The 275,981-nt window shown below is 32.4% G+C and overlaps 3 protein-coding genes and 1 long non-coding RNA gene across 15 annotated transcripts; 1 reads left to right on the forward strand and 3 right to left on the reverse strand.

The window, feature by feature from the left end:
- Nucleotides 1–2,091: 2,091 nt before the first annotated feature.
- On the reverse strand, nucleotides 2,092–39,786 carry LOC127734160 (hemicentin-1-like). The gene is made up of 5 exons (XM_052243879.1): nucleotides 39,591–39,786; nucleotides 24,029–24,313; nucleotides 21,349–21,513; nucleotides 6,833–6,997; nucleotides 2,092–2,854 (listed from the first exon to the last, which is right to left on the reverse strand). The coding sequence occupies exons 1-5, from the start codon at nucleotides 39,652–39,654 to the stop codon at nucleotides 2,538–2,540; spliced, it is 996 nt and encodes a 331-aa protein (XP_052099839.1). The 5' UTR covers nucleotides 39,655–39,786; the 3' UTR covers nucleotides 2,092–2,537.
- A 47,926-nt stretch (nucleotides 39,787–87,712) lies between these two features.
- Nucleotides 87,713–211,745, forward strand: LOC127734162 (protein jagged-1b-like). 12 transcript variants are annotated; one of them, XM_052243884.1, is made up of 15 exons: nucleotides 87,723–87,754; nucleotides 88,788–88,904; nucleotides 97,986–98,278; nucleotides 130,431–130,573; nucleotides 132,287–132,455; nucleotides 157,035–157,158; nucleotides 159,420–159,473; nucleotides 160,459–160,518; nucleotides 170,713–170,739; nucleotides 180,871–180,912; nucleotides 181,652–181,684; nucleotides 183,557–183,676; nucleotides 187,385–187,495; nucleotides 202,606–202,761; nucleotides 204,197–208,420. In XM_052243884.1, the coding sequence occupies exons 5-15, from the start codon at nucleotides 132,318–132,320 to the stop codon at nucleotides 204,238–204,240; spliced, it is 909 nt and encodes a 302-aa protein (XP_052099844.1). In that variant the 5' UTR covers nucleotides 87,723–87,754; nucleotides 88,788–88,904; nucleotides 97,986–98,278; nucleotides 130,431–130,573; nucleotides 132,287–132,317; the 3' UTR covers nucleotides 204,241–208,420. The 12 variants fall into 12 exon arrangements, with proteins under 12 accessions (XP_052099845.1, XP_052099844.1, XP_052099848.1 ...); XM_052243883.1 differs by lacking the exon at nucleotides 87,723–87,754 and adding an exon at nucleotides 88,236–88,413; XM_052243885.1 differs by lacking the exon at nucleotides 88,788–88,904 and having other exon boundaries at nucleotides 87,713–87,754.
- LOC127734172 (uncharacterized) lies at nucleotides 114,999–120,472 on the reverse strand. The gene is made up of 3 exons (XR_007997455.1): nucleotides 119,604–120,472; nucleotides 116,351–116,430; nucleotides 114,999–115,545 (listed from the first exon to the last, which is right to left on the reverse strand). It is a non-coding gene; the product is annotated as an uncharacterized LOC127734172 (long non-coding RNA).
- A 28,430-nt stretch (nucleotides 211,746–240,175) lies between the features above and the next one.
- Nucleotides 240,176–249,866, reverse strand: LOC127734165 (hemicentin-1-like). The gene is made up of 4 exons (XM_052243896.1): nucleotides 249,759–249,866; nucleotides 247,058–247,222; nucleotides 242,972–243,136; nucleotides 240,176–240,642 (listed from the first exon to the last, which is right to left on the reverse strand). The coding sequence occupies exons 1-4, from the start codon at nucleotides 249,787–249,789 to the stop codon at nucleotides 240,326–240,328; spliced, it is 678 nt and encodes a 225-aa protein (XP_052099856.1). The 5' UTR covers nucleotides 249,790–249,866; the 3' UTR covers nucleotides 240,176–240,325.
- Between the last annotated feature and the right edge of the window lie 26,115 nt (nucleotides 249,867–275,981).

The raw sequence follows: 275,981 nt of genomic DNA on the forward strand, positions 1-275,981 counted from the left end.
TGATGTTTTATTACAAGTAATTGTTATTGTTATTGTTGGCTTTGAGCTGGCTTTCAGTAACTACTCAGATCTCAGATCTGTCCATGTATGTATCAATCTAATGAGTAAAGTCTTTTTCAGCTGATTTCTATACTCTGTTCTTATGTTTTGCTGTTACATCACTGTCCTAGGTTCGGGGGATGGTTTGGTGCCAGCAACATGCTTAACTCCGCCACATTATGTATGTGTCTGTCCAAAGTCAGAAGCCTGTAATTTAGTGGTTGTCGTTTCTTGCTGTATATCATATTGGTTTTTCGTTTATTGATTTGCATAAATACATAAATCAGACCGTTAGTTTTCTCGTTTGAATTGTTTTACATTTGTCATTTCGGGGCCTTTTATAGCTTACTATGCGGAATGTATTTTGCTCATTGATTGAGACCGTACGGTGAACTATATTTGTTAACCTCTACATCAGTTAGTCTCTGGTGTGGAGTTGTCTAATTTATAATCATACCACATTTTCCTATTTTGATAAAGTCTGGAAGATAGAATTTGACAGTCAACTTATTAATCCATAAGAATGTAAATAACACGGAGACATACATAGCCTAGAGAAAATGTAAACTATTTCATCGCATGGCTTTAAGCTTAAATTTCATATATTTTTCTTGTTACAGTTTGAAGTAACTAATTCAACAAAATCTCATTTGATCGAATGGATGTTAAAAATTATTTTTCATGGGCTTCACGTTTTTAGCTCTCCTCCTGGCCTATTGGGCGGTACCAGCCCGGTTTCCTTTCGTAGCCATCGTCCGTTAACTTTTGCATTCCATATTCTCTATTAAAACATTTTGCCAAATTTATACTAGACGATATTTCCTAGTAATGGCTGTTGCCAATGCATTGAAAATCTTTAAAGGTAAAAAGTTTTAATAATTTTATTAATATTTTTGTATGGTCCATAGAATGCTGTGTAGTTTTTAAATGTTAGCTCGTTTTTTATAAAAGATATATTGAAATTTGCAATTTCATTAAACATGCGGGTAATTTTAAATGACGACATCGATCATGGATCAAATTGGAAAGGGGGTGATATTGTGTAAAATGTATCGTGTATGGGAAATTGTGTATGCTGCAATGATGTATTGTATATTCGGTATGCCTTTTTATTGGTTTTAATGAGGAATTTATACCATTCAATGACTGTAATAGGTCTTAAACACCGAAAAATTATATATACAATCAAAATTTCTTACTTTTTTCGAAAGTAACGGCTACATGCGTGATATAATCAATTAACTAATACGATTAAGATAGACATTTCTTCCGATGATCTGACAATTCTAAAGACTTAATGGCATCTTATATACACTGTCGATTTTAATTAAATTCTATGTTAAGACTTCATTAAACCTGTTTGCAGCATTGTTTCTGTTTGTTTTTCTTGAGCGGCAGTATTCACACAAACAGCTTTAGTCGCCTTGAATAACCGTTATAGTAGTCAGAACATTCTGACACTGCTTTCCAAGCTTTTTGCTATTTTCAACTTCCGTGTTCAGGTTAGTCGGGATCCAGTTGGTAGCTAAATGCAAGTTTGTATTGTATTTTAGTTTAACGAGATTCGTTTAAGATAATTAAGGGGTTGTGCGCATGTCATTCTGGCCTAATTTACCTCTTTGTTTTCCTGTAACAAGTCAGGCTATCGACTGCGTGTGTTGTTTGTCTTTGTTTGTATGTGTGTTGTTTCATATTTTTTTGAATCGAGTGTTGATGATTAATGTGGTCTGTTGTACTGCTGAGTATTTTTTATCGATCTCGTTCGCCTTTCTATGTATATAAAAATTGATATCATAATTGTTCTTCCAATTGTTATTTAAAAAGTAGATCTATAGGACGACGATATAAGGAAAGATGGCACTTTAATGGCTAAAGACACAGAAAACAAAATAACATTCAATAATTTGTCTGCAGAGAGCATTCCGAAGAGAAATTTAGTGCGTGATTACTTATTTGAGATTCAGATTTTTCTCATATTAAGAATCAACTGCAATAATGAAGACAACCGTATCGACGGTTAATGGTTCTTTTAAGAATGTGCCATACTGTTTGTCTTTTTAAAAGATTAAAGATACTGTCAGATGGTAAAAAAACTCTCTCAATTTTTGCCTTGATTGCTTTTTTTCTCAATTCTGTCTATGGTTACTCAGATATCAAAATGTTGTTCGGCAATTACAGTCTCATTAGTTTTCATTAGATACACAACCTTAACATTTTATCTGAAATTAAACTTGCGAATAAGCATCAAACTACTTTTGATAAACTTTGTTTTAAAAATATACTAGTACACAAAAATTTATTTTTTACTTTTAGCAAAACACTGCCATAATCTGTTCGAAGTTGTCGGGTTATATTAGTTATTTTCATTACAAAGTTTATAAGCGTAAAATATTACAAATATAACAAAACACTACTAATACAAATGTTTATCAAATATTGATAAATCGTTACTCTTTACAGATAACTCAATCACACTTGCATACTATACATGTAAATCCCTACGTCGAATCACTTGATGAACTGACTTTTTTAAGTAATATTGCTATTCTCCACTTTATACATTCTGGAAACAGATGGTTGTAGTCCAAGCATACCATTAAGACAAATGGCGTTGCCAACATTACTACACCAAAATACCCAAATGATGCAGCTGAAGGTCTGTCGTCACGTGCTGAGATTCTTCGTCTGATGGCTGATGATGTGTTTTTGTTGTCCACAGTCAAGTTTCCTTTAAGTTCATTAATTTCTTCTTTCATAATTTCTTTAAGCTCCGCTATAGTTAGGTTAAGATCCTTCAAGTGCCCCCATTTGTAAACTAAAAGAAGGGAAACATATTGAATGATATTTTTGTTTAAAATGCCAACATATAAATGTAGGTAGTAATTCAATACGAAATTTAAAAAAAATATTTCGTAAATATAAAAAAGATAGTTGGGGTATGATTGCCAATGAGACAACTCTTCACAAGAGACCAAATGACACAGATATTTACAACTATAGGTCACCGTACGGCCTTCAACAATGAGCAAAAGCCCATACCGCATAGTCAGCTATAAAAGGCCCCGAAATGACAAATGTAGAACAATTTAAACGAGAAAACAAGCGGCCTAATTTATGTACAAAATAATGAACGAAAAACAAGTATGTTACACAGCAACAAACGACAACCACTGAATTACAGGCTCCTGACTTGGGACAGTCACATACAGAATGTGGCGGGGTTAAACATGTTAGCGGGCGCCCAACCCTCCCACAAACCTGGGACAGTGGTGTAACAGTAAAACATAAGAACAAACTATAAAAATCAGTTGAAAAAGGCTTAATTTATTAGATGGATACAAAAAGAAATACATCTAACAGGGTACTTGTACATCCCAACAACAAAAAGACACTAAATACAGATCTGAGAGTACTCGCAGTTACTGACAGCTAGTTCAAAGCCACTAACAACTAATAAAACAATCATGCATCTAATACTAAATTATCGATTCGTACACATCCAACATCCAATGGATTTAGTGTAAAGACGTCATAAACAGTCAGAGAAAAACATGACCTTGTGCAATGCCAAGATACAGGTATCGACAGATTGTAGAACCATGAATGTGCATATGTATATAACAATAGTATTTAGTTTGCTTTTAATTTACTGATAACAAAATCAATATTAATACCAATAAAAATAATATTCAAAGATCTAATTACAGTGTTGAATTGGTAACCTTTTAGAATAAGTTTATTTAAAGGATCGATAAGTGTACAAGGATCGTTTCTAAAGGTGTTTTTTTTCACAAAAAGACAAAAACAAAAAGATTGAAAATGTCTGCACCTCGCAATATAATGCTTTTTTTCCACGAGTTGTTTCATTTCGAAATACTGTCTGCACTATAAAAAAAAATAGTTATCCATCATCATGTCCTAAAATGCATCTGTTATATTACTATTGTGGTATTAAAGACACATAGAGGTCAACATACGATCCTTAATAAAATACACATGATTATTTTATATGAAAAACGCTTAATTACCCATTGTCTTAAGGATGTTTGCTCCTCTTGTTTTTTGAATTTTTGCCAGATATTCGGAATCCTCTGGTTTTATCCATGTAGTGCAATTAAAATGTTTTGCCCGAAAACCTCTACTATTCTATTTCTATTTTATTTTCATATAGTATAAGAAGCCATATTTGAAAATCTCATGAAATCCTTGTTATTTTTTCATAGTTTTTGAAAGAAAAAAGGTACCAATGTTTAATATATGAAAAGTCTAGAGAGAATCACTTCCCGCCAAATTTTCAATGGCTTATATCTTGAAAACAAGCACACGGACCCTTCATTTTTTCTGCTTATTTAGTTCCTTTATTCATATACTTTCAATTTATAACGGTCTTTTAAAAAACTTGTTAATCAGAAACAGAGTAGCAAACATCCTTAAGCGAAATTTATTATCAAATAATGACAACCGAATTTTTGCATTGATAAGGTGACCATCGGGAACTGATAGTTCAGTAGCGGTCGATCGAATGTAATAAAACGCAAATTTTGATTACTGGCGTGGTTAAAACACGTGCTATTTAAATATGAGCGCTCCATATCAAAAAAAAAAAAAGGGAAATCCCCCAAAATAGGTATAGATATTTTGACAGCAGATAAACCAAAAAGGGCATAAACAAAACAACTAAAACCGACTAAGGTCAACTTTGTCTTAGAAAACTGCTACCTTAATTTAATAACAATCACGACATTTTATGGGTTGGACATTTTCATAATTAATCCTTTATAAAAGAAAACTGGTAATTTGATGGATAGGTCAATAGCAATGATATCGATTAATTAGATGTAACATATGCACATTTCGAAAATATTTCATTTCTGATCAGTGGTGCTTGAAAGAATATCGAAATTCGGAAGTTTCGAACACGTGCAATAGGTAGAAAGCAATAACTTGACACACAAAAATACCCCAAAAATGACGTAAAACATATTTTCAACAGATGGATAGCCTAACAATAAACACACTTTTGATATTGTGCCAAGAGGAAATTATTTGCAGGTATAAATATCAAAGTTATGTTATACTTATAATTTAATCGATCATTAGATTTTTTCATTTCACGTCATTTGATTAAATATCACCTTTTATCGCAATATAACCTCGATATGTTACCTACACTTAGATAATTAACATTTCAAATTTCTTGGATTAGACCACCGTAGCTATATTTGGCAAAACCTTTCGGAACTATTAGTCTTCAATGATCTTTTACTTTGTACTTTATTTGGCCTTTTTAAATTTTTTGATTCGAGCGTCACTGGTGAGTCTTTTGTTGTCGAAACGCGTATGGCGAACATGATGAGTTTATTCCATAGTATGCTGACATCTATTTGTACAAAATTATTTCGCATCATTATATTCCTGTACTTTAATATCTCTTCTGTTGGAGTTTAATTTTGTAATTCCGCATCAAAAAGTTTTTTTTTATGAAGTGATGCATAAAAAAGATCCACAAGTAGAGACTGTTGTCAACGGTTTTTAGAAAATATGTACGGTTGTTGAGAATATTAGGGGAGGTGGTGGTTGAGGGGTTAATGAACGGTATATCCGACTTTCTATTTTTAGTACATTTCATGTATAAAATAATTAGTTTAATTGAAAAATGAATGAACGAAAATAAAAAAGATATACGCATCAAGATTTAGCATTTGAACCTTTTTTTTTAAATTCAAAAACATCTACTCTGTTTTTGTGACTCATTAGAGAGTTATTTCACTTGACCCATATAGTTATTTATTTTTATTGGTATGGGAATTTTTAATGTTATTTCATCAACATGTAGACTAAATATATAAATTAGTAGAATTTGAAGCAAGATGGTGTATCAAATAATTTGCTTTATAAATTTTCAACACAAAACAGTCAACTCAAACATTATAAAACATGCCTGAACATAATAAGTTGCACTCGACTGCCTCGTTTCAAGAAGATTGATGCCCATTTTTAGGATTTCCCCTATCAAATTTTTACCGGGCCAAAAATGCAAAGATGCAAACTATTGCTTTAAAAATATCAATATTTTATCTTAATGTGGATTTTTTGGTTTATTTTTTTTTTCAAAAATTTGATTTTTCTTTGAATAGTTATTTTTTGCTTATTCCGACAATATCAACAAGTATTGTTCGTTTTCGTCTTTTGAATCTTACTTTTCATATAGACTACGACCAGGATATTTGATATCATTGAACAAGAAATTTCTTTCTCTGGGAATTTCAAATACTTTTTGGAATACTTTTATTTACTGTTCATTGCACATTCAATTTCAAAATAATACCAATACAGCTTTATGTATACTTAACTTGTTAAAGCTCAAGGCGTTATCAGATATTACTCATAAGATTTTATCTGTTGTTTTTCTATTTTGTATTTAAATGGGAATAAAAAAAGAAAGCTATAAAGACAAGAAAAGCTTGAATATAAAATTAATCGATGCAGATATTCAGGGTGAATGTTCAGTCCTTTTTCTTGAGACACCTTTTTCAATATGTTTTTTTTAATAAGGAGCATATACAGTCTGCTCTCAATTTGCTATTGTCTGGTTAATGAAAGGTCAAAGCAAAGGGTTTCCCATTTGGTCGATTATCTTTGGTATATTCCTGTGTTTATTGTGATTCTTAACAGCCATTATTTTTTAGAAAACTTGACATTAAGTTAGCATTTCATAAAAATTTGTTAACTTTTGAATTTCAATTATTTTTCTTTGGAAGATATTATACGATGTAGAATGTTTGTTACATACCAGGGCATTCGCGTAGATTACACCATTCCAACGTTGTATTTTTGCCTTCACAATAAGTCTCTCCATTTGTTGGAACAGGATTATTGCATTCTCTAACCTTCAAACTGGTGCCATTTCCACAAGAATGAGAGCAATGTCCTACTGTTTGCCAACATCCCCAGCTTCCTTAACATAAATTAAGAATGCACTGATATTCAGGTATAACTTGCTTTTTTATGCAAAAATTACCATTTGAAATGTCTTAATAAAGAACTCAGAATTCCTAGTTCAACAGGGCATCCCACATATACCTCTACATAATTAATGGAAGAGGAGATTTTAGAAAATCACATATCAGTCCTTCTCTCCTTTGATATTAACATCAAAACGACGATGAAAATCTCTGTCTTCAGACTTGAAACATAAAATTCACAAACATCCTTATACGCTGGATCGTCAAGATGTTCGACTGAAATTCTTTTTAAAGTTCTTACCTTCATCTTTTCTACAGTAAAAGACAGACTTTAGAAATATTGTGATGAGGTGTTTTCAACCAGCAGTGTCAATCAGACGTGGATTCTTAAAAAATCAAAAGATCTTTTATGATAACTTTTGATTTTCTACACTTATGGTATCTTTGATGAGTTTTTACATTACTATTACCCATGCTCAACTGAAAGATCGAATACATTGTCTCATTAACCAAAGTTTTTTCTACAAATATCGGATACGAAGATACACATTTCTTGTTTTGAGCCACGAAAATAATAACTTTATGAAAAACCGCACTGATTCAAAAAACAAATACATCAAAGATGATAATATGATCAATATGTTGAATTTTTTTTTTATAAAAAACAAATTTTCTGAGGTTAGTGAATTGATTTTTCAACATCTTTTCCTGTTTTATTTAAATAAATGAACAAGTATTTCTGATATTGTTAAACATCTACACCCTTGTTTTATTAATTTTGTATTTACATTGCGTCATAGATCAAATGTATTCGTTCAGTTTATGTTCACTTGTTTTTGTTAATATGTCTTTTGATTGAGTAAAGCCCTTTCAATTGATATTTTATAGTGTGTCTTTCTATGCTGTGATGTTACACTATTGTTTCAGGTAGGGTGAAAGTTGGCGCCTATTAAAACGTTTAAACACCGCTGCATTTGTTTGCACATGTCCTAAGTCAGGAACCTGATGTTCAGTGGTTGTCGTTTGTTGATGTGGTTCATAAGTGTTTCTCGTTTTTTATATAGATTAGACCGTTGGTTTTCCTGTTTGAAAGGTTTTACACTAGTCATTTTTGGGGCCCTTTATAGCTTGCTGTTCGGTGTGAGTCAAGGCTCCGTGTTGAAAGGCGTACTTTGACCTATAATGGTTTACTTTTACAAATTATGACTTGGATGGAGAGTTGTTTCATTGGCCTTCATACCACACCTTCTTATATCTAAGTAGGTAAAAACAGAAATACAGTCGGATTCCAATGAAATGGCAATTGTCTGTTGAAAAACTTGTCATCCAAACGCAACAAATACGTTGTTAAGAAATCAAGCATCTTGAAAATGCCAGTGTCAGTGAATTTTGTGTTTTTATCAGAGTATACTTTTTAAAGAGTGATCCATCCCTTTTTAAACTAGAGATATGTATCTACATTGGCCATTCTTTTTTTGTCAAAAAAAGTTAGACTAATTCGCTCAATCTGTCTTAAAATTTAGAATGGACAATAATAGTGCACAGAGTAGAAAAGTAAAATGTTTTTGCTATTGAAAGACACTTAGATTGTATGTACTCTCACAAATCTTTTAGTATACAAATGTGATTCCCACCGCTATTACAGTAGGTAGTAATAACCACGAAGCTTGGCTTTGATTGCTGCTGAAATTGATGTTAATAGTTTGGACAGTATTTTCGTTGAACAATTAGCAGACCCAGCAATGTTCGTTGTTTGTATGAGTCTTATGAAATTTAGGTACCTAAAAACGGTAAAGGAAACTTCAGTCCGTCTTCTCTTGTTGAAATTCCAAAGGAGCATAAACTAAACCACTGATTGTTCAGGTTTCCTCTTTGGTTAGTGTCGTTGGAGTATATGTCGAGCTTCCAAGTGAATTGTCAATGTCTAATTCTTTTACCAATCAGAGTATGTAATGTGATGTACACACACATACTGTATTATTAGGGGTTTTATAAATGACATATCTGTCAAAGAGGTAGGACAGGTGCTTAGCAACATTTTTGCCTTTGGAGATAGACATACCATTAATTCTAATTTTAACAACATCGCTGCCTTCGCGCATTCGGAACGAGTATCTACGTCTCGTTTTCTCGTTAATGCAATTGCAGTGTCATATACTTGACTGAATCTTTCAGAACTTTAAAGTTATGTTTCCAACCGACGGAATATAGGCTCACGGTATTTCTGTTCTTTTGTTAATATATTTTTCAGAAAAGTGTTGATAACAATATTCAGGCCAGCTGAGTTATTATTGAATTGGAAACTACCACAGGTACTGTTGAGTGGTTTAGACCTGAAGTCATCAATATTGAGATCAACAACACATGTTTCTATATGCAAATTTAAGTCACAACTGGTTTTGTATAGATATAAGAGATGATAGAACAGACTGATCTTGAAAGCATGTAGATCTTTTCATTTTAATTCATTTAAGATGAAGGATATATGCTATATTGATTGCATCAAGACTTATGTTGGCATAGGTAAGGTAAAACAGGATTGTCTCTCCGATTCATTTTTTCAAATGCCAACCGGTCTGAAAAGTCTGTGACGGGCAATATCCGAGATAAAAGCTGTTTGTTTGTAAAGATTTAAAGAAGAATTTGTAACAGTGGTTTCCTAATATAAGTTGAACAGAGAATAAAGTTAAGAAAGTTGTAGCTTTGTGCGAATGTGATGAATACCTAACGCCTCTGTATAGATGACAATAGGTCATTTAGAGAAACATCATGAAGAGTAGGTGATGTATAATGAATATAAAATGACTGTGTCCTACTCGAGGAACAGGGTTGACAATATTCATCATATTTACAAAGCTCCAGGAAGGACAAGATAAAATATCTATACCACTAACTTAATCATTACAACCAAACTATGATGTCCCAGATCCCAGTTGTTGAATATAATAGTCTTCATTTTGTCTGCGGAGAAGTGTGACAAGATGAGGATAGTAAGTTCTATAGTATATTTTTTGAGGATCCAAGAGAACCATTGTCCTTTTATTGTTGTTAGTGTCTGATCTATTGCCACAAATACGTGATAAGGTTTCTTTTGTTTCACCGACCTACCCATACCAATCCGAAAAAGTTGAAGTCTAATCCGAAAACAGGATCTGTGCTTTTACTTTTGAAGTCATCGTAGCTCCTCGTGAAGTGGATTTTTTTTAATTACTTGTAAATTGGGCATCTGTTGTCCAAATTTTACAGATTTCACAGTTTTTGGTTTAACATTAAGAAATGTAACAGTATGGTTCAGAGTCACTAAAGTATAAAATGTCTTGTAGTAGTATTGTACACGGCAGTACTTTTGAATCCAGGATAATGATCTGAATGTGTAGAATCAAAGAAAATTGACATAGTCTCTATGTAAAATTGAGAATGGTAATGGGGAATGTGTCAAAGAGAACAACCCGACCAAAGAGCAGAAAACAGCCGAAGGCCACCAATGGGTCTTCAACACAGCGAGAAAATCCCGCACCCGGAGGCAACATAATTAACAGTTTACAAAACTTCGGAATTTTGGGTTCTCAATGCTCTTCAACTCGATTCGAACGTTACAGATGAGTCTTTTGTTGACGTACAAATTTTAATCCGGGTATCTGGGTATGACTGATAGATATTTTTGTTCGAGCATATTGTTTTTCTTTATTTGTTAAACATTTCATACCGATATAACATGTTACTTTTATTATTCTTTCCTTAGTTTATTTATTTTGTATTTACATTGTATCATAGGTCAAATTCATTTGTTCAGTGTATGTTCAATGGTGTTAATATGTCCTTTGATTGAGTTAAGCTATTTCAGTTGATATTTTATAGTGTGTCTTTCTATGTTGTGATGTTACACTATTGTTTCAGAGAAAGGGTGTAGGTTTGGTACCATTGAAACGTTTAAACCCGCTGCATCTGTCCTGGGTCAGGAATCTGATGTTCAGTAGTTGTCGTTTGTTGATGTGGTTCATCAAGTGTTTCTCGTTTCTCGTTTTTTATATAGATTAGACAGTTGGTTTTCCCGTTTGAATGGTTTTACACTAGTAATTTTTGGGGCCCTCTATAGCTTACTGTTCGGTGTGAGCCAAGGCTCCGTGTTGAAGACCGTATAATGGTTTACTTTTATAAATTTTGACTTGGATGGAGAGTTGTCTCATTGGCACTCATACCACATCTTCTTATATCTATCTATCATGAATTTATTTGACTGATTCGCATGGGGGGTTGGTGTATTTATAACGAGAAACGCTCAATTTGGCGATGCATCGTTTCTCTCCTTTTGGAATTTATGCCAGGATTGCTCCAAGTTTTGTTTATAATCATGGTTTGTATGGTCGGATTGGATTTATGATTTCGTAATATCCTTCTTACACTACTATTGCCTCTAGTCTATTCTATTCATTGTGTGATGAATTTGCAAACTTACCTTGTTCTTTCTTATTTTATAATCCATTTGTAAAGTCTAACAAAAAGACATATCATTCATTCCCTTCATTTATTTACACATTGTTTTACTTTCACTTTCGATTTGTTTACATTTTACTGGGTGATTAGTAATTGTTTTTGGGTCAGGAATTGACCTATAAATCCGGAATTCCCACCATCATGATCAGTTGTTACAAAGTATATAACCGTCACCATAGTGCTTTGTTATATCATATATGCTTAGTTGTTGTAAAACGTTTAAGTGATAAAGTCGTTTCTGGAATAGTCTATTGTATGGACGAGTCTACAATTTACTATATATACATGTACCAAGGTTTTCACAGTTCACGTTGTTCTGGGTTTAGAATTCAAGCCGAGCAGTTGGATTATTAACAAGAGATTAGAGAATAAAGGTGAGATTAAAGTATAGTTCTGAATAAGAATTATAAGCAGTGTTCCTGAATAAGGAACCAAGTGATTAATTAATTATAGCTGCTGAAGAAGCAGTGGCTTCAGAGAGAAGCATTGGCTGTATACAAGGTAAAGCATTTCCAGACGGTGAAGCATCGAATACGAGCAAAGTAGTGACTCAGACCAAACAGTCCAACACACGCACTGGCCCAGATAAAGTAAATATTAAGCAGTTACCACAAATAAAGTTCTGGCCCAAATCAAGTAGATATAGAGCAGTGGCTACAAGTAAAGCACTGGCTCAGTATATAGTTAATAATCCGTTGCTTTTAGAAAGCACTGGCTAAGCAAAAGAATATCAAGATAATAAATAAAGCATTATACCAAACCGGGACGTCTTTATCATTATCATCCTTGGCATTTATCGTCTAATACCCAAAGTCTACTTAATTTTGACGCCCAGCATCAATATAAAGAGAACCCGAATATTCAGTTGATAAAATAACGCTACCAATTCTTGAGCCTTGACTGTATCCAGAGAAACGACTCTGGTACGAAACCCAGAGTAAAGCAGTTGCGTACCCCCGGTACGTGACATATTTTTTGGTGGCAGCGGTGGGATACAGCAATGCTCTGGTTATATTTTAAATAAAATATTAAATATGGACAAGTATAATGAGTTAGGGCAACAAATAAGTTTGTTAGAAGAAGAATTAAGCGATATAATGCAGACTTTAATGAGCCAGGGACCAAGTGAAAAATTTACATTCTACCCCAAAAATCCCAGTAAAAGATTTAAGTGACTCTGGTATAATTCAAACGCGTCACGGTGATTTCATGCACAATACGCAGCGTGCCAGTGTCGGTACAATCGGAATATTCCAACACCCGAAGTGCAGCGTTTTTATGGGCCATCTTCCACTATAAAGACGGACGAGAAAGGAGCGCGGCCAAAAGAACAGACAACGCATGAGACTCAAACCACAAAGAAAGAAGCAGGAACCGAAGCAATGCCGATGCCAGATGCATCACCGATACTGAGGGAAGAATTACGCCAAAACAAGCAAGTCCGCAACACTAATTCCGCTGATAAACCTAGCCACGGGAAGACACGGCGCGAAATTAAGCTTGCCAACTATGACGGAACGAGTGAATGGAGCGATTTTAAGTCTCATTTTGATGCCTGTGCGGTGATCAACAACTGGGATGACCAAGAGAAGGGTCTGTACCTTGCAACAGCTTTAAGAGGGCAAGCACAGGGAGTGTTTAGTGATCTACCTACTGAGAAAAGAATGGATTATACTACATTAATAAAAGCATTGCAAGAAAGATTTTCTCCTCCAAACCAGACTGAGTTGTACCGAGTACAATTAAAAGAAAGAAGACAAAAAGCAAGTGAAAGTTTGCCAGAGCTTGGTCAGGCCATAAGAAGATTGGTAAACAAGGCTTATCCAAACGCACCAAGCGAGGTTAAAGAAACTTTAGCAAGGGAACAATTTTTAGATTCTCTTGTGGATTCAGAGATGAGAATAAGGATAAAACAATCTAGGCCGGAAAACCTCAATCAAACAATATGTCTTGCCGTAGAATTAGAAGCTTTTTACAAGGCTGAAAGAAAATACGACACTGGCAGAGGTCATTTGCGCGCCACATGCACTGAACCAAATGAGTCTTACGATAAAATGGCAAAAATGATGGAAGACTTTTCAACAAAAATTGAATCCCTCCAAAAAGACCTTGATAATTTTAAAAGCGATATGACAAGGAAAGACTCCGATACCCATATGCCTGGATGGAAAGACAAGATACAGTGCTACAATTGTGGAAGATTTGGACATTTTAGAAATGAATGTAGAGCTCCTAAGAAGCCTTACAATGGAAACAATGGTAGGGGAAACGGAGCAGTGCGGCATTTACACTACAACAGTCGACACAGGCGCATGGAAAGAAGAAAAAATAACGTGGGAGCAGATGCTTCAAACATGGAAGCGGGTGCGTACATTGACGTCGCAGTTCATAATCAGCCTACTAAGTTTTTAATAGACACTGGTGCCACGGTAACTTTAGTTTCGCACGCTTTGTTTTACAGAATACAGAAGAAGGAACGACCGGATCTTGAACCAATTACCCAAGTCATTATTTCGGCAAAGGGAACAGAGCTGAGCATAGCTGGTAAGGGAATGTTCTGTATAGAGATTGGACAAGACAAGTTTATAGTTGAAGCTTTGGTTGCCGACATATCTATTGACGGGATACTGGGTTAAGATTTTATGAAAAAGAATAATTGCAAAATAGATTTACAACAGGAAACCCTTCAATGCAAAAGTAACACATATCCTATGGCGTTTTCTGGCAAAATAGGCTGTTACAGAATTTCAGCCGCAGAGGATATCAGTATACCACCAGGAACAGAGGCTTTTTCACGAGGTAGGATTAATGACTATGATACGTTAACCAGTAAACTGCAGATGGGCATTATTGAGCCATGCGAGAAGTTTGTAAAAAGGGACAACGCTTTACTGGCAAAGACCCTGGTTGAAGCGCGAGAACATGTGTCAATTAGATTGCTAAATGTTTCAAACAATTTTACAACTATACGAGCCGGAACCATTGTTGGAGAAATAAGTCCAGTAGAAGATGTCATCACCATGACTGGAAACACCAGCAAAGAACACAAAAATCCAAAACTGGACAATGAACTGCAGAAGCTGGTCAATGAAGCAAGTTCCCATTTGACTGCGAAGCAGAGACATCAAGTTACTATGTTTACAGCAATACAAGTCGCTTTTTGCACTGTCCGATAACGATCTCGGATGTACTAGTATTGTACGCCATCGCATCAACACCGGAACAAATTATCCTGTCAAACAACCACCTCGGCGGACACCGGTAGCCATGCGCGACGAAATTGACAAACATATTGGCAATATGTTAGAACGAGGCGTGATCGAGCCGTCTGAAGGGACATGGTCATCAGGGATTGTACTTGTTAAAAAGAAGGACGGGTCGACTCGCTTCTGTGTTGATTATCGTCGACTCAATGACCTTACGGTAAAAGACGCGTATCCGTTACCTCGAATAGACGATTCATTGGAGCAGCTAGCTGGCAACAAGTGGTTCTCAACTTTAGACCTTTGCTCAGGTTATTGGCAGGTAGAGGTAGAAGAGAGAGACCGCCCTAAAACTGCGTTCGCGACACGGCGTGAACTTTTCGAATGACGTAAAATGCCGTTTGGGCTCGCCTGTGCTCCGGCAACATTTGAGCGGTTAATGGAAAAAGTTATGGCTGGACTACAGTGGAACATTTGCTTGGTGTATTTGGATGACATAATTGTAGTCGGTAGAAATTTTGAAGAGATGTTAACTAATTTGCGACAAGTTTTTGATAGATTGATTGACGCCGGGTTAAAGTTAAAACCAAAAAAGTGTTCGTTGTTCGCAAAATCAGTGTCCTTCCTTGGACATGTAATAAGTGAGGATGGTGTGGCAACGGATCCACAAAAGGTGGAGGTTATTAAACAATGGTCAGAACCGAAAGATGTAAGCGAGTTGCGCTCTTTTCTCGGCCTGTGCGGATATTATAGAAGATACATTGAAAATTTTGCAGGCATTGCAAAATGTCTGCACAAATTAACAGAAAAGGGTCGCGAATACCTGTGGACAGAGGAGTGTCAAGATGCGTTTCAGACATTGAAATCCAAGCTCCTCGAGGCGCCAATACTGTCACATCCAGATTTTTCGAGACCTTTTATACTCGATACGGACGCAAGTCAGTCTGCATTTGGAGCAGTCCTGTCCCAGGAAATAGACGGAAAAGAAACGGTTATTGCTTATGGTAGCCGTACACTTTCGAAGACCGAGCGTAAGTATTGCGTAACTCGAAAAGAGTTACTCGCCGTAGTTCATTTTGTTAAGCATTTTAGGCATTTTCTGTATGGAAGAACGTTTGTTGTCAGAACTGACCATAGCTCTCTGCAGTGGTTAATGAATTTTAAGAACGCAGAAGGAGAGCTTGCGAGGTGGCTGGAAGTCCTTAGTTCGTATAACATGAAAATTAAGCACCGACCTGGAAATCAACACAGAAATGCTGATGCACTTAGCAGAATGCCATGTAAACAATGTGGCTTTGACAAAGACTGGGAGAAGAAACTAGTACGTGTTAATGTTGTTACACAAGCACCACCTATAGAGGCGAATGAAGCAGTTATCTGTATAAATGATGGGAGTGATGAAAATAAGACGCTGTTGGTGCTACAACAAGAAGATGAAAACATATCCTTGGTAAAGACTTGTGTATTCAATGGCAAGAAACCGCTTTTCAAGAAATTGGGGAATGTAATTATGCAGTGAAGAGTTTATGGTCGCAATACGAAACATTGAAAGTTGATAACGATTTATTGTGCAAAGAGCAAAGCACGGTAGCCAAACTACCCATGAAAGAAAGGCGCGCTGTTTTACAGCAATGCCATGACAATAAGACTTCGGGACATCTTGGGATAAGAAAAACATTAGGAAGATTAAAAGACAGGTTTTATTGGCCTGGAATGCGTCGTGATGTGGTGGCCTACATAACAGGATGTGAGACCTGTGTAAGAAGGAAAGGCCCACAAAAACGAAAGAGAGCGCCAATGCAGATTCAAAGGTCAGGCTTCCCTATGGAAAGGATAGCCATCGACATTTTGGGCGAGTTGCCATCATCACATAAGGTAGAAGCTGATCCAAGTTTGTGTGATGCTCGTCGACGTACGTACGAAATGAACGATCAAGCCCAAGTTGTTGGCGAAAGTGCCTCAATTGAATTTGATTTTGAGAATAGATATGAGACCATTGCACAAGACGAACACATTAATTTACCAAGATTAAGACGGGAAAGGAAGCCTCCCACTTGGTTAAATGATTATGTTCAAGATTAAAAAAATATATATATAAAAAAAAACAAAAAAACACACAAAATGAATGAACGAGTATAACTGTACATAACATATAATTTTGTATATACATGTATATATTTACAATGATTTCTCTTAAATTACAGATGGCTAACACAAAGAAGACACCACGGACAAGATGGAGGTGCCCAGTTTGCCAAGTACGGTTCAACACAGAGAAGAAATTAGAGGATCATGTTCTAGCATGTGTAAAGAAAAGGTCGTCAGAGGAAGAGTACTTATGTGATCTGTGTCCGTATGCAACTAGCAGGAAGACTGACTTTGCGAGGCATCAGAGGAGGAGATATGCAGCATCCTTGTCAGCCATTGATGATACCGATAGTGAATGGTAGAAACAGAATCCAGGCACCCTATCTGATGTACTTGGAGAACCTTCGAAATCCAAGACCAGCACAACAAGCACATCAGTGATGGCTACAGGCTCACTTATCAAGGGCAGAGTAGTCAGGAAGAGCACGTCTCCTCTACCGGTGGCCAATTCTTCAAGGAAGAGGCTACTAGATACCTTAAGGAGTTCGTTGGGACCACAGCCAATAGCCTCCAAGAGATTCGTATTACCTAGGTTGCTAACCACAACCGCAAATATAGTTCCTTCTGTGCCAAGCTCGTTTCTAATACCGAGAGTTGTTGATACTGATTCGGATGAAAGTTCCATGTCAAACCCATCACCGTTGTTGTTCTCGTCCTCGCCTATGGACGTAGGAACTGTTACGACAACTACGACCGGAACCATCCCAACCCCTGTACCAGCACAGGTTGTCAGGCCAGTGGCCACCTCTGGGTTGATGCTGGTTGAGAGAAGAGTGGTGAAAAGATACAAGGAAAACGGTAAAGATGTAGAGGAAACTGAAATATGGAAAAGATGAAGTGACATTTGATGTAATAAGCATACAAATACCATAGCCAGGTAGGCTTGACAGAACTATTCAGTAATCAGTCCGACGGGATACGTATTTCGATAGCTTTATAGTGTGATTAATATACAAGTGAATGTTCGCGAGGAACAGACAATACAGATATTTAGTTACTTGTTAAAGGAGAAAGATTTCCAAGAATTATGAAAACTTTTGTGTTTTATTGTTTATATATAATGCCTTGTTTCTTTAAATATATAATAATGATGTCCGTCGGATGGGGACGTTAAATCCGAGGTCCCGTGTTCAGGGAGAACCACGCTTTGTGCACGTAAAAGATCCCTCTCAACAAGCTCTTTGAGTGGTCCATAAGTGGCCGGTTGTTAGGCAAAATTATTTCATACCAGGTTTTGGCTTTGTGATATTTTCGGTGGTTTTCAAATGTACTATTTGGCTTGTTGGTTTTCATGGTCAAGATTACTTGTTCAAAAATCTGTCAGCATGCATATTTGAAATACAGATGGAAAACGATTTAAGGGTTCTTAGGATAAAGTTAACTTATAAAGTTGATGCCCATGTTAAGTAATAGTAAACAGTTGAGTGGGAATCTTGTCATGTCGGGTAGATTATACATCTACGAGTTGTTCTAGTTGTTAGTTACTGAATAAGTAACAGTTGTTTTAGTGAATAGTTACTGAAGAAGTAACAGTTGTTTAATGATATTGAGAATTGTGATTTTTGAATGACATGGCTCGAGGCAATACCCGGATAGAGTTTGGGACTGAAAAATGTCCACTCGATGTAGATGTGCTCAATTGATTTTGGTAAATGCCGGGACGCATTTCTTGATGGCGTGGGTAATGTGATGCATTTGCAAACTTACCTGGTTCTTGCTTATTTTATAATTCATTTGTAAAGTCTAACAGAAAGAAATATCATTCATTCCCTTCATTTATTTACACATTGTTTTACTTTCACTTTCGATTTGTTTACATTTTACTAGGTGATTAGTAATTGTTTTTGGGTCAGGAATTGACCTATAAATCCGGAATTCCCACGACCATGATCAGTTGTTACAAAGTATATAACCGTCACCATAGTGCTTTGTTATATCATATATGCTTAGTTGTTGCAAAACGTTTAAGTGATAAAGTCGTTTCTGGAATAGTCTATTGTATGGACGAGTCTACAATTTACTATATATACCAAGGTTTTCACAGTTCACGTTGTTCTGGGTTTAGAATTCAAGCCGAGCAGTTGGATTATTAACAAGAGACAGAATAAAGGTGAGATTAAAGTAGAGTTTTGAATAAGAATTATAAGCAGTGTTCCTGAATAAGGAACCAAGTGATTAATTAATTATAGCTGCTGAAGAAGCAGTGGCTTCAGAGAGAAGCATTGGCTGTATACAAGGTAAAGCATTTCCAGACGGTGAAGCATTGAATACGAGCAAAGTAGTGACTCAGACCAAACAGATCAACACACGCACTGGCCCAGATAAAGTATATATTAAGCAGTTACCACAAGTAAAGCACTGGCCCAAATCAAGTAGATATAAAGCAGTGGCTACAAGTAAAGCACTGGCTCAGTATATAGTTAATAATCCGTTGCTTTTAGAAAGCACTGGCTAAGCAAAAGTATATCAAGATATTAAATAAAGCATTATACCAAACCGGGACGTCATTATCATTATCATCCTTGGCATTTATCGTCTAATACCCAAAGTCTACTTAATCTTGACACCCAGCATCAATATAAAGAGAACCCGAATATTCAGTTGATAAAATAACGCTACCAATTCTTGAGCCTTGACTGTATCCAGAGAAACGACTCTGGTACGAAACCCAGAGTAAAGCAGTTGCGTACCCCCGGAACGTGACAATTGCATGTAAAATGAACGAAATGTGTACGAAAGTCCACAAAAAATTTATCATGTCGACCCAATTTTGCTAAGCACAAAAAATATTTAATTTCATCGTAAGGCTATAGTAACCTGTCCTGTTGCAACGTATAAATGTCTTATTTTTTACAATTTTTTAAGACCAAGTGTCTATTTGTCTAAATTAATCTTTTCTCAGTATTTCTAATACATTTTGTAAACCTAGGTGGTCAATTCTGAATATGTAAAAAATGTTTAAAACCACTTAATATCTTGTGTCCCCATTTATTTTTTTTTATTACGCGCGTACTCGATGAAGGGATTTTTCACACAAAATGTTATAGGCATGGAAAACAATACTTTAGTTCTTATTTCACCTGGTATTAAAGACTTTGATTATTAAACATATTGTCTCAAAATGCAGCTTTGTAATATAATTTGAGAAATTGACTTGAATTTCATTATGATCTTTACAAATCTTAATCTTAAGAATAAAACGGATAAGCGTAAAATAATCATCTTTTCATTTCGATTAATTTTTTTTGGATTCCTGAGTTTCCCTCATCAAAATCTTTTATGTTTGGTCATTACTATTCTCCGAATGAAACACCAGCCCAGTAGCCAGTACTTCGATACTGGTATGAAAATACGAATTATGTTTTATTGATACTTGCTGTAATAAAATTTCGAAATCGTTTTTAATTAAGGAATATATATATCACTCCGTCATAGCTCTGATTTCTTGTCCGAGATTGGATTCACTTGTTGTAGGTGTTTTTTTAAAAAGCTCTGCCACGCTTTCATTAGATTTGAACTGTGAGAATGTTTTATTCTCGAGTATCAAACATTAATTGTCGAAATTTGCATTTGGTACATTAAAATGGGAAACGTTGACGTTATAGAAATAGCCAAATATAATTCTGCTTAAAATATTCAAAAATGTCTTTTCTGTGATAATTTGTACTACCAAATTTTTCTCATCTTCAGGGAAAATGCCCCTTTTAAAAGATTAAAAGCACTGTATCATATCTTTAGACAAACAGAAAAACATTTCTTGTACTGATTCAAATAAAACATTCTGTTCAGAGAATATTTTTGTTGATGAGATGCCATGCTTCAAAATTATGATGTCCACGGATCGAAAAAAAAAAAAAACTCAGCAAGAAACATACATAACAGTATCATTTAATTCGTTCGTCGAATCATGAGGGGCCTCGGTGGCCGAGTGGTCTGAGTAATAACTACTGTAATCACTAGCCAGTCATCACTGAAGTTGTGAGTTCGAACCCCGCTCGTGCGGGTGCACTCGACTCCAATCTTAATTGACTAGGATTGTCAGTTTTCCTATCGAAGGTCGGTGGTTTTCTCCGGGCACTCCGGCTTCCTCCACCAATAAAAACTGGCCGCCACGGAATAGCCCAAAAGCATTGCTTAAAAATGGCGTTAAAACACCAAAAATCAAAATCAAATCAAATCGAATCATGATAACTCATAGTTTATCCGCGTAGCTGTTATCCAAAAAAAACAAAAAAAACAAAAAAAACATCGATTTCAATATAATGATTGGAAATGACAATTTTCTATATATCAATATTTTAATCTTTGCACCAAGAAACACTGTGATTTTGTAAAGAAATATCCCTTGATTAAAAGTTGTGGCAAATCTGGCCGGCTTATTACAAAAAAGTTTAGAAATATAGAAACCGTCTCATGAAAACAATTTGAAAGCCAATAAATCTTAGGCAAGAAAATGTGTGTCTTTTTAACTTTTCTATTGTTATGTTAATCTTTCTAACCTTGACATGTAATTGCGTTACATTCTAAGTTCTGTATGTGACCACCAATACAGTACATTTCATTTGTTTCCGGAACAGGGTTGTTGCATTTCCTCTGAAATGACTGGACTCCTTTTCCGCATGTGGTAGAGCAATCACCAAATGGTTCCCAATTTCCCCATCCTCCTGAAAAATACAAACAAGAATCTTTAAGACGCTAAAACGCCATATGGTATTCTGGTAAGACAATATCGCATATTGCAATTGATTATATCTTGCAAAAGTATTTTCTCTTCCAGGATTTTATTATCCTAAAAGGAGAAAAAAATAAAGATAAAACTAAAGACAACCACTGGCGAGGTTCAACATTTGAGATAGTAACATTAATTTATTTGCGGTTGTGTTAGTGAAATACCAAAGGTACTAGAAGAAAATACGATCGCATTCCCGTAATAAAGTCAACTAAATCCAAGTATAAGTAAATCAATACTACATAATGATTAAGTTTCAAAAACGCTACTAATCATTGAACAAAAGCCTTAGGTAGCAATATGAGTGTGGTTTCTCATTTTAGCCCCTGTGAATTTTTTTTATACGAAAGTAATTATGCTATACAATTAAGTTTTAGATAGCTGCAGAACAATAAAGTCTTCACAGTGGTTTTATAGGAACATCAGGACTGTTTTTAAAATGTTTTATGCATACCGGCCATAGGTCTAGAATTTATTGTAATGTTTACTAACCATTTTTTTCCGCTTGAACTATTCGAAACCATTTAATGGAGAAATGAAGTGAAATGCATATGATTTTTATTTGATCTCTTTATAAATGTCAATGGTTTTAGATAAGGTATCCCTCAAATAGATTAAAATTATACTTTGGTCTAATCTTTGGGACAATTGTGACATGTTCAAACCCCCCTTTTTTGTAATATTTTGGCTCTACAAAATTCAGATTGTCTCCATGATTACACCATGCATAGTTATATTTCACGATTTTAGCTATTGGAAATCATATCTAAAGAAAATGCTCTTTTCATTTATGCACATATATGACACTAAAAGTAACTTTAATTTCTTAAAAAGCATGGGAAAGAAGGTGGTTAAGAATTATGTGTGTCAATTTTAACGTTTTGTCAACTGCATATTGCTACCTTAAGTACCTGCGTGTTGACAAAATAATCATATGTCGACTTCTTAGTGCCAGTGATGTGCTTTAAACAGGGCAAAATGTATAAGTTAAACAATTTAAAATAAAAACAGTAAGAAAAACAAACAAACAAACAAACAACCTAAACAAAAATTAAATAAATAACCCAAAACCTAGTAACGGTCATTTATAAACGGAGAAATTTTGCCATAAGTTTCGTTTATCCACAATTTTTGAACTATGTAATATTTGCCATACGGTCATTCGTTAGAAGCGTTTTCCGTTATTGATGACCATATGATGCTATTTATCTATCAAGTTTTCGTAAATTGATGTTTTCATTTTAAGTGTTAAGGTAAAGAAACCACTGTGTTCCTGTGGTCACGTAGAAACTACCTCTCATTACTTTTTCAAATGTCCAAAATATAATGAAATTCGAAGGGATACTATCGGGACAGTCTCTTGTATTAATCTTAAGATTATCTTATATGGGGACAGTTTAAAGTCTAATGAGGACAATATGCAAACATTTCATAGAGTTTCTGAATATATAAATAAAACAAAACGTTTTGAAAGTTGACCTTGTATATGTTTTTATTAGTTATATAAATTGATGTCAAATCGAGTGGATTGCCCGTAATCGACTACAATCGGACACGTGTGGTGGTTCCAGTGACTGTCTATCAAGAAAGTAAGTTTACTGTTTCGTTGTTTTTTTTTTATTTGTTAGTTTTTTTGTTTTTTTTTTTGTTTTGGTATTTATTCAAATTTATAATATGTTACCTTAAACTTAATATACTGTTGGCACGTCATATTGTTTGTTAAATAGATGTTATTTTTTTGGGGGAGACGGATTTATAAATGTTTTTCCAAACTTGTTTCCGTATCCCATATTTGAATTTCATGTAACATTGTAATACTTTATTGTTGTAATTTTTCATTAATAAATACTGTTTAAACTAAAGAAACCACCACCAATGAAAGACAAAAAAAAAAAAAAAAACTTGCCAAAAGAAAAGAAAAAAAAACAGAAATAAACATCGACAACAGAACGATACACAGACACACTCAAAATTGAATATCACATAACCCTAAAAAATCAATGAACCCATGGGTGGTGGAATGGTTACCGGCTTATAACTTATAACGACACACGTGTTACTCATTTTAAATAAACGAATTTTAATTTGTGTAAAGGCGACATACCAGAGCTGATGTCCGTTTCATGTCTATACCTAAGACAATACCTAATGCATTTTCGTCATTTAATATGTACATTCTGTAAAATATAACTTAATGTGACAGTTTGAAATGAAAATATGAGACGTGTTTCCGAAGTATTTAGCATCTATCATCAATCAATTGTAAGCAGGTGTATAATTAGACGTGTTTCTGAAGTATTTAGTATCTATCATTAATCAATTGTAAGCAGGTGTATAATTACTTAAAAGTTATTTAATTAAGTAATGTTCAAACCAAACAATCAGTATAACACTATTTATGGATTTCTTATGGATTCTGGAATCTTATATTTGGTATAAAACATTCGTACCTAAGATAAGACATTCGTAAGTCACGTTCACATATTTGTATACCCCTTGGTAGGGGTCACCTGCTCCACTTTTTGATGGTAAACATGATTGCTTTAAATCACATTTCTCCTTTGTCCTAGTAGTTACTGATGTAGTCCTATCGTATGTTTTGGAAGCATCAATAGTGCTGTGCGGACATTTCAAGGAATCTGTTCTACCGTAGTTGGCGTCGTTGACCATGATTAGTCGCCCAGCAGAACATTCAAGTAATGGACTACTTTCGCTTTCACATAGTATGTACTGAACTGTGATAAAAAAACATCATTTTAACATGATTACGAAGTATGTAACATAATGGAGTAACTTATAGTATCCGACGAACCGGTAAATAACAATACGTTGGAGATTATTAAAAACATTCTGCCTTTGGATGAAGGTGTTAGGGTAAATTAACACACGAGGGAAAAAATCATCACCCAAGACGAAGTTGCGGGTGATAATTTTTTCACTCAGTGTATTAATTACCCTAACACCTTCATCCAAAGGCAGTATGATTTATTATTAAACTGAAGAACTTATATTTCAAGTGTGCACTATGTTATCAGAAGGACTTTAAAAAAAAAACATGGACCCACTAGAAACGATCATGATGATTAATGAATTTTATACCAGTTCATAATTAACCTTTAACGATACGTATAATTTCATGAAAACAAGTATGAAATTCATTTTTGATTTGGATTCAATAAATGCAGAAGTCCTTATGCATTTCTCTGTATTTTTATGATTTCGTCATTCTTCAACAATATAAAAAACAGACCCAACTTGCAAAAAACCCACCTAGAGCCAATTTTTCTATTAAACAAAAACATACACATATCTTAAAAACTAGTCGGGACACTTGTCACACAAAACCTATTCACCATACAAAAAAAAAAAAAAAACAAAACTTATGAACATTTCAAAATACGATTTTGAAAATTGAGTGAAAATAATCTGTGATATAAATTTTCTTCCGGGTTTTAAAAGAAGTTTAAAAGAAGGCATTTTATTACCAAAATAGAACATAGTTTTAGTGTAAAAGCAATGCACGAAGTCTTTTGGAAACGTACTAGGTGTCAACTTTATATAGAAAGATGAAAAACTTGTGCCAGTTGCGTTGAAATATCAATGCTCGAAACATACAAAAATAACGGATTTGTGAAGGGTTTTTATCAAAGTCAACATATCCAATTAAGTTAAACATCACGTGACTTTAGTGACGCAGCGAGCCACCATTTTGTGTCATTGTGTCCTATATAAAATGCATAGGTGCTTTAATAAAGTTCAATTTTCTCATTAATCTGATCCGTTTTCTAACTTTGTAAATCTTGGTATTCGAACATAATTCTACCTAAAAATGTTGGTTCTGACAGTATAATTTTTGTTTAACATACGTCCCTGGAGATTCGTAAAAATCGTACTTTTTCTTGTCATTTTCCCGTTGACTCAATGGTAAATCTAGCGACCCCATGTCTACTTCTTCATCAAATTCATAAATTCCGTAAAAAAAGGTAATACTTTGCAACTCGATTGAGAATATTAAAACATATATCTGGCGAAATATTATACTTAAAACAGTTTAAATGGAGGGCAAATTACGTCCCACATCGATTTGAAAAAGTTTTTTTTTTTCGGGATTTTTCAAAATGGTCGGTGTGTTTGATTTCTAAATTTCTTGATAAAAAGAAATTATTTCAAGTGTGAAGTAAAAAAATAGTTGCCACTGAAATTTATATAAAAAAAAATATTATTCATTTTTTTAAAGATATTTTCCCTTTTTTCTGTATAATTCATCTTTATATAGAAAAATCATATATTCTTTTTAGAAAACAAATATCTCCGTCTCGAGAAAAAAAACAACATACACATCAATAGATAAATGCTCTGTATCTATTAAATGATGATGATGGGGGTTTTTAACGACCTTGACTGGCTATAAAGCCCTCGCACGATCTATTAAATTTATTTCCCTTTATATTCTTGTCAATAAAGGGCAAATTGACATATCACATTGAATGATACTAGCTTCAGTCACTCTACATTATGTTGCTGGTATTCCGAGTATTAATATGAGCCCTCAACCACATCTGTACGTCAAAAAATGTAAACGAAACAAGATTTCATGCACACTAGCTGAACAAAAATTTGACTTATCGGACAAATTAACCGATAGGAATGTTAAAGGGTCAATCGATAATAATCAAATAACCTGTCAAGTTGACAAATCATTATTTTCTAGACAGACCCAACTCATTGAAATAAGTTTTTGTTGAGAAGTCTCTTTCTTTTAATGATTTATGTTAAATTACACTTCACAAATTGACACTTTTCAAAGAAGAAAATTTCGCATTGACATTAACCACTCTTTAAAAAATCAGGTTAATAAAATATCAAATTTGGCAATCACTCATATTAAATTGGACTTATAAGATAACCCAAACAAAAACCTTTTTAAATTATCTATAAACAGTATTTGCATTTATTATTCCCCCCTAGATTAAGCAGATGCTTAGCTATAGATTATTACCACCCTATCTCAATACCCTCCGGTTGTTAGATTTCTTTTACAACATTTTTTTTAACCTTTAATGACCCCAAATAACGTAAATTAAACATCCTTTGAATAATTTGAATTGTTTTCTCATTTAATTGTTATTTACTTTAATTGGTATTTCTATTGCTATCTTATTCATTTGCTATCTAATTGCTATCTCATTCAATAATGTCAATAAAATAATCTTTAATCCGCGTATCTTCTGCATGGATTTATGTGATTGGAATATCGGTAAACTACTGTTGCTTTATTTTAGCCATTTAGAACATGAAACGTTAATTACCTTTCCAAATATGTATTTTCCATTAAAAACAGTTAACTTCTGGAGGACACATGGTTCACTTCCATTTGTAGCCTTATTTCATAAGAATTTATATTGCTGCTCAATTTTAAATGAATTTGTTTATAATACTGTTAAGTAATGTTAAGTAGAACGCATGAATAGCCAATATCAAATTTTCATATAAAATTTTAGAAATTCATATCTTAAATCGATATTGATACACTTCCATTGTCTTCATGCTAAATTTAAAAATTAAATACAACAAAAGCATGGCAAAGAAAAGAAGAAAAAAAACGACGTTTAGACATGCAACAGTTGGCAACACACTAAATTGAACCCTATATTCTGAACAACACGAACCCTTGCAAAACAAAGGGGCACTCAGATGTGCCTTAGAAGTAAATACAGATCAGGCTCCACATTATGTACTTATCGTGTAGCCCATGGCAGGCATACATTCAATAAGTCACACTAAAGCATCATTAGCTATGCTAACGACAAAGTAATAAGGAAAAATCAGTAATGTTTATGTTTTTTTTTTTTTTTTTTACATTTACATAAGTGGAATATTAAGCTAATGATTTGCTATAAGTAGGCAGTTTGGTTCGATTTCTTAAAAATAAGCTCAAACCAATCATTGAGAGATTCTTATTTACCAAGACAACAAAAGGTAAAGGTTTGAGTTTGTGTGCATGCAACCTTTGATTTGATTCTTAATTATAGATTGGTTGTGCATTTGTTATTTCAAAGAAAAGAAGCCAACAAGAAAAACCATTTCGTTAATTGTATGTACTGGTAAAACGATAATTTAGTTATGTTTTCAATCAATGATATGCATTAAACAACCAAGGCATTTGTAAGTATATCATTTCGTTTGAATTTTATATTGATATTTGTATTTATATCGACAGTCTTCTCAGGTCATCACGTTGGTTAATGACATGGCTGATAGTCCTTAGACACGCATAAAAAAATGATAGATTATTATGAGTTCATGCATTGCTCATTGTATTCTAAAGAACTTGTGTTATTGTTGTATATATTCTACAATGTTTTAAATGAAAGAGTTTGACTCAGGTCGGTAGTTATCAATTTGGCACCTTAAAGCAAAACCAATATTTACATATATATTTTAAACAGAAATATTTTTAGAGTAATAAAATAAAACTTAGTTTTCCTCGAATGACGTAAAAGATAACATTTGAAATGTTAAAAAAGGAAAAAATCATTCTGACAAAAGAGATGGACGATACCAAGGGGCATTTAAAACTCATGAGTCTAGAGAAACTGACTAGAATCATTGCTTCAAAAACTAAAGACTGAGCAACACGAACCCCACCATAAACTGGTGGTGACCTCATGTGCTCTGAAAGGGTAAACAGACCCTACTCCACCAGTGGCATCAAGGTAACTACAGATTCGGTGATAAGTCTCATCCGGTAATGTCACAATCGAGGAAAGACGACGAATGTAATGATTACGACAATAACCACATATCGAATGGTCATCTGTGACACAAATAATCTAGCACGGTCAACAACAAACTCGTGATGGCGTCTGTAAAACATTTCTAAGGAATGACTTCTACTTTACCATTTGTCCCCTGATGCAATACCATGCAAAAAGTAACCATAGGCCTCCATCAACGAAATCATGACAGGAAAGCCAGCTCAGGGATATCATATAAACTGGGAGATCTATACTCCATATGCAGACGATGCTGAAATGTTGCTTCACACAGATGAACAGTTCACAATTGGAAAGCTGAAATCGTACCTTTTGTCATAAAATTTTGTTTTCATCCAACTCGCATTGTCATTTTCTACATGTAAATAAGTTAAAATACGAAAGCTTCCATTTTATTGGTAGTCTCTAACTAAGTATGAATGATCTTTCTGATTATCGTAATTTTTGTACAAAGAAGATGAAAAATATACAGTTGAAAACTACTGTCAATATTTAAATTTGTAAATAGTAGATAATAAGTCTCTACTTTATGTTTCTTTTAAATACTGGATAAATGTATTGTACATATAAAATCTCATAAATTTTATATACCAAGTATTGTTAGAGGTTATTCGTTATCTCAATAAAACGTTTACATTGATCACGTTTTACGTCATAGTCAGGAAAGGTAAATATTGACCAAGACCATAGAACATTTATTAATGCATTTATAAATGTTTTAACTGAGGTTGCATAATATTTCATAATTTTCTATTTCAAAGAAGAGGACGATTTAAATACTTATTGTCTGACATTTAAAAATATTGAAATGTTCTATGAATAGTTCTTTATCATTAACGCAGGTATTTTAAGAGTTTTCATGTCGTTATTGTCAATGATAAACCGAGTTTAATTGTTATATTTGGTATAAGTCACAAATGAAAAGCCTTAATAAACTTGATATAACTTTGAAAATATCTATCCATTTCTTTTCCATATTAAACAAGAACGTTATGGTTTTCAAAGTTCTGTAGTCACACATACTCCGATGTAAGACTTTTGAACAGCGGTATACTACTGTTGCCTTTATGTATGCCCAATATAAAAGATGTTTAGTAGTTGAATTCTTTATCGAGTAAAGCTACACGGAACCACATGTCTCGTTTTCTTTTCTTTGTCGTTATTTGATGCTATTAAGGAGTAAACTTACATAGTTTTCAACAATTGGTGTACTTGATATTCAACTATTTATTAAATACTTATATACTAAAATACTAACTATTAAACGATTCGACCATATCACAGATAGATGCAGTCTACGTAATTAGTATTGCACTTGCTGTTTTGTCCCTTATATGACTGAGTTGGTCGTATCATTTAACCCCCTATTAGCCCATGATCGATATGGCTTTCTATATTCTTATTTAAAGTAGAATTATGCACTCGCTTCCTACTTTATGCTTGGTTCATTGTGTAGTTTTATGTTGTGACAAAGCATAAGCGAGTGAGCGAGAACGGTCTTCTTATTTTAAAGTTATATTAAACTTCAAATTTAAAAAAGATTTAATGTTTATTATTCTTAAAAGTCTAACAATAAAAACAAGTGTAAGTGAATTTTCCTGTTAAAGGAAATCCTTTACATTATCAAAATCGTGTACTGCTATTGAATTATTGTAATCCCGTACACTAATTTGTCAATTTTTCCCCGTATGCAGTGCTTTTACCTACGAGTCTCTTGTTACAACTTCAGCGACCGCACAGTGTAAATGCGAGGGGAAACCCGTGATAAAAGAATGTAAACAAACGTGCGCTAGAGGGTAAATAGTAATAACTGGTTCTTAGAGAACAAATTTAATACAACAAATCATTTAACAAGTGTTTACGAAAAGTTTAATTAAGAAATGGGAACACATGCAAAATATGACAAAAAATATCGTGGCTCCATCAACTCGCCTTATTGTCACTTGCTCCACTTGCTCTGTGTTGATTTTTTTTATTAATGTCACGATCCTGTAAACTTCGGCAAGAAACTCGAAAGTCAATTAGCTTACGATCAACAATAAATGAATGAAATATTATTTGTCGATAATATGTTATAGATTCGTAATAAATATAAAGAAAACGTGCATACAGGACTTAGTTAAGTATATATATGCATTTATTGGTTCCATTATTTTGATAACATCTAAAATTACAAGAAACTCGTTTCATATGACTTTAATTAGATTAAATTCTTTTTGTATTGGCCCGATTTTCTTTTGTCGTTTTCATAAACCTTTCCCCCTTTCATCTCCTTTATAGTTTTTTTTATTGAATTATATACAAATATTTTTATTCATATTATACATGTGTTATAGATATATATATTTATAAGACACCGGTACCTTATCAGAGTCTCGTTAACATTTGAATAGTACAATTCATCATCATAAATTTTACATTGAGGTTCTAAAAAAGAAAATCACGAATTCACCAACATTCCAACTAACTCCATTTTCGGAAAATGACATCTGTAACAAACATAAACTTTTAGCTACCTCTTTACAAGCAGAACCAAATACAACGAAAGTTCCGACTATGTACTGGCTTCCGAAGCTGCACAAAACTCCTTACAAATATAGATTTTTTTCGTCTTCAATCCATTGTTCCACTACTAAACTATCTATTCTACTTACTAGTACACTTGGTACAATCAAAAACCTGGTAATAAATTGTTCAAATAAGGCCTTTGAAATTAGTGGAATTAATTACTTTTGGTGTGTAAAAAATTTGTTGGAAGTATTGATAAATTGCATGCTTATATTGGTGATTTTGAATCTGTTCAAAGTTTTGATTTTTCTACCCTATATACCACTTTGCCTCATAATCTTATCAAGAAAAAAATCACACACCTGATTAAATGGACATTTAAAAAGTCGGAATGCGAATATATATGTTCGAATTCTTTTAGGTCATTTTTAAGTAACAACAAACAAGAGAACTATGTCAATTGGACTTGCTTTGATACTGTAACTGTTCTTGAATTTTCACTAGATAACATTTTTGTTCGCTATTGAGATTCCGTATATCGTCAGGTTATCGGAATTCCCATGGAACTAACTGCGCACCACTTATTGCGGACCTGTTTCTGTATTGTTATGATTTACAATTTATGACTAAAATCAGCAAAAACCCATCGAAAAAACATCTGATTCAAAAATTTAATAACACTCTTAGATATTTAGATGATATATTTGCTCTCAATAATGACGACTTCAGTATGTACACTAAAGAGATTTATCCTGCCGAACTGAATTTAAATAAAGCTAATACTAACAATGAACACTGTCCTTTCCTGGATCTTGATATCTATATCTTTAACGGGAGGCTTAATACCAAAATTTATGATAAAAGAGATGATTTTTTTATTTCCTATTGTTAATTATCCATTTTTAGATGGTGACGTTCCCTTGTCACCATCTTATGGTGTTTATATATCTCAACTTGTTCGATTCGCTCGCGTATGTAACAACGTATTTGATTTCAACGAAAGAAATCTCTGTATTACTGAAAAATTATTACAACAGGGTTTTCGATATCACAAACTAGTCAAAACATTTCCTAAATTTTATCATCGGTACAAGGACATCATTCGTAAATATAACTCAACATGCAGACATCTTATACGTTCAGGTATTTCACATCCAATATCTTATGGTAATATTCTTTACAAAGCACAAAAATGTCGGCATTCACCTCAAAAGCTAATCAAACCTTTAAACAGACTTATTCGGAAAGGATATAGTTACGATACTGTTGTCAGGTCATTAATGATTGCATATTTTGGTATTAATATTGATTCACTCATAGGGTCTTTGCATCGGAAATAAACACATTTATTCTAAAACAAGTTGTTGGCATGATACGGGTTATGTTCTTCTCATATATTATGATACTAAACCCCTAACGGGAGGGATTGTACCTGATTTTCATATGATGAAGACATAATCTTTCAATCAGTTTAATTGAGGTCTGCAGCTGGCATGTCAGTAACTGCTAGTAGTCCTTTGTTAATTTATGCATCATTGTCATTTTGCTTAGTTTCTTTTGTTACCTATTCTGACATCGGACTCGGACTTCTTTTGAACTGAGTTTTACTGAGCGTATTGCTATGTGTTTCTTTATTCTACATTGGCTAGAGGTATAGGGGGAGAGTTGAGATCTCACAAAACATGTTTAACCCCGCCGCATTTTTAACGCCTGTACCAAGTTAGGAGCCTCTGGTCTTTGTTAGTCTTGTATGTTTTTTTAATTTTAGTTCCTTTATATGTTTTGGAGTTTAGTGTGACGTCCATTTTCACTGAATCAGTACACAATTTTATTTAGGTGCCAGCTGAGGACCACCTCCGGGTGCTGGATTTTCTCGCTGCGTTGAAGATTCATTGGTGGCCTTCACTTCGGCTGTTATCTGCTCTTTGGTCGGGTTGTTGTCTCTTTGACATATTCCCCATTTCAATTCTCAATTTTATTCATGTTAGATAAATACTTTATTCGCTAAAAACTAAATACAAGATTTTGCCATTTGATTAGGGACTTTCCGTTTTGAATTTTCCTCGGAGTTTGGTATTTTTGTTATTTTACTTCTGACAGAGAACGTACAATTACAATATAGATACGAATACAATAGTTGAGGGTAAACAGATGCAGTACGATAATTTAAAATGAAGTACCACTTTATGATGAAATATGTATAATAAACGGTTAAACTAAATATGAAGAAATCAGTCTGGTGATTTACGTTTACACGGAGGAACTAACCTTTTTATCAATACACTTAATGAATAAACATAGTTTTCTTAAAACTGATTGTTTCTTAGTATTAAACAGTGAGAAAATTGACATGTAATTTGGACTATGTGAACATTTTCTTTGAAGACATAATTTATGTTTGTTCTGCATTTGAGAACAGCAGAACAAATAATGAAATTCCTCACCTGTATCAGTACATATGTTAGTACATAATATACGTATTAACAAAATAGGTAAGTTAATAAATATCCTATTCTAGTTATTGTTTAAAATAAATTAAAAGCAGAAAGCTTTTGTCTGCTCTATGGTCGGGTTGTTGTCTCTTTGACACATTCCCCATTTCCATTCTCAATTTTATTAATGATTTCTGTATTATAAGCACACATATAAAAGGCCAATATATCTATATATATTGTTTTTGCAACAAATCTAGTAATGGTGTCAGATTTCCGTTGTTTACATTCCATTATTTCATAATGCTGACAATTGTTTTCTTCAAACATTTCAAATTCATCAATTTGTTTTGTTTTTTGTTCTTGCATATAATAAACTTTATCCACTGTTCAAAAGTAAAATAGTCAGAAAATCATTAATACCATAACTTTTTTTTACAAGTATCATATATCCTTACAAAAGCGTAATAACCGATATAATATGATGTCCTATTCTAATTTTATCTAGTAATAGTTGTAGTTTATCCCAAAATGATTCCAGATATTTTCATGTTAAATAGAAATATTCATAATCTTCAATAACATTACACATATGACATGAAGGACTATTTTCCAGGAGAATAGAAATTGATTGGATAACAGTATGTAATGCAGAAATTTCCACCTTAGCATTTGCATTTTTGTCTCTTGTAAATAGTAAAAAATAAAATAGAACATTTGCTCTCTTTTCTTTGGTTGGTGATCTAAAAAGTTCTGTTTTTTGCATTTTTCACACTCTACTGCTTTGTCACAATTTCTGTTCAAGAGGGATAGATAATGTCTAGAAGATCATTTTTGTTTTGGCACTTTCTTCAGTTTGAACTAAGAATCAGTTGCAACATTTGATTTAATTGATTCTTCGTTTGTAAGCTCATGTAACTACTGTATCGGTTTTACTAATTCAGATTATTCTGAAAACTAATTAGCATGCGAAGATATTTTATCTTATATCATATTTCAGTATGTTTTGCTTTGCCACCTATTCTATCATTGACAAATAGAACCGTGTGTTATCCAATTATTGAAGATAAAACCCTTTTCATTTATTTTGATACATTTATTTCCCCTAAAGGATTTGATGTCGAATTTTCTTTTATGGAAATTAAATTAGTTCTTTTTCAGATTTTAAAGTTACTCATGTTTTGATTATGTTTATATATAGTTCAGGAACATACTCTTTTAATTTATTAATTAAATTAATATGTCAAATTTCATTTTGAATATAAAAATTCTTGTCCAACTTGCATAACTTTCCAATAAGTGACGTGTCAACATTATCTATGAGTCTTCTTACCCAATTAATCTCAAACGGTCATAATAATCTATATTTCATAAAATAACGAGGTCAAATTTGTTAGCCGGCATGATGTTAAAATGACAAATCAAATAATTCAACTTTATATATAACTAATATAGAATTGGAATTCGCTAATCCAAAATTCGTCGAAAGGTATTAACTGCAAAGTTTTTAAGATAACTGCGAATTTGAGGAATTTTTTAATATTTTGGACTTTAAAGATGCCGTTGTTCTCTGTCGATTTCGAACGACTAATAACAAATTGCCGATTGAAACAGGAAGGTGGCAAAACGTATTAAGAGAAAACCGTTTTTTTCATCAATGTAACAATCGACAAATTGGAGACGAATATCACTATATATTTGAATGTACTTTTTTCGATCAAAAACGTAAAGCGTATTTATCCTCCTTTTTTGTACAACGACATAATACAGTTAAATTCTCTGAACTTATGTCGAGTACACGAAAACCAGTCCTGAAGAAGCTTTGTTCATTTATAAAAAGTATTAATACTTGCGTTTGTCCTCCTGGCTAGTGACTTTTGTAACCTCTCTCCCAATGTTTTGTATATATTGTAAATAGTTATTGTTGTTATCTCTGTACTGATGTCATGCATTGGGTTTATGAGAATAAAGATATATATATAGGACAATGGTGTGGATTAAAATTTACACTAACCCAGGCCTTTTTGTTTTCCACATAACTAATATTACCAATAATTAACAAGTTCCGGGTCGATGGATTCAAACAGAAAGATTTTGAAAGCAGAGAAAACTGTGCACCTAATAATCAGCATGACTTTATCAGATGACAATACGAAAACTAAAAATCAAGGCTAAAAATAAGGCGTAGGTACTTTAATTCAGTCAGTGAACCACGATGTCGCGGGTGTGTTCTAGTCTTTATGCGTTTACTTTTCTACATTGGCTAGAGGTATAGGAGGAGGGTTGAGATCTCATAAACATGTTTAACCCCGCCGCATTTTTGCGCCTGTCCCAAGTCAGGAGCCTCTAGCCTTTGTTAGTCTTGTATTATTTTTAATTTTAGTTTCTTGTGTACAATTTGGAGTTTAGTATGGCGTTCATTATCACTGAACTAGTATATATATATTTGTTTAGGGGCCAGCTGAAGGACGCCTCCGTGTGCGGGAATTTCTCGCTGCATTGAAGACCTGTTGGTGACCTTCTGCTGTTGTCTGTTCTATGGTCGGGTTGTTGTCTCTTTGACACATTCCCCATTTCCATTCTCAATTTTACTTAATATTGCTTGTTTAACTTTTTCTGTTTTAATGATTCATTTAAAACTATATATATATTACCTTTTTAAAGGCCAGGTATTCTTTATCAATACCCGATCTGATGTAACATAAGTGATATTTGGTCGGATTAATGATTTGACAAGAATTTTCCCCCCTATCAGTATATCTACATTTAATAGGGTAATTGATCTGTTTTTGTAAAAGTTTAAAGGTTGAATTTCTTGTAAGTTAGGGTAATTGTGCCTAGCTTTTGAGAATTTATCAATTCTTGATTCTCATGGTAATTATCAAAACCATTTACAAGATATTGTAAGTTGAACCAAGAATTTCTGTAAATTCAACTGGTAAACCATTATTACCAGGTGTTTTATTTAATTTCATTTTAAAAGCGGTTTTTGTAAACTCCTCTATTGTCAGCTTTCCTTCAATTTCATTCCCTGCGTTTGTACTAAATCTGCTTTTGGAATAAATCTGCTAATCCACCAAAGTTCAAATGAAGTGGATGGAAGCAATTAAAGGCAAGCGTACGGCCTTCAACAATGAAAAAAAAAACCCATACCGAATAGTCAGCTATAAAAGACCCCGACATGAAAAATATGAAAAAAATCAATTGAGAAAACTAACGGCTTAATTTATAACAAAACAATTCACGAAAAACAAATATGAAAGACATACACCAACGACAACCACTGAAATACAGATTCCTGACTTGGGACAGGCATATAAAGAATGTGGCGGGGGTTAAACATATTAGTGAGCGCTCAACCCTCCTCTAATCTTGGAGGTTACTTTCATAAATTTCGTTTAAAAGCTTTAATAGGTACTTGAAAACAAATAACATAAAACAACATAAAACAAAAGCACTGTAGACAAACCACGAGTAAACGGACTATACTGACAATATGTGAAATGTACCGAAAATACAGAATTCAAACCACCAGTCATGTTCTGGAATAGGTCATGTTCGGTACTAAGCAGACCAGACGACGTAGATGATAAATACAGAATTCAAACCACCAACGATAAGACATAACACAATATCCAACTAGACTTACAAAAGAAACATCATAATTATATACATGAATGTTGGATGTATAAATACCTAGACACGTCGTATAGCAATGCAAATTCACACTCAGCAAAACAGTCATGTTCTGGAATAGGTCATGTTCGATACTAAGCAGACCAGACGTGGTAAAAATGCCGTTAGTGAGTTTAGACACCGACACATCGTATAGATCAATCAATTTTTGATGGTGTCCATAAAATTTACGCAGTGTCATTTTTAATCTTTCCTCCTTATAACTCTGTTTAAGCAGTTTCTGCGTAAGGAGCATACTCCTGTATATGAAGTCCGTTTAGTGTGAACATGCACGAGCATAACGTATAAACTGAGATATGTAAACACCATACGTTTGGGCAGAGGGTTTGTTACTGCTGAGAAATGGAAAATTGATAATTGGGAAGAAGTCGTGACACGATTTTTAGTTATTTATTTTCTTAAAATAATATTATTCTTAAAACATGTATCATGTGTCATGTATTTGGGCAGTCAAAACATGATCAATTAGTATTTATAGGCTATAAAATACTCTGTGTTTCAGAAGGATGTTCGCTACACTTGTTTTTGACTTTTTGTGAGGTATTTGAAATCCTGTAGTTTTATCCATGTAGTCCCAATAAAAAATTTGCCCGCTAACCCCTACTTTTCTTTTCATAATTTTATTCCATATAGTTTAAAAAGTCATTTTTTTAAATCTTATAAAATTCATAGTTTTTGAATGAAAAAAATGTGCCAATGTTAGACGTATGAAAAATCTAGAGAGAATCATTTCCCGCCAAATTTCTAATGGCTTATATCTCGAGAACAAGTGCACGGACCCTCAATTTTTTTCTGCTTTTTTAGTTTCTTTATCTATATGCTATCAATTTATAACAGTTATTTAAAAAGCTTGTTGTTTTGAAACAGAGTAGCAAACATCCTTGAATTAGATAGCGATCACGAAACCGCAGTGACGTAACTGGTGCCTAGTCGATAAAATGTCTCAAACTTGACGATGTCGCACACTTTTCTTAACAATTACACGATGGACGGTATTATCAGCAGTTTTCCCGATAACTGCCAAACATATGACATTTGACCTCATCAAATTTGACCCATTGAGTGTAGAAAATAACCTAGAAAAGACATTAATTCTTTATCCGAAGATTTCAACATAGACGATGTTTCAACCAATACCGATCGGCTTGTAATCACACAGAGGGTTCAGTTGATAAATAAATTTTACAAAGCGCTTTCTGCAATTGTTTTTTAGAATTTGTTAAGAAAACTTCTACTAGTATAGAATGTATATCTTCCGAATTATTGGTGATCAAATAATCCACAGAAAATTGATTTTATCTGTGTTGCAGTAACGTTATAGATATGCCACAGAAGCAGGAAAAAGTTATATTTAACTTCCCTTTAAAAAAATTTCTTATTTTTTGTTTGTTACGGAGGACCTTTTTACGCATATATGTTATCATCCAAATTAATACCTCCATATATATATGTTTTGGTTGTAAATCATAAATGACACTTTGACACATCTGGCTTCCTGTTTTCTGCATTTGGAAAAATTTTGTCCCACAGTTACAATAGACTGCAAATATTTGTATAACTCAAAAGAGTCTTTAAATATCACTTTATTTCTTTTCCCTCTACTTTGTTAACCTTTATTGTAGGCTGTTGTTTTAGTATTTAAATGTTTACACCTACCAAGTGAAAGATAATAATAAACCAATAGTGTATTTTATTCAAATTTAATTTCAATGACCTATGAAAATCATACATTATTAGGAAAATATCTTATGCTAAAATAATGATAATGGTCATACTAAATATATCTTAAATATACAATACAATCCAGACTCTTATAAATCTTACTTATAATTATAGGCAATGTAAAATAAAATTCCCATATTTTCAGCCCTATCCCCAAATAATTCTTAGCATGTCAGTGCCAATCTGTCTAAGAATCAGGCAGTGGTAAAAACATGACCAACAAAAACCCACTCAAGTTGACATTAATTTATGTTCAAAATGTATAATGGTGCACGAATATAACATTCGTTTCCTTGTCCTGTTCTGGTAATTCAAGATATAATTTGGTTGAAATGCACTGATTCTTACAAAGAACGGCACTTAATGCGTGCATATATACCAGCAAAATGCTTGAATCTAGTAACATATGTGCAACGAATAATTCTGGTTAGATGTATGTCAAAAACATTTATATATATATGAATGATATTTTTTATTGGGATCAATCTGGGTTGAACATGAAAATGTATACATGTAACATAAACAACATAAAAAATGCATAAATAATATAGATCACACACAAGATTTGCAAGACTCTAAATCACTCAGTTTTGATTCTGAAGGTTTTCCTTCCTCATTTCAAAAGTTGAAGAGCCTGACCTCCTTGAAATCTGAGGGTGTTGATGGTGAACTGTTCTAACATATTTTTTTCATATTTTATACGAAACAATTGGTTCAAGTGACACTTTCTTTATTTGTAATCAAGTTACCTCTACAAAAATGATCAATATTAAACAGATTAAAAGAATTAATAAAGCATATATTGCATTACTCCGTTTATGTCTGCTTAATTTTTGAAGAAGAAAAAAAGAATACTTAATATTAAATCGTAAACTTACGTGGATAAACAATAACAATTGGTATCAAAATAGCAAAGATACAAAACCAACACCACTTTATCATCAGGACGCCAGGTGAATCGTTGCACTAATGAAATTAAACTGCAAATTATGTGCTAATTTGGAATAATTTTAACTCATCCTTTCAGCTAACCTTTAAACTGCTTTATATACGATACTGAATTTTCTCATTTCACTATTTTTGTTCAGGTAATTTCAATATAGTATTGTCACGTTCTATCTAATGAAACTTTAAAAATTATAAGAACATAGACGATTTGACATTCCATGTAGATTTGTGTTCAATAATAGCAATTGTATCGATGAAATACAAAAGTAATTATTATCTACTTTAAAATCAAAACAGTACTAAAAACGAAAACAAGATTGCTAAGCAGAAGCGAAATGTCCTTTGTCGCTATGTGCTAGTATTATATGATATTCTCATGAGTAGACTATGAAGCTATGGTCGCCCTTATCAACAGAATAAAATATAAATTATTCACTACCAAAACAATGTGTTGAGAGTTCAATGTATTAACTACATTGATATGAATGACCATATTCATAAGCAAGCCTTTTAAAAATATCAACACGATACTTTTCAAAACAGAAAATCTCGTGCATAACTTATGTAGTAAAATATCGGTAAAAATGAGGACTAATATTTTTACTGAATACAAAAGCTTTTGAACAATAATCCTCACTGTGTCAATTTTGCTTCAATATGTAACTACGGTCTATTCCCGGAGCTCTTGCAAACAATGCCAAGAAAATAAAAGTATCAGTATAATGAGCTACACATGATGTCAGACAATCTATTAAAATAGGCAACACATCGGGTCAAAATTATAACTCCTAAAAACATTGCAAAATTATCCTTTAGTAAAGTAGGGTCCAGTGACCATAAGACCCCAACCTTACTAGGAATTAACGCTTTCAGGTAACCGGTTCAAACGAAATAGCGTTCACAGATTGTTATAATGTCATGTCAGGACAAAATGGTTTCATCTCCTTCGCATATCAAAATAACTATATGTCGAAGTCAAGTACACACATTTTTGAACAATCTCTCATTGAAGTATGAAGGTTATGAACATATATTCTCAAAGGACCAACCGTCACAAGGTGTCATAATGTTTATGCTTCAACATTTTAAAAAACAACTGCGAAATAATCAAAATAGCGGTAAAGAATGGTATTTGTAAGTTGTTTTATTTTTGTTTCGTTTTTTTTTAAATTTGCTTTATTGAAACAAAAAGACTGGAACACCTTGTATGAACAAAGCTATACAGAACGACGTAGTCACAGCCAGGAAAGTTTAAATCTAAACAACAAAGAATATGTCATTCACCTTGTAGAACGCCACATGCGGGGTATTGGCTATGTTTGACACGGGGTGGCAGTTTTGAAGCGGGGAAAAGGCGACCATGGTAAATAAAAGTATCAAAATTTCTTTTTTGAGAATTGTTAGCGCCAAATAATGTACTGCACGGAAGGAACCGAACCATAATCTATTTCCAGCAAACAAAAACAGACGTTTCCAGTGCTCCGTTTTCTCAAACACCTCTCCCCATGCAGTTTTCCGTGTTGCAAATTTTACAGATACAGTTAAGTCTGCCTCATATCTTGACTTATTTCTAGAAATTGACAATGAGGGTTGGTTGAGAACAAAACTTTACGACAAAAGAGATGTGTTCATTTTCTCGATTATGAACTTTCCATTTCGATTTAGTTACATTCCAGTATCATCTGCATATAGAGTATATATTCGAGAGGTTGCATTTCCTATAATCATTTCTTTGATAGAGGGTTATTGCTTATAATGAAGATATTGAACTAAGAGTTCCAAGTGGTGAATTTGAAATCATCCCTTCAAAAATTTCACAAATTGGTTAACCTTTACGAAATAACTTTTTTCACAGACAATGACGGATATGTTCCTATTGTCGTAATCATAATCCCGCCCTCTTTCTCTCGAATATGACCTGGTGAATTAGACTTATGAACAGGTCTGTACTTGCATGAGCAACACGATGGGTACCACATGTTGAGCAGGGCCCTAGAATTACAGTTTTTGTAAGTCAAACGAAATGTAGTTTATGAAATTTAGCTTCAATTTGATGGGAGTTCTCGAGTTCTTAGTGTCAAACTTAAGCATTTCTATTTATTAAGAAACAAAGCACGTGTTCATTACTTGTGTCATCTTATTATTGATCAATTGAAGTACGTGAAATTATGCGAATTAGTTGTATGAGGGGTGTTTAAAATTATTAGTAAAATTATAAAATAAATTTGGGTAGATTTTAGTAACTATTACTGAGTTTCATTTAATTATATTATCTACTCACTGGTATAATAGCCGATAAACATTGCAATTATTCAAATGTAGGATGGCAATGCATATTTTTTAACATTAATGCTCCAGACACAGATATGGAACTTGACGATTTAAACACCATAAAACATATCATCGGCAATTAGATTTTTTGGTATACGGAGCTCGCTTTATATTCTTGTTGATTAAGTAAGTATCAAAAACGAAAAATGCCAATATTCTATATGTATCATCATGTTATCAAACGGTAACCCAATATAAACATGAATATAGACATAAATAGACATCCGTAACCCATCTCTAGCTAAGGGGTTAAATTGAGGGTCACATGAATACGGATTCAATGAGATCGAATTATTTACTTGCAAGTGAATAATTCATCAGTGATGTTTCTTTGCATATTTTGACAAAATTTGAACCAAAATGGCTTCTAAAAGCGAATTAATATTTCACTATTTCACTTTCAGTAGTAATTGAACAAATTTTCCGAATCGTTAACTGCAAATTTTTAACATAAATATTTCTCTAATTTGTTTTGTAGTTTGTTTATTTTTGCTATAAAGACAGGATACATCAAGCTTGATAACACATGTAGTTTCAAGTATGGTCTTTCAGACAATTCCTTTTAAGTCTATTTAATTACATCAACTCTAAAAAGCAAACATAAAAAATTGTATAACTATAATGTTTGTACCAGTTATACAATATTTAAATCATCTAGGACATATTGTAATGGCAACCATTTTTTATATACATACTATTTTTGAGTAGGAGTTAAGTAATTAACCATATGTTGTTCTATTCTTATACAATATTTTAAATATTCAGAATTACCTTTCACCGACATTTTTTCTCCTGATTTGTTTACAGTTATATGTTGAACTGTATTATATGGGTCAAAGATTTCCCCAATACCAAAAATAACATTCCTTGCATCTATCTGTTTCAAGATAAATCCACATTTTTATAGTAAGTTTTGAAGTGCAATGCAATTATTTCTACTGTATGCACATTCCCAAAAGATATGCGATAAGCTATCTTTGATTTCAGTGCAAAAAGTGCACATTTCTGTTTCTGTTAAACCACATGTATAAAGAAAATAATGTGTACCGATAATTCAATGTAAAAAAACTTGAAATGAAAATTTTGAAGTTTATTGTTTTTTGTTGCTTGAAATGCAGTTGTGTAGATTTTCCCCCAATCTTAAATTTTGATACATGAATTCTCTGATCTTGAATGATTTTCTTTAATATTTTCCAGGAACAATCGATAAACTATCTACATGTTTTTTTTTTTATCATTTTCTGTTTTTCTAAAATATTATTTTCAATAATATATAATCTACCTTACTCTGAAAAAAATCTCCAGCTACCTGGGATTGCACTAACAAGATCATAATATTCAACAAAATTAGTTTCAACTGTATACTGAGATTTAAACTGTTCAAATGTCAATATGTTTTTTCTGTATCTGAGATTAGATTATTTATTAAAAAAAAAATATACCCTCATTACAATAATTTTCATAAATAAATGGCTTTCCACATATTATAATGTTAATACTCAGCCAAATTGATGCAGGATGTTTATGTCAGTGTTTTCATGTTTCATCTTTTCTGGCTTCAATTTGGACAGATTAAGAAAAATATCTCTCCAAAAAGGATTTAACTTTTTTCAACAGTTTCAAATGCCTCTTTTGTCAGGTGCAAGATTTTATCTCCCCCATATTTTTCTTTATAACTTAGTAATAAACTCTTCCAAGGGGAAACATTCATGGGATCTAGCAATTTATAAAGCCATGACATTTTAAAGGACATTCAAAAACTTTCTACATGGGTGAATTTAAAACCTCCTTCATCATAATTATTTATAATAACCTTCCTTTTTATTTTGTCTGGCTTTCCATCCCACAAACATTTGTATTTCTTGCATAACCTGAACTGGTGGATTTAGAAGTACTGTTAGGACCTGTGCCAAAAGTGGGAGAGCCAAAGTTTTTATAACAATGGTTTTGCCAATATATGTCAAGGTCCTGTATGTAGGCTTTTCATGCTTTTATAAGTGTTATCCTCATTTAAGAGATTGAAACGAATTTCCAACAGTCTAAACTTTCCTGATGTATTTCATGATAATTTCTTATTTGGTAAAAGTTTTTCATTGCTACTTAATCTTGAACCAACCCATATGGCTTTCGATTTATCTACATTTACTGAAGACATATGGGTTTTTTTCCCAGAGATACGATATTTTGCAGACAACAAACACCTTTACGGAATGAAAACTGTTGGAATAAGGCTGATCAAAATGAACTGCAACACAATTTACGATAAATCCCTACCGTTTTAATCATTTGAAAAATTCACGGCACAATAAATCAAAATGTTACAGTGTTCAGTGTAAATAAAATCAGAATTCTTTGAGATTCTCCTTAAAATCTATATACTCTTTAAACTCTTTGTAGAAAGATATGGCAGGTTTAGAACGCTTGTTGCTTAAGTACTCTCTCCAACTTAAAGACATGTTGTTGTTTTTTAAGCTGTTAATTTATATATCAATAATGAAGTATTTGCAAAAACGAATAAGTAATTGAAGAATTTAAATATAGACAATTATTCAACGTGTTACCGAACATCACATTAATTCACGAATGTGCGTAGGGCTTTGTTTAATTATCAGTGTTGATCGGTCACGTGTTGAATATTTGTTCATTTTTGAATTCTTCGATTAGTTATTCCTTTTATTACATTGACCATAAGCATATTGATTTTAATCTTTGCATTCACAATTTGTTTTGGTGCAATATCATCAACAATGTCTTGAAGTCTTGACAGACAATATCCATTGGGGTATGCTGTCAAAGGAGTATAATTATCGGATTTATTTTACATGTGAAATTATGGGGTTTTATTTCACTGGTAAATCACAGTAAGTCAACCAATTACGTTCATCACAATTAATTCACAATTCATGTCAAGATCCAAATGTCATCACAGCGTTCAGACTCATGAAGGCATTGTTTGGATGCATCATGTATCAACTTTTTCGTTGATATGACGCCCAACACGGACATAAGACTAAAGATGCAACACTTGGATTATATCCCTGCAAAAAATTACAAATTAATGTTACACTATAAGAATGATATCAAACTTATGATTCTGCGTTGAAAAATCTTTACATGTTAATGCTATCGCCTGACCGCTGAACAACACTTTCATTGTCCTTTTTTATTCAACAAATACTCTAAAAAGAAAGTTCGAATCAATAGAAAAATTAAATCGAAATCAATACATTTTAAATTGTTCAGAACATGAAAAGGCAATTATAGTGTTCTTTTCTGAATCAGGTGATGTACTTTCAAACACAATTTTCCGATTATCATCGGGGTTAATTAACACTATTTTTAACGATAAAAATGCACCATATTTATAAAATTCAACCATGAATACATTCTTCAAATGTTCATCAGCTCTTCCCTTGTACGGGTAATCCAAAATTGTAATTGCTATATGTTGTTTTAATTCATATTTGCTTACATATTTCTTAAAGTTCTGAAAAGAAGCAAGCATTAATTTAGTCTGTACCTTCACGTTTCACTACATGTGGAACACGTGAAATCATCCTGCCTTTTGTAGTAGTTTGTGTTGCTCAGTCTTCAGTTGTCTGTGTTATGTTTTGTATACTTTTATTTGTCTTTGTCGTGGTTTTGTTTTTTTGTAAGTTAGTCTTATAAGTTTTAATATCTATTCAGTGTCCTTCGTCTCTATTAAAACATTACTGATTCTTTTAAATCATTGATTTCTTTTGGAATATTGTGTTTCAGGCCTTTATTCTGTAGAAAGTAGAATCATGTTAAAGTGAAAAGATTTGCGTAACACAGGACAAACTGTGCTGCGAACTTACGGTTACTGTCGTGTTTGAATAAAATGATATATTCTATTGTGGGAATTGAGAACTGTAATGAAAGAGCAATGCCTTATTTATCTGTCGTTGTGTCAATATTATAATTCAAAACTTGAAATGCTCCCCGCCATATGAGCACAATGGCACCAATTGACTCGCCAACGTCGAATCAATGCAACAACTTTAATGAAATCGCAAAGTGTTTTTGCATTTGCATTACAACAATGAAGTTGAAAAGCTGATACAAAACAAATCTTAATGAAGTCATAAACACTGAACTAAATGATATTCCATATTCATAGCAAATGCATTCCAAACATAAGGAGTAAATTGAAAAAGAACAAACTGAAAAAAACCTAAAACTAGAATTATGGGGAGTGGGGGTGGGGTGGGGGTGGGAAAGGGGGGCTGGGGTAAGTAAAATGTCGACATACCCCCCGTAGTGCAAAGAGCTCGTATTGATTGAGAAATCCAAAAGTAACAAAATGCTTTTCACCTCAATCCACCGTCTTTCTGTCAGAACTGAGACACATGGAGTAAATCTGTCACGACACAATCTCCCAAGTAATGTGGTAGTTTCATATCGGCATTTATAATTTCGTGCAGGTCGTAGCGACTCGTTAGTCTAGGCATAATACTGCATCTGTCATCATCGCCAGATGTTATACGAGAAATGTCACCAGAATTAAGGAAGAAGAATAATATGGAATATATTCTAGAATTTCCATAGACAGATTGTTTTGAATTATCATAACATTAAGATGTACTTTACTTAATAAAAGTTCGTTTCAAATTATGTTATTGAAAAACAATATCTTTATAAAGCTATTTTTTATTTCCTCTTTAAAATGCCGCTTTGTAACCGTACAGTATGATAATTCCAAAGAGTAGGCTGCAGAGATTAACAGCACTTATTATTTACTACCTCAAAAATAAGGATTTTGATACATTGTATTTACTACTAGGATATTGATGACCATATACATAAAACAAGTCTGCACCTCCAAATCATACATGATGTACTTACATTCAATATAAGTCTACTTTTACATGATGTTTTCATAACTCCTGCAAAAATCATCAAGTTAAAATTTCCCAAACTGTAAATTTCTCTGAACTTTTGCGATTCCTTTGCTTTTTGTGCCTTTTCTCTGCATGTACTGATTTTTGTCATGGATGGATAGATATCCATATCCTTTTTTTCTATTAAAGTCAAATTAAAATGTCGGTATAAGTATTATTAATTAAACAAGATTGCAAACAGTCCTACAAAGCATGAATACGATCATTTGTCCAGAAGCTCACATCGTATTCATGCTTTGTAGGACTGTTTGCAATCTTGTTTAATTAATAATACTTATACCGACATTTTAATTTGACTTTAATAGAAAAAAAGGATATGGATATCTATCCATCCATGACAAAAATCAGTACATGCAGAGAAAAGGCACAAAAAGCAAAGGAATCGCAAAAGTTCAGAGAAATTTACAGTTTGGGAAATTTTAACTTGATGATTTTTGCAGGAGTTATGAAAACATCATGTAAAAGTAGACTTATATTGAATGTAAGTACATCATGTATGATTTGGAGGTGCAGACTTGTTTTATGTATATGGTCATCAATATCCTAGTAGTGAATACAATGTATCAAAATCCTTATTTTTGAGGTAGTAAATAATAAGTGCTGTTAATCTCTGCAGCCTACTCTTTGGGATTATCATACTGTACGGTTACAAAGCGGCATTTTAAAGAGGAAATAAAAAATAGCTTTATAAAGATATTGTTTTTCAATAACATAATTTGAAACGAACTTTTATTAAATAAAGTACATCTTAATGTTATGATAATTCAAAACAATCTGTCTATGGAAATTCTAGAATATATTCCATATTATTCTTCTTCCTTAATTCTGGTGACATTTCTCGTATAACATCTGGCGATGATGACAGATGCAGTATTATGCCTAGACTAACGAGTCGCTACGACCTGCACGAAATTATAAATGCCGATATGAAACTACCACATTACTTGGGAGATTGTGTCGTGACAGATTTACTCCATGTGTCTCAGTTCTGACAGAAAGACGGTGGATTGAGGTGAAAAGCATTTTGTTACTTTTGGATTTCTCAATCAATACGAGCTCTTTGCACTACGGGGGGTATGTCGACATTTTACTTACCCCAGCCCCCCTTTCCCACCCCCAACCCACCCCCCACCCCCCATAATTCTAGTTTTAGGTTTTTTTCAGTTTGTTCTTTTTCAATTTACTCCTTATGTTTGGAATGCATTTGCTATGAATATTGAATATCATTTAGTTCAGTGTTTATGAATTCATTAAGATTTGTTTTGTATCAGCTTTTCAACTTCATTGTTGTAATGCAAATGCAAAAACACTTTGCGATTTCATTAAAGTTGTTGCATTGATTCGACGTTGGCGAGTCAATTGGTGCCATTGTGCTCATATGGCGGGGAGCATTTCAAGTTTTGAATTATAATATTGACACAACGACAGATAAATAAGGCATTGCTCTTTCATTACAGTTCTCAATTCCCACAATAGAATATATCATTTTATTCAAACACGACAGTAACCGTAAGTTCGCAGCACAGTTTGTCCTGTGTTACGCAAATCTTTTCACTTTAACATGATTCTACTTTCTACAGAATAAAGGCATGAAACACAATATTCCAAAAGAAATCAATGATTTAAAAGAATCAGTAATGTTTTAATAGAGACGAAGGACACTGAATAGATATTAAAACTTATAAGACTAACTTACAAAAAAACAAAACCACGATAAAGACAAATAAAAGTATACAAAACATAACACAGACAACTGAAGACTGAGCAACACAAACTACTACAAAAGGCAGGATGATCTCACGTGTTCCACATGTAGTGAAACGTGAAGGTACAGACTAAATTAATGCTTGCTTCTTTTCAGAACTTTAAGAAATATGTAAGCAAATATGAATTAAAACAACATATAGCAATTACAATTTTGGATTACCCGTACAAGGGAAGAGCTGATGAACATTTGAAGAATGTATTCATGGTTGAATTTTATAAATATGGTGCATTTTTATCGTTAAAAATAGTGTTAATTAACCCCGATGATAATCGGAAAATTGTGTTTGAAAGTACATCACCTGATTCAGAAAAGAACACTATAATTGCCTTTTCATGTTCTGAACAATTTAAAATGTATTGATTTCGATTTAATTTTTCTATTGATTCGAACTTTCTTTTTAGAGTATTTGTTGAATAAAAAAAGGACAATGAAAGTGTTGTTCAGCGGTCAGGCGATAGCATTAACATGTAAAGATTTTTCAACGCAGAATCATAAGTTTGATATCATTCTTATAGTGTAACATTAATTTGTAATTTTTTGCAGGGATATAATCCAAGTGTTGCATCTTTAGTCTTATGTCCGTGTTGGGCGTCATATCAACGAAAAAGTTGATACATGATGCATCCAAACAATGCCTTCATGAGTCTGAACGCTGTGATGACATTTGGATCTTGACATGAATTGTGAATTAATTGTGATGAACGTAATTGGTTGACTTACTGTGATTTACCAGTGAAATAAAACCCCATAATTTCACATGTAAAATAAATCCGATAATTATACTCCTTTGACAGCATACCCCAATGGATATTGTCTGTCAAGACTTCAAGACATTGTTGATGATATTGCACCAAAACAAATTGTGAATGCAAAGATTAAAATCAATATGCTTATGGTCAATGTAATAAAAAGAATAACTAATCGAAGAATTCAAAAATGAACAAATATTCAACACGTGACCGATCAACACTGATAATTAAACAAAGCCCTACGCACATTCGTGAATTAATGTGATGTTCGGTAACACGTTGAATAATTGTCTATATTTAAATTCTTCAATTACTTATTCGTTTTTGCAAATACTTCATTATTGATATATAAATTAACAGCTTAAAAAACAACAACATGTCTTTAAGTTAGAGAGAGTACTTAAGCAACAAGCGTTCTAAACCTGCCATATCTTTCTACAAAGAGTTTAAAGAGTATACAGATTTTAAGGAGAATCTCAGAGAATTCTGATTTTATTTACACTGAACACTGTAACATTTTGATTTTTTGTGCCGTGAATTTTTCAAATGATTAAAACGGTAGGGATTTATCGTAAATTGTGTTGCAGTTCATTTTGATCAGCCTTATTCCAACAGTTTTCATTCCGTAAAGGTGTTTGTTGTCTGCAAAATATCGTATCTCTGGGAAAAAAACCCATATGTCTTCAGTAAATGTAGATAAATCGAAAGCCATATGGGTTGGTTCAAGATTAAGTAGCAATGAAAAACTTTTACCAAATAAGAAATTATCATGAAATACATCAGGAAAGTTTAGACTGTTGGAAATTCGTTTCAATCTCTTAAATGAGGATAACACTTATAAAAGCATGAAAAGCCTACATACAGGACCTTGACATATATTGGCAAAACCATTGTTATAAAAACTTTGGCTCTCCCACTTTTGGCACAGGTCCTAACAGTACTTCTAAATCCACCAGTTCAGGTTATGCAAGAAATACAAATGTTTGTGGGATGGAAAGCCAGACAAAATAAAAAGGAAGGTTATTATAAATAATTATGATGAAGGAGGTTTTAAATTCACCCATGTAGAAAGTTTTTGAATGTCCTTTAAAATGTCATGGCTTTATAAATTGCTAGATCCCATGAATGTTTCCCCTTGGAAGAGTTTATTACTAAGTTATAAAGAAAAATATGGGGGAGATAAAATCTTGCACCTGACAAAAGAGGCATTTGAAACTGTTGAAAAAAGTTAAATCCTTTTTGGAGAGATATTTTTCTTAATCTGTCCAAATTGAAGCCAGAAAAGATGAAACATGAAAACACTGACATAAACATCCTGCATCAATTTGGCTGAGTATTAACATTATAATATGTGGAAAGCCATTTATTTATGAAAATTATTGTAATGAGGGTATATTTTTTTTTAATAAATAATCTAATCTCAGATACAGAAAAAACATATTGACATTTGAACAGTTTAAATCTCAGTATACAGTTGAAACTAATTTTGTTGAATATTATGATCTTGTTAGTGCAATCCCAGGTAGCTGGAGATTTTTTTCAGAGTAAGGTAGATTATATATTATTGAAAATAATATTTTAGAAAAACAGAAAATGATAAAAAAAAACCATGTAGATAGTTTATCGATTGTTCCTGGAAAATATTAAAGAAAATCATTCAAGATCAGAGAATTCATGTATCAAAATTTAAGATTGGGGGAAAATCTACACAACTGCATTTCAAGCAACAAAAAACAATAAACTTCAAAATTTTCATTTCAAGTTTTTTACATTGAATTATCGGTACACATTATTTTCTTTATACATGTGGTTTAACAGAAACAGAAATGTGCACTTTTTGCACTGAAATCAAAGATAGCTTATCGCATATCTTTTGGGAATGTGCATACAGTAGAAATAATTGCATTGCACTTCAAAACTTACTATAAAAATGTGGATTTATCTTGAAACAGATAGATGCAAGGAATGTTATTTTTGGTATTGGGGAAATCTTTGACCCATATAATACAGTTCAACATATAACTGTAAACAAATCAGGAGAAAAAATGTCGGTGAAAGGTAATTCTGAATATTTAAAATATTGTATAAGAATAGAACAACATATGGTTAATTACTTAACTCCTACTCAAAAATAGTATGTATATAAAAAATGGTTGCCATTACAATATGTCCTAGATGATTTAAATATTGTATAACTGGTACAAACATTATAGTTATACAATTTTTTATGTTTGCTTTTTAGAGTTGATGTAATAGAATAGACTTACAGCCCTTGGATGGTGTAAACTTCCCAAAATAACGTGTATGGTGTAATGGTGTATGGCATATGGTGCAATGGTAGAAGGTGTATGATGCTATGGTGTATGGTGTAAGGGGAATGGTGTAATGGTGTATGAGGAATGGTGTGATTGTGTAACGTGCGATCGGGAATGGTGTGAATGAATGGTGTACGACATTTCATTGGTTGAAACCGAAGTTCATTTTATTTTAATTTTTCGGATTGTAAACATAAACAATAATAATAATCCTATTGTTCTTTTTTCCCAGTAAAGCAAATTACTTTACTCGTTAGACTCTATGTCATATATATTTAATATACACATATTAAAAAATCTTTTTTTTTCTTATTCTTATTTACATTAAACAATGGCTTTAAAATTACACACTTGTGATCACATGCAGTTATCATAAAAGAAAGGATTTTATTTAAACTAGAAGGCGGATAGAAAGGTTATCCACGCATCGGAACAGTATTTTTATATCACGGGTTATCAACATCATTTTTAAAGTTGCTTCGTTCCCCACTTTTGACAGTCTCTTTATAAATATCTTATCGTCATTCACCTATGTTTGCCTTGGATTTACGATTCTGTTTTCCAAAAAATGTTCAAAGGAAAATTGTACAGTGTTATTGCACATAAGGTGTTGTATAATTATGAACAATCTCGTCAATTTCGTTAGATTTGTCTTTACGGATTATAAATGATATCTTGAACGTCCGAAAAAATATACTTATGTGAAACGGGATGAAATATTTGCCACTTGATATTTAGCCACCAACAAAATCAACCAACCGACATAACATACTAACAGTATACTTTTCCTAGAAGAGAACTTCTCATACTTTTCATTTATATAAAGTACAAATGAAATCTGTCATGTCAGTCACACTGTTGGATGATGAGGTGGAATAGTTTTATTATACAAACCATCCTGAACTACTGAGTTTAAATCATCATACCTCAGCAAGCACGACTAATTTATGCGCAGACCAACCCATCACACAATAGCCCAAAAGGAATCTGTGATGTACCCGTCCATATTCAGAAGTCATGGAAGTGGGAAATACAGATACTGATACTGACTTTAGTGACAGTTTTATATAACGAATACAGAGATGAAATGCTGGCACTCTAAATTAAAGCGGACAAGATTTTGTTATCATTGTATTGCAATGTTGCTGTCATTTGTATTATACAATCCATCCTGACATCAAAATATTGCTGATTTACTATGCGGCTGCCGCTATATAGATTTACATAATAAAGTGCAAATATGGTCAGTTTTGTTTGATACTTTAAAATAGTTTTGTTATACGAGTCAGCCTGAGGTATCAAAACTACTGAAATTTTCTTGCGAGACAATATTTTTAATAAAAAGAGGACATGCTGGCTATCTAGATTGATGGGGACAAATTTTTGTTGTCATTGTATTGCAATGTTGCTGTCATTTGTATTATACAATCCATCCTCACATCAAAATATTGCTGATTTACTTTGCGGCTATATGCTGATTTACTATGCGGCTATATAGATTTACATACATGACATAATAAAGTGCTAATATGATCAGTTTTGGCTGATGCTTTAAAATAATTTTGTTATACAAGTCAGCCTGAGGTATCAAAACTACTAAAATTTTCATGCGAGACAATATTTTGAATAAAAAGAGGACATGCTGGCTATCTACATGAAGATTGATGGGGACAAATTTTTGTTGTCATTGTGTTGCAATGTTGCTGTCATTTAATTTGTATAATGCAATCCATTCTGACATCAAAATATTGTTCTTTACTATGCAGCTATATAGATTTACATAATAAAGTGCAAATATGGTCAGTTTTGGTTGATTCGTTTAAATAATTTTGTTATACGAGTCAGCCTGAGGTATCAAAACTACTGAAATTTTGTTGCGAGACAATATTTTGAATAAAAAGAGGACATGCTGGCTATCTAGATTGATGGGAACAAATTGTTGTTGTCATTGTATTGCAATGTTGCTGTCATTTGTATTATACAATCCATCCTGACATCAAAATATTGCTGATTTACTATGTGGCTATATAGATATACATAATAATGTGCAAATATGGTCAGTTTTTGTTGATGCGTTTAAATAATTTTGTTATTCTAGTCAGCCTTAGGTATAAAAATTACTGAAATTTTGTTGCGAGACAATATTTTGAATAAAGAGAGGACATGCTGGCAATCTAAATTGATGGGGATAATTTTTGTTGTCATTGTGTTGCAATGTTGCTGTCATTTGTATTATACAATCCATTCTGACAATAAAATATAGCTGCTTTACTATGTGGCTATATAGATATACATAATATTAAAAGTGCAAATATGGTCAGTTTTGGTTGATGCTGTAAAATAATTTTGTTATACAAGTCAGCCTGAGGTATCAAAACTACTGAAATTTTCTTAAGAGACAATATTTTGAATAAAAAGAGGACATGCTGGCTATCTAGATTGATGGGGACAAATTTTTGTTGTCATTGTATTGCAATGTTGCTGTCATTTGTATTATACAATCCATCCTGACATCAAAATATTGCTGATTTACTATGCGGCTATATAGATTTACATAATAAAGTGCAAATATGGTCAGTTTTGGTTGATACTTTAAAATAGTTTTGTTATATGAGTCAGCCTGAGGTATCAAAACTACTGAAATTTTCTTGCGACACAATATTTTGAATAAAGAGAGGACATGCTGGCAATCTAGATTGATGGGGACAAATTTTTGTTGTCATTGTGTTGCAATGTTGCTGCCATTTGTATTATGCAATCCATTCTGACAACAAAATATTGCTGATTTACTATGCGGCTATATAGATTTACATAATAAAATGCAAATATGGTCAGTTTTGGTTGATTTGTTTAAATAATTCTGTTATACAAGTCAGCCTGAGGTATCAAAACTACTGAAATTTTGTTGCGTGACAATATTTTGAATAAAAAGAGGACATGCTGGCTATCTAGATTGATGGGAATAAATTTTTGTTGTCATTGTATTGCAATGTTGCTGTCATTTGTATTATACAATCCATCCTGACATCAAAATATTGCTGATTTACTATGTGGCTATATAGATATACATAATAATGTGCAAATATGGTCAGTTTTTGTTGATGCGTTTCAATAATTTTGTTATACTAGTCAGCCTTAGGTATCAAAATTACTGAAATTTTGTTGCGAGACAATATTTTGAATAAAAAGAGGACATGCTGGCAATCTAAATTGATGGGGATAATTTTTGATGTCATTGTGTTGCAATGTTTCTGTCATTTGTATTATACAGTCCATTCTGACAATAAAATATAGCTGCTTTACTATGTGGCTATATAGATATACATAATATTAAAAGTGCAAATATGGTCAGTTTTGGTTGATGCTGTAAAATAATTTTGTTATACAAGTCAGCCTGAGGTATCAAAACTACTGAAATTTTCTTACGAGACAATATTTTGAATAAAAAGAGGACATGCTGGCTATCTAGATTGATGGGGACAAATTTTTGTTGTCATTGTATTGCAATGTTCCTGTCATTTGTATTATACAATCCATCCTGACATCAAAATATTGCTGATTTACTATGCGGCTATATAGATTTACATAATAAAGTGCAAATATGGTCAGTTTTGGTTGATACTTTAAAATAGTTTTGTTATATGAGTCAGCCTGAGGTATCAAAACTACTGAAATTTTCTTGTGACACAATATTTTGAATAAAAAGAGGACATGCTGGCAATCTAGATTGATGGGGACAAATTTTTGTTGTCATTGTGTTGCAATGTTGCTGTCATTTGTATAATGCAATCCATTCTGACAACAAAATATTGTTGATTTACTATGCGGCTATACATGTTTAGATTTACATAATAATAAAATGCAAATATGGTCAGTTTTGGTTGATTCGTTTAAATAATTTTGTTATACGAGTCAGCCTGAGGTATCAAAACTACTGAAATTTTGTTGCGTGACAATATTTTGAATAAAAAGAGGACATGCTGGCTATCTAAATTGATGGGAATAAATTTTTGTTGTCATTGTATTGCAATGTTGCTGTCATTTGTATTATACAATCCATCCTGACATCAAAATATTGCTGATTTACTATGTGGCTATATAGATATACATAATAATGTGCAAATATGGTCAGTTTTTGTTGATGCGTTTAAATAATTTTGTTATACTAGTCAGCCTTAGGTATCATAATTACTGAAATTTTGTTGCGAGACAATATTTTGAATAAAAAGAGGACATGCTGGCAATCTTAATTGATGGGGATAATTTTTGTTGTCATTGTGTTGCAATGTTGCTGTCATTTGTATAATGCAACCCATTCTGACAATAAAATATAGCTGCTTTACTATGTGGCTATATAGATATACATAATATTAAAAGTGCAAATATGGTCAGTTTTGGTTGATGCTTTAAAATAATTTTGTTATACGAGTCAGCCTGAGGTATCAAAACTACTGAAATTTTCTTGCGAGGCAATATTTTGAATAAAAGAGGTCATGCTGGCTATCTAGATTGATCAGGACAAATTTTTGTTGTCATTGTATTGCACTGTTGCTGTCATTTGTGTTATACAATCCACCCTGACATCAAAATATTGCTGATTTACTATGCGGCTATATAGATCTATATAATAAAGTGAAAATATTATGGTCAGTTTTGGTTGATGAGTTAAATAATTTTGTTATATGAGTCGGCCTGAGGTATCAAAATTACTGAAATTTTGTAGCGAGACAATATTTTTGATAAAAGGAGGGCAAAAATATTTCCAAATTTTTTAACCCTATATAAATTAACAGATTGACACACTCCCCATTTCCATTCTCAATTTTATAATTATAAGTGCAAATATGGTCAGTTTTGGTTGATGCTTAAAATAATTTTGTTGTACATGTTGTACATGTACCAGTCATCCTGAAGTATTCATTTTTGGCATTGTTTGTCGATTTTATCTGAAAACCAAGTTTATAAGATTTACGATACATGTTAAAACCGATAATAATAGCATTGTAACCAATATCGTTTTTAATTTATAGATAGGCAGATCGCGGATAAATTTGCATTACAAGCAAAGTTTTATGCGTACTTTATTTACAAATACATGTATATATATTTAATCTGTATTGTTTATATAACCATCATAGGCATGACCACGGAGATTTTAATTTTATACATTAATTTACAATATTGTGATCAAAATTCGTTTTTTAAATCAAATAAATAATTTTGTAGTCGCACGCATTCTTTGAAATTTAATTGCATTATGGGTAATTTCGGATCGTGTAGATAGAATGGGGAATGGTGTATGGTGTAATGTGTAAGGTGTATGGTGCAAAGGTGTAACGTGTATGGTGTAATGGCACAAGGTGTATGGTGTAATGGTGTATGGTGAATGGTGTAATGGTGTATGGTGTGAGTGGGAAGTTTACACCATCCAAGGACTGTAAAAGGAATTGTCTGAAAGACCATACTTGAAACTACATGTGTTATCAAGCTTGATGTATCCTGTCTTTATATCAAAAATAAACAAACTACAAAACAAATTAGAGAAATATTTATGTTAAAAATTTGCAGTTAACGATTCGGAAAATTAAGTCATCTCTATTGTCGTATAATTATTTCTCAACATTCCCGTAATGTGAATGTTCAGATATAAGTCGAGACAAAAGGCAGACCGAACAATGTCCTGTTAATGATACAAGTTAAATGGGAATAATGATACAATTAACGTAGCAACCAAAATTTTAAGATTGTTATTTAATATCTATATTTAATATTAATATTAATGAGAGAACAGTCTAATTGAAATACAGATCCTGTGTTCACGCTTCTTGTAAAATGATCTAATAAGATCCCATTATATGTTCTGTTTTAACGACCTTTGGAGTTTGTCGTAGTGATAAACATCGTCAAAAATTGAAGGCCGAAATTTCACTGGCTGCAGCAATAGTTACCAGAACAGGAAGTTGAACAAAGAATTGTGATATTAATGAAAGCAAAGCGTGGACACATAATCTATATTTTAATCATATTGTAAGCAAAGCGTAGTCACATAAACTATATTTGAATCAGCTTGTAAACAAAGCATGGACACGTGATTTATATTTTAATTATATTGATGAGAGAATCTCATTTATCAAGTCCAACATGAAGTTGGTGAAGAAGTGAGCGAATGCACTTAAGTTAAGGGGGCATAAGCTACGAGATATAAAAAAAAATTAAAATATGATTTTTTTTTTGTTCAATTACTACTGAAAGTGAAATAGTGAAATATTAATTCGCTTTTAGAAGCCATTTTGGTTCAAATTTTGTCAAAATATGCAAAGAAACATCACTGATTAATTATTCACTTGCAAGTAAATAATTCGATCTCATTGAATCCGTATTCATGTGACCCTCAATTTAACCCCTTAGCTAGAGATGGGTTACGGATGTCTATTTATGTCTATATTCATGTTTATATTGGGTTACCGTTTGATAACATGATGATACATATAGAATATTGGCATTTTTCGTTTTTGATACTTACTTAATCAACAAGAATATAAAGCGAGCTCCGTATACCAAAAAATCTAATTGCCGATGATATGTTTTATGGTGTTTAAATCGTCAAGTTCCATATCTGTGTCTGGAGCATTAATGTTAAAAAATATGCATTGCCATCCTACATTTGAATAATTGCAATGTTTATCGGCTATTATACCAGTGAGTAGATAATATAATTAAATGAAACTCAGTAATAGTTACTAAAATCTACCCAAATTTATTTTATAATTTTACTAATAATTTTAAACACCCCTCATACAACTAATTCGCATAATTTCACGTACTTCAATTGATCAATAATAAGATGACACAAGTAATGAACACGTGCTTTGTTTCTTAATAAATAGAAATGCTTAAGTTTGACACTAAGAACTCGAGAACTCCCATCAAATTGAAGCTAAATTTCATAAACTACATTTCGTTTGACTTACAAAAACTGTAATTCTAGGGCCCTGCTCAACATGTGGTACCCATCGTGTTGCTCATGCAAGTACAGACCTGTTCATAAGTCTAATTCACCAGGTCATATTCGAGAGAAAGAGGGCGGGATTATGATTACGACAATAGGAACATATCCGTCATTGTCTGTGAAAAAAGTTATTTCGTAAAGGTTAACCAATTTGTGAAATTTTTGAAGGGATGATTTCAAATTCACCACTTGGAACTCTTAGTTCAATATCTTCATTATAAGCAATAACCCTCTATCAAAGAAATGATTATAGGAAATGCAACCTCTCGAATATATACTCTATATGCAGATGATACTGGAATGTAACTAAATCGAAATGGAAAGTTCATAATCGAGAAAATGAACACATCTCTTTTGTCGTAAAGTTTTGTTCTCAACCAACCCTCATGTCAATTTCTAGAAATAAGTCAAGATATGAGGCAGACTTAACTGTATCTGTAAAATTTGCAACACGGAAAACTGCATGGGGAGAGGTGTTTGAGAAAACGGAGCACTGGAAACGTCTGTTTTTGTTTGCTGGAAATAGATTATGGTTAGGTTCCTTCCGTGCAGTACATTATTTGGCGCTAACAATTCTCAAAAAAGAAATTTTGATACTTTTATTTACCATGGTCGCCTTTTCCCCGCTTCAAAACTGCCACCCCGTGTCAAACATAGCCAATACCCCGCATGTGGCGTTCTACAAGGTGAATGACATATTCTTTGTTGTTTAGATTTAAACTTTCCTGGCTGTGACTACGTCGTTCTGTATAGCTTTGTTCATACAAGGTGTTCCAGCCTTTTTGTTTCAATAAAGTAAATTTAAAAAAAAACGAAACAAAAATAAAACAACTTACAAATACCATTCTTTACCGCTATTTTGATTATTTCGCAGTTGTTTTTTAAAATGTTGAAGCATAAACATTATGACACCTTGTGACGGTTGGTCCTTTGAGAATATATGTTCATAACCTTCATACTTCAATGAGAGATTGTTCAAAAATGTGTGTACTTGACTTCGACATATAGTTATTTTGATATGCGAAGGAGATGAAACCATTTTGTCCTGACATGACATTATAACAATCTGTGAACGCTATTTCGTTTGAACCGGTTACCTGAAAGCGTTAATTCCTAGTAAGGTTGGGGTCTTATGGTCACTGGACCCTACTTTACTAAAGGATAATTTTGCAATGTTTTTAGGAGTTATAATTTTGACCCGATGTGTTGCCTATTTTAATAGATTGCCTGACATCATGTGTAGCTCATTATACTGATACTTTTATTTTCTTGGCATTGTTTGCAAGAGCTCCGGGAATAGACCGTAGTTACATATTGAAGCAAAATTGACACAGTGAGGATTATTGTTCAAAAGCTTTTGTATTCAGTAAAAATATTAGTCCTCATTTTTACCGATATTTTACTACATAAGTTATGCACGAGATTTTCTGTTTTGAAAAGTATCGTGTTGATATTTTTAAAAGGCTTGCTTATGAATATGGTCATTCATATCAATGTAGTTAATACATTGAACTCTCAACACATTGTTTTGGTAGTGAATAATTTATATTTTATTCTGTTGATAAGGGCGACCATAGCTTCATAGTCTACTCATGAGAATATCATATAATACTAGCACATAGCGACAAAGGACATTTCGCTTCTGCTTAGCAATCTTGTTTTCGTTTTTAGTACTGTTTTGATTTTAAAGTAGATAATAATTACTTTTGTATTTCATCGATACAATTGCTATTATTGAACACAAATCTACATGGAATGTCAAATCGTCTATGTTCTTATAATTTTTAAAGTTTCATTAGATAGAACGTGACAATACTATATTGAAATTACCTGAACAAAAATAGTGAAATGAGAAAATTCAGTATCGTATATAAAGCAGTTTAAAGGTTAGCTGAAAGGATGAGTTAAAATTATTCCAAATTAGCACATAATTTGCAGTTTAATTTCATTAGTGCAACGATTCACCTGGCGTCCTGATGATAAAGTGGTGTTGGTTTTGTATCTTTGCTATTTTGATACCAATTGTTATTGTTTATCCACGTAAGTTTACGATTTAATATTAAGTATTCTTTTTTTCTTCTTCAAAAATTAAGCAGACATAAACGGAGTAATGCAATATATGCTTTATTAATTCTTTTAATCTGTTTAATATTGATCATTTTTGTAAAGGTAACTTGATTACAAATAAAGAAAGTGTCACTTGAACCAATTGTTTCGTATAAAATATGAAAAAAATATGTTAGAACAGTTCACCATCAACACCCTCAGATTTCAAGGAGGTCAGGCTCTTCAACTTTTGAAATGAGGAAGGAAAACCTTCAGAATCAAAACTGAGTGATTTAGAGTCTTGCAAATCTTGTGTGTGATCTATATTATTTATGCATTTTTTATGTTGTTTATGTTACATGTATACATTTTCATGTTCAACCCAGATTGATCCCAATAAAAAATATCATTCATATATATATAAATGTTTTTGACATACATCTAACCAGAATTATTCGTTGCACATATGTTACTAGATTCAAGCATTTTGCTGGTATATATGCACGCATTAAGTGCCGTTCTTTGTAAGAATCAGTGCATTTCAACCAAATTATATCTTGAATTACCAGAACAGGACAGGAAACGAATGTTATATTCGTGCACCATTATACATTTTGAACATAAATTAATGTCAACTTGAGTGGGTTTTTGTTGGTCATGTTTTTACCACTGCCTGATTCTTAGACAGATTGGCACTGACATGCTAAGAATTATTTGGGGATAGGGCTGAAAATATGGGAATTTTATTTTACATTGCCTATAATTATAAGTAAGATTTATAAGAGTCTGGATTGTATTGTATATTTAAGATATATTTAGTATGACCATTATCATTATTTTAGCATAAGATATTTTCCTAATAATGTATGATTTTCATAGGTCATTGAAATTAAATTTGAATAAAATACACTATTGGTTTATTATTATCTTACACTTGGTAGGTGTAAACATTTAAATACTAAAACAACAGCCTACAATAAAGGTTAACAAAGTAGAGGGAAAAGAAATAAAGTGATATTTAAAGACTCTTTTGAGTTATACAAATATTTGCAGTCTATTGTAACTGTGGGACAAAATTTTTCCAAATGCAGAAAACAGGAAGCCAGATGTGTCAAAGTGTCATTTATGATTTACAACCAAAACATATATATATGGAGGTATTAATTTGGATGATAACATATATGCGTAAAAAGGTCCTCCGTAACAAACAAAAAATAAGAAATTTTTTTAAAGGGAAGTTAAATATAACTTTTTCCTGCTTCTGTGGCATATCTATAACGTTACTGCAACACAGATAAAATCAATTTTCTGTGGATTATTTGATCACCAATAATTCGGAAGATATACATTCTATACTAGTAGAAGTTTTCTTAACAAATTCTAAAAAACAATTGCAGAAAGCGCTTTGTAAAATTTATTTATCAACTGAACCCTCTGTGTGATTACAAGCCGATCGGTATTGGTTGAAAAATCGTCTATGTTGAAATCTTCGGATAAAGAATTAATGTCTTTTCTAGGTTATTTTCTACACTCAATGGGTCAAATTTGATGAGGTCAAATGTCATATGTTTGGCAGTTATCGGGAAAACTGCTGATAATACCGTCCATCGTGTAATTGTTAAGAAAAGTGTGCGACATCGTTAAGTTTGAGACATTTTATCGACTAGGCACCAGTTACGTCACTGCGGTTTCGTGATCGCTATCTAATTCAAGGATGTTTGCTACTCTGTTTCAAAACAACAAGCTTTTTAAATAACTGTTATAAATTGATAGCATATAGATAAAGAAACTAAAAAAGCAGAAAAAAATTGAGGGTCCGTGCACTTGTTCTCGAGATATAAGCCATTAGAAATTTGGCGGGAAATGATTCTCTCTAGATTTTTCATACGTCTAACATTGGCACATTTTTTTCATTCAAAAACTATGAATTTTATAAGATTTAAAAAAATGACTTTTTAAACTATATGGAATAAAATTATGAAAAGAAAAGTAGGGGTTAGCGGGCAAATTTTTTATTGGGACTACATGGATAAAACTACAGGATTTCAAATACCTCACAAAAAGTCAAAAACAAGTGTAGCGAACATCCTTCTGAAACACAGAGTATTGTATAGCCTATAAATACTAATTGATCATGTTTTGACTGCCCAAATACATGACACATGATACATGTTTTAAGAATAATATTATTTTAAGAAAATAAATAACTAAAAATCGTGTCACGACTTCTTCCCAATTATCAATTTTCCATTTCTCAGCAGTAACAAACCCTCTGCCCAAACGTATGGTGTTTACATATCTCAGTTTATACGTTATGCTCGTGCATGTTCACACTAAACGGACTTCATATACAGGAGTATGCTCCTTACGCAGAAACTGCTTAAACAGAGTTATAAGGAGGAAAGATTAAAAATGATACTGCGTAAATTTTATGGACACCATCAAAAATTGATTGATCTATACGATGTGTCGGTGTCTAAACTCACTAACGGCATTTTTACCACGTCTGGTCTGCTTAGTATCGAACATGACCTATTCCAGAACATGACTGTTTTGCTGAGTGTGAATTTGCATTGCTATACGACGTGTCTAGGTATTTATACATCCAACATTCATGTATATAATTATGATGTTTCTTTTGTAAGTCTAGTTGGATATTGTGTTATGTCTTATCGTTGGTGGTTTGAATTCTGTATTTATCATCTACGTCGTCTGGTCTGCTTAGTACCGAACATGACCTATTCCAGAACATGACTGTTTTGCTGAGTGTGATTTCGCATTGCTATACGACGTGTCTCGGTATTTTTACATTCAGCATTCATGTATATAATTATGATGTTTCTTTTGTAAGTCTAGTTGGATATTGTGTTATGTCTTATCGTTGGTGGTTTGAATTCTGTATTTTCGGTACATTTCACATATTGTCAGTATAGTCCAGTTACTCGTGGTTTGTCTACAGTGCTTTTGTTTTATGTTGTTTTATGTTATTTGTTTTCAAGTACCTATTAAAGCTTTTAAACGAAATTTATGAAAGTAACCTCCAAGATTAGAGGAGGGTTGAGCGCTCACTAATATGTTTAACCCCCGCCACATTCTTTATATGCCTGTCCCAAGTCAGGAATCTGTATTTCAGTGGTTGTCGTTGGTGTATGTCTTTCATATTTGTTTTTCGTGAATTGTTTTGTTATAAATTAAGCCGTTAGTTTTCTCAATTGATTTTTTTCATATTTTTCATGTCGGGGTCTTTTATAGCTGACTATTCGGTATGGGTTTTTTTTTCATTGTTGAAGGCCGTACGCTTGCCTTTAATTGCTTCAATCCACTTCATTTGAACTTTGGTGGATTAGCAGATTTAGTCCAAAAGCAGATTTAGTACAAACGCAGGGAATGAAATTGAAGGAAAGCTGACAATAGAGGAGTTTACAAAAACCGCTTTTAAAATGAAATTAAATAAAACACCTGGTAATAATGGTTTACCAGTTGAATTTACAGAAATTCTTGGTTCAACTTACAATATCTTGTAAATGGTTTTGATAATTACCATGAGAATCAAGAATTGATAAATTCTCAAAAGCTAGGCACAATTACCCTAACTTACAAGAAATTCAACCTTTAAACTTTTACAAAAACAGATCAATTACCCTATTAAATGTAGATATACTGATAGGGGGAAAATTCTTGTCAAATCATTAATCCGACCAAATATCACTTATGTTACATCAGATCGGGTATTGATAAAGAATACCTGGCCTTTAAAAAGGTAATATATATATAGTTTTAAATGAATCATTAAAACAGAAAAAGTTAAACAAGCAATATTAAGTAAAATTGAGAATGGAAATGGGGAATGTGTCAAAGAGACAACAACCCGACCATAGAACAGACAACAGCAGAAGGTCACCAACAGGTCTTCAATGCAGCGAGAAATTCCCGCACACGGAGGCGTCCTTCAGCTGGCCCCTAAACAAATATATATATACTAGTTCAGTGATAATGAACGCCATACTAAACTCCAAATTGTACACAAGAAACTAAAATTAAAAATAATACAAGACTAACAAAGGCTAGAGGATCCTGACTTGGGACAGGCGCAAAAATGCGGCGGGGTTAAACATGTTTATGAGATCTCAACCCTCCTCCTATACCTCTAGCCAATGTAGAAAAGTAAACGCATAAAGACTAGAACACACCCGCGACATCGTGGTTCACTGACTGAATTAAAGTACCTACGCCTTATTTTTAGCCTTGATTTTTAGTTTTCGTATTGTCATCTGATAAAGTCATGCTGATTATTAGGTGCACAGTTTTCTCTGCTTTCAAAATCTTTCTGTTTGAATCCATCGACCCGGAACTTGTTAATTATTGGTAATATTAGTTATGTGGAAAACAAAAAGGCCTGGGTTAGTGTAAATTTTAATCAACACCATTGTCCTATATATATATCTTTATTCTCATAAACCCAATGCATGACATCAGTACAGAGATAACAACAATAACTATTTACAATATATACAAAACATTGGGAGAGAGGTTACAAAAGTCACTAGCCAGGAGGACAAACGCAAGTATTAATATTTTTTATAAATGAACAAAGCTTCTTCAGGACTGGTTTAAGTGTACTCGACATAAGTTCAGAGAATTTAACTGTATTATGTCGTTGTACAAAAAAGGAGGATAAATACGCTTTACGTTTTTGATCGAAAAAAGTACATTCAAATATACAGTGATATTCGTCTCCAATTTGTCGATTGTTACATTGATGAAAAAAACGGTTTTCTCTTAATACGTTTTGCCACCTTCCTGTTTCAATCGGCAATTTGTTATTAGTCGTTCGAAATCGACAGAGAACAACGGCATCTTTAAAGTCCAAAATATTAAAAAATTCCTCAAATTCGCAGTTATCTTAAAAACTTTGCAGTTAATACCTTTCGACGAATTTTGGATTAGCGAATTCCAATTCTATATTAGTTATATATAAAGTTGAATTATTTGATTTGTCATTTTAACATCATGCCGGCTAACAAATTTGACCTCGTTATTTTATGAAATATAGATTATTATGACCGTTTGAGATTAATTGGGTAAGAAGACTCATAGATAATGTTGACACGTCACTTATTGGAAAGTTATACAAGTTGGACAAGAATTTTTATATTCAAAATGAAATTTGACATATGAATTTAATTAATAAATTAAAAGAGTATGTTCCTGAACTATATATAAACATAATCAAAACATGAGTAACTTTAAAATCTGAAAAAGAACTAATTTAATTTCCATAAAAGAAAATTCGACATCAAATCCTTTAGGGGAAATAAATGTATCAAAATAAATGAAAAGGGTTTTATCTTCAATAATTGGATAACACACGGTTCTATTTGTCAATGATAGAATAGGTGGCAAAGGAAAACATACTGAAATATGATATAAGATAAAATATCTTCGCATGCTAATTAGTTTTCAGAATAATCTGAATTAGTAAAACCGATACAGTAGTTACATGAGCTTACAAACGAAGAATCAATTAAATCAAATGTTGCAACTGATTCTTAGTTCAAACTGAAGAAAGTGCCAAAACAAAAATGATCTTCTAGACATTATCTATCCCTCTTGAACAGAAATTGTGACAAAGCAGTAGAGTGTGAAAAATGCAAAAAACAGAACTTTTTAGATCACCAACCAAAGAAAAGAGAGCAAATGTTCTATTTTATTTTTTACTATTTACAAGAGACAAAAATGCAAATGCTAAGGTGGAAATTTCTGCATTACATACTGTTATCCAATCAATTTCTATTCTCCTGGAAAATAGTCCTTCATGTCATATGTGTAATGTTATTGAAGATTATGAATATTTCTATTTAACATGAAAATATCTGGAATCATTTTGGGATAAACTACAACTATTACTAGATAAAATTAGAATAGGACATCATATTATATCGGTTATTACGCTTTTGTAAGGATATATGATACTTGTAAAAAAAAGTTATGGTATTAATGATTTTCTGACTATTTTACTTTTGAACAGTGGATAAAGTTTATTATATGCAAGAACAAAAAACAAAACAAATTGATGAATTTGAAATGTTTGAAGAAAACAATTGTCAGCATTATGAAATAATGGAATGTAAACAACGGAAATCTGACACCATTACTAGATTTGTTGCAAAAACAATATATATAGATATATTGGCCTTTTATATGTGTGCTTATAATACAGAAATCATTAATAAAATTGAGAATGGAAATGGGGAATGTGTCAAAGAGACAACAACCCGACCATAGAGCAGACAAAAGCTTTTTGCTTTTAATTTATTTTAAACAATAACTAGAATAGGATATTTATTAACTTACCTATTTTGTTAATACGTATATTATGTACTAACATATGTACTGATACAGGTGAGGAATTTCATTATTTGTTCTGCTGTTCTCAAATGCAGAACAAACATAAATTATGTCTTCAAAGAAAATGTTCACATAGTCCAAATTACATGTCAATTTTCTCACTGTTTAATACTAAGAAACAATCAGTTTTAAGAAAACTATGTTTATTCATTAAGTGTATTGATAAAAAGGTTAGTTCCTCCGTGTACACGTAAATCACCAGACTGATTTCTTCATATTTAGTTTAACCGTTTATTATACATATTTCATCATAAAGTGGTACTTCATTTTAAATTATCGTACTGCATCTGTTTACCCTCAACTATTGTATTCGTATCTATATTGTAATTGTACGTTCTCTGTCAGAAGTAAAATAACAAAAATACCAAACTCCGAGGAAAATTCAAAACGGAAAGTCCCTAATCAAATGGCAAAATCTTGTATTTAGTTTTTAGCGAATAAAGTATTTATCTAACATGAATAAAATTGAGAATTGAAATGGGGAATATGTCAAAGAGACAACAACCCGACCAAAGAGCAGATAACAGCCGAAGTGAAGGCCACCAATGAATCTTCAACGCAGCGAGAAAATCCAGCACCCGGAGGTGGTCCTCAGCTGGCACCTAAATAAAATTGTGTACTGATTCAGTGAAAATGGACGTCACACTAAACTCCAAAACATATAAAGGAACTAAAATTAAAAAAACATACAAGACTAACAAAGACCAGAGGCTCCTAACTTGGTACAGGCGTTAAAAATGCGGCGGGGTTAAACATGTTTTGTGAGATCTCAACTCTCCCCCTATACCTCTAGCCAATGTAGAATAAAGAAACACATAGCAATACGCTCAGTAAAACTCAGTTCAAAAGAAGTCCGAGTCCGATGTCAGAATAGGTAACAAAAGAAACTAAGCAAAATGACAATGATACATAAATTAACAAAGGACTACTAGCAGTTACTGACATGCCAGCTGCAGACCTCAATTAAACTGATTGAAAGATTATGTCTTCATCATATGAAAATCAGGTACAATCCCTCCCGTTAGGGGTTTAGTATCATAATATATGAGAAGAACATAACCCGTATCATGCCAACAACTTGTTTTAGAATAAATGTGTTTATTTCCGATGCAAAGACCCTATGAGTGAATCAATATTAATACCAAAATATGCAATCATTAATGACCTGACAACAGTATCGTAACTATATCCCTTCCAAATAAGTCTGTTTAAAGGTTTGATTAGCTTTTGAGGTGAATGCCGACATTTTTGTGCTTTGTAAAGAATATTACCATAAGATATTGGATGTGAAATACCTGAACGTATAAGATGTCTGCATGTTGATTTATATTTACGAATGATGTCCTTGTACCGATGATAAAATTTAGGAAATGTTTTGACTAGTTTGTGATATCGAAAACCCTGTTGTAATAATTTTTCAGTAATACAGAGATTTCTTTCGTTGAAATCAAATACGTTGTTACATACGCGAGCGAATCGAACAAGTTGAGATATATAAACACCATAAGATGGTGACAAGGGAACGTCACCATCTAAAAATGGATAATTAACAATAGGAAATAAAAAATCATCTCTTTTATCATAAATTTTGGTATTAAGCCTCCCGTTAAAAATATAGATATCAAGATCCAGGAAAGGACAGTGTTCATTGTTAGTATTAGCTTTATTTAAATTCAGTTCGGCAGGATAAATCTCTTTAGTGTACATACTGAAGTCGTCATTATTGAGAGCAAATATATCATCTAAATATCTAAGAGTGTTATTAAATTTTTGAATCAGATGTTTTTTCGATGGGTTTTTGCTGATTTTAGTCATAAATTGTAAATCATAACAATACAGAAACAGGTCCGCAATAAGTGGTGCGCAGTTAGTTCCATGGGAATTCCGATAACCTGACGATATACGGAATCTCAATAGCGAACAAAAATGTTATCTAGTAAAAATTCAAGAACAGTTATAGTATCAAAGCAAGTCCAATTGACATAGTTCTCTTGTTTGTTGTTACTAAAAAATGACCTAAAAGAATTCGAACATATATATTCGCATTCCGACTTTTTAAATGTCCATTTAATCAGGTGTGTGATTTTTTTCTTGATAAGATTATGAGGCAAAGTGGTATATAGGGTAGAAAAATCAAAACTTTGAACAGAATCAAAATCACCAATATAAGCATGCAATTTATCAAATACTTCCAACAAATTTTTGACACACCAAAAGTAATTAATTCCACTAATTTCAAAGGCCTTATTTGAACAATTTATTACCAGGTTTTTGATTGTACCAAGTGTACTAGTAAGTAGAATAGATAGTTTAGTAGTGGAACAATGGATTGAAGACGAAAAAAATCTATATTTGTAAGGAGTTTTGTGCAGCTTCGGAAGCCAGTACATAGTCGGAACTTTCGTTGTATTTGGTTCTGCTTGTAAAGAGGTAGCTAAAAGTTTATGTTTGTTACAGATGTCATTTTCCGAAAATGGAGTTAGTTGGAATGTTGGTGAATTCGTGATTTTCTTTTTTAGAACCTCCATGTAAAATTTATGATGATGAATTGTACTATTCAAATGTTAACGAGACTCTGATAAGGTACCGGTGTCTTATAAATATATATATCTATAACACATGTATAATATGAATAAAAATATTTGTATATAATTCAATAAAAAAAACTATAAAGGAGATGAAAGGGGGAAAGGTTTGTGAAAACGACAAAAGAAAATCGGGCCAATACAAAAAGAATTTAATCTAATTAAAGTCATATGAAACGAGTTTCTTGTAATTTTAGATGTTATCAAAATAATGGAACCAATAAATGCATATATATACTTAACTAAGTCCTGTATGCACGTTTTCTTTATATTTATTACGAATCTATAACAAATTATCGACAAATAATATTTCATTCATTTATTGTTGATCGTAAGCTAATTGACTTTCGAGTTTCTTGCCGAAGTTTACAGGATCGTGACATTAATAAAAAAAATCAACACAGAGCAAGTGGAGCAAGTGACAATAAGGCGAATTGATGGAGCCACGATATTTTTTGTCATATTTTGCATGCGTTCCCATTTCTTAATTAAACTTTTCGTAAACACTTGTTAAATGATTTGTTGTATTATATTTGTTCTCTAAGAACCAGTTATTACTATTTACCCTCTAGCGCACGTTTGTTTACATTCTTTTATCACGGGTTTCCCCTCGCATTTACACTGTGCGGTCGCTGAAGTTGTAACAAGAGACTCGTAGGTAAAAGCACTGCATACGGGGAAAAATTTACAAATTAGTGTACGGGATTACAATAATTCAATAGCAGTACACGATTTTGATAATGTAAAGGATTTCCTTTAACAGGAAAATTCACTTACACTTGTTTTTATTGTTAGACTTTTAAGAATAATAAATATTAAATCTTTTTTAAATTTGAAGTTTAATATAACTTTAAAATAAGAAGACCGTTCTCGCTCACTCGCTTATGCTTTGTCACAACATAAAACTACACAATGAACCAAGCATAAAGTAGGAAGCGAGTGCATAATTCTACTTTAAATAAGAATATAGAAAGCCATATCGATCATGGGCTAATAGGGGGTTAAATGATACGACCAACTCAGTCATATAAGGGACAAAACAGCAAGTGCAATACTAATTACGTAGACTGCATCTATCTGTGATATGGTCGAATCGTTTAATAGTTAGTATTTTAGTATATAAGTATTTAATAAATAGTTGAATATCAAGTACACCAATTGTTGAAAACTATGTAAGTTTACTCCTTAATAGCATCAAATAACGACAAAGAAAAGAAAACGAGACATGTGGTTCCGTGTAGCTTTACTCGATAAAGAATTCAACTACCAAACATCTTTTATATTGGGCATACATAAAGGCAACAGTAGTATACCGCTGTTCAAAAGTCTTACATCGGAGTATGTGTGACTACAGAACTTTGAAAACCATAACGTTCTTGTTTAATATGGAAAAGAAATGGATAGATATTTTCAAAGTTATATCAAGTTTATTAAGGCTTTTCATTTGTGACTTATACCAAATATAACAATTAAACTCGGTTTATCATTGACAATAACGACATGAAAACTCTTAAAATACCTGCGTTAATGATAAAGAACTATTCATAGAACATTTCAATATTTTTAAATGTCAGACAATAAGTATTTAAATCGTCCTCTTCTTTGAAATAGAAAATTATGAAATATTATGCAACCTCAGTTAAAACATTTATAAATGCATTAATAAATGTTCTATGGTCTTGGTCAATATTTACCTTTCCTGACTATGACGTAAAACGTGATCAATGTAAACGTTTTATTGAGATAACGAATAACCTCTAACAATACTTGGTATATAAAATTTATGAGATTTTATATGTACAATACATTTATCCAGTATTTAAAAGAAACATAAAGTAGAGACTTATTATCTACTAAATTTAAATATTGACAGTAGTTTTCAACTGTATATTTTTCATCTTCTTTGTACAAAAATTACGATAATCAGAAAGATCATTCATACTTAGTTAGAGACTACCAATAAAATGGAAGCTTTCGTATTTTAACTTATTTACATGTAGAAAATGACAATGCGAGTTGGATGAAAACAAAATTTTATGACAAAAGGTACGATTTCAGCTTTCCAATTGTGAACTGTTCATCTGTGTGAAGCAACATTTCAGCATCGTCTGCATATGGAGTATAGATCTCCCAGTTTATATGATATCCCTGAGCTGGCTTTCCTGTCATGATTTCGTTGATGGAGGCCTATGGTTACTTTTTGCAAGGTATTGCATCAGGGGACAAATGGTAAAGTAGAAGTCATTCCTTAGAAATGTTTTACAGACGCCATCACGAGTTTGTTGTTGACCGTGCTAGATTATTTGTGTCACAGATGACCATTCGATATGTGGTTATTGTCGTAATCATTACATTCGTCGTCTTTCCTCGATTGTGACATTACCGGATGAGACTTATCACCGAATCTGTAGTTACCTTGATGCCACTGGTGGAGTAGGGTCTGTTTCAGAGCACATGAGGTCACCACCAGTTTATGGTGGGGTTCGTGTTGCTCAGTCTTTAGTTTTTGAAGCAATGATTCTAGTCAGTTTCTCTAGACTCATGAGTTTTAAATGCCCCTTGGTATCGTCCATCTCTTTTGTCAGAATGATTTTTTTCTTTTTTAACATTTCAAATGTTATCTTTTACGTCATTCGAGGAAAACTAAGTTTTATTTTATTACTCTAAAAATATTTCTGTTTCAAATATATATGTAAATATTGGTTTTGCTTTAAGGTGCCAAATTGATAACTACCGACCTGAGTCAAACTCTTTCATTTAAAACATTGTAGAATATATACAACAATAACACAAGTTCTTTAGAATACAATGAGCAATGCATGAACTCATAATAATCTATCATTTTTTTATGCGTGTCTAAGGACTATAAGCCATGTCATTAACCATCGTGATGACCTGAGAAGACTGTCGATATAAATACAAATATCAATATAAAATTCAAACGAAATGATATACTTACAAATGCCTTGGTTGTTTAATGCATATCATTGATTGAAAACATAACTAAATTATCGTTTTACCAGTACATACAATTAACGAAATGGTTTTTCTTGTTGGCTTCTTTTCTTTGAAATAACAAATGCACAACCAATCTATAATTAAGAATCAAATCAAAGGTTGCATGCACACAAACTCAAACCTTTACCTTTTGTTGTCTTGGTAAATAAGAATCTCTCAATGATTGGTTTGAGCTTATTTTTAAGAAATCGAACCAAACTGCCTACTTATAGCAAATCATTAGCTTAATATTCCACTTATGTAAATGTTAAAAAACAAAAAAAAAAACATAAACATTACTGATTTTTCCTTATTACTTTGTCGTTAGCATAGCTAATGATGCTTTAGTGTGACTTATTGAATGTGTGCCTGCCATGGGCTACACGATAAGTACATAATGTGGAGCCTGATCTGTATTTACTTCTAAGGCACATCTGAGTGCCCCTTTGTTTTGCAGGGGTTCGTGTTGTTCAGAATATAGGGTTCAATTTAGTGTGTTGCCAACTGTTGCATGTCTTTTCTTTGCCATGCTTTTGTTGTATTTAATTTTTAAATTTAGCACGAAGACAATGGAAGTGTATCAATATCGATTTAAGATATGAATTTCTAAAATTTTATATGAAAATTTGATATTGGCTATTCATGCGTTCTACTTAACATTACTTAACAGTATTATAAACAAATTCATTTGAAATTGAGCAGCAATATAAATTCTTATGAAATAAGGCTACAAATGGAAGTGAACCATGTGTCCTCCAGAAGTTAACTGTTTTTAATGAAAAATACATATTTGGAAAGGTAATTAACGTTTCATGTTCTAAATGGCTAAAATAAAGCAACAGTAGTTTACCGATATTCCAATCACATAAATCCATGCAGAAGATACGCGGATTAAAGATTATTTTATTGACATTATTGAATGAGATAGCAATTAGATAGCAAATGAATAAGATAGCAATAGAAATACCAATTAAAGTAAATAACAATTAAATGAGAAAACAATTCAAATTATTTAAAGGATGTTTAATTTACGTTATTTGGGGTCATTAAAGGTTAAAAAAATGTTGTAAAAGAAATCTAACAACCGGAGGGTATTGAGATAGGGTGGTAATAGTCTATAGCTAAGCATCTGCTTAATCTAGGGGGAATAATAAATGCAAATACTGTTTATAGATAATTTAAAAAGGTTTTTGTTTGGGTTATCTTATAAGTCCAATTTAATATGAGTGTGCAACATTTAAAGTAATATGTAAGCAAGTACATCAGAACATAAATAAATTTGTGTTTATATATGACTATATATCAAAAGATGAAAGCTACAAATATTTGATGAATGTATTATAATTTATAACAGAAGAAGTATAGATTAACTGCTGCTTATTTTGTGTTTTCTTTCTGTGTGAAGAGGGTCATTTTAATTACCTGCGGAAGGTGACCGGAAATACATCACTTGATTCAAGCTAGTTCACTATAACTGCATCTCATTTTCTGATCTATTTTAAATTTTATTGATTTTAGATTTTGGTTCAATTTTATATTCAATTTATATTATAGTTCATTTGTATTATTGATGAAAAGGAGTAGGACAACCAAAGTACATCTAAGTGCTATTTTTAATTTTTTTTTACTGTTATTATAAATGCAGACTACAGTATCTTCTCGTGAGGATCCACATGATTTAATTATATATTTTATGGAAAAAAAACTTTTATAATGCAGGTGCAAACACTGTAATAAGTTGATTCTTAAGTTGAAGAAAGAATGACAATCATAATGGAAAAGGAAAAGACCAACAACAGCCCATATAAAATTTATAGAATACTAAAGATTACGTAGCACAAACTTAATCGAGACTCTGGAGTGAACTCAGATAGTTTGGAAGATCAGGCCTTACGGTCATAAACATTTCGAGCACGATTTTTATATTCAGACTACAAATTCAACAAATCATAATACTGGATTTTTTGTTTCGAGCATTAATTTTGTACTCCGAGTACCGAGTCAAGTATGACAGAGGGGCCAGATGTTTCTGCTCCACTAGCGAAATAATTAGTGTTGTTCACATACTTTAGTAGGCAATAAGATTTCACACCGTTGCAGAATGGTAGAATAGTCTAATCTTAAACTAAGGTATTGACAATTTTATAAACTCTTAAAATATGTGAATTGTCTTACCCTTACACAGGTCAAGATGTAATATTTTGAAATGAAAATACCAAAAGTATTTAGGACAGAAGATAGAAAAGAATCGTTTCAATTGGTTGCCTTTTAAAATAAGTTTTACAATATACCTAATTCTAAGACTCTGATATGACATGCTTCTTTCGCTTTGTAAACAACAGCGTGATAAACTTCTCGATATATCTATACTTAGCGCAGACTCAGAGATATACATATTGATGGCTGTTACTATTTACTTACCACGTAAATCCACATGTATCGTAACCTATGTGCAAACACTATGTCGATTTCGTTGTGTTCAAATTGAAATTGAAAAAGAAACTACAGAACCGTTATTCCTATTCTAATGCATAACAAAAAGAATTAATGCACAAGAGCTTAAAAAATGTATAAAATAAAAATAAAGTAAAATTCCGCGAAATTTCATGAATGCTCTTGGCGCATAAACGTCATGTCATACGAATGAAAACACTCAAGCTGAATGTTTTCCGTTACGAATACGCCCTAAGTTTGGATAATATCGCGTCAAAATGGAGTTTTGATGTAGGTGTTGTTTCATTTACTATTCTATTGCATTATTCGCACATTTGTGGATTTCAGCAAGTCAACATGGCGGCTCACTCCTTAGTTACGACATGTCAACTGTGGATTTGACAGTAAATAGTAGCCAACGAAAAACAAATGTTTGGGTTAAAATTTATAAGGATTGAACAAAATTTGTCTAGTGGTTATTTAAGAAATAATTCATGCAAGACCTAGATTGATTTGAAATTTGTAGCTTTTATCTTACCGGGGGGTAAATTAGAACAGCCTTACCCACGGCAATCTTACCTTCGCTTCAGTTTTTAAATTACCGTATTTTTTCTATTAGAATCGAAATAATTCATGGAAGCCATAGATTTGTTGTACATTTACACATGGCCTGGGCCGTGATATTCGTTTATTTTATCCCTCGCTAACGCTCAGGATAAAATTCGAATACCACGGCCCAGGCCATGTGTAAATGTCCAACAAACTATGGCTTCCATAATTATTTCTTAAATAAAAACTTTTTTAAAAATATATTTAAAGATTAAAAATAATTTTATCTTTTGACAAACAATTATGTGAACCTAGAAATATTTTGTATACGAAAAAAAAACTTTGACAAAAAAAAGAAGAATTTGTATTATCTTACCAATGGTGTCTTTTCTTTTAATTTTAGTAATTTTTCATTTGCTCACATTTTTTTTTAGGCACCAAGTACCTTGAAAGCTGTATTAATAATTGCCAATCTTATTATACTTACATGATAATTGACCACTTATTACGAACACCTGTAACACAAGGAGTTTGGGAAGAGAAACTGACTATCAATAAGCATACAAAGGTGTAAATACGTGCTTAATTTGTTATAAAATGGAAAGGCATCTACGACGAAAATAAACTCATCATAGATACCATAAATAAATTGTGTATGCACGACGCGCGTTTTGTCTACAAACGTCTCAGTGACGGTCTCGAATAAAAAAGGTCAAATAAAGTACGAGGTTGAAGAGCATTGAGGATCTATACATTCCAAAAGGTTTTTGCCAAATACAGCTAAGGTAATCTATTCCTGGAGTAAAAAATTCTTAGTTTTTAAACAGTTGATGTAATTATGACCATACCAATGATAATTCATGTCAACACAGAAGTGCTAACTACTGGGCTGGTGATACCGTCGGGAAGGTTAATTTTACAGGTTTGTAGAAGTTATGAATTTTTGACCATTTTAGCTCATTGAGACATCTTATAAAACTGTAAAATGGTCAAAAATTCATAACTTCTACAAACCTGTAAAATTAACCTTCCCGACGGTATCACCAGCCCAGTAGTTAGCACTTCTGTGTTGACATGAATTATCATTGGTATGGTCATAATTACATCAACTGTTTAAAAACTAAGAATTTTTTACCCCAGGAATAGATTACCTTAGCTGTATTTGGCAAAAACCTTTTGGAATGTATAGATCCTCAATGCTCTTCAACCTCGTACTTTATTTGACCTTTTTTATTCGAGACCGTCACTGAGACGTTTGTAGACAAAACGCGCGTCGTGCATACACAATTTAATTATGGTATCTATGATGAGTTTATTTTCGTCGTAGATGCCTTTCCATTTTATAACAAATTAAGCACGTATTTACACCTTTGTATGCTTATTGATAGTCAGTTTCTCTTCCCAAACTCCTTGTGTTACAGGTGTTCGTAATAAGTGGTCAATTATCATGTAAGTATAATAAGATTGGCAATTATTAATACAGCTTTCAAGGTACTTGGTGCCTAAAAAAAAATGTGAGCAAATGAAAAGTTACTAAAATTAAAAGAAAAGACACCATTGGTAAGATAATACAAATTCTTCTTTTTTTTGTCAAAGTTTTTTTTTCGTATACAAAATATTTCTAGGTTCACATAATTGTTTGTCAAAAGATAAAATTATTTTTAATCTTTAAATATATTTTTAAAAAAGTTTTTATTTAAGAAATAATTATGGAAGCCATAGTTTGTTGGACATTTACACATGGCCTGGGCCGTGGTATTCGAATTTTATCCTGAGCGTTAGCGAGGGATAAAATAAACGAATATCACGGCCCAGGCCATGTGTAAATGTACAACAAATCTATGGCTTCCATGAATTATTTCGATTCTAATAGAAAAAATACGGTAATTTAAAAACTGAAGCGAAGGTAAGATTGCCGTGGGTAAGGCTGTTCTAATTTACCCCCCGGTAAGATAAAAGCTACAAATTTCAAATCAATCTAGGTCTTGCATGAATTATTTCTTAAATAACCACTAGACAAATTTTGTTCAATCCTTATAAATTTTAACCCAAACATTTGTTTTTCGTTGGCTACTATTTACTGTCAAATCCACAGTTGACATGTCGTAACTAAGGAGTGAGCCGCCATGTTGACATGCTGAAATCCACAAATGTGCGAATAATGCAATAGAATAGTAAATGAAACAACACCTACATCAAAACTCCATTTTGACGCGATATTATCCAAACTTAGGGCGTATTCGTAACGGAAAACATTCAGCTTGAGTGTTTTCATTCGTATGACATGACGTTTATGCGCCAAGAGCATTCATGAAATTTCGCGGAATTTTACTTTATTTTTATTTTATACATTTTTTAAGCTCTTGTGCATTAATTCTTTTTGTTATGCATTAGAATAGGAATAACGGTTCTGTAGTTTCTTTTTCAATTTCAATTTGAACACAACGAAATCGACATAGTGTTTGCACATAGGTTACGATACATGTGGATTTACGTGGTAAGTAAATAGTAACAGCCATCAATATGTATATCTCTGAGTCTGCGCTAAGTATAGATATATCGAGAATTTTATCACGCTGTTGTTTACAAAGCGAAAGAAGCATGTCATATCAGAGTCTTAGAATTAGGTATATTGTAAAACTTATTTTAAAAGGCAACCAATTGAAACGATTCTTTTCTATCTTCTGTCCTAAATACTTTTGGTATTTTCATTTCAAAATATTACATCTTGACCTGTGTAAGGGTAAGACAATTCACATATTCTAAGAGTTTATAAAATTGTCAATACCTTAGTTTAAGATTAGACTATTCTACCATTCTGCAACGGTGTGAAATCTTATTGCCTACTAAAGTATGTGAACAACACTAATTATTTCGCTAGTGGAGCAGAAACATCTGGCCCCTCTGTCATACTTGACTCGGTACTCGGAGTACAAAATTAATGCTCGAAACAAAAAATCCAGTATTATGATTTGTTGAATTTGTAGTCTGAATATAAAAATCGTGCTCGAAATGTTTATGACCGTAAGGCCTGATCTTCCAAACTATCTGAGTTCACTCCAGAGTCTCGATTAAGTTTGTGCTACGTAATCTTTAGTATTCTATAAATTTTATATGGGCTGTTGTTGGTCTTTTCCTTTTCCATTATGATTGTCATTCTTTCTTCAACTTAAGAATCAACATTATTACAGTGTTTGCACCTGCATTATAAAAGTTTTTTTTCCATAAAATATATAATTAAATCATGTGGATCCTCACGAGAAGATACTGTAGTCTGCATTTATAATAACAGTAAAAAAAAATTTAAAAATAGCACTTAGATGTACTTTGGTTGTCCTACTTCTTTTCATCAATAATACAAATGAACTATAATATAAATTGAATATAAAATTGAATCAAAATCTGAAATCAATAAAATTTAAAATAGATCAGAAAATGAGATGCAGTTATAGTGAACTAGCTTGAATCAAGTGATGTATTTCCGGTCACCTTCCGCAGGTAATTAAAATGACCCTCTTCACACAGAAAGAAAACACAAAATAAGCAGCAGTTAATCTATACTTCTTCTGTTATAAATTATAATACATTCATCAAATATTTGTAGCTTTCATCTTTTAATATATAGTCATATATAAACACAAATTTATTTATGTTCTGATGTACTTGCTTACATATTACTTTAAATGTTGCACATTGGTTTTTAAAAAATATCAAAGGCACATTCAAAACTCACATAAAAAAGACAACAAAATGATAAAAAAAATCTACACAATACCTGATAGTGCAAAACATTCTGAGGATCACGAAACCCGCCAAAAAACCGGAGCAGATCTCGGTAGCACAGGAAGGGTAAATGATTTATTTTTTTGCTGTTAAATGAATTTCATGGGTCCGGGTTATCGCTGCTATCCTGAGATCTGTTTATGTTAACCTTACGACATGCCACATACTTCTGAAGTACTGGCCGCTGGTTTCACATTAGAGTAAAAAGCAAACGAACAAAAAACGGAGATAAAAATGTATCACAATTGTCCAATCTTAATGTTAATGTTAATAATAATTCTATATCTAATGATTGTTTCATGTTTTCCCCGCCGCTCGCGTCGCAAGGAATATAGTATTATATCTTTCGTCCGTCCTTGCGCTCGTCAATCAGATTTTTCGTCCGTCAGTCCGAAACACAAGAATACAACACGATGAAAGCTTGCATTTGATAGAAGGATTATGTGCTATCATATTTTCTGAACATACTATACCGACAGCTTGATTTGAAATTTTAACGAAAGTTATTGGACTTTGACCATTTTTCGGACTATTATCACAAATAATACATTATGAACGCATACTCTATGAAACAGTTCGAGTTTGACAAAAAGAACATATATTTGGTAGGATGGTTTGTCATCTAATGTACATCATTTTGAAAATCAAAAAAACATATTTTGGATGTTAATAGAAAGAATAGCAATTTCGCTGTACTATCTAAATAGGGTAGATTTCCTAACTATATAAGTCTTGTGAAAAACTTATTAAATTATTATTATTACAATAAAAACACCACATAGAAAACTAAAGACTAAGCCTCACATACCCCACCAAAAATAGGGGTGATCTCAGGTGCTCAAGAAGGGTAACCAGATCTTGCTCCATATGTTGCACCCCATGTGTTGCTCATGTTAGTACAAATCCGCTTATAAGTCTAATTTGTCTTTGTAAATTATTACTTTTACTGTTGAGTCTATTTTTTGAAATATTCATTTGACTTGGCTCGGTACTTATACATCCCGTCATAGTGCTATTGTGCTATGGTAAATTTTTGTATTCTTGTCTTTCGTTTTTGCTAATGTGCTTTGTCTATATGCTTTTTTGTTTTTCTTTGTTGACATATTTGTTTGTTTTTGTAGTGATTAAGAGTATAACACATTGTTGACTGCTGTATCCCTATTTTTGACATTATTTGTTTGTTTTGTTCACACATCGTTGTCAATATAATGAAATTTATACGACTGTCATAAAACCAGGTTTATTCCACCATTTTCTTCATAAGAAAATGCCTGTACCAAGTCAGGAATATGAAAGTTGTTATCCATTCGTTTGATGTGTTTAAGCTTTTGACTTTCCGTTTAGAATTTTCCTCGGAGTTCGGTATTTTTGTTATTTCATTTTTTTCGGTAGGTCACATTCGTGAAAAGGGACGGGATTTTAGTGACGACATTAAGAACATATCTGCTATCATCTATGAAACAGATATTCCATAACGGTAAAAAAAAACTCGTGATGGCGTCCGCAAAATTTACGAAGGGATGATTTCAGCTTCACCATTTGAAACTCCTGGTTTAATAGCTTCCTTGTGAGCAGCAACTATCTATCAAGGAAAACATCCATGATAGGAAATACAAGCCCGGGAATATCGTTACAATTGGGAGATATATACTTCGTATGCAGGTGCTGTTGGAATGTTGCTACATAGAAATGAAAAGTTCACAATTGGGAAGCTGAAATCATCTCTTTAATCGTAAAGTTTTGTTTTCAACCGACCCTCATTGTCTATTTATAGATGTTAAACAATATGTTTTGTTTGCTTTTAATTCAAAGCCACCTGCATTACATGTTATGAGGTCAATGATATTTATTATGCTTTATTGAAGGTTTCCCCTTCAAAAAGCAAGTGTATGAAGATTATCAAATCAAGTGTGCGTTCATACTTTATGATTTTTGAATACCGGTAACAAATATGACAATATTCAGTAGTAGTCTACACGTATTAAGTGTCGCATTCATTTATGGTTTGGTTCAATTGCATATTGTGCTTCATTCAAGTTATGCAGTGGGTATTTCGAAACCTCTGACTTAAATCGTGAAATGTGTTCCTCAGCAATACTTGAAATATCGATGTTAAAGTCTTTCATCTTGTTTTCAATCTGCCTTTCAACTATATCGTCAGCTACTTTACCATGCCATTCTTTTTGTCCTAAAAATGAATTTCAGAATATAGAAAATATGACCAAAATTATAAGAACTATGTTCCTACAGAACCTGGTGACTAAATGACTAAGTCAGATTACCAATACATTGTGTACAAATCAACACTTGATATGTTCGAGACTACAGTTGTAAAATGTACAACAAAACAAAAACAAATAACCGAAAACTCACAGATGAAAAATAAGATTAAATCATAAAAATTAAGACCTTTTGTTAAAAAACTCAAATTCAACAAAAAAACAACAACATTTCTTTATAGAGGCGATTCGTTAGTACAACTGATGTTTTCTTTTTTTTCTCCAAATATTAAGAACAATTTGACAATAGTCCATGCTTACTATTATTAAAGAAATGCATGCAACACATTTTAATAGCTCATTTTTAAAAGTTGACTTTTTGTGGACGTTTCCGTTGATTTTACTTTTCCAGTGAATACTTCAACTGTTGCTATATACTGTGAACGTTTTGTGTATATCTAAATATAGCTTTGTTGAAAGATATGCATAATGTCAAATCAAAAAAACGCACATTGTTTAGTCTCTAACAAAATTTGTAAAATTTCCGCTACATATTTTAATAAATGGATGCAATGTGGGTACTCTGTGCTATTTGGGTACTGTGATGTCACAACGGAAACTTTTAAAATTTTGGTAAAAACATAACAGTAAAATTCATAAAATCAATAACCCTGTATATTTTTTTTTTTTTTCTTTTTTTTTTATTACTGTTTGCAAGAAGTATATAATTTATGACATTTAACCCGTATGTTCTAAGTTGTTCATGGCGAACATGTTAAGTATGTATGCACATTTTTTTGTTGGTACGTGTAACAAACCTTTATCTGATACCCTTTGAATTGAATTAAAAAAATATTCGAATTAAGTGATAGCCTCGGAGATCTTTAAAAAATTTCTTATGACGACGGATATCAAGAAAAAACAAACGCTTATATGACCTATCGTTAGATGAGCTATACATCGTTCATCCTTTTTTTCAACCAGAAGATCAAAGTGAAATATCTCTCAATATCTTTAAGGAGTTGCTTGGGTATATTGATTTTTGGTCTGACTGGTCTGATCATGGTAAATTAATCATCAATATGCTATAAACGTAACGAATCGAAATTGTGAATTTTTTTCCAAGTCTCTGCTTTCGGAACATCAAGCTGTTTGATTTCTTTGGCTATTATTCACTTTTGACTAGATGAAAAGTTAGATAAATAGTTTATAGAAAGTTGTTCATACAAACCTAAATTCGTTATTTTCGTTTGATATTCTTTGAGAATGTTCACTGCCTCGTCGTGAATATTCGATAGTGTTGCTATCAAGAAATCGTAGTCACCAAGTACTATTTTCTTTTTCTTTACAAGAGTCAAATTCTTCTTGAAATTCTTTTTCAGCTCCAACCAAATCCGATTGCAGGTGATGTCGAAGAATAATTTTAAGTTCTTCTAATTCTTCGGAATCACCATTATTAGTTCTTTTATAAAAACGTCGATGTTTTACAATCATTTGTGATTCCATATCCTTTGGGCTTAATGTATCCACTATTGAAAAAAGAAAAATATCCGTTTATTATTAGATGAAGAATATAAATAGAAGAAGTTCAACTGAAATAAGATTTGTCTTTGATTCATTATACGTAAAATAGACTGGTGATTAGAACATTGTAGAATGCATCCTTGCTTTTTTGTTTTTTTTTCCATTTTTAAGTTGGTCTTCTTGAGACGACACAGAAGTATAGTTTGTATCTCACACTAATATTGAGTTTTCTGATATCTTAATGGTCGAGTACAAAGTTTTCAGACTTTACTTCTACTTTCATGTTCCGTGTATATTTGAATCCATCCGTTGTGAGAAATCGAGAACGAAATCTAAAAGTGTTTTCGATTTTCGCTTACAAAACCACAACACTAAAACTGAAAAGCTGTAACCTGTTTCTAATGTACAGAAAGTTGTATGCTTTCTGGACGTTAAAAAATTCTTGTAACAACCCATGAGGCGACCTGTGGCCAGTCAAAATTTACAGTCTCTTTTCCGTCCTACATTCTGGTCACTAACGTTAGTTACATATTTGTTAAATTGGATGCATTGTTAATTTATTCTATTCGCTATTATGAATGAAATATTTGCCATTGGATGCTAAGCAAAAAAATATATAATTATAAATGAAAACTTAAATGATTTAATTTTAAGTTGACGAATAACTTATATGCTGTTTCTTTTATCATAGAAAATCGAGATAAGAATATTTTACTTTCAAGTCATGATTGATGATTTTTATGGGACTTACGTCATGTGAAATTAGTTTTCGGGTATGTTTCATGATTTTCCTTTTCTTCAAATTTATATTTTCAATATGTTTTTTAAATATACATCTGAAATCAACGAAATGATAATGATAAGTACGAGGAAGATAATGTTGAAATATATGATAATGATATCCCCTCTTTTTTGAGAAAAGGATGAAAGTTTCAAACTTATTCGTATACTGTATTACATCAGAATATATGTTAATGTTTAGTTAATCCGGTTTATTTTCTATTTTATTTGTATTTTTTTTCAAATTCTATAAAAACGGTTGTCTTAGGTTTAGCGAGAAAAATAATCGTGAAAAATAAGTACCGGCGGTCAATAATTACGACCTGAATTCGAAAGATCTTTCATCGGAATGTGAATACAACGATAATGTCTATGCATAACCCTATAAATAAATTTGGTGTATTTACTGTCTACTGATTGGTTAAAAATATTACCTTTATTTTCAATGTTGTCAATTTTTATGGCGACACGCCTACTCTGACGTTGTGTATTCATACGCCAACATGTGTGTACGTTGTTATTGTTAATATAAATAATATAAAAAGCTCTTTGAGCCTTATTTTTGACAGAAATTTATTTATAATGAATGACAATAATTTATTTTGAGTTTATTGAACCATAAACATAATTTTTGACTCTTCACATTTTACATAATCCGCTTCGCGGATTATTCAATGTGAAGAGTCAAAAATTAATTTTGTGGTTCAATAAATTCAAAATAAATAATAGTCATTCATTAATTGTGAATTTTAAACAAAGAAAAAACACACCTTAGAGTCAATTATGGTCATATTTCAATCTGAATAAAATCAGATCTTTCAATTTGCTCCTTTAGATTTTTGTTCGCTCGTGAAAGGATCGTTTATTCTAAAGCCATCCCATAAGTGGTCATGTTCGGATGACCTTTTATGCAGTTTTTAAATCGACCTCGCTGGCACTTGCTTACAATTTATCCTCGAAAACATAGTTTAACGCAATTGTATCAAACGTATTGTTATGATGATTGTTATGCGATTGTGTACGATTGGTCCATCACTATGATGATTTTTTTTAACAAATACAGTAATGATATCAAAGTGATCCTACTCTATTTTGTAAGGTTATTTTGCTACTCCCCTTAAAAATAAAGATAAAAGCATTAGTTATGGCCAATTCATTTTAAGCCTTAGTACACTCCAATAAGTCTAATCAAAAGGAATAATAGATTTGTTAATAATAAGTGCCATTGACGCTATATTGTTGGGTCTGAAAACTCTTTCAAAATTATAAATATCTCTTTAAACATAAATCAAAGCCGGACTTTTGTGTTACTGTAAAACTACCTACGGTGTGATTCAGAATTTAATACTAGTACTAAAAAAATCTTAAGATCCGTAAGAGTGCACTCACTCAAAGTCTGTGTCCTCTTGCAATAGTGCAGAATATTGAAATTATCAACCATTTACAATAGTATTCATCTTACGAAACTTAAAGATAGACTAAAAGAAGTAGTTCAAAATGTTTCATAAAAAATAATGGCCGGCGTAATCTTTGCAACTGCTGTCATCAATATGCTTTTTTTAATTGCAAACACATTTGTTACGCTTGGAGGGCGTGTTTTTCATAAGCATCGTCTTATTTCTTTATTAATATTAGACAGAATTCATACAGGAGCTCAAATGAAGATAAATACAAGCAGGCATAACCTCTGAATGCAGGTTCCGATATTAAGATGACACCCTCTCACTAAATTATTAAAAGTTTGACTACAATGTTAAACGCAGTATGTCACTTTAAAATTGAAAAAAAGGATAATATAGTTACAGATAAGTCTTACTTAAATCTTCCTATACATCTAGAAATTGCAATTAAGTGCACGGAAAAAAAGCGACATAAGAAATTGTTTCCAATTTCCAATATTGAAATTCTTATTTCTCTGTAGCAAATACCCGCAGCGCCTGCATATTGAGTATTTCTCTACCAGGTGATACGATATTCTAGAACTTGTGTTATTTATTGTGATGTCTTTGATAAAGGATTGTTACTTACAAGGAATAAATTGAACCAATGTTTCAAGCGGTAATGGTCATCCATTCAAAGGATTGACGAACGCCATCATGAGTTGGTTGACCGAGATAGAACATACCTGTCGCAAATTTCAATTGAGGTAGCCGCAACCCCATCCTCTTTCCTTAATTGTGGCTGCGTTACCGAATGAGACTTATCGCCGAATTTGTAATTAACATGAACAACACAACGGAGCCACATGTGGAGAAGGATCTGCTTATCCTTCCGGATGACCTGCGATCATCTGGGTTTTTAGTGTTGCTCGTGTTGCTCAGTAATGCCCTAAGATAATTGAGAAGTGTAATGCTGACAGATTTTAACAAGTTCGTTTAAAGTATATAAAAATAATTTCTAACTAAAACCAAAATTCTGCAAGACGTAAAGTTTTTGATAATTTTAATCATGGATATACATTTATTCGTTTTTGTTAGAGCCATTTTATTAACTGCATAATACAGCCTAATAACATTTTGATTTTATTAGTATAAAACTTAGTTTAAACAATATTTATTCAGATAAATCAACATTAAACCATATTATATAAATGAAATTAATATTAAGGATTCAGAAACAAGCAATTTGCTTTTACAACTCTGTCTCCGTTTACAAAAATAAAAAAACTTATTTAACAATACATAAATATAATTACTGGCATGCTCTGTAATAAATATATGAATATGAAAAAGGAGGAAAATACTTAAGAGAAGAAGAAGAAAAAATAAAAAAATAAACATGAATTTTTGTAATGTATACAGTGTGAAATGCTTGGGTTCCTATTGAATAATGAAGCATTAACATCAAGGGTTAAAACGTTTACTTTTAATAATATATTTCTGCACCAAACTAAATAAAATACTATTTTGCTCATCTGAGAGTACCGTTGATCCAAAAAGCAAAGTTTTTGTGTCAACTTGGACAGGAAGAACTGAAACAGAATCTAATAGTTCATGTCTTAAATCAGTGTATATGGGACAAGATAACAGGAAGTGAGAATTTGTTTCTATATCACCACAACGACAATGTGGAGAGTCTACTAGATTACGAAGGAATAGATGAGAATTCAATGAACTTGAATCCATTCTTAAGCGAGCATGAAGAATTTGACCAAAACGATATCCTATATAATAATACGTTGGGGCCTTACTATTTTGGGTACGAATTTGTTTTTTGAATAATGATAGAGATTCACATTTTCTTATGTTTAAGTTAAAAGTGTTCCATAGTTTTGTTGTTGCTGGGTGAAATATTCAGAATATAAACGGGTCCGTGTGTTGACTTGTGTAATATTATTTCTTTGTCTTGTGTTGTGATCATGTCTACTTCCTACTGAATCGGGCAATAAGTCTCTTAAGGTTGCAGTCTTGTAATTGACTGCTCCGTAGGCTTACATGCTAAACAGCTGATCTTTGAAAATAAAAAAATAAAAAATGCTACATAGTAAACAATTTTATGTGTTGTCCATAAAATATGGCAACTCCTGTACCGTTAAAACACAGTCAATTTGAAGCAGCTATTGATGCAGTTTTCAATCATCTGCTGACTTAACATGCTCAGTGAAGTGTAAGTGTGTACGATTACAAGCCTCACTTTCAATTGTGCTACAGGAGAGGACACATCGCCTACCTCCAAGGTAAATATAATTTTATTTCTTTTGATCGGAACATGATGTGTTCCCCTTATTTAGGACTTGATTAGTTCTCGTTTATGATGTGATTTTTCTTAAGGCTTTGATGAAGTCTTGGTTATATTTAGCCTGATTGGCACTTGAGATTGGCATTTCTTTGTTTGGCTGTCACTCGAGGTCATTTTTATCTAAAATGTTGGCTTTTATTTTTGAATACCGTTATATTCTTTACTAGTTACTAGTTACTATATTATCTCTATAATATAGTTGGGATTAATGTGTTCCTTAGAGGACGCTTTTCTAATTTTCTTGTGGCTATCCCTTTTGTTTCAGATGCCACCTGCCACGGTCCTAAAATGGAGGCATGATTTGAAGTCGGTTAATAATATGGGTCTGAAGCTCCTTAAGAAGTTTAAGGATATTAGAACTCACCCCAGTTAGAGCTAGGGAGAGTAAAGTCTCTAGTTCGTACAGAGGACTTATCAGACGATTATTGCAAACGTCATTTCAAGAGTATTACTGGGGAGGATGCAGCGCAGATACTAGAGCTTGCGGCTGCACCTGTTAACGGGGATAACTTGAAGAAACTCCTACATGTAACGGTCATCTTAGCTAATACGATAGGGCAACCGGCGGGGGAGGACCTGCGTCATGTAGAAAACGAGGTAAATATATATATTCTATCTAGAGTTTAGTAGAAACCTTCTTCGATAGTACGACCTTGTAGAGCGTCTCCGGTTAGTGACCACTTTTATCAGCTAAAAATTTGCTTACACGTGAAGCCGCACCCCCTTTAGATTTATCTGTTGTTTTCGCTCTACAGTTATGTACGTGTGCATAAAATAAAACAGATGTAATCGTGGTAATTTCGATGTTTTTTCAAGGTTACATGCCCGGTTTTGTTTTTCATGTTTTAACATTTATGTCTTTCCCCCCTAAGGTTTATTATGATTAAGCACGCTCAATATATTTTTTAAATGAAAATGATAGTAATTAATGTTTTAATGGGACATTAAATACAGATTATAATTGATTGTAGGATTCGGGAGATGAAGACCCTCCTCCTAAGAAGAAAAAGAAGAAACATGATCTTCTGCAAAGAGTAGCAGATCTAGAAAAGTCAAAAGAAGATAACGTTAAAGAGTTGAAAGATAAGGTGAGAAATTTAGCTTTACAGGCAAACCCTAGCGAGCCTCTAATTCTCCTTAGTCTTGACGAGTTGGCAAAAAAGGCCAGAAGGCAAAACGACGATGATGCAGAAACATTCGATGAATTAGCGCGACAAGCGCAGAGACATCAGGGGTCGATAAATGTTGCCACTCTAACGTTGAATGTTCTAGGGGGAAAGCTTCTCATTTAGTGGGAAAAGCAATGGCAAAATGTTTCAAGGAAAAGGAAGTGGAACAAAAGATCACAGGGAATAAAGCTAATCATATGGAAAAAATGAAAACCACTTCTCCCTTGGATAATGCTTACCCCCTGCTACCTGTATGCCTAACTATTTCATGCCTCAGATGCCCACTGGATGGCAGCAGGGAATGTTTCCCTTTAGTACTAGTATTTACCATAATCAAGGCCCTAAAAGATTTAGCAAAAAGAAATGGCCAGTGGAGGCCAAGAGGAAATTGTTTCTTCTGCAATTCGAATGATCACGTTGTGAAGGATTGTGAGAAGATGAAAAACGCTAAGGGAAAATAATTGTATCGAGTTTTGTATCTAGTTTGTAACATTTTTTATATCTAGTTTTTCATTAATTAGTGCTTTAAATCATAATTTGTAGTTTTTTAAGATTAGTATATTTTTGCATAAATTTAATATGCATTTTATATAATTTTATTTTCAACACAGCAACTCTGTCCGGGGACACTGATTCCCTAGTGATCTTTAGACCACGTGGACTGCAGGTGCTAAGCTTGTCCCTTTTCTTTTTACCTAAGTTGGTTGCTTCCATTATATTTGTATACCTTGCATTTTGGTATAGAAATTTATTCTGTATTCCAGGATGTGAATACACAGAATTCTGATTTTCCGCACCTTTCTACTCCGGAATGGGAGAAAAAGGTTCAGTTTGATCCTCGTAGTGCCTTGCAACATATAAGGAAGCACCCAACATGGGTAACGTTGGATGGGGATGCCGATTATTTATACCTTTTATTGAGAAAGAGATTACGGAAAGGTTAAAATCAGGTTCGATACGACTTTGGGGAAAGCTCGGAGAATGTGTGTTGCCTCGTATAATCATGCCCTTAACAATAGAGCCAAGTAAACCTCGACTCTGTCACGATGAACGCTTTCTTAACCTATGGATCAAAGATAATCCGTTTCAATTAGAAAATCTAAAACATGTACCCCGAATGGTTTCGAAAAGAGTCGAGATGATAGCGTTTGATGACAAATCAGGCTACGATCATGTAAAGATTACTAGGGAATCCGAAACTTTTTGCGGTTTTCAGTTTGGTGGTTGGGTTTTTTTCTTATACAGTACTCCCTTTCGGCTGGAAAGCTTTCGCTTTTATTTATCAATCAATTGGTATACAAGTTACGTCATTTCTCAGGAAGCTTGATATCTTGACTTTACAATACATTGATGATCGGCTATTAATTGCATCTGATAAGCCTCACCTTCCCCATGGAAATATAAACACAATCAGGTATGCTTTAGTGGAATTACTTACTAGACTAGGTTACACACTATCCATTAAAAAAGTAGATTTAACCCTTCCCAGACTATAAAATGTTTAGGTTTCTTTATTGACTCAGAACAAAAATGTTTTCTTTGCCTTCAGATAAGAAACTATCGTTTATTGCATTGAGAGAGCTTATCTTGAAATCTGAGAAGGTCAGCGTGAAGACTTTGCAACGGTTTGCAGGTAAATGTATGTCAATGAACTTAGCTATACCGGCAGCAAAAAATTATTTTGCAGAGAGGTCAACGCAGCTATTTCAAGCGGCATTAAAAATTCACGTGATGTAAACATTAGTGGTGACCTGAAAAGGGAGATCGAACACTGGAATTATTTAGATAATTGGAAGGGCGTAACGCCTTGGAGAATAATAATGCTTCTCAGTTATTTTTTGAATCCCATTCTCAATATGACGATTTGAGTCCCGCGTTTAATTAATTACATGGTCTATCTCATTGTGACATAAGGGAGTTAGTTAATCGCCTATTATTGAGAAATTTTGTTTGTATATGATATACATATATTTTTATAGTTTACATGTGTATGATTTTAGTTTCATTTACTTAACAGATATAGAATTTTGTAATAAAGATGTATTATTTTCTAGTGATATGTTTTATCTCTATAATTATGAATAATGGATAACTCTTTGACGTAACACACGTTGTACCGTACTAATTTTATTCTTATTTTTTAGTTAGTAAGTTTTGGGAATACGTTATTCAGTATAAGGCCACTAATGTTCATTTAAGTACCTTTAATTGTTTTATTGAATAGCACTTGTTATCCATTTATGCTTATTTAATCCCAATACTTGATCAGGATTGTTGAGTGCATTTCATTACCTTCACTTGGGGTATGCTGACATCCTCAGTGAAGTGTAACTGTGCACGATTACAAGCCTCACTCTCAATTTTGCTACAGGATATAGACCATTGGACCTTATCCAAGGAAGTTATTTGGATATTAGTGTAGCATAGTACCTTTATATCTAAGACATTTTTCCCGCCCCACCCACCCGAAGTTCTCTTTTAGAATAATGGAATGCTCTTCATAATCCATTTATGTTTATTTCATCCCAATACTCGATCAGGATTGTTGAGTGCATTTCATTACCTTCACTTGGGGTATGTTGAGTACCTATCAAAATTCAATCTAAAGGAAACAAAGTAGCCATACTTAAAATAGCACTACAAAAAATCAATGTTATTCTGAAGATGAAAAGTTTGGAAACGACACAGCTTTGAATAACTTTGGGAGGATTGCAAAAGGTGTTTATATTTTTTGGGCAATATCTTAATCGAACTGTTTGCATGGGGCTATGTCAATAAATATATCCTAGGATATCTCTTAATATATGTCTTATGACATTATTTTGGATGGTCTTAGGACTTGTATGAGACATGTATTAGGATATAAAACACAACATTGTTACTGTTTTCTTTTCCCTTCTTGTTTTTTTATTTCTTGTCATCAAGTCTCAATATAAGTCGCATTTATACTGGCAAATGATGGATATCCTATGATTATTTACACTGCTTCAAGTTCGAGCTTTTTCAGTCTATCAAAAGTCTTTATCCAACAATTATACTAAACTTCAGATACATATTCTAGTACTGGCCTAATAAACGAAATGTAAATATGCTCTAGACAATTCCTCTTTTATATTTAAGCGCCCTAAGAATATTTAGTTTTGAAACTGTCACTATTTACTTGTCGATATGTTTGGTCCATCCACAATCGCTACTTAACTCCCAAATGTTTATGCGTGTTTACAATTTTTACATTTAAGTGTAACCTCCAGTTTAAAACTTTTAGACTTTTAGACATCACATTTTTAATCAATATTATACCTTAAATATGACCGAATGACAAACTCAGGGAATATATATTGCACAGAACTATGATAAGCCTAATGTATATTTGATAACTAGATCTTTTCATGAAGACATTAAGCTTACTATTTATTTAAGATTGATAATTTAATAGAGAAAAAAAAATGATGCGGAAATAAGCATTTATACGCTCCCTATGCTATCATCCTGCAACTCATTCATCGATGTCGTATAATCTAAACTACCGAAAACCCTTAAAGAAAAAGAATGGAAAACTGCATTAAAGCCACTACTCTGGTTATTGAGTGTAGTACCTCGGAATATGAAACTTTTGAAACATTACTTCAGCAGACAGCAATTCATACAATCCGAAAAACAAACGAAGGGATCGACTGTCAAACGCAATAAATACTTGTTAGAAAGAGTACAATAAAATAAGCGGTGACTAAAGTACTATTATATTATTTATGTATGTGTCTTTCTGTACTGAGTGTTCTTGCGTTTGTTTGTACTGTATTCCTGTCACGTAGTGTTGTCATTTAAGCGATATTATTTAACATTGCCATATAAGCGGGAGGTTTGTCTAGCCATAAAACCAGGTTCAACCCACCATTTTTTTCTCAAAATGTCGTGTACCAAGTCAGGAATATTGGAGTTGTTATCAAATAGTCCGTTTCTATGTATGTTGGCGTTTGTTTTTGTTGCTCTCCAGTATTTCTGTTGTTCCGTTGTTTTCCTCTTATAGTTGATGTGTTTCCCTCGGTTAAAGTTTGTAAATCGGATTTGTTTTCTCTCTATGGATTTATGACGTTTGAACAGCGATATACTACTGTTGCCTTTATGTATGGGAAGAATATAAATTTGTCATCGTTTATACCATCCAGTAATTAGAGTAGTAAATTATACAAGTACATCACAGCCCAGTGAACTGCATACCACAGTGTCATTTAGGAGGAAAATAAAGTAAGACCAACACAGTCATAATTCAATTATTAATTCGTTTAATAATTCCCACAGAGCCGAAAATTTGCGTGAGTCACTTAAAATGACGCCATCTGTTATAACAAACACTTGACCTTCGGTACTGATATGATTTTTAACTAACATTTCTAAAATTGTTCATTAATAAATGTTGAAATTGTAAGAAACTAAGGTTTCAACTTCCTGCGGCAAATAAGACCTAAGATAGATTTGGCTATTTGTTTAGTTCCTTTTTGGTTTATGTAGCTCTTCAACTGTTTAGATTCATATACATCCTTGACTTTCAAATATTCGGTTTTGAGCGTTCCTGATGAAGGTAAGTCCCGAAAAGCGATTCGGACGCATGAAATTTATAAAGTGTTGTTTCAGTTTTTACAGCACTGGGTCGATACCTCTGCTGGTGGACTATCAGTCATCAGCTCAGCAGTCACTACTTCGATACTGACATGATTTATAACAAATCTTTCTAAAAGTATCCGTTAATAAATTTTAAAATTGATAGAAACTAAGGTTTGAACTCCCTCAGGCAAAGTTGACCTTAAATTGATTTGGCTATTTGTTAAGATCCTCTTTTGGTTATATAGCTCTTCAACTGTTTAGATTCTTAGACATACTTGGTTTTCAAATATTCGGTTTTGAGAGTTCCTGATGAACGTAAAGCAAGAAAAAACACTTTGGACGCATGACACTCATAACATGTGTTGTTTTCATTTTTCACCTATGCCTTATACATTGTATGACAAGCTAATATATAATGATGGTATAGACAGGACAACATTAGAAAAAGCAAGTATTCATGTATGTATGCGGCCCCTACTGTTATCTGAGGCAGGTGAAAATATGATAGAACGTGGCCAATTAAGGCGACTATATTTACTGCTGTTGAAGTCTAATCAATCGATTATAAAATGACATATCAGGGTAACAGACAGAAACTGAAGGAATCACATAAACTCCAAAAATGCGTAGACTGGGTAAGCGTCTCCTTGTATGCATGCATCACTGCAATGCAAATTCATTGAGTAAATATGTCAGATTCGGGAGTAGGATATCCATTACAGATCAGACGTCTATACTGGTATCTAAAGATACAAATAAACATCCTTTCAATCTCACTTAATCGTAAAATTTTGCCTGCGGATTATTGGGTACAACACAGGAAAACAAAAAGAAAACAATTACAAATTGCAATAAATTCATTTTAAATCATGTACTCTGAAGATTCATGTTTAATATTCAAGTTCTAATTGTTAATTTTTTTATCTCGTTCTATATAATTGTGTAACCGGAGAGCATGAATTTCATTACAAAATTGCTTGTCCCCACCGGGACTCGAACCCTGGACCTCTGTGTTACAAGGCATCACGTATACCGACTGAGCTAAAGAAGTACTTCCCTAGCTCAACCGCTTACGGCTGGCTAAGTATCTACCACATGTTCTAAGGGAAGCAATCCCGTCACACTTCCCCCCAACTCAAGAGTCATCATACTGTAGAGTACAGAGCCTGGGTACATGTATTTTATAGTGACATGTGTGATATACATGTAAGTCTAGTACATAGACATGGATAAGATATTTTTGATGTATGTTTTAATTGGTATCCATGAAGCATATTGTTTAATATTCTGTAATTTTTATTAAAGTCCTATTGTGCAGGAAATAGTAACTGTACGAAATAACTTGTACTATACTAGTCTGAAAATATTCATAATTGAGGCAAATAAGTTTTAATTGATATTTAATTAAGTAAAGTTAGAACAGTTACAATGATTTTATTATTTTTTAGAAATATTGTATTACTGTCATTGGAATATTTAATAAATAATCTGAAATTCATTTTTATAATTTACCAGTTCATAATAAAAATCCACTGAATAATCCACATCTAAATGTCGTCTGCAATTTAGACCATGCGGTCATTACGCTTGGTTGAATCCAATATTCACTTTCAGTTGATTATAAATCGATAACGATAACTTCTCTGTATTGTAAAGTTTATACCTTCCATTATTACATCTATCTGTCATTATATGTTGATTTTTGAAACGAAATGTCTTGTATTTTTGTGAAGATCCAACTTTAGCAACTATAGTAACTTCACGCACCTTGCTTGAATTTTATGAATGAAATGTACGGACATGCGCAGTAGAATCCATGTGTCACTTAGGACGATTTTTCAATAAAAACACTATTTTTACGTTTTGGCAACTGTTTTCACATCATCATTGTAATTCCTTATAGCCTTTGTGTTCAACGTCTTCAATATTTTGCAGATGTTAATGATCACTATCCTTGATATTTATCATTTTAGTCCGCCGGTGACACACATAGCTTTTTGCAATATTGTTTACGTATCGTGACTTCCGGTGGAGTTGTATTGGTGTAATTTTAGGTACCATAGAAATTTGTTTAATACCATGCAAAATGTGTTTATTATATAACTGTTACTAAAATTGTATATAATTATGATTTTTGTAATTTATTTGAGAATTCAAATATTTAGTTGGATAGCAATCGCGCGATCCAACAATTTTCCAACTTTGCCAACAATTCAACAATCCAACATTGACGTAATTCCGACTTTCGTTTGACAGTTCTGCTTAAATCTTTGGTCTTTACAGTTAGTATTTTATTTTGCTCGTCATTAATTTTTGTCAAAATGGTTAAATTTTCTCACAAACTTCATTTTTTGGGTTAAATTGTAAAGGAAAATAGTAAATTTAGCGTTTTCTAAGTTAGATAGGAATATTTCATTTTTAGCGGACTCTTAGGAACCGAACTCCTACATTTTTGATCTTTTGCTTAAAGAATTTTATTCTTTTGGTAAATTTAGGAAAGTTCTTAAAACTGTTTTAAAATATCTTTTGGGTTAATTATCGTATTATTGCTGGCAAAGCTTTATTTCAAGTTATCTTTTAAAGTTAGGATTAATGTTATTTTACATTTGAATTTAAAATTGTAGTTCACGTTTACTGTTAACGTTTGTCTTTTTCTAATAAATAGAATTAAATAGGAAGACATTTGGCAATTAAGGGATAATTTCCTAAAGTTCTGGAAATTATGATAAACAAAACAGTTTATTTAAGGTATAAACTGTATTTCATTGTTAGTTTTTTTTTTTTAGGAAAGGTTCTGAATATAACTAATAATAATAAACATTTTTTTTATGTAACTGGTGAGTTATCAGTTATTACTATATACAAAAATGTCAGAAAGAGGTATTCTGACTAAATTCACTGGAAATTAGTATTTTCTTTTGAGGTAATTTATTTTCTTTGTAATATAGCAGGACTCAGCCTTTTATATTGGTAATAGCAAGTGTTATTTTTTTATTAGAATTGCACGGACAAAGTTATCCTGCACTCATAAAAATTATATTAATCATCTCTTGAGTGAAGAGATAAATTATTACATATATACTGAATAGATTCTTGTCATACCATCTAAGAGTCTAAAATTTAATTATCTGACTACTTAAAATTGTTGTTGTTTATCCTGAATAATAATGAAAATATCTGATTCTCGAAATGAATAAAATATAGAAACTTATATATGTTACGTTTAACAAATGCCTATATTATACTGACCAGATCATATCTGGTCATATTGACTTAGCAATTTACAAACTACTCATAAAATTTGAGTAAAACTTTTGGGTCAAGCATTTCAAGCCCCTGCCCGCTACAATACCATTATGAGTCTCACAACACATACCCTAGCTAGAAATCCTCTCTAACTACCATGTTTTTTTTAGTTGGGCGCCAATGTAACCGGAGAGCATGATTCTACTTACAAAATCATCTTTGTCTCCAGCGGGGACTCGAACCCGGGACCTCTGTGTTACATACAGCGTGTATACCGACGGAATAAAGAAGTACTTCCTTAGATCAACCGCTTACGGCTGACTTAGTATCTACCACATTTATTAAGGGAAGCAATCCCGTCACACTTCCCCGACCTCAAGAGTAATCATATCATCTTGACTCTCACACAGATACCCTAGCTAGAATTCCTCTCTAACCACCGTGGGTTTTTACGTTGGGTGCCAATGTAACCGGAGAGCATGAATTTCATTACAAAATTGCTTTTCTCCACCGGGACTGGAACCCGGGACCTTTGTGTTACAAGGCAGCTCGTATACCGACTGAGCTAAGGAAGTACTTCTTTATCTCAGTCGGTATACGCGCTGTCTTTTTATGGGAGATTTTCTGGTCATTATTTAAACGTATTAGTTTTACTAATTCTTGAAGACCGTACGGGGATCTGTGTTGGTTTACATCATTTTTGGAAATCATATCAAGTTCTACCTTTTTTAAGCGACGTTAATAGAATATTGTCATGACGTGGGTCTTGGTTGGGTTTACGTTTGTAGTGTGTTGTTTTCATAACTGTAATTGTCGTACATGTACGTGTTATTTTTTTTTTATAATACGCAATTTTTAAAAAAGAATCAGAACATTTGTCCAGTGTTGAATATCGCATTGTGATATTAGGAGTAGCAGTTTGCTTGAGTTTTTTGGTTTTGTTAATCAAGTGCATGCAGAAAATTTATGTCATAAAGTGATGCACCAAATCATATTTTCCAGGTTATATAGATATTGAGTTTGCGCCCAAATTGCATGCTTAAACGATACATATGCGGTCAATCGTTTGCTTATTGCTTTTGAGGGTTACTAAAGATTCGATATTTATTCTGTAAGAGGAGTTGAAAAATTAATAAAGTATTGGTTTTTTAGGTTGTCAGTTACTTGAACTTCGGGAACAGGTTGAGGGTGTGCAGATACTGTTGAGATTAGGAAAAGCGACGACACCAATTGAGAGCAAAGACGCAGTTGAATGGTTTAAGCAACTATGTCTGAAACATAATGGTGATTTTAAAAATCCTGGACCAGTGTCATTATACAACTCAATTTTCGAGGCATTGGAAACGGAATACATTGAAAAGATTTCCGAAGCTAACGTTTCTGATGGAAAAGAATTGCATAAAAAATTAAAGAAGTCAATGCTTGAAAAGCCGCTAGACTCGAAGGTAAATCATAACTTAATCTAGACTTTCATGTTAAGCATTGCTAAAATTACACAGACAAGATTGCATTTATAAGTTACAATAGCACGACTTAGAAACTATGATTGGTGGGTTCTGTATGAGATTACCCCCGTTTTTTTGTGGGAATCGTGTTGATCAATATTTATTTTGTTGTGTTTTGTGTTTAAAGAAAAACTCTAAAGAATTTCTTGATAATTTTTCTAGATCTTTCTCTGAAATTAATTCTATCAAACCTTTTTATCTTCAACCCTGTATACCACCATTCCCCATGTGAAATTGAAAAATCGTCTAAAAGAAATAATCCACAATGCTTTTCAATAAAATACTAATACGCTATAAATTTTTTGCTTTCTGATACCATACAGCTTATTTTATTGGTAGTGAACAAAAAAGTAATACATGCTACACAGAGGAACAAGTGATCAGTATGCTGGAGTTTCTCATTGACAACATATTTGTTGAATTTGGAGGTAGACTTCTTCAAAAAGGTGTCGGCATTCCTATGGAAACGAACTGTGCGCCTCTCCTTGTCGATCTCTTCTTATTTATATATGAGTCGGAGTTCCTTCAGACACTTGTCAAAAACAAGAAAATCAAAGAAGCCCGAACATTTAATTTCACATTTAGATATATTGATGATGTTCTTTCCGTTAACAATACAAACTTTTCTGATTGTGTTCCATTAAAATAAGAAACCCCTTTAAAGCAAAAACAGGCCGGGATGAACTCAGGTGCCTTCGGAAGGATAACAAGTTCCTGCTTAAGGTAGCACTACAGTCTAACAATGATTTTTTGAAGATATTTTTTTTATCACATAATTTTAAATTAAGTATTATTTTGCACAGTTTGTAAAAATCCCAAAGTCATTATTATATCACAACAAGGAGTAAATTGATAATGAACTTATGTAAATAAAAGCACATGGTAATTAATATAAATATATAGGCATTTGGAGGGGCTAATATATCAATCATCTATTGATACCAGTGTCCAGCTGTTAATCTCTGACCACAAGATAAATATTGTGGTCTTATCTCATTGTACAAAAGAAATTTATATAAAATGTTTATAAACAGAGAAAAAGAAAAAGATATGAAAAGGAAAAAATCTAAATGGAAGAAATCTACAAAAAATGAAAACAAATATGGAAAAGAGTGTGTGAAAGTATCTTTGAAAGCATCTGACTGCCTGTATAAATTTCTTCTATTTGGTCTTCTACATTTAAATACAGTTTTAGGCATTTGAACCAGTTTTAAGTTTATGTGAAATTATTCAATTCCATAAAACTCAAAAATCATGTGGGATTGTCTTTTTTTAAATAAGTGGATCTTTTTATGAACATGTCTTTTGATGCACAATTTTAATGTTCTAGCTAATTTCAGTAATAGTATATTTCTTTTTAAAATACAAATGAAAATTATTCTTTATAGTGAGAGTAATGATGTTAAATATTGATTATATACAGCTGGTCAATCCTGTTATTCTCTTATCTTAGACTGTCTGGACAGAGGCGGAGCTTTGTCTATATTTAATTACTACATTACAGATATTGGTCAAATCTGTGACATCAAACTTCCGCCAAATGCCAAGTTGGTGTTGCACAGGGCCACACATAATGCAAAATTTACAGCATTAGAGCATCAAAGAGACAAAGTGTGTGGTTTTATTGATAAAGTAATGGTGTCAGAACACTCCTGGGTTGTTCCCTGTGGAATGTTTGTATTTATGTTGCATTTATAGGGGTTCTAAGGGGGAAATTCCGTTTTTAGGTCATTTCTCAGAACAATTTTTCATGAGATTTGTTAGGAAAAAATGAAAATATAAACTTTATTGGTACCCCCTTTGGCTTGACTTTGATATATGTGATTAAAAGGGAGTATTTTCTACAATACAGTGTCCCATTTTTTTAATAATTTGTTTCTAAATGAATTTATAGGTCTCCAAAGATGAAAGGTGAAATGAGGTTTGGCACCCAGCAGTTAAATCAATATATCTTCTTACTGGAGGCATGGTTTTGCAGCTTGAATATGGTTGATTAAAGGGATGAAAACAAATTTTTACTACCATTTGACCTGAATGTGCCATTTCCATCCAATTTGGAAGACAACTTTTTTGGCAATTAATGAGCTATATTTTGAGATTTATCATACCAAAAATCAATTTATCTATGGATTAAGAAAGAGTAATATTTCAGCTTTAAAATGAGTTAAAAGATTTTAAAAATCCATTGAGTAGTTTTGGAGAAAATAAATCTTTAAAGACTGTTGGTTGGAGTCAGAAAATCTGACTGCAGTGCTACCTTAATGTAATCCGTATAACTCGTAATCCGTATAACAAAAAATGAAAATATTCTTTCATCCCAGAAATAAATAATTTTGTACCAAATATCTGCAATTTATTCTTATGATTGTGTCTTTTAATGCAAGAGAAAGACAGGAAATAGTTATAAGGAATATATATAGATATATATAGAATGTTATTCTGTCCTGGAAATATTTTAAAATAAACAATCTCAGTTCGTTTAAAGTTGATGCCAATAAGATATGTAATACATAACGTAATATAAAGTTTTTTAGCAAGTCAATTCTTTCTAGGAGAATGTAAATCACGTTCTATTTACGTTTGAGAGCTTTTTGTAATAAGTCTTTCAAATATCATACATTTTGTTTTGTTTCGTTTTGTTTCGTTTTGTTCATTGCGTTTCGATTTTGTTACTCATTTTAACACAACCCGGGAATAGTGCTTTTAGATAAGAATATTCTTAGGTTATAATTTTAACCGAGGTCCCAAGCATTTTAACAAAGGTATAAATTTGACCGCAGGATGAACAACAGAATATTACCTAGGGTTAAAATTTGCAAGCAGGTACGCGACGTTTGGTGTGAATACGGACTCATCATTCTTAAGTTACCCGTATAGACAGGTTTTTCCGATTATCTGCCTTAGTTTGTGACGCGACTCCTAGGCGTCGTCGTAGTACGATCGCAATTCACAAAAAGTAAGTTTGACAATATCTTATGTAAACATTAAACTCCAAAGTTTTTTTTTATTGTTTTAACAAGAGAATTATTAGTTCAAAATTTATTAAAAACTGACTCTTAGATCTTAAGATACACTTTCACCAATTTTCACAGTTAAAATATTTACAGTTTTGATTTAAATCATGTCAACACAGTCTTCAAAAGATAATTTGATTGAGGTTAAGGTTATTCTAATCATCAAAAATATACGTCAATCAAGGCCTAGGACTGTTGAACCAAAAAATCGTGTTTAAATATGTCTTTCAACCATGGTTACACGATCGAATCATTTAAAAAAATAAATTTTAACTAAAGAATATCACAATCACTTTATACATGTTAGTCATTTGTTATTGACATTTCACGTTGCAGGTTTCATTAAAATAGATTTAAATCTTTATTCTATTTGGGTTTATACAAATCCAAAATATTTTGTAACATTATATGTGTTACAAATCTGTTTTGAGCAGTTTCTGTGACATATTTTTATAAAAAGAAAAATTATCAAGCGTTTAGCGGGGAAATTAGAACTCATCATTATTTAACATTGTATGTTGGACGGTTTTCAATATCCTTTCTGTCCAAACCTTATGTCTGCGAAATCACTATACAATTCCCATAATATTTGAATTCGGTCGCGCTTAAACATAAATCAATATTTTGATATGATATTGCAAAATTGTCATCTTTTTTTTCTTGTTGGTGTGTTTGAATTTGGGAATTTCATTATTCCATTTCTCATAATATCTAATTTATTCACCTAACATTTAATTTATGTTCTCCTTGTACGAGCAATTTTCTCGTCTTAATTTTTTTTTTTCTGTAAAAAATATTCGCAGATTATTCTTTTCTTTTAAACAAAATATATTTGGAACAAGTGCGAACAACGCCTGCTTTTTCGTTCGTATGAATCATCTATATAATTTTCTTGCTGTTTAACCTCTTTTTAAACTTAATGCGTTTCATACGTTTTGTGTATTTCTTATTTCTTTCGAATTTCTGTACACTATTTCTAGTTGACAAAAGTGTCTGTGAAATAGTAGTCGTGATATCATTTTTTAATTTTGTTTATATCCTAGAACTCCTTTTTTATTTAGAACTGTATATTATCTGCCAATAATTCCGAATGTTTGTTTGTAATCCTAAGGTGACATATGTCCGTAAATTCATTACATACCTATGGTGACATATGTCCGTAAATCTATTACATACCTAAGGTGACATATGCCCGTAAATCCATTACATAGCAAAGGTTACATATGTCCGTAAATTCATTACATACCTAAGGTGACATATGTCCGTAAATCCATTACATAAGGTAATATATGTCCGTAAATCCATTACACACCTATGGTGACCTATATCCACTAATCCATCACATACAATGTCTCGAGCCTTAAACCTTCGGCAGCTAACTCGAAAGTTGAAGGCATATGAAACTTCCAATTTATAAAAAAAGTTAAATATGTTTATATGACTGAATTACTAAAAACAAGAGTACTTGACCTTTTTTCAAAGGAAGACCCTTCATGTTATCAAACTCTTCATAAATGTACTACAGGTAACATCAGTTGCGATTTGTTAAAATATATTTTTCACTTTTTTGGTCTTTGGGAAATGTTGTTTGTGCTGTATTTAGACCCCTCTACCAAGAAATTTGTTTTACACGCACACGTATAAAAATTGTGGTTTTTATCCAACGCAATCATAGGTTTGAACGTTGTTTTCATATTAGACTTGTTTATATTTTTTCCTTTGGGCTTGTATTATATTTTCCTTCGGGTTTATATGATCCGTTCATCCTATTTCGACTCTTTAAAATTCAAGAGTCTATCCTAAATTGAGGTAAATTATATGGCCTTCCAAATACCGTTTCGATCCCTAACATCACTTAAGAGACATTAATTCTCGAAATCCGGATATGGTGTACAAATTTTTGCACCTCATGTTTGCGGTATACCATCTTCTCCGCAAGTTTTTTGTTTTCTGTTTGGTATTAAATCAATAATTAAGATCCATGTTACATCTCGTGATCAATTTATTTGGCAACCGTCAATGGCAGTCAGCATGGTTTAAGAACATCGGTTGTTCGACCTGTTAGTCACATGCGATTAGTTAAAATATATTTTTCACTTTTTTGGTCTTTTGGAAAATGTTGTATGTGTTGTATTTAGACCCCTCTAACAAGAAATATTTGTTTTACATGCACACGTATACAAATTGCGGTTTATATCCAACGCAATCATAGGTTTGAACGTTGTTTTCAATTTAGACTTGTATATATATATATATACACAACGGTACTAATATAAGATGGTAATATACGAAGATGATATTATGAATCGTGTTGACTAAATATTTTGGCTTAACAAATAGCCTTCGTCAGTGTCAATAATTTTAACAATACTACAGTCCTTGGATGGTGTAAACTTCCCACTTACACCATACACCATTACACCATACACCATTCACCATTCACCATTACACCATACACCCGCAGACTATTGGGTTGCCTAAAAGCTATCATGGGAGGCTCGAAAAAAATCTTGGATAGTTTGGAATTCTTTTCAACTGTTTTCCAATGCTCACGAATGACACCGAAGCTTTTTTGAGAGATGGGTGGTAAGTAAGAACACATGGAGTCCTTTTATTTTTCTTTTATCTTTGTATTCTAACAGTTTACTCTTCGGGATAGTTTCCGCTTTCTGAAAACTTTATTTGATGTTCTGTATTTGTAGCCCCTTCTCTTCAAGCGGGTTTCGAGTTGACTTTGTCGTTTTTTAGTTGTTTCTTTGTTGGAACATATTCGCTTGACTCTGAGTGCCTCACTGTACGGGATGCTCTTAGTACAATGAGCAGGATTGCAACTTTTAGGGGACAGGTATTGGTGAGTATCAGTAGGCTTAGAATATAGGTCTGTGGATATAATGCCATCTGTGAGGGAGCTGGAAGTATCGAGGAAGGTGATTACGGATTTAGATCTCTCATGAGAAAATTTGATACTTGGATGTATGTTGTTGGCATGAGTGATGAATGTATCTAAATCTTCGTCACTTTTATTCCATTTCATATCCACATCATCTATAAATCTTAACCAGAAAAGCGGATTTCGATTGAAGATTCAGAGTTGTTTTTTTTTATTTGCCCATAAATATGTTGGCATGTGATGGAGCCATTTTGGTACCCATAGCAGTTCCATTAACTTGTAGATGATGGTCTCCATCAAAGGTGAAGTTGTTGTTCTTTAGTACCAAAGTGAGCATTTTGACCAGGCATTCAGTAGGTGGATATTTTACTGGTCGGGAATTCCAAACTTCTTTACATGCATCAATGCCATCTGTATGTGGAATATTCGTGTAGAGGAATGTGACGTCCATAGAGACAAGTGTCGTGTCGGAGGGAAGTGGATTTAAGGCCTGCATTTTTCTAAGATAATCGGTTGTGTCTTTGATGTGAGATGGTAAGTCTTCAACATGTTGACGAAGATGGAAGTCAACGAATTCCGAGATTTTTTTCCGTCGGATGACCGTTGGCTGGAACAATAGGTCTTTCTGGGTTATTGCCCTTATGAATTTTAGGTAAAAGATAAAATCTGCCCGGTTTAGGATTTTCTGGTCTCAAATATTCAAGAGTTTTTTCATCGATGAAACCATCGTCGTGCATTTCTACCAAACTATCAGTTATTTCTCTGCTGAAAGATGTTGTGTGATCAGAGTCTAGTTTTCGGTAGAACCTTGCATCGCCAAGTTGTCGTTCAGCCTATGGAATATAGGCAGATTTATCCATGACAACCACTGCACTGCCTTTGTCTGCAGGTTTAATGACGATATTGTTGTTGGTTCGTAAGTTTTTCAGAGCAGTTCGTTCTTCATTGGTAAGATTGTCAAAAGGTTTATTGTTTTCTCTAGTATTTCTAATAATGTCCGACTTAAAATTGTCAATAAATAATTCCAAGGTGGCATTTTTGCTCGGTTTAGGGATCCAAGTACTTTTTAAAAAAAATTGTAGTTGTTCTCGTCTTCTGAAATTTCTGAGTCACTATCCGAGCTTCTGTTGTTATTTTCCTTCGACGCGAAATATTCCTTAATGCGTAGACTTCTGGCAAAATTGTCAAGGTCTTCCGATAATTTAGTTTCATTGACAGGGGCAGGTAGAGGACAGAAATTTAAGCCTCTCAAGAGAAGAGATGTTTCAGCTTCCGTTAACTGGTTTTTGGAAAGATTGACCACAATGTTGGAGGGTTAATTTGTCTCTTGTGGTCTACGTTTAAAGCGTCGTACTCGTTTCTTCTTTTCCTTAGATGGTAAAGGAGGATGGATGTATTCAATTCCATCCCTTCGGAATTTTCTTTTCTGTCTCTCACTCAAATTTTTGGATTATATGGTTGTTATGTCTTTAAGGCGAGCATTGATAGCATCACAATTGTCAGGTGTGAGATTTTCTTTGCAGCTATTCAAAAGAGTGTTAAATTCGCCAGTAAGAGTTTTGAGATGTTCTTCGCAGTGTTGTTTCAGGAGGATCATTAACCGCTTGGAACAATGGTATAGGGTTTGATCCCATCTGCGAAGTAATGTGTTGGATAGATTGCCAGGTGTTTGTGGCATGAGCTTGATTTGTAATCCGTTAGGAATACTTTCATTATACACATAATGGACTAAATTAGATAAGTGGTGTTCAGTTCTAATTTGCTTTTGTTTAATAGCTCTTTGTTGTTTAAAATAATCATTGATTTTCTTGTTATATGAGCTAGAACTTAAATTCACTGGGATTATGTGAGTAACATAATACAGGTCATTCAAAGGGAAAATAATATAGAAGTCTATAAAAAGGACCAACCAGCAAATCTAATATGTACCGGATCGTCTAGAATAGACGATACTGAGCAGATAAGGAAAAAATTACATAAGTCTAAAGATATGCACAACGGTACTAATATAAGATGGTAATATACGAAGATGATGTTATAAATCGTGTTGACAAATATTTTGGCTTAACAAATAGCCACCTTGGAATCATTTATTGACAATTTTAAATCGGACATTATTAAAAATACTAGAGAAAACAATAAACCTTTTGAAAATCTTACCAATGAAGAACGAACGGCTCTGAAAAACTTACGTACCAACAACAATATCGTCATTAAACCTGCAGACAAAGGCAGTGCAGTGGTTGTGATGGATAAATCTGCCTATATTCCATAGGCTGAACGACAACTTGGCGATGCAAGGGTGTACCGAAAACTAGACTCTGATCCCACAACATCTTTCAGCAGAGAAATAACTGATAGTTTGGTAGAAATGCACGACGATGGTTTCATCGATGAAAAAATTCTTGAATATTTGAAACCAGAAAATCCTAAACCGGGCAGATTTTATCTTTTACCTAAAATTCATAAGGCCAATAACCCAGGAAGACATATTGTTCCAGCCAACGGTCATCCGACGGAAAAAATCTCGGAATTCGTTGATTTCCATCTTCGTCAACATGTTGAAGACTTACCATCTCACATCAAAGACACAACCGATTATCTTAGAAAAATGCAGGCCTTAAATCCACTTCCCTCCGACACGACACTTGTCTCTATGAACGTCACACCCCTCTACACGAATATTCTACATGCAAATGGCATTGATGCATGTAAAGAAGTTTGGAATTCCCGACCAGTAAATATCCACCTACTGAATGCCTGGTCAAAATGCTCACGCTGGTACTAAAGAACAACAACTTCACCTTTGATGGAGACCATTATCTGCAAGTTAATGGAACTACTATGGGTACCAAAATGGCTCCATCATATGCAAACATATTTATGGGCAAATTAAAAAAACAACTTGAATTTTCAATCGAAAAACCGCTTTCCTGGCTTAGATTTATAGATGATGTGGATATGAAATGGAATAAAAGTGACGAAGATTTAGATACATTCATCACTCATGCCAACAACATACATCCAAGTATCAAATTTACTCATGAGAAATCTAAAACCGAAATCACCTTCCTCGATACTTCCAGCTCCCTCACAGATGGCATTATATCCACAAACCTATATTCTAAGCCTACTGATACTCAACAATACCTGTCCCCTAAAAGTTGCCATCCTGCTCATTGTACTAAGAGCATCCCGTACAGTCAGGCACTCAGAGTCAAGCGAATATGTTCCAACAAAGAAACAACTAAAAAACGACAAAGTCAACTCGAAACCCGCTTGAAGTGAAGGGGCTACAAACACAGAACCATCAAAAAATGTTTTCAGAAAGCAGAAACTATCCCAAGGAGTAAACTGTTAGAATACAAAGATAAAAATAAAAATAAAAGGACTCCATGTGTTCTTACTTACCACCCATCTCTCAAAAACAGCTTCGGTGTCATTCGTGAGCATTGGAAAACAGTTGAAAAGAATTCCAAACTATCAAAGATTTTTCCGGAGCCTCCCATGATAGCTTTTAGGCAACCCAATAGTCTGCGGAACCAGATGGTGCGGGCTGAAGTGTCTGATAATAGAAGTACTTCTGGAAAATGTCGTTCGTGAGATGAAAAACGCTACAAATGCTGCCTACAGATGCATCACTCATCAACTTTTCACAGTAAGGCAACCGAAAATAACTATAGGATATTTTGCAATTTAACCTGCAAAAGTATGAATGTTATTTACATTTAACAATGTTCGGTTTGTGGCCTCCAATATGTTGGTGAGTCAAAGCAGCCTTTCCACAAACGACTCAATGGCCATAGGAGTGATGTCTTTAAGAAACCACTTCTCCAAGTTTCGCAGCATTTCAGTCAGTCAGGTCACAAACTTGATGACTTTAACCGCATTTGGGATATAAATATACACAGTCACGTATATTTGAGTATCGAGTTTTGTTTTATATTATGATGTTCAAGATTTTGGATTAAATCAATAGACCAAAACTTACCTGTATTACTGAGCTATTTTACACGTACAATTAGTATTGTTAAAATTATTGACACTGACGAAGGCTACTTGTTAAGCCAAAATATTTGTCAACACGATTTATATCATCATCTTCGTATATTACCATCTTATTTTAGTACCGTTGTGCATATCTTTAGATTGATATATTTTTTTCCTTATCTGCACAGTATTGTCTATTCTAGACGATCCGGTACATATTAAATTTGCTGGTTGGTCCCTTTTATAGACTTCTATATATATATATATTTTTTTTTTGCGGTATACCATCTTTTCCGCAAGTTTATTGTTTTCTGTTTGGTATTAAATTAATAGTACAGATCAATTTTGTTACATCTGGTGATCCGTTTATTTGGCAATCGAAAATGGCAGTCAGCAGGGATTAAGAACATCCGTTGTTCGACCTGCTAGTCAAATGCGTTTTCTTAAAATATACTTTTTCACTTTTTTAGTCTTTTGGAAAATGTTGTTTGTGCTGTATTTAGACACCTCTACCAAGAAATTTGTTTTGCATGCACACGTATAAAAATTGCGGTTTTTATCCAACGCAATCATAGGTTTGAACGTTGTTTTCAATTTAGACTTGTTTATATTTTTTCGTTTGGGCTTGTATTATATTTGCCTTCGGGTTTATATGATCCGTTCATCCTATATCGACTCTTCAAAATTCAAAAGTCTATCCTAAATTGAGGTAAATTATATGGCCTTCCAAATACCGTTTCGATTCCTAACATCACTGAAGAGACATTAATTGTCGAAATCCGGATATGCTGTACTATTTGTGCACCTTTTGTTTGCGGTATACCATCTTTTCCGCAAGTTTATTGTTTCCTGTTTGGTATTAAATTAATAGTTAAGATCCATTTTGTTACATCTGGTGATCCGTTTATTTGACAATCGCAAATGGCAGTCAGCAGGGTTTAAGAACATCCGTTGTTCGACCTGCTAGCCAAATGCGTTTTGTTAAAATATACTTTTTCACTTTTTTGTTCTTTTGGAAAATGTTGTTTGTGCTGTATTTAGAACCCTCTACCAAGAAATTTGTTTTGCATGCACACGTATAAAAATTGCGGTTTTTTATCCAACTCAATCATAGGTTTAAAAGTTGTTTTCAATTTAGACTTGTTTATATTTTTTCGTTTGGGCTTGTATTATATTTGCCTTCGGGTTTATATGATCCGTTCATCCTATTTCGACTCTTCAAAGGAGTAGGTCCAGTAAGACCCCTTTTTGGCCCCAAAATATAGCAGTTTTACAAAATTGTTAAAATGTAAACTTTTAGTTATTTATTGGAAAGTAGAATGCTTCTGCTACATAAATATGGGCTGTTTTATGACAATACAATGCACATATATCGGGTACTAGCATCATTAAGTCATGCTAAGTTACTGAAATCTTCACAATTTTAGTATTTTAGTTAAATTTTAGACGATTTCCGTCTTAAATGAAAGTGGCCGCATTTGTGTTCATTCTTAATATTGAAATGTAAGTTGTATTTGATGATAACACATAACATATATAAAAGTTGAGGATGAACACGGATGCGGCCACTTTCATTTTTGACAAAAACCATCTGAAAAGTGACATCTTTTGGCATATTTGATAGATTTTTCATATTTAAGCTGTAATCGGAGCGTTTTTAATGACTCAATCAGTTAAAATCTTTCACATAAACTAATTGAATCAACTGAAATAGACACTTAAGTGTTTAAAAAGTGTACAAAATCATTCGTTAGATGAACCTGAAATTTGAGGCCAAAATCGGCCCTTACCGGACCTACTCCTTTCAAGAGTCTATCCTAAACTGAGGGAAATTATATGGCCTTCAAAATACCGTTTCGATTCCTAACATCACTAAAGAGACATTAATTGTCGAAATCCGGATATGGTGTACTAATTTTTGCACCTTTTGTTTACGGTACACCATCTTTTCCGCAAGGTCATTGTTTTCTGTTTGGTATTCAATTAATAGTTAAGATCCAGTTTGTTAAATCTGGTGATCCGTTTATTTGGCAATCGCAAATGACAGTCAGCAGGGTTTAAGAACATCCGTTGTTCGACCTGCTAGTCAAATTTGTTTTGTTAAAATATACTTTTTCACTTTTTTGGTCTTTTGGAAAATGTTGTTTGTGCTGTATTTAGACCCCTCTACCAAGAAATTTGTTTTGCATGCACTCGTATAAAAATTGCGGTTTTTATCCAACGCAATCATAGGTTTAAACGTTGTTTCCAATTTATTTATATATATATATATATATATAGATAAGACCGTTGGTTTTCCTGTTTAAATGGTTTTACACTAGTGATTTTTGGGGCCCTTTATAGCTTGCTATTCAGTGTGAGCTAAGGTTCCGTGATGAAGACCGTACTTTGACATATATTGGTTTACTTTTACAAATTAGGACTTAGATGGAGACTTGTCTCATTTGCACTCATACCACATCTTCATGTATGTATTCATTTGAATTATTGTCCTTCCCAACTTCAATTAACCGACAATTTTCTGTATGCAGTGCCCTTAACTACGAGACCTCTCGTCTTTTTTACCTGTACCAGCTCGGATATGGTTGATTCTTCGTTAGGAGTTTCACAATTATTTTATTAGTATAATGCGGTTACAATTATATATTTGCTATTGCTTTCACGAAAAGGTAAATCTGATATATTTAGATTTTTAAGAACAGGGTTTCTCGAAGATAAAAACTATTTCTATAATTATTGTAAGTCTTTGTTCAGCCTAACATAGCAAACTATTAACCTGTTTAAAGGTAGTCTTTAGAAATGAATACCGTATAATTTTCATATAATTTGCAGACGACTTTGACAGAACTTCTTTTTGTATTCAATGTAAACAAGATAGCGGCGAAAATAACACAATCTGGCTCGATGTTAAACAAATTTATTTTCACTTCGCGTTAATCGTTAAATTAAATAATAAACACAAAACATTCATTTGAATGATATGATAATAAGAGTTTTTGTATTAATTTTTTTTTTTATTAGATTTCAAATTTCAAGGAGTACATATTTTTGCGTTAACAAATATATTAATGCGCCAGGCCAATTCAATGACACAAATATACAATTTACGGTTGATAGAGGTTACACTTGTAAAAAAATGAATTCCTCCCCTCCAATTTTAAAGAATTATAAGGATTAAACGCCCTTTTCATGGAATTTATTGGTGTATAAACTCGACTAGTTCACTCACAAATAAATAAAGTCCGAAAGGCGTTTAATCCTATAATAATCGATACACGGAAACAATTGTAAATCACAAGATTCGCATTTCGATAATAAATGTTTCTTTAGTGATGATCGAAGCTAACATATTTGAATGGCTGACCACGGTTTTCCAAACTCCGGGAAATAACACAACAATTAATATCAATGCACAGATGTGAGAGTCACTCTATCTATTTAAGCAATAAACAAAACAACAATTAACATCAGTTATAGATCAAAACACAACAGTTTTCTACTTTGCAACCATGAGTGGTCAAAATAGTGAAAATCCGGCCAGTGACAAAATGGCGGGCTCCTATGTCTTAGCACTTAAACACAACAACATTTATAAAGATAAAGCAGACCCTGATGGTGAAATATTCAACGTCAAGCCTGTATTCATTTTAGAATCAGACATTTTCGGTAGCTCAAAACCTGATAAAAACAATTATCTTACACATACCGAATTATTCAAATGTATTGATCTTACCATACCAGCTAACTACCTAAATGGTCTTCAGAGAGTCATTGGAGGGGTATGGCGGATTTACCCAGACAGTGAGGAAGACCGAGAAAGTCTTGTGGTTAATTCGATAACAGTTAGGAAAAAGCGCATTGAGGTATACCCAAGAAATCCAAAATACGTTGAAAAAGAAAGCCCAACCACAGTTAGAATTAGAATAAAAAATAATCCACTATCCGCTGATGATGGGCAATTGGTAAGGTACCTACAAAATTGGCACCTCGAAGTACTCAACTACCACAGAGAGAGATTAAGAATTGATGGGCTCGTGACAAACTGTCAAACAGGTGACCGAATCTTTTATTGTGAACCCTTTCTCCACACAATTCCAAGAAACGTCAAAATTGGCAAATATCGTGGACACATTTTCTATAAGGGTCAAATAAATCAGAACAACACAGAAATTGAATGTACCAAATGCCTGCTAAAAGATAAAAAAAAACAGACTGTAACAATGACTGGAAATGCAAGACATGTGGTGCAAATGGGCACATTTCTAAGGACTGCACAGCTGAGTTTAATGAGAACAGTCAAGTTGACTCAGAAGTATCGTCAGAAGAGTCAGATGAAACAAGTGAAGATGAATCTGAGAAAGGTGAGGAGATTGTTTTATCACAATTAACCGAAAATCTGTTAGATACACCACATACTGAAGAAACCAGTAAAAAACTGATTTTCCAAAAGATACAAACAACATACATGTACAGGAACAAAACTCATCTGAATTGAAGTCAGACATACCTGCACAACAATCTCCTGAACAAAAATTGAAAAAAAAAAGAAAAAGAAAAAAGCATCCAAATCACATGGAACAACTCACGGTCCACTCGATAAATATCTTGGAACAACCCCTCAGCAGAAATCAGCAAAAAGATCTGCCACCACACCAACTGATACACTGCATGACCGTGAGAGTGGCTCAACAAAACCAAAGACATATGATAACACATAACGATCCGAAAACACATAAGCGTCCAAAAATAAAATACAACTATGAATCATTGTAAATACTGTATTATATTTTTTATTTGTTTGTATATACCTCTTTTTAGCCAGGAAAAAAATACAAAAAAAAATAAGTCAAAGTGTGATATAATTTCAGATTATATACACCTTGAAAATAGTATTTCAATAAATATGAATGAAAATGTATATACATGTAATAAATTGTGTATAAAACTTTGTACGACTTTGCCCCCAGCAGAGCTATAGAAAAACAGTACATTAACGGGTGTTACACGGACACTTTTTAGATGATACACGGACACTTTTTAGTTGTTACACAGACACTTTTTATGAATAGAATCACTCGTGCAAGATCAGTGAGTTCAAGGGCACTTTAAATTTCAATTAGATTTGAACTTTTTGTTTCACCGACATATTTTCTGTCTTTTTATTTAAAATATTTACGTTAGCATCAATAACTATATTTTTTTTCAAACAATTCCAGTAACTATTCATATTAATACACTAAGGGATTGACCATTTAACTTCAAAAGGTGGGTTATGGTTTTTTCCTAAAAAGACATTTTGATCCCAAATTTTATGAGAAAAAATATATAATATATTATATAGTTGAAAAACTAAATAATTTTCTTACTCAAAAAAGAACACACCCCATTTTGAAGCTAAATGGTCGGTCCGTAAATGTTTTTTTTTCTTCAATATATGGACATGAATAGTATTATGGACACTGCTGAAAGAAATGCTGGTACCAACGTGTATACTTCAATAAAAAAGACAGGAAATATATAATTATATAAAAAATCAAATCTAATCAAAAGATAAAATCCCTATCAACTCACCAATGCACGATTGATCCTATAAATAAAAAGTGTCCGTGTAATACATGTTCAAATAGGCAGCAAATCTGGAAGAAAATCATTCAACTTATGTCATCAATTTTGGACGGTAAGCTCTGATTGGATCATATAATGACACGTGTTTAATCCTGATCAATACAATCAGAGACATATAAAAACCTATCAACATGAACTTTTTTTTTAATCCAAAATATATGCCTATATGTATCTAATAACAAGACAAAATCCATTTTTTCATAACATTTCATTCACTAATGAGATAGGAAATTCATTATTTTGATACACTTATATTGTTATTAAATTCATATATATTGAATTCATATATTTGGCGGCAAACGTACGATTTTTACGAATTTTTTAGGGGGAATTGAGGGGGGGGGGGGGGGCTGGAATGGCGCATCCTGCATTCTTTCACCAAATAAAGGATGAAGCCTGTTTATTTTAAATTTATTTTACCCCCCCCCCCCCTTTCCCCCAATAAAAATCTAAAGGTCAGTATCTTGCTTACCTCTGAAATCTTTTTTTTATACATTACTTACTTGGGAAGTTGCATTTCAAAAATTCTCAAATGTGTATAACATTCACCTTTAACTTGAAATGGTTCTTTTTATAAAGTTATTAGATTCTTGAATTTTTTGAGAAAAAAAACTCTCGGCTGAAGGGAAGTGAGAAAAAAAAATTGAGTTTAAACTGTAACTTACATTAACTGGTATATGGCCATTTAAGTTTCTAATATCTTTAGTTTTGCTACCTCTTCTAAATGCAAAATGTACTTCTTCCTTCTTGAAACGTCGTACAAGTCAGATACAAAACAAAGGTAACTAAAAACAGGCCGGAAACAACCTGCCGTATAGTTTGTCTGCACTTGTAGTCAGGTCAAGGTCCTCGGCTATCGCCTCGGACCTTGACCTGACTACTTGGCAGAAAAACTATCCGGCAACGGTTGTTACCGGCCTGTTTCTTTGTTACCTTTGTATTGTATCTAATACGTATATTTTAAAAAAAGATGATTTTCAAATGACCCCATTATTGAATTTCGTAAAAACACTATATAAATGTCTCTGTTCTGAATATGCTTTTCAACAAATAACAAATACATGTAGGAACAAGTCAAGTTGTGATAAAACAATCACAAAAATAACTTTCTCAGGTTTAAAAAAATATATATGGAAAGCTGTATTGGTAATAAAATTTATTATGATGCATATTACTCATATTAAGAATCATAATACAATAAACATAATAATTATACATATACTTGAAGTTGAACTGTTTAAAAAAAAACACACTGGCCGCTCGAAGTAGAAATAAAGATAAAAAGAAAATATCCTTGATGAATACCAATTCATTAATCCACATATATCCAAAATCAATTTTTCTGAATATATGCTTGCTTTATAACAAATTATCCATCAGTCTCAATCCACATATATTAGAATTATTACACTGCCCTTTTTCATTTCACGTAAAAGGCATTTGGATATCTTATTTAATCCACATATTAGGAATACTTCAAAAGTCCTATTTAATCCATATGGTAAAAACCATCCCTCTATCCTCTGCAAGCCACACATTATTTGCCAAAATGTTCCTCCATAGAAATATACAAGTACCGTTTCTGCGAACTATAAACATTTCGATTGTTTCTATATTTACTGTAAATTCCTACACTTTTCACCATGTATATAGTCCAACAATTACAGCCTACTGTCAAAATATCAGACCTAAAAATAAATAACCATGAAATTATTATACATGATATAAATAAAATATATCTGTTTTCTCAATATATATATATAGTCTCCAAAAATGTAAAAAAAGCAACTGCAAAATCTAATATATATGAACAAATCAATAAAATTATGTGCTTAACTACATGTATGCATGCTTATATATGTTTGTGTCGTTATATTTTATTTATGTTTATGTACATTGTCAAGTTTGTGTTTATATTTTGTTTACTATATGTACTTATTTCACAAATAATCATGTACCAATGTTTTTATAGTAACCATAAAATCAAACAACTAATGAAAATATGTAGTGAATATGAGGTGAAACAAATATATCTTCTTTTTGCACTTATGTCAACAACACATTTAAACTTTAAATTTAACAATGGTTGAAAATCTTCATATAAAATCACTAAACTGTCAAGGTTTAGGCCAAAAAGGAAAAAGAGAAAGATTACAACTATGGACAAAAAATCAAAAATGAAATATTCTTTTCATTCAAGAGTCACATTTTATAGAAAAATATGAACAAACAACAAATAATGAGTTTGATGGTAAAATGTTTCATAGTCATGGTAACACACAATCAAGAGGGGTCTCAATCTATGTAAAAAATAATTTAAAATTTAAAACAATAAACGAGATAAAAGATACTGAAGGCAGAATAATTTTGATAAACATAGAAATAAATGACAATATTTTTACTTTAATAAATAAACAATAGTATACTTAAAGAGCAAAATTATATTGACCTCATAAATAAATTAATCGAAAACTATAAAATACAAATACTCACCAAAAATTTAAAAACACTGTGGGATATGTTTAAATCAGAGGTAAGAACCACAACTCTTATTTACTGCAAACAAAGATCATCTGAAAATAAAAATGATATAAAAAATTTAGAAATAAAATAAAGAAAATTAAATGAAAAAACAAATGAAAGCCCAATTATGAAAAAAGAAATTAAAACCATTGAAAATGAACTTGAACACCTCTATTCAAATAAAGTTAAAGGTGCACAAATAAGATCTCGAGTACAATGGTTAGAAGAAGGAGAGAAAAATACTAAATTCTTCCTGGGCCTTGAAAAATCAGGACAAACAAAAAAGAGCATTACAGCGCTAAAAGATAAACAAGGGAAAATAGTTACAGAACACGCAGAAATTTTAAACATAGAAAAATCATACTATGAAAATTTATATAAAAGCACTTCTCCGAATTTAAAAGATATTAAAAATTATATAAATGAGACCAACATTGATCACAAACTATCTGAAGTAGAAAGTGATTCCTTGGGAGGCCCCTTAACAGTAGAAGAATGCACTAAGGCAATATTTAATATGAAATTAAATAAATCGCCAGGAATAGATGGGCTAAGTGTAGAATTTTATCGCACTTTTTGGAGTAATTTAAAAGAATTTACAGTTGAAATTTTTAATAAATGCTATGAAGAAGGAGAACTAACAACCATACAAAATATAGGTATAATATCCTTAATTTACAAAAAAAAGTCCCTTTGTCACTAGATAACTATAGACCAATTACGCTATTAAATGTAGATACAAAATTCATTGCATATGCAATAGCCCAACGTTTAAAACCAATACTGTTGAAAATAATTCACAGCGATCAAAATGTTAATATCAAAAATAGATATATTGGTTTTAATATACGCCAAATCCAAGACATTATAGATTATGCTGAAACCTTTCATATTGATGGTGCATTACTTTTTATTGATTTTTCAAAAGCTTTTGATTCATTAGAATGGAGCTTTATGTATGAAGCCCTTATAAAATTTGGTCTCCCAAACTCATTCATTAAATGGGTTAAAACATTATATAAGGATATTAAAGGCTGTATGCTAAATAACGGTTGGATTTCAGAAACTTGTAATGTATCTCGTGGGATACGACAAGGATGTCCATGCAGTTCTCTAATTTTCACTATAGCAGTAGAAATTCCTGCATGCAGAATAAGGCAAGATACTGATATTAAGGGATTTCAAATCAAATTAGACTCTAAAACACATAGTTTGAAAATCTCACAATTAGCAGATGACACTACTCTTTTTTTAAAATGCAAGCAGGAAATAAGCTATGCTTTAAACTTGATTGAAATATTTGGAACACTCTCAGGTCTTAAACTTAACCGATCGAAAACAGAAGGCATATGGCTAGGCAAACTAAAAAGTTCTAAAGATAAATATGAAAATATAAACTGGAATAAAGAACCTATTTAAAGCCTAGGGGTATATTTTGGACTTAAAAAAGATGAATGTGACAGATTAAATACAGAAATAATTTTAAAAAAATCTCAAGATGCAATCAATAACTGGAACAGAAGAAATCTCACAATGATAGGTAGAATAACAGTAATTAAATCTCTTATCCTACCAAATTAAACTTTCTTGGCATCAGTTACAACTATATCGAAAGAATTTTTGAATGAATTTAAAAAACTGATTTACAACTTCATTTGGGGTAATAAAAAAGAAAAAGTTAAACGGATAACTTTATGTAAAGATTACTTGGAAGGAGGCCTCAAAATGATTAATATTGACAATTTCCTATCAGCTATACAATTATCCTGGGTCAAACGATTAACATCAAAACACTTTGCAAACTGGAAAGTTATTCCCCTTTTCTTTTTTAATACATTTGGAGAAAACTTTTCTTTATTCAACATGAATCCAGGTAGCATAAAAGCAATCCCAAACCTTAGTAAATCACTCCCTCTTTTCTACTTAGAAATAGTTAAAAGTTGGTTTAAATTAAAAAATATCTCAAACAAAAATAACAGTACAACTTTTGTTAATATAAGACAACAATACATTTGGGGCAATAAACATATAAAATTTCAAAACAAATGCTTAATCTTTTCACATTGGATAACAAACGGGATACTATTTATTAATGATAAAATCGACAAAGCAGGAAAATTTCACAAAAGATAATATTAGATAAATTGACCATTAAATATAATTGGATATCAGAACTATCTAAAATAAAACATGCAATACCAAAAGAGTGGCAAATGGAAATGAAATCAGATAAATCGTGCTACACTCAAGTTAAAACAAATAAAAAGATATACATAAAAACACAAAATAGTACAAAACTGATCTGCATTGAAAACCTTCCATCAAAAGAAATATATAAAAGCATTAATTCATGTAATATAGAGGAAGAAACACCAATTGGCTTTCTAAAATGGAAAATACATTTTAAATTAGATTCGTCAAGTTATCTATATAAAATGCTTAACTTTATATTTTATAGCTTACAAGTTAATAAATTAAAAGTATTCAGGTGGAAGTTACTTCACTTTATCCTTCCTTGTAAACAGCTATTGTATATCTGGAAACAGAAAAACGATGACCAGTGCCATATTTGCAATCAGTTAGAAAACTATGAACACTTTTTCATTACTTGCAAATACTTTCAAACTTTTTGGAAAAAGGTCAAAGTACTCCTTAATAAAATAAGAATGGGGACACAGATAATCACCTATAAAAATCTAATACTTGGCTACAAAATATATGATAAAACATACTATGACATAAATCTGTTTCTCACTGTATTAATGTTCTCTTTTCATAAATCTACATATGCATCAGAGTATAAACAACATAATGTTGATGTCTGTAGAATTTTTAAGTTAGAATTTAAACAATACTTTGAAAGTATGAAACTTCTTGATAAAAAAACAAGCAGATTTTTGAATGATGTTTATAAAAATATATAATAACCATGTTTATATTGTATCATGTGTATATGTTCTTTTTTTCAGTATCATTATATACTGTATATTACGTAAAATAACCTATATGAAATGTAAACAACTGCGAAATTTTAAGTTTCATGTGTGTGTTTTTAAAAATGTGATAAATGATCAATGATCATCAATGTTTACCTGTACAACGAACTTATTGAACATTGACCCTGTACTGTCTACTGACCGGAAAAATCCTTGATATTCAAGAATAAATTATGATTCTTTCTATAAATTTATTAAAAAGCGATGGAAATATTTCCATAACTCACCATTAGAAATACTTAGATAAGATCCTTCTGCTCTCATCATCAATACACGTGCCGTGGTATTCTTTAATCATCCGATCATCTCAACTTTCACGTGAAATATTTTGATCAAGGTTAAGGTCAACGATTAAACTATAAACAATATCGGACAATAGATAGTACAACTTCCGTAATTACTTAATATAATAAAGACTTCAAAAACAAATTGTTAAAATCAACGTATTCATTGTATAACTAACCATATTTAATAGATATAAATTTTACTGTATAATCTACCTGGTTAAACAGTAACTAATTTACAGGGATACCCGACTGAATGCTGTGAGTAGTGTAAGTTTTAAAAATAGCAGAGAAATGTGCAATAAAAGATTTATTTAAAAAAAAAAAAATATTTGATTACCTAAAATCTAATGCAAATGCTGAATAGCAGATCAAACCAAAAAGGACCTAAAGTATATAAATTTGTTCTCATCTCTACACCGGCTTTTAATTGTTCACACGAGTACACTAAAAGTAATCTAAAGACTTGAATTGAAAATGTCTCTTTTGCAGAAGTAATGCACACACAAACTATTTTTCCTTTTTTTTTTGCAAAAAGATTATTTTTTCAAGTTATTTATCCATTAAAAAATAAATTAGACTTGTGATTATTGCATATCATTTATTGATTTAAATTGTTGGGTATTGTTTTTTTTTTAATTATTTGTCAAGTTGCTTATGTTTTACACTAGGATTACGCAATGTCCTATATATTATAAGTGTTTTGTCAAATAAAAAGTTTCATTTGATTTGATTGTCAATGTTAACAAATAAAGTTCACTACATTTATTATATATGAGAAATTTTCCAACATCTTTCCCACCTCTAGTTTATTTTTGCATCATATCCAAGAACGATAAAAAATGTGTACAACAAAATACGTTTAAGATTGTAATATATTGAAATTAAAAATACATATGAATTTAATGTAGTCGAGCCATGTCTTGATTTTTTTCTTCAAGTGCACTGGTTTTTATGTACAAACTTGTAGTGTAGATATGGACAAATTTTAAGATGGATTATAAATATTTTTAATTTTAAACAATCATGTTCTGAAACTCTAGATCTAGTTTAAGGAACACGTAACCCAAGTAAAAGACCTCCATTGCCTATCGACTGAAGGTTATCTAATAAAAACATTGATTTTTCAATGGGTACGTAGTAGATTTAGATAATTAAAAGGTTTAGGAAACGAACACTACAACAAATCCAGCTCAGTAAGAAGACGATCATAGTTAGTTACAAAGTGAAATACATACATTTATAAGTACGATTCATCATAATAAGTAAATAAGAACTTTTGATTACGTATCGACTTTTGACTTATAATTTATTTAGACAACTGCTGTGATTAGACACCCGTGGACTAGCATTTCCGATTGAAGGAAATATTGTATAAGATAACCTTATCGATTTTGGGTTAGAATCAAAACGTGAGGTATAGTAAATGTAAAATTTTTAATTGACAGTTTTTTTTAAATTTTCTATCATCATGTGTTTCAAGTATTGTGTTATGATATAAATTTTTAAAATACACGTAGTAAAACTGTCCTTTTACAATTGCAGTGGTGTTAAGCGTTGTGTCCCATTTGAGAGATATATCAAGTATCATACAAATTGCTTTGAATACGTTGTGTAAAACAACAATTTGTATTTTATTGCTTTGATATCCCCAAAATAAATTAAATATTATTTCGTTATCATGTACATAAAGTTTTGGCATTTACGAATCAGTTTACTTTTAATTTCTTTCTCGTGTCTGTTTAATTCAAAGTGTAATTTTAATTAGTTTTTGTTAATATTACATACTTGTTTTTTTCGGATTTTGTTCTTTGTTCTCACATGTAAATTCTTTTTTAGATTGGAAAAGTTATCATAGTTAAGCTAAGATTCATATCAATGCAATGTTATTCTCCAATCTTTTATCCCAAACTATGTTTTAAATGGATGTTTTCTTAAAAGTTTATACTCGTTTCAAGGTATGTTCGACAATTCTAACTATTAGTCTACCAAAGAATCTGCAAACATGACTACTTGACTGATTATCAAATTCATATGGAACGAATTTCTTGCAATTATAACGTTAAGGAAATTACTGAACTAATACATGTATTATAATAAACTAAGTATAATAACCAATTTTCTAATCTAATACAAATGTTAAAGAGCAGATCAAACCAGAAAGGACCCAAAATATATGAATTTGTTATCATCCCTACACTGGTTTTAATGATCTGAATTAACCTGGAAATTGTTAACATGAGTACACTAAAAGAAATCTATATGTAAATATAATGGACATGACTTGAAAATTTCTTGTTTGCATAAGTAATTCAAACACAAACTATTTTAATTTTTTTGGGGCAATTTTTTTCCCCCCAAATAATTCATTTCATGTAAAAGCTGTCCAAAAAATAGTTCATAAGGGAATTAAAAAAAATGTCTGTTTCCAATAAAAAGTAAAACAGAATTATAGCACATCATTTGTAAATTTTCAAATGTTGGGTATTACACTTTTTTAATTATTATGTTCTACACTTGGATTACGTAATGTCCTATATATCATAAGTGCTTTGTCCAAACAAATATTTTATTTTATTTGATTTGATTTTTCATGAAGATTTCAAATGTCTTTCCCAAATTAGTTAGTTTTGGCATCTTATAAAAAGAGAAAATGCGTACTGCAAAATACAGTTAAGTTTGTTATATTTGAAATTAAAAATACATATGAATTGTATTTAGGTTCAGCAATGTCTTGATTTTTGTTCAGGTCTTTTTTTGTATATAAATTTGTGGTATAGATATGGCAAATTTGACGAAATGTTCAGATGGATTATGAGTATTCTTAATTTTTAAAATTCATGTTCTGAACATCTAGTTTTTTTTAACTCGGCACCCACGTACAAGACCAACACATAAACATTGATTTATCAATGGGAAGGTAGTACAGTTTAAATGTTTAGGACAATTAAACCACAACGAGTCTAGCTCAATGAGAAGACGGCCTTATGTTAGTTACAAAAAAAGTAAAATAGCAAAAATACCGAACTCCAAGTAAAATTCAAAGCGAAAAGTCCCTTATCAATAGCAGAATCAAAAGCTCAAACACATCAAACGAATAGAAAACGACTGTCATATTCCTGACTTGGCACAGACATATATTATGTAGAAAGGTGGATTTAATCAGGTTTTATAGCTAGTCAAAACCTCTTACTTGTATGACAGTCGCATTTAATTCCATTTCATTGAAAACAATATGTGAACAAAAGAAGCAGACATAATAGGTTAACATGTCAAAAATATGCGCTAATGGTAAATACCAATATAAAACTACTACATTTTATAGTTGGGACCATCTCAAAAAGCTCAGATAATCATTCATTGTAGTAACCTTTATGGATGTGTCTGAGATATTTTTTAAACAATAAAATAATGGACATTTATTTCATAATATACTGACGAGGAATGTGCAAAACAAGATCACTGTTTTTATAAATTATAATTATCATCATAACATTGCAATGGGTCATAGTAGTGATCAATACTGTACGTTGTTCCCGAATAATTTATTTCTCATAAAACTACAATTACATAGTTATAGAGAACATACATAATTATAACTATAAGGTACAATTTCTGCATGCATGTGCGAACAATACAATGAAATTAACTTAGAGGACTGACTTTCACATTTATAACTTCGATAAATTTACATAGTTTTTCTAATATTACAATATTTAATGAATTAAACAGTTGATCAAATTTATAGATATTAGGGTTTGACAAACAGTATTTCGGTAAAAATTTCTTTCTTTCCAACTTAAATGTTCCATAATTCATAACGTAATGGTACTCGTCACCAATGTCGTTTGAGTCACAGAGACGGCAGATTCTGTCTTCTCTCGGTATACCCTACCACCTTCCAGACTCAATCGGCAAGTGGTGACTTCCACATCTATATTTGCAAAATGTATGAATAAATTTGTAAGGCAAAGAAGAAAAATATTTTTCAAATTGAAAATTCTTTTTAAAAATTCGATAACATATAGTTTTAGGCGAGTCTGCAACAAAAGCAAAGCATTCTTGTTGGAACTGGTCTTTGAGTTTTTGCTCAATACATTTTGTCACCCATTTATCAACAAACTGTGCATGCCATATATTGGACATACCACAATTATCAAAAATATTTTTAACATATGATATCCACTTAGTTTCTTTTCCGTTATCATTATAATATAAAAATACAAGTTTGTATAAAATAACACAAATTTTACTTTCTTTTCCATTAAGAAGTCTACTCCAGAAATTAACCATTCGCAATTTTACAGACACGGTAATGGGGTATCTGCCAAGCTCTGCATACACAATGAAATTTGGAGTAGACTGTTTTAAATGTAAAATTATTTTACAAAATTGTAAATGTACACGTTCATGTATATCTATATTTTCAAAACCCCATATTTCTGATCCATATAACAGTATTGGTAAAACCATTTTGTCAAATAAATCAAGTTGACATTCTATTGACAAATTGTTTTGTCTACCTTTTTTTAAAACACTATACATAGCTTTTGTGGCTTGCTCTTTTAAATATTTTTTATTTGATAAAAAGGATCCACTTCTAGAAAATAAAATACCTAAATATTTGTATTCTTTTACAATTTCAATATCGTTGCAATTTACTGTGAACTTGAGATTTGCTGGCATTCTGCCACTCGAAAAGATCAAAACTTTAGTTTTATTTGTATTTATTTTCATTTTCCATTCTTCACAATATTCGTAAAAGGTATTTAACATGTATTGTAGATCAGTGCTATTTTCTGCTAATAAAACAGTATCATCTGCATATAAAAGTAGAAATAATTTCAAAAATACTGACAGCTCATTTTCGATATCTTGTGATATAGATTTTAAGCCAGTTATATTTTTCTGTTCAAACAAAGTTTGAAGATTATTTAAAAATATAGAAAACAAAGCAGGTGAAAGGTTTTCCCCTTGCCGTACCCCATCTCACAAGGGAAGAAATCGGATTTTTTGCCCTCATGTATAATACGAGATTTGGCAAAATCATACATATTCTGAATAACACGAAAAAATTTCCCATTTACTTCATTCAGCAATAATTTGAACAGAAGTAAATTTCGCTGTAAAGAGTCAAACGCTTTTTCAAAGTCGATAAAAGCACAATGTAACCTTTTCTTTCCAAATTTAAATAATTCAAATAAAATATGTATAGTAAAAATGTGTTCAGTCGTAGAATAATCCCTTCTGAAACCTGCTTGGTTTTCATTTAGTATACATAATTCATCAAGATAATTACATAATCTTGTGTTCAATATTGAGGTAAAAAGTTTACCCAGAGTAGATAATAACGTTATAGGCCTATAGTTTTGTGGATCATTTTCAGAGCCTTTGTTTTCAAACAATGGAATTACATTTCCTATTAACCATGCCTCAGGCAACAATCCTGTGTCAAAAATAAGATTAAATAGATACACATAGACATCAATAAAAAATTCAATAGACGAACATATATACTCATTTACAATAAGATCATCACCAGGTGTCTTATTATTTTTCAGGCTTTTTATGGCCTTCAATATTTCATCTTTAGTGATACAAGCATTAAGAAATACATTTGATGAATTTTCGTTAATATCATTTTCTAATATGTATCGATTTTCTGTTTCGTTATTTTTATTCAGATCCTTAAAAAAGGAAAACAAATCTTCAATATTAATATCATTTTTTTTCCTTCGTCTTCCTCGATTTATAATTTTCCAAAATTCTTTCGGGTTTTTTGTTCGCATCTTTTTCATTTTTGAACGTAAATTAACATTAAATGATCTAATATTTTTATCCATGGTTTTTTTATATAGAGTCTCACTACGTCTCATACGTTCCTTGAACATGCGTGAACCATATCGTTTATACAACCTTTCTGATTTTCTAAACGCCCTCCTTTCCCGGCGGCATTCTGTGTTAAACCAATCACGGTGATTTTGTTTCCCTCCCGTGAAATCATATCCATAAGTTTTCTGTACGAAGTCACCAAATGTATTTCTAGCAGAATTGAGTAAAACATCTCTTATTTCATTTACAATTTCATCAATAGTATTTTTATCAACACTTTGAACATTTTCAGATTTTGTCATAATAAAAGATAACAATTTAGATATACTTTCTTTGTCAATATTGTCTTTATATTCATTAACTTGATCATGATTCCATTTCCCAATATATGTATTATTTTCATCAGATTCTACATTTATATATACATTTGATTGCTAAGTATTACTACAATTGAGTACTAATTCAAGTGGACAATGGATATCAAAATATAAATTGCTAAAAGGTAGAACATCAAAATTTTTAACTAAATAAAATACATCTGCTGTACTTATTGCATAATCTACGACACTTGTATTCTTGCTCGTAGGTTTACCTTCTTCATCATTTCCTATCCGACCATTCATTATATACATGTTGTTATTCTTACAAAATTGTATAAGTTTTCTACCATATGTGTTTACACTTAAATCAGCACTGTGTCGTTTCCTTTGAATACCCAAATTGTCTAAGATATTAACGTTACTAAATTCATTAATATCAATTAAATTCTGTGCTAAGAAATCATCTGTGTCTACTAAATCATTAAAATCTTGTAAACTCGCTGTTCTACTATTAAAATCACCTAGAAGACAAATATACTTATTTGTTCTTTGTAACTCAAAAAATTCTAATTCTATATCTGAAAGTGCATTTTCTGATGTATATATAGAGTTTTCAGGTGGTATGTAAATTACTCCGAATATAACACTACTTTTTAAGTCAAATATTTTTTCGTCAATCCTAAACCATTGAACAAAAGGACAATCAGTTTGTAGTGGGGAAATAACATTTTCTAAATATCTCTTATAGCCAAAGGCAATACCACCAGATTTTCGATTTGAAAACTTTTTACGGTTTTTAAAATGAAAAATAAAATTATCCAATTCTACTGTATCCAGATCGTCAAGTTTTGTTTCATTAAAACATACAACATCATAATTATCAAGTAAAGTAATAAATTCAGGGTACATTAATTTTGATTTAATACCACATACATTTAATGTTAATATTTTAATCGATTTATTGTTTACTATATGACATGATTTTTTATTGGTAATTAAGTGAAAGTCCGTTCCACTGGAGTAGTCAGGCTGAATGAAACTGTCTGTTAATCCTCCTTGATCTACCTAGTGTCTACGCCCTCTGCGGGGTCCAATGTGGGATCGATGAGTTTGTCGTTGAGGCTCTCTGTGGGGTGTTGTCCTTGGACGCGCACCTTGTTTTTCATACTTCTCCTTGCCGTCGTTTGTTTCCATCTCATCGTCATCGGGTAGGAAGAATTCATTCCCATCTATAAATAGCTTATCCCGTTTCAAATAAGCTTTCTTTTTGTTTTCTTTAGCCTGTTTAAAATATGGCCATAACATTTTACGTTTGTCATTTATCTCTTTTGGGAATTGTTCCTGGATGCCATAATGAGTCCCTTTTAGTTCCTTTGCCGACGACCGAACAATTTCTCTGTCTTTGTAGTTTTTGAATCGACATACGATAGGTCTTGTTTTTAACCGACTCCCATCCTTTCTATCACGAAATTCTGTTTCCTTTCCAAAACGATGCGCTCGGTGAAAATCTACAGTTGTCTCCATTTTAAGTTCTGTATACATAAAGTTTCTAATAATGTTTTCTGTTTCTTCTATGGTTTCGTCGTTTTTATGTGGGATACCAGTAAACACTAAGTTTTCGCGCATCGACCTTGTTTGCAAATCAAGATGCCTTTCATTCAAGTTGTTGAGATCACGGCGAATATCATCTAAATCAATAACAATTACTCCATTATTAATTTGTATTTCCGAGACAGTACTTTTGAGATTTTCCCGTTCTGTTTTACTAACTTCAAAGCTGCCATCTACAAATTCCATTCCCTTTTCAATTTCGTCAATCCTTTTATTAACAGTGTCAACATTTTTAACTAAATTGTTTATAGACGACTCAAATTTTTTCAGCTTTTCGTCAATTTTGTCAAGTGTTGATAGTTTTTTGAACATTTGATCAATTTTTTGAACTAAACTGTCTATTTTATCATTTGTGTCTGGTCCAATGTTTATTGTTGATTGCGAAAGTGGAAGGCTTTGTGGGATCATATTATTACCCGGACTTTGGGATGACATGTTATAATATCCCTGCATAGGCGACATTTGGTTAAAACCCGGGCTTGGTATGGGCTGCATAGGTTGCATAGGCTGTACATATTGTTGATAAGGTGGATAAGGTTGTTTTTATTTCATAATTTACTGACGAGGAATGTGCAAAACAAGATCACTGTTTTTATATATTATAATTATCATCATAACATTGCAATGGGTCATAGTAGTGATCAATTATCGTACGTTGTTCCCAGTTTTCTTACTTTTTTGATGCGACTGTCATACAAGTGAGAGGTTTAGAGCTATAAAACCAGGTTTAATCCACCATTTTCTACACAAGAAAATGCCTGTACCAAGTCAGGAATATGACAGCTGTTATCCATTCGTTTGATGTGTTTGAGCTTTTGAGTTTGCCATTTGATTATGACTTAGATCTAGAATTTGACTATTAGGGTCGGTTGAAAACAAAACTTTACGACAAAAGAGATGATTTCAGCTATTATGACCTTTTCATTGTTAAACCAAGAGTTCCAAATGGTGAAATTGAAATCATCACTTCGTAAATTTTACGGACGCCATCACGAGTTGGTTGACTGTTTTGGAATATCCGCTTTACAGATGATATCGGATATGTTCCTTATGTCGTAACTATAATCCCGTTCCCTTTTTACTAATGTGACCTTCCGTATTAGACTATTTACCGGCTTTGTAATAACATGAGCTACACGACGGGTGCCACATGTGGAGCAGGATCTGCTTACCCTTCCCGAGCACCTGAAATCTCCCGCAGTTTTGGTGGGGCTCGTGTTGTTGTTGTACCCTTATTTGTAACATTTTGTTCACGCATCGTTGTCAATATAATGGAATTTGATGCGACTGTCGTACAAGTGAGAGGTTTAGCGCTATAAAACCAGGTTCAATCTACCATTTTCTACATAATTAAAATGCCTGTACCAAGTCAGGAATATGACAGTTGTTATCCATTCGTTTGATGTGTTGTAGCTTTTGATTTTGCCATTTGATTAGGGACTTTCCGTTTTGAATTGTCCTCGGAGTTCAGTATTTTTGTGATTTTGCTTTTTTTGACATATGCCCTGCTTCAATTCTCTATTCTATTTTCTTGTCAGACCCTTTTATAATTCAGTTTTATGCAGTTTTAGTTTTGCTCCTTGTTAAAGGCCATACGTTGACCTAAAGTTGCAAACTGTGTTTCTCTACTCATTCTGATGACAACTTTTTCATTCAATATAAATTTTTAAACTTGTTTTTGTGTGTTTGCTGTAATTCAAGAAACTACGTCTTCGGTCAATTCGGATTGTATGTTGAGTCGTGTATAATAAAATCTGAAAGCGTAATAAAAAGGTACTATTTCTGCAAAATATGACTCCAAAGTCCAAATTTTCATCCACTTCAGGCATAGGGTTTCCACTTTTTTCACCTTTGGTGAACTTTGTTAGATTTTGTATAGATTATGCATGGAAAATCCAATTTTGTGTGATAAAAAGAAAATACACCACAGAATTTAAGATAAAACGTTAGGAGATAGCTCTTATTACATGCTTTTAGATAAGAAAAAGAAAAAATGGGGTCACCAGACTTGTTGTCTTGCTACATATAAATATAGGTAAATTCACAACAATTTCTATTATAAAAATTACTTTTATCTGAGGTTTCTCCCCTTATGTGGCAAAGTAAAAAAAAAATTGAATAAAACAATATATTTCGCTTTTAAGAAAATACAGCCATACATATGATAAAACACCTAATTTTCTATATTAACATGTTAAGTCTTACACATGATTTGAACATTTCTTAAAAGATCTAGAACAATTGTTATCTGCTACAGCAAAATCTATGATGGAGGAAGACACCCCATCCACCTTAAGTGATATTTACTATAATAGTTTTTGTTTGATTGACAAATTTTATAAATTTAATGATCAAGTATGACCAAGGATTTGTATAGTGTCTTGCTATACTATAGTGTCTTGCTATACATATCCTTGGTATGACATATCGACTCTTTATTTTTTGGCTTAAATCATCGTCTTTAATATATTATCAAGGGAATACATGATATTTTCATATTCATATGAATTAACTCATTTTTAACAGTTTACAGACAAAATAAAAAGAGCAAGTAATAGTCATCAAATGAACAAATTAAAGGAAGAAACTTCTTTCAAGGTGAATTTCAACTCTTTTTTTTTAAATTGTGTGATTATCTATTAAGTATCTTTATAGATTTTGACGATTCAGGACCAAAACTTATAAATCTTTGACCTATTATCTAATTTCCTATGACGGCGCTTTACTTCACTTTACTCCTTGATACTGTTTTGGAGCCTTGGGTTTTCACATAATAATACAGTGTTTATATACTGTAACTTTCAAATGTAAAGGCAGACATTTTATCGTTTGAGGTAATGATTTCGAAATAGAAAGTAGAACTGATATGTCAGATCCTTATAAACAAAGAGTAGTGACATATATATAATGTACTTTGTTGATTTCAGCCTATTACTTACGAACCCTCAGTAAAATAAGTTGTGCCTAATGAAAAAGAAACCGACTACTTATGTATTTTTTTTTTCAGAAGTCGTTTAAAGAGAAAGTATAGTACGTCTACTGTCAGCTAAAGGAGGTGACTAAAATCAGTTTGTTGTGAGATCTGAACACTGGAATTACAACCTTATAATGATGTTGACCGGCAACAGCTATTAGAACCTTCACATCCGTGTAGGTAAAAATACATAATTTATTAAGTTTTTGGGAGGAAACAAAATGATAAACTTTATATTCTATTCAGCGTTTAATCTGACAAAACAAATCCATAACAGAATGAAACCCGAAAATATTGAGTGTTAACCATTAATAAAGAAAGGATGCTAGTATTCTAGAGTATCTTTATCTGAGATATAATAAGACTTTTATCATGAAATATTAATTGATTGACTGATATTTTCTTTAAGCCGCCTACACACAACATGCCTATGTAGCGGTGATCTCGTGAAATAAGATCGATTGAAGGCTAGTTGCTCGAAGCATGGAAGTATTATATTGTTTAATATAATACTTCCATGCTCGAAGTAATGAAAACAAATAAGATAGAAAGTAGATTATATATTCTTATCGCTTGATAAAAACTGTAAAGATAGAAAAGAGAAATACTGTGTATTCATTATCATTCGTTGAATATCAATTTTCATTGATTTCGTGGATATAGGTGAACCACGAAATTAAATGTGCAACGAATGACAAATTTCCCATTGGTTTTTATTCAGATTTGGTTAAATCACGAAATAAATATAGTTTTCTATTATCAACGATAATTGGTAATCATGAAAATAAATGAATCCACTGTAAACTTATCATATATACCAGGCTTGAAATTTCGTACGCCAATCTACAAAACACTCTTCAGTGACGCTCGAATATAAAAAGGATACGGAGTTTAAATGTTGAATTAGTCATTAGATAAAAAGTTGTTTAAAAGCCCTAATATAAATGATAAATAATAGGACAATGTTAGTTATACGTCCTTGTATAGATACATTTGGTTCGTAAACTTTTTGTAACAAACAATATAAAAGAGAATTTTAATTCAACTATAAAAACTCATCAAAGGAAAATTGCTCTTTTGAAAATATTTTATTACAAAATAAATATTTAAAACTGGAATCCGATTTCAGACTTATTAATACAGTCATGTTAAATTGATACATCCAAAGTACTTTTAAACATACAAGCATACGCATTATATCATAAATTATTCAAAACATGACTGTTAATCTTCAGCTTTACTGAAATGCTAATCCCTTTTGAGTTCAATATTTTTCAATAGATAATTGATTTAAAGTCAATTTAAGGTCAATATGTCAGTAAAATGTCAATGATAAGTTGCCTTAAATGGGTTATGTCACAGAGTTTGGTAAAATTACTTGACTCGTTCCACAATAAGTGAAAAATAGAAAACATAATGCATTTATCTCTTTTATCTTTAAATAAACAATTTCATTAATTTTCAAATTTCCTTTTCATTTGTCCTACTTATGGAGATGTGTATAACATTATAAATATTTTGTACTACTTTTTAATTATTGTCTTGCTAAATTCTTATTTTCCGAAAGTTTTCCGTATGTAGTTACCTTAAACGTTGCCACATCACGTGAGACATTCGGCAGCCTCACAGCTAATTTTTTGGACAGTCAATTCTAAAAATGAATATGTAAATTTAGAAAGCGAAGGAGTACCCTATGTATGGTGGAGAGATGTCTCCTTACTCACTATTATAAAATGACCACAAACACACATACACACACAAACACACGCACTTAAATATAATAATGCATATATATGCATGTAAAAAATAAACTTTTTGTGAGCTTCAAACTAATCATAAATGTAAATATTGCTTGGAAACACTGTTTATCTTTTCAACTACTTTTTCAGGAGAGTACAGTGGAGGGAATGGCTATTGTTGATGGGGATGATGTATAACATGGAACCACTTGTAAAAGATAATAGTAGTTTGACAGACCATTGTAGTGAACTTCTCGAGGAGGCACATACTCTTCCTCCTAATACACCAAACCACAGACGGTACCTGAAGTGCATGCTGGTAAATATATATAAGATATTTTAAATATTTGTAATTCGTTTTATCTTGATTACATTTCTGGTTTAAATAATCAAGAATTCAATGATTATAGTTTTCATATTTACCCAAGTGAAATTACTTTAAACAATTGAATATAAAAAACAAAAAATATACTTTTCTAAATTTAGATAAAAACTCTATTCCAAAATTTACGACAAAACAGTCTGTTGTTCGTCGCCTTAATTTTGCATCAAATCGTTCTCTCTACCCGTGTTAGTTGCGACGGCTTACCTTCCAAAGAACCTAATCTTTGTATAAATGGTAAGTTGTTTAGTAAGGAATTTTTGTTTCTATAAATTATTTATGATCTTTACAATGCTCTTTTATAGATACATATATTTGGTTCGGAAATTTCGCTGTACCTTTAGAAATCTTATAACAAACATCGATAGAGCATCCGTATTTGTAGATGATGTTTATAGCGGTCATATAGTTAGAATGGATCCGTGCAAATTTACTGCTTTTTTAAATAAACTATATCTGAAAGGTGATTATTACATTGAACACTGTAGTACGATCTTTGAACATTGCCTTCATCAATTCAAAATGATTTTGTTTTCAAAAAAAATATATATAAATATAACTAAAAATTGTTACGTGTCGGGGGTCCGTACCCAAGTTGATTCTCGAGATCTGAGACTTGTGTATATAGTTTCTTTTGTTAACAATACCTTTTCAACTCTCTCGGCCCTGTAAAGCTCCTCATGCTCAAATAAATATTCAGCCAAACTGGGTCACTGACACTATAGGTCAAGTAAATAGCAAGTTCCACTTGCTCACTAGCTCTGTAGCTCCTAGCTCAACAGACTAACTAGCGTTGTAGCTCCACTGGCTCACAATATTTCTATCTCAAATAGTTAGTTTAAAAGGCTTTCAATATTGTTGCTCTTTCCGCTATGTCGTTATCTTAATCAAAGAAGCTCTCTTAGCTCTTTAGCTATTCTGCTTTTCTCGATGCAGCTCACTAACACTTTAAGACAATTTTTCTCCTAAGTTCAGTTATTGGAAAGACTTGAGCAGTCGATTCAATATTTGGGATATTAAGCTGTTATGTATTCTTTCACTTAGATACGTGGGATCTCATCGAAATACCGACCCTGATTGACTGCTGACGGATGCTTATACCCCTGGATGATTGGGATATACCACTATGGGGCAATACCATAACCCTGTATTGCATAGTAACAAGGATGTTTCAACCCTGGACGAGTCCACCTTTATTGGACTGTGCAATATAGAGCATATCATAGTAACAAGGGGAGTCATTTAATTAAACGATAATATCTAATCTCAAGGAAGATATTATGGTTCTAGATGACCATGAAAATACCAATTATACTGTAATTGCTTCTCAAGCCGAGCATTCTTCATAAAAGTTCACTCATTTGCAAGTTTATGAAATAGTCAAAGATACGCATAAGTACTTGAATTGAAAAGTAGAATTTAGTCCAAAATTTTGCAAGTTATCCATTGATTAACCTTACTGTAAATTTAATGAAATGTAACTTATTAATACAATAAGTTTAAGGTAAGTATCAATTCAAATAAGGAAATTGTAACTGTACCTTTTAATTCCATTTTTTTTCTGTTTTGAGTTCAAATACAAAAGGGTACAGAAACTAATGACTTCGCCCTTTATAATGCATAGTCGTCCCAAACACATACGTCACATTACCCACGCCTCCGAGAAATGCGTTCTCGCATTTTTATGTCAGATGAAAGGATTTTCCTTGCAAAGACAGATTCATTCCTATAATTACCTTCTGAATTCTGGAAAATATATTTTCCTATTTTAACAAATTTGCGACACATTCATTGCCCGATAAAATAAGGAATAATGATCAAAATATTGTTAAAACGTTAAGCTCATTGTTGATGTATTCCCATCAATGCAGTAAGCGTTTTGTAATCAGACCTTTGAACAAACAGAACTAGATATGACCAAATGATGATACAAAGATAAAATTATTTTAATTGCGACAGAAAATACTGTTCCAACCAAATTACCGGTATGAAATAATTTTTTCTATGTAACTGCTCACGATAAGCTTAGTACTCTTACCAGTATACACAGTCACATTCAGTTTATTCAACAAAAAAGTCTTCTTCAGGTGTAATTCCACCAAATCATAGTACGTCATAACCGGTTGCATACGAAAATAGGTCGAAACAAATATTCCCTTGAATATGACAGTTGTAGGTAATTAATCCTACATTTCATTGCAGTAAAAATTTCTGGGTCATAAACATATATCTTTGGTATTTCAAAGCAACATTACTTGTTTTATTTGGGGTTTCTATAAAATATTTTGGAAACTTGAGATTACATGGTTACTAAAGCTTGTACACAGATAAAAAAGGTGTGAACATTTGATTGGTAAACTTCCAGTGATGGTTATTTTCTTATATTAGGGACTCTGAGGGATTCTGACGTTACCGACGTTATATCTGCCACAGTGCAATTTTGGCAAACCCTTTTTTCCTTATATTAAAAACAAATAACTTTTCCTCAAAAACAACACATTAAAAATTATATATAGCGAAAACCAATATTCCACAGAGTACTCTTCTACTATAGTTTTACGATAAAAGAGCACACAAAGTCCGATTTCGATGATCCATTGTTACGTGTGTATGGAACGCCACAGCTGTCTTATGTGGAACTCTGAAATTACTTTATGTTGTTTTATTATTACTTGATGATATTTTGTCTTTACTTAATATGGTTTTGACATTACGTAATGATGTTTTGATATAACTCAATATGGAATAATCATTACTTAATGATATTTCGATATTACACGATATAGTTTCGTATTGACTTGATAAAGTTTTGTCATTACTCAATATAGTTTTGTCATTACTCGATATGATTTCATCATTATTTAATGTGGTTGTGTCATTAGTCAATGTGGTTTTAACATTACTTGATGTGAATGTGACTTAACGTTATGTAGTTGTTTCATTACATGATGTGGTTTTGTTATTTTGTAATGATGATTTGCCTATTCTTTATATGGTTTTAACATTACGTAATGATGTTTCAAAATTTGACGATTTTACACTACATGATGTGTTTGTTACATTATTTGATGTGGTCCTGTCATTCTTTGATGTGGTTATCCCATTACTTGATGAGGTAAAATCACGTGACCAATTCGGAAAAACCTGTTCTATTTTTAGATAGATTTCCATGTTGTATGTGCCTTGGATGAGTGTGGTCATCCATCGAATTAGAGTTCAAATTAAAGTTCGGGTTACTGTTTGAGTTAAACTTTGAGTTAGTCTTCGATTTCGAATTCAAGTCATTATTAGAATTAAAGTTTTAGTTAGCATTGAGTTTCGAGTTGGACTTCGAGTTTGAGTCACATTTAAAGGTAGAGTTCTAGTTACAACATTAAATTTGAGTCACTTTTTGAGGTAGAGTTTGAGTAAGAATCGAATTTAAGTCTCATTAAGATTAATTAAGATTTTGAGTTGAAATTTGAGCTATCTTATATGAGTTCGCAATTAAATTTTCTATCGCGGAACAAGGACTTTTGCTCGGGCTTCCGAAAAGAAGGCTCCGGGGTATGCGTAAAAAAGATAAACAATGTTACAGTATACAAAACGCAACATAGAAGTTGAAATAAAGTTAGATGTGGTGTGATTGACAATGAGACAACTATCCACCAGAGTTTAAATGCAGTGGATGTAAGAAATCATATATAGGCAACCGTACAGACTTCAACACACCGTATAATCAGCTACAAAAGGCCACCATGCACCATGTGAAAAAATTCAAACGAAAAAACAAACGGTCTTATTTATAAATAAACAATCTACAAAAAAAAGACACACATTTATACAACGACAACAATTGAACTTCATGCTACTGACTTGGGGCAGGTACATAAAGAAAGTGCACGTGGCGGAGTTAAACATGTATGTGAGCGCTAAATCCTAACCTTACATCGGACTGTTACAGTTGTGTAACAGCACAACACGAGAAAAAAATGTAAACTAGACAAAGTGATGCCCCCGCACTCAACTCATTTAACCGCTTATACCCCAAATTGACAAAAAAAAGTTCGATTATCTCCCAAAAGAGCAAAAGATAATAAAAATAAAAACCCTGACCATATGCACACCTTCAATATATGTACAAACAGACAGTAAAGAGAAAACTTCCTAGGATTCAAACTGTAGGAGGAGTTATGCGGAATAACTATATACCCATAATGGGACGGACAGACGGACGGACGGACGGACGGACGGACAGGGGTAAAACAATATGCCCCCCCCCCCCAACTTTCAGTGAAACAGATATTCCAAAAGTTTATTTTTCAATTAGTGCGAGGTAGATCAGGGAATTCAATTGATTACAAATAAAAGATTGAGTTCAAATGATCATTTACGCTAAAAACAATTCGGAGAATTCTTATTTTATAGTATTGATGCTTTGTCGCTTAGTCCGAGCCCCCCTCCCCCCGTTTCCCTGTAACTTTAGTGTGAGTTGATTTGAAGTGTTTCGTTTGTTCACAATAAAGTTCAAGTCTGTTGATTTGTGTCGAGCCTGCGACATCAATGTAGCGGCAGTGAGACACAACAAACCTATATTTCGTCGTCGATTGTGGCGTCGGCGTCTCCATCTCCATTTTTTTTATTTCTATTGAGTTTAACCTTTCATTATACATGTTACTAAACATGTATGCCATCATAGTTTTGTACTTTTAGAATATCATACCGATAAATGTATAGATAAATGTACAGCCGATCAACATGACGCTTTTACACTTACAGCAGCAATATCAGGCGAGACACAGGGTTCCGTGGAATATTTTACAAATTTATTACAAAAAAACTGCTTCCGTTTAAGACCTTATGATAAAAACAACAGGACCAAGTGGTTTGGGGATATCCCAATTATGTCCGAAATACTGTAAACTTTTTAATACTCTTTTTTCTTATTTTTGTCTGCCGTTCCCTTTTTTCATACCAAATAACTCTGAACAATTACTCGAACTTTAATTTGAACTTTAACTCAATGGATAGCGATACCCATCAAAAGCACATTAAACAAACGATATATTGAAATCTGTTTAAAAATAGAACATATTTTTTTCCGAATTGGTCACGTGATTTTACCTCATCAAGTAATGGGATAACCACATCAAAGAATGACAGGACCACATCAAAGAATGACAGGATCACATCAAATAATGAAACAAACACATCATGTAGTGTAAAATCGTCAAATGTTGAAACATCATTGCGTAATGTTAAAAACCATATAAAGAATAGGCAAATCATCATTACGAAATAACAAAACCACATCATGAAATGAAACAACTACATAACGTTAAGTCACATTCACATCAAGTAATGTTAAAACCACATTGACTAATGACACAACCACATTAAATAATGGTGAAACCACATCGAGTAATGACAAAACCATATTGAGTAATGACAAAACCATATTGAGTAATGACAAAACTATATCAAGTCAATACGAAACCATATCGTGTAATATCGAAAAATCATTAAGTAATGACTATTCCATATTGAGTTATATCAAAACATCATTACGTAATGTCAAAACCATATTAAGTAAAGACAAAATATCATCAAGTAATAATAAAACAACATAAAGTAATATCAGAGTTCCACATAAGACAGCTGTGGCGTTCCATACGTGTGCATTGTTAACGTTCTGAATTTGCGGTCGTATTCTAACAAGCACATCGCACTTAAGACCATTTCGCTATTTTCTATGCAGAAATCTAAATATGAGAAATCATAAGATATTAAGTATTGTATACCCTAATTCGTTTAAGATAGGTATAAAATCAAAATAATGGTGCTAAGCAGCAGACAAATGCATTCATTTCAGATTTATTGAAAAATCTAGGGTTTTGTGGAACATTTCGCAGTTTATACCAGTCTCATTCAATTCTACAGATAAAAATAATTAAAGTTCGGACTGTCGTGTACAGAGATTATTCTTATACAAAAAGCGCGTTCCATTTGAGATTGGTATCACTAAAAATTCAAGTAGTATTTTACGACTATTTTTATCACGATTACGTCATCTATTTTTACCTTTAAAAAACAAAAAAGAATCTAGAATTGTTCATGTCAATTTCGAGCATTTCTGGAAAGCATGGTGCTAACATGGATAATAAGTACTATTTGATGTGAAATGACCAGCCTTGGCTTAATGTATTAACATGCTTTGAATGCATTTGTATTTAGTCTTTTTTTTTACCAAAACATGTTACTCATATACATACGTTTGTGATCACCCCACTATGAAGTGAATAAAAACTGTTTGAGAAATAGTTATATTGACATTTACTTCTCATAAACTTTCATTTAAAAGCAAGACACTATAAAAACTATAAGACAAATAAAACGGTGTAATAGTATACACGTATTGACTGGTTATGGTGTAATATTATACATGTATTTACTGGTTATGAGGGCAATAGCAAGTTTGTTGTCCCTGAGATATCAATTATTGCTCGAGGCCGGGGAATTTGGATTTCTTTGAAAATTTTGTTTTTTGGTTTAGTAAACACTTTATGACTGGTTATGGGGATTATGACAGTAAATAATAAACTGTTTGCTTTGAAAGATCAGAGAATTAATAAATAAAGATGCATGACTTAATCTCGTTTTTATGTAAGATGTAGAAAACGGACAAAAATTCTTAATGCGGGGCATAATCTTGTACAGATTTAAAATATATTTCTTTATTATGAAGATCGTTTAATTTTTTGACAAGCTCATATATCTAAGAATTGCCATAAATGTACCGAGCGACACCGGATAGTCAAAAGGGAGCTCTATACAATATACATGTAACAGACTTGTTAGTCTGAGATTGATTACTTGAATGATAAACTAGAACAAATGAGTACGTTTAAACGATATACCGACGAGACGGCAACCAAACGACACAAATAACTAGAAGACATCTAGAGTGCAACATTGCAATATATGAAGCTCTACATCACACCGAATCAAACAACATGAAACCAATAACAGGAATTTTCAACTAATGCGGAAATAATTGTTTTCAATTTTTTTCATACAATTTTACAACAATTGCAGGAAATACTTGAACTTTGACAGTTGTTTGATTCAAACAAAGAAAACCACATGACAGAAAAACAATAGAAATCACGATATAGTACCTATAGACGGAAATATTAAATGCATGACAAAAATAGATACCAATAATAATACATAAAGGTCAAGTATTGAGTAGAGATGTATTAACTTAAACTTTTAACAATAAAGAAACTGAAGCTTTAATTTCCTATCTGAAATAATGAAGAGCGTATTATGGTTGTAACATTCTTTTGTATGCCCACCTACGATATAACAGGGTAGGGGGCTTATATTTTCTGTTCTGTTAGTCCGTCCTATATTTGGTTAAGGTTTTGGTTTAGATAGTTTATCATGAAGGGCTGGTCTCATCAACATTAAATTATATTAAGGACAATTGTTCATTATAATGTGAACTTTTCATATTGTATAGCAGATTACGGTTTTGACAACGGTTACACGGTTTACAAATTGCGGGGCTTTCAAATAAAGGAAATATAGACCAGTAATAATTTAATTTTGGCAGCTTGAGTTAACATACATGCATACATAAATAAGTATAATATACACATAAAGATATTCATATAATACGATACAAAAGACTACACATACAAATATCAAACTAAATGAAGCGGGTCCAAATGGAATAATTGTAAAGTTTTTCGGTTTCCATCGGGCCGGGGTTCGAACTCACTACCCCTCTCCATTCTCGCAGAATAAACAATCTTTAATTCTGAATTGACTGTTGGCGAATACAAGCCATGAAAGTTATCTTTATGGTTCCTATACATGGATTCTGGGTTTTTATAAAGAAAACTATCGATATACTAGGTCCACGTTTTGTTTCGTCAATTTCTTGAAGTATATCAAACGATGATAATTGTAAACGACAAAGATAAACAATTATAGTAATGTAAAAAAGAAAGATATTGCTTATTTCATGAAAAAAAAGAAAAAAAAAACAATTCAAAGTGCACGTGTTTTCTTCATACAAAATAAACATTAAGATAATCTTTTTTTAGTTTTCATTTTTTGACTTTTTTTAAATTCCATGTAGTTAGTAACCACTTTTTTTAAGAATCTGGTCGATTTAGAATTTCACATATTGGATAGAATTCTGTCTACTGTTGAAGACCTTTTGTCGAACTCTGAATGTCTTTTGTGTCGTTGGGCTGATGTCTCATTTACGCATACCACTTACCTTCTTTTATTCATGTAAAAATATAAAAAATAAATAAAACACTTTCATAGTTTTCATTTAAGAAAACATCCACATAGAGTATAATATCATGTCGCAGGTAAAAAACCAAGTAGCCACACTAGGAGTAGCTTTGTTGATTTCATAGACTGCAATACAGTGATTTGATAGCAATGTCAGTAGAATGTAGTTCTTTAACGGTGCTATCATTTCTGTATATCAGAATCTGGAGCTTTAGACCTCACAGTTGTTTTTATACCCTCATTAATCATTTTTTATAATAGCATGAAAAGTAAAAAATTTGTTCTCAGTCGGTCCTCCTGAATTACACGCTGTTCATATTATTACTACACTATGGATAAATTTCTTGCACGTAAGTTGTTTACGTATTAAAATTCAATTCTGGACCTAAAAAAAGTTAACGCAATCTTGAAATGTCCGTAAAGGAATAATATACAGAATATTTTGACTGACATTGCTTAACTAGAACTTGTTCAATGTAAAAACAAATTGGACCCAACTTTTATGCTTTTAAACAAGCAAGTCGAATTAGGAATTTTTCGCCAAACATCTTCCATCTTATTAAAGCTGTCAGTAATTATCAGAGGACATGATTTTCCATTTCTAACAGATGTACAATGTAGTAAACTTTTTTGTTTGTTAGAGACTTATAAGACTTAAAATCAGTGTTTAAAGGATATTTGCAATGTTAAATCTACTTGTTTTCATGACAATGCTGCAAGTAAGTCATGTTCAAACAATTGCAGATAAACGTTGTATTCCAACAAGGTGATAACTCATCCTTAACCATTCAAATCACATTTCTTCGCGCCAAAATATTTTTTTCCGTGTTGCCTCAATTAATCTTCTAAAATGATGTATAGTTTAAGTATGATGAACTTACGTCAAAAAATCCTGCAGAGTCCCTACTTATATGCAATGAAATGTTATGTGATTTTTTTTCTATAGTAATGGACAGGATTAAACTTTACTCATGCCAAGTATTTCTTTATTTGAAATGAAGATAAATTCTGCACAATTTTTTGAAAAATACAAATTTAACAAAGACTAATAGGGGAAAATCAATGGTGGTATTACACCTATAATTGGAAGCTGTACATGCACTTTTGACCTTGTGAGTACTCTCATTTGTTAAAATTTCTTGCTATTTAAGTGAAATTTTACGCAAAATATATATTCTAAATGGATTGATTCTCCAAAACACATTTTATAAGAAAAATTCCTTGAAATCGGACTCTTCAATAAATATAAGTAGACAGAACAAGCCATACTTTGTGTTTTGAGGAGCCTTTTCTCCTTATATCTTATATTCTACTATAATAGAAAAAAAATTCTAAGTAATACTTTAATAAATATATGTTAATAAGGAAATGAAATAATTTTTAAAGCAGTTACAACAAATTATTCACTTAAAGAGAAGCTTGTATGTCCCTCTCTGGAAGGCGTCATAAATTTAAGTTTGACGTAAGGACTTATTGAATCCTTCTTAGAGACGATAAATTTGTATACGGATAGTTCATTGACCTGGAATACTTCAATAACTCATTCTCTATAACATTTCTATCCTAAATGAGTGATAGTAACCCCAAAATTTTTATTTATTGGCCTAAAAAGTTGAAATTTTGATGAAATGAGAGGTATAAATGGACCAAAAGAGATATTATAGGGAAGACAAAGAGGTCCTTAGTGATATTTATCATCCTAAAGTTATCTTTTACATCATATTCAACTGTTTGTAGGCAGATGAGATGAATATCAGATCATTTATTGGTCCACTCTATATTCTATCATGATGCGGCTTAGTTTGGATTTTTTGAAGAAATTTTGCTCGAATCGTTGTAGATGTCGTCTCATATTATGCTAGATTATTCAAACTATTGAACTGATTATGACAAAACTTCACAGGAATGCTTGAAATTACCAGTATTACAAAAGAAAAAAGTCACATTCAGTTTATTCAACAAAAAAAGTCTTCTTCAGGTGTTATACCACCAAATCATAGTACGTCACATCCGGTTGCATACGAAAATAGGTCAAAAAAATATTCCCTTGAATTTGACAGTTGTAGGTAATTAATCCTACATTTATTGCAGTAAAACATTTCTGGGTCATAAACATATATCTTTGGTATTTCAAAGCACCATTAGTTTTTTTATTTGGGTTTCTATAAAATATTTTGGAAACTTGAGGTTACATATTTACTAAAGCTTGTACACAGATAAAAAAGATATGAACATTTGATTGGTTAACTTCCAGTGATGGCTATTTTCTTATATGCAGTGAAATGTTTTGTGAATTTTTTTCTATAGTAATGGACAGGATTAAACATTACTCATGCGAAGTATTTCTTTATTTGAAACGAAGATAAATTCTGCACAATTTTTTTTGAAAAGTGCAAAGGAGTAGGTCCGGTAAGGGCCGATTTTGGCCTCAAAATTCAGGTTCATCTGATGAAAGATTTTGGACACTTTTTAAACGCTTAAGTGTCTACTTCAGTCGATTCAATTAGTGTATGTGAAAGATTTGAACTGATTTAGTCATTAAAGACGCTCAATTTCAAGCTTAAATATGAAAAATCTATCAAATATGCCATAATATGTCACTTTTCAGATGGTTTTTGTCAAAAATGAAAGTGGCCGCATCCGTGTTCATTCTCAACCTTTATATATGTTATGTATTATCAGCAAATACAACTTACATTTAAATATTAAGAATGAACACAAATGCGGCCACTTCCATTTTAGACGGAAACCGTCTGAAAATTAACCAAAATGCTAAAATTTCGAAGATTTCAGTAATTTAGCATGACTTAATGATGCTAGTACCCGATACATGTGCATTGTATTGTCAAAAAACAGCCCACATTTATGTAACAGAAGTATTCTTCTTTCCAATAAATAGCTAAACATTTACATTTTAACAATTTTGTAAAACTGCTATATTTTGGGGCCATAAAAGGGGTCTTACTGGGCCTACTCCTTTAACAAAGACTAATAGTGGAAGATCTATGATGGTATTACACCTATATGTTTTGATGTTTTTATTCATTTTCAAAAGTGTCATAATGATAACGTATAACAATATGATACGAGTAAAGCTACACCTAACTTAAAACTATATATACACTTTTACTATAACATATTTACAGCAATACACTTTATACTACAAAATCTATCTATATTCTCTCTTTAACTCTGAAAGGTATACTAGCTCGTTTACTATTTCACATAATCTTTCATCCATTTTTGCTTCTCTTAAGCCTTCCTGAGACCGAACTTGGTACAGAATTTGAAAACTCCTTGGGTTTACTAAACCACTATTGAATCAATATTGCCTCCTATGTCATTCCCATTCTCACAGGTTTCAAACTTTAAGTTTTCTACTTGTACTCCTACGTTTCTATAACCTGGAATATCTTCATGTGTGTCAGCCGTTAAAATTAGTGCTGATCGCTTACGCATACGATCCACATGTATAACTTGTGGATGTTTTTGTCGCCCACAATTAACCTTATATGTGACATTTTTGATATAACCTTAAATTGTCTTCTCCAAAAGTAGCTAATTTTGATGTTGTGCCAGTTTTAACATTTGGGAAAAATGCGAAAACTTGATCCCCTTGTTTAAAGGTTTGCCATAATAACTTTTGATCATGATATTGCTTTTGTCTCTTCATATTCCCTTTTATACTTTCTCTTACTTCCAAATAAGCCTCTTCCGTTCTGTCTTTTATCTCCCAAGCCCATTTATTCTGGGGAATAGTTGCCATATTTCTTTGCATTGCATACATAATATCTAAGGGCGTTGTAACCTCCCTGTCTAACATAAGGTACTTTGGGGGTATTGCCTGTAGTCTCATGTTCTGAAGATCTGTAAGCCATGAGAGCATCTGGCAAATGTTCGTCCCAATCATTTTGATATTTGTTAACATATGAGCTAAGCATATTAACTAAGGTATAGATAAATCTCTCAACCATCTCGTCCGATTATGGATGGTAGGGGGTGGTTCGTGTTTTATTGATTTGTAAGAGCTTTTAGAGCTCTTGAAAAGGGCACTTTCAAATTGTACTCCCTGACCAGAGTGTATTGAATATGGTATACCGAATCGAGCAATTACTTCCTCAACAAGAATTTTGGCTACAGTTTGCGCATCCATGTTTGGCATTGGGAACACTTCAGTCAATTTCGTATAATAATCAGAAATAACCAAAATATGTTTGTTTCCACTCCTGGTCATTGGTAACTCACAAAGAAAGTTCACTGCGATACTTTCCATCGGGAAACTTGACTCCAATATCTGCATAGGTGCTCGTTTCTTAGGATTTGGAGCCTTCCGCATAAAATGTAGGTATATTGATCCAATATCCACCCGTTTATAGTATGGATCACATTTTCGACCTTACATTGATTACGTGCTACGTGTACAATGTTTCGGGTTCTTTCGGAATTATATTCCAGGTAACTCTCTTCAGAGGTCGTCCGTATTGTTTTTTATTCTTTAAATGTTTATTTGTTTATTATTGTACATTTTATTTATAATTGTACGTTTAAGCAAAGTATGGATTACTGGTTGGTGTAATTAGATTTAGTTTAAGATACGTTTCAATATGCATTTTTCATTATTATCGCACCTTCCTTTGGTTTTAGTGTAACTGTCTAATTAATTTCTATTGGGCGACATCGATTTATTTCAAGTGTTTCTTAACGATTTCTCCAATGTTCCTGTTTCTTTTGAATGCTATTGTAGGTTTTTTATCAAAGAGATTTTTGAACTGTGGATTGTCTTGAATTATATGCCAATGTTTTCTTATAATGGTTTGTAAATTTTCCGCATTAGCGTGGTATTGTGTTATGAAAGATATATTATAGTTATCTGTGTTTTTGTTTATGCGTGTTTCTTTGTTTGTTTCTTTGTTTAATCTTTCTGTGTGGGAAATATTTCTTAACATTTTATTCACAAAAGCGATTTTGTAACCTCTTTGTATTAATTTTTCTACAAATAAGTTTATTCTTTCATTAAAGTTGTCAGGATCAGAGGTATTTCTAAGAATTCTTATTCCTTCACCTTTAATAAAGGATTTAAAACAGCTTTTAGCGTGGTTTGAATTTTGGTGTAGATATTGGAATTTTTCAGTTGGTTTTGTGAAACATTTAATATCTAAGATATTTTCTTTTCGAAATCTCTGTCCTTTATACGTTTCTAAATCTAAAAGTTTTAAATTTTGTCTGTCAATTTCGTAAGTAAATTGCAGTAGGATGTGGTTTGTGTTTGCTATTTCGTTTTAGTTTTACTTCTTCCGCAGTGCCTTGAAATAAAATATATATCCATCAACTTTCATACGTTTATGAAATAATATTTTATTTCTGTGTGGAAAAATATTTAAAATTTTATTTATATGTTGGTATATGGCTATATCTGAGATTTGAGGACTTGCTACATGTCCTCCTATAATTTGCCTATAACATTTTTTGTTGAAGGTAAATTCATTATTGAGGAGAATTAAGTTTGTTATTTGTAGTAAATAGTCAAAACTAGGTTTTATTATATTGTATTCTAGGTTTTCATGTATCCCCGTAACATTGTTTAAAGCGTTTATAATTTCACTAAATTTTAGATTTGTGTAAAGGGAAGTGATATCATAAGTCACCAGTAGAGTATCGGTTTCTATCTTTGATTTTTCGAGTAGACGAATAAAGCTACCTGTATCAGATATGCACGTCGTTTGTGTTTTAACTATTGGTAATAAGAAGAAATCCAAATAACGTCCGATTTCATAGAAATTGATCCAATATCCACACCCATTTAGGTGCGAATGATATCTCTGGCCTTACATTGATACTGTGCTATGTACGCAATGTTTCAGGTTATTTCGGAAATGTTTTTATTCCAGGGAAACCTTCATCCGAGACCACCCCTATTGTTTTTGTTTCGTTTTGTTTTTTTTTTCATTTATTTCTTTTTTATTACTATTTTACTTTAATTTATCAAAGTTTTGATTTTTTAATTTTTTAATTTTTTAATTTTTTAAATAGTTTTTGAATTGTGTTTTTAATAATTACACCTTTTAATTTGTTTTTTGATTTTGGTTTTCTTAACTTTTTCAACCAATGTTGAAATAATTACGAGTTTCATAGTACGAACTTGTCCTCATAAGAAGATCAGTTTACATTTACTATTTACCGGATTTGTAATAACATAAGCAACACGACGGGTGTCACATGTGGAGCAGGATCTGCTTACCCTTCCGGAGCACCTGAGATCACCCCCAGTTTTTGGTGGGGTTCGTGTTGCTTAGTCTTTGGTTTTCTATGTTGTGTCATCTGTACTATTATTTGTCTGTTTGTCTTTTTATTTTTGGCCATGGCGTTGTCAGTTTGTTTTCGATCTATGAGTTTGACTGTCCCTCTGGTATCTTTCGTCCCTCTTTTAATGTGTTGTTTACATGATGGTCATTAATTAGTTCCGCACAGTTAAATGTTAAGTAGGAATTGTGAGGTTTAGATAAATTATTTTATAGCTCGTTTAACTAATTCACCAATGTTTCTGTTTCTCTTGAATCCTATTGACAGGTTTTTATGGAATTAAGCACCTATTGTAGAATCCGTTTTAATAAGATTCCAGTATTTCCTGAATACTTTTGAAGTTTTTCTGCTTGAGGATGATAATTTGTAATGAATGATATATTATATTTATTTTCAACTTTGTTTTTTTTCTTTAATTTATCTTGTCTGTCTTGGAATTTGATTTTTGATAGAATTTGTTCTACCAATTTCATTTGATATTCTCTAATAAATAATTTTTCAATAAAGAGATTTTTTCTGGTTTGAAATTCACTGTCAGTGTTGGTGTTTCTAAGTATAGGAATGCCTTCGCCTTTAATAAAGGATTTAAAGTTTGAAATGGGGTGGTTTGAGTTTTTATGAAGATATTGGAATTTTTCGGTTTTCTTTGTAAAACATTTCAGGTCTAAAACACCAGTATTTTTGAAGCGTTCGCCCTTGAAGATTTCAAGGTCTCGAAATTTTATGGAATGATTATTGCATTCATAAGTGAACTTTAGCAGGTCATGTTGTTTATTTGCATTTTCAAACAGAAAATCAATTTAAGACTCTTATGCTTTTACCATCAGTAGTCCGTCATCTCTCATTCTTTTATAAAAAATAAGATTGGAGAGTTCTTAAGGATTGAGTTTATGTGATTGTGAATAGCATTGTCACATATTTCAGGGGAAGCTGTTGCTCCCATTGATGCTCCAATGATTTGTCGATATGAATTTCCATGAAAGGTAAATTCATTATTGGAAAGGATGAGTTTTGTTATTTCAATCAAAAATTTGTTGGTAGGTTTTGTTAAAGAATATTCAATTTAATCATGTTCATCAAGCACTTTTTGTAAGGCTTCTGTAATTTCTTCAAATCTGAGAATGGTATACAGTGATGTTATATCATATGTAACAAGCAGTACATTATTATCAAATGTACAGTTTTCAATATTTCTGATTAAGTCACCTGTATCAGAAATGTATGTTTTTTGTGTTTTCACTAAGGGAAGTAAGAAATAATCGAGATATTTCCCTAGCCTTTCAAGTGGTCCATTACACTGTGATATTATTGGTCTACCAGGGACATTTATAGTTGTTTTTTGATTGTTCTCGTTTTCAACGTTTTGTTAAACTTCACTGTCCAGTTTGTGAATTCTAGGGAGGACGTATGCAAAAGATGTTTTATATAATTTTGTTCATTTTTAATGTATTTGAAAGATATTTCATCAATACAGTTTTCTTCTTTCGTTTTGTAAATTATTTCATATACTTTTTTCCCCAAAAATGCCATGAGCTTGCCCTCGTAATGCGACTGCTTAATACAGTCTTGTATCCTGTTCAGACCAATTATTAATGCGTGAGAAAGCCTCAAAATGGAACTTAAAATCTTACCATGATGAGGTACCTTCATATGTTGAAGGTTTAACTCGCACTGATATGGAGTTGGTTTTTTTTCTCAAGTTTTGATTACCTGTCTGCATAATTGGTTCAGTATTTCTCTTAGCTATATATAGTATCTGTAGAGCGAGATTTTAATCTTACAGTAACCCTTGATGGTACATAATTTTTATTATCATCAACTATCTTTGGATACAATCTGTCCTCAATTGGTTCCTTTAAAGATTCCAATTACTCTAATTGTTCTTTCAATTCCCTAATATCCCAATCTATTTTGTTCAGATTCTGTCGATTGTCGACCAGTACCATATCCGGACTCTTCCAGAAAATCATGAGATGAGCCATGCAATGACAGTCTAGGTGTAGATTGACTGGGATTTTCTTTTTTGTTCATTTTGTTCATACACTCATCTATTTCATCGCTATCCGGAAATAGTTTAGCCATTACGATTTCTCAAGAAAAAACAACAACAGCATTTTAAATATTTTATTAACTTTATTATAAAAGAGGAGCAAAAGATACCAGAGGGACAGTCAAACTCTTAGATCAAAAATAAACTGACAACGCCATGGCTAAAAAAGAAAAAGACAAACAGACAAATATAAGTACATAAAACACAACATAGAAAACTAAAGACTAAGCAACACGAACCCCATCAAAAACTGGGGTGATCTCAGGTGCTCCGGAATGGTAAGCAGATACTGCTCCACACGTGGCACCCGTCGTGTTGCTCATGTTATTACGAACCTGGTAAATAGTCTAATTCGGTAGGTCACATTCGTGAAAAGGGAACGGGATTGTAGTTACGACATATGGAACATATCCGATGTCATCTGTGAAACGGATATTCCATAACGGTCAACCAACTCGTGATGGCATCCGTAAAATTTATGAAGGAATTATTTCAACTTCACCATTTAGAACTCTTGGTTTAATAGCTTCCTTATGAGCAGCAACCCTCTATCAAGGAAATTATGATAGGAAAAACAAGCCCGGGAATATCAACATAGTCACCAAATTTTGAATTATTTAGTGAGAGAACATCATCCATAAAGCGGAACGTAAAGTCAAAGGATATTGTCAACTTCTTATCTTTCTTCCTAAGAAGTTCCTGTGTGAAGTCAGCCTCATAATAATACAGGAACAAGTCGGCAAGAATAGGGGCACAATTGGTTCCCATGGAAATGCCGATAGTTTGTCGAAAAACACGTCCTCCAAACGTAACAAATATGTTGTCAATCAAGAAATCAAGCGTCTTGATAATGTCTGTTTCAGAGAATATTTTGTTTGAATCAGAGTGATTCTTTACAAAGTAAAATTTATCCCTCCCTAAGACAAGATACTTGTATCTACGTTGGCCATTTTTTTTTTATGAAACAAAGCAATACCAACTCTTTCAATTTGTCTTATTGTTAGGAATGAGGAATACTTGTGTAAAGTATAGAAGAGTCAAATGTTTTAATACTATTGCAAGATGAAAGAATCTTAGATTGCATGTATTCTAAAATATCTTTGAAATGTTTAGTATCCACATCTGATTCATGCCACCTCTAGAATAGGCAGTTTCACAATAACTTTGAAGCTAGGTTTTGATTGCTGATAACATAGATGTTAATAATTTAGAAAGAGGTTTCGTGGAGTACTTGGAAGACTCAGCAATTTGCGGTTGTTTGTAAGGACACTTATGTAGTTTAGGTATCCAATACAGTGATGGAAGATCTAGTTCTTTCCAAGTGAATTGTCAATACTTAATTCATTTATCAAGCAGTTTATGTAATGAGATTTACACACAAAAACTATGTTATTTGGGGCTTTATCTGCGGGGACAACAACATATTTGTCATGGCGGTAGGCCAAATGTTTTGCAACAATTGGGTCTTTAAAGATTGACGTAGCAAGTGTATTGATAGACCCATTCAATTTCTTTATTCTGATTTGTATCAACGACCTCACAGCCTTAATTCATTCGAAAAGAGTAACTTCTTCTTCTTTCTCACGTATATAACTGAGCGTATAATTAATCCGTTAAGCTCTTTTAACTCCTTACTAGCTTTTCCACATCGTATTAATTATATCAGATTTAATAAGTTTTCTCAGATCCCACCGCTGCCGCCAATTTATGTAACGTGTCGGGGGTTTGTACCAGAGTTGATTCTCGAGATCTGAGACTTGTGTATATATTTTATTTTGATTACAATGCCTTTTCAACTCTCACGGCTCTTTAAAGCTCCTTCAGCTCAAATAAATATTCAACCCAGCTGGCTTACTGACTCTATAGGTCAAACAAATAGCAAGTTCCACTTGCTCACTAGCTCTGTAGCTCCTAGCTCAACAGACGCACTAGCGCTGTAGCTCCACTGGCTCACAATATTTCTACCTCAAATAGATAGTTCGCCCTTAATAATGCATAGTCGTCCCAAAAACATTCGTCACAAAATGTTTTGCTAATCAGTTATGAACACTTTTGGTTCTACATCCTACTTTGGTGCTTTTTTGGGAAATATGTACTGATTCTAAGTTCAGTCTTAGAAAAAAAAATCATTTATTTATTAGTTTGAATTTACTTTAAACTTGCTTTTAGTAACTGTGAGTACTCTTGGATCGATATCTTGTGGGGTTTTGTTTGTGTTTTTTTGTGTTTTTTGTCTTGTTTTATATGTTTTTATTAACTGACCTGGTCAAAATGTCCAATGCGAGCTTTCGTCCTCACTGTGTCTATTAGCTGTCCGGTGTCCGTCTTCCGTGATCTTTACATAAATTCTTTCCTCTCAAACTACTTTGCTTATATGGAACAAGCTTTGCCACAATCATTCTTGGAGTATTCTAGAATTAAAAAAAAAAATTGTCCGATGATCTTGACTGCCGATCAATATGGCCACAATTCTTAACATTGCTCCTGCGGGTAAGCGTTGTTTATTATTTTGAAACCTGTTACAGATAGACAAATTCTGTCAGGGCAAAATTTTCTGAAGGTCAAAATCTAAATATTGTTTATGTTCTAATTAAGTCTATGGAAAAATCGAATCGAAAAATCCGTTTCTCATTTGGAGTAGCGATATTTTCTATTGTAAATGAGATGCATTGTGGGGAATTCTTAAACGAATATTGACATTTGTAGGATTAAAAGAAAATTCATCCAAAAGTACTTGTTTTTTTTGTTTTTAAAACATAGACGTTTTTAACAGGACAAACGTATACACAACTTGCAATGTATTTTGAATATTTTATCTCAGTTATGTTGTATTTACACGAGTTAATATGCAACTGCATTCAATAAAAACCATTTTCACTTGTAATAGGATAATAATGCTCTGTTTTCTTATATGAATGCGACGTTTTTCTAATAGAAAAGCGATATGCTTTTATTATGGAAATCTTTTCCAATGCGATATTTTTCTAATAGAAATGCGATCCTTTTTTTTCATATGAAAAAAAAAACACAACAGTATGGCACTTTAAACAAAGTAGAAACATTGACAATTATTCATGATAATAAACGCTCATAAGAAGTATTCACGATATTCAATGAGGCCTGGGCGTCGCTCTATTTGGGTTTACAAATCAATGTTGCATAGTTTTTACCACCTTTCAACTTCCACTGAAAACATATCTGGCTAGTGTCAGTCTAGAATAATTAAATGTTGACACAGATATATATATATATCATCTGTCATGTTTGTATGTTATTTTAATAGTTGAATGCAGTTGTTGAAATTCAAATTAGAAAATGCCTATCATAGATATAAGAAGATGTTGTATGAGTGCCAATGAGACAAATCTCCATACAAGACACAATTTGTAAAAGTAAACCACTCTACATCAAAGTACGGCTTTCAACACGGAGCATTGGCTCACACCGAACATCATGCTATAAAGGGCCCTAAAAATGACAAGTGTAAAACGATTCAAACGGGAAAACCAACGGTCTAATCCAAAAACAAAGAAGGTGAAACACTTATGAAACACATCAACAAACGACAACACCTGTACAACAGGTTCCTGACTTAGGACAGGTGCAAACAAATGCAGCAGATATAAACGTTTTAACAGGCGCCAACCTACACCATAACCTGAAATAAAAGTGCATGCATTTACTATGCAAAACATTCAATGAAACGACATAGTTGCAGGCCAAATAATCTATCTGGAAATGAGATTTGATAATGCTGTTACAACTGCATACCAAAGATCGTTGACCTTCTGTCAATGGTTCTCCTAATTGATGTATTCTTCTAATTCTAATGTTTCAAAGATCTCGTTGAAATCTCATTCTGGAAGTTTTTTCCAAACCATGTGATACAAGTGGAAAATATCAATAAATTTCAAAAATATTTTGATCAAACTAAATTCTGTGAAAAAATTGTGTACTTACAACATGCAGTTATTGAGTAAAATAATTTTCAAATTTTATAATCAATCTGGTTAGTGTCATCAGCCAAAACAATGAGATAATATGTGAGGGATACGAAGAAATAATTTTACCATAAATATGTACACCCCATATCATTTTGATTTATAGATATAAGACGATATGGTATGAGTGCCAATGAGACAACTCTCCATCCAAGTAATGATTTGTAAAAAATAACCATTATAGGTCAAAGTACGACCTTAAACCCGGATCCTTGGCTCACAACGAACATCAACCTATAAAAGGCCCCAAAATGATTAGTGTAAAACCATTCAAACAGGAAAATCAACGGTCTAATTTATATATAAAAAAACAACTAGAAACGATAATTTATAGATTGATAGATAGATAGATAGATAGATAGATAGATAGATAGATAGATAGATAGATAGATAGATAGATATTTTTATTTTAAAGTACAACTTGGTACATATACATGAAATACAATATCGCATCTCTAATAAAATAAATAGCATTTAATATTCATTTACAAAAGAAAAACGTAGCATTACATTTTTAATATTCATTTACAAAAGAAAAACGTAGCATTCCATTTTTACAAGGACATATTTTTTTTATTTTGCTTTGATATTGAGCGTATTTCAAAACATAATTTTCGTTTATATTTAAATGTTAAGTTGACACTTTACATGTGACAGTCCATACAGAAATTTTACATTGTTGCTCGTTTAAGTGGTCCTTTTGACTTTTTTTATTTAAAACCACATGCAATGGCTGATAATAATCGATTTCACACTATATTGATTATGGGAATACATAAAACCCTTCTTTGTGTCGCGTGAATTAATTTTAGACTGAACGATTGTATTAATTTTGATATTGAAAAAAATATTTATTGCAAAAAAACATCTTTTTCTTCATGGAATGTCTGCAAATTTACAATTTGATGTTAGAAAATATCACGATATCACATGAGAAACGTTTTTTTTTTTCGATTCGCACTTTGCATAGACTGTAATTCATAAATATTCAAACGAACATAAATTATTAATAAAACAAACTCAACGTTTAAACCCGTTGCATTTGTTTGCACAGGTTTCCTTAGTCGGGAACCTGTTGAACAGAGGTTGTCTTTTGTTTTTGTTGATGGGGTTCATAAGTGTTTCTGCTTTTTTGTTTGTTTTTTTATATAAATTATATCGTTGTTTTTTTATTAGATCGTTGAAGGCTGTACTTTGACCTATAATGGTTTACTTTTACATATTGTTACTTGAATAGAGAGTTGTCTCATTGACACTCATACCTCATCTTCTTATATCATTCTACACCTTTGTATGGGACCAGCTTGCCTGATGGTGTGCAGCAAAGCTTTAATTTTATTAGAGACAAATGCAAACGAAAATTTATCAGTTACTGTCTGCCTCGACCACTGCAGATATCAAACACAAAAACAAATCTACAATAAAAAAAAATTTATGTACACTAATACAAATTAAATATCAAATTAAAGACACATTATTATAAAATAGCACAAAAAAATACAATGAACCGGTTGGGAGGATGGGAAACTTTACTGCACCAAAAGCGAACCTCGAATGACAATATCTTAAATTCAGACAATCTCCAAAGTTATTTGACGATATATTTGAATTTACCTTAGTTTTACATCGACAAATGAAAAACATTCAACCTATCATATACATTCTTCTTCTTCCAAAAACTGCCCACATTCAACATGATGAATATTTCGGCAAGTTGCGCATAATTAAAAACAGGTTTAAAAACAAATCGTTCTGTTGATTTAGTTTGAAGTTTTGTCACTAGAGACTTGAATATCTCAAGAGACTTTGCTGTGGCGATATCTGGTGGCAGTTTGTTCCAATCCTTGACGGAGTTTATGAAGAAGGACCATTTCCTACAGTCTTTGGTGGCTGGCTGTAATAGGTTAGTATGGTGTCCTGTCCGGTTTGAGCTCCTTGTTGGTTTTTGTAGATATTTATTCTTGTCTATGGCTACAAGGTCGTTTGTTATTTTGTAACACATGATGAGTCGAGCTTCTTTTCGTCTTGTTGTAAGCTTTTCCATCCTAATTCAGTTATCATGTTGCTGATACTTGTTCTATTTCTATGTCTGCTGGTTACATTTCGTGCAGCTTGTTTTTGTACCTTTTCAATTTTATCTATGTAGTTTTGCTGGTACGGGTCCCATACTGTCGTGACGTATTCCATTTGCGGTCTTACTAATATTTTATAGGCATGTTCTTTGGTGGATTTTGAGCTAATGTGGAGGCTTCGATGTAAGAAACCAAGGTTTCGACTGACTTTTCCGTTGATGTTGTTAATATGTTCTCCCAAATCTAGATCATTTGCAATGGTGCAGCCTAGGTATTTAGTCGACGTTATATGCACCAGAGTATGGCCTTGTAGTTTGTAGTCCCACTTGATTGGCTTTTTCTGAGACTGTAAGGACGCTGCATTTTTCCGGATGGAACAACATTTTTAAGTGTTTTTACCATTTTGCGAATTTGTCCAGGTCTTCTTAGGGTTTATGGTAGTCGTTATCAGAGGATATGGTCAAATAGACCACAGTATCGTCCGCAAACAGTCTCACTGTGGAGTGTAGGCCTTCTGGTATGTCGTTTATGTAAAACAGAGAGAAACTGGGTTCTAATACTGATCCTTGTGGTACTCCGGAGTCTACTTTCACTTTGTCAGATGTTTTGCCTTCAACAACTACAACTTGGGTTCTGTGGGTGAGAAATTCCCTCGGATGCCATAATTGTGTAGTTTATGGAGGAGTTAACTGTGAGACACCTTATAAAAAGCTTTTGAGAAGTTAAGTATTAGAAGATCTGATTGTTTTCCGTTTTAAAGATTTTTGGTGATGTTATCGATGCATTCAAGGAGTTTTGTTTCTTATGATCTTTAACTTCTGAAGCCGTGTTGTAGTGAGTATAGGATGTTATTTACCTCTGCATGTTTCCTGATGTTACTGGTGACAATATGTTCTATTAATTTGCAGCAGATACATTTTAGGGATATTGGCCTATAGTTAGCTGCTATGTATTTCTGGCCTTTTTCAAATGCCGGAGAGACATTTAATTTCGCCAGTCATCTGGTATCTTTCCTTTCTCCACTGAACAATTGTATATGATGGTTAAGATTGGAGTAATTTCACTTGCTAGTTCTTTCCGAATCATTGGTTTGATGTTGTCTGGTCCAGAAGCCTTGTGTGGTTTTAGATTTTTCAGTTGTTTTTCATTCCATTATTTGCGATGATTATTTGTTCGCTGTCTGGATAATTTTCTGGAGATCTGTCATATATTTCGAATAGGCTTGTCTTGATTTTCTTTGAATGGTCTGTTTCAGTTGTTTATATCTTTTAACATCAGTAGCATGGTTTGATTTCTTTTTCTTTTTTAATGCTCAGTCTCTTCGCCTCATAAGTTTTTTTGATTTCCTGGGTTATCCATGGGTTTTTATCCTTAGTTTGGATATTTCGGAAGGTATATGCTGGTAAGTACTGCTTTCAATGTCTACTTTGAACAAGTTCAAGAGTATATTGATGTTTGTCTTCTTGTTCAGGCTTTCTTTTGGAATTTTTTGATATATAGCTAATTCATATCTTCTTTTATGCTGAACCATTTAGTTCTTCTATACAGTTGGATTTTCCTGGCTTCTGGTTGTTTGTCATTGATGAACACATGTATCAATAACAATCAAGAACACATGGTAATGTTTACATGAGATTTTAGTCATGATTTAAATTATTCTCTATACTGATTGCTGAAAAGAAACAATGAAACATATGAGGTCCTTAATGGAATCTTATGTGTGCTTAATGATCATTACTTTATTCAAAGAAAAAGGTCAAAATGTAAATTCGATCATGTTGCGTAAATTTCTACATTTTAGATTGGCATTATGATACTTTTGATAGCTGCTGCTGCTGCTCTTGGGATAGCGTATGCTCTTGGTTGTTTTTCATCTAACACTGAGATTACGTCAACTACGCGGAACAGTACAGGAATTGAAACAGGTACGTTTGTCTCAGTGTTCTGGTTCTTTTTTGTTGGCAAATCCATTGAGATTTATGTGATAAATTCTGGATAAAAGATTTGAAACATTGTATTAAATCGGTTGTGTGTAGAAAAATTGCCTACCTTAATGAAATAATTCTATGTATATTTCGTGCCTACTAAGCTCATTTCAGGAATTTCCTCAAACCGGAACGCTCAAACCAAAATATTTGAAATCCAGGATGTATAAATACGATATAAAGTAAGGACCTTTTTGACCAAACCGAGGTAAAGAGTTAAATGTATTTATGACAAATGTAAACAATGCAAACGAGACAACCAACGGCCTAATTTATGTACAAAATATTGAACGAAAAACAAATATGGAACAGAGCAACAAGCGACAACTATTGAATAACAGGCTCCTGACTTGGGACAGGCACACACTGAATGTGGCAGGGTTAAACTAGTTCGTTAGCCAAACTCTCCCCCTGCCCTGGGATATTGGTGCAACAGAATAACCTAACATAAAACAAAAACAAATATAGAAACAGCAAAAAGCGACAACCACAACCTGTATGTGCCTATCTCAAGTTTAGAGCCTGTAGTTCAGTGTCTGTTATTTTTGTAGTTTCGTTTATTTCTTTGTAATAAATCAGGCTGTTGGTTTTTTTGGTTTCACCTCGATGAATTTAAAAAAGCAAGACTTAGGCAACAGTAGTGACGACAACAATGCATTAATTTGTGATAAGGTCAGTTTATGGGGATTCACTACTGGAATGTCAATAGTATTTGGTATTCAGTTGTAAAAGCATTGACCCAACCCATCTTTATGGAGATTATATGACCCCGTCCCTCAACCTGGTTCATTGCGTTTGAACTTTTGCATAGTTTACACTTTAAAGTTTGTGTTTATGTTTGTTTAAAAGGAACCTCTTATTATAAGACAAACATATTGTATATAGATATGTTTTCGTTGCTTCTCTGCTTAGCAGGCGGCATTAAGGAGTAAGCGCCAAGACTGGCCTGATTGGAATCAGAGTAATTTGTCCGTGAAGGGTGACATGTCTTTCTGCGGACTGTTACATATAATTCGCACGTTGAATTATCGGCTTAGCGCGTAGGAATAGGATTTCATTAACACGTTTTCGTCCTAAATATTATTTAATTTGCCCATGAACGTTAAACGGGTCAGCACCACTAAAATTCAAACGCCAGACTACATTTGCATAGTAATATCCAAAATGCTAAATATAAACACGTCTTTCAGCAATTGACAAAAGGATACAATAAACCTAAATGCAATGTGGGTTAGTACAAATTAATTATCACATAGAAACACGTGATTTAGTTGAGAAGTATATTTTGGTATTTATCTCGGAATCTCCTGTCCAATATTTTCGTTCTTATAATGTAATACGTGCATGTATTTATATTCAACTTGCCTGCTTTGATTTTGTTAACCGGTTTCAGCTTTTTCCCCCTCTTATCAAAGTTGCAATGAACAAGTTTTGTCCATTGTAATGCAACTGTACCTGTGCATTCATTTCACGTGGTATGAATAGCAAAGTCAATTGTTCAGTAAAAGTACTCTGAGCTCTTTAAAACAAGTTAAACATATTTTAGGAATGTGTTACATGATACTGTAAGCACTAGGAATTTTCGAATCATGTATGTTTATGTATTCCATAAATATTGCTCTTTCATTCAACACAGAGGCTATAATAGTACAAAAAAATCCAACATAAGCATCTTTTAAGATTTGTGTCGTTTGGCGTCTGTATCGTGAACAAATGTTTGTTTATCCACAATATTAACGGCGGCTGTTGTTTTATAATAATCTCGAACACTCTTTTCTTAAAACAGAAACAAATATTCCTTAATCTGACTTAAAACTAATCATTTATCTCATGATCTGTAGATCTTATCACATCAGAAGGAAAAATAACAGAATACATTTTTTTCGGCAATTTTGTGAAAATTTGCGTTGTATGTCAGTACGAAACACGTTTTCACGGTAAATTGTAAACACATCCGTCGTGCATTGCAACGAATTTCCTGGATTCATCATTGACCAAGGTTAACAGAATTGAGTATTATGTAAACAAAGAACTATAATGGTGGTAACATACGGATTCTAAATTATGTATAGTATGGATTTTTGACGAGGTCAATACATTATATATGGACCTGTTCAGATTATATCGACCGTGGACGAAGTGATTGTTATATTTCACAAAGGCTACCTTTTACAGTAAGTTATATAATTTTTCATTTCCAGAATTTATGAAAAATGTTGTCGAGGCCAAAGACACAGAACTTATAAAATCAGATGGTAAGTTGTTTTGATTTACAAGTAAAATTGATTCTATAGTTTAACAATAAATTACATCTGTGTTTGTCTTTTTACAGTTAAGTTTCATTCGATCTGAATGATCTTTGGCTATGATAATACATCATTAAAGGTTTTAAAAACAGTTTTTGAAAAGAAAACAAAATCAGTATTGGCTGAATAACGGTTAACATATTGTTAATATGAATTGCAGGGTCTGAAAGACTTTTGGAAATGTTAGGTTACAGAAGTAAACTCTTTTATTTTAACATTATTATGAATGGGAATAATATATCGAGTAAACAGGTTTAACATGAACAGTCAGTTCATTAGATTGAAACATAATTGAAAAGACGGATAAAAATTAATCATGAAAGAAACCAATAAAGAATTATTGAACGGTTATCAAAAGACTGGGAATTGCATAAGCCGGTATTTTGTCTCATATTTTGAGATTTTGTATTTGTTTAAAGTATATTCGTAGTCCAATGTAACTATCAAATTAATAAATACGATGCAGAAGTGAGTTCCATTTGTAAAATTGATAATGGAAACGGGGAATGTGTCATAGAGATAACAACCCGACCAAATAGCAGAAAACAGCATAACGGCCGCCAATGGGTCTTTTAAAATACAACAAGAAAATCCCACACTAGGAGGCGGGCTCCAGCTCGTCCTAAACAATAATGTACATTACTTCAGTGAAATGGACGTCACAATCAACTCCGAAACATACAATAGAACAAAAAATAAAAATAAAACACACAAGACTAACAAAGGATTAGGATTTCTGAATTTTCTTGTCTTCTTCTTCTTATCCTTCCAGTTAAGGAACCGGTTTCATTTAAATGTACATGGTTCCGCACGCAAACTTTGCTTAGTGCTGGGCAACACAGAAAGTTATAGCTTGGCTTTTTACATTTAAAATGTTCGCAATATTTTAACAATTAAAACTATGTACATTTCGGTGTTGCATATTTTATTCCAGAACATGCGTTCAGGGCAGCTCTGAATCCTTTAAATGTGTTTGGCGATGATATTGATGCTGGTAAATTATTTCAATACCTGATTATCCTTGGGAAGAAAGATTGCCCTGAGCATCTGTACTGTTTCTTTCTTTCTTGGTTCGAAGCGGTTTTTACCACCGGTTCGGTTATCGTTTGGAGTCAAATATTGTTCTGTTCTTTTTCACGGGTTCAACCGAACATAAAGCATTTCTTTCTGTACAAGGCTCAATGACACAAAACACAAATATTCCATGGGATGTAGGTTTGCAGCATCCAGTCATTTGAAAATACATTCGGAACATAATAACAACATGTGAACAAAAATTTAGAATGGCAGGTGTTACGCAAAAAACAGTCCTTATCACATTCTCTTCACTAGAAGTATGATCAATAGCCTGCACAATCTACAAAATATAATTACAATATATTAGAAACAATTCACAACTAAATAAATGAAGAAAGAAAATTGAAAAAAATACTGTAAATTGGGTGGTGTACATGTGCATCTATTGAATTGTACAATTCTATAAGAAAAATCGTATACGTGTGAAAGACAGTACCTATAGAATAAAAATAGTTTTTTAAACAAAAAAATAAAAAAGTCAATCAGACCTTAACTGCAATTGAATTAAACGTCTAGACTGGTTGAATGCAAACCGTCGAATGATTTAAATTCACGCTTAGTATGCACGGGTGAATCCACACGTGCAAATTACTACGCATAACGGTATTCGTTAAGCCTTGTAACGAAAAGAAATTTAATTATATTCTTTTTCACGGGTTAAACAGAACATAAAGCATTTCTTTTCTATATAAGGCTCAATGATACAAAACACAAATATTCTATGGGATGTAGATTTGCAGCATCCAGTCGAGACAAAAGGTGAAAGAGTGCATATCAGATGCCAAGGTTTTTAGTAACAGAAAGTATTTTTTTATACTGTCTTTCACATATCCGTCTTTAGCATTTTCGGATCGCAAACAGCCATGAACTTTGAAAAGTCTATCTGAAACACAGTTGTTTGCGGCTTGAGAAGCGCCTCCGCTTCGTAAACTATGCAAGCCAAATTGCTTTTTGTCTCACCCTATTGCGCTCAAAGCTTCATGAAGAATTTCTCTGGCTCTAGTATAAGATAAAGGCTTTTTTTTAAATACTAAAGTATCTTTTTGGGGCTGTAAAGAACGAAAAAATGTACTCTGATCAATTAATCTTAAGACTTGCCAAGTCACAATAATGTTTTAAAAAATTAACAGGACACGCCGGCATATCCGTACTTGCTATCATAACTATACTACCTTGTCTGTAAATATCGGTCTTGCTATTGTGAACTATAATTTCAACGTGTGTATTATGAAAACCGATATCACTCATTCTAATATGCGAGAGTTCTTTGTATCTAAAAAATCCAGCATAAGCCAATAATAACATACAAAGTAACCTACAGTTGGACAGGTTCGATTTATCATGATACAGGTTAAATAGTTTAACAATCATATCCGCTGTGATCGGTTCTTTCTTTGGATGGGTTTCGCCAAAAAAAAATTTCACCCTTCTAAGACAATGTTTGACAGTGAACTGCAGCAAGGGTTTGGATATAAAAACAGTTCGTGATACCACTTAATTGCGTAAAAGTTAGAATTAAGTACGGATACTGTACATGCTGATTGTATTAAATCTGAGATACAAGGAATCCGCTGGCAAAAACTTTAAATTGGACTTTCTGCACCAAATTTTGAATTCATTAAAATATAAATCGTATTGCTTGTTTGTGGAATCTGATTTACTCTTTTTAGCCATATCCATAACTGCAAAAGCGGTATAATGTAACCCAGGTTTGCGCAAGAGTTTGTAGATATCTTTCCATTCCTTACTCAAAGGGATCTGCAAAAGAAATAGAAAGATATGCAATATTTTTTCAAGGATAGAAAATCACGGCCAGGTCCGTGACACAAGCGGCCAGGTCCGCATATAAAGCACATGTGCACTGTACAATCTTCAGTCACAATATCAAAAAACAAAAAGCGGCAAGGTCCGCATAAAGAAATGTTTACTCAAAATTCATTCATTAATTTTTGGCATCAAGTTTCAATACAAGCACATTTGAAATAAACCTGCTTTCGTTGAAAACCGAATTCTCAACAGATCCCCTGTTGAAAAAATTAGACGGGTTTCATACTCACAAAAAATCTTGCACTAAACTAACAAACTTGCCGGTGTCAATTATTATCGCTTGTTAAAAGATCAAAGAACTTTGAATTATTACTAGAAATTGACAATGAGGGTCGGTTGAGAACAAAACTTTACGACAAAAGAGATGATTTCAGCTTCCCAATTGTGAACTTTCCATTTCTATGTAGCAACAATCCAGCAGCACATGCAGAGTATATATCTCCCAATTGATACGATATTCCCGGGCTTGTATTTCCTATCATGATTTCCTTGATAGAGGGTTGCTATTCACAAGGAAGCTATTAAACCAAGAGTTCCATATGGTGAAGTTGAATCATCCCTTCGTAAATTTTACGGACGCCATCACGAGTTGGTTGACCGTTATGGAATAACCGTTTCACAGATGATATCGGATATGTTCCTTATGTCGTAATTACAATCCACTTCCTTTTTCACCACGAATGTGACCTGCCGAATTAGACTATTTACCGGATTTGTAATACATGAGCAACACGACGGGTGCCACATGTGGAGCAGGATCTGCTTACCCTTCCGGAGCACCTAAGATCTCCCCCCCCCCCCTTTTTGGTGGGGTTCGTGTTGCTTAGTCTTTAGTTTTCTATGTTGTGTCTTGTGTACTATTATTTGTCTGTTTGTCTTTTTATTTTTTAGCCATGGCGTTGTCAGTTTATTTTCGATCTATGAGTTTGACTGTCCCTCTGGTATCTTTCGCCCTTCTTTTATTAAAATAATGGAAAATAATTCTGTCCGACACCGACCAATCGTCAAAATCAAAGATTTTACTATACTGATCCGCGGTAGTATTCAAAGTTCTTTCCATTCAATTTTCAAACACACAGAGTTTTCTATACAAAAATAAAAAAATCTCCATAGCTAGATTCTGCAAGTCCTGTTTTATACTGACAACTTGAGATATGTGAGCTACGTTTTGGTTATCAGTGAATAGTTTTACAAATTTATTTTTAAAATGATCCAAAAAGCTTTTCAGAGTCAAAATCACTGCCTTTAGTTCTCTCCAAGTTGAACTTTTAAGCTTTTCTTCGTTTGTCCGCAATTTGATCAGAAATATGCACAATGTAACCAGCACCCGCATATGAACTTGCATCAGTATAAGCTAACCTCTCGGGAAGTCTCTGTATTGGTGCTAACACGCAATTAGGTAAAGACTTTAGTGAAGCCAAAATTCTAAATCTTTAATAGACATAAGATCTAACTTAACTCTAGAGTCCCAAGAGGATCGCTCGTTTACTAAGTGATGTAAATGTCTTGTCATAATTCTACATATATTACCTAGTGCTGGTGATAATGCAATGATTTTACCAATAACCGCTGCAACTTTCCTTGCAGTGGTATTACAAGGATTTACAAGTGCTAAGGCAATAAACTTCAAAATATTCAACATTTTCTTTTCGGGTACGCTTAAAATACCCCTACGTAAATCCCATACAAAACCAAGCCAATCTAAACTTTTTGTGGCTTCCACACACTTTTTTCATAATTTGGCAAAAAAAGCAGCTGACAATAAGTCAGACAAAACTTCTTTTGACTCATTTAAACATAATTTTTCAGTATCTTCAAATCCAAGTCCATCATCTAGATATACAATTATTTTGAATCCTTTACTACGTCAATATTTTACTAAAGGGCGTACCTTTTAGTGAAAATGTAACAAGCTGAGCTCAGCCCAAAAGGTAAAGCTGTAAACGTGTAAAATTTAACTTTACTGTCACTTTTCCATGAAAACCCAAGAAACTTTTGTGATTCAACATGCATATCTATATGATGGTACCCGTGTCTCAAATCAAACTTAAATGCAAAATGTATAATTGATGCATATATTTTGGCCTCTTTTACACCCTCATATTTAAATTTAGATAACACTTCGTATTGATTCACGTGTCTAAGGTCAAGAATCAACCTTTCATTGCCAGTCGAGTTGACCGACACCGATAAAGGATTAACAACCAATTAGCGACTCCCGTGCATACCAAATCTGCAATTGGACGTTTAACAAACTCTTTATGTTCAAAAGCAGATCTATAATAATTGTTATTCAAAAATACAGAAGTAGATGTATCGGTAAATTTAAAAAATTGCCTGATTCAAGTATAGGTAAAACTGATTTTTTTAAACTATCAGCCAATAAAAGTTTTTCTTTCCAAAATTGTAAGCTATTATATAATCGACCTTTTACATTATAAACTTGTACTGACTCGTTCTCATACTCGTATGTGTCTAAACATAAATTAAAGTCAATCAAAGATAATACCTCATTTGGAACTGTTGGTGTTGTTTGACTAGTTGGCTTTTTCTGGACAGTTAGACGACCAGTGTCCTGTTGCACCACAGTAGTAGCAGATGTCTTGGGGAGATGATCCTTTCCTTGTTCTGAAGTTTGCGGGACTGGATCTTGGACCCTTATATCTTGGTGTTGTTTGTGAACTATTGGTATAGCTTCTTGTTTCATGTGTTTCGCTAAGGCCACGAAAAAGTTTGTCAGCTGCAAATCTCTTTGATGTGTCTTTGGTTGCGACTGCCTTTCTTTTAAGAATTGACCTGGTTTCGGCCTGTCGTAGACGGCGCTCATCATCAGAGTTATCAGCAAGAGGGTTACCTTCATACTCGCTAACGGTGTCCCAACGATGCTTGTCACCAATCTTTATAGTTTTGTTGCGAGCAGCAATATCTTGATGGACTTTTTCAATAGTTTTTAGGGCAAAGTCACGATTATCTGAAGAAATGGCGGCTTTCAAAATATCAATGTCCTTGGAAACTTGGTCGTTAAATTCACACTGCTTTTTATTGCTAATGAATTTGAACTTAAAGTCAGGCTTACTTGCAGGTTGGTTTAAGTCTTGAATTTTAGCTTCAAAGGCTGTGAAGATTTCCTTTTTCTGTTTTTCTAAGGCGTTGTCTAAATGCTTGGAAAACAACGAGAAAGCATCAGCTGTAGGGTTGCTTGTAGGACTATCAACTTCACTCCTATGATGACTTCTAGCAGATGTACGTTCAAGAGAACTTTGGATTTCCTCGTCAGACATGAGGAAGAAGAAAGTCAAACAGACCTTAACAGCAATTAAATTTATTTGACGATCTATGTTTATTAGATCATGCTGGATTTGGATAGCATGCACAATTTATATGTTTTCAACTGCCCGGCAAGGCTTTCCCATTATAAACTGTTGACCATATTTGTGACACAGCCAGTTGTTCGGTGTGTGTAGTTGTATTCACAAATCATGCTTCTCTTTCTGTACGTGTTCATTTACCATGATCTTATTCCGGTTTAATCGATCCCATACTGTAAATGCATATTCCACTGCAGGTATTACCATGGATACATATGCAGCAACTTCAAAGGTTTTGTACAGACTTTTAGTCTTTGGTGGATACATTCTGGCGTTATATTTTCTTTACCAACTGTATTGTCGATGTGTTTATCCCAGGTAAGGTGGTTACTGTTACTCCTAGGTAACGTATTTGGTGACTACAAATGGGTATGACCGTGGAGTTTATAAAATATTTCTGAAGAAGGTCGCTCTGCTTGGCTGGTAATGGCTCGATAGAGTAAGATGTCATCGGCAAATAATTTGGTCTCTGATGAAGTTGCTGTTTCTGGCATGTCATTGATGTAGACCAAGACCAGTAATGGTCCAAGAACTGTGCCTTGGGGTATACCAATTAAAGCGTAGCGTGGATACAGCTCCCTCTAGTATGACATTCTGTTTTCTGTAGAAGGAAGGAGCGTATCCATTTGTTGGTTTAAAGATTAAACTTTTGAAGAAGGCGATGATGTGGTACCTTATCAAAATATTTTTCAAAATCAAGTAGGATAATATCCACTCGGTAGCTACATTTAAATTGTGATGCAATTTCGTGGATGGTTACGATAAGTTGGGATTCGCAAGATCGTCTTTTGCGGAAACCATGTTGTGCATTAGTATGGATTTTATTTCTGTTGAAGGGGTTCATTACGATATGTTCTATGAACTTTCATGTGAGACACTAGTCTTGGTTGGATGCTAAGTGCCTTTCGCCTCTTTTGAACAATATTTTAGATATCCTTCATTGTTGAATATTGACCTCTCCCTTTTTTTGGGGCAAGTAATTAAGGTTTTATTCGGTAAATATTGACTGAAATCGATCATTTAATATGTCACCTATAATATTATTGTCACTTCGGAGATATCCCATTTTGTTTTTTGATTGTGCAACTCCTTCCATTATTGGCCTTTTGTCCTTGGTGTATGACCAGAATTATTCAGCGTTGACTTTTCAATCAGAGCTGACTTCCTCCATTTATTTTTTATTCGCTTGGCTGATTTCCTGTTGTTGTCTCTTATAACCATTGGTGTCTCCTTTCTTAATTGTTTCTCTGGCCTTTTTATAAGCTTTTTGTATTGGATTTTTTTTTTTTGCACCTATTAGTTGTATTTATCCATGAACGGTCATGTCTTCCTTGAGTCATTTTTGATGGTACTCTCTGCTCTGTGGTGGTTTATACGGCCGTCACGGCCTGCCACAAAATTAAACATGTCTGTCTTTAATATTTTCTAATGTTAGTATAAAAGTTTGAAGATCTTCCTTTATTTTGTGTATTTTGGCTTTTTGTCATATGCATAAAAAGTAAAATCACAAAAATACTGAACTCCGAGGAAAATTCAAAAAGGAAAGTCCCCAATCAAATGGCAAAATTAAAAGTACAAACACATCAAACGAATGGATAACAACTGTCATATTCCTGACTTGGTACAGGCATTTTCTTAAGTAGAAAATGGTGGATTGAACCTGGTTTTATAGCTAGCTAAACCTCTCACTTGTATGACAGTCACATCAAATTCCACCATATTGACAACGATGCGTGAACAAAACAAACAGACACAATAGGTAAAAATGTCAAAAATAGGGGTACAGCAATCAACATTGTGTTATCATCTTAATCACTATAAAAACAAACAAATGTAACGAAGAAGCACAAAAAGGCATACATCAAATTTAACATCCTCATTTTGCTTATATTATACGATTTTATTTATCTATGTAAAATCCACCCATATTTTTCTTCTGACTGGTTATGGTTTTAGTTGTTTTCATGTCATATCTAGAAGGGCAATGTCATGGTCGCTGTTTTCTATTGAAGGTAAAGGTTTACACCTTATTTCAAATAATGTATGATAAGTCAGCATTGGTCCATCATACCTTTTTGATGTTTTGCCAACGTTGAATTATTTTCATCTTAAATTTTGTTCGGATAAGTGTCGTCTGTTTTATTTGGTGGTCTATAGAATGTACCTTTTCATTTTTTCCCTTTAACTGAATTGTGCCAGTTAGCAGTTATATGTATGTGCCTTAATTGATGTTCCACAGCTGTAGTGTTTGTTTCTCTGAAAGCATTACTTCTGTGGATCTTAAGGGGATCTCTGCATTCCATGTCGTATTGGAAGCACTCTTGTATGATGTTCGAATCTAGCCAGGTTTCTCCCTTGAAATAGGTTCCTCAATGCGGTATGTTTAAACATGCTTTGTGAGTTCTCAGTTCTCCTCTATACATTTAGCAAATCTGGAATAAACATACACATAGCACTACGCACAGTTAAACTCAGTCCGAAAGGGTAATAAGAGAAACTAATTAAAATGGCAATGATCAACATAAATTAACAGAGGACTACTTGCAATTACTGACATGCCAGCCCTAGAACTCAATTAAACTGACCTAAAGATTATGTCTTCATCATATAAAAATCAAACACAATCCCTTCCGTTCGGGGTTTAGTATCATGCCATAATAAATTATACGAGACAGATATTCATAGATGTATACAAAAGTTGATAAATGTTGATTTACTTCGTACATTTGATGAAAATCACTCCATATTTAAAGAAAATGCTAAATATTTAGGCTTTTTGCTTATATTACTTGCCACTTATATAAAAAAATTAACTATTAATTATATATATGTACGTATTATATAGTGAAGGAAAACTATTTGGGATAACTTGGGATTTCAATTTTTATTGAAAAAATGTGCCCTTTAAGATGATTGGTTGTCCGTGCCTTTTCCAAAACACACTGCGGAACTGCAAATCTTTGCCGTCATAAGACGATCATGAAGAAGTTTCTTGTTATGAAATGTTAACTTCATTAGCAAAATTATTTGATAGTGCACGGTTATTTGTTAGACTTTGTTAAGATGAGACTTTTAACATTCTTTATCCTTTGAACTTATAAAATGATATGAAAAGAAATTGTTCATGTGTACGCCGTCATTGTGAAATTAAATCTGACACATATTTTTATAAATCTTCGATAATAAATAGACTGTTCTTGTACTATTATGAATCAAAGTATAACCAAACTCAGTAAATATCCGTCAAAATTGCATTTAATTGATAAATGCAACAACTCTGACCGTTATCTTGATAATATGTTTTGTTAAATAATCAAGAATTTTTTTAAATATATTGCCGTAATTTACCAAACGAAACTAACTTGTAAACGGTAAAAACTGTCATTTACTAGATGTATATTTTACAGTTTTAAATGGAAAACTCTACACTAAAATTTACGACAAAAGGGAAGATTGTTTGTTCCATATTGTTAAATTTCCATTTTTTGATTGTGATGTTCCATTCGTACCATCTGACGGTGATTATATTTCACTACTCGTTCATGGATCTACAATTTTTCGATACCTGTATCTTGGCATTGCACAATGTCATGTTTTCTTTGACTGTTTATGACGTCTTTACACCAAATCCATTGGATGTTGGATGTGATTGGTTGTTATTTTAGTCCTAGATGCATGATTTTTTTTATTAGTTGTTATTTGCTTTGAACTAGCTGTCAGTAACACCGAGTACGCTCAGATCTGTATTTAGTGTCTGATGAGTAAAAGGGGCACTACCTACGAGATAAATAAAAAATCTGAAATACGATTTTTTTTTGTTCAATCTTTAATGAAAGTGAAATAGTGCAATAATTCTTCGCTTTAAGCAGCCAGTATAGTTCAATTTTGTCCAAAAAAATAAGAAACATTGGTGATGAATTATTCACTTTCAAGTGAATAATTCAACCTCATTGAATCCGTATACATGTGAACTTCAATTTAACCCCTTAGCTAGAGATGGATTACGCATGAATTGTCCGTGTAAAGTTATTCAAAGGAAAAGAATGTCAACATTGAAAGTGAAAACAAAGGTAAATCATTTGATTAACTGATTCGATCCACAAAAAATCATTCTTATACAGGTAAAAACGATGATAAACATATATTTTCAATCTATAATATGAAATTACACAGACATCTATTTATATCTATATTTATGTTTATATCGTTTATGTGGTCATGGAAGGTGTTTGGTGTCAACTCGATAGTTAATTAGATGGCGTCTAGACTAAAATACACATGAAACGAAGCTACATTTCATCGAGCTCATGACCTGTAAATTGTTTATTAAAGACTTTCAATAGTTTGGATAAATGTTTTAAATGGTAATAAATCAAATATGAGAACTTGAGTCAATGGGTGAACATGAATTTGACAACTAGTGCACCTTTAAGCCTTTTTCAACTGATTTTTTATAGTTCGTTCTTATGTTGTACTGTTACACCACTGTTCAAAGTTAGGGGATGGCTGGGATCACGCTGACATGTTGAACACCGCCACATTCTGTATTTATGTGCCTGTCCTAAGTCAGGAGCCTGTAATTCTGTGAGTGTCGTTTGTTGCTGTGTTACACATTTGTTTTTCATTAATTTTTTTGTACATTAATTAGGCCGTTAGTTTTCTCGTTTCAATTGTTTTACCTTTGTGATCTCGGGGCCTTTTATAGATGACTATGCGGTATTGTTGAAGGCCATACCCATACGGTGACCTATAGTTGTTTATTTCTGTGTCATTTGGTCTCTTGTAAAGGGTTGTCTCATTGGCAGTCATACATCTTCTTTTTCTATATTTATTATGTAATTTTTTATAATCATATAATCATATTTTTAAAAGAAATGCACCCTTTTCAAAACTCAGAATAAATTATTTCATTGTAGAGCGTGGTAAATATTGTGTATTGTACGGTATGTATTATAAACTTCAATATTATCCTTAAAATACATCACATATTATATGGTTTGCCTACGGTTAGTTTCGAAGTTCACAAATTTATAACCAACTTGGTAAAATATTCCGAAAACAAACAAATGTAAACGATAACTTACCGTTGTTGTATAACAACAGGATTTCAGAAACTAAGAAAAGAAATCATTTACAATCAAAACAGAAGAAGCTTTCAGGTGTACTTGATCCATACATATTTCACAACTTTTGAATTCTCTTGTAAAATAAGGAGTGTACCATTACGAAGGAGTGAGCATATTTTACTTTGCACATGAAACCAAACTTGGGCACAGATTAAATGGTACTTCATCTAAACGTTATAGTGTTTTAATACACACAAGCTATATGAATGTTTACAATTTGTATAACAGCTGACATACGAATTCACCAACTTATCAAAGAATACTCTATGAATGCATATGTTTTCAAAATGCTGTTTTGCTTTTCTCTTACAAACCCTGTTCTTGTGAAATTGAATATTTAAAATATGAACATTTAACAGGTTTCTATAACATATATGATCTCGAATGAATGGGATTAAAAAGTGGGTTATCATAATCTCCTTCTTTTCCCCCAAATCATTTAATGTATCAAATTGAAGTACGTAACAGTTTTTTTTAAATATATAAAAGGTTATGAAGAATCACAATTTTATTCTTCCAATTGATTTAAAACCTGAGATAGTTTACAATTATTCAGTGGTCAAGACAATTAATAAATTAAATGTACAAAATGAGCCATTAATCATAGAAAATCAGCGAAGCAACATTTATTTAATTAATTTTTTGAATAATAGGCCGCTGTCTGAAAATTTCAGTCGGTGATATTCTGTTTGTAGGAAATGGATTTAAGAGAAGTAATCTTTTGTAATTTCTTTTTAATTTTGAATATTTTCGAACCTTCAGAATAACAACAGTCAAACATGAAAGAGGTTTCGCGCCATTTAGTGTATTTTTTAGTGTAACATCGTTTATTAAAATGGAAAGAGACTGATAAGTTATTTTGTAATGACATCAATAAAAACAAAAGGACAAAGGAGAATAATTAAATGCATCAAATAATGAAACACGTCATATGTTATTTTAATATAAATATAAAACAGTTTTAATATAATAGACCAGTTATTTTAAAATCTACACTTTTTCTTTCAATAATTTTATTTTTATTTAAATGACATCACCAACAATTCAAACCTCAATAGATTGTAATAGATACTTCTTAATATTGGACGATTTTTTTAAAAACCATTCAAATGTGATACTAGAGATTTCTAATAAAATGACATACGTACGTAACTCGAAGTACGGACCTAATGGGACTGTATATTGCCAACAATTGAATTTGATTAAATACGTCGCTCAAGTTTAAACAAAGTATTCCAAGACTGTTTAAATCCATCACTGGCATTTTTGTCCATATTAAATGATTTCATCGTGACGAAAAATGATAGAAACCTTACATTTTTATTTATCACGTGGTTTTCCAGATTCCCGCCTTTAATTTTACTGACATAAGATCACGTATAAACACACGTATCCCATACCTATCATAAGTACGATTTGAGTTATCTTTCATGGTTTTGATTACGACAATTATTTTTCAATATACCTTGCAGATGAACGCCCCATTATACTTCTTTTCTGTCTTTCTTAATAGTTTATCTATCTTTTTATCTTTTTTTTAGTATATTTGTTGCGGGGAAAATATTACAAAGGATATTTTTCTGACAATTTCAGAAATATCGAAACCAGAGTTTGTCTGAATCTGTCTTTTTATAAAAGTTGAAAATTGAGATAAAACTATCGCTTCCATTCAATTTTTAAACAAAAGTATTTTTCATTTATTATAATACATGTATGTATTGATAAAAAAAATCCCTATATATGTAGTTTTTTTATAATTTAGGTGTGTTCGATTAGGGATTGTTCTGTATTTATTTGTTTAACGGGAATGTCCTAATACAAAAGACATTTCCAGGCAATGTTTTTATATCCCTTGAAGTAAATTAACTTAAAGTATTTTATCCATTTTATTGATAAACAATTAAAAGGGGGTCACCGAATTCATTTTACTGAATTAATCATTAACGGAAATGTGTAAGGTAAGTAATATTGAACAACATAATATAATAAGATTTCGTTGCCAGATGCGGATCCAGGATTTTGAAAAAAAGGGGAGGGGGGGGGGGGGGGGGGGGTATTGGCAACGTTGGAAGTGGAACAAAAATATGAGTATAAATAGGATGTAGGGCCATATATACGTGTTCGTTGCATATGTATTTTACATATGCATATTTAGGACGAGAAGATGAATATGAACCAGACTTCGTATTATACCGTAGGACGACATGTCATCCTACCTGGAAACATGATTTTGACCCCGGACTGACCAATCTTTACTCTAACTCCTAAATATTGCGTGCTTGGCAGAGAGGCAGCCAATCTTCGATTTGAAACGGGCGAGGATCGAGTCCAAGACTTCCCGCACTCGAGCAGTTGTGTAGCTTTCATTGACGCAATGAGGCAACCGCCTCACCAAATTTTTGACCATTAAAAAAGAGAGATAAAGAGAATTATATACCATGTACGTCACAGTATAAAGTATACTGAGTGACGACGATTCGAAACGTTGACTGCTTTACTCTTTACTCACTCATTCCTCATAATTAACGTTTTGAAATTTATTTTCATAAAATGAACAAGGTAGATGCAAATATCTTTTTCAAGTAACAGACAGAGTATACCTCGCAAAAAACTAATTCAATCAACTTTGAAGGCCGTACTTTGACCTATAATTGTTTACTTTTTACACATTGTGACTTGGATGGAGAGTTGTCTCATGTGCAATCATACCACATCTTCTTATTTCTATATGATTCTGTCAGTTATTTTTGTTTTGATCAGGACCTGTCTGTAACTGAATACTGAGAATTAAACCTTTAACCAGCAGTTTCATTGAAATATATTGATTTAATGCGCACTAGAAATATTATTTTATGATAAAATTCAACAAATCTGGATTTTTCATAGACAGGATCGTTTTGCCAATGTGTGACCTATCAAGAGTATTATCACCTACACCTATTTTTCGATTCATATTTTCAATTAACCGTTCACTCCCTATTGGCATTGACGTCTTTTAACCAAGGTGAGGCTCTGACTGCAAAGATTAAAATCATTTGCCTCACCAGAAATAAAATTCAAGTTACGCTACTGTCGACTGATTGATAGTTGGTTGCTTAACGTCCAGTGGCAAATATTTCATGCATAATTAACGTGTAGGGAGCGTGGCATTCTCTCTTCAAGAGGCATCAGATTTAAAGTCCCCTCTCTGATCGGACGGGACTGTGTACTTCCCGCACATCCAATCGGACTCCCCTCTTTGACAATGGTTTATCTGCCGATCGGAACAAAACCAATAGTGACCATATTTCTATTCCCCCGATCACCTTTGAGGGATAATTGTCGAGGCGAGCGCGCGACAAAAGAGACAGTTACGAATATGGAAGATATGTACGTGTATTAATCAAAACATTTGCAACAAGAATGTGTGGCCTTAAGACATCGTGCCCCTTCACATGATCAAATTTCCAGTTTCAGTGTACCACTTAATCCGAGTCAAACTCTAATTTGGTATTTAATTTTAAACGTTTTATATTTTGAACAGAACGGAAGAACAGACGGACGCACAGACCAGTAAATATACTATCCTCTTGCTATCATAGTGATAAAACTAAAATGTTTATCCTACTTAACAAAACTTTAATAAAATATTCCGTACATGTCCGTTTTCAAACGTATTTGTATAAGTTAAACGCTAAACATTTTAGAAAAAACAATTTAAGAGCAATGACGTTAAATTACGCATACGTTTGTACGGGTTCTTCCTAGAATCCATGCATCATTATAATTAAAGACAAGATATAAACAATTAACGGATTCAGTAAAGTGTAATCATATATTTAAGATGCGTCCTCATACATTCAATTTGATAAATTCTACGGAAAGGTGACAAAGTACTATCAGAAAGATGCATCAGTGATCTGAATTTTACCTTTGACAGAAGTATCTTGAAATAAATTATAGAAGTATGCTAATAAAGAAGAAGAAGAAGCAAGTCGTGTATACATTTTACATTCCGGCGTGTTCGAGACTCTTGTTTTATCTTATACCTTTTAAATCAAAAATGAGAATATGATCTCGCTTCAGATTCCATTATTTTTATTTTTTCAAACTTAATTTTGATTTAGTAGCTTTGAGAATTCATCGTTTGAGAGATAAATATATGAGTCAATTGAAATGACGAAGTAATGATCGGTGCATTTGATTACCGGTACCTGAATTAATTATTCCCTTTAAAGGTTGTTTTCAATGAAATCATCCCAAATTTAATAACAAAACATGTAAAGAATTAAAATAGTAGTTTTTGCTAATTTTTAAATAGCATCTATTCCAATAAAGTATGTGTATTTAACGAGCCAAAAATTCATGCAGTCTATGCTCCCCTCCGTCATCCTTCAATGCAATAGGCCGAGATACGGTCAGATAGGTTGGTAATGTCGAGTAATGTCATTTTATTGGAAATCTCTACTAGTCCTGTTCTTTATCCAATAATCCCTTTTTATAGAGTCCTTATTGTAACACACACAGAAATGTCTATAAACGTCTACATAAAAAAATGCCTGTACTAAGTCAAGAATATGACAGTTGTTATCCAATTCGTTTGATGGGTTTGAGCTTTTGCCATTTGATCAGGGACTTTTCGTTTGGAACTTTCCTCGGAGTACGGTATGTTTTTATTTTCTTTTTACAAGTACTTTTTTTAAACACCATGTTGTCTAGAAAATTTATCCTGTTAACCTGGTTAATCAAAAAGTCCACAAAAGTTAAACTCTTCATTTAAAAAAAATGACCAAAAAAAAGAAAGAAAATATCATGCAATATACAATTTTTCTGCAATATGATAAAAAATTTTGTTTCAATGTCATAGTTATATCAAAGGTTCAAGATCTAGTTAGTTAACTCTAAGACTTTAATGCCTTTACAGATACACCGAATGAAATGAAATATTTTTAATAAGCCTATATTAAGATATAAGTCAAAATAAAACCTCCCCATAGATACAAGGATAATAGTTCGGTACGCCAGACGCGCATTTTGTATTTATAAGATTGCCAGTGGTGCTTCAACCAAATCAGAATCTTCATGAGAATTTGTATCAAATACAGCCATAGTTATCTGTGCCTGGGGTAAGCAATCACAGCAGAGTTGTCTACTGTTCTATTAACCTTCGGATACGAAACATACACCTGCAGTGACATTCTTTGCACTTGAAAAAAATATCTCTGTAAGGGTCAGATGCATTCATATTACACAATTGTGTATATTTATTTCAAACATTTAACTTGAATATTTCAGGGTTGGCAAAGTATTACCCGCTCTGAAAAACCCAGGTGTTTCCCGGGCTGGGCAATACTCCCAGAAACGGGTAATACTGGGCATTACTGGGCAATATGATTTTTTAAGCTTATTTCAACCCTTAATAGTAAAAATTTGTTGAAGTTTCATAGTATTATAACTAAATATATACATTTTGTACAGATAACCATTGAGACTCATTTCTAGAAGATTGAAAATTCAATTTCCTTCTCTTCTCCACTTATTCTTTGTTGGAAGAATACAAGATTTACACATTTTAGAAAACCTTGTTAATTTCCATGCATTGTTTTAATGAAAAAAATGCATTTTTTTGAAGTGTTTAAGTGAATTGTAAATTTAAATTGCTATGCAATCATATTGTTAAAAAAACACCCTACAGGGTCATGTCATTAACACTTATAGAAATGAAATGACTGATTATCAACAACAGTATAAAGAAAAGAGTTATTCGTTTGACCAAATAGGTTAAATTTTCGATGACCGTTGCAGACGATTCTAATTTACACGTCACATCCCTCAATTTAAGAATCAAATAAGCTCTTCCAAATTTTCCATGACCGTTGCAGACGAATCCAATTTACACTTTAAACCCCTCAATTTAAGAATCGACTGAGCTCTCCATCAGAGTATTTATATTTAATCATTAAATCTCCATCAGGGTATTCATATTAAAACATGCTTTAAACAATGATGGAAAGGATTTAAATATCAGTCGCAAATTTGTTTTCTAAATACCCCTTCACCATCAATTCGACTAGTCTGCATATTATGTGACAATCTGGCCGATCGAAGGTGTAAGAGGTCACACAGTGTTTGAACACAGTGTAAGTCGATACGTAATGCCTGTACCAAAGGGACGAGGCAATTGCTGAACAAGGTGTGTATTACATATATATTCCTTTCAGCAATTCTTTTATATTTTGTTCCTTATGTTCAACAGTCTACATAACTGTTACTATAAGCTGTAATAGTGGTAATTAATAAATTATGGTCATACGGCTTGACTGCGGATGACAATGTCTTTGATAAGGAAGATTTTCTTTTTTTATTCATTTATTAATTTTTCTCCAAATTAGATCCCTAGTGTATTGTACATATATGATTACAAATACGAAGGAATGCAGGGGCAGATCCAACCAGTTTTAAAAGGGAGTTCCCAACCCGGGAGAAAGGAGGTTCCAACCCTCGACCGGAGGAATTATGGTATACCGTTGTCGTCAACACGCAGTAAAATAACTACAACCTGCTAGCACCATTTCCCATGAAACTTTGGTGAATTGTTTATATCTATTAATGTAAGGTCCATCTCGATTTTTAGAAATTTCAGATTTTTGTTATATAAACATAACTGTCTAATAATCTAAATAATAACTTATTAATTAGTGATGTTCATATAAATTATTTAAAAGAAATTTTTCTTACATGTAATTGTTAATTTTTAATATTAGTTATATATATTTAAAAAAAAATGAATTCTTTGGCTTTATGTTAACAGTTTGCCCAATCTAGACAAAAGGGTTATTTAATAGATTTTTAGGAGAATTATTGAGAAAGGCTTTTTCCTGAAGTATTTGTCTAATATGTCGTCAACGCACACTTGTCTCAGAGTTGCTAGAACCATACTTTCTCAAATGTATACACTTGTATTATACATGTTATAAGACTCTCAAACAAGTAAACTTATTTATAAATCAAAATATGTTTATAAATATCTTAAATGTATTGCATTTGCGTTTGATCACTGAATCCTCTTTAAAATTCAGGCCAATATTTTATATTACCCAGTATTGTCCTGTATTATCTGGTAAAACCCAGTAAAACCCGGGTTTTCCCAGTATTTCCTACTGGGCTGGGCAATACTCATAAAACCCGGGTTTTTGCCAACCCTGGAATATTTACATGTGATCGGACCAACTCATGCAACCACATTGTTTTCATATTATAAAACTTTGTACTGAGCATTTTAATTATGAAATTTTATTAGTTTAGGTTTAAATTGTGCAGACCGAATCATGCAACCTTCACAAGGCTTTTCAGATTTAATTAATGTTAATAGACGTGTTAGAAAGGTCGACACAACTGCTGGAGCTAGTGTTGGATGGAAAATGTAAGCAATATGATGTGGGGACCATCTCAATAAGTACAAATACTAAATATGTTTGTTACCTGTTTGGGCGTGTTTGATACCGCTGAAATAAATATTAAACAATTGTATTAACTGAAGTACGCCGGAGAAGATAAAATTTATTTTCAAGAACCAGAAAAGGTTCAATAATTATATTTTTAGATAAATTAATATTAGTCTTGTGAATAATTTATCTTGTTTTAACATCTTGTAAAACTAATGTACAAGGATGTAGTCGTATATATATAAAAAAAAGCTATAAAGGGACTCACACAAAAAAAAATCCGTGATTTTGGATTGCTAATCCGTGATATCGGATTGGTAATCCGTGATCTCAAATTGCTAACCTATGATCTCGGATTGATTATCCGTGACCTCGGATTTTTTATCTGTGATCTCAGATTGACAATCTGTGATCTCGGATTGATAATCCGTTATCTCAAATTGATAATCCTGAACTGAATAACTATAACAATTGAATCACTTTTGTATTAGATAAAAACTCACATTTACTGAAAGCTAGCTCAGAGTCATCAACAACTAATAAATAATTCAATGTCCTCTTATAAATTCGGAAGCCGTTATTTACCTTGAGTTAGTTTTCAGTAACTGCGAGTACTATAATATTGGTACTTTGTGTCTTTTGTCTTTATGTTAGTTTTTTTAACGCTTCCTGCCCATGAAATGAGTCATGCCATTTTCAACCGATTTTCATAGTATGTACTTATGATTTACTGTTACAACTTACACCACTGTCTGAGGTTAAGAGAAGGGTGGAGGGCTTACAAACATATTTAACCCCGCAATATTATGTATGAACCTGTCACACACCAGCAGCCTCTTATTCAGTGATTGACGTAAGTTTTAATTTAAATGCGCACAATGGTAGTATTCACAACAAATAAATAGATAAATAAAAAGAAAACAGAAAATGTCAGAAAACAAATTATAGAAACACAAAATAACCCCTTCCCCTTGCTCATCTGTTATAAGAATAGAAAAGGTGTCCACGATGTTTGTTTCTATATATCATTATCAAACGTCTTTGGAAAGAAGGTATAATATTTTCTTATAATTTTGATTTTAGAAATAAAAAGTTTGAACAACATTGAAAGAAAGATAAAAGCAAACTTTGCTTCAGTTGACATTTGACAAACTTAGCTTAAGTTGAAATTGTTTACCGTAGCTAAAACTCATACCCTATAACGGGCTTTCATTAATGTAATTCAATCGACCCTTTGAGCCCAATTGCCATCGTGTAAAACAACATTTGTCTGCATTTCCGGTTCCAATGGGTTTTATCCTTTCGCCAACAAAGTTCGAGGGAATCTTGTAACTGTACCCTCGGTCCGTCTTTCCGTCCCTTACACACTTGTTGACACTCTATATTCAGCATCGTTCTAGAATTTTGACCATACTTGGTTCATTCTTAGTCCTTTTGAATGTCTAGAATCCTATTAATTTTCAAAGACAAAGGTCAAGGTCACAGTTGGAATGAGTTTTGATATACTTGTTAACACTCTTAACTCGTCATAGTTTGACATATTTCAACTTTACTTACCATATAATTAACCCTTATGTAAATCCAGAGCTCAATTCGTTTTCAAGTTCATAGGTCAAAGGTCAATTGTCCACTAATTGTTACACCATATAAGAGACAGCAATTAAGACTGTAAACGCCGAGAGAAAAAGAAATGTAAAAAAAAATATTAAATAAAAGAAAGTGTGAGTGTTGACGCAATAAGACGTTTAGAGACAGTCAGAGTAGTTTGGAACTTTATGGAGACAGCAAAGGGCTGAACTAAAACAAACAGTTGAACAGGGTGCTAAACTTTTCGTGAGACGTTAAACAAATGCTACCCAATCATACAATGCTATGTTATTAGGCAAGTGAACAACAAAATCCCAAATTTGTATTTTAAAATAAATCATCGAGCATTCATCTTGTGTAAAAGGGGATTTGTGTTTTCCAAAATAGTTTTTTTTTCAATTGTTCCAAAATGAAAGCAAAACTATAGTTTGTTTCCATAGGGGATACAGCAGGCAAAAACCCTTGTTCAATTATTTTGCAAGAATTTTTTGATTCTGAGAATAAAAATAAAAACATCCCCCCCCCCCTTATTCCATAAAGATTTGACTTATTGTTTTTTTTACATTTTGCATTCTTAAATCAAATAATTACAATTACATGTATGGTTATCATTATCTTCAATATACAAATGTACCCCGTAATTGATTTTTAATTTCCCATTTGATCATTAATTTTGGTTCTTTAACAATGCTCGATTGGTCATGTCTTGCACACTATGAATAACGTATTTCATTGGCCATACAGGTAATAAAAAACGATAGAGTATTTATAATTTTGGAGATGACCCCCACATCATATTGTAATCATCTTCCATCCAACACGAGCGCCAACAGTAGTGTCTACTTTTCTAACACATCTATTCACCCTAATACACTTTTACTGTTGCAACTTTGTGATGTTTACATGTATATACAGACAATTCCATTGTAAATTGCAGATATAAGTAATATCGATCCATTTAATGAGATATGCAAACCAGGTAAGTACAGTTTTCAGAATCAAATAAAGAATTTGAAGTATTTGTAGTTTGAAACTGCTTTTCAAACCAAATTTAATGTAAATTTAAAAGTATATAGCATTGTATTCATTAGAAATAGAAAATAAACACACACAAACAATAATGTTTAGACACTAAAAATTGTATAAATAAAATCATCATAGATACTAGGATTAAAATTTTATATTTGCGACAGACGCGCGTTTCGTCTACAAAAGACTCATCAGTGACGCTTGAATAAAAAAATATTAAAAAGGCCAAATAAAGTACGAAGTTGAAGAGCATTGAGGACCAAAAATTCCTAAAAGTTTTGCCAAATACAGCTAAAGTAATCTATTCCTGAGGTAGACAAGCCTTAGTATTTCAAAAATTCAAAGTTTTGTAAACAATTAATTTATAATTATGAACATATCAATGATAACTCAAGTCAACACAGAAGTGCTGACTACTGGGCTGGTGATACCCTCGGGGAATTAATACTCCACCAGCAGTGGCATCGACCCAGTGGTTGTAAATAAACTCATCATAGATACCAGGATCGAAATTTGCGCGAGCCATACACCAATAGATAAACAATAGTAGTAGGTATAATTTAAATTTACACGGCTTTCGGGGAGCTTTTCTGGATTTCCTTTCATTTGGAACACTCAAATAAAAAAAAATATAAATAATATTATCCTTATATTAATTTAAAGTATATATTCCAGTTTGTTTTGTTTAGGTAGCCAGTATGTGAAGAATCATTGTAATGTATGTAAGTTCATCATGTAGTCTTCTTAGTTACCCGATGATGTTTTTAGCTATCCCTGTAGTGATATGTAGTTAATATTCTGTGTTGGTTTTTTTTAACTATCCATATTTTTGTTACTATTTTTAATCTTTTTTTATCTTCAACAGTCAATACTTTACCTCAGCTGCTTATTCTTAAAAAAAGTATGTGTGACAGTATATGAATGAAATGAAATTAAAAAAATAATGTTAAACATGGTTTCTCTTATGGTTGTGGCCTGTTATCTATTTCTTGCGTGAAGAGATACATCTCGTATTACACTGCACGGAGTTTGGTACGAAAAAGTGAAACGAAAAGCTGCGTTAATTTGATTGGCTTATCCAGCATCAAGAGGCGCTATTAAAAATATTTCAGTGGCTATTTGTTAGGTTATCAAAGATTAAGATGATGTCTATTTCGTCAATGGCAACGAACATATGTGTATTCTTCAATAGTATACAAAACACTCACATTTTTACCTGAAAATATTCTATTTGTTAAGTGTTAATACATTCTGAAGAGTACAAAAAGTTTTATAATGTCGGATGTTTAAGTTTGACATTAGAACAGGATATATGACGACATACTGGTATGTCACGCAAAAGACTAGATCAACCATTCCAAACGCGAGCGTTTACCATAAGAGAAATACGTTTAACAACTTGTGAGAATTAGATATCACTTGATATAAACTCTTGTTATTTAATTTAAATAGTAATAATTAACTCGTCGAAGGCTCGCTTATTATTATATTGAAATTAAATAACTCGAGTTGATATCAAGCGATATCCAATTCTCACTCGTTATAAAACCTATAATTGTTAACACAACGGTAATGTATCAAGAAAAATAGTAAGGATTAACAAAATTACAATAATTTACTTATTATGATAATAAATTAAAGAAGAATGTTGCTAGTCACGGTTTTGTTACTGTTATTGTATTATAATTTTTGAGCACATCAGAACTAGAGCTTATTTGGCTTCATTTTTATCAACAGGAGCTGTTGAAAGATCCCTTGCAAAAGTTTTCAAGTGAGATCCGCCTTGCCGTTTAATCGAAACGATTGCTTATAATTATGTAATATTTATCTACTAACTATCGGCTGCTGCCCATATCGATAGATTTTGTTATTAAACAAGCCATTGTATATAGCAATCTAGCTTAAAAAATGAACCGGTATATCTAAATTTAATTTTTGTGCAAACAAAAACCATAGTATGCATTAATACATGAAAGTTTTCATCATTTGAAACAAACATAAACAAGTCAGGAGCCTGTAATACAGTGGTTGTAGTTTGTTAATGTGTTACATTTTTGTTTTTCGTTAATTTTTTGTACATAAATTAGGCCGTTAGTTTTCTCGTTTGAATTGTTTTACATTTGTCATTTCGGGGCCTTTTATAGCTGACTATGCGGTATGGGCTTTGCTCATTGTTAAAGACCGTACGGTGACCTATAGTTGTTAATTTCTGTGTCATTTGGTCTCTTGTGGAAAGTTGTCTCATTGGCAATCATACCACATCTTCCTTTTTATATAAAGGACAAATTGTGAAATAATTAAAACAAAAAAACTACGGACTGATTAAAGCGCATAAATTGTGGTATAATATTTTTTTAAATTGCAAAACGATTGCAATAATTGTTTATGTTGTTACTTGTATTTGAAAACAGACTACAAATGTTAATGTACTGCAGGCGATTACTGAACAGTACTGAATTTTGTTGATACGATATTAATTGTGTTTGAATCAATGTCGTTATTTACGAAACGCCTGTCATGATTCAGTCAATTTTCTTGAATACAAGTGTTATTTGAATGTATAACTCAGTATACATGTTTTTGATATATTTCAGTTCCGCAAAATTGTAAAGATTGTTGTGAAGACTGTAAAATCATTTTACCAATTAAATGCTTTTGTGTTAAGCAACTTCATTGTCCAGATAGAAACAGTGATAGACCTGCGAAGATGGAATGTAAGAACACGTAGAAATGTTAATTTACAATGCAATAAAACTAAATAAAAACAGATCATGATCTACAGCTACCAACACTGCATGAATGTATGATTACTTTTTTGGATTCCTGAATGAGATGACATGTCAATATAACATCATTTAAACAATAATCGTGTTATCGTTTATAACATTCTAACGCTTTCATGTCATGATAGACTGTTATATGAGGTTTGTGTTACATAAATATGACCATTAACATTCCATTTGTCCCAGGCAGAATCCGCCCTCCATCCCTCGTTCATGATTATCATTGATTACGACTTTTCAACAGACGTGTACCTGTAATGAGCAACAGGTAAGGTGCAAACAGTGATATCGATGTAGCACCCTTTTAAGCTGATACAGTTTTTGCAGGGTTGATGTTGCTCCGTTTTTAGTTTTTCTGTGCAGGTTTTTTTTTATCGACATAAATAGTGCTGTATGGATTTCTTTTTGAATGTTCTGACTACTCGTTTATAACACCGAAAGATTGTTATATAACCTGAATCAATTATGAAAGAAAAATTGATGAAACATATTTTATCAAAGTATTTGATGCTTTCAAAACAGAACTTTAATTTAAAAACCATCATAATAAATGTTTAATTCACCTCATTTATAAAGAAAATATAAGCTATTGCAGCCAACACTTAGTGTCTAATATCTAATTGTTGAACTGTCTACTTTAAAAAAAAATGTCAAAGTTACCTCAGGAAATAAACTTTAAAGGAATAATGTAGTTAGGGTTCTTCTGAATAATATTTATCTTTTTAGTTCCAACTGAGTGAACGACACGGTCTTCAGAAGTAGTTCTTGGTTCTGGTGGGTTATTAAAAAAAATTCTTCATTGATAAAACGAGACACATTTTCAAACTGCGATGGGTGACCTTTCAAAAAGGATTTTCTGTATTTATTTTTTTTTTAATTTTGTGGCATATAGAGCAGCCATGATGCCACATTTCGTTCAATTGACAATTTATAAAAGTTCGCCTTTAAATCTGTTTCCTTTGAAATATACTCGAAAAATTAAGAAAATAATAAAATTATCAGAAATAATGTTTGGGAGCCCTTTTGTAAACTTATTTCAGTTTGTTCTGATATACACGTAGTGTGGTCATGTCCTTCAAAGGCAATTATTTGTTCTGACTTAACTCTTAAGACGAATAAATGTGAGATACTCTAAATCATCGTTTCGTGGTTTATTATATACAATTTCTCTTTCGTGTTAGTTAGCTTACACACGACATTTTATCTGTGTAATCATCAGTAAAATTGATGTTACTCTGGCTGGTTTCAAAATGACAATTCCAGCCGATCAGTATAGGGGCATAAGGAATTCTAGATATTGTTCTGTTTACTTCATAAGGCACGTTTATTTCTTTTTTTGACACCAGATGCAAGTGAAAAGAATCTTTCAAAAGTTTGTCACGGTTTATTGCCATTGAACCTGTTGAAATGCATACTAGTATCAAATTCCTAATTTACTTGTCGATTTGTTTTTGTAATCATATGAGGCAGAATTTATTCAGAATCTTCTGAAAGGCAAAACGAAAAAGCACCTTGCGAAATTCTTTAATCTTACTTCTGAATAACCCATATTTCAGTCAGTACTTGCATCTCATGAATCCCAGTGAACTTGAAATTAAGAATACAACTCGATCTTTTCCTTAATATTGGCACAGGTGGACGACTTCAGACTAAAATCTATGAAAAACAGTTTCATTTCACCTTTACAAATATCAACTTCCCAATTCTCAGCAGAAAGATACCTTCTGTTCATCGTATGGTATTTACATATCTCAATTTGTTCGTTATGCTTGTACGTGTTCATACTTCACAGACTTCATATACAGGAGTAGTTTTGTCCTTACGAAGAAACCTCGCTATCAGAGTTATGAGTAGGAAATATTTAAAATGAAACTCCATAAATTTTAAAGACACCATAACGACTTGTTGATCTTTACTATGTGTCTATGTCTAAACTAACTAACGACATTTTTAACACGTCTTAGATTGTGGTTAACCATCTAAGTCGTCTAGTCTGCTTAACCATAACGTGGCACATCCCGAATATGACTGTTTTGCCGAGTGTGAATTCGCACTGCTATACGACGTGTCGCGGTTTTTATGTATCACAAATTCATCGCTCGTGGTTCGTCTACATGATTTTTGTTATGTGTTGTTTGTAATAAAAAATCAGCTACGTCAATTTATGATTTAAATTTTAAAGTAACTATATGCATTTTTTTTATACATATACACAGTTTTTACGTAGAAGAAAAACTAACATGGTTAAAAATACAAATAATAACATCATTACAAACACAATTCCATTCTAATATTCCTGTCATGTTTAAAAAATGCATAAAATAACACCATTACAAACTCAACCCCAATTTAAAGTCATATAAAACGAGTGACTGGTGAAAAATAATGTTAATCTATTTCTTAGCCATAAACTTAGTCCTCTGTGGACGATTTTATCATTTTTTACGTTTCCATATCATATTTCATCATATTATGGTCAAAAAAAATTTTCACTTGGTCAGTGTTGTTGTGAAATATGGCAGCTTATTAATGGTCGTGTTTTACAACAGAAGTTTACCGATTGTCACCTTTGTAAACAATCAACAAAGAAGCATGAATATTCAGGTCAGCACGTGTATAACATATAAGATACAGTTATAGTTGGATGACGGAGCGATGTTTACGTTCATTGACTCTCTCTACCAATTTGGTTTTCCCCTTCGCAGTTGCGTATTGCGATCTCCGGATTTTTACGAGAAAGTTAACGCTGAGGTAACTAACTGCATATGGATAGCATGTCGGCGAATTGTTGGCTGGAAGCAAGCAATTAAAAAAAGTAATTTTCTTCCAGATTTGGACAAATTAAAGAGTTTTCTTCAAAAAAAAGTTTATGTATATAAGTTTTATAATAAAAACTAGCTATTTTGTAATAAAAAACATATGCATTATTTTTTTTCAATTTAAAGTTTAATATGACTTTAATATTATTGTACATGTACGTCTATAAATAAACCAAATCTATTTTATTTTTTTGAAATTTATCTGTGATAATATAAACTTCACAAAAAATACGTCAATGTTTGTGACGTTGATCAGTTTATGTGACGAGCAGTTTATATGTCGTTTGTGGCGTCCTGGTGTGCTGTCGTAAATTCATGGGAGGTGTCCGTTGTTATTCTGCTGTTGCAATGTACTATTATATTATTTATTGATTTATTTCTCCGTCCTGAGTGTTCTTGTGGTTTTTTTTTCTATATTCCTGTCAGGTAGTGTTTTCATTTTAATATTTTTTAAATATAACCATATAAGTGGGAGGTTTGACTAGACATAAAACCAGGTTCAACCCACCAGTTTTTCTTAAAATGTCTTGAACCAAGTCAAGAATATGGGAGTTGTTATCAAATAGTCCGTTTCTATGTATGTATGCGTTTGTTTATGTTGCACTAAAGTGTTTCTGTTATTCTGTTGTTTTCCTCTTATCGTTAATGTGTTTCCCTCGGTTTTAGCTTGTTACCAAGATTTGTTTTTGCTTTATCGAATTATGACTATTCCGCGTTAACTACTAATGCCTTTATGTATGCATTTTTGTTTGTCATATTGCTCCATAAACAAATAAACTGTGTCTTAAAGATAACACATTGAACTTTTTATTTCGAACAGATGATAAGTGTTCAGGTACACATTGTCCATGTCGTAATGGAGGTACTTGTAGTAAAGATCCTACACGTACACGAGCAACCGCAGAAGACATTAAATGCTCTTGTTCTACAGGTATTTATACACTTAATAACTACTAGAACACACCCGCGAAATCAGGGGCATTTAAAGCGTGGTTGAAATTATGTAAACTGTTGCAGGATGAAATTTTGGAAAAGATTTTATATTTGGAGAAATCCAGGAATAGTATCAATTTTTTAAAGGATTTTATGACGAGAATTTCAGGAAAGGTATCAAAATTCATAGGTACTTGGGGACAGGACAATTTTTTTAGCCCTCCTGCTTTATTCCAAAATCTGTTATATTTTTTGTTTCCTATTAACTATCATTAATTTCTTCCCGTTTTCTGTGCACTATGAACATGCATAGATACTATATATAGTATATAAGTGACCGCCGTGGATAGTAAACTTGGAATTGATAGTAAATAGCAAATAAACTTTATAGTATATATATGTTCATGGTATACAGAAAAATGCGAAAATAATTGTCCTGTCCTCAAGTACAAAATGTACCTATGAAAATTGTGTGTAAACGGAAGCCTTGTCTATGACTTAAAATTCCGTCCGACGAGACAGAAACAATATCCGGACGCCTTTATTTTCGTTTTCCTCGCAAAATAACTCAAACCGAATAATCATTAGCAAGGATGACAAATGCGACTATGCATAGTACCTATAGGACACAGTGGCATGATGATTAATTTATTGTGGAAGGAAGAGAAGTGAAACACACAATGAGGTCTTCTCATTCAATAGTATGGATAATACAATAGAAATAGTAGCAATCAGCGTCAGCAAATTATATTTACCTCCAACATATTTCATATTATATTGTACTAGATGAAAATTAAACATGATATTGAGTATTTTAAAAGTCATTTGCTTGACTAAAAATGGTACATTGCTTCTGATTTTTACCTGCTTTGTCTAAGGCAAACGCAATTCTAGTTACTGCTTGAATCCGCCCGTCAGTTTATTTGTCCGGACGACCTTGGATAAAAAATTTTGGTCAAAATTTTCTTGTCTTCTACGAAAGCAAATGATTTCATATTTGGTCAGCAGCTACATAATTTTACATCCGCCGTGCAGCAACTTCAAATTTGCCGTAAGTTTGAAATATCGATACAATAATTGTACAAGGAAAATTGACGTCAAACCTGTTTGACTTCTAATCAAGGGAATTATTTCATGTTTGATCTGCAACCGCTTGAAAATCATGAGCTGTAGCAAGTAAGCTAATTTGACATCCACCGTACAACCACTTCTTGTTTGCCGATAGTTTTAAATTCATTGTACAAAGATATTTTTGTCAAACATGCTTGGCTTCTATGATTAAAGGGAATTATCCGTTATTCTTTAGTATACATGTATCGTTTATTCAATTGCATACAGCAGCACATGTCTTTTCATCCATTGATATGAAATGTAATGGAAAAGAGTTAAATTAATTGATTTTCAATTCACAATTGTAATTTTATAATATACAGCGTAGATCATTTATTTTACGTTAAGTTAAATAGATAGAACCTCTGTGTACAGAAACTACCCATGTAGTCTTATTTTTATTAACAATGTCATCAACATAACAAGTAGCCACGTATCAATGTGTCATTTACAAACAGTAAAGCCTTGAAATTAGTAAACCAAGTTTAAACATTCAAAACTTCGATTGCGGGAGTATAAAATCGTGAATACACTATACTATGTACGGTTGTGTATGGTGTGGAGATCTAATAATTCTGCTGACAACTACTGTCCGAATGGCTTGTGAAATATTGATTCATAGGACTGAATGCAGACCAAAGTAGACAGTCCGTACCATTTTATCTAGAGGTCACAATTATCCTGCAAAAACTCTTAAACGATATATATCTTATTAAAATAGCATTTAAAGACGTAATAATGATAATTATTTGGACTAGTATTGCGAAAATGTTTGTATTTTTTTGGATCTTGTTTCATATAGTTGTATGAATTTCAAGATTAAATTTACGTCACAAAAATACGTCACTGTTTATGGTGTGCTGCGCTGTTGTTAAATAATGATGTCTCTTGTTATTCTGCGGTTAACATGTTGAAATGTACTATTTTATAATATATTAATGGGTTTTTCTGTGTTGAGTGGTCTTGCGTTTGTTTGTACTGTATTCCTGTCACGTAGTATTGTCCTTTTAGCGGTATTGGTTTAACATTGCCATTCAAGCTGGAGGTTTGCCTAGCCATAAAACCAAGTTCAACCCACCAGTTTTTTTCTTAAAATGTCCTGTACCAAGTCGGGAATATGGTGGTTGTTATCAAATAGTTCGTTTCTATGTATGTTGCCATTTGTTTTTGTTGCACTTCAGTGAATCTGTTGTTCCTTTGTATTCCTCTTATAGTTGATGTGTTTCCCTTGGTTTTAGTCTAACTCTGATTTGTTTGATCTCAATCGATTTATGACTTTTGAATAGCGGTATACTACTGTTGCCTTTATTTTGCTAGAAAATAGCCAATGCAATGCATAAAACATCGCATGCCATATGCATAAGGGGTCACGCATGGACTGTCTTACTTTATAGTGATGCTTATGTGGCACACCAAAGATAATAATAATTTTAACAAGACATTTACCCATTTTACATTAGAATGTAATACAGAAGATTAATTCACTTGAATACATTGACCTCTTATCTTGTCGACTTTTAAGTCCGTCAGATAGTTCCACAGAAGAGACCATGGTGAAATTTGAAATTTTGAAACAACTCTTAATTTTCATGGGAACGAAGATTTTGCAAGTACTTTGTAGTCATAAGTTTATCAACAAAGTAATTTTGAAATTAAGAGGCAAAGGTCAAAACTAGCCCTAGCTCATAATAAAGAAAATGTGAACCTTCTTAAAGTAAGAAGGTCTACTCGTGTACCCGACGTTCTGTTTTGAGGACATATGATCCTGCTTGATAAAGTTGCACCAACTTAAAACAATTTAGGGTCTACAGAGAAATGACGATTTAAGTGTTCGAGGTGCTATATATGCATCAGTAGAATAAATATATTACCTATGTAGAATGTTTGCTGTTATTTCAACTTGATACAAACTCAACTATGTATAGTTTATTGTTTTATAAAAACAATTCACTCCACTTCGTAGGTTGATATTGTTTGCATTCAACGTTTTTTTTTTTTTGTTTTTTTTTTTATTGGGTATTATTTTCACTATTAATGCTGAACCACGTGGTAAACACAAATGTCTAATAAAAAAGGCAAACTATAAAAAAAACGTTGAATGCAAACGATATGAACCTACAAAGTCATATAATATAACTGCGCTTCTTGATATTAATCATTCTACTTCAAGAAATGTTCATGCCTGGCAAGCCAAAAGTTGATGTAACTCGCAACACATTTTATATATTTTCAACGATTTATTCTTGGGGTCGTCATATTTAACTGATTTGGAACAGCACTGAAATAAAAAACTTAATTAAATGTCCATCTACGGAGTGCAGAAAACTTACACAAAATTGAATGCGAAATGCAAATTGGTAGATTCAAAACCCTTCGCATTATTTTAGAATTTTTATAGCTTTTCAGAAAGTTTATTGAATTTTAAACAGCCACTTTATGATTTGGTATTAGTACAATATAATATAAGAAGATGTGGTTTGACTGCCAATGAGACAACTTTCCACCAGGGACCAAATGACATAAATGTTTTAGCAACTAAACGTCATCGTGAGGCATTCATCGATACGCAAAACCCATGCCGCTTTAAGCAAGCTATAAAAGTCCCAGACATAACAAAATGAAAAGCCTTCGAAACGAGAAAAAAATAAAAGCCTGAATAATGTACAAAACAACAAACGAATAACAAATATGATACACAACTAAGAATCACAATCACTAAACTACAATTTCCTAATTGAGGACAGGCACATATATACTGAGAGTTAAACATATTTTTGTGCGTTAAAAATTACACCATAGACTTTCTTTATTCAAAGAATAAGTTCAAAGTACATGACTATTAGCCTTTCACCATAATAAAGAAGGTTTATAATGTTTTGTCTTTAGGAGTCAAATTAATTAAATTTGGTTAACGACGAAAAGTTTAGATATTTAGCTTGCAGGTTAAAAACAATACAGAGAAAATTGTCCGCATCTTTTTGCACCGAATAACATCCGTCGAAAACAATATCTTTTTTATCTATCACATTTTTTGTTCTTAAAAGACATCGTGTGTTTTAGTAAAGATTGACATTTAAGACTAGTGTGTGAAATGTATTGCCTCTTTTACAAATGTATATTCACGCACAAAGAGAAAATATATATAGAGAGACACGTTTTAACATACTTTTATTGTAATAGAGAACTTTCCCTTTATACGCAATATTTTCATGCAAGTACAATATAATCTTACATTCACACACACTCCTCTGTTTTCATATTTAAATGAACCAATGGATTTAGTAAAATTTCCAACTCCAGAATATCTTTCACAGTTGATTAGTATCTGAAATATCGATACTAAATATACCATGCTGAATCTTCATTTTTATGCATTGATTTTGATTTCCTTTTTTGGAAGAGGATGCATTCTTTGGAAAATAAAATGTTTGACTAAATGTTTTTGAATTGCTTGTTTTGAAATGGAATAGAAAAAGTAGTTTATTTCTACTAAAAATTATTTTTTATTTAATAGATTTATTTTGAATCCATGTAAAGTTCCCCGAAACGACGTCCAAAATACGGTTGTCATTCAATTTAGGATAGCGGGAAAAATAGTCAATGGCATCCAATGTACAAAGAGTTGAAGAGCTGTGATGCTCTTACACATCAAATGACAATGTCAGAAACGAAATATATAAACAACAAAAGTGAACTTATGGGATTCTTTGATATGCTGAATATTTCGGAAGCCTATTAGGGCCATCGTTTTTTTATTTATTTATCTTTTATTGTCGACTTTAATCTTGGAAAAATCTTGAAATTACCACCTTTAATCTTGAAATTATCAACACTAATCTTTGAATTATCAGTTTTTATCTTGGAACTATCAACATAAATCTTGAAATTATCAACTTTAATCTTTGAATTATCAATATTAATCTTGGAATTATGATCAACATGAAACTTGGAAATTTCAATTTCAATCTTCCGACCATCATCAGTCCGACACTGATTTTTCTGACTTTCATTAACCTAGTGAATTTCAGAACTAAGAACCTCGTCTCTTTTGGCTCACTGGGCTTTCGCCTCTGCCAAACAATGCACTTCATATGTGCTTTACTTTTTGTTGGTGATTGCTATTGTAAATATCGATGCACATCCGCCTATTCAGCAATATAATATAATATCTGCATAACTGTATACATAATTACAAATGGATGTTAAAATTTTGACATTAGCACGGAAGATTTTATATAGCATTTTCTAAGATTTGATACCTAAAAATATATATATATAAATATACGAAGAATGACCTTTACTTTATGCCTTATTTTAATTTTCAAATGCATAGATTCGAGGACTTTGTATTTATGTAAATATAGTCCCTGATTGATTCAAATACCACAATTGACCAACGACCATCGATATAAGATTTTCAAAAACATATTCCTAAAAATATGTAGAACATACCCCAAATCAATATAAAATTATGAAAGAACAATGCATATCAATATAGAATGTCATTAACAAATTTAAAATTAGTGTCATATGTATAAAATCTCGCAAAATTATGACCCATATTTTTGGAATATCCACAAATATATATATATTTTAAGTCTTATAAATTCAACATCAGTCTTAACAATCACCTGTCTTTTTATACAAAAGGAAGAAACTGCCCAATTACGAGATACCTCTTAAGAACAGGGCATTCTTTTGAAAATATCACCTTTCAAAAGATTGAGGTAAACCAAAATTGGGACTCCCAAAGGAGAAAACAGAGAGAAACGTTCTGGATGCATCAGCTACGTACTCTTGAACCTGATGGACTGAATGAGAGAGATGAAAAACAGTTCTACCCAAAATCAAAAGAATAAATCATAAACTTCATTTTATTTAACTAATTCAACTATTTGTTTTAATTTAAGAATTACTATGTATAATAAGCGGCAATAATATTTTTCTAGACATTTAACATTGAGCTGCAAAAATTTCTTTACAGCCTCTAACTTTTACCTGGTTGGCTGCACGCGCCTGATGAAGCTAATTTGTTTAGCGAAATATTGCGTGAATAATATATAAAATATAACAACTAATTTTATAACATTCACTAGTGCGTTAAAGTTACATTCTAAGGCACTTATATAGTTTAATTTAGTAACTGCATCAGTTTATTTACAAACTGATCCACGCCTAGATAGATTGAATGTTGATTGTTGCTATTTTTAGACACTATATATATATATATATATATATATATAAATTGCGGTTTTTATCCAACGCAATCATAGGTTTGAAAGTTGTTTTCAATTTAGACTTGTTTATATATATATATATATATATATATATATAAGTACGTCTGAACCAGTGACAACTCTACAACAGATTTATCCATCGCATCACCAGCAATGATGGTGATACATGGCTGTGTACATTGTGTATATACAACTCGTCTAAATATCAGCCCAACAATGTTAGATCTGTAAATTTGCTGCGAAAGCAAATTTACAGATCTAATATTGTTAGGCTGATGTTTAGACGAGTTGTATATATATATATATATATATATATATATATAAAATGACTGAATAATAGCCAACGATAAATCTTACGGGGCGATGGATCATATAAATATGATACAGTACACTACAAAATATAATATATAACCAGTCTAAAAGGGTACAACATCACCAAAAAATGACAATAAACGAACAAATGTAACTATAAATATTTCGGATAACAGATATCCTTCATCAATATGAGCACGATGTAAAATGAATCAGATAAATCTTTTCTGATTATTAAACTATAGCAATCTTGAATTCTATACAATAAAAAAAGTGAAACAGTTTCACCCGAACATCATATGTAGAGACGCTAATAAATTTTTAAAATTTCCAAAAAACGACTCAAAGACATGCCTAAAATGAAAATAGTAATTATAGATATGAACTGGCACAACTTTAAAATTCCAAAATAACGTCAGTTAAGATATTATAACAACTGCGTGTAAATACATTCCCAAAAGAACAGCACTGATCGATATAAGCTGGTAAAATATGACAAACAGAGGCTGCGTATTTATCATTCCAAATAAATAGCAGTTTTATAATGAAAAGAAAAAATAATAGTAAATTTGGGCTAAGGTTAAAAGTTGGACGTGGATGCGTACTTGTATATCCCTACCAAATGAAAAGAACCCTGGTATTTAAACAAGTAAAATTCCAAAAATTCCAAAAGAATCCTTAAAACTGTAAGAGTCAAGTAAGGAAACCGGAGTAACTGAAAACAAATGATGTCAGGAAAATGAGTGATGGTAGGGAAAATGAGTGACATCATTTGTTTCCAGTTACTCCGGCTTAAATTTAATACTAAACAGAAAACAATAAACTTGCGGAAAAGATGGTATACAGCAAACAAAAGGTGCAAAGGTTTTTGTACACCATATCCGGATTTCGACAATTAATGTCTCTTCAGTGATGTTAGGAATCGAAACGGTATTTGGAAAGCCATACAATTTACCTCAATTTAGGATAGACTCTTGAATATATATATATATATATATAAAAGTCTAAATTGAAAACAACGTTCAAACCTGATTGCGTTGGATAAAAACCGCAATTTTTATACGTGTGCATGTAAAACAAATTTCTTGGTAGAGGGGTCTAAATACAGCACAAACAACAATTTCCAAAAGACCAAAAAAAGTGAAAAAGTCTATTTTAACATATCGCATTTGACTAACAGGTCGAACAACTGATGTTCTTAAACCCTGCTGACTGCCATTGGCGATTGCCAAATAAATTGATCACCAGATCTAACGAAGTGGATCTTTAATATTAATTTAATACCAAACAGAAAACAATAAACTTGTGGAAAAGATGGTATACCACAAACATGAGGTGCAAAAATTTGTACACCATATCCGGATTTCGACAATTAATGTCTCTTCAGTGATGTTAGGGATCGAAACGGTATTTGGAAGGCCATATAATTTACCTCAATTTAGGATAGACTCTTGAATTTTAAAGAGTCCAAATAGGATGAACGGATCATATAAACCCAAAGGAAAATATAATACAAGCCCAAACGAAAAAATATATAAAAGTCTAAATTGAAAACAACGTTCAAACCTGATTGCGTTGGATAAAAACCGCAATTTTTATACGTGTGCATGTAAAACAAATTTCTTGGTAGAGGGGTCTAAATACAGCACAAACAACTATTTCCAAAAGACCAAAAAAAGTGAAAAAGTCTATTTTAACATATCGCATTTGACTAACAGGTCGAACAACTGATGTTCTTAAACCCTGCTGACTGCCATTGGCGATTGCCAAATAAATTGATCACCAGATCTAACGAAGTGGATCTTTAATATTAATTTAATACCAAACAGAAAACAATAAACTTGTGGAAAAGATGGTATACCACAAACATGAGGTGCAAAAATTTGTACACCATATCCGGATTTCGACAATTAATGTCTCTTCAGTGATGTTAGGGATCGAAACGGTATTTGGAAGGCCATATAATTTACCTCAATTTAGGATAGACTCTTGAATTTTAAAGAGTCAAAATAGGATATATATATATATATATATATACAACTCGTCTAAACATCAGCCCAACAATGTTAGATCTGTAAATTTGCTTTCGCAAATTTTTTGTTCTTCCCTCGCCGGGATTCGAACTCATGTTACTGTGATATCGTGACACCAAATCGCCTGCACTGTATCCGACGCGCTAGACCACACGACCACCTAGGCTTCAAAATAAATCTTTCGGTGGCCGGGTGTAACCTTTCCTCGTCAGTTTTAATCTAGCGTCGTAATACAGTACATGATATATAAGGCATGAAGATGGAATTGTTACAGATCAGCTGAAATATCTATTGTAAAGGATCCTTCAAATTAATGCAAGATACAGTCACAGAAATAATTATATTTATAAGTACGTGTATATATATATATATATATCCAATTTTAATATTTCGACTCTTCAAAATTCAAGAGTCTATCCTAAATTGAGGTAAATTATATGGCCTTCCAAATACCGTTTTGATCCCTAACATCACTGAAGATGGTGTACTAATTTTTGCACCTTTTGTTTGCGGTATATCATCTTTTCCGCAAGTTTATTGTTTTCTGTTTAGTATTAAATTAATAATTTTTAAAGATCCATTTTGTAACATCTTATGATCCGTTTATTTGGCAATCGCCAATGGCAGTCAGCAGGATTTAAGAACATCTGTTGTTCGACCTGTTAGTCAAATGCGTTTTGTTAATATATACTTTTTCACTTTTTTGGTCTTTTGGAAAATGTTGTTTGTGCTGTATTTAAACCCCTCTATCAAGACAATTGTTTTGCATGCACACGTATAAAAATGCGGGTTTTATCCAACGCAATCATAGGTTTGAACGTTGTTTTCAATTTAGACTTGTTTATATATATACAAGTCTAAATTGAAAACAACAAGCAATTTTTATACGTGTGCATGTAAAACAAATTTGTGGTAGATAGGTCTAAAAACAGCACAAACAACATTTTCCAAAAGACCAAAAGAGTGAAAAAAGTATATATTAACAAAACGCATTTGACTAACAGGTCGAACAACAGATGTTCTTAAACAATGCTGACTGCTATGACGATTGGCAAATAAATTGATCACCAATGGATCTTAATTATAAATTTAATATCAAACAGAAAACAATAAACTTGCAGAAAAGCAAGTTTCTTGTTTTCTGTTTGATATTAAATTGATAATTAAGATTGATTGGTGATCAATTTATTTGGCAATCGTCAATGGTTGTCAGCAGCAAGTTTATTGTTTTCTGTTTGATATTAAATTTATAATTAAGATTTTATCTATTTTATTTTATTTTATTTTTATGTAAATTTGTTTTACATGCACACGTATAAAAATTTCGGTTTTTATCCAACGCAATCATATGTTTGAACGTTGTTTTCAATTTAGACTTGTTTATATTTTTTCGTTTGGGGTTGTATTATATTTCCCCCGGGTTTATATGATCCGTTCATCCTAGTTTGACTCTTCAAAATTCAGGAGTCTATCCTATATTGAGGTAAATTATATGGCCTTCCAAATACTGTTTCGATCCCTAACATCACTGAAGAGACATTAATTGTCGAAATCCGGATATGGTGTAAAAAATAAGCACCTCATGTTTGCGTTATACCATCTTTTCCGCAAGTTTTTTGTTTTCTGTTTGATATTAAATTTATAATTAAGATCCATTGGTGATCAATTTATTTGGCAATCGTCAATGGCAATCAGCAGGGTTTAAGAACATCTGTTGTTCGACCTGTTAGTCAAATGCGTTTTGTTAATATATACTTTTTCACTGTTTTGGTCTTTTGGAAAATGTTGTTTGTGCTGTATTTTAACCTATCTACCAAAAATTTGTTTTACATGCACACGTATAAAAATTGCGGTTTTTATCCAACGCAATCATAGGTTTGAACGTTGTTTTCAATTTAGACTTGTTTATTTTTTTTCGTTTGGGCTTGTACTATATTTCCCCCGGGTTTATATGATCCGTTCATCCTAGTTCCACTCTTCAAAATTGAAGAATCTATCCTAAATTGAGGTAAATCATATGGCCTTCCAAATACTGTTTCGATCCCTAACATCACTGAAGAGACATAAATTGTCGAAATCCGGATATGGTGTAAAAAATTAGCAACTCATGTTTGCGGTATACCATCTTTTCCGCTAGTTTATTGTTTTCTGTTTGGTATTAAATTTATAATTAAGATCCATTGGTGATAAATTTTTTTGGCAATCGTCAATGGCAGTCAGCAGGGTTTAAGAACATCTGTTGTTCGACCTGTTAGTCAAATGCGTTTTGTTAATATATACTTTTTCACTGTTTTGGTCTTTTGGAAAATGTTGTTTGTGCTGTATTTAGACCTATCTATCTATATATATATATATATATATTAAAATTTGAAATTGACAGACTACATTTTACATCAAATAATAACAGTTCGTTAAAATAATGTCACTAGCGCTTTCATGCCTTCAGGCAATCTTCTGGCGACGATTTAACCATGTCCTTGACGACACTTCCGTTAGTAACGTTCATTATGTTGCAATAAAGGTAAGGGGAGATAAATCAAACGTGTTTAGGTAGATCCGTTTAATTTTGGCTTAAAGACCTTTATAAAGTGTGCTACTTTTGCCAGTCTTTTATATTTATTAGATTCGTTCATTTTATCGAACGGAAATACGGTAAATTTTCCACTACTGCACGTTTCTAAATGTTCGCTCATATCTTGCATTCGTCGGGTTGGATCTCGTATATGTTGTCTGTGAATACGGACTCTTTGACATATTGGATTACCAGTCTGTCCGATGTACCATTCCTTGTAAGTGCTGCATACAATACAGTAAATTAGGTTTACCGTTTTGCAATTAAATTCTGTATTTAGAACAATGGTTTTGCCGTTTAGTAATGTTATTTGCGGCCGGTGTCCATATATTCACAAAGACCACATCTAGGGTCATTACATTTTGAAACGTTGTATATTAGTCAGTTGGGTCATAAAATTTAGCCCTTGTTTAAATCTTTTTTAGATTTCGAGGCTGTCTTTTACTTTTCAGGAATTTTTCTGTAGGGAAAAGCTTTTTTATTTTTTTCGTTTTTTGTAAAACCGGCAAATTTGCTTTTATGACGTTGAATATGTCAGGATTATATGGGTTATGAGTGCTAAATAAAGGCAACAGTAGTATACCGGTGTTCGAAAGTCATAAATCGATTGAGAGAAAACAAATCCGGGTTACAAACTAAAACTGAGGGAAACACATCAAATATAAGAAGAAAACAACGGAACAACAGAAATACTAAAGTGCAACAAAAAACCAAACGACAATGCAACACACACAGAAACGAACTATAAGATAACAATTGCCATTTTCCTGACTTGGTACAGGACATTTTAAGAATAAAATGATGGGTCGAACCCGGTTTTGTGGCTAGCCAAACCTCCCGTTTTCATGGCAATGTTAAATATAACACTAAAATGACAACATCACATGACAGGACTACAATACAAATAACATTCAGGATAGAGACATACACAAATTAAAAATACAATAGAACATTACGACATGCTAATAGTTATTAAAGGTACCAGGCTTATAATTTTATACGCCAGACGCGTGTTTCGTCCACATAAGACTCACCAGTGCACTCATGTCAAAATAGTAAAGAAAGCCAAAAAAGAAAGACGAGCATTGATAACCCAAAATTCCAAAAGGTTGTGCCAAATACGGCTGAGGTTATCTGCCTGGGCTAACAAACAGAATAAGTTTTCTCAATATGTGCTGTGGACATGAGTTCCGTTTTTGGTATTGCTTTTGCCTTTTCTGTTCCCTTATCTATTAGTGGGTTTGGATAGTTTTGTTCTTTCAAAAACACCTTTAGTTCATTAAAACATAGTTTCTTCGTGGACTCATCACTTACAATTGTACATACACGTCTTGTAAGACAAAACGGGATGTTTTGTTTCGTGTGTGAGGGATGAAATGAATGAAAATTCAGGTATTGATGGGTGTCCGTCTTCTTAAAGTATATATCTGTGGTTAAGGTTGTTCCATTCTTTAATATTAAAATATCCAGAAATGGCAACCTATGCTCGCTTGATTCGATGGTAAATTTAATCGAAGGATTTAATGTGTTTATCATATTATGAAACTTCTCCAAATTGTAACTTTTGTTTAAAATAATGAAACAGTCGTCCAAGAATCGCTTCCATTCCGATTTTATGTACACTTTAAAAGCTGTATCAAATTCAATTTCAACTTGTTGATACATTTTATCATCTAGAAATCCTATCACGAGAGTTGCGTATGTTGGAGCAACTTTTGTTCCCATAGCTGTACCAGAGATCTGCAGATAATATTTTCCATCAAAGAAAAAGGTGTTATTATCGAGTATGATTTTCAATCCTTCCAACAAAAAATTATTCAAAAATCTTTGGTCAATAATATGCCTATATGATTCAAGGCAAAATTTCACAGCATCTAATCCTAGTTTGTGCGGTATATTGGTGTAAAGACTGGTTAGTCGAAGCTTACCAATATTGCATCTTCTTTGACTTCGGCTGGTAATTGATTTAAAAAATCTAAATTGTCACGGATAAAACTAGGTACATATTAGCATAACGGTTTCAAAATTAAGTCAATGAAATGGCTCAATCTATGAGTTGGACACTGCGGTCCAGCAAGAATCGGCCGAAATTTTAAATCTTTTGGTGATTTTATTTCGATATATGCGCAATTTTGTTGTTGAACTGCTGTTTCTATTTCCTTACTTTTGTGGATTTTAGGTAGTCTATAAAAATTGCTTGTCTTTATCTCAAATTTCGTAAGATAGGCAACTTCTTTATCAGTAGTACAATGAAGTAATTTTGAAAAAAGTTTGTTTATATTTCGCGTAGTTTTCTTGTCCATATTATCGTTGAGTTTCCGATAATATTGTTTAACGTTGAGCTGTTCCTGAATTGTGTCTCGGTAATATATTCTGTCCATTATTACTATTGCACCACCCTTATCAGTTTCTTTTATGATTATCGATTCATCTTTTTGTAATCTGTTTAGCGCTTGCTGTTGTTTAAGAGGTAAATTATTTTTTAACTGTATCCTGTGGTTTCGGTATTAATGGAAAGTTTGACAGATGATCAATGTACAAGTCTAAATTTTTATTTTTTCCTTTTTCCGGTGTAAATTTAGATTTATTTCTAACAATTGATTCGTCATCTGTCTATGATTCTTGATCCCCAAAATGATTTTTTAGTCTTAATTTTTGGCAAAATTCTTTAATATCCAATGAGAGTGTATCAGTGTCGGCTGTAGGTGTCGGAGTATATTTCAGTCCTTTATTCACCACTTTCATTTCATCGGAATCAATTTTGCAATTAGACATGTTAATTATTTTTGGGTCGACCCTGTCACTTGTTTCAGATTGGTTTCGGAACGTTCCTCTATTTGTTAGGCGGTTTTGTTCCGACCCACACCTAAAAAAATAATCTGTTTGTTCTCCGTTTCACATCGTTCTGGTCTTCATTTTTATTCTTCGATGGTAGAATTTTATTTCGATTGTTTTGAGTCAGGTTTCTATTAGGTTTCAAGTAAGGCCTTTTGATATTTGGTTTTTTATCACGATTTTTAACCACTTCGGAATACAAAGGTTTGGTAGTTTTTAGTTTTTGGCCGATTTTTACTCCTGCTTCTTGACCGACTTTGTGATTTGTTTTTATTCTAATGTGTTCTTAGTGGTGTTTTAATCCTCTGTCTTTGTTCGGTATAATTCTTAGGTTTCCGTTGTTTTTGTTTCTTGGACTTTTATTGCTGGTTTTGTAGATTTTCTGGCTTTCCATAATTTTCTACATATGATTCCAGCCACTTCTGTTTTTCACCCCAGCGTTTTACAGATTTTTCCTCATCATTAGAAATTTCTTTCGACCTTATCATTTAGATTATGAATATTGAGCCATACTAGGTAAAAGTCTTTTTTTTTATTGGACCATACGTGCCCCAACTACTCACGGTTCGTAGCAAGCTGTGCACATCGGGACATGTTATTCTTTTTGTCTTTGATAAAGTTCTGTGTAAATTCTGCTTAAAACTTAATGTATTTAAAATTGAATCCAATAGCGACACATATATTACAACGCATTTAAAAAGGATGCATTGGTGGTGTACCAGATAGTATAACTTGATGTCAATGTTACTGTCGGATAACTTACTTTAACCATGGTTTTTGTCATCATGTCGATAAAATGTTGGGTGTGAATATGCAGAGCGGGGATTTGGGAAATCGGCTCAGTTATTTTGATTTTTACTCAATCCACATTTAAATGAATACATGTATGTTTTTATGATACTGATATGAGCTATATTCAGGATATTTTACGACGAAACAAAAAAATAGGTCAAATGCTTTTAAGAGAAAAAAAAACATTCTAAGATTTTTACTTTTGTCTAATATGCAGGATTCAGCGGTCTTTATTGTCAAGATATAACACGGATTTGTAAAGAAAACTCGAGTGCCAGTAAATTACAAAGTATTAAAACTTGCAGTGGAAATTCTGATGCGAAGTGCTATAGATTAAAAAACAATATCACTTCCATCTGTGAAATACCTCAATGTAAGTTACAATTAAAGTAAACGAGACAAATACAAATACTTGTATATATAATAGATAGATGTTTTAGTATTATATCTTTTTTTAACTTCGTTAGAATGCTTTACGTAATTTAATGTTCCTGATATATTAGCACATTTGTGTCCGAATTTGTCTCTCCGGGACATAGGGATTTCAGTCCAGCAGCGGCGACGGCGTAAACTATTTGTAAAGAGTTAAATATATTTGAGATGATATGATACTTTGATGCTTCATACATTTAATGCAGAGGCCTTACTTTAGAAGGTTTCCGGCAGTTCATTGGTATTGACAACCATTTCATTGTTCATTGACTGCATGGAAACACATTATATTTCTTTTTTTATGAGAAGTACTCACTTTTATGTTTATAAAGGGATAACTATAATTGATACATGGCTTCCATGGAAGTATACGTGTCTTTTAGACAAGATTAACATAATCTCGACCTCATTTTTTGTACCACTGATCATATATTTTATTCAATATGTTAATTCCATTGGAAATGCATACTATCTATATACGGAAAGAGGAAAGAACAAAAATGTAGACCTGTATATAAAGCTCTAGTTATCGAACGGAGAACTGTCGTAAATGTGTCATCAGTTAAGAAGTATGACATATAATTAAAATTTGATGTAACGACAGGGTAATAATAATTATCATTCTTTACGACACACTAAACATTGCTGATGTAGAAGGTTTATCATTTAACATATTATGTTTTTAAACCCTAGATAAAGCCGATAAGGAAATGTGTTTCTCAAATAGTTATATAGCCTAGTCGGTTGAGTGCCTAGGGCACTGACCACTATACAGGCGATGTTTCCATGATGTCACACTAATGAGGATTCTGAGGGAAGAACCAAACATTTGCTAGAACAAAATTGCAGATACATTTTGACCCGTCCGTGCTAGTCCACCGAAAAAAAAAGTTACAACTATTAAAAAAGGGGGCAATGACAAGGATATAATCATAGATTTTAAAATAAGATATCGCAGAGCTTTGCATGAGGGAGATACATTCCTTAACTTTAGCTTCTTTTCATTACGAAAAGTTTGATCACCATGGAAAATCTGTTACACAGACGACTACGGAAATGGTCAAATTGTTGTTATCACAATTTCGTCAACCTTTCTTCGACCAATCGAGTTAGACTTGTCATCAAATATGTACTTACATAAGCAACACAACAGGTTCATATACATCACGTTCACATATTTGCATGTTTTATTGTCACCATAACATACGAGAGCATTTATTTATAAATGTATAAACATTTATTTTTACATCATTATCGATGTCTGTCTGATCTTTACAATTCCTCTCAATTTGAAAGAGCAATTGAATGAAGAAATAGACAAGGCTTGAACATTACTCGTTTTACCATTTATATATCTTTTTTTTTTTATTTTATAGATCAGTCTCAAACTTATAACATAACTAACTGTACCAACGTTTGAGAGTGTTGGCGAAGATGTAAATATTTCCCATCTGCTATACTCTTAACTGTAATTGATTCACCAAACAACGCAATGATACAATGATGCCAGTAAATAGATAATACTTTTATTCTTATCAAAGGAAATAAAATGCAATTTGCATGATCATCTTAACTGTTGTACATTCATAAAATGTTTACGTTTCACGTACTTTGTCTTCAATACCAACAAACTCAATATCAAATTGGGCATGTAATATCAAATTGGGCATGTAATAACTATAATTCATATTACTTAGTGATGAATATGTTGTTTACTTTTTGTCTGCAAAATATAGTAAATTGAAAAGTGTGAAACTATTTCCTGTTGATTGTAAATGATTTCCTGTAACCCTAATTTTGTAAATAATTATATTTTATTTGACTTTTAAGACGAGTTTTTACATCCAAAATACAACAATAAAGGTACAAGAAAAATTAGAAGTCACTAGTGCATTAACACATTTAAGATGAAATTGGTATTGCGGAATTATTATTACTAAGGATGTTCGCTACTCTGTTTATAAAAAACAAGCTCTTAAAGAGACTGTTATATATTGATAGTATACAAATAAAAGAACTAAAAAAAAAAAAACAGAAAAAAAGGGTCCGTGTGCTTGTTTTCGAGATATAAGCCAATAGAAAGTTTGGCGGGAAATGATTCTCGCTTAACTTTTCATTCATTTTACATTGACACCCCTTTTTCTTTAAAAAATAATGAAAATATAGTTTTTTATAGTAATTTCAAATATGGCGTTTTAAACCATATGTAATATAATAAGGAAAAGAAAAGTGGGGTTAGCGGGTAATACTTTTTTTATGACAATATATGGATAAAACTAGAGGATTCCGAATATCTGGCAAAAAACCAAAAACAAGAGGAGCGAACATCCTTAAGTTTTTAAAAACGTTGATTAATAACCTAAGTTTTAAATAAACCTGGAAGAAAAGTATGCTGATACTAGATAGACGATATCAATCAAACAGAAGTGGTATCGATTGAGCCTTAGGGATTTATGCGTATGATCAAACAGAAAATTTCATTTCTGACCAATATTGTTTGTGTGTGGGTGCAACATTGAGAATGTATACCATTTCCTCTTTGACTGTCATTTATATACAGACAAGATAAAATTTGATGAACAATCTTAGATATAGTTTACTGCTAACCTTATATTGAATATTGAGTTTTTGACAATTGGTTTTTTGAACCTCTCATATCACTACAAAACGTCTACATATTTAAACTTTCATTCGAATTTATTCATAATCCTAAGAAAGGTCTTGTCATATGGAACTGAATAGTGTATTTGTGGAACAATTACATCATTACCAATGTAACAATGAGATCACCCGTAGTTTTTGGTTGGGTTCGTGTTGCTTAGTCTTAAGTTTTCTATGTTATGTTATGTGTACAATTGTTTGTCTGTTTGTTTGTTTGTCTTTTTCTGTTTTAGTCATGCCGCCGTCAGTTTGTTTTCCACTTACGAGTTTTAATGTCTCTCTGGTATCTTTTGCCTCTCTTTAATTTTACAGTGATATTTTTTGTCATCCTTTTGCAATGTCTAGACTAGTAAAGTACTGTTGATTTTTAATAATTGCGTGCTCATTTTAACATTGTATTGTTTAATAATGCAATTCGAAGCGGACACAAAAGACACGATTTACTGTTGTATAATTCATTTTATTTTTCATAAATGAAATATGTTTAAACTATGATCACGAAACAGTATTTCAAAACAAAAACTTAATCTGGTGCGTATCACTGAGGTTAAAAAACGCAGGGAAATTAAACAATGTAAAATTCAAAAAGTCATAAGCAAAATGGCAATGAAAACCGATTAGATATTAGTTTAGTCTGTCGGTTTTTGACGTTGGTTATATATTCCATGTTTTTGTTTATCTGAACGCCGCTTGCTTCAGAACAAATTTTAACTGAACATTAAAATTGAAAAAATATAAATTCATAAAACATGTTTGATCATCAAAGGCTTTCAAATTCGATTTAGAAATTTAATATTAACAATTAATAAAGCTAAGGTCCATAGAATATCTATAAATCATGTAATTTGTCAATATAAGGCGAAAACAGCTTGTTTGATTTATTTCTCAAAATGTTTAGGGGACATATGATTTGGAGATCTTTCTGCTCAGTTGATATTCGATATTTAAGTTCAGTTCCATTATTGATAGATCAAAATTCATTCCAGCAAAACCTATTCTCTTATAAGAATAGAAGAGATATTTTACTAACTAATCCATTGGTTCATGTATCTGCAATTTATCAATGCATTTTAAACAGAGTGAGTTATTGTTGCTATTTTATTTTGAAGAGAATCATTATACAACGTAAAAGGTTTAAGATTATTTCATCAATAAGAAAAAAAGTTCAGATCGCACAAAATACAAACCCTTTAACAATTTTATTCCGATTGACTTCAGTTTACACTTTTATCAAATCACCTGGATATAAATCTCAAATGAATATAACATAGTTATCAAATTGTTGTATTTTTGTATTTTTAAACTGTACTTGCCTACAAAATATTGTAAGCTATGATTTGTCATACTATTTGCCATCAGATTGTTTTTATTAATTATACATGACCCTACATTTAAAGATAAACATATTTGATTTATTCGCAAGAGAGGTAAATAAATTTACAAGCATATTGGTAAATTAAAAGTTTAAAAGTGCATTAACGCATCCAAGTTTAAATTCGGACTCAAACTTTGTAAGTCGTCAACGGTGTCGGAGCAAACAATTAATGAGCCATGGTTTTGTCAAAGAACGTCTATTCCATTTTCTTAAAAAGTTCATCGGAAAGTACCAAGACCTAATAGGAAATTATTTAGTGGGGTTTTGTCACATATAATACAAGATGGTCTTAAGTTATATATTCTATGTGCTGGAGTTGCGCATCTTTTTATTTATTTACAGTTTTCCCTTTATTTGTGTTCGTGCTTTTATATGTCTCTTGGTCGTATGACTTTTGACGTGACAGGGTTTATGCATCCTGGATTCGTATTTTTTTTTTACTTAGGGTGTTCTTGGTGCAGGTTGGTTCTAAGGTACACTTCGGACGCAATATGGTTTAACTGTGTTGTTTTCATTTTGTTTACCCTCGTATTGATATTTTGTACTTTATCTAGAAAGTGTGCAATATTATGGTAGTACTAACGACTAAATTTTTTTATCGGCGATCATACTGGCTGAAACCATTGAATGGCGGCAAAGAACCGATTTTTTTTTTTATTTTCAATTATATTGATTTAAAACGAAAACATTTATTTAACCACAATTTCAAAAAGCGATCATCGTTTTGGAGAATATGATTTGTTCATCAGTTGTATTTCGCTTTGTACTAGCTTTCGGTAACTGCGATCACTCTTATTTTGATGCTTTGTGTCTATTGTTTTTATGATAGTTATTGTGGACCTTTTGAGTTATGTTAATTGCAATTTATTTTTACAGTATGTTCTTTAGGGAGGGTTGAGCGCTTAAAAACATGTATAAAACCGCCGCATTCTGAATGTGTCCGTCCCAAGTAGTGAGCATGTAGTTCAGTGGTTGTCGTTGGTGTATGTCTGTCATATTTGTATTTCGTAAATTGTTTTGTTAAAATTATAATCGTTAGTTTTTCTCAATTAATTGTTTCACATTTTTCATTTCGGAGCCGAATATGCTTATTGTTGAAGACCGTTTAGTTGCCTATTATTATTTACATTCACGTCATGTGAACTTGGATAGTTAGTTTATCTCATTGGCATTCATACACCATCTCATTTTTTATATATTTAGCTCTTAAATCTTGAAACATAAACAGTGTCTCATAAAGAAAATTAATGCCTTTGCACATATTTTTATATTCAATTCTCATTTTAAAATCAAAGGCTGATTTTTGTCGTTATTTTACGTCTTTAATATCATGGAGTTACAATACATCTTTTCATATTTATTTTGCCCAGGGAAGCAACTAAGGGAGCCCCGCATTTTTACAGTCTCATTTGTCGGGTAAAAATCCCATTATAAATAATTAACATATACCTCTTCAATTAAAGCTACCTGTATATATTTAGATTGTATAGAACTTCACTCCGTTCGTATGTATATCCTTATCACATCAATATTTTCTACTTTTCTAAAATAAATTTTATGAATATGTTTCGTTACTTTTGTCGATAAGTATATATCAAATTTATTTTCGTGACATGACACACGTAACATTCTACACGTAAAATAAAACGACCTTAAAAACATAAACATAATTTGTCGACTAGTATGTAAAATAAAAAGAACTTAAGAAAAATAAATACACCGAACTTTAAAAACATGTACATATTTTGTCGACTATTATTTACCAAATTCAGCTTCATGATATGGAAATGAAAATATTCTTCACGTAAAATAAACCGAACTTAAAAACATAGATATTTTGTCGACTAGAATAATATCAAATTCAGCTTCATGACATGGAAACGAAAAAATTCTACACGTTGCAGAAACCGAACTTAAAAAAACATATTATACTTATACAACAAACAATTTCTATTAGATATTAACCAATCATTAATATATCTTACGACAGCAAACAAAAATGCAAACGCCATACAAATGAAACTAGTTGCTTCGACAGATGTAACATCTCACTTTTCTGATAATATAGGAGTTGCCTTTCTGACAATTTAAATTACGCTGATCATGAAGAAATTAAAATACAATCGTTATTTTGCATATCGGTAAATTTTATTGACTGAACCAATTATGTGTAAAGCAATCCAATCACAAATGTTCATGTTTCCAAAAAGCTATACTTTGATGAAATACCAACTTGCATGTCATAATAGTATCTTTCAGATTTTGTCGACATGTATCTTAAATTTTTCATTAATAAAAAAAAGGTATCTGAAATCGAGTACGTAAAACATTTAGAAAACTTTCAAGCACATGAAAGCCTTTTCAGAATAGAAATGACCCAATATAAAATGTAGCTACAAGTTGCAAACAAAAGGATGTTTCTATAATTAATACCTCTATTTCTTTAAAATTTCTATACTGCTTTAACAATAACGTACATATTAGACAACTGACACAAAATAATCATGGTATATCATAAAATAAATACAGATAAACTTATACATATATATTATAGTCCAAATGTAGGATATCTGACTATAATAAGATATTAAGTGGTAGAAAAATTCATCGTATCTGATTAGAAAAAATGTAAGTAAGAATTTCAAATTTATAGATTTATTTGCTTAAAGACATTTGACACTTTTTATTAAACAAAAAAGATGAATAATGTTTAAATACAAAATAGTTGATTGGATAACTTAAAGTTTGATGACTATATATAACGCATGTACCGCCATCGAACTATCCCTGGAATAGATTACCTCAGCTGTATTTTTCAAAACCTTTCGGTTTTCGGGTCCCAGCTGCTTTTCGACTTCGTTCTTTACTTGGCTTGCTTTTTAACTTTATTGGTGTAGACAATTTTAATCCTAGTTTCTCAGATAAGTTTATTGAAATTAAGGATACAACATCCATCTAATATAGAAAAAAGAAGATGTGGTATAATTGCCAATGAAACAACTCTCCGCAAGAGACCAAATGACTCAGAAATTAACAACCTAATTCTGCCTAATATCTTATTTTTCAAATAGAAATTGATATTGAAGATAGGTTGAGAACAAAACAAATGAGATCATTTCCGATACCCAATTGTAAAATTTATATTTCTATATAACAAAATTTCAGCAGCGCCTAAATATGGAAAAAATATCTTCCAGTTGATATGATATTCCAGAGCTTGCATTCATGCTATCATAATTTCTTTGAAAGAAGGTTATTGTTTGCATGGAAACTATTAGACCAAGACTTCAAAGTGGTTAGGTTGAAAGCATCTCTTCAAAAGTTTTCTGGACGCCATCCCGAGTTGGTTGATCTTTATGAAATATCTTTTTCACAGATGACAACGGATATTTTCCAATTGTCGTCACAACAATGCCGGTTTTTTTCCTTTAATGTGATCTACTGAATAATACTTATCACCGGTGGTGTACTTGCAGGAGCAAAACGACGGGTGCCATATGTAGAGCATGATCTCCGTACCCTTCCGTAGCACCTGAGATCACGGGTTTGTTTTGCTCAGTCGTTTGTTTTCTATGTTGTGTTTTGTAGACTGTTGTTTGTCGTTTGGACTGATTGGGGGTTTTGCCATGGCATTGTCAGTTCGTTTTCAACTTACAAGTTTGACTAGTGCCCCTTTGGTATCTTCCACCTCTTTTTGTATCATTGAAACACGTGTACATAGATTTTCTTTTATATCTTACAAAATATTCATGAAATGTTCTGCTATTGAAATATTGTCTTCCGGTACAATATTTCGCAGACAGGGTTTCCGTATGCAGTGACGTTAACACGACACTTCTTATTAGAAATTCGGCAACTGCACTGTACACGTGCGAGGGGAAAATCGTAATGCTATAAAGGTACAAACCGCTTATTATACTCACCTATACATTCAAGATAATTGTATGTTTTTGTTTTTTTTTAAGGTTTCGGAACAAAAACCCGAAAGTTATGTAGTTGCCAAAGTTTTCAATCAACAATCACCACAGAAAGTTTTTTTTAATTGTCGATTATACGTACTAACAATTATTGGTTCGATTAGTATTTAATGTCAAAATCATACGCATATAGGACTTCGTTTAGTATTGTTCAATAATTTCCTTAACGTTTCAATCACAAAAAACTAGTTTCATATGAATTTAATGCCAGATCAGAGGTTTTCAGTTATGACCACATTAAACGGTTACAATAAGACGAATTTTAACCCGGCAAATTAAAAAAAAACCAAACTAAATCTGTATTTTCATAGCAGTTTTGAAGTCAGCTGGCGAAACCCTGTAATTGAATGCACAAGAAGTCATAATGCATAACGTCTCAATATTACGCCTTTAAGTTATACAAGTGTCAATACTATTAAAACCACTGCCGTAACGCAAGTCTATTCATTAACCGTGGTTTCCTTTTTTTTTTTAAATCAGGTGCCTAGATCTGTTTACTAATGGAACTCATTTGCCTCCACTAGGATTCGAACCTCTCCTTGAAATCTGTTATGAGTGACTGACATCAACACATCAACTAAACTCTCGACAACAAAGAACTGCAATGTAGATGTTTATCTTGTATATATATATCGAATTGTTAAAAGACTTGAGTATAGACAAATATATTTAAATAAATCAAAAAGTCCAATATTGCCGGATAATACATATATTATTTAATATTCACAAGTACTTTCATGTTTAACAACAATCTTCAGGTGAAAGGCGAATAATTGTAACTATATATATAAATGTAATTTTTTCCCATTGATTTTTAAATATCCTGCTATTAAAATCTTTGGATCTAAAAAATGCTTTTGACGATTGCAAGTTTCTTTCATTTAAATAAAGAGTAACAAATATGGATCTTTATACCTTGATTAGAGTACAACGCCATCTTAATATTGTGATAATTTATCATCCATGCAATTACAAAAAAGTGTGTACTATGAAACCTTGTGAAGGGAAATTAAGTGAAGGCAACTTGATCTATTTTGTCATGAATTGATTGATTGATTATTGGTTGCTTAATGTCCAGTGGTAAATATTTCATGCATGTTTAGGACGATGTCGTGAATTGAAAAACCGTAATGTCTGAAGAGAATGTGCCACCTATATATATATATATATGTATATACATGTTCTGATAGATCTTTTAGCTTTTACTTTGAAATAAAAAAAAAACATAAACTTAATATCTTTGATCTATTGGTAGTTCCTTTTTAATGACTATCCGCTAGAATATCTATGGGGACATACCAGGGGCGGATCCAGCCATTTTTAAAAATGGGGTTCCAACCCAGGATAAAAGGGGTGGGGGGGGGGGGGTTCCAACCATATGTCCCCATTCAAAAGCATTGATCGTCCAAAAATGGGGGTTTTCAAACCCCCGGACCCCCCGCCCCCCCCCCCCCCCCTTTCCTCTCCTGGATCCGCCACTGCATACTATCTATGTGTTTCAAATTTATTATAGCTTTAGTTTTACTGTGAAATTGAAAAATGTTTTCAAGACATGTAAAGCTTCCACTACAATTTAATTATTGCCTGCTTTTGGTCAATTTTACTTTGTCATTTTACCATGTAAGCTATTAAAACACCGCTTTATACCAATAAACATACTTACACCAGCAGCTACCATCTTTTCATTCTGGAGTCAAGGGCCTTTTGAAATCACATATTTAACAATGATACTAGTGAGTAGATTTACAAAACTTCGTTAATGAGCTCTGTTTTACAAACACCTGTGATACAAGTAGTCAGCCAAAATAAACTATCACTAGATCAATTAAAAGGTTACTCGAGTTGTAAATATGTGCAAAATTGGATAGTCTATGAAAAGGTATATACTATGAAAATAAGAGCTCGGGGCAAGCCCCTCGCTCTAAATTTCATAGTATATACTTTTTCATAGACTAACCTAGACTTAAACAAAACAGCATTTCACAATATGTTACACACAAACAATAAATACACTAGTAGGTACACTTATCAAATATTTGAACGTTCGATCACTTTGAAATCTTTTAACTTCACATATTTTAATAAAATCGTGTTCTGGAAAATCACACCACATATTGAACAAATATGATACTATTGAGTATATTTTACAAAACACAAAACTATGACAATAAACTCTGTTTTACAAACACCTGTGCAACAAGAAGTCAGTCAAAATGAACTGTCAATAGACCAATTAAAAGATTACTCGAGTTACATCCCAGCTTTTTTGTTCTACCAGGGGTGATCTTAGCCGGATCACCCCTACCAGATCACCCTAGTTTGAGTTTTGCATGCTTTCCATTGTTCTGTAACATTTTGGCTGGAATGTCAAAGCCACAATAAAAATTAGAATTATCTATACGGAAAAGACTAACTATCAAAATTTATGTAGAAAACATCCAGTGTCTATGTTGGGATTCGAACTCAAGACCTTTATTATATAGACCAACGATTCATACCCCTACACCAGGACGACTTGATACAAACTACCTGTTAATTTAACATATTTAAACATTGTGTCTGGGGCTCATAATGGGTATATACTATATAGTAATATATAAAGTATATTTTAATGATTGTGTGGCGTTCTAAACTAAATTTTATGAAGCGTAAATGGTTTTCTATCTAATCTAGAACAGCTGGGATGTAAAAAAGTTATCCCATTCGGACTTGGTGCGTCAGTGTAAGATCACCCTCTGGCCTCCGGCCATCGGGATGATCTTACACTGACACACCGCGTCCTCATGAGATAACTATTACTTGTAAATCTGTACTAAGTTGGAAAGTGTATGGAAAGGTATTATATACAAGTCCCTCTCTATATACCTCTACATACACTAACCGATGTTACTTAACTTAAGCCAACTTGTCGTGATGTCAGTCGATTCATTTACCGTGTTTTTTTTTCCAAAAACAACGCTTCCTAAATATGTTGCTGAAATTGACTCACATAATTATATTCAATTGTTTCCCTTTGTGTGATTAATTTCATTAAGTTTGATTTGACCAATTTTCTGATTTCTGTTAACAAATGGAATATATTTAAAAATTGACCTTTGATTTCTGTTATTTCACAGGTCAGGAACTCTAGATTATCTGACGTCAGAATATATTTGCATAGTAATTTCCCAAATAGAAGGTAAATTTGGCCTTGAAAAACTGACCAATCGACTCAATGAATTACAGTGCATTGTCGGCTACTACGAGTTTAATACCACTTGAAAGCACTTGGATTTAGTGGAATAAACTCAACTAATATAGTGTCTGGGACTCTCACAATAAATGTCTTTGTTCAGCGAATGTGTTTAATGTAAAATATATAACATAATCTTTTATGTCCATGCTCAGACAAAAAAATATTGTTTACTGGCTTCACGGTTCGACTTTCTTTTTCGCCTTGTAAAAGTAGTTTTTGTCAGGTTTTGTCCATTGTTATGCATTGTACCTATACATTAATTTCACGGCGTGAAACAGTGAAAGGAGTAGGTTCAGTAAGACCCCTTTTTAGCCCCAAAATATAGCAGTTTTACAAAATTGTGAAAATGTAATCTTTAAGCTATTTATTGTAAATAAGAATGCTTCTGCTACATAAATATGGGCTGTTTTTGACAATACAGTGCATATATATCGGGTACTAACATCATTAAGTCATGCTAAATTACTGAAATCTTCAAAATTTTAGCATTTTAGTTAAATTTTAGACGGTTTTCGTCTTAAATGAAAGTGGCCGCATTCGTGTTCATTCATAATATTGAAATGTAAGTTGCATTTGATGACAATACATAATATATATAAAGGTTGAGGATGAACACGGATGCGGCCACTTTCATTTTTGACAAAAACCATCTGAAAAGTGACGTTTTTTGGCATATTTGATAGATTTTTCATATTTAAGCTTGAATCGGCGCGTTTTTTAATGACTAAATCAGTTAAAATCTTTCACATAAACTAATCGAATCAATTGAAATAGACACTTAAGTGTTTAAAAAGTGTCTAAAATCTTTCGTAAGATGAACTTGAAATTTGAGGCCAAAATCGGCCCTTACCGGACCTACTCCTTTCCAATGAAGTGACCACTGTCGAGTATAAAAATCATTTGATCTCTTTTGATTCTGTATAATTCCATTCAAAAAACATTGCTACTTCGAAAAACACAAAGAACATTACACTGAACCACTGCTTAATTTGAAGCACGTGGCGTTACAGGTTGCCCGGCAATATGTATTTAACGACAGAAGCAGACTTATCTGCACTGGATGTGTAAACATTTTACCAGAACCTGATCTAAAGCAAGTACATCATAATTTTCAGTATTCTTAAAAAATTGTGTTATAAAAAGCGGGGGCGGTAAATAGCTTTACACATCCATCGATGAAGTCCGTCTGTTGCTAATTTTATCCTAAAAATACCTTAGAGGTATTTTTAATGCCATTCAAAAGAGGTATTTTTAACGTTCGGCTGCTGTCATATTGACTTATGTGCAATACCTTCAATCAATTAACTCCTCCGGATCATAGTGGGTGCCATGTTGCCCATTTCGGTTTTCTAAATCTTGTTTTGCATATAGAAAAAAAGGAGAGGTATCAGTGCCAAACGAGACATCTCTCTATTCAAGACACCATCTAGAAAAGACTAAATAAAAAGTACGCAATCATAGAATCAACGCTGTAAAGTAAGATATAAAGGGACCACAAATGACTAGTGTAAAACAATTAAAAAAAAAAACAACAGCGGCCTTATTTATATACTAAACTGCATCATTAAAGATTTTATTAAGATTGGCAAATATCATAGTCCGTTAAAAAATATCTCATATGTACATTAGAAGAAAACGAATTTGCAAAAACGAAAACAATATAAAACTACAGTTGCTTGCAAAGATTGGGGAAAATATTGCTTCATTACCTTCAGAACGAAGGGAACATTTTGAAATAGAATAAAAGTCCAAAAGACTGAAATACGCCAAAAAATCAATACTTATAGATTTTATTAACATTGTCAGACAAAAATTGGGTGCGGGAGTTTATCGCTGCATTGAAGACCCATTGGTGGCCTTCGGCTGTTGTCTGCTCTATGGTCGGGTTGTTGTCTCTTTGACACATTCCCCATTTCCATTCTCAATTTTATTGAACAGTTTTGATAAAATATGATAGATGATATATGCTTTATCCATGTTCTGTACCTGTCAAATTCTAAATATTAAAACATTACACAGTACTTTACAGTAAATATCTCATACTGGAAAACCAATCGTTTTGAAAAGTGTTTGTATATAAAAATAAGGAGATGTGGTATGATTGCCAATGAGACAACTATCCACCAAAGTTCAAATGAAGTGGATGTAAGTAATTATAGGTAACCTTAATACCTTCAACAATGAGGAAAAACATACCGTATAGTCGGTTATAAATGATCCCGATTGATGATTACATGTGGTTTGTTTCTTAAAGACAAATTAATATTTATTACCATACTTCGAATGAAATGAATTTTCTATCGTAAAAGAATGTTCAATATCATATTATCAATTCTATGAAAAGCTTGGAAATTGTAGTGACCCCAATTTATATTTGACACACTCTAAGTCTTCCCCTTTTTTAAGACCACAAACTTTAAAGATCCCATATATTTTTTTAACTATCTATATGAATGTTGCTGGCATCATGAATATCAACGCCGGCTGTTTTCGACGGCTAGCTTCACACTAGTAAGTTTGTCTTATGGCTAAACGTGTTTTTCACAGTTGTTCCGTTGATGTCTAGCTTGTAGACAAATACCCGAATGTTCGTGTCATCATCAATCATATTAATAGCTATGTTTCGGGTAATTCAAACACTCGTTTCTTCGCGTAGAAACAACTCTTCGTTAATCTGAGCGTGAAACGAGTACTTTTTATCACGGACTATAAATGTGGATACAAAACGTGAAAAACTAAGCAAAATTGTTAATCCCGCAATGCATTTAAAAATGTGTCGTATTTAGTAATTAACACGTGATCTCGGTTGATTGTAAACACGTAGTAGTCCATCATGCATTGTTACTCATTGAGTGAATTGGTCAAAAACCCAGGTAAAAAAAAATGCGTCATACGTTAATAAACATTTACATGTGCGAGGACATTAGTATGCTAATTTATGCATATTCATATAAGATAGTGTTGCCGACCTGTTTCAATATGTCTTTACTGGGATTCGAATTGAGATATGTTATGTGTGACTGACATCAACACATCAAGGAAACCTCTTATTTTGTATATTACGGATAATATCTGATGTATAATGACTAAAGAGAAATTTCAGTTCAATATACTGGAAGTGTATTGGATTTTGTTTTAATATTGTTTCATGGTTGTATCCAGTACTCGTATACTTGTAATTAATGGTTATCTGTTTGTGACTGATTTAAGATAATACGGTTGTTACTAGTATTTGAATTGACTGATAACAACTAAAGGGCATAATTAATGAAATAACTTTAATTTTGAAAAGACGTGTCGACAAAAGTTTAACCTCCGGGTTCATGGTTATTTTAACGAACCAACGCTTATCCGTCGTATCTGTATTAAAGAGACAATAGCAAAATATGAGTTGAAATAAAGAAAGTCATTTAGACATATGAAAATAAGAATGTCTTTTTTTTTAACGTTATCATTCAACCATGATTTCAATTTCTGAAATCTGACTATTTATTTATCACCGTCATTGGTCGCTGTCCAAAGGGCGACAAAATCCGTATGATTTTCGTTGCTAAGAATGGAAAAGTGAAAAAAAAATGGCATTATCCATTGTTACAGTCGTTTTTTAGTTAGTGTGACAAGTCTAAGGACTTGCTAGTAGTCGTATAGAAAGTATACAAACATAACCACTGAACTGATAATTCACTATAATTTACTTTTGTCAGTTAATCTTTTCTTTACAAGTTCGCTTAGTAACGCTTCATGTACCACAAGATTGCCTTGTTTGGTTTAATTATTCAATCAACACCTGATTGCCGTAAAGAAACCTATCGTGGATATTGATTGTAGGTTGATTAACGTCCAGTGGCAAATAGTTCATGCATGTTCAGGACGATATCGTGATTATAACGAGAGACTGAAAAAAGGCTCTCTTGTTGTTACTTCATTTCACTGCACAAATAAATCATGATAAATAACTGTACATGATTTTACAGTCATCATTTTCACTGGGTTAATATATTTAGCATGAAGGAAGATATGAAACATCTACACAACGCTATTCAACAAGCAATACTGATAGACCAGACATAAATATGCTATGGAAAATGCTTAAAGACGGTCTTGAAACAAGTACAAACAAACATATACCAGCAAAAACCTGTAAGACCAAAGATAAGAACTCATGGATTACACGGGAAATAAAATCACTCATAAGGCGAAAAGACCGAGCATATAAAAAGAAAAAGAAACCAAACCATCCTGACGATTGTGCAAGATTTAAAGAACTGAAAAAGACAGCACAGAAAAGCCTAAGACAAGCATATTGGAAGTATATTGAAAATATCATCACCCCAGAGAATCCTGAATAAACACAAAGTGGAGTGGCACCTCTAAGAAAAAATGGTAGCTTAGAAACTGATCCTATCAACAAAGCAAACATATTAAATGAACAATTTCAATCTGTATTTTCCACAGCAAACAACATCAGCAACAGTGAATTCTACAATTAAAATCATATGTCCGACTCACCAGAAAATTACCCTGACAATAGAGACATCCTTATCACAATCAACGGAGTAGAAAAACAATTGAGAAACCTTAACCCACACAAAGCTGCTGGACCGGATAACATCAGACCAATGCTACTCAAAGAACTTGCCACCGAAATCGCTCCCATACTTACCATCATATGTAAGGTTTCAATGGAGACAGGCAAAGTTCCAGATGACTGGCGGACAGCAACAGTCACACCAGCATACAAAAAGGGTCAAAAGTACATCCCAGCAAATTACAGACCAATATCTCTTACATGTATTTGCTACAATATAATGGAACATATTGTTACCAGCCACTTTATGAAACACGCAGAGGCAAACAACATCCTTTATCCACTACAACATGGATTTCGAAGTAAACGATCCTGCGAGACGCAACCCTTAGAATGCATTGATGACTTAACAAAATACCTTGAATTGGGAAAACAGTCTGACCTACTGATACTAGACTTCTCAAAAGCATTCGACAAGGTATCCCATAGCCTACTCCTACATAAACTCAATCACTATGGAATCAGGGGAAAGACCAGCAGCTGGATGGAAGCGTTCCTGACAAATAGAACCCAAGTAGTAGTACTTGAGGGTGAACAGTCAGACAGAGCAAAGGTAGAATCTGTAGTTCCACGAGGGTCAGTCCTAGGCCCAAGTCTATTTTTGTTTTACTTAAATGACCTAGCGAATGACCTAAAATCAACAGTTCGTCTCTTTGCTGATGACACAGTAGTCTACTTAACCATCGCCTCAGATAATGATTGCCAACACCTACAGTCAGACCTTGATAAACTAGCACTATGGGAGGAAAAGTGGAAGATGGAGTTTCACCCAGAAAAGTGTAGCGTACTGACTGTATCCAGAAAGAAAAAAGCCAATCAAATGGGACTATATATTACATGATCATGTACTAAAACATGAAACATCAATTAAGTACCTGGGTTGCACCATCACAAGCGAACTAGACTGGGGAGAACACATCAACAACATTACCAGAAAAACCAGCAGAAGCCTTGGTTTCCTCCACAGAAATCTACACATCGGCTCTAAAAGCATCAAATAGCAAGCTTACAAAACTCTAGTACGGCCCCAACTAGAATATGCCACAACAGTATGGGACCCATATCATCAGAAATATATTGACCAAATTGAAAAAGTTCAAAGGAGGGTTGCGCGATAACTCACCAACGCCACAGAAACAGATCAAGTGTCACGGACATGATTAATGAATTGGGTTGGAAAAGTCTCCAAGAATGAAGCAGAGAGGCCAGGCTCGCAATGATGTACAAGATCATCAACGACAAAGTAGCCATCAACAAATACATGTACCTTCAAACACCAACCAGAGTATCCAGACATACAGAACAACATGGATACATGGTACAAACAGCAACCAAAGACTGCAGGAAATGGTTCTTCTTTGTGAACACCACGAAAGACTGGAACAAGCTTCCCCCGGAGATCGCCACAGCACAGTCATTTGAGACATTCAAATCTCAAATGACCAACCTTACAAAATAAAGACGAACATTTGTTTTTATCCTGTTTTTAACCATGCAGAACCAATTTGCCAGTCTATTCAGAAAGTAGAATGTGGGCAGTATATATAAGAAGAAGAAGAAGAAGAAGTAGCCTTGTAGTTTCAGACAGAATATTTTACTCTGGATGAATCGATACGAAATTAATGCATATTCTCTTATTCAGCCACGTACAACGGAAATTTCACATCATCGGAAAAAAATAATAAAAGCTTACTAATTTTAATAATATATTTAATTTACAATTAGCCACATCCCCGAAACATTGACAGTGCTTTTGAAGGGTGTTATAGTATTTAGACCATTCCATATAGTTATTTATGTGAAATCTGAGCAAAACGTGTGTGGCGTCGTAAAAAAAATCCTTCGTTACCTAGAAACAGCACGGGTTCAGGTCTTGGTGGTAAGGTGGTTGAAACATAAGTTCGGAACAATATTGTCATGTTTGTGAATAAGAGAACCTCACTGTTTTGTAAAGTCTTATAAATTTTTCGTTCAACTCGATATCAGTGGGAATTCCTGGTTTGTATTTACTTCCATACTTTTTTGCTGGTCTGTCATTTTAATTTCTTTTACCTGATACTGTACAGTAACAGTAAATGTGTACAGTTGTAATTAAATGTCAACATGAAATAAACTCACTTAAAAAATCTACTCACCTGTTTTACTTTCCTTGCTTACAACTTTGCTCTGTGTTACTTGATAAAAATGGATATGACAGTAAGGGAATTTCCATATCAAATTGGTTCTTTGCTGACCATTTTAACCGACATAAATTCACGAATGTAGCTTCCCTACGGTGTTAAAAATTCTAAATGACATTAATTATATAGTTCGATATGATTTATTTTAGTCTCTAGTTGTCTGCTATGCTACAAATAATCTACATTCTAATGTGTTTGTCCCAAGTTAGGAGCATGTAGTTCAGTGGTTGTCGTTGGTTCATGTCTGTCATATTTGCTTTTCATAAATAGTTTTGTTATAAATTAGGCCGTTAGTTTTCTCGATTGAATTGTTTTATATTTTTCATGTAGGGGCATTTTATAGCCGACAATACGGTATGGATTTTTTCTCATTGTCGAAGGCCGTACGGTTGCCTATAATTGCTTACATCCACTTACTTTAAAAATATGGTGGATAGCCGTCTCATTGACAATCATACCACATGTTATTTTTATAAAGGTACTGCGAGATGTTTAGGTGTATTGTTTTTAATTTTTCTATACGGCAATCAGGTTTTGATTGAATAATTAAACCAAACAAGGCAATCGTGTGGTACATGAAGCGTTACTAAACGAACTTGTAAAGAAAAGAGTAACCAACAAAGTAAATTATAGTCAATCATCAGTCCAGTGGTTATGTTTGTAGTCTTTCTATGCGACTAGTAGCAAGACTTGTCACACTAACTATAAAACGACTGTAAACATTGCATTTTAAGATTCGATATAATATAGTAATATACAAGCTCAAACACATCAAACGAATGGATAGCAACTGTCATATTCCTGACTTGGTACAGGCATTTTCTTTAGTAGAAAATGGTGGATTAAACCTTGTTTAATAGCTAGCTAAACCTCTCACTTGTATGACGGTCGCATCAAATTCCATGATATTGACAACAATGTGTGAACAAAACAAACAGACATAATAGGCAAAAATGTCAAAAATAGGGGTACAGCAGTTAACATTGTTTTATTATCTTAATCACTATAAAAACAAACAAATGTGTAGCAAAGAAGCACAAAAAGACATATAGACAAAGCGCATTAGCAAAAATGAAAGACAAGAATACAAAAATGTACCATAGCACAATAACACAATGACGGGATATATAAGTACACAGCCATGTCATATGTATCAAAGAAACACAAAAAGCCATATAGACAAAGCACATTAGCAAAAATGAAAGACAAAAATACAAAAATTATCATAGAACAATAACACAATGACGGGATGTATAGGTACACAGCCACGTCATATGTATCAAACAGACTAAACAGTAAAAGTAATATTCATAAAGACAAATAAAAGAATACTATAACAAGTTATTAAAATGACAAACAACGTCAGTACACGGAATCTATACTTCAAGACCATCGTATATCATTTGTGAAGTTGATATGGAATATTAATCAACTAGGTCTTGGTACCTTCCGATGAACTTTTTAAGAAAAATGACGAGCCGTTCTTTTGCATACCCCTGTTTCATCAACTTTCAGCTCAGACACTGGTAACGTTTTCCAAAGTCTTAGTAGGAGCTTCAAGCTCTTGAATTCCGAATAATTTGAGAAATGTAAATCCCATATGCAGGTGAAGATGGTATATTGCTACTAAGGTGGGGGAAGTAGATAATTTCAAAATTAAAATCGACTTGTTTGTCTTAGATTCGGGTACTGAGATGACCATGCATGTCAATTTCGAGGTACAAGTCTAAAAATGAGGTAGAGGAAGCCGTGTCTGTTGTTTCTTTTATTTCTAGTTCTGGGGGATATATTAATGGAACCCAATCGGAAAAGTTTGAATTGTTAATGGAAAGAACATCATCAATATATATGAATATGAGATTAAATGACCTGGCTTCTTTGATCAGTGTTGATGGAATTCATTATAAAACAAATTAACCAAATTTAAGCCAAAAGAATTTTGAAATGTACGGTAACAGTACAATGCAAGGCATCAATCTTTTCAATTATTTTGAACTAATGCAACCTCCGTAAACGTAAATCGTACGACACTCTGCCAACAAGTTTTTAACAAATGTTCCGTTACAGTTATACAAAGACTGACTCCACTTTTAGAGGATGAAAAGAACTGATCAAGGAACATATCTTTGTTTATAGTCTGGTTTTAATTAAAGGACATTGTTCGGAAAGATTTCACTTTATTTCATTCCATCTTATACCATCTTTATTTATTCAAACTATTTAGGATTTTCTGGACGATTGTTTTTTTACATCTTTTATAAATTTAATATTGTATGATATTTAACAGAGAAGTATATTAACGCCCTAGATTTCTGTCATTGTTATTCTCCTTTACAATAACATTGTATGCGAATTCGTGAAAATTAATGTGTTCCTAATGGCATACGATACAGTTTTTATCCCACGGTGACGTATTTACGAAAACTTGCATACAAGCTATTTTTCACCAAGTCAATTCAAATTTTTTATTACAAATATACCTTCATGTGCTACTTTAAGAGATAAAGGGAGTCGACATTTGGACATTTACTCAAAATTTCTTTTTGTTTACATCACCATTAATAGAAGACACGACGTCATGAACCCCCATATGTAATCTACTGACCTCATATGGATGCATAGGGGGTTACCAGGTGATTGCATTAAACAAATCACAACGCACTAATTTACCGGAGGTGCGATTAATACTTATAAAGGATCAACGAAACTATGAAGGAGTCAATAAAATCTTGGCAAATTATTAACTCTCCCATTAAGAACTTTAATGCGTTTCTATGTATGCAGCAGCCTTATATTTAAGAAATCACGATATAAGGCACACATTACTAAATAAGGCATATGCTCTAAACAGTTGATGGATATGATAAAAGCATAGTTGGCAAGTTATTCTTTATTTTGCCTTTCGGAATGATGCCTGGTGTAATGCTGAAAGTTTATTGGATATCCTACTCGAAAATAGATTGGAACGATTGTATTTTTTAGATTAAACGTGTAAATACAATACAAAATCTTTTAAGAAATAGTGCTGAATTGGTAAAGTGGAATCAAGACAATTAAAGACAAAATCCGGTTTTAATTTTATATTTAATTTCAGGCAGGTTTTGTACTAATTCTCTGCTGTTTCAATTTTGATGGTAAACGTTGGCGACCAAAGTTTGTCATGTATGTAACCGTTAATATTTTGCATTGATAATGTTATTTGTATTTAATGATGATGACTGTATTCGTTACTATTTAAAAACAGTATATAAGCATTAACAGGAAATTATCTCATTTAAGATGACCGTTGATAAGTATCGGATAATTTAAGCTGGTATACTTGACCTAATGATGATAGCGAGTACAAAACTTCTCCGGAAAAGGGGAGGGGGAGTCCACACACAACCAGAATTATTGAAAACAGGTTAGATATGAATCGTTGTGTTCAGTATGCAATACAGGTTATATAAATCACTTGATACAAACATCAACAAATATAAGTATGTAATACTATATGTTATTCAGGTCTCAGACAGGGAATATACTGTGACATTCCTATCTTAGAGTTTATATTTCCTTAGCCGAAGGCGAAGGGATATAAACCCGAAGCCGGGAATGTCACATTACATACCCTGTCTGAGACCTGGATTACACATATATTACGGATTACCCCTGCCCTAATATTGTTTTGTATGCATATCAATGGCATATATATATATACTAGTAGGATCGTTTTGTTAATTTGTGTATAAACCAGGAAGATGCTACACTTTTGAATTGGTTTCACATTCTTCAACAATAATTTAAGTTTAGTTTGTCTCATACTTCGGCCTCGAGCATCACTAAAGAGATATTGATTTTTTTAATGCGTACCTGGTGCACTACAATTGGTACCTATAATGTCACAACGATGCCAGGTCCTCTTAAAGTTTTCTATGGGGTATTTGTTTTGTTAATTTTAGAAGAGTAGACGAACTGTTGTTTTTTACACTTTGATGAATATTTTCATTAGAATTTGACCTAATCATTTGCAAACATTGTTTGCAGACCTGTTGATTTACTCGTCGATGACACTTTTGTTTATATATATGCAGAATTATTTGGATGCACATCATTTGCAGTATTAGAGCTCATTATAGATTACAAGGAGTAGAAGTCAGTTTGCCATGGATTAGAGGTAATACACAGGCAAATTTTACTCACATCAATTTCACGTGATTTAAATTCACATGGATTTCACCTCAAACAAGCTTATACGTGAAACTCTTGTAAAATTTGATCATGTGAGTTTCACGTGAATATCACGTGAAAATCGCATGATTTTTTTTCACGTGAAATTCATGTGAATTTTAAAATAAAGTATTAAAATCATGAACAATTTTTTTTTTATAAAGTTCACGTGAAATTCATGTGAAAAATTTAACGTGAGATTCATGTGAATCTCTATTCACGTGAGGAATCTGTAAATAACACTGAGCTGTATGATTTTGCTCTGTGCTGAAGCCGCCACTGCTTCTTTTAGAAGAAGAAACGCAAAAGATCACTCTTCCGTTTAATTGTCAAAACAGCAATTTAAGAAAATTATTCTTTAAGCTTCACCATTCGACGAACTTTGTGCAATAGTACAGATAATATGACAATTGATTTGAAACTAGTCGACATTTCACAATTTAACTATTTTTCAAAACCTTGCCCGAATATGAATAATTAATATGAAACACAGTTTTTGAAGGCACGCAATAAACAAAATTAACTGAAAAATAACGCTAGTGCATGCTGAATATCACTGATAATAAAGTCATCATAGATACCAGGATTGAAATTTTGTATTTGAGCCAGACGCGCGTTTAGTCTACAAAAGACTCATCAGTGACGCTCGAATAAAAAAAAGTTGAAAAGGCTAAAATAAAGTACAAAGTTGAAGAGCATTGAGGACCAAAAAGTCTTAAAAGTTTTGCCAAATACAGCTAAGGTAATCTATTCCTGAGGTAGAAAAGACATCAACTTACAAATGCATATATATCCTCGTACTATCTTTTATCAAGGGGCCTTTTTGGACAAATGGAGATGCATGATAAGCCCCAAAAATTATGGTCCAATAAATTCAGAAGCCACAGTAGCTTACCAATGTTTAAATCTCACATAAAATAAACAGGTAAATCTATTGATGAAATCTCATGAACCCCAAAAAGAAAAGGGACCCAGTGCGTCGACAGTGTAAGTGTCTCATATGTATGAACCACTAGTTATGAAAAACTTGCAATCGGTAAATTTACGTATTCACGTTAATTGTTTCTTAAATCTACGTGTAATAACTTGACCTCTTGTTACTTAATTTTATATGACATTGCATATTTAAACTTGTTAGAGATGAAGCATAAAGTCCTAAATGGCCATGAAAGACAGTATGTTAGATGGTTGTTGCAGAAAGAAGAAGACAAAGGGACGGAGGTACAGACTGATTCCAAAACTTTTCGGTACGGTTTATTTTAATTATTTCATTTCCATATACAAAATTTATATAGATCTAATTTGATTTGTATACAAACAGATAACGTATAGTTGGAATCAATTCTAATCTTGACTCATAAGTCAGACGGGAGCTGTCAGGAGAACTGATATACAATTGTCTGTTCAACAGTTATCCAGCTGACACCATTAAAATATATTCTGTGAAAAGCAGTTCTACTTCAGGTTTGGACATTAGCCTAGAACAAATTCTATTTTTTTATTGATTTATCTGTTGTTTTACTTATTAGGTTTACTTTTCAGACAAATAACCTTGAGATATCGATTTTATTTGTCATGATGAATTATAATGCATTAACCAACATTTTTGTTAACATTCAGAAACTAATTCATTTCCCAAATTTTCATATTGGAACATTAAGAAGTTTATTTCAATATAAAACATTCAAATTTTTAGTATTCAATTTCATGCAGAGCACGCGTTACCATTTATAAATCAATTGGTTTTAATTTTATCCAGCAAAGGCGATAATATGTTTAATCTTTATTGAAAACTTGACTAAAAGAATGTTGTTACGATTCATTTTAAAATGAAGTTAAGTAGAGGTAAAACATTTAGACTGTAGTGAAAACAAACAAAAAACGTTAATCTATATACTTTTATACAAGATAAACAGTTTATTCTTAATTTTGAAATCGTTTAAAATCATATTCCGAAAATTTGACATTCTGAATTTCTTCGTAACAACATGGGAAATATTTAAATGTTTTTGAACCAACAATTGAAGAAGAAAACAGAACATCGAAAATCAAAATGATTATTTATACAAATAAATATATAGATGTTAATTTTTAATGTCTAGATAATGTGAAAACACACGTCTTTATTGGAAATATCCAAAAAGACATTCATCTTTACATTTTTAAAGTCAGAAATACTGAAACCAAAATGGCAAGTAAAAATGAATGTCCTGAAATAATTCAACATGAAAATCTCCGAAAGGTGATTTCTCATGGTCCTAAGTTTAGAGAACCCCAACACATCAATTGGAAACATAACTTCAAAATAATTATGGATTCCATTGAGGACTACGCCAAAGCATGGGCTTAACGAGAAGAAGTTGAACTGGACATTTTGTCAGAATGGGTCAAAAGCAGTCAGGTCTTTGATAAGACGTCGCATTCATAAGTTTAAAAAACTGCGTGAATGATCGAACAAAGTCCGTTTTCAGAGACTAAGAGGCTGTGAAATGTCTATCATTTCTTCACGATAAGTATGTTGTTGTTCCTGCAGAAAAAGCTTCAAATAATATTGTCTTTGTATGTAAATCGTACTACTACGAGTGTCTTGTAAAAGAATTGGGAATAAATGAGCACTCAGGAAATCCCACGTACAAAGACATATCATTTGACAAGGATGAGATTTTTGGCGAATCATAACTCCTTTATGGATTCAATGAACATTACATTGAACAACAAATCTAAGGACTTACCTTGTTTTGTATTGGATACCTAAACTTCACAAAATTCCGTACAAACAACGGTACATAGCGGGCTCCACTGCATGTTCGACTAAAGAATTGTCCATTAGATTGACAAACTGTTTACTCGCGTAGTGGTATTACCAATATGTGGATTCTAAAAAAAAACTCTTAAGAACTTCTGGATAATTTTAAATCTCGATCTTTTTCTAAAATTAGTTCTATCAAAACTTTTGATTTTTCAACCCTGTATACCACCATTCCCCATGTAAAATTGAAAAATCTTCTAAGAAAAATAATCCACAATGCTTTTCAACATAAAAATGATAGCATACGCTATAAATTTATTACTTTTGGATATCAAACGGCGTATTTTGTTAAAAGTGAACAAAAAGGTAAATAATGCTACACAGAGGAACAAGTGATCAGTATGCTGGAGTTTCTAATTGACAACATATTTGTTGAATTTAGAGGTTGACTTTTTCAACAAGTTGTCGGCATTCCTATGGGAACAAACTGTGCGCCTCTTCTTGCCGACTTCTTTTTATTTTCATATGAATCGGAGTTCCTTCAAACACTTGCCAAAAACAAGAGGATCAAAGAAACAAGGTCATTTAATTTCACATTCAGATATATTGATGATGTTCTTTCCATTAACAATCCAAACTTTTCTGATTGGGTGCCATTAATATATCCCCCAGAACTAGAAATTAAAGAAACAACAGACACGGCTTCCTCCGCCTCATTTTAGACTTATACCTCGATCATGACATACACGGTCATCTAAGTACCAGAATCTACGAGACGATTTTAATTTTAATTATCAATTTCCCCCACCTTAGTAGCACTAACTTCACCTGCATATGGGATATACATTTCCCAAATTATTCGGTATTCAAGAGCATGCAGCAACTACTCAGACTTTGTAAAACGTCACCAGTGTCTGAGAAAAAAGTTGATGAACCAGAGGTATGTCAAGGAACGTCTCGTCCTTTTCTAAAAAAGTTCATCGGAAGGTACCAAGACCTTGTTGATAAATATTTCATATCAACTTCACAAATAATACACGATGGTCTTGAAGTATAGATTCTGGGTACTGACGTTGTTTATCATCTTAATAACGTGTTATATAATTATTCCCTCATTTGTCTTTGTAATATTGCTATTGCTGTTTAGTCGGTTTTTGGTGATGTATGTTTGACGTGGCTCTGTGCTTGTGCATCCCGTCGTTGTGTTGTTCTATGATGGTTTTTGTGTTGTTGTCTTTCATTTTTGCCGATGTGCTTTGTATATTTGCCATTTTGTGTTTCTTTGTTACTTAGACGTGGCTCTGTACTTATACATCCCGTCATTGTACCATTGTGTCATGGTAAATGTTTGTTAATATATTTGTTTGTTTTATAGGGATTAAGATGATAACACAATGTTGACTGCTGTACCCCTATTTTGACATTTTTACCTATTATGTCTGTTTGTTTTATTCACACATCATTGTCAATATATAATGGATTTTATGCGACTGTCATACAAGTGAGAGGTTTAGCTAGCTCTAAAACCAGGTTTTATCCACCATTTTCTACATAAGAAAATGCCTGTACCAAGTCAAGAATATGACAGTTGTTGTTCATTCGTTTGATGTGTTTTAGATTTTGATTTTGCCATTTGATTTGGACTTTCCGTTTTTGAATTTTCCTTGGAGTTCAGTATTTTTATGATTTTAATTTTTGATAATTGAAAATAGCTAAATGCTGTACAATATATTTCCAAATGAATATTTAAATGTTCTCCCTCAGACAAATTTGACCTTGAATAAACCTATAATTGCTTATTTCTACTTATTTTAACTGTGATGAACAGTTGTCTCATTGGCAATCTTACCAAATCTCACTCGTTTTATATTGATTTGGTTTATGTCTGAATTATTCCTGGTTTTCAAATGTTTGAGTTTGAGTGTTCATTTAAATGAATGCACTACTATAATAATTGAATGGCAAAATACGAAAGTCAAGTACAAAAATACTAAAACAAATTATAATTAAATAAATATCCAAATGTATGTCAAATCGTTGGATGAAATAAGAAATACATTTTGAAATGTATTTGTGAATGTAGAGTATTGTAATGTTAAGAATTGGTGTACTAACAATGATATGATATTGAATAGAGATAAGACTAAGGTCGTGTCAATTCGTTCTAATAGACAAAAGTGTTTGAAAACAGAAAATAAGCATCAAATTTGAAGATAAACATATTATGGAGGTCGTTCAATATCAAAAACTGCTTGGAATCAATATTGATAATTCTCTCTCGTGGGGAAATCAAATTGTAAATCTAAGTGCAATATTTGCAAGCAGACTGCATCTTATGGGCCGACTCAAAGTATATCTTTTAGCCAGTGTTCTGGCAAAAACCATAATGGATATATACTTTCGATTATAGACTACTGTTGTTCCGTGTGGTTTTGAGATATATTCGTTAGTTATGTTTACTAAGCTAGGAATAGGGAGAAAACAAATCCGGGTTACAAAATAAAACCGAGGGAACACATCAGCTATAAGAAGAAAACAAAGGAACAAAAGGAAGACTGAAGCGCAACAAAAACAAACACCAACATACGTAAACGAACTATTTGATAACAACTGCCATATTCCTGACTTGGTACAGGACATTTTTAGAAAACATTGGGGGTTGAACCTAGTTTAATGGCTAACTAAACCTCCTGCTTTATGACAATGTTAAAATATATCGTTAAAATGATAACACTACGTAACAGAAATACAACACAAACACATGCAAGAACATTCATCACAGAGAAACGCACAAACAAATACCTTTATTTATTCTGGAACCTTGTTGTGGAATTCCTGGCCATCGATTTTGAAAGAAAGTAAGATTATACATTTTTTCAACAAATGTCATGCTAATCTCTTGAAAATACAAGAAGAGAACTTTTCGCAGTAATACTGTAATAATTTAACTATAAATACACATTTTTTATTTAAGTCAATGATATTTTTCTACCTGTACTATTTATGTACTCTTGCTGCCGTCATTTATGGTAGCAATTATAATTAATTGCATGTTATTGCATAACCCTTATTGTATCATAATTCAAAGGTTCTCATTAAACGTAGAGTCCTGATGAATATCCGGCTTAAGATCACTCATCACTTTCACAGGTAGTATTAGTTAGTACGTTTTTTCTTATCTTTTTACCTTTTGTTTATGTATTAATATCTTCAGAAATTGTGTTTTCTAATATGTCAATGTATAAGACCACGCGGCGAAATTACGGTAACCTTCTTTAAATAAGAAATTTATTATTATTATATTATTTCGAAAACCTTCCATAGGGAAAGGGAGATATATCTACTTGATCTCCGTACATATTCTTTAACATGTCGAGTGTTTCGTTTTGTCAATTTCAAGCATAACAAATAGAAGTATTTCACATATAAAATTGAGAATGGAAATGGGGAATGTGTCAAAGAGACAACAACCCGACCATAGAACAGACAACAGCAGAAGGTCACCAACAGGTCTTCAATGCAGCGAGAAATTCCCGCACCCGGAGGCGTCCTTCAGCTGGCCCCTAAACAAATATATATACTAGTTCAGTGATAATGAATGTATACCAAAGTATTACATATATATATATTACTGACACTTTTACCACTAATATGAATAAGAATATGTGGTACGTCTGTTTGTTTTAATCACACATTGTTGTCAAAATAATGAAATTCTATGGAACTGTCATACAAGAGAGAGGTTTAGCAAACTATAAAGCCAGGTGTAATCCACCATTTTCTACAAAAGGATATCCTGTACCAAGTTAGGGATATGACAGATGTTTTCCATTTGTTTGATGTGTTTGGGCTTTTGAGATTTTGCCATTTGATAAAAGACTTTCGATTTTGAATTTTCCTTGGAGTTCGGTATTTTCGTTATTTTACTTTTTTTTTAACCAAATTGAACATTAACATTTTCAATTCCGGTTATACGAAGTAAACATGCGATTTCTACTTTTTGTATTTGATTTTTTAATGTTTTTGATTTTCAGTACATAGTTCTTCTTGTTGCCTGGTCCATTCATTGTATGAGGCAGACTTCATGCTGTGAAGAAAAGAAGCTGGCATTATCCTTTACCTCACTGTATAGATAATGTCCTTTCACTAAATTCAGACTTTTGTAACTATGTTGAACGCGTCTTAAACTATGAGCATGTTTGAAAGGATACCACAGAAACTGTAAAGTCTGCATCATATCTTGACATATATCTAGAAATGGAAAATGAGAGTTAGTTAAGAACAAAACCTATCGACCAAAAGGGTAATTTCTGCTTTCAATTTGTAAACTTTCCAATTATATTTAGCCACATTCCAGTAGCGTATGCGTATGGCGAACACATTTCCCAGTTCATACTATATTCCAGACCTTGCGTTTTTCCTATCATAATTACGTCCATACAGGGTTGATATTGAACCATGCGCTATAAGTGGTAAATTTGGTGTCATCCTTTCGAAGTGTTCATGGACGCAAATTAGTTTATCGTTATTGAATATCTGTGTCAGAGATCACCAAAGATATAACCTAATTGTCGTTATCACGACCCTGTCCTCCGTCCCTCGATTGTCTCGTATTATGAGCAACACAAGTGTGCAAGATCTGCCTATCGTTTCGTAACCCCCTACATTAACCCCACCTTTTCGTTGGGTTCTTGTTGCTTAAAATTTAGTTTTATGTATTGTTTTGTTGACTTTTCATCCGTCTTCCCTCTGTATGCAATGCCGTTGTCAGTTTATAGCTGCTTGTGAGTTTTGAATGTCACCTTTGTATATTCCGCTGCAAGTTTCAAAATGCAATTCGCTTTTATACCAGTAATTAGAATGAAACTTAAACATTGAAATATGCTAGGTATATATGTAGCCAGACGCCTATTTCGGTATAAACGAAACCATAATGCATAGAAAATATGGATGATCGTCACCTGTTTCTAAATTCTTAGTTTTATAACCCTAAATTCTATATTCCAAAACTATCAAGGGTTTTATAACATATATATAACTTAATAATTTATCTTTGTCATATACATTTGTATAAACACCAGATCGTTACTTACTAACGATGATATATCTAATAGGGAGATGGTACATATCAAATGGTAAGTGATAAACTGGTTTTTCATTTTTCGAAACTCGGCCTCAAGCAATGTTTTACCCTTTTGTTTATTTGAATATGCGTTTTACTACATCATTATACTAACCGAAAAACTCATCTTACATTACTTCAATCAGTCAGTTAAGGTGATTGATCATCACACAACAGTGGATTTGTAAATGTCTCTTTTTTAATTCTAAGACATCACTAAATGCACATGCCATCGGTAAATGTTAAAATAAATAAGATATTCTCCGAGCCAAACATTAATTTGAATCGAAAGTGAAAGTTTGAAATTTCGGAAGACTTTCATATTTGCTTTCACATTTCTTAAAGTTCTGAAACCATGAGCTTTATAGGAAGAACAAAAGAATCAAGCATTTATTTAGTCTGTACCTTCATGTTCCGCTATAAGGATGATGTCCTCTCGCTAAATTATTCGAAGTTTTGATGCTATAATGACAGATGCAGCACTATGCTTAGACTGACGACTCTCTACGACCTGGACGAAATTATAAATGCAGCTATGAAACTACCACATCACTTGGGATATAGTGTCGTGCCAGATTAACTCTCTCCCTCCATGTGTCTTAGTTCTGAAAAAAAGACCAGAAATGTCACCAGAATTAAGGGAGAAGACTAACATGGTATAAACCCGAGAATTTCCATGTTTGAAATTGATAGATAAATAGATTGTTTTGAATTATAACATTAAGATGTACTATACATAATAAAGTTTGTTTCCAGTTATGTTATTAAAAACCCGTATCTATTATAATGCTATTTTGTTTTAATTTTCTTTTTAAAATGTCGCTCTGTAACCGTACAATATGATAATCTCAAAGAGAAGGCTGTGAAATAACTGCAGACATTAACAGCATTTAGTATTTACTACATAAAAAATAAGGATTATAATTCATTGTATTTACTACTAGGATATTCATGACCATATTCATAAAACAAGTCTGCACCTCCAAATCATACACGATGTACCTGCATTCAATAATAGTCTAGTTTGTCATAATATTTTCATAACTTCTGCATAAATCATCAAGTTAAAATTAACAAAACTGTAAACTTCTCTGAACTATTGCAGTAAAGTGAGATTTTTATTTTATATTTGTTGCTGTCACTGTTACTTTGAGATGAATAACAACAATAAAAGTGCCATTCCATTGTTTTTTGTGGTTTTTGCTGTGTATGTACTGATTTTTATCATGGATGGATAACCATATCCTTTCTTTTCTATTAAAGTCAAATAAAAATATCGGTATAAGTATCATCAATTAAACAAGTTTCAAACAAGCCTACAAAGCATGAATACGATGAAAGCTTCTGAACAAATGATATATGGGTAAAGTTAAATAAGGTGTCTCAATAAGCTAAGATGTTCAAAAACTCCTACAGAATTGTAAAATTTACCTCCCCGACGGTATCACCAGCTCAGTAGTCAGCACTTCTGTGTTGACATGATTTATCATTGATATGGTCATAATTATATATCAACTGATTACAAACTAAGAATTTTTTACCTTAGCTGTATTTGGCAAAACCTTTTGGAATGTATAGGTCCTCAATGCCCTTCAACCTAGTAATTTATTTGACCTTTTTTTTTAATTTGACATCGTCACTGATGAGTCTTTTGTAGACAAAAAGCCCGTCTTGCATACAAAATGTTAATTCTGGTATCTATGATGCGTTTATTTTCTTCGTAGATGCCTTTCCATTTCATAACTAATTATGCACATATTTACACCTTTGTATTCTTATTGATAGTCAGTTTATCTTCCTAACTAATTGGTGTTTGTAATAATTTGTCAATTATTAGGTAAGTGAGATAAAAGAGAGGCGAAAGATACCAAAAGGACATTCAAACTTATAAGTCGAAAATAAACTGACAACGCCATGGCTAAAAAAGAAAAAAAGACAAAGAGACAAACAATAGTACTCAAATAACAGTAGTATACCGCTGTTCGAAATTCATAAATCGATTGAGAAAAAAAACAAATCCGGGTTACAAACTAAAGCTGAGGGAAACACATCAAATATAAGAGGAGAACTACGACACAACAGAAACACAACATTAAAATGTAACACACACAGAAACGAACTATAATATAACAATGGCCATTTTCCTGACTTGGTACAGGACATTTTAAGGAAAAAATGGTGGGTTGAACCTGGTTTGAACCTGGTCATCAAACACGACAAAGAAAACTAAGGACTGAGCAACATGAACCCCACCAAAAACTTGGGGTGATCTCAGGTGCTCCGGAAGGGTAAGCAGATCCTGCTGCACATGGGGCCCCCGTCGTGTTGCTCATGTTAGTACAAAACCCGGTAATAAGTCTAATTCGATAGGTCACAATAGAAATTTCCAATAAAGTGACATACGTACGTAACTCGACGCACGAACCTAAAGGGACTGGTTATTGCCTGCCATTGAATTTGGTTAAATACTAGGTTCAACTTTAAACCAAGTATTCCAAGCCTATTAAAACCAAACACTGGAATTTTCGTCCACATCAAATAATTGTACGGGATATAAAATGAAAGAAATCAGGTATTTTTTTATATACGCGGTTCTCCAGATTCCTGCCTGAATTTTCACGTATTTATACGTATTCTTTACCAAATTACACGATCGATTTGAGTTATCTTTTATGGTTTTGATAATGAGATTTATTTTTCAATACATATTGCAGACGAACGCTCAATTATTCTATATTTTTAAAATGCATTTTTTTTTTCGTTATCCCATGTTCTATCTTCTTTATCAATATATTTATATTTTGTGTGGAAAATAAGTTTTAGAGGGATGTTTTGCTGACAAGTTCAGAAATGTCGAAATCATTGTTTGTCTTGATTTGTCGATGATTGATTAAAGTTGAAAATTGAGATAAAACTATCGCTTCCAATTTATTTCTAAGTTAAAGTATTTTCAATTTATTTTAAAATTAATAAATAAAACATTCCCTATAGAGGTTGTATTTTATATAAATTAGAAGGTGTGCTCGATTAAAGAATGTTCTGTGTTGTCTTGTTAAACGGGAACGACAGTTTAAAATGCTTTCAGAGTTCAAATACAAAAGACGTTTCCTTGCAAAATATTTTATATCCCTTGAAGTGCCTTCACTCATAGTATTTTAGCAATTTATTGATGAACAATTATAGAGGGTCACCGATTTTTTTTTTTTCATTTTTTTTTTTTGCTGCATAAATCATTGTAGTGCATGTGTCAAAAGTCAGAAACATAGAAATAAAAATTAGATGATATGATTTCGATGCGCAATGCAGTCCAAACACACGCTAATATTTTCCTTTTCGGTGTTTTTATTCCCAATACAGTGTAGAAGATCACGACTTGGCGAAATGTTAAAATATAAGTATCAACAGGATGTTGGACAATAAGTGTTCATTGCATATGTAGTTTAAATATGCATATTCAGGACGAGAAAATGAATATGAACCCGCCTTTGTACTAGACCTACAATCTGGTCCAACTTTTTTAATATGATAGTTCACAATGTCCACAGGATGACATGACATTCTACCCGGACACATAATTCTGACTCCGGACCATAAATTTTGCTCTTACTCCTATACCATATATCGCATGCTTAGCATAGAGGCAGCCATTCTTTGATTTGAACCAGCCGAGTATCGAACCCAGGACCTCCCGCGCCAGAGGCAAGCAAGCTTCTACAGAACCACAGAGGCGGTTATGAATATTGAAGATACACATACATGTACATGTGTGTCCCCTGACATTATCACATTTCCATGTTCAGAAAACCACTTAATTTAGGTAAAACTGTTATGATTGCAGGTTTGGCTAGCCACAAAACCATGCTCAACCCACCATTTTTTCTTAATATGTCCTGTACCAAGTCAGGAAAATGGTCATTGTTATATTATAGTTCGTTTCTGTGTGTGTTGCATTTTAGTGTTGTGCTTCTGTTGTTTCGTTGTTCTCCTCTTATATTTGATGTGTTTCCCTCAGTTTTAGTTTGTAAACCGGATTTGTATTTTTCTCAATCGATTTATGAATTTCGAATAGCGGTATACTACTGTGGCCTTTATTTGATATATAATTTTAAAAGTTTTTAAATTGGAACGGGACGGATGAACGGACGGACAAACAGACAAGAAAATATAACCCCTTGCTATCATAAAAGAGAGGCAAATGATACCAAAGGGACATTCAAACCCATATGTCGAAAATAAACTGACAATGCCATGGCTAAAAACAAATAAAAGACAAACAGACGAACAACAGTACACAAAACACAAAACACAACATAGAAAACCAAAGACTGAGCAACACGAACCCCACCAAAAACTGTGGATGATCTCAGACGCTCCGGAAGGGTAAGTAGATCCTGCTCCATATAGGTTGGTAATAAAAATAAAAGAATCCTTCTCAACAAAACTACAATAAAAAGTCCATACAGGTTAATTTATGTGGAGTTTCCTTTAGATTATATCCATGCATCGTTAAAAAAGAGAAGACTGATTTAGTAAAGTGTAATCATTTTTTTCTTGAAGATGCATTCCAATAATTTCATATTCCATTTTATCAAAATCTACGGAAAGATGACAAAGTGCTATCAGATAGACGCATCTGTTATCTGCATTTTTGAGTAGGACAAAAGTATCTTGAAATAAATTATAGAATTATGCTAAAACATAAAGAAGAAGCTAGTCGTAAACACCGTTTACATTCCGGTGTGTTTGAAACTCTTTTTTTAAGATCATAACTCATAAATCAAAAATGAGAATATCATCTGGCTTCAGATTTCATTATTTTTATTATTTCAAACTTAATTTTTATTTTAGTGGTTTTGAAAATTCCTCATTTGAGAAATAAATATATGGGTCAAGTGAAATGATCAAGTAATGATCGGTGCATTTGATTCCGGTAACTTGTTAATTTATTCCCTAAAAGTTCGTTGTCAATAAAATCTTCCAGAATTTGATAACAAAATATGTTAAGATTAGGTTAATTTTTGAATAACATCTATTCCAACATAATATGTGTATTCAACGAGCAAAAAAAAAGCATGTAGTCTATGCTCCCCTCAGTCATGTTCCAAGGCAATAGGCCGAGATACGTTCAGATACGTTGGTTATGTACAGTAATGTCATTTTATTGGAAATCTCTATTAGGTGATACGGGATTGTAGTTACGACATTTGGAACATATCCGCTATCATCTGATACGGATATTCCATACCGATCAACCAACTTGTGATGGCGTCCGTAAAATTTATGATGGGATGGTTTCAACTTCACGACTTAGAACTCTTGGTTTAATAGCTTCATTGTGAGCAGAAAAACAAGCCATGGAATTTCGTATCAACTGGGAGATATATACTCCGTATGTAGGCGCTGCTGGAATGTTGCTACATAGAAATGAAAGTTCACAATTGGGAAGCTGAAACCATCTCTTTTGTCATAAAGTTTTGTTTTCAACCGACCCTCATTGTCAATTGCTTGATGTAAGTCAAGATATGAGGCAGACTTAACTGTATCTGTTGTATCCTCAATCTCAAGTTCGATGGGATAGATGCGTTCAACATAGTCACCACATTTTGAATTATTTAGTGAGAGAACATCATTTATATAGCAGAAAGCAAAGTTAAAGCATATTGCTTACTTCTTTTCTTTCTTCCTAAGAAGTTCCTGTATGAAGTCAGCCTCATATGAATAAAGGAACAATATATAAATAAAGAGATGAGGTATGATTGCCAATGAGACAACTATCCACCAAAGTTCAAATAAAGTCGACAAGAAGAGGGACACAGTGTGTTCCCACGGAATGCCGATTGTTTGTTGAAAAACACATCCTCCAAACGTAACAAATATTGTCAATGAAGAAATCAAGCATCTTTATAATGTCAGATTCAGAGAATTTTTTGTTTGAATCAGAGTGTTATTTTACAAAGTAGGATTTATTTACTAAGGTCTGGTATAAAAATCAGATTTAATGTTTTTTTACCTTCACCATTGCCACCTTTTTTTATTCTTTTGTTTCATTCCATAAATGTAACATTATAAACGTTTATTCTTTTTTCATTTTTAATTATTAGGAAAACAATAGTACTCTTTTGCTCTACAATGAAAAAAAATGCATGAATAACATTTTATAGTGAGTTGAAAAAACTGATGTTCCATTGGACGAGAAGGGGTAAGTATGTTCTAAGAAAAAAAGAAAGGAAAATAACGATTTTCCATTGGACGAGAATGAGTGAATATGTTTCAAAATTGATATCTTATCCTTGTGGTCATTCTTGAGACTTTATGAAACCTTGTCGCAGCATGTGTTTTTCTTATGCGACTATATTCACACCAACATCTTTAGTCACCTAGTATAGCTTTCTATAAAAAGTAGCCAGCCCAAGTTGATACTGCTTCCCAAGTTATTTGCTATTTTTCATTTGCTCTGGTTAGTCGGGATGCAGTTGATAGGCGAAGTGTGTACTGTTTTATAATATCTAGATAAGTAAGGGGTTGTGCGCATGTCAATTTTGTCCATCTCCCACCACACTTTAAGGTTTTAAAAAAAAATCACCGAAAGTTTGTTTAAATAGTCATGATGAATAAACAGTAAATGTGTAATCATAACTTAAACGTTATTGTTTACTTTGTAAAAAGGCTTAGACAGCACACCACATTAAACACTACGTCCATGTTGAAGACAAAACGGCAGACTATCGCACTTTAGCGTGACCATTGCACTACAGCGTCTCCAACGTACCTCCCGAGTCCTACATCTATATATGTATTAACAATGAAAAAATGATTGTTTTACCAATCATAATTTAAAAAGTAGATCTCAGGGGCGACAGTATCTAGCAAGGTGCGATTTTAACGTATAGAGAAAAAGAAAGTAAAATAAATTTCAACAATTTGTCTACAAACAGCAGTCAAAAGATAAATCAAAAGATGAATTTAGTGAGTGATTATGTATTTGGGATTCAAGGTGGTAAACATCTTTGTCAATTTTTGTCTTGATTGTTTTTTCTCACTTTGAAATCTGTCTATGGTGATTCGGATACCAAAATATTTTGTTTGGCGATTACAGTCTTGGTAGTTTTCATAGGATACACCACTTGAGCATGTTATTTGAAATTAAACTTGCAAATCAGCACAAAATGGCATTCGGAAACTTTTATTTTTGAATGTACACAAAGATTTATTATTAGCTTTGTGCAAAACACTGCCATAAACTGTTGAATGCTGTCGGGTTATTTTAGTTAGTTTTATTACAATGTTTATAAGCGCAAAATATAACAAATATTACACAATACTACTATTACAAATGTTTATCAAGTATTGATAACTCGTTACAGTTTACAGATAACTCAATCAATCTTGCATGCCATACATGAAAACGGCTACGTTGTATTATTGGTGAACTCTTCTCTTTTAAGTTTTTTTGCAATTCTCCTCTTCACACATTCTGGAAACAGACGGTTGAAGTCCAAGCATATCATTAATAAAATTGGTGTTGCCAACAATACTGCACCTAAATACCCAAATGATGCAGCAGAAGGTCTGTCGTCCCGTGCTGAGATTCTTCGTCTAATGGCGGATGATGTGTTTTTGTTGTCCACAGTCAAGTTTGTTTTAAGTTCATTTATCTCTTCTTTCATTATTTCTTTCAGCTCCGTTATAGTCAGATTAAGATTCTTCAGGTGCCCCCATTTGTAAACTAGAAGAAGGGAAACATATTGAATTATGTTTTTGTTTAAAATGCAAACTTAAACGAAGGTAGTAATTCAATGCGAAATTTAATATAATGTCAAATTCGTTTGATGTTTTTGAGCTATTGATTTTGCCGTTTGAGGACTTAACGTTTTGAATTTTCCTTGGAGTCCGATTTTTTGTAATTTTACTTTTACCAAAAGTTAGGGAAATTTCCCAAAATAGGTATAAATTTGTGGATAGCAGATAAACCAAAAAAGGCCTAAACAAAACTACTAAAACCAACAAGGGATAATTTTGTCTTAAAAATTGCTATCTTAACTTTATCACGAATACATAAGTTTATGAGTTGGATATTTTGTCATTATAAGAAAAAATCCTGGTTATTTGACGGATAGCTCAATAGCAATGATATCGATTAATTAGATGTAACATATGCACATTTTGAAAATTTTTCATTATTTGACCACTATTGGTGCTTGAAACATATATCGAAATTCGGAGGTTTCGAACATATGCGAAAGGTAAAAGGCAAGAACTTGACTTGTACTCTTAAATCTCTCCTGTTGGAGTCCAATTTTGTAACTCCGCAACGAAAAAAGTATTTTCATAAAGTTATGCTTAAAAAAGATCCACAAACAGAGACTGTGGTCAAGGGATTTAAGTAAATATTTCGGAGGGAGGAGGTGTTAGTGAAAGGTGTGTCCAACTTTCTTTATATAGCACATTTCACGAATAAAATAATTAATATGCCTTAATCCTAAATGAAAAATGAGAAATAAAAAAGATACAAGTCAGAAAGACGCATCATGATTTAACATTTGTAGTAGGGCGAAGCTTTTTTATTTCGTTATTCGAATGCATCTACTCTGTTGTTATGAATCATTAGACATGTATTTCACTTGATCTATATAATTATATTTTTTTGTTATTGGGAATTGTTTATGTTATTATATCAAAATGTATCCTTAATATATAAAAACAGTAGAATCTGAAGCGAAGTAATGTATAAACTATTTTTGCTTTGTATGTTTTCAAGACAAAACAGTCATTTCATACACGCTTGAACATAATAAGGCATACCTGACTTCACGTAAGCATTTAGAAAATGACTGTCAACCACATTTCAATTAAGATATCGTCATATATATCTATCGGTACTTAAGTGATGAATTTTGTTTTCTGTTTGTTTTTTATTGCTTGTTTTTTCATGTTTTGTTTTTCAAAAATTTTGTTTTACTTTGAATAGTTCTTTTTTAATCATTTTATTGCTTATTCAATTAATTTCAACACATATTTTTTGTTTTTTGTCTTTTGTAACTAAGTTAACATATGGACTACGGTCGGGATATTTGATATTATTGAAAAAGAAAATTCTGTCTCTGGTAATTTCAAAGACTTTTTGGAATATTTTCATTTTTTGCTCTCTAGTTTCAATTTCAAAATGATACTAGTACTGCTTTGTGTATGCGTAATTTATCAAAGCTCTAATGGCGTTATCAGATAATATTCATTAGATTTCTGCTTGTTTTTGTCTCTAAATGGAAACCAAAAAGAAAGCTATATAGAAAAGAAAGTTTTGAATATAAAAATGATCGATGCAAGTACTCAGGGTGAATGTTCATTTCTTTTTTAAACACCTTTTTATTTTTTAATATATCAAGGAGCATATAAAGTGTACTTTAGGGTTCATTTGGCATACATAAATATAATACAAAAATAAGTAAGCAATGAACGAGGTTGTTAAATGTGATATAAGCTTTTTTGTGCTTCTTTGTAAAATATTTATTTGTTTTTGTTGTGATTAAGATTGTGACACGGTGTTGACTGCTGTACCCCTATTTTGACATTTTTACCTTTTATGTCTGTTTGTTTTATTCACGCATCGTTGTCAATATAATGGAATTTGATACGACTGTTATACAAGTGAGAGGTTTAGCGCTATAAAACCAGGTTCAATCCACCATTTTCTACATAAGAAAATGACTGTACCAAGTCAGGAATATGACAGTTGTTGTCCATTCGTTTGATGTGTTTGTGCTTTTGATTTTGCCATTTGATTAGGGGCTTTCCGTTTGAATTTTCCTCGGAGTTCAGTATTTTTGTGATTTAACTTTTTTCCATTTGTTATTTTCTGTATAAAGGAAGGTCAGAACAATGGGTGTCGCGCTTGGTCGAATAACTTTGGTATATTCCTGTGTTTATTGTGATTGTTAACAGCCATTTATTTATGAAAACTTGACATGAAGTTGGCATTTCATTGCAGTTTATAAAATTTAAACTGCAATTATTTCTCAATGAAAGATGTTATATGATGTTGAATGTTTGTTACATACCAGGGCATTCGCGTAGATTACACCATTCCAACGTTGTATTTTCGCCTTCACAATAAGTTCCTTCATTGGTTAGAACAGGATTATTGCATTCTCTAACCTTCAATTTGGTACCATTTCCACAAGAATGAGAACAATGTCCTACTGCTTGCCAACATCCCCAGCTTCCTAAACATAAATTAAAAATATTTGAACCAATCTTTGGAAAATATTTAGTATCCACATGCAATTCCCATCGCCTTTTAATAAGGTAGTTTCACAATAACCCTGAAGTCTGGCTTTGATTACTGATGAAATTGATGTTAAAAACTTGCAAAATATTTTCGTTGTGCACTTTGCAGACACATCAATGTAACGTTGTTTGAACAGTCTTGTGAAAATTGAAATCGAAAAACGGTAAAGGAAAATTCAGTCCGTCTTCTCTTGTTGAAATTTCAAGGGAGCATAAAAGAGAACAATGATGGTTCAGGTTTCCTCTTTAGTCAGTGTTGTGGGAGTGCATGATGAACAGTCAAGTGAATTGTCAATTCCCAACATTGTGTTATGGTCATTTTTGTGTTCTTGTCTTTCATTTTTGCTTATGTACTTTCTCTAAAGATCTAAAGAGTATCTATATGCCATTTTGTTTTTCTTTGTTGAAATAGTTATTTGTTTTATTGTGAGTAAGATTATAACACAATATTGACTGCTGTACCCCAATTTTTGACATTTATACCTATCATGTCTGCTGGTTTTGCTCAGAAATTGATGTCAATATAATGGAATTCTCTATAACTGTCATACAAATCAGAGGTTTCTTAGCTATAAAACCAGGTTTAATCCACCATTTTCTACATAAGGAAATGCTTGTTACAAGTCAGGAATATGTCAGTCGTTTTCCATTCGTTTGATGTATTTGAGCTTTTAATTTTGCCATTTGATAAAGGACTTTCCGTTTTAAATTTCCTTGGAGTTCGGTAGTTTTGTTATTAAGCCTTTGACAAATTTTTTTATCAAGCACTGTATATAATGTGATGTACACACACAAACTATGTTATTTAGTGTTTTATCTACGACATATATGAGGTAGGACAGGTGCTTAGCAACATTTTTGTTTTTGAAGATAGATATGCCATTATTTCTAATTCTAACAACATCACTGCCTTAACTCATTCGGAACAAGTATCTACGTCTTGTTTTCTCAATGAGGCATTTACAGGGTCCTATACTTGACTGAATTTAAGTACTTAAAGTTGTTTTTCCAATTGATGGAATATAGGCTCCCGGTATTTCTCTTCTTTGGTTTATATTTCGCAGAAAAATGTTGATAACAATATTAAGGTCACTAATAATAACGGCCAGCCGAGTAATAATTGACTTAAAAAATAACACAGGTACAGCTAAGAAGTTTAGACCTGAAGTCATCAGTATTGAGATCAGCAACACATGTTTGTAAATGCAAAGTTTAATCACTAGTCACAATTTGTTTTGTATAGGTATAAGAGATGATAGTTCAAACTGATCTTGAAAGCAAGTAGATCTTTTCAATCACATTAATACCTAACGCCTCTGTATAGATGACAATAGGTCATTTAAAAAGACATCATGAAGAGTAGGTGATGTACAATGACAATAACATAACTGCGTCCTCGTCGAGGAGCAAGGTTGACAATATTCACCACATTTACAAAGCTCCAAGCTATATCGACCTATATCGTCAATTTTATTGGTTCAACCATACTACGATGTCGCTATTCCCACTTCCCGAATCCAGTAATCTTATTTTTGTCTGCGGAGAGGTGTGGCAAGCTGCGGATTGTTAGTCTATACTAGTGGTATATTTTTCGAGAATGCAAACTCGCATAGAAAGGATTCAATTACATGTTAATGGCTATTGTCCTTTGCAATGTTGTTAATGTCTGATCTATTGCCACAAAGAAGTGAATTAGGTTTTCTTTGGTTTTACCGACCTACATGTATACCAATCAGAAAAGGTTGAATTATAATCCGTTAAAAAGATCTGTCGATTTTCTATTGAGATCAACGTGAGGTGATTTTTTCAATTACTGGTAAATTGAGCATCTGTTATCAAAATTTAACAGGTATTTCAGGTTTAGGTTTAACATTGATAAATGAAAGTGTTGTTCAGAGCTGATATGCATAATGCTACTTAAGTTAAAATTTGTTCCGTACGGACGGATTTTTCTACATGTCCTACGATAAATTAGTACTACGATTGGATATCTTAACTTAAGTGGTTTTATGCATATCAGCCCAGAGTCTTTATATATTACATACGATAGATATAATATTCAGAGAATTTTTGAAAAAGTCTAAAATTTCTTGTAGTACACGACTTGTGCATGGAAAAAAGTAAAATAACAAAAATACTGAACTCCAAGGAAAATTCAAAACGAAAAGTCCCTTATCAAATAGAATAGTGCTATTGACATAAGGACAATGATCTGAATATGTAGTATCAAATATATTTGGCATAGTCGCCATTGTATTTTTACATTTTGGCTGATTCTCATACACGGTTGATGCATGCAACGATTATTTTGTCGATTCACCGTGTCTCTCCTTTCCGAATGTATGCCAGTTGATACGATATTCCAGGGCTTGTGTTTTCTATCATGATTTCCTTGATAGAGGGTTGCTGCTCACAAGGAAGCTATTAAACCAAGTGGTGAAGTTGAAGTCATCTCTTTGTAAATTTTACGGACGCCATCACGAGTTGGTTGACCGTTATGAAATATCTGTTTCACAGATGACGACGGATATGATCCAATTGTCGTAACTACAATATCGTCCCCTTCCCCCGATTGTGACCTACCGAATTAGACATATCGCTAGGTTTGTACTAACATGAGCAACACGTTGGGTGCCACATGTGGAGCAAGATTTCCTTACCCTTCCGGAGCATCTGAGATCACCCCCAGTTTTTGGTGGGGTTCGTGTTGCTCAGTCTTTGGTTTTCTATGTTGTTTTGTGTACTATTGTTTGTCTGTATGTCTTTTTCTTTTTCATCCATGTCTTTGTGAGTTTGAATGTCCCTTTGGTATCCTTCGCCTCTCTTTTGTACATATGTACTGTTGATTGGTTTGCAAGGATATTGATTGTTTTATCAAATTGGTAACTTATTTAGACTTTGATTATTAGATATACTGTTGAATTACAGTTCTGTCATAATATTTGAGAAATTGTCCTGAATTTCACTATGACCTTTACAACTCGTAATCATAAGAAGAAATTTGATAAGCATAAAATATACATCTTTTCATTTCTATTTTTTTTTTTAGATTCCTAATTTTTTTTTGGCAATATTGCAAAAGCTACAAAATCAAACACTTTGATATTTTTGGACATTACTAGTCCCCGAAAGAATCCTCATCAGTAGCCAGTACTTCAATACTGGTATGAAAATATGAATATTGTTTTATTGATATTTGCTGTAATAAAATTTTGAAATATTGTTTAATTAAGGAATGTTCGAGTTTGTATTTAGTTGTCGTTTTTTGTTTATCAGCTCTCTTCAACGGTTTCATTAGATTTGAACTTTGAAAATGTTTTTAAAATATCCAAAAATATCTTTTCTGTGATAATCCTTACTACTTAACATATATCATCTTCAGAGAAAGTACTACCTTTAAAAAAAAGATTCTGTGCAGAGAATATTATTGTTTATGAGATCCCATGCCTGAAATTTTCAATCACAGATCAAATATTTATCCATAAATAAACATCAACAACAAACATACATAACACTCCCATTTACTTCGTTCGTCGAATAATGATAACTGATAGTGTATCTGCTAAGCTGTAATCCGAAAAAAAACACCCACCTATTCCACTATTTCAATATAATGATGGGATATGACAATCTCCTATGCATCAATGTTTTAATCTTTGCACCAAGAAACCTTGTGATTTTGTTAAGAAATAACTCTTAATTAAAAGTTGTGTCACATCTGACTGTTTTTTTTTTCTTTTTTTTTTTTTTTAAGTTTGTAAAAATGTATAAATCGTCTCATGAAAACAATTTAAAAGCCAATAAATCTTAAGCAATAAAATGTGTGACTTTACAATCCTTATTTAAATCTTTTTTACCTTCACATGGACTTGCGTCACATTCTAAGTGCTGTATGTGATCACCAATACAGTATGTTTCATTAGTTTCCGGAACAGGGTTATTGCATTTCCTCTGAAATGACTGGATTCCCTTTCCACATGTGGCCGAGCAATCACCAAATGGTTCCCAAATTCCCCATCCTCCTGAAAAATACAAACATCGATAACCTTTAACACGTTAAACTGCCATTTATTATTGTGATAAGACTGTATTGCTTATTGATGATATTTTGCAAGAATATTCTCTCTACCACAATTTTGAAATCATTAGTTCTTTGAACGTTTTTTGAAATGACATATCATCTAAACTTTTGATCAGACACGAAGAGATGTGTACAGAGTACATGCAGTAATCTTACTGTACAATGTTTAATTTCTCACACTGGGTTGCACAAGATCAGACGACTTATGAATATATACTTCTATTGATCAGTAACATGACGATTGCCCCTTGTAGAGCTGGAACTGCTTACCCTTTAAGAGCAGCCAAGTTTGATGGGATTCATGTTGTTCAATCTTTAGTTTCCTCAGTAGTGTTTAGTTAGCTATTGTTTTTTTTTGTTATCACACTAAAAGTAAGCTTGAAAGAGGGTGGTTAAAAGTTATGAGTGTCAGTTTTTATTTTTCCTGTGTATTGGTACATTATTTCATTTTTAAGACAAATCTACCACACATATATTCATGTTTAGGATCTTTTATGGTGGCATTATATGTTTACTTCGTTGTTTATTGTCATTAGCAACAAAATATTGAAGTTTTGAAAAAAAGACCTTGGTCGGTTTTAAATTTATACTCTATTGGCTACCCCTTGTAACCCAAGGATGACGCTTTACGTATCAATATCAAAAGGATATATTTTATATTTTTTCATGCGAATAAATCAATTTAAAGTCAATTTTGGTATGAATAAAATCTGAAATTGTCACTGCTGTTAGAAAATAATTCACTTTTTTTTTAAATTTTAAGTGCTTTTATATTTAAACAACTCACTTTTGTACAATTTTTCTACTGTAAAGGTGATTTTAAGATTCTAAACATGAACACGAGGAAAATTTATAGAAATTTTAACCAAAAATTCAGGCAGAAATGTTTCTTCAAATAACTTTTTGTCACATTTAAGGTTTAGCTAGCTTTAAAACCAGGTGTGTTTGAACTTTTGATTTCGCCATTTAATTGGGGACTTTCCTTTTTGAATTTTCCTCGGAGTTCAGTATTTTTGTGATTTTACTTTTTAAATGTCAACTGCTAACCTTCATAAAATACCTATTACCAATTTTCATAAATCCATGGCCATTTTACTTTTTATTGCTGACAAAACAAATAATTACATTTGAAGTGGAAATTGGGAAAAAAATGTTTTATATTTTAAGGTAGCAATACACAGTAAGAAGTGTGGTTTAATATTTTGGCCTTTAGATTTTTTCATTAGTTGTTTTTTTTATTTTGAACTAGCTGTCATTAACTGCGAGTACTCTCAGATATGTACTAATGTGTCCTTCTGTTGTGTGGATGTACCCGTCCACGTCCACTCTGTGTTTTTGTTTGATATATTTCTATTTGTATCCAACTGATGAGTTAAGCCTTTTTTAACTGATTTTTATAGTTTGTTCTTATGTTGTACTGTTACACCACGGTTCTCGTTTGATTTGTTTTACATTTGTCATTTTGGGACCTTTTATAGCTGACTATGCGGTATGGGCTTTGCTCATTGTTGATGGCCGTACGGTGACCTATTGTTGTTAATTTCTGTGTCATTTGGTCACTGTGGAGAGTTGTCTGTCTCATTGGAAATCAAACCAAATCTTCTTATTTTTAAATTTAAAGTGGGTTTTATATGAACACAAAGTTTGTTTTTGAATGTTTTATGGTAATTTGGTTTGACAGTCCGTGTTTATATATCCATACTGGCCATAATTGAAATGTTTGTTAAACATTTTTTCCGCTCGAACTTTTCGGTGCAACATTCCAGAAAGATGAGGTAAATTACATATGATTTCTATTCAATCTCTTAATAGAAAAAAAAGTAAGCAGTCAGATTGTTTGAAATTTTACCTAAGATCAAATTTTGGAGACACTTGTGACATTTCTCACCTTTATGCAATATTTTGCATCAAATAGATGCAGTTTGTGGCCATGGTTACTCTTCTCCAAAAACAAAACAACCATAGGTCTTATTCTTAGTGTTTAAACATGACAAACGGTATAACTTACTCATGTTAAAATTAAGTTTTTTGTCTAGATCTGAGGCAATTCCTAATGCATTAGCATTGTTAAATGTACACTCTTTAAAAAATTACTTAATGTGAAAGTTTGGAATGGTTATATGAGAAATGTTGCAGAGTAAATTAGAATCTCTCATAATTGTAAACAGTCGCATAATGTCCTTAAATGTGAATAAATAAAGTTAGAGTCAAACATATCTTTCAGTATAATATAACATTAACAATTCTTAATTACGAAATTATATACTTGTTGCGTGCATTTATTATTGCGATTTTGTCATTTTAGACTAAAATGCGATTTTAATTTTTGCAATATTGAGAAAATTCTGTTTAATTCATAAAACAAATTTCAAAATGAGTTTGAATTATTGCGATTATAACCCTGTCGCATTTTACGCAACAATAAAAACATCGCAATAATTTCTGAATTTACAGTATTTGAAACAAATCATTCGTACCTAGGATAAGACATTCGTAAGTCACGTTCATATATTTGTATACCCCTGGGTAAGGGTCACCTACTCCGCTTTTTGATGGTAAGCATGTTTGCTTTAAATCACATATCTCCTGTGTCCCGGTAGTAACTGATGCAGTTCTATCGTAAGTTTTGGAAGCATCAATAGAGCTGTGTGGACATTTCGTGGAATCTGTTCTACCGTATTTGGCGTCGCTGACCTTGATAATTCTGCCAGCAGAACATTGAAGATTTGTACCAACGTCGCTTTCACATAGTATGTACTGACCTGTAAAAACATGATTATGAAGTATGTAACCTAAGGCAGTAGTTGGTAGACATTTTCGAAATTTAATTGATAATGACGCTTACACCTATGTCTAGGACGACAGGTAACCTTTTTGAGAAGGGGTCATCTCAAGCTGTACAACGACCTAAGGAATATCTATTATATTTTTCTCTCTAATATACATTTCAAATACTGTAAAACAACCTATTATGATTAATAACTTGAAATGATTTGTTACTTTATTGGCTGTGTCTTGTAGCTGGGAATTGACCAATCTGCATATCGTATTTTGTAAAAAAAAAAAAAAAGAAACGGGCTATTAATAGAGCTTTACACAGAGACAGTCACGTGTAAAACATTTTGATAGCGTGAAACATACATTTTAATATATATATAGATGATTTGATACTTTATTTGGGAGAACAGTTGACGTCGAAGAAACACTAAGCCCGTCTAGACCTCACTAGTGGCAGCTAATGTGTTCCTTTTGTGTCTCCAAAGCACTTTTCGCAAATGCTTAAAGCACTCCAGATCGCCAATTGCATGTACTACCGTAACACGGTATTACGTTAAAAGCCTAATGAGTTTCCTGCATTTTTCTATTTAGATTGGCAAGTTTTCGAGCGAATTCCTGCCGTGTATGTTATTATAGGATATATATTTGGATAAATTTTGTCTGCTAACAAAAAACAGTGATCATGAAAAGCCAATTTCTGACCTATTTGTCGCATTAGCATAAACTGTTGGACTTTATTCTGGTGTCAAATGAAATCAGATTGCATATACTAGTAGCATAAATCACCTGATGCATGGGTTAATAATGCAGGTGACGAGAAAAAGATACTAGTAGTTTCTGTTGCCGTTCTGTTGGATGATACATGTCGGTAGAATTTTAATTCATCGCGTCCACTGCGAACGTTAAATTTAACCATTCTCTCAGAAAAGACCTCCATTCTTTGACCATTGGTCATGTAATAAGTGGTCCAAATTTTTCTCTTAAAACTGGGATACATACATTGGTCTCATCGTAAACGGTTGTAAATATGGAAAACTAAAGTCAGAATCGTTGATGGAGACAATTGAAAAAATAAAAACAGATGGAATATCACAAATTCCTCATAAAAAATATCCAAAATTAACAAGCCCACTCGGTATTTCTAGCTTCGACTCCGAATAAAAAAATAAAAAAGTAAATACAAGAAATAAAAGAATTTATACTTTTTTACCTCTGCGGAGTCCAATCAAGTTTTACGAGGTCATGTATTCGTTAAATTCCAACATTATAATACGTTCTCTCTATATTTTTAGTCAGTGTAGGTATCGGAGTCGGTATAAGTGTCTGCAGACGACTTTTAGAAAATGTCTAATGGTAGGTGAAGTACCGGTTAATAACAATACGCTTGAGTAAATATATTTTATGTACCTCATTTTAAATAAACAAAAAATATCATGAAATCTTCATAAACTACTTTACATGTAAGGTAGGGGAAACCTTTGTTTTTAATAACAATTGAAAATTTTATTTTACTTTGGAATTGTTGTCTTTTTTAAATTCATTAATTAAGCTATTTTCAAAATTTATTTTGCCTGGAATTTTTTTGCATGGAACAATATTACATTCATGTCTTTTTCGGAGCTCCTCAAACCAGAAGATATGTATTTGGAATATTCGGTTGTACTGAAATACAGTTATTTTGTTTTTGGTAAGGATATATAATTTCTAATATGATCTTTATTTCAGATATAGGATTTCGAAACTGAACGTGATGACAATTTTTTACACATTTTATATTACACTGCACTTGATTCATACTAACAACCTTTCAATGGCTATAAGCCAAACTGTTTTAACAGTTGATAAATTTGTAGAGATGAATTCAAACTGCAATGTTGGTATAACATTTTAGCAATTGCATTGTAAAATGACATGGCCTATACGATAAGATAACAGTAATAGTAACTGCTTTGCAAGAATACTATAATATACTAAAGCAGCTTCCATCTGTAAATTTCCACTCAAATCCTTTAAAATGGTCAGTACAAAATCTTTTACAATTGACATTTATGGTGCGTATTCTTATCTTGAATATATTATCCAAATGTAAATACCAATTGACTTTGTATACTTTTGATCTACTGAAATATTATATAGCATTTTATCATAAATATCTTTTGCTTCAATTTGTTTATTTCACCATCTCAATTTATCCTTATATATATATATATATCGATTTTACTCTTTATAGAGATTTTCTTTGATTAGAACTTGCTGCCATTTTTAGAGATGGAAAATTTTAACATTTTTAGAATCTCTTCAATTCAGTTTAACTTATTTCAAATGAATATTTTTTTAAATAAAACCTTCTGATAACTTTCCCTCACCATCCAATATGTTTTTAAATATATCCCAATCCACTTGTTACCCAGATTTGAATGAACAAGCTTTTGTTGCAATATTTAATGTATCTTTTTCCACAAACAATCTGTTTTCTGATATGCGAAAAACGATCTGTAAATTTTGTTAAACCTCATGTTTTCACCAAACTTGACATTTATTTACTTGTAAATAAAAAAATACGTTATTTCCTCTTAATTAGATTGATATTCTTTCTTTTTTAATTTTATCAGCATTTTAGTAATTGGCATTTGTTACCAATAGCAGTTCGGAAAAAACAGAGTTTCATTTAAGACACCATAGACGAGAAAACTGTCAAAACTAACAAAATTGTATAAGCAAAATTTTTCATTCATTTTTTATTTTGTTTACAAAATCACAAAATATGTTACCTAGAACCAATCAGCAGAGAAAAATGATGATATATGGCACTTGCTACCAAAGAGAATGATTCTTTTCCACCAGGTTTTTGTTCGACATTGTATATATACTATTGTTTAAATAAAAAATATAAAGCATATTTATATTTCTAACAACTGCAATAACATTTTACTGCATCGTAAGATCTTCATCAAACTTTAATCTAACACTATACGTATTTGCATGCCAATACAAAGTACTATATACTAATGTGCTGATAATTATACATCTAGCATATGAACAGCAAAGATGTAAACAAATATTGATGAAGAGTAATGTTTATGCTGTCTTCTTTCTTCCTTTTTGATTCATCTATTCAAGTTTGGCATGTTTTATTTCGTATAGCTTTGTACAATTCAGTCTTCATAGCGATATAAAATGCAGTTAATCATGATTAGCTTGACAAAAAATTATGCATTTAGTTGAGAAGCAAGCTCATTTCGCGAATTTTTTAGCCAAACATGAAAAAAATGTAAGGTATTAAACTTTTTCAAAGTGTAAATATTATAATGTATGTTTTCCAGGACTATCATATTACAAAACCTCCTTGACTACATACAAGAGAATGTTAATAACCATGCTCGAGTGTTTTGATCGTGAAATGAATTGGCCGTCAAAAGTTTGTAAAAAAGGTTGTGACAAAAAAAACAACATTGGAATTGCAGATATTAACCTGTATTACCTCCATGATTTCCTTGGAAAGTTGAAGCTTACCAAATTGGCGAAAGATACCAAAGGAATATTCAAAATCATAAGTCGAAAACAAACTGACAATTCCATGACAAATTATGATATTTAATTGAAAAAAAATGCATTTATGTTAAACACCAAGTAAATTCAATGGTATATGCGTGCTATTTCGATAATCAGGAAAAACATGAAATGACGTCCAGGGAAAAAAATATCCAGGGAAAGTGATGTACCAAAATGTGATTTATTTTAGTTGTTGACCGGTTTAAAGAGACGGGAGGATATGTAATTTCTTTTTTCATATTGTCATGTTGTGTAATTTTTATTCATTTTGGCGTAAGCAGAGTTTTTGAAATAAGAAAATTTCACAATCACATTAACCAAATTTTAAAATTTCATGTTAAGAAAATATCAAATATGGCAATCACTCCTATCAAATTGGACTTATGAGATAAAAACAAAAAGCAAAAAACTCTTTTGAATTATCTATAGAAAGTAAGTGCATTTATTATTTCCCCTTCAGATTAAATAGATGCTTAGCTATAGACTATTGCCATCCTATTTCAATTCGCACCGGTTGTAAGATTTCTTTTACAATATATTTCTAACCTTTAATGACCTTAGCTAACGTAATCTAAACGTCCTTGGAATAAATTGAATTATTTTCTCATTTAATTGTTATCTACTTTAATTCTTATCTCTATTATTATCTTATTCATGTGTTATCGCATTGCTATCTCATTCCATTATATGTCCATGAAATAATCTTAAATCTACGTATCTTTTGAATCGATTCAGGAGATTTCAATATCGGTAAGCTACTGTTGCTTTAATTTAGCTATTTTAGAACATGAAAGTAATTTGGAAAAAAATTAATAATATTAGCAGGCAGTTTGGTACAACTTCCTAAAAATTAGCTTAAACACATCATTGCTAGAATATTGTTTTCCAAGACAACAATTCGACCCGGTTTGAGGTAGTATGCAACCTTTGATTTGACTCTTAGTTGAAGACGGGTTGTGCATGTGTTATTATAGAGAAAAGAATGTAAAAATTGAAAAAGGAAACCGGCAAGAAAAAACATTTCGTTATCTGAATGTACTGGTAAAACGATAATTTATCTATGTTTGCAATCAATGATATGCATTAAACAACCAAGGCATATGTATGATTTGGCACCTAATGGTTTTTTTTAAAGCAAAACCATACTTATATATATTTTAAACAGAAATGTTTGTAGAGTAATAAAATAAAAGCTAATTTTTCCTCGAATGACGTAAAAGATACCATTTGAAATGTAAAAAAGAGAGAATCCTTGTGAAAAAGAGATGGACGATACCAAGGGGGCATTTAAAACTCATAAGTCTAGAGAAACTGTCTAGCATCATTGCACCAGACGAAAGACGACGAAAAGACAATTAATTTCAAAATCACTACATAGCAAACGAAAGACTGAACAAACGAACCCCACCAATAACTAGTGGTGACCTCATGTGCTCTGAAAGAGTAAGCAGACCCTCTTTCACCTGTGGCATCATTGTAACTACATATTCGGTGATTAGTCTCATTCGGTAATGTCATAATCGAAGAAAGACGACGAAGTTATGGTTACGACAATTGGCACATATCCAATGGTCACCAATGACACAAATAATCGATAACAGTCAACCAACTCGTGATGGCGTCCGTAAAACTTTCGAAGGGATGACTTCAACTTATCATTGGGCCACTTGTTTAATACCTTCCTTGTAAGAAGCAATCGTAGGCCCACATCAACGAAATCATGACAGGAAAAGCCAGCTCAGGAATATCTTATCTACTGGGAGATATATACTCTATATGCAGACGCTGCTGAAATTTTGCTTCACACAGATGAAAAGTTCACAATTTGAAAGCTGAAATCACCCCTTTGTCGTAAAGTTTTGTTCTCATCCGACTCGCATTGTCAATGTCTACATGTAAATAATTTAAAATATGAAATATGAAAGCTTCCATTTCATTGGTAGTCTGAAACAAAATATGAATGATCTTTCTGATTGTCCTATCATTTGTACAAAGAAAATGAAAAATATACAGTTGAAAACTACTGTCAATATTTAAATATGTAAATAATAAATAATGAATCTCTACTTTATGTTTCTTTATACTGAATAAATGTATTGAACATATAAAATCTCCTAAATTTCATATATCAAGTATTGTTAGATGTTATTCGTTATCCCAATAAAACATTTGCATTGAACACGTTTTACGTCATAGTCAGGAAAGGTAAATATTGACCAAGATATATTTATTAATGTATTTATACATGTTTTAACTGAGGTTGCTGTTTTTCATGTTTTTCTATTTCAATGAAGAGGACGATTTAAATACTTATTGTTTGACATTTAAAAATATTGAAACGTGATATGAATAGTTCTTTATCTTTAACGCAGGTATTTTCAGAGATTTCAACAATTGTCTTATTGTCAATAATAAACCGAGTTTATTTGTTATAAGTGACGAATGAAAGTTACGAATAAAAAGCCTTAATAAATTTGTTATAACTTTAAAAATATCTATCCATGTCTTTTCCATATTAAACAAGAACGTTATGTTTTCGAAGTTTAGTAGTCAAACATCCTGCGATGTATGCCCAATATAAAAGATGTTTGGTAGTTGAATTCTTTATCGAGTAAATCTACACGGAACCACATGTCTCGTTTTTTTCTTTTTCGTTATTTGATGCTTTTAAGGAGTGAACTTATTTTCATATGATGAAGACATAATATTTCAATTAGTTTAATTGAGGTCTGGAGCTGGCATGTCAGTAACTGCTAGTAGTCCTTTGTTCATTTATGTATCATTGTCATTTTGCTTAGTTTCTTTTGTTACCTATTCTGACATCGGACTCGGACTTCTCTTTAACTGAGTTTTACTGTGCGTATTGCTATGTGTTTCTTTATTATACATTGACTAGAGGTATAGGGGAGGGTTGAGATCTCACAAAACATGTTTAACCCCGCCGCATTTTTGCGCCTGTCCCAAGTCAGGAGCCTCTGGCCTTTGTTAGTCTAGTATGTTTTTTTAATTTTAGTTCATTTATATGTTTTGGAGTTTAGTGTGACGTCCATTTTCACTGAACTAGCACAAAATTATATTTAGGGTCCAGCTGAGGACCACCTCCGGGTGTGGGATTTTCGCGCTGCATTGCAGACCCATTGGTGGCCTTCGGCTGTTGTCTGCTCTTTGGTCGGGTTGTTGTCTCTTTAACATATTCCCCATTTCCATTCTCAATTTTATTACATAGTTTTCAATAATTGTTGTACTTGATATCCAACTTTTTATTAATAACTAATGTATTGAAATACTAATTATTAAACGATACGACCATATTAGTCCTTTGTCAGACAGATGCAGTCTACATAATCAGCATTGCACTTGCTGATTTGTCCCTTATATGACTGGGTTGGTCGTATCATTTAACCCTCTATAAACCCATGACCGATATGGCTTTCTATTTTCTTATTTAAAGTAGAATTATGCACTCGCTTCCTTCTTTATGCTTGGTTCATTGTGTAGTTTTACGTTGTGACAAAGCATAAACGAGTGAGCGAAAACGGATATCTAATTTCAAAGTGATATGAAACTTCAAATCTAAAAAAGAATAGTTGAATACATGTATGTTTTATATTCTTGAAAGTCTTACAATAAAACAAGTGTAAGTGAACTTTTATGTAAAAGGAAATCCTTTATATTATTAAAATCTTCATAAATGTACTGCTACTGAATTATTGTCTTCAAGTTCACTAACTTGCCGATTTTCCGCCGTATGCAGTGTCCCTAACTACAAAATCTCTTGTTACAACTTCGGCCACTGCACAGCGCAAGTGCGAGGGGAAACCCGTGATGAAAGAATGTGAACGTGCACTGGAAAGGGAAATAGTAATAACTGATTCTTAGAGAACACATTTAATACAACAAATCATTTATCAACTGTTTACGAAATTTTTAATTAACAAATAGGAACGCATGAAAAATACAAAAAGATACCATTGCTCTATCAATTCACTTATTTGTCACGTGCTCCACATACTCTGTGTTGATTGTTTATTAATGTCACGATCCGGTAAATTTCCGGTAAAGAAACTCGCAAGTCAATTAGCTTGCGATCAACAAGAAATGAATAAAATATTATTTGTCGATAATATGTTATCATGATAGGTTCGTAATAAATATAAGGAAAAAGTGTATATGAGTTTATATGCACGCAGTAGTTTAATAATTTGGATAACATTAAAAATTACAAGAAACTCGTTTCATTTTTGCATATGTGCTTTGTCTATATTTCATTTTGTTTTTCTTTGTTGACATATTTGATTGTTTTATAGTGATTGAGATTATAACACAATGTTGACTGTCGTACCCCTATTTTTAACATTTTTATCTATTATGTATGTTTGTTTTGTACACACATTGTTGTCAATATACTGGAATTTTATGCGACTGTCATACAAGTGAAAGGTTTGGCTAGCTTTAAACCCAGGTTCAATCCACCATTTTCTACATAAGGAAATGCCTGTACCAAGTCAGGAATATGACAGTTGTTTTCCATTCGTTTGATGTGTTTGAGCTTTTAATTTTGCCAATTGTTAAGGGACTTTCCGTTTTAAATTTTTCTTAGAGTTCGGTATTTTTGCTGTTTTACTTTTTTCATATGACTTTAATATGATTAAACTCTTTTGTGTAGTGGCCCGATGTTTTTTTTTTTGTTTTTTTTTTTTTTGTCGTTTTCACAAACCTTCCCCCATTTTATATCCTTTATATTTTTTGAATGATGTACATATATTTTTATTCATACTATACATGTGTTATATATATATATATTTGAAATACCGGTGCCTTATACCAGTCTCGTTAACATTTGTATAGTTTATTCATTATCATAATTAATTCATGTTACTACATAATATACGATTTACAAAAAAGGTAAGTTGATAAATATCCTATTTTAGTTAATATGATGTCCTATTCTAATTTTATCGAATAACAGTTTTAGTATTATCCAATAATTATTCCAGATGTTTCCATTTTTAAAAAGAAATATTCATAATCTTCAATAACATTACATATATGACGTGAAGTACTTTTCGATATTTTCAAGGAGAATGGTAATTGTTTGGATGGGAGTATGTAATGTAGAAATTTCCAACTTAGCATTTTCAATTTTTTTTTCTTGTAAATAGTTCAAAATAAAAAAGAAAATTTTCTCTCTTTTCTTTAGTTTTTCATCTAATCAAATCTGTTTGTCGCATTTTTCAAACCATACAGCTAGAGGAGGGACGATTATTATTGTTGTATTTTTTGATGAATTTATATATAAGTGAACTTTTTGGAACAAAAAACGAAAATCGCGTCATGTTTTCTTTTAATGTTCATAGTTTTGTGTTTTGGATTTAAAACTCTCCCAATAATCATAACTTTAAGTTTTTTAATATTTTTTCTAAACAAATTTGTCATATGCTTTTGTTTTCTCTTATCTTTACTAGACTTTTTCCTATTCTTTTATTTAGCGTTTCATTCACCACATCCAATAATAAGTATACCAAGACTCTATTTTTCTATGACACTTAAACATTTAAAAGTATTTGAATTTCTATCTTTACTCATATTTTCAATATACACATTTGCAAAAGTAAAATATTATTATCAACTTTAAAATAATTTTTCCCTTGATCTGCATATTTGTCAACGATATCATGTTTAATTTTCTTTATTTATTTTTTTATGAAAATCGAAACCCCCTTGGTTCTGTACTTCTAAAACTGTGATATATTTCACCTGTGAATTCTTTATCGGCAGTAGTATCCGAAATATGTGTTTCTTGTAAGAATCAAAAGTTCTCTTATTATTTTTACCAACACTTTAAGTCTCAGCTTTTTGCCATATTTTCTTAACTCCTGGCAATTTAAGGAACATATGTGTAATACGTTCTCCTTTATTATCAATTATGAATCCGATCCATCATGATTGTCGTGACGGCCACGCGAATGATACCACAAGTGAAAAAGAAACTGCTCAACGTTCGGAAAACTCTAGTTCTCCCTGTTTTTCGTCGAGTTTGTGTTGCAAAATCTGTATTTTTAATTCACGCCGTAGGATAACAAAATTACCGAACTCTAACGAAAATTCAAAACGGAAAATCCTTCATCAAATGGCAAAACCAAAAGCTCAAATACATCAATCGAATGGAAAACAACTGTCATACTCCTGACTTAGTACAGGCATTTCCTCATTTAGAAAATGGTGGATTAAACCTGGTTTTATAGCTAACTAAACCTCTCACTTGTACGACAGTCGCATAGAATTCCTTTATATTGACAACAGTGTGTGACCAAAACAAACAGACATAATAGGTAAAAATGTCAAAAATTGGGGTTCAGCAGTCAACATTGTGTTATGATCTTAATCACTGTAAAAGACAAATAACTATTTCAACACAGAAAAAACCAAAATGGCATATAGACAAAGTACATAAAAGCAAAAAATGAGACAAGAATACTAAAATGGCCATAGCACAATAACACAATGGCGGGATGTATAGATACCGAGCAACGCAAAAAATATATTACCAAAAATGGACTAAATAGTAAAGGTTAAAAATATACAAAGACAAATAAAAAAAACACTATACCATGTAATTAAGATAATAAACAACGTCAGCACCTAGAAGCTATACTTCACGACAATCATTTATTATTGTGTGAAGTTGATACGGAATATTTATCAACAAGGTCTTGGTATCTTCCGATGAACTTTTTTAGAAAAAAAGGACGAGACGTTCTTTGACGTAACCCTGGTTCATCAACCTTTTGCTTAAAAACTGGTGACGTTTCATAAAGTCTGAGTAGCAGCTGCAAGCTCTTGAATACCGAATGCGTTGGGAAATGTATAGCCCATATGCAGGTAAAGTTGGTATATAGCTGCTAAGGTGGGGGGGGGGGGGGGGAATTTATAATTTCAAAATTAAAATCGTCTCGTTTGTCATAGATTGTGGTACTGAGATGACCGCTTATGTCAAATTCGAGGTATAAGTCAAAAAATGAGGCGGAGGAGGCCGTGTCTGTTGTTTCTTTAATTTCGTGTTTTGGGGGATATATTAGTGTAACCCAATCAGAAAAGTTTGGATTGTTACTTAAAAAAACATCATCAATATATCTAAATCTGAAATTAAATGATCTGACTTCTTATATCTTGTTGTTTGTGATAAGTGTCTGAAGGAACTCCGACTCATATGAAAATATGAAAAGGTTGGTAAGGAGAGGCGCACAGTTTGTTCCCATAGGAATGCCTACAACTTGTTAACAAATTACCCTTGATTGACCTTCCGTCCGTCTTTCCGTCCATCCGGGTGTCTTTCCGTCCGTCCCATTTTCGTTTCCGCACTCGAACTTAAGTTTGCCTTATGAAACTCATATACAATGCAAAAAAATCAAAACTCGCTGACAGAGTTCGAATTTGTGCAGTGTGTCACTTACCGTTCTAGAGTTATGCCCCTTTATAACTTGAAAAATTGCAATGTCTTTTGTTTCCGCACTCTAATTTATGTTTGTCTCATCAAAATTTTATGAAACTCATATACAATGCTACGAACAACAACACGTAGACAGAGTTCGAATTTGGGTTGTTAGTCATTTACCGTTCTAGAGTTATGCCCCTTTTTAACTTGAAAAATGCACAGCTTGAGCGGGGGCATTCGTGTCCTGAGACACATTCTTCTTTTTTGTGTGTTTTTTTACATTTCAGAAAAATCAATTTGAAAAACTACAATAGCAATGAAGAAAAACAAAATTAAAATCTAATCGTAACTTACGTGTATAAACAACAACAATTAGTGTCAAAATAACAAGGATACAAAACCAACACCACTTTATCATCAGGACGCCACCTAAACCGTTTCAGTATTTAGAATAAGCAGTAGATTATTCGCAAATTTGAAATAAATTTTAACGCATCCTTTCAGCTCGTCCTCTAACTACATGATATACGATATTGAATTTCCTCATTTTATTATTTTTGTTCAGGTTGATTCAATACAGTATTGTCACGTTCTATCTAATCAAACTTTTAAAATAAAAGAAAATAGATGATTTAACATTCCATGGAGATTTTGTGTTCAGTAGTTAGTAATTTTATCGATCAAATACATTAGTAATTACTTATCTACTTTAAAATCAAAACAGCATTAAAAACGAAAACAAGATTGCTAAGCAGTAGCGAAATGTCATCTATCGCTTTGTAATAGTATAATATAATATTCTCAAGAGTAGACAACGAAAGAACGGTAGACCTTATCAACAGAATCAAATATAAATTATTCACTAGCAAAACAATGTGTTGAGAGTACAATGTATAATCAACTTTGATATGAATGACCATTATCTTGAGGGTTATTAACTTTGTTACACTTGTGAAAGAAAATAACGTCTTGCTAGTTGAGATGCTTTATGATTCTAAGATCCGTAGATACGTAACAATAGCGTTACGTTACATTACAATAGTGTGCGCGAAAGTACGGGAAACAATTACATAACATAACGTTCTAAAGTCTCTTGGCCCATATTCACGACAACCATATTCATGAGCAAGTCTTTAAATAAAAAAAATATTCCATGAGATACTTGCATGCTATGATAGTCAAATTTTATAAAATTATATTAACTCGTGCATAACTTATGAGGTAAAAATATCGGCACAAATGAGGACTAACATTTATACTTAACACAAAAGCTTTTGAACAATTATCCTCACTGTGTCAATTTTGCTACAATAAGTTACTAAGGTCAATTCCCTGAATTCTTGCAAACAATGTAAAGAAAATGAAAGTAATAATATAATGAGCTACACATAATGACAAACAATCTGCCAAATATACATCGGGTCAAAATTATGATACTTATAATCATTGCAAAATTATCATTTAGTAAAGTATGGTCCTATGAACATAAGACCACCAACCTTACTAGGAATGAAAGGTTTCATGTAACAAGTCCCAAAGAAGTAGCGTTCAAAGATTAGTATCCTGTCATAATAAGCAAAACATGGTTTCATCTCTTTCGCAAAGACAGTAAAATCAAAATTACGCTGTACATTCATTGCTTTGGGATACCATGCGGGAAATTTTGTTAATGGTGAACAAAAAGGGAAAAAATGCTACACAGGGGAACAAGTTATCAGTATGCTGGAGTTTCTTATCAACAACATATTTGTTGAATTTGGAGGTAGACTTTTTTTTTGTTATATACATTTGGCGTGGCTCGGTATTTATAAATCCCGCCATTGTGTTATTGTGCTATGGTAGTTTTTTGTATTCTTGTCTTTCATTTTTGCTCATGTACTTTCTCTACAGAATGTATATATGACATTTTTGTTTTTCTTTGTGAAATAGTTATTTGTTTTTATAGTGATTAAGATTATAACATAATGTTGACTGCTGTACCCCCAATGTTTGACATTTTTACCTATTATGTCTGTTTTGCTCACACATTGTTGTTAATATAAAGGAGTTCTATGCGACTGTCATAAAAGTGAGAGGTTTGACTAGCTATAAAACCAGGTTTAATCCACCATTTTCTACATAAGGACATGCCTTTTTCAAGTCAGGAATATGCCAGTTGTTTTCCATTCGATTCATGTATTTGAGCTTTTGATAAATGATTTTCCGTTTTGAATTTTCCTTGGAGTTCGGTATTTTTGTTATTTTACTTTTTACTATATGTCAAACTCAAGTAAATTTCTTAATAAAAACTCTTTCATTTTAGTATGAAGGTTTTGAACACATGTTCTCAAAGGAATAACCGTCAAAAGGTGTCATGACATTCATAATGTATGAAACAAGCTATAGACAATGACATATTCACAGCCAGGAAATTTTTTTATGCAAACAACAAATAAATATATTATTGTGTTACAGCAGGTATACATAACAGTTATCTTATTACCCAAAAGAGGATATTTTTTGTTCTTGGATTAATGTGAGGTGTTAAAATCAAACTGTATCAAAAGAAAGAAAAGGGGAAAAACACCATTTATCATTTATTCCATAATGAGCAACGAGGGGCTCAAGTATTTGCTATATTCATATTCAGAGAGGATTTTAAAATTAGATATATATTTCTGAGTTCAGGTTTTCCTTTAAATAATTTTTAAGCCATTTAAAGGAGTAGGCCCAGTAAGACCCCTTTTTGGCCCCAAAAAATAGCAGTTTTACAAAATTGCTAAAATGTAAATTTTCAGCTATTTATTGGAAAGAAGAACACTTCTGTTACATAAATATGGGCTGTTTTGACAATACAATGCACATGCATTGGGTACTAGCATCATTAAGTCATGCTTAACTATTGAAATCTTCGAAATATTAGCATTTTGGTTAATTTTTAGACGGTTTCCGTCTGAAATGGAAGTGGCCGCATTTGTGTTCATTCTTTATATCTAAATGTAAGTTTTATTTGATGATAATACATAACATATATAAAGGTTGAGAATAAACACGGATGCGGCCACTTTCATTTTTGACAAAAACCATCTGAATAGTGACATATTATGGCATATTTGATAGATTTTTCATATTTAAGCTTGAATTTGAGCGTCTTTAATGACTAAATCAGTAAAACATTTTCACAACTAATTGAATCGACTGAATTAGACACTTAAGTGTTTAAAAAAGTGTCCAAAATCTTTAATCAGATGAACCTGAATTTTGAGGCCAAAATCGGCCCTTACCGGACCTACTCCTTTGGCAAAACATCTTGTAATTTTGTTAGGTAAAGTATTATGTGAGCAAAATAATCTTATTTTTAACAGAATTTAATTTAATATTTTCGAAGTTATCACACAAAATAATTTTGATATTCAAAGGCCGTTCAATATTTGTCATTTCGAAAATCCAATTGTTAAGTGCATGCCAGAGACTGGAGACCATATAACAACTTCATAATAAAGAAAATATGGTATCGTTTTTTCTTCAGAGGATTTAAATAGATTACTATTTCTTCGTCTTATAGTAGTGTATAAGTTCCATAAATATATATTGGAACCAGCAAAACGTTTCTAGGGTATTTTGTACATGAAGTGTGTATTTTTCAGTTATTACCAGTCATATAAAGATGGCTTTTCCTATTTTCCTTTGTAGCAAAAGTAACATGTTCTTATTCAATACCTTGTGAAGTCTAAAACAGCATCGTTTTTTCATGGTGTAAATCACATACAATACTAGATAGTGTGCTACACAAAACATTTTTATAAATGATTAACTTCAATTTTATTAGGAATCAAAACCGGGTTTCGAAGTTATTGAGAAACTACCTACTCTTGTTGCGACGTGAATCAGATGTGGATACTTAAAAATTCCAGAGATCTGTAAGGGTACATACACTCTAAATCTCTTTCCTTTTCCAATATTATTAAACCATTTGACTTTTTCTACCCTTTACACAAGTACCTCCCATTCGAATCTAAAAGACAAATTGAAAGAATTGGTACTGCTTTGTTTCATAAAATAATATGGCCAACGAAGATCAAATCGTACTTTGTATACTTTTTAAAAATCTATCTGATTCAAACAAAAAATTCTCTGAAACTGACACTATCAAGAATTTTGATTTCTTGATTGAAAAACATATTTATTACGTTTAGAGGGCGTACTTTGAAGACCCAATTGGCATTCCCATGGGAACCAAATCTATTCCTATTCTTGTCGACTTGATCCTCAATTCATATGAGGCTGACTTCATACAGGAGATTCTTATGGAAAATCATTAGAAACTAGCATTATCCTTAAACTTCACTTTCCGGTATATAGATGATGTCCTCTCACTATTTTTGAACGCACCTATCCAATCGAACTTGAAATATAGGATACAACAGAGACAGTTAAGTCTGCCTCATATCTTGACCTACATCTAGAAATTAACAATCAGAGGCGATTGAGAAGAAAACTTTACGACAAAAAGATGATTTCAGCTTCCCGGTTGCGAACTTTGTATTTCTATGTAGCAACATTCAAGCAGGGTCTGCATATGGACTATATATATCCCATTTGATAAGATATTCGAGAGCTTGCATTTCCTATCATGATTTCCTTGATAGAAGGTTGCTACTTACAAGGACGCTATTAAAAAAAGAGTTCCAAGTGGTGAATTTGAAATAATTCCTTCCAAATAAGAAATAATTTCAGCTTCCCGATTGTAAACTTTGTATAACTATTTAGTAACATTCCAGCAGTGCCTGCATATGGAGTATATATATATCCCATTTCATAAGATATTCGAGAGCTTGCATTTTCTATCATGATTTCCCTGATAGAAGGTTGCTGCTTACAAGGAAGCTAGTAAAACAAGAGTTCCAAGTGGTGAATTTGAAATCATCCCTTCGAAAATTTTACGGACATCACAATTTGGTTGACCATTATGGCTAAATTTTTCACAGATGACGACGGATATATTCCTATTGTCGTAACCACAATGCGGTCTCCTTTTGCTGGAATAAGACATAGCGAGTTAAACTTATGACCAGTTTTGTATTTACATGAGTAACACGACGGTACCACGTGTAGAGCAGAATACCAGAATTATAGTTTTTGTAGGTAAATAGAAATTAAGCTTCAATTTGATGGAATTTTAGAGTTCTTAGTGTCAAACTAGAAGCATTTCCATTTACTTAGCAATAAAGCACATGTTCATTACTTGTGAAATCTTATTATTGATCACTTGATAGCATGTTGATACATGTTAATTACTTGTATGAGGGATGTTTGAAATAATTAGTAACTTAGATTTTAGTAACTGTTACTGAGATTCTTTGAATTATATTATATCCTAACTGTTATAATAGCCGCTAAACATTGCCATTATTTTGATAATGAATGACAGTGATTATGTTTAACATAAACGCTCGAAACGCAGATTCAGATGTTTTTAAATAACATAAAACATAATATAATCATGATATCAAACGGTGACGTCATTTTTCGAAGTCGATTTGCTAAAAAAATAAATGACATAATTTCTGCAAAGTTATTTTGTGAAACAAATGAAAATAGAGATAATACCAAGTGCAAAGCTCCAGTTGTTTACATTTTTTGAATGTGGTGTGCAATCTTTATTTATAACATATGCGCAAAAGCACACTTCTTCGCCAAATTCACGTTGGACATGATAGATGATGTTCTCTCATCAAGATGATTAACATATAGATCCTATGTCCACGCATTGCTGACAAGCTAATTAGAATATAGATTTGTGCCCACGCTTTGCTTTTGCTAATATAACAACACTATGTTATTCTTCCTCTTCTGGTAACTAATGCATTAGCCAGTGAATTTCGACCTTCATATTTTTGACGATGTTTATCACAATGACAAACCCGAAAGGTCTTTAAAACAGAACATATAATGGGATTTTATTAGATCCTTGTACGCGAAGCGTGAATACAGAATATTTTAATGAGATTTTCCTTTCATTAGATATTTAAAGTTTAGTTGCTATGTTAATTGCATATTCATTGAGAAATCATTTATACGACTATAGAGATGACTTTAATTTTCCGAATCGTTAACTTCCAATTTTTAACGTCAATACATATTACCTGCATATTGAGTATATATATTTCCCACAGATACAATATGTTATGGCCTCGCCCTGTGTTTCTCATATTCAAATATAGGTTCTTTTAAGTTAATTTTACGTTATCGGCTCTGTTACTGTACGCTTCACTGTATTAACCTTGGTTGAAAACTGTAAAAAAAATATATATTGCATTTTAATCTGGCTTTTTTTTAACTTGTTAAGAAATAATATCAAATGCGGCAATCGCTCCAATCCGCTATTTTCATATCATTTCCATTGCAAAACATTCTCTTTTCCTATACGCTGATTTTGATGCCATTTACGCGTTTTATGGGCAAACTTGATATCTGCATTCATTACCTGACGAGATAATTGGGACTACACTTGAAATTGTTCAAGCATTTTTCTACTGTGATGAACATTATTTAACTGTACGTAAATACGTTAATTTCGTTATTATAAATTTATCTTAACCGCGAATTTGAACATTCATCGATTGGCTAAACTAAATAGGTATTATCTTAGGGTTTGAAAAATAAGTCCTTTGTTTCTACCTTTAAATTTGTTATCATTTGAAAAATTCACGGCACAAAAAATCAAAATGTTACAGTATTCTGTGTAAATAAGAGAAGAACTCTTTGGGAATCTGCTTAAAGTTTGTATTCCGATATTTCGTTTTATAACGAGTGCAAGGGCACGATATAGAACAATATAGAAGGTTTAGAATGCGTGTTGTTAAAGTATTTTTTCCAACTTAAAGACATGATGTTTTTTAAAAAGCTATTAACTCATATATCAATAATAAAGTATTTGCAAAAAAAGAATTATTTATAGAATTAATAACCAATTGTTCAGACAACAATTGAAGGTCTTTCCACATCAATTTTCTAAATGATTGCTAAGAAGCTACTTACGGTTTACTCGGGTTTACTATTGGTGTCCAATCATAGATTTCTTCATACTCATTCAATCAATATATGGTTTTTATAAACTTTTGTCTGAAATAAAGATAATTTGCTACATCCGGTTTAGAAAATGTCACTTTTGGTCTCATATGATTCCAAAAATATATGGTTTCTATATACTTTTGTCAGTAATAGGGAGATAATTAGCCATTTAATGTTCAATGACGGTCACCTCCGGTCTCAAATGATAGATTTATATATGTATATTTAGAAAATATATGGTTTCTAGGTATTTTTAAGTGAAATAAATGCAAAAATGGCTACTTTCGGTTTACACCGGTTCACTGCCAGTAGACATTTTTCAAGTTTAAAGGTCACCAAACATTTTGTAAAAGACCCTATGGCATTTTTCATGTACCAAGTTGAAGTAATAATCAATTAACCTTAAATCAAAACATTTTATGGCAAATAACTCCTATAATATACTGTAATATACGCAGTTTGAGAAACAAACTTAATTATATTTCAAATGTTATGGAAAATTTGATATCATATTTTTTTCAGAAACTCATTTGGTCCCTTTTATTCCTAAAGAAAAATTGCACTCCCTGGATGGAGTTATGTATTATAAAAGTAGCACTTATATAAAGCGGCGCCTTGATTTGAAGGTACTTACATTACAGTCAGAAGCGGGTTTAGTAACTCGAAGAGTTTCAAACGTACAATAAGGGACTATAAAAGAGGTGATTATAATTTAATGAAAGAGATGGTTTCAGAGGTCGAATGGAATAAATTACTTGATAATGATATCAACGTCCATTAACCTTGCAATATTTTTTCGCATGAATTTTTAAGATGACAGGAGTCGGTTTCACAGTTTAATTCAAAACTGCGTAAAGAAATACGAAAACGAGGCAGATTTCGAAAAATAATTTAAAAAATAAAAGCACTACAAATGAAACGAAATTTAAAAACCAAAGAAATCGAGTGAATAATATAAAGAAACAAATTAAACAAACTTTTATGAAAATATTAATGAAAACTTAAATGAACTTAAACAAACAAAATAGTAGAGTATATTGGAAAATCAGAAACTCTTTATCAAAGGAAGACAGATACTCTAATGATATTCCGCCGTTGCAAAACCCTACTAATGATTTTGAATTTTCTTATGACGCAAAAAAAAAGTTGATATTCTAAAGAGATATTTTTGTTCTATAGCTAGCTTAGATGAAGAAAACAAAAAACTTGCCTGACTTCGATGATAGAGATAATAACGTTTTGTCAGAAATTACTGTAACTGAAAAAGAAGTTAAAGATATTATTTCTACTTTAGATCTAAATAAAGCTGTTGGGCCAGACAAAATCAGTAATAGAATGCTGATAACAGTTAAAAATGAAATTGCACTTCCCTTATGTATTCTATTAAACAAATCGCTCTCTCAAAAAATATTTCCTAACGGTTGGAAATTGGCATATGTTATTCCTTTATTTGAAAATGGAGATAAGTCAATGCCGTCTAATTACAGACCAGTTTCATTTCTTTCTTGCTTAAGCAAGGTACTAGAAAAAAATAATATCTAAACATATGTTCAATCATTTAGTTTCTAGTAAACTTTTGTATAAATTTCAGTCTGGTTTCATACCTGGCTGCTCTACTTTTTATCAACTAATTGAGATGTACCATTCTATCTTGTATGCTTCAGACAATGAATTTTATACAAGTTTAACATTTGCTGGTGTAAGCAAGGCATTCGATCGAGTCTGGATAAGGGGCCTACTTCTTACGTTAGAAAGATATGGGATTAAAGGCAAGCTGTTACAGTCCTTGGATGGCGTAAACTTCCCACTAACACCATACACCATTACACCATTCACCATTCACCATTAGTCCATACACCCTGTGCCATTACACCATACACGTTACACCTTTGCACCATACACCTTACACATTACACCATAATGCAAATTTAATTTCAAAGAAAGCGTGCGACTATAAAATTATTTATTTATTTTAAAAAACGAATTTTGATTACTATATTGTAAATTAATGTATAAAATTAAAAATCAGTTCTTAGCAATATTTTGCATAGTTTTAAATGTCGTACACCATTCATTCACACCATTCCCGATCACACGTTACACCATTACACCATTTCCCTTACACCATACACCATAGCACCATACACCTTCTACCATTGCATCATATGCCATACACCAATACACCATACGCGTTTTTTTTTTGGAAGTTTACACCATCCAAGGGCTGTATTATGGCTTGAAAGTTACTTAACTAATAGAACTCAGAGGGTAGTATTAAAAGAGGCAATTTCCGAATTAGGCAATCTTAAAGCTGGTGTTCCACAAGGCTCGGTACTGGGTCCCCTTTTATTTCTAATCTTCATTAATGACATTGCAGATGGTATGATTTGATTAAATACAATGTTTGCAGACGATACATCTATTGGACATACTGCTCCAGATAAAATTACTCTTGATAAATATCGATTTACAAAACATTAATTCCTGGGCATATGATTGGTCAGTTAAATTCAATTCAAATAAAACTAATATTATGTTATTAAGTATAAAAAAATAACTTGATTTTTTTATTTTGGCGGAGTTAAGGTAGATACAGTTACTAGTTACAAACATTTAGGTTTATTTTTCAGTAGTGACTGCAAGTGGACCAAGTATATAGATTACTTATAGAAAAGGTTTCAAACAATTAAATGTTCTTAGACGTTTTAAATTCCGACTAAATAAAGGCAACAGTAGTATACCGCTGTTTAATAGTCATAAATCGATTAAGCGAAAACAAATCCGGGTTACAAACTAAAACCGAAGGGAACACATCAACTATAAGAGGAAAACAACGGAACAACAGAAACACTGAACTGCAACAAAAACAAACGCGAACATACATAGAAACGGACTAAAAGGGAATATTTAGAAAACATATATTTAACTTTTGTTAGGCCCGTTCTTGAATATTCTTCTGAATTTTGGGATAATTGCAGACAATTGAATTCAGAAAGATTAAAAAAATTATAACTGGAAGCAGCACGTTTTAAAACTGGTCTAACAAGCTACGCTAGCACTCAATCACTTTATTTAGAACCGGGATGGGAAAAGTTAAAGATTAGACGAGAAGTTAAAAAATCAACTCCATTTTACAAAATTATGAATGAGGATGTTCCAGAATATTTATTAGATTTAATACCTCCTAACGTTGCAGAAACAATCAATTACAATCTACGAAGTAGTCAAAATATATATCAAACTCCCAGCAGATTGTCCCTTTATCAAGAATCCTTTATTCCATCTAGTATTAAACTGTGGAATTCTCTCGATATAAGTATTAGAAATGAACTCTCTTTAAATATGTTTAAATTAAAAATTACACAGAAATATTATAAAAACAATTAACCCCCTACATATTACACATTTGGCAATATATATTTAAATGTTTTGCACGCAAGATTACGAAATAAATGCAGTGCGCTTAACATGGATCTGTATCATGCAAATATTAAACCCAACGCAATGTGTGAATGTGGATATTTATATGAAAATACTCAACATTATTTCCTCTCGTGTAAAAGTTATACAGCTCAAAGGAATACTTTATTTTTTAACTTAGAAAAGAAAATATATTATTCTACTGATCTGAAAACTCTGATGTATGGTAATAACATGTATAATATGGACTTAATCACGTTATTTTCACCAAAGGGCAGAATTATATTAAAGAGACCAATCGCTTTATATAGTGTATAGACATTATGACTAATTATATAAACATTTATAGTGTAATTACTGTTGTTGACTTCAAATGAAAAAAATGGACACCTTACCAAGACATGAGAAGCGAAAGTAAACAGTAAATTGATTTGCACGCATTTAACTGATAAAATTTTTTAAATAGTTAAAGAGTCGACAAGAAATGCTATCGCTGTCCAAGCCTGAAATGATTGAAATATCTGCTTACAAAAGACTTTTTTTAATGAATTCGGCCGTCTTCAGCCTGAAATATTTGCCACACTGAACGTTTCGGCTTGTTTATGGTGTGTGATAAAGTAGCGCCTTCCAAACGACAGATCACATTACTTTTATGTTCATAATGACTTTCGATCTAATAAAACAGAGATGTTCCGAAATCCTGTATCGGCCGAATCAGAACTTGGCCAATACGAAAAAGATCAATATTGGCCGAGTTGACACTTCTGTATAGCACATACAGTTTTCATCATATTAAATCCAATAACAGAGTAGTAAATTAATAAGGCTAATTAATTCGTGGTGTCTTTGTAACTATGCTAACAATTTTTCAACACTAAATGAAAATTAGATTGTTGAATAATCATTTTTCTTTCATATAATTAATCGTTTATTCTAAATATTAGTTAAAAATATAAAAAAAATATGTGCTTTGGCTGTATGTTAATAATTAAGACAAAATGGAAATTTAATAGATTTTTACATGTATCTATGACGCTTATTGAGGAAACTTTACAGATTGGTATATTTGTGCTTATGTTTGTCTAAAGAGTTGCGCTGAACCAATATTTTCTCAAATTTTCACTTCTTTGTTGACATGAAGTATTATTGATATGGTCATAATTATGAATTAACAGTTAACCAAACTTTGCGATTTTCCGAAATTCTATGGATTTTCTACCACAGGAATAGATGACATAGCTGTATTTGGCAAACATTTTGATCCCTCAATAGTCTTATTTAAATTTGTTTGAATCGAGCGTCAATGACGAGTCTTATGGAGACGAAACACGCGTCTTGTGTACAAAATTTCAAGCCTGGTATGAGTTTATACACCTTAAAATAAATCGCAAACAAGTGAGCTAATAAACCAAAATTTTATGTCTTATATTTATGTCTATCTTTTATGTATTGCATTTGTAATTTATTACTGAATTCTCTTAAAGATTCAAACCAGTATGTCATATTACTTATAGTATTGCCAAGTATTGCCTTGTAAAACCCAGTCAAAGACCAGATTTTCCAAGTATTTCCCACTGGGTTTGGCAATACTCATAAAACCCTTATTTTAGCAATAACCTGTCCTCTTGTTATGATTTTGTCACAGGACTGAATCAGAAGTATCACTAAATATTTCCATTTCACAAGTAACACGACGAGAACTACTTATGACGCAGGAAATTATTACATTTCCGGAGCACCCGAATTCAAATTTATAGTGGTTTTATTTTCTAATGTCTTTGTTATTTCTATAGGTCGAAACTCTTGCATATCTTCTGTTCTCAATACTTTTGGTATTTTTATTTCAAAATGTCACATATTGGGATGTAAAAGGGTAAGACAATTAATATATATATATATATATATATTCATATCAAGACTCTTATACCAATCGGCAACTATGTGAATTCTTATTGCTTTCCAGAACTACAATAGCAACACTAGTTGTTTTGCTAGTGGAGCAGACACTTCTAACCTTCCATAGTATCTGAGTTCTCTCCAAGGTTTCAGTTTAGTTTGTGTTACTTAATCTTTAGTATCCTGTAGATGTTATATGGGCTGTTATTTGTCTTTTCCTTTTCCCCTTAAGCTAAATTATTGTCATTCTTTCCTCATCTTAAGAATGTTTTGGTCCCAAGTGTTTCCCTGCATGTTTCAAGATTTTTTCAATAAAAGTATATATTGAGATAGTGTGAGTCCTCACGAGAAGACACTGAATTCTTCATTGATAATACCAATAATGTAAAAAACAAATCCACTTAAATGTACTTTGGTTGTCCTACTTCTTTTTTGCTAATAATGCAAATGAAATATAATACAAATGAATAGAACAAAAGTCTGAAATTAATACACAATGAATTTGTTAAGAAATTGAGATGCAATTATAATGAACTAACTTAAATTAAGTGATGTATTTCCGGTTAAATTCGTAGGTAAATACATGACCCTCTTTAAACAAATAGAAAACTCAAAATAAACAGCAGTTAATCAATACTTCTACAGTTAAAACACTCTTCAAATATATGTAAAAAGTTAAATCACAAAAATACTGAACTTCGAGGAAAATTCAAACGGAAAGTCCCTTATCAAATGGCAAAATCAAAAGCACAAACATATCGAACGAATGGACAACAACTGTCATATTCCTGACTTGGAACAGGCATTTTCTTATGTAGAAAATGGTGGATTGAACCTGGTTTTATAGCGCTAAACCTATCACTTGTATGACAGTCGCATCAAATTCAATTATATTGACAACGATGCGTGAATAAAACAAACAGACATAAAAGGTAAAAATGTCAAAATAACTTTCATCTTTTAATCTATAACCATATTAACTCATATATATTAATGTTCTAATATATTTGCTTACATGTTACTTAAAAAATGTTGCAGATTGTTTTTTAAAAAGATATCAAATGGACGTTCAAAACTCACAAGTCAAAAGAAAACCGGGGGAGGGTTTAGCGCTCACAAACATGTTTAACACCGCCACATTCTTTATGCTTTGTGCTTGTCCCAAGTCAAGAGCCTGTAGTTCAGTGGTTGTCGTTGGTTCCTGTCTGTCATATTTGTTTTTCGTAAATTGTTTTGTTATACATAAGGCCATTCGTTTTCTCAATTGAATTGTTCCATATTTTTCATGTCGGGGCCTTTTATAGCCGACTATACGGTATGGGGTTTTCTCATTGTTGAAGGCCGTACGGTTGCCTATAATTGCTTACATCCACTTCATCTGAACTTTGGTGGATAGTTGTCTCATTGGCAATCTTACCACATCTCCTTATTTTTATACAAATGACAATCATTCTGCACAATACAAGACAGAACAAAACGTTCTGAGCAACACGAACCCCTTAAAAAACCGGAGGTGAGCTCGGTAGCCAAATATGGAATAATGATTTTTTTTTTACCGAAAAATGAGTTTCATGAGTCCGGGTAATCGATGCCATCATGAGATCTGTTTGTGTTAACCTTACGACATGTCACATATATGCTGTTTAAGACTATCTCATTTCTGAAGTACTTACTGCTGTCAAAATGGTTTGAAACTAAGTAGAAAGCAAAAAAAAAAACAAAAAAAAGAGATACAAATGTATCACAATTATCCAATCAATGTTATAATAATATTTATAATAAAACTATATACATGTATAATGATTCCTCGGCTTTTTTCATATTTTTTCCCGCCGCTCGCGTCGCAATGAATATAGTAATATATCCTTTGTTCGTCCTTCTGCTCGTCAATCAGACTTTCAATTCGTTAGTTGGAAACACAACAAATCAAGATCGCGAAAGATTGCATACCTAGAGGGATTATTTGTCATCATATAATCGTGAACATACTATACCATCAGCTTGATTTGAAAACTTTAACAAAAGTTATGGGACTTTGGCCATTTATTGGACTATTGTAAAATAATGATACCTTGTGAACGCATAATCTATGATACTGTTTGAGTTCGACAAAAAGCACACACATCCCTCGGATTTCAAATGTTTGGCATTGAGCGTTCCTGATGAAGGTAAATCCAGAAAAGCGCTTCGGGCGCATGACATTATTTAACGTGTTGTTTTCAATTTTTTACATCACTGGGTCGATACTTCTGCTGGTGGACTATCAGTCCCAGAGGGTATCATCAGCTCAGTAGTCAGTACTTCGGTACTGACTAAATTTATAACAAACTTTTCTAAAATTGTCCGTTTATAAATTTTGAAATTATAAAGAAACTAAGGTTTCAGCTCCCTCAGGCAAAGTTGACCTTAGATGAATTTGGCTATTTGGTTTAGGTATTTTTGTTATATAGCTCTTCAACTGTTTCGGTACTTATACATTCCTCGGATTTCAAATGTTTGGCATTGAGCGTTCCTGATGAATGTAAATACAGAAAAGCGCTTCGGACGCATGAAATTATTAAACCTG

This window comes from Mytilus californianus, unplaced genomic scaffold (genome assembly GCF_021869535.1).
Source record: "Mytilus californianus isolate M0D057914Y unplaced genomic scaffold, xbMytCali1.0.p SCAF_3, whole genome shotgun sequence".
Lineage (NCBI taxonomy): Eukaryota > Metazoa > Mollusca > Bivalvia > Mytilida > Mytilidae > Mytilus > Mytilus californianus.

Bases quoted from the DNA above. Each gene is read 5' to 3' on its own strand.
- LOC127734160 (XM_052243879.1), bottom strand. From the start codon at position 39,654: ATGATAAAGTGGTGTTGGTTTTGTATCTTTGCTATTTTGATACCAATT. The intron at 24,314-39,590 runs GTAAGTTTACGA...TTTTTATCACAG, and splicing joins AATTGTTATTGTTTATCCAC to TTCAGTACATACTATGTGAA. The intron at 21,514-24,028 runs GTACGAATGTTT...TGTATTTTTCAG, and splicing joins TTACGAATGTCTTATCTTAG to GAGGATGGGGAAATTGGGAA.
- LOC127734162 (XM_052243885.1), top strand. From the start codon at position 132,318: ATGGGGATGATGTATAACATGGAACCACTTGTAAAAGATAATAGTAGT. The intron at 170,740-180,870 runs GTATGTATTATA...TGTAAATTGCAG, and splicing joins TAAATATTGTGTATTGTACG to ATATAAGTAATATCGATCCA. The intron at 187,496-202,605 runs GTATTTATACAC...TCTAATATGCAG, and splicing joins TAAATGCTCTTGTTCTACAG to GATTCAGCGGTCTTTATTGT.
- LOC127734165 (XM_052243896.1), bottom strand. From the start codon at position 249,789: ATGAACGTGACTTACGAATGTCTTATCCTAG. The intron at 243,137-247,057 runs GTAAAAAAGATT...ATTTATGTTTAG, and splicing joins TGACGCAAGTCCATGTGAAG to GAAGCTGGGGATGTTGGCAA. The intron at 240,643-242,971 runs GTATGTAACAAA...CCCTTCTTCTAG, and splicing joins TAATCTACGCGAATGCCCTG to TTTACAAATGGGGGCACCTG.